The sequence below is a fragment of the Perna viridis genome, chromosome 14 (assembly GCF_037379345.1).
Source record: "Perna viridis isolate PV_CMFRI_1.1 ecotype Kerala chromosome 14, ASM3737934v1, whole genome shotgun sequence".
Taxonomy (NCBI): domain Eukaryota; kingdom Metazoa; phylum Mollusca; class Bivalvia; order Mytilida; family Mytilidae; genus Perna; species Perna viridis.
This window is the reverse complement of record NC_142458.1, coordinates 18812174-19100531: the sequence shown is the minus strand read 5'-3', so window position 1 is coordinate 19100531 and position 288358 is coordinate 18812174. Positions and strand designations below refer to the sequence as shown.

Below are 288358 nucleotides of genomic sequence, written 5' to 3'. Positions count from 1 at the left end.
TCATTAATCCTTCAAATCGTTGTGTGGATCGATTCAGGGACTATACTTCCTAATAGAGTATCAATGGTATTTTGAATGGCCACAGCCACCAGATGAACCACCTTTGTACTGAGCATTTAAATCATCAATCTTATCAAGTTTCAAAACATTGCAACCTATGTTTTCAGTTGAAGTTGATCTTCGAATATTTGTCAATAAGGGCCTTCTAAAATATTTGACAGTCATCTTGTTAAATATGGTGTCAAACCTTTATCATGTGTTTAAGGAGGTATACCTAGGGTAAGAAACTCTTAAAAATCATTGGAACATTTGTATGCGGCATTTTACATCCATCTTAAGTAAACATCTAACCAACTTGGATTGATTTTATTCTGCTTCTAACAAAAGCTTGCGAGGCTTTGGTGAAATTGAATATGATACAAACATATCACTGATTTCAAGAGTTCAGTCCCTTACCCTAGGTCTACCTCTTTAAGTCACCTCTTTTATTACTTGAGCCAAGTTTGGTCACCGTTGGCTCAGTGAAAGCAAAAATAGGATGAAATGTGTTTTCCCCATAGGGTTTCCATGGCAACTTTGAGGAGCTTCAGCCACCAGCTCAGAAGCACATAAAGATAATACACATATTTTTGTCTAAATACTTTTTTTCCCTAATAGTACACTGTACAAACCTGAAGTAACAGCCCTGTCTAAAGGTGGTTCTTGTTCCATCTGCTTAAAAGAAAAACAGTATTTAAAGTATTTTTATGTTACTGCTTGAATGGTGAATAGATATTCTAATAAGGAGTCATCACACAACCTGGACTTTTTTATGCCTCTTTATAATTTGGAATTACATTCCGCAATCTCTACATGGCTGAGATCACTCAAGCATCTCAGTGGGTAAGTTTTTTTTATTGTTGACTAAGACCATTTTTCAGTTTTATTTTGTTTGCCATACTACAAGTTAGGGGCATTTTCATAATTCAGGCAAATGCCCCAAGACACATACTGTGAAAGTACTTTTATTCGTGGATACCAATTTTCGTGGATTAGGGAAGAAACACCATATCATGGATTCTTGAATTCATGGTTTTGAGGTGTTTAGTATACACATCAATGGAAATCTCCTTTTCGTTGGGAACCAAATTTCATGGTTTTGGCCTACCCACGAAAACCACGAAAATTGGTACCCCACTAACAATAGTACTTTCACAGTAGTCAATGACAGACCCAATATCCACAAGTATTAGTTTTTTTTTCTTTTCATGTACCGAGAAAAATTCTCAGTTTTATGTTGTTTGCCATACAACAAGTTCAAAAGGCTAGCATTTTCATAACTAAAGCATATGCTCCAGGTACATAGTCAAAGACAGAACTAATATCCACAAGTATTAGTCTGTAAGAATCAGGCAGTGGGTGAAACATGGCATACTTAAAATGTACAATCAGAATCAAGGGAAAAAATTATGATCTGCACTACCTTTTATGTAAATTGTGTTATAATTTCATTGCAATGCACTAAAAATTAACATTTCCATCTTTTTTTTACCAATATTTCATTGAAAAATTCCTTAAACAACGCAGTAATGCAAAGAGTAGTATTTTCAATAAAGAAATCATCCTTTGAGTGATTTTTATTTTTAGATCAGTGACATGCATGCTTCTGATTTTCCCTACAGAGATTTCACTAATAAAATTAAAGTGCTTCAATGACATGAACCAAAATGGTCCCCTTTTATTCCTCAAACTACAAAGTCCTTGTCATTTGATAAGACCTTTAAGTACTTCTCTCGTCTAAGAATCAGGCAAAATGTGTATAAGTTGTGGCACATGAAGAAAAAATACAGAGATTTTATTGCATTATCCAAATATTTATACCTCAAAACATCAAGAAATAGCTGTCAAAGTGTTTGTTAAGTTTGTCTTTTTAAGATATTGATTGGTCCAATTTAGTTGAAATACACTATGGAAAAATGGTGGGAAAATTTTCCCAAACTTTTTTCTTATATAAGTAGTCAAAAATTATCTATGTCACCATGCTTCAGGATAAATTTAAATAGCTTACAGCTGTTTTCTAGATGAATGTGAATATGTTGGAGGCAAAAAAGACCAAATTGAGAAAAATGATGTGCCACTCATTGCCTGATTCTTACACAGAACGGTATTTAAAACAACTGCCTTAAAGATCTCATTGAAGTTTTCCTTTCCTTAATGGCCGAATTTTGTTAAACAGAAACTAGATATTCAACAGTTCTGGCAACATATCCAACAATATAGGACACTGATGCTAAATACCAAATATCATGCAATTGTAGTAGTTGCTGAAAAAAGTGTTGTAAAATAATGTTCCCACCCGCCAAATTGACATTTACTATACTATTACACAATGTTTTCTATATGAACATATACTCCATTGTTAGTGGTATATATTTCACATGACTACAAAACCAGCCAACGAATTTATCACTAAACTTATCTGTATGCCCTTTAGTTTTTTTCTATCTTGGCATTCATTCAATGCATGACATTTGAATTTTGGAGTACAGAGTTTTTTCAAAGCTACAAATGATCGATTTATTTTTCTAAATTTAATGAAATCAGTATATAAAGTTTGCTTTCGATGTAAACAAACCTTATTCTTGAATAATGGTGCAGTCACAGAAGACCAGAAATTTGAAGTTTGAAATAAAGAGAATATTTTTTATGTACATGAATGCCTACATGAAGAATGTACTGCATTACTCAAATGGACATGCTGTTTATACTACTACAAACTTATATATCACTCCAGATAAAAATCATGCAAGATGTGAATAATGGTTGGAAAGCTTACATAATTTTGTTATTGCTTTTTTATGGTACATAGAATTAATATGTAACATTTAAAATAACCCTTCTTCTTCAGAAATAAAAATAGGATGTACAGTAATTCAAACGTAAGGGAGATAACTCTGTGAATGACACTGAAATACAATCTAAAAACAGACATATTGGAATGAATAGTAACACATTTATCATATGACCCATAAAGCAACTTATATTAAAAAAAACAAGATTGCTAACAAGTAGCCATATGTTCCGAACTGCCACAAGAAAAAAGTTGAAGTGTAAAAGTCCCATAACTCCTGCACAATTTAAAACTTATTGAAACAAAATTGCAGGGCAATATGATCAACAGCATATGATGACTATGATGACTATCAATCCTACAAAGTTCGAACAAAATCCAGGGGTCTCGAAGGAGTTTCATCCACAAAGATGGGAATGGACGCACGGACACTGCTATTTTTCTCATTCCCCATCGGCGTTGTGGTAGGGGATAAAAATAAATACATGCCTTCTTTTGGGTATGCATCACATATTACAGTATTTGTATAATTCTAACAAACATTGCTACAAAATATGTCTTGTTAATCGCATATGCAGTTCATCAATGAGTCAATTTGTTGCCACAGTTGTATATACAAGTTCTACCCTGTGTTTTTATATTAATAACTATGTAGTTAACTCACGTTGACTGCTCTTGATCTAGATCTGGTCATAGGCCTACAGTCCTGGATTCTGAAAGAGTAACCATGGGAACCAAGGTTATAGCAGTAATCGAAAGAATGAAATCCAGAGACAAAGACCAGACATGGAAAAAAGAAATACACAACAAAGAACATAAAGTAACTAAAATCATAAATACAAAGTAACAAAAACAAATGAGCAACTCGGACTCCACTAAAAACTGGGAGCATGGACCAGGTACACCGGTAGGGTAATCGTCTCTGCTTTTCTAGAAACACCCCCTGAGTTAAAAACAGGGAAAAGAAATCTTGATAAAACGAACTTATTATCCACTGACTCAAAATGAAAAATCACAAAAACCTATAAAGGTATAATTGTGTAAGGTTTTCCTTAAGCAATAATACTATAGTATTATTAACCAACTACCCAAAATATGTTAAAATATGTCAAAAACTGACCGACATGAATTCAAACCGGGCATCTATATGGGGCCAATATGGATCAAACCAAGGCCAATACGACACCACAACTTCCGGTCGTTTGACACCGCCATCTTGACTTAAAATTTTGATCATCAGGACTAAAAGCTGCAGAAACTGGAAACAAATCTTCCATTTTATACAAAAAGGATATTTAAGACTGATTAATGCAAATAAACCTACATGTTTATGGTAAAACACGAAAACACCTGTTCTACAAATCATCTAATTGAATTGGTTAATAAAATTGTCAATAAATTTGTAATTTCATATTGGCCCTGTTATAGGTTTCGGTCAATCATATTGGCCTCGACAGCCGCATTGGCCCTCGGCGATGCCTCAGGACCAATACAACCGCCTCAATCAATATGACAGTCCTCAATCCTGTAACAGGGCCAATATAAAATTACATATTTTTTAACATATATTATTTCATAAGGTTTTCATAATGGCTTAGTTATTGGTTTAAGGTGAAGCAAAATTCTAATATAGCTAGCCAAAGACCAGTAACTCAGCCGATATGGAAAACCTTACACTACGTCACATTTATTGACTAACTAATCCAATATGTCATAAGGTATAAGGCTAATATGGATATTGACCAGGCCAATATGGATATTGACCAGGCCAATATGGATATTGACCAGGTCAATATTGATTATAACCAGGTCAAAAGCTGTATTGGACAGCTAAATCCCTGTATAGGTGCATCTTTGTATAGTAATGACAGTTTTGATCACATTTAGGCTAATATTCTAACCTTAATCAATAATTATCAGAATCCCATAAAAAATTATGACCGATTGGATATGTGGACAGTTTCAGTTCACAATATGACAAAGGCTAGCATATAAAAGTTGAATTTGCAAAAGGACTTATGATCAGCAAGTGTTTGGGGGGAAGGGGTGGGGGTTGCAGGTAAAAATGTGAGGTTGGGGTAACTTTTTTTCTCTGCAGAAAGGGGGATAATATATATATATATAGGTCTGAATTCCCAACAATGTTAAAAGTGTCAAATTTACGATGCAAATTTTTGGTCGTTCCCTCCGCTGTACTCGAATTCGTACCGCTGTGACATCTATGGCAATACCTCCTGCACAAAGTCCAGCGCCCTAGACCACTCGGCCAGCTAGGCTACATAAAAAATATAGCTTTCGCTGGCCGGGTCATTCCTCCTCGTAGGATTAATCTAGGGCTGTAACTCAGTACACGATGTATGGTAGTACGGGACAGTTCATTTAGATGTTATTATGTAGGATAGTGGATCAATTAATGATGCATATCACAACAAATCAATATTATACAAACGTCTCAGAATGTGACGATTATTTGCTACGCTGCTCCATCGGATCATATTGATACAGGGAAGATATGTAAACGTATAGAAAGGTCTGAAAAATTCCCAACGATGTTAGAACTGTCAAATTTGCGATGCAAATTTTTGGTCGTTCCCTCCGCGGGACTCGAACTCGTACCGCTGTGACATCCATGGCAACACCGCCTGCACAAAGTCCAGCACCCTAGAAAACTAGGCGGTGTTGCCATAGATGTCACAGCGGTACGAGTTCGAGTCCCGCGGAGGGAACGACCAAAAATTTGCAACATCAACTGACCTAGGTGAATTAGCAGAGAAATTCAAAAAGTAAATCATTAAAAAAATTGATGACGTCACAGTCATGTGGACTGGTAAAGAAGTACATGTAGGTAAATCTAAGAAACATGCGGAGAGTAACAAGTAACAATGTTCAAACTTTTTTGTTTTTGTAGATGCGCAGGGCATATATCATATTGAGTATCACATATTCCCATTGGTAGAAACTTTAGTAGTATCACAAGAAACCAGAGCATAGCCAATAAATGTTATTAGAATACAAATATAGCATCGTCCCTAATAGACAAGCCTGAACTCTTATAATACATACCCTGGTGGACCAGGTGGTGGTAATACCAATACAGGTCTTCTATTCTGAAATGTAAATAATTTATAAAACACTTGTATGAGTAATTTTGACTTACATCTACTTCAATATGATGAGGTGTTAATTTTCAATAGTCTAGAAGTGGAAGATCACCCACTTAAAATCTTATCATAAGCAGGATATCCATCTCTTTTTTTTTTGTTTTTGCAACATATCTTTCGACAGGAAATAATTTAATAGGACTTAATGCTGAAAATTCAAATAATACATATTACATTTCTGCAAATACACACATGCAGACATGTATGTAGGAAAATGATGAATTATACAAGAAAAATTTGGAGACTCCCACTGAATCTTAACAGGAGAATTAACACTGAAACTGAACAGGTAAAATAACACTGAAACTTAACAGGAGGATTAACACCTATGATTTCATATATTTCTCAACCTTTGTTTTTGCAGTAATATGGAAAGCTCGAAACTAACCCAATGAGTGAACTAAACTCTCAAATAGGCTCATTCCAAAGGGATATAGTTATGATATTGTTGTCCAATGGTCAAGTACAGGACAGTTTGGTACTAACATTGATTCACTCATTGAATCTTTACTGGTCCATGTCCTCTTGATTTTTTTTAACGACGACAGTGCCAGGTTAGGTAAAAATAATAATTCACAAATGTTCAAGTACTTGCTGGAAGTGTGTAGGATGGATGAACACCAGTATACCAAGATATGTCCCATCAAGATAGAAGGGTGTTAAAAAACTAATAAGAACCACACCAGTTTCCATTACCAAACAAATTAAAATATTGTAAAGAAACATTATCTATAAAACCTACATCTGCCTGTTCTTCTCGTCTTTGCACTGGTAATGCCCTGCCTACAATACACACAATACACACAAAATGTATGCAGGAACTGATTCTCATCAAAACAGTAAGATATATTAATGCATTTTCTAATATGACGTCATCATATTGTCAAACAGTACATGTCGGTACAACCCCACCTTTTGCATCTACTTACTGTCTCTTTTATTTCTCTGTCACTTAGAGACAAAACACTCATTTAAAACGTTTACACGATGATTTAACAGCTGAGAGGCTATCTAATACTATACTGATAATAATACTGATTTAATGAATGGTTTACTTGGATATGTGGTTTATTTCTTAATTAATCCAACTTCCATACGGGGGAAGTTAAACGGAACAGCTGTTATTTTGGCTACTCCTAGGGAAATTTTTGTCACAAAAATTACCATATTTGTCATATCAGAAAAGAAATAATTTCTTATGGGGGTAGATTTGTACTCATTTTGACATGGGTTTGGCTTTTATATTCTCATTTAACACCTAACTGTTACTTGTTAAATAATCGAATATAAATGCTGTACCCATATTAAAATGAGTACAAATCTCCCCCTCCATGAATTATTTTTTAAGTGATATATCTGTAAAGTAATGTCATCATAATTGACAAATATTCAACTTGAATGATATAATGTAGAGCACCCCCATGTTCTTGAAATAATTGCTATGTAAAAATGTATGCATAATACACTCCAAAATACGGTAAGTTTTATGTTGTTTAAATTAGCCTTTACAACTATTTTGAAAAAGACCAACTCCAATTTCAATACAAATTTATGTAGGCTACACTTGTCGACAGTGAGCGGCGTTTTAAGAGAGAGGTCACGTGATAGAGACAAAATGAAGTGTTATTTTCTTCCAATGAAATTTAAGGATTTCGGATAGTTCAATTTTGGATTATGCTTTGACAATTCGCAGCTGTAAATATTATCTGCATTACGTATTGAGCTGAAAAAATCTTGATTTTTGTAACTCCTTCGTCCATTCTCAAATGTATTTTAATACAAAGAACTGTTTATATTCATTTTGACCAGGCCTGAACATTCCCTTTGACTATTGACAGTATTTACAATATTGAAAACAGTTCACGACACGATTGATTAACTTGTTACATAGTAAATATAACCCACTGACCCTTAGTGTTGACCAATCAGAAACCAGCAATGTCTTTGAATGAAACGTCCACTCTCATAGCGGAAAGTCGTAAAATTGTGGAGGCGACACATGATGACAATCCAAGTTCCAATGCCATTCTTAACATGATACTACAGATAGTTACAAACATTTAATCTAACATGAAAAGAATGGAATCTAACCTAGATAAAAGTGTTGAAGAGCTAAAACAGTCTATATTGTCTGTGTCTTCTAGGGTTACAGAATTAGAAAAACAAACAAGTGAAATAAAAACCAAAGTATCTGAATGTGAGACGAGTTGCCAGGGAGTTAGTAATCTATTTGACAAAGCAGATAAGCAAATTAAAACAAATACAAGAAACATTATTCACCTAGACAACAGAGTACAAAAGCTAGAACATACTCCAATTGTTCAGCCAGTTGTTCAGCCAGTTACTGGATCCTTAGAATTACAAACCCTAAAGTCATCTATTGAAAAGCTAGAAGATACTGTCCTTGAATAACAAACCAAGACCAATTGTTGCAAGGTTCCTTTATCACAAGGATCTGAGGCTGGTATTGGATAACGCTACTTGGTTAAAAGGATCGCCATTTGGTATTCACGAACAATTCCCGTTAGTCATTGAGAAGACGTAAAAAGCTTTATTCTGTGCAGAAAGAAGCAAGACGAAACGGTAAACAAACTGTACTTGTAAGAGATAAACTCTTCATTGACGGCAAGTTGTACCATCCACCAGATGAAAGAACAAACACTACTCCACAGCGGACAATAAGCTACTGTGATACATTATTAAAAACACCGAGAGAACATGAGAGGCCTTTCAAAAGACAACGACCAAGTTCGGACTCTTCATCTCAGACTAGTGGGACAAATAGTTACTAGTACTAGGACCACCTTGGGGGGAAACAGAAACTTGGAAATATTATTACAAATAAGTATGACAATGTGAATGATCAATATTTGTGTGTGGAATTAAATGAAAATTCTTTAAAGGACACTAATAAAAAGCTATTAAATCTAGGTGTAAATGAAACATATTCTAAGAGTAAAAACTGTTTTTGTATTAATAATTCTTTAAATGAAAATGCGAATTTTTCAAACAACTATATATTATCAGATCGTAATGATGTAGTAAACGCTGAAGAAAAATATAATAAATGTATTTTTGATTTTTATCAGGCTTTATTTAGAACAAAATCTGATTATATGACATGAAGTTCGCGGATTGAGGAAACTTTACATGATTATTTTCTAGTTCTAAATGAAGTATGTGAATATTATAATGTTACATATGAATTTTATGTTAGTAATCTCAATAGTAATAACATAGAACCTGTGGAGGACACAAGTCACGAAAGTGTTAATTTAGATTTAAATATTTCTAATTGTACTGAATGTAATAGTGTCACTGATAGTACATGTATTAGTAGTAGTGTGGATAGACCTTTTAATAGAAATTTGAGTTTAGATCCTGTAAACATTGTATGTCTGAACTGATGTGGTATTAGGACCAGACTTAACTATCCGGAATTTGGTAATATGATACGAAAACACGATATTATTTGTTTATTAGAAACTAAAACCGATGACCTTGACTCAATAGATTTTTCTGGGTATCAATTCAAAATGAAAAATAGGAAAAATGTTTCAAATATGCGGTCTGGTGGTATTATGGTTGGTTACAAGAATGAGCTGTCTAATTTGATAGAATTTAAAAACACTGACTGTAAATTTGTACTCTGGTTTAAGTGTGATGGTAAATTATTTCAGTTAGATCAACCGGTAATAATTGGAGTTGTTTATATACCCCAAGAATACACCAAATACACTTCTGATGAAGCTTTTACTGAAATTGAAAGAGAGTATCTATCCTTTCAAAACTCTACAGAATATTTCTGCCTTTTAGGGGATTTTAATGCTAGAACAGGTACAGACGCTGATTTTGTCGAATTAAATGAAAGAGAGCACGGGGATAATAATATTACAGAATTTGTTGATAATGATATAGATATGTTAAAATCTTTGTCCATCCCTGTACACAGAAAGAATATGGACAGTGGCAAAAACCGGTACGGTGGCCTTCTGCTCAATCTATGTCAGAGTAATAAATTGTTTATTGTTAACGGTAGAGTAGGCGGTGATAAATATATTGGGAAATTTACTTGTAGAGAATCTAGCGTAGTAGATTACTGTACAAGTTCTGCACATTTATTTAGATCAATTGTATATTTTGATATACTGGAGTCTAGTAAATTACTGTCGGACGTTCATTTGCCTCTTTTTTGTCTCTCCTGGGTGAAAATGGCTCTATACAAATGATAGATCATGAAAATATTGGTAATGCTACAGTCAAGGATGTCTTTAAAATAAAAAAAATGGGACCCTTTGAATTGTGGAGAATTTTTCAACAATATTGATAGTGTAAAAGTAAGAGAATTAGAATCAAATCTAAGTATAGTGAATGATAATGTAGATGTAATAAATCAAATGTCAGTTGATGCTTTGTTAGATGAGTTATGTGGTATTTTTATCTCATCTGGAAAGGTTACTTTTGGTACAACACCCATAAGAAGTAGTAAAAGTACCCAAGAAAAACATAAGAGGGATAATAAACCATGGTTCGACGTGGATTGTAAATTTGCCTGTAAGAATTTTCATAAACTTAAGAGAAAATTTAAGACTAATAGGTCTCGTAGTAATTATAATAATATGAAACAAGCAGAAGCACGTTATAAAAAGATTCTGAATGAAAAATATAAGTATAAGAATTCTGGAGGTTTTTGAAAAATTCTAAAAAGAAATGTCAACCAAATATTGACATTTCAAAACTTTATGAATTCTTCAAAAATTTGAATACCGCTCCTCAATATGATGACAAGAGATGAATTACCCGATATCGATAATCCTGATTTAGATCGTATTAATAACGACCTTAATTCATATATTACACGAGATGAAATTTACAATTGTATCAGAAAACTTAAAAATGACAAGGCTTGTGGAGAAGACCACATTGTTAATGAATATATTAAATCCACATCGAACCAGTTTATTGCAATATATGAAAAACTTTTCAATATTATATTTGACACAGGACCGATCCCAAACAGTTGGGTTATTGGAACCATAAAACCTTTTTATAAAAATAAGAGTGATTTCAATGACCCGAAGAATTACAGACCAATCACTATTGTTAGTTGTCTGGGAAAACTTTTCACTTCCGTTTTGTGTAAAAGACTTAATGAATTTTCAAATGAGTATTGTATCATAAAAGAAAACCAATATGGATTTCGTCAAAACTATTCAACTCTTGACAGTATATTTACTTTGTATATGTTATTTGAAATTATGAAATGTAAGAAAAAGAAACTGTACTGTGCTTTTATAGATTTTGAAAAGGCCTTCGATACCGTGTGGAGAGAAGGCCTTTTCTACAAGATGTTACTTAATAATATTCATGGTAAAATGTACAATGTGATTCTAAGCATGTATACTAGTATAAGATCTTGTATTTCATATAATAATTTTAAATCAGATTACTTTCCTTGTGAAAATGGTGTCAGACAGGGAGAAAATTTGTCTCCTTTTCTATTCTCCATTTTGCTAAATGACTTGGAAGATTATTTAATCAGTAAAAATATTGTTGGATTAAATACCATTACTGAAAACATAGAACATGAATTAGATACATACATTAAAATTTTCATTTTGTTATATGCTTATGATACCGTTCTATTAGCAGAGACGCCCACAGATCTCCAAGACCAACTCAATTACTTCTATGAATATTGTACTAAATGGAAATTAAAGGTTAATGTAGGTAAAACAAACGTCATGATATTTGGTATGGGTAGAATTCTACCAAACATTAACTTTAGCTATAATAACATAGAAATAGAAATTGTTAAGGAGTTTAATTATCTTGACGTCTTACTTACAAAAACTGGAAATTTTGGACTAAATAAGAAATATCTAGCAGACAAGGCTTTAATAGCTATGTATGAAATTTTAAAATTCTGAAGGACGTATAACTTGTCTGTAAAACTTCAACTTGACTTATTCGATAAAACGATTTTGCCGATATTACTATACGGTTGCGAGATATGGGGGTTTGGTGATAATCAGCTATTAGAGAAAATTCACTTAAAGTTTTGTAAAGTACCTTTGAACTTGAAACAATCAACACCCAGCTTTATGGTATATGGGGAGCTAGGCCGACATCCTATTGACATTGATATTAAAGTCAGAACAGTGATGTTTTGGGCTAGATTATTAAACAGTAAACAAGAAAAATTTTCTCGTGTTTTATATAATCTATTATATTGTCTGAATACAAATCAAAATGTACGAATCAAATGGATTGAAAATGTGAAAAATATATTTAATACTTGTGGTTTTAATTATGTATGGGAAACACAGAATTTTATAAATAAAAACTGGTTGAAATCAATAGTTAAACAAAGGTTAATTGACCAATTTCTACAGGATTGGTATTCTCTTGTTCAAAATTCTCCAAAGTCTACTAATTATCGAATATTTAAAACCGAATTGAAATTTGAGGAATATTTCAATATTTTAGATATCAAAAATGCTTTTGTTTTATGTAGATTTAGAACTACTAATCATAAGCTACCAATCGAAACTGGGAGATGGCAAAATGTAATGCGACAAAACCGTATATGTCTATTATGTAATACTAACAGTATTGGGGATGAATTCCACTACATTTTAGAATGTAATTATTTCTCTGATAAACGCAGAGAACATATTTCGAAAACTTTTACTAACAGACCAAATATACTTAAATTTTGTTCACTTTTTACAAACAAACGAAAACCAGACCTGCTGAAGCTTTGTAAATTGATTAGATGTATAAACTCATGTGTTTACCTTCCTGTCTAGATATCTGCAGAACCTCTCTCATCCTTTTTGTGTTATTTGTTTGTATATATTGTAAATAGTCTTGTTTGTATTTGTATGTTGTCTCTGTACCAGTGTAATGCATTGGATATGTGAGAAATAAAGATATTTATAGAAGATTTCTACATAGAGCTATTTGAATTACTAGCCTACATATATTTGTATTGAAATTGGAGCTGGTCTTTTTCAAAATAGTTGTAAAGGGTAATTTAAACAACATAAAACTTACCGTATTTTGGAGTGTATTATGCATACATTTTTACATAGAAATTATTTCCAGAACATGGGGGTGCGTATTATACATCAATACATATAAATTGGCCACGAAACTAAAGATTTTGGTAAGTGAAAAGGCATTGTGTAATGCAAACAAACAAACGGGAAGTGAAATGTTACTGAAAGAAATTTTATCTAACCATCAAATAAATCTTTAAGTATTAAAATTGCACTGTGCACAATACATAATGCGCACTATACACAACAAAAATACGGTATACATTTCACAATTTTAAGGAGGTACACCTATGGTAAGGGACACAACTCTAAAAAATCATTGGAACGTTTGTATTCAGCATTTTACATCAATCTTATGTAAGCATCTAATTAAGTTGAATTCGTTTTATTCTACTTCAAACAAGAGCTTGAGAGGATTAAGTGAAATGGAATATAATACAAACGTATCACTGACTCCATGAGTTATGTCCCTTACCCTAGGTCTACCTCCTTAAGTGCTTCAATATTTATGTATTAATCTAGGTAAGAATCACAAAATGTTAGTAATAAGTGAAAAGAAGTTAATGCAACTGCATACTAATTACTATTGAATATGTTAAAATGAATTTATCAGAAAACGTAATATTAATATCTCAGAAAAAATTAAAGTAAATTTATTGTGATTGTTGGGGCAAATGAAAATTATGAGAAAGATTTGATAATTTCACCAAAAATGAATGACCTAGCATTATTAAGTGGTTCATATTAACATGAAACTCTGGACATGGACCAGACCAATGCCAGATAAGTACTACCGTAGTCATGCCTTTCCAACATTTGATGCAGGTGGTATAAAAACACAAAAATATAAACTTTTTGTTACCATTTTCAAGAAGCAATGATGGCCATAATGAACTGACAGACTGCACTGTACCTGAACCGATCCCTGCAACAAAAATTACGATAGGTCATCGATCACCGTTCAGTTTCCGGTAAGTCATCGATCCGTCAAACTGATCCATTTAACTGGAGATCGCATTACGTGGCCACAGAGCGGTTAATGTATCTTACGGTTTTTGCTGTCTTCTTTGCCAATTTTACACATATTAACATAATGTATTAGAATTAAACATCAATTTATACTTTTATTTTACATTTCTTTTATTTAAAACAGATCTTACGTCATTTCACATTAAAAAACTGCAATCAGATCGGTCACCGGTCATCCATCCGTCAGCGATCAATCAGTCGATGATCATCGACCCGTCAAATCGTTGCGCGGATCGGTTCAAGGACTGTATAGACATCCATTAAAAGAATCATAAATAAATATAAATACCGATTACTTACCAATGCCAAAATTATGCCTTGCAACTTCCATCTCGTCATCTAAAAAATATTTTTCATATATAATATTATATCCTATGTGTCATCTAAGCCAACTGGTTTCAATTTTGTAAAAAGCATGAATAAGGGCAAAAATTTTAAAAATACTAGTAGTAGCCACCTGGGCCCTTACATTTTAAAAAGTGGTAGCTCAGATGAAAAGGTGGCCAGGTATCTTGTGTGAGGCCTGCGATGTGGGCCAAACTTGCTAGGGGGGTTTGAGGGTATGCTCCCCAAGACAATTTTGAATTTTGAAAGCAAATCCTGCATTCTGAGAGTACTTGGAGACCTTTTCAGAAGCTAAAAGTACAACCTTTTATCACTCTATTTTTTTGACACAGTACGTATTGAGTTCACTTTTACATCAAACGTGACGCTCATGATGTTTAACAATGGCCACATAACTGATGGAACTTACAACCTCGCATTTCATTGGACAAAAGTAATAGCCGCTGTGAAATTTAAGACTCCATTAGGGGTATTGGTGTCCTGATTTATATTGATTCATGAATAATCTTTTTTATATTGAATAACTGGAAACAGCTATATTGTTGAACCAATTAAATAATTAAAATAAGAAACATTACATAGTGATACACAGCACACCAAATAAAATCTAAATTGGATATGAATTTCATATTTGTAGAAGTTTTAATTGTTTTTTGCTGTGCTTTTGGTAGACAACTGTTTTATTGGCAATTATTCCACATCTGATTTTTAAATGGGAATGAACAAAGCAAGAAAATGCATCGGCCATCTTTTTTGTTTAAAGACAGTACTTGTTATATTTTAGGGGGGTTTCAGCTGTTTCGTAAAATTACACATTTCTTTGAAACTCAAATCGTTGTAAACTATGATAATAGAGAGGATGCGATAAATCTCCACATATTATATGCATATATTTGAGTTTAAATAATTAGTTACACCTTAACAGAAATGATTGAAAACATTCTCGGCCAATAGCCTTAAGAATTTATAAAGACGTTTCTTCATTGAAATTATAAGCACATAAATAAATATTTTACTGTTGTTCCTATTGAATACTATTAATTATAAAAGAAATTAAGGACCAGTTTTAATATTATTTCATTTCAATTTAAAACTTTTTCATGAAAGCTTGGTCTCCTTTTCCAACAAAATGCAATCCCCATCGACTTGTTAAGATTTTAAGATCTGTTTCCAGCTGGGCTCCTGTACAACTGCTTTTTAATCACCCAGCTGGTGCATTGGCCGCAGTTGGTGAGTGGGAGACAGTTAATTCCCGTTTCTGATGATGGTAATTTCTTTGCAAATTTAAAACTTGAATAATTGGGAGAAAAACTGTAGTTTAAAGCAAATGATGTAATAGAAAAATATTGAAAGCACTAGTTTCTTGCATACTAGTCTTTCAAAATGTGATCGCATAATGTTTTCTCTTACAGCTCAAGCATAATATGGTGACATATTTACTTATGTAGGAATGATCTGGAACAATATCATGAGTGTATACAATTTTCTAATAGTCATTTTAAAATCAATAAGCAATTAACATTGCTCAACTGACTATCGCAGTCATTGACTATCAAACATGCGCTATAAATGTCATGACTGTTACGTGTTCATTAAGATGTACCATTATTACATTTCAATTTTGTTTCTTTGTACATATTTTTTTTGGGTATTTTATGCTTCCTGTGTTATGTGTGTCTGTTTTTCCATGTCTGGTCTTTGTCCCTGGATTACATTCTTTTGATTTCTGCTAGATTTTTGGTTTCCTTGATTACTCTTTGTTGGACTATGTATTTCATCAACGGTGTATGTTCTTCTAAATATAACGATCTTTAACAATCTACATACCAGGATATAGTACTCTACGTCCCCTTCTTCTAGTCGGAATCCTGTGAAGGTAGAAGTACATTATATTGTTAATTATTGGTATCATATCAGTACAGGTCTGGAAAAATTTCCTACGATGTTAGAACTCTCAAATTGCAATGCCAATTTACCGCTGTGACTTCTATGACGGCCATAGATGTCACAGCGGTACGAGATCCAGTCAAGACGAGGGAACGACCAAAAATTTGCATCGCAAATTTGACAGTCCTAACATCGTTGGGAATATTTCAGACCCATCTATATTATAGGCCCATGAGACCAGAATTTTGTTTTTGATCTACAGAATATCACTATATCATTTTGTTGCCAGATTTGAGTTATTATGTGTGTTCTCCGACAAGTACAAAAACAACCTCTCAAATTTAGTAGCCCTGTGCAGGTCCGGGTGTTAAAAGAATACGCCTGCAGCAGCGCTAAGCTTGTCGTAAAAGGCGACTAAATAGTGCTCAGAACCCTATCCGGGGGCTAGGGCGCTCTGCCCACAGAGCAACTGGGATGTGTGCCCCAGGCGGTGGAATGGGGTACCCCTGGCGTGTTACATGCTGGGGTTGTCAGGCTATCATACGGAAAACCTGACCGCAAACCATAGTGGTGCACCGTGTTGGGAACGATGCCACGTTCCTCGCACGTTAAAGAACCCTACTGTGGTATTCTCCCGGAGTAGGAACCACAGGGCTCCGCCACAGGAGGCTAAATTGCCCGACCCTACCCACCTCTCCCTATTTCCAGTGGCTATCAAAATTTGTCGACCCCATTGTCCTTGTGTCCCATCCCTTTTTCATTTCATCATCATTTCATGTTTATTTTATCAATTTCATGTTCATCGTCTGAATATGGCTGAAATACTGCTGCTCGGATGTTAAACCCCAACAAACGAATAAACAAATTTAGTAAATACCCAAAAATGCTTACTCATCATCAATTATATTCATTATAAAAATCATTGTATATTTTGGTTTGTCTGATCTCTTTATTTTTAGGCCAATTTGCTTTTTTATAGCGATAGAAGAATAAAATGAAAGCTATCAATAAGACAAAGAAGATATTCTGAGATGACTTACAGTATTGACATTATTTTTAAGCAGTCTTTTTACGACCATTTTTCACCTGTTGCTCAGATTCCAACGATTTTTAAATTTCTGTAGGAAGCTAGGTGTTTTATGTAGAATGGTGATGTCAAAAGGTCGTTCTGGGCGGCCATTTTCCGCTTATTTTCATACAATTTATTTTAACAATAATTGGTTTATACAGTAAACATGGTCTACTGATATTGAAAGGTGACGATGAAAATGTTGGATAGCCATTGTTTAACTTAATATTATGATCTCTTTCAGTAAAAATATACTGGTGTAATGCCCCCTCTGACCCAGTGGAATAACAGGACATAATGAGACCCCTGTCCAAATTATTTTCAGAGGTTCTAGAAACACTTTGAAGGCATTTCCAGCATTTTACAGTCCCTTAGTTACCTTTTTTGAACTGACAACATTCATCAATATATGCTTTTTTTAAAAATTTTTTTGTCAAACATGGTGACTAAGCATAATAACTTTACTTACTTAGTTCATAGGGCATGGTTTTCTAGGTCAGCAATTCAGGCACTTCGAGCCTCTTGTTTATTTTCATTTCAAATTCGAAATTTTTAAAATTCAAAATATTTAAAATTGGATTTCACATAAAAATCCATGTCCGTATTTTTAGATTTCAGATATCTCTTACAGTTTTCAAGTTATAAGAGGACAAAGTGCTACACCAAAAGAAAAGGAATTTTTGTTTTTGTCTGATTTTGAATTTTTCTTAAATTTTGAATTTTGTGTACATAAAACAATGTAATTCCCCTATGTTAAAGTGTGTCAAAAGCTAATATTATACCCATACTTTAAGAAAGTGCCAGCATCAGCTTATATGGTTAATCTAAATTTAAAAAAAAACTATTTTTTTTCAAGGAGATGACATAAACCACACATATTTATTTATTAGGCCTTACTGAAAATGAAAGAAAAAAACATAAAGTATCTAGGGTGTTTGGAACCACATCATTATTGTTTGTGTGTGTGGTTCAATTCTTCACATAAAGTAATATATCATAACGGGTACTGGAAATATGTTTTTTTTTTAAATATTTATTATATCTACATATCTTTAATAACTTGTAAATTCAGTTTAATACATGTACATAATATATTATAGGATTGAACAACTATTTACGGTCGTTCATGCATGTATGAACGGATCTCGGAGCTCCCAAACTCAATGAACGGCCGTAGGATTGAACAAGTTATTTTACCGAAAACAGATGTTCAATCCTTATAATTCTATCCGACAGTCAAATTTACCGTCTTAGAGCTTCAGTCGGTTATATTGATACACTGTGTTTATGTTTACGCTTCAATACACACACGTTCCATTGCACACGTATGGGAGTGCAGACGAATATTTACACATAATCGGCTGCTCAACAACAGTGAAGGCGGTATGGACGAAGTGATAGTTGGCATTGAAAATACGAGATGAAACAGGAATAAAATTATTAAGGACTTACAACAAGGAAGAAGGGAAATTAGAATAAGGTGTTTTCAGGGGTTCAGTCAGACTCAGTTAAAAGTTTCTTTCCTCGAGCTGAAAATTACTCTCTGTAAAAAAACTTGACCGGTAAAATCAATGTGCACGTACTAAAATATTCTTACGGCTATATTATTCCGTTTAGTTCGTTGCAACACTTTATCAACTACGCGGCCGCCATATTGGTTTCAAGTTGACTGGCGTTCATGCATGTATGAACGACCTGACGAAGTTCATGCGTGTATGAACTTTCTGGCATCGACGTTCTCGACCAATCAAAAAACGGCTATTAGTATGAAGGATCTCATGATTACAATTATTGTATCATAATCAACAATTGTACAAGTATATTATTATAGCAAATTATGTTCCTATTCCTAGTCATATAATAAGAACAAACCATTTAATTTTTAATTTTTAACCAGTTGCTGGGTTTTATAGGTCAATGAGAAAAATATATTTTTTTAATTATTGATTACATATGTATAAAGCCTGTAAACTGGGAGAGGAGTACTTCTTATATACAGTATGTGCATTTTGAATAGGAACCATTTTTTTTCAGCTTGCAAATATTGGTGAGGAAAAAGCAATTATATGTTAATTGTCTTACTTAATTGTCAAACTACTGTCCCAGTTGAAAGTTAAGCTATAGAAATAAGTTGAAAATTGCTGTCATTCTACATGCATGTATGTACATGTACTTGTAAATTTTATGGGATTATGTTTCTTTTTTTCTTACAGACTATGTGAATAAGTCTACTTTTTTTTTTCAAAAGCGAATTACATGTATAAGAATAGGGTGGGGTTACAGAATATCAGCAGTACCTCTATCAACAAGTATTGAAGTATTAAATATTTGTTGGTAATATTTTCTTTTTAGGTGGCAAAATGTATCAGCTAGATTATTAATGGATTAAAATCAGAACAAGGAAATTTTAGAAGAACACCCCCACCTTCCAACCAGTTGGTAAGTTTGTGCCTTAGACCACTTCAACTACTGCAATAAGCATGATTTTCATGCCTTTTCATTTAATTTAGCAAATACAGAACATCTCGGGAGTCCATCTGTGTTACTTCCCTTGGAAATTCTAAAAAATTCCGGGCACAGGAACATTTTCTATGCATTGGAAATTTAAAAGTTTATATTCTGGCTACAAAAAGACTGTCGTACAGAAAAATATGCAATATACAAGAAGGAAAATACGGTGAGAAACGAACAGTTCGTCAATACTGACTGGAAAAAAATTTCTAAGAGAAAAACGAAGTGGAGTTCCCGTTGGTTTAAAATGGTTTTATTTTTAGAATTTATATAGTTTTTAGCCTTGTAAGTGAAGTATATAGATGAAAATTGGGCATAGTATAAACAGCATTTAAAAGCAAGCGGACGTATCAGAAAACACATATTTAGTCATGAGACAAAACTTACTGGTACAAACCCAATTTCAAAAGTATAGATTACATCTACTATTTTTGATACTACATGATTTATTCTGCCTGGTTTCATGACAACAGGTCCAAATCTATGGAGATTGTCATTTACACAATATCAAAGGAAAAATACCATTCAAAAATTATAAATATCTGTTTTTACATGTAAAAAAAACTGCTGAGAAAAGCATAAAAAAGAAGATTTTGCATTGAAATGAAGCTTTTCACAAAGCCAGAAGTCAGCACAATGCAGATCGGACTTTGGGTTTCAAAACGTTATGTAATAGAAATTCTTGTAAGGAAAATGAAGCTAAAACTAGACTATTAAGAATTAACATGTTATTGTAGAAGAGTAATCAAGGGAAAGAATCTATGCTAACAATTCAGTTATTCTCTTGTAAGTGGTTATTTCAATTAATATTTGCACCATTAGTTAAGATGTTGTTAAACAGTATTCTTTTATTTCAATATGGTTTCCTTTAACATCCTGCAGGCCGAAAATCTGCCGAGATGTTTTTTTAATCTAAATAAATGTAGCTAGTTTATTAAAAGAATGAGAATGTTTCACCTAAATAAGAAATGCATTGATTTTTTTTTCTCATCTATAATATAAGTATGGTGACCTGCTTTTTGAGGTCATCATTATTCTTGACAAAACATAATTGATATGTGTAACATCTTTAACATATTAGAATAACGTAAACATATTTATTTTCGTGGTTTCTAATTTTCAGGAATTTTGTCCAGTTAACATATTGGCGAGTATCAATGTTTGCGGTATCAAAAAATTGTAAGCGTGATATGGTGTTAAAAATCAATAAAGTACATCACTAAAATTAATACTTTAACAGTATAATCATAAATTAAGCATTTTCTGTTCTGGTAATGCAGTGTTTAGGTGCGTTTGATAAGAATTGCAACATCAGTGGTGTGGTATAAAACTGTTACAAGAGAAAAACTGAGCTGATATACACTGAGAACTGGTATATAAATATATTACCTAGTATACTTTCTCAAACTTCTGTACAGTTGGACCTGTAAAATTCAATTTGGTTAAAACAGGTTTCACATTACAAGCTTTTATCCGGTATATTTGTATTGTACTAGGGCTGTTTTCTAGTGTTGTCTCCCTTTATTGAATGTGTGGTTTCACAACCATGAAGAAAAATATTTCTGTATTCTGCCTTCTAACATTTTCAACATTTACTTTCCTGATTGTTCCCACATGACAATTCGTATACATATTTTCTTTCTTTCATATTAAAACAAGTCTAATTGACTGCCAGTGTATTAAATTTCAATTACAACTGATCACATAATCATAACTAAAAAAATAAAGTAAAACATGATAAGTTGTCTATCTTAAATTAAAGCAAATTGACTTTTTACTAATAACCATCTACGAAAAGGGGCATCATTTTCACTATATATACTATTTTATTTGTTAGTAGGGTATAAAAAATACAGCATAAATTCGGTAAAACTTACTGTTGAAATATTATTATGACGTAATTTTCGTCTTTTCACTGGGAAATCTGCAATATTATATAGTAATATGAAAAGTAGCACTATAAATAGTGCACATAAACAATCGATATTTTAAAATGTGACCACATGATGTTTTCTCTTATGGTTCCAGCATAATATTGTGACATATTTACTTATGTAGATTTAGGAATGATCTGAAACAATATCATCTCCAACAGTCATTGTAAAAGCATTAAGTAATTTACATTGCTCAACTGACTAATGCAGATTGACAATTTAACATGTGCTATAAATGTCATGACTGTTAAGTGCTAATTAAATTGTACCATTATTACATTTAACCTTTGTTTCTTTGTACATTTTATTTTGGTATTTTACATTTTCTTTGTTATGTGTGTCTTTTTTCCATGTCTGGTCTTTGTCCCTGGATTGCATTCTTTTGATTTCTGCTAGATTCTTAAATTCCTGGATTACTCTTTGTTGGACTATGAATTATATCAACGATATATATTCTTCTAAATATAATGATCTTTAACAATGTGCATACCATAATCTAGTAATCTATGTCTCCTTCTTCTAGTCGGAGTCCTGTGAAGGTAGGAAGTACATTATATTGTTAATTATTGGTATCAGTAAAGGTCTGAAAAATTACCAACGATGTTAGCACTGTCAAATTTGCAATGCATAGATATCACAGCGGTACGACTTCGAGTCCTGCGGAGGGAACAACCAAAAATTGCATCACAAATGTGACAGTCCTAACATTGTTGGGAATTTTTCGGACCCTTCTATATTATAGGCCGTTATGACCAGGATTTTTATTTTTATTTTATTTATTTAATTATTTATTTTTTTATCTAAAAATATCATTAAATCATTTTGTTTCCAGATTTGAGTTATTATGTGTGTTCTCTGACATATCCACTTGCTATTTAATGCTGTTTATACCATGCCCAGTTTTCATCTATATACTTCTCTAACAAGGTTAGAAACTATGTAAATTCTAAAAATATAACATTTCGTAACCAACGGTAACTCCGTTTCGTTTTTCTCAGATTTTTTTCCAGTCGGTATCGACGAGCCGTTTGTTTCTTATCGTATTTTTCTTCTTGTATAATATTTTTGACACGACAGTGTTTTTGTAGTCAGAATACAAACTTTTGAAATTCCAATGCATAGAAAATGTTTTCGTGCCCAGAAGTTTTTTACAATTGCCAGGGGGAATAAAACAGATGGACTGTATTTGCTGAAATGAAAGAAAAGGCAGGAAGATCAGGAGTATACATGGCACTAAATTTTCAAATGTTTTAAAAATGGGAAAAACAGCAAAACAGTCGAAGCTATCCATAAGGATGTAGAAGGACAGGAACATTGCATTGATAAAGATAACATCACAACATGGTAATGTTTGGGACAGAAATACAAAATATTAGCGTCAAAGGTTTTTTCTCTCTTTCTCTCAAAAAGTCCAATTCAAAAAGAAGGGGAAAAACAAATTTAGTAAATACCAAAAATGTTTACTCATCACCAATTATATTCATTATAAAAATCCTTGTATATTTTGGTTTGTTTGCTATCTTTATTTTTTATGCCAATTTGCTTTTTGTCAGCAATAGAAGAATAAAATGGAAGCTACCCATAAGACAAAGAAGATATTCTGAGATGACTTGCAGTATTGAAATTATTTTTAAGCAGTCTTTTTACGACCATTTTTCACCTGTTGCTCAGATTCCAACGATTTTCTAATTTCTGTAAGAAGCTAGGTGTTTCATGTTGAATGGTAATGGGCATAGTATAAACAGCATTAAATAGCAAGTGAACACATATATAGTCATGTGACAAAACTTACTGGTACAAACCCTATTGCAGAAATAAATACAGATTATATCTATTATTTTTTATACTACATGATTTATTCTGCCTGGTTTCATGACAACAAGTACAAATCTATGGAGATTGTCATTTACCCAATATCAAGGCAAAATACCATTCAAAAATTATAACTATCTATTTTTACATATAAAAACACTGCTGAGAAAAGCATAAACAAGACGCTCCCAGGAGACTGAATCTTTCATTTGGTTGCATTTTGGCAACAAATCTAATTTGAAGTTATCCCACAATTTTAACTCAAGAAGTCTTTGGTAGGACTTATCATAAAGAACATTTCAACAAATGAAAGGTTCTTTTAATCTATCATAGTTTTCCAGATATTGACTGAAAACTGTAAAAAAAGTCATTTGTCCCCTTTCCAGGGCAGTAACTCTTACCAGGAGTCATCTGACAACTTGAATCCCTGAAGACTTTTGAGAACATAATAAGAAGGATCATTTCAGCTATTGAAAGAATTTGGTTAAACGAATGATTTTGGAGATATATGCATAAAACTATTGTCTGACCCCTATGTTCTATTTTTAGTAACACCGGCCATGTTTTTCGAAGAATAAAAACTCCCCACATCAGTTCTATGTAGGATACCCAAGAAACATTCATACCAAGTTTGGTTCTAATTGGTCAAGTAGTATTAGAGAAGAAGAGTTTTGTATAAATGTTAGCAATGACAACGGACGCCAATTGATGTATGTATGATTTTAGTTACTTTATGTTCTTTGTTGTGTATGTCTGTTTTCCATGTCTGGTCTTTGTCCCTGGATTACTTTCTTTTGATTACCCCTATAACCTTGGTTCCCTTGATTACTCTCTCATAAACATATTCATTTTCGCGGTTTCTAATTTTCACGAATTTTGTCCAGTTAACATGTTGGCGAGTATCAATTTTTGCGGCATCAAAAATTTTTAAGCCTTATATAGTGTTAAAAATTTATTTCACTGGTTCTATTTTTCGCCCATTTCTGTCCGCCGCAAAATAGTGAAAATTAGTACATTACTAAAATTAATACTTTGACAGTTTAATCATAAATTAAGCATTTTTTGTTCTGGTAATGTAGTATTTAGGTGCGTTTGATAAGAATTGCAACATCAGTGGTGTGGTATAAAACTGTTACAAGAGAAAAACTGAGCTGATATACACTGAGAACTGATATATAGATATATTACCTAGGATATGTCTTCAAGCTTCTATACAGTTGGTCCTGTAAAATTCAATTTGGTTAAAACAGGTTTCACAAGTTTTTTATCCTGTGTATTTGTAGTGTTGTCTCCCTGTAATGGATGTGCGGTTTTACAACCATGAAGAAAAATATTTCTGTATTCTGCCTTCTAACATTTTCAACATTTACTTTCCTGATTTTACCCATATGACCTTTCGTATAGAGATTTTCTTTCTGTCATATTAATTCATGATTATCTGTCCTATATAAAGTATTACATTAAGTCTAACTGACTGCCAGTGTATTTAATTTCAATTACAACTGATAACATAATCACAACTTTTTTTTTTAAATTTTTAAGCAAACAAAACAACTTATCTGTTTTAAATCAAAGCAGACTTTTTTTTTTATTAATAATCATTTCAGAAAAGGAACACCATTGTCACTGTATTCTCTATCCAATTTATTAGTAGGATAATAAAACATATAGCATAAATTCTGTAAAACTTACTGTTGACATTTCCTCATTTTCCTCTAGTTTTATTTTTTTCATTGGTATTCCTGAAATGTTGTAAAGTAATAAAAAAAAGTAGTACTATAAATAGTGCTCCTTAACAATAACAGACATTACTGCAGAGACATCTACCCTTATCTTCAATTTGTATCCATAAAAAAAGAAGGAGAGTCATATGAGCACATCAACATCATATGGAAATTACTTTTGATTCATAATCAGTTACAGACTGAATAGTGCGAAGTCAAAATTTTGCAATGATTTATTTTCATTTTGGGCTAAAATTAGATTTCGATATTTTTTGTTATTTCTTGCTTTATTTTCTTAATTTATTTTGTAGTTATTCAATTCTAAGTTTTAACTTGGCGGGTATTTTTAGTAAAGCAGACTTTTACTTTACCAGTGCACCTGGTCCATGCTCCAAGTTTTTAGTGGAGTCTGATTTGCTCATTTACTTTTATTACTTTGTATGTATGATTTTAGTCACTTTATGTTCTCTGTTGTGTATATTTGTTTTCCATGTCTGGTCTTTTCTCCCTGGATTACATTCTTTTGATTTCCACTAAAACCTTGGTTTGTCTGATTACCGTACTCTTTGAACTTAATTGAGGAAACTAGTAATAGATGTCCCTATCTAATGGTTCCTGAACCCATGGTGACAAATGCCAATCTTTTACAATAATTTTTTAATTACTTTTATATAAAGATTAAATAGGATAAGAGTAATCCAGGGAATTAAGGTTATAGCGGTAATCAAAATAATGTAATCCAGGGACAAAGACCAGACATGGAAAACAGACAGACATACACAACAAAGAGCATAAAGTAACTAAAATTATACATACAAAGTATAATAAATAGAAATTCTGTTTTTAATTTTGTTACTGAAAAGACACAGAATAAATTAGTATTTCGGATATCAACAAAATTAATCATTTGTTAATATTAGTTTTACGTTATGTGAATGTGTAAATTTTTGCAGTAAATGTGCAAGATGATTTTTTTAGGTTTCAATAAAGCCTTGACGTGATTACAGAGATAAAATTACTTCATTTGGAACAGAGGTGATGAGAACATTTAAGTAGCACCCCAGCTAAGAATCATGCAAAATGTGATTCATGGGTAAACAGCCTACATGTTTTTATTTTTGATCTTTTGTTTGAATTGGCATAGTAAACAGAAATTTACATTAAAATTTTCATATAACGTGTGTTCTTAGGAGATAACAATTATATGGAATGCACTGTATATTTCAAAATTAAGGGAGATAACTCTGTAAATGACACTCAAATACAACAGAATCTATTGGATTTTCATTGTTGATTATCTCCTAAGAGCAGGCAGATTTGATTGAATAATTACACATTTTTAGTATAGACCCTTAAACAACTTAATTACAACAAGAGGCTCCCAGGAGCCTGAACTGCTCACCTGGTTAATTTTTTCCCTTTTAAGGGCAATAACTGACAAGGAGTTGTCAGACAATTTTGACTCCATTTGATTCATTGGACACATTTGTAAGCCTTATAATAAGGATCATTTCAGCTATTGAAAGCTATTGGCTAAACCTTACAGATTTGGAGATGTATGCAAAAATCTGCTGTATGACCCAATTGTTCTACTTTATAGAAACGGCAGCCATGTTTTCTTCAGTGATCAAAAATCAGTCATTTCGTTGAGAATACACTATAAAACAAAAATGCCAACTTTCATTGAATTTTGTAGAATAGTTTCTGAGGAGCAGATTTTTTTAAAGTAATAACACCAAAAACAACAAAAAAACATCCAAAAAGGGCAATAACTCCAACATGGGTCAACAAATTTTCACCAACATTTGACTACAGATAGATCTCCTCATGCTGAAAAATTTTAAACCAATCAAATTTTGGGTAAACCTAAATGTTTTGGAGATATATGCAAAAATGTGCTGACTCCTATGTTCTATATTTAGTAAGGGCGGCAATGCTTTATAACAGATAAAAATCCAAAACCATCATTTTGTTAAGGATACCCTTTAAAACAAAAATACCAACTTTCATTAAATTCTGTAGAGTAGTTTCTGGGAAGATTTTTAAAATAATAACATTAATAACAGCAAAAAACATCCAAAAATGCAATAACTTCAACATGGGTCAAGAGCTTTTCACCAAATTTTGGCCACAGACAGATCTAATCATGCTGAACACTTTCACCCCGTCAGAATTCGGCTAAATCTAACAGTTTTGGAGATAAATGCAAAAAAGTACTGTCTGACGTTTATGTCCTTTTTTTAGTAACAGTTTAGTAAACATGTTTTTCGACGGATCACAAATCCTCACATCAGTTCTATGCAAAATACCCCAAGGAACATTTAAAGGTTGTTTGGTTCCTATTGGTCAAGTGGTGTCAGAGGAGAAGAGTTTTGAAAGAGATAACATTAAAAATAGCAAAAAACTTTGAAAAAGGGCAATAACTCCAACATGGCTTAATAGATTTAAATGAAAATATGACCGCAGATAGATCTCATCATGCTGAACACTTTTACCCTGAAGTCAGAATTTGGCTTTCCTATTTTTAGTACCGGCGGCCCTGTTTTTCAACGGATCAAAAATCGTCACATCGGTTCTATGCACGATACCCCAAGAAACTTTCATACCAAGTTCGGTTACAATTGGTTTAGTAGTTTCAGAGGAGAAGAGTTTTGAAAAATTGTTAACGACGGAGACGAACGACGGCCAGGTGAGCTAAAAATAAAAATATGTAGCTTTTTGGGGGTTTATCACATTTTTAACATTTTGCATGATTCTTACAAAGACAGGTACTTCATAATAGAACTTGTCTGTTGCAATAATATCTACAAACCAGGATCGTCATCACTTTCTCTTTTTCTTTTCCTACTGCTGCTGCAATAAATAAGTGAAGAAATTGAGTGAAAAATATTCCGTGGTATGAGAATAATTTCACAGATAAAAACTCATTACTCATTAATATGTGCTTGTATGGTTTTCAAGACAGCTAATTTTACATCTAAATGGGAATAATATAAGTAACAAGTAAGTATCGGTCCATATAAAGATCAGACACTTCCTATGGGAAGGTACTTCATGGTGTAGAAAATCCCATGAATCGGATGATGTTTTTTTTTGTCTATATATGCTATATTTTTATGTGACAATAGTCCTTTCTGTATTTAGATCTGTTCTTTTGAAGAAAAAAAACACTTTAATCTCCCACTAAAATTAACCAAATCAAACCAAATTGAGAACGATAATTCTTGCAAAGTGCAAATTTCATGTACAATCTATATAAATTTTATCTCAAAACCGCAACCCCCAAATGAAAAACTGAGACAGGTAAAGTGATCTAAACGGTTTTTGAACAAGAAATAAAACTGAATCCAGTGGGTTTTTGACATGCATGAATAACCTCCTGTCTGATTTTTATAGAGACTGCTACTTAATTGGAAAGAGTGAATAACCAAAATATGGTCATGAGTGCAGAGTGATAGATTTAACCAGTGTGTGGAACTTGTTCCGCGCAAGCATTTAATCTGTATGCATTTCTGACGCAAGTGTCATACTTTTGTTCTTCACGATTTCAAGATAAATTTTAATTTTTTTTATAGGTGGGTTAATATTCATATTGTGACAATCTGGTGGGAGACAAACCGTGACTAAAATACCCAAAAGTGAATTATCAACAGTTTTTTATTGGGAATATTCAGTAAATCACTTATATATATGTGTGTGTGTAAAACTGAGAGTTTCCCTTTACTTTTAAAAATATTAACACTAACAGCAAATTTAATTTTCAAAAGTGTCCCAGCGCATGAAGACATTGTTCTAATCACACTTTCTTGTGGGCAAGTTAAAAAAATACTCCCTCAATTAATTTCTATTTGAAAGTCCTTTTCCATTTGTATGCTTGTGTTTGTCAGATGAAAAAAAAAGTTTATCGAGCTCATTGCATTCAAGTCATGAGCAACTGTTGTTCAGTGAAACTCTGTATACAACAAAAAGGCCAAAATAAAAAAAAAAAATATATCAACTTGGATTCTCACCCCTCCCAACCTATTTTTTTCACCCTTTTTTTATCTTTATTTTTTACCCACTACAGCATTTTAGGTCAATTTCTTTCAGAATGACAACATTTTTCACTTGAACTGATTGAAGAAATTAAATTCAACATATTTGAACAAATCTGATAAGAACGTAGGAATTTTTCTGTCATGGACTAAATGTATCAGTGTAGACCAGTGCAAAAAATAACAGGTTTAAGACATTTTTACTTCTCAACTACTTAAACATATGCATTTGGTAACAGATGATCAAGACAGCAATGGACGGTCTCCTAATCAACCGCTATTGTGACCTGGGACGCATTTCTTTTACCTGAATCTGAAAAATGTTTCAGCACAATGTTTCAAAAAACAGAAACATGATTCGGTGATTAAAAATACAACATTTGAGAAACTGTAACATGTTTCAGTTTCTATCAAAACAAACATGTTTCAAAAGTAACAAAATGGCTTGGTAGCGAAGCAAAATAATATCGGGACCGGTTTCGGTTTGTGTTTCAGTTTGAAACATCAATCACTTATGTTTCAAATGTTTCGATATCATGTTTCTGTTTCAAGTAAAAGAAACAGTGAAACATAAAAATGATTCAGAATCATGTTTCAGATTCGGGTAAAAGAAATGCGCCCCCGGTTTTAAACGTACTTTTGGTTTTATCGGAAATGATCCTTATTATAGGCTAAAAACCACTAATTCCACTTTCCATAGGCTTCTATGCTAATTTCACAATATTCAATGGCTTCTCTGGACTTTACCTTAACTTTAACCTGCAGAGGACTATATATCAGCATGATTCTACATATGTCAGCTCACAATCCTCAGAATGGCATGTGGGGTTAGCAGACTTGCAGTGCAGTACTGGTCATCGGAAGTGAAGGGTCTATAAATAGCATGGGAAATCCCAGTGTTTTCACAAGATAGGGGTATATTTAAAAATCATTATGGAGATTAGGCTTCACATCACAAGAAGCAAAATGCACCTATAAAATGTACAGAAATGTTTTTCCTTTCAGAAACTGTTTAAATTTTTTAAATAAGATGAGAACTTTTTTCACAGCACTATGAGGAACAGGGGTAATTTCTGCGTAGGACTATTTTTGCGTACATTCCAAATGCTCATTGGTTGAATTGGTGGTCTGTAACCTAAACAGTCACTTTTTGTCTTACAAAAAATAAATAACTATACAGGTATCTTCCTACACACATACTGAATGCATTTGCAAAGTTTCAGTGAAATGTGACAAGCACTTTTTTAAATATTTGATTTTTAAATATAGGGTAACCAAGTTGTGCGAGCAAAAAAGTGACAATATTCTACCATACTTAAATGCATTAAATATTTGCAAAGAACTTTTTCTGACTTTTCAAATAAAAAATATCAATCACAACTTGTTTTTTAACAATATTAATGAAGAAATAGTTTTAAAAGTAATCATTTTCTGAGAAATTGGTCTATTTTTAAAAATTTATTTCTGACATGCCTCCCCCTTTTTCTTGATCACATGTCAAAAATCCTAAATCTTTAAATTTTCACAAAAGGTGATATATTTGGCTTTAAATTTGTAAATACAGTGTTTTCACATTAAAACATGACCAGTAAAGGGCACCTAAAGCAAAAAAAGTACTCAATAATGGATTTTCCATGTTGCCATAGGGGAATGCTTATATGGCCTTAACCGCAGTAATGAAAGTGAGTTTTTCCTCATTTCTAACCTAATTTTTGCTCAAATCTACACAAAACTTGATTTCAAGTGCTTATTACCACCATATTTAGGTAAATATAGCCCTCAAAGTTTAATATTTGATATTTTTAGTAAATTTTCTACACTTTTTACAAGATAGGACATAAAAATCAGCCAAAAAGACCAATTTTCCATAATTTGGACCTATAACTTAAAAAAATGCACATTTTGAAGGATTTTTGTAGTGTATTCCTCTCATGGCAAAGTTAACAAGATCTTCAAGTAGTTTAAAGCTATTTCAAGAAACTTTTCATTTTGCCATGGCTTCAGCTTAAGGCTAAAAACCACTAATTCCACTTTCCATAGGCTTCTATGCTAATTTCACAATATTCAATGGCTTCTCTGGACTTTACCTTAACTTTAACCTGCAGAGGACTATATATCAGCATGATTCTACATATGTCAGCTCACAATCCTCAGAATGGCATGTGGGGTTAGCAGACTTGCAGTGCAGTACTGGTCATCGGAAGTGAAGGGTCTATAAATAGCATGGGAAATCCCAGTGTTTTCACAAGATAGGGGTATATTTAAAAATCATTATGGAGATTAGGCTTCACATCACAAGAAGCAAAATGCACCTATAAAATGTACAGAAATGTTTTTCCTTTCAGAAACTGTTTAAATTTTTTAAATAAGATGAGAACTTTTTTCACAGCACTATGAGGAACAGGGGTAATTTCTGCGTAGGACTATTTTTGCGTACATTCCAAATGCTCATTGGTTGAATTGGTGGTCTGTAACCTTATACCGGAAATTTGCGGAAATTACCGATTTTAGTACTTTTAGAGAAAAAAATGTATTAGGGTCGGGAGAAAAAAATGAGGGTCCGAAACGGACATATATAAATATATTTCTTTTTGCCTAATGAAGCAAATCTACAATTCAGGTATGTTCTTGATTTACATAAAACACCTACATGAATGATCACATGACTCTCCAACATCCTCAATAATGAACTATTAACTACAAAAGCCATTGGCCAGCATAATTCCCACTCAGAGGGATTTTGTAGACCAAGGGCCAGCATAATTCCCACTAGGAGGGATTTTGTAGACCATGGGCCAGCATAATTCCCACCAACAGGGATTTTGTAGACCTATTTAGGGTTCATTATTGATGTATTTGAAATACATGTCTGTCTGTTTGTAAGAATATAAGGTCAGTGCTAGCACAGGACTAAGTAAAGGCCATAATGTGAAAATGATGAAATTTGCAAAAAAACTAGAAGCTCTGTTTGTCACAGGAGCGTCACTTGTTAGTAATGTTTTTTTTAAAATAAATCAAATGTGTCTGAAAGACACTAATGATGCCCCCGCTAGCCAGATTTGCCAAATTAAGAACATGTTTATTGTTGTATGTAGACATGGTTTGCAGATTTAAAAAGGTAGTGTACTGTTGGTTGATGCAGTAAATATTTGGTAAGTTAGGCTAAGCATTGCAAAAATACTTGCGATAAGAAAATGAGGACTGATGGACGGACTGACGGACACATAAAAATGGTAAATAAATTCCTAACTCTGTTGCTTGGGGTATATTTTGACAAAAATTACTAAGTTCAACAATCACCCAGTTCCATAATATTCCACAAAAATCAAGATCCTATGACCTTGCACATCATCATTATGTGTATACTCGGCGTCACATAAATAACATACTGTTAAAATTTGAATAAAAATATTTTCTACGACTTTATTGACACCTACCGTCGTTTAAATTGTCTTAAATGACTTGCTCATTCGTTTAGCCAAACGGCTTCTCCCTGAACAAGTCGCTTTTAGCTTAAATCATGCGTAACAAATCCTTACGGGAAAATCCCATACTAATATCCGCCATGTTGGTTTCTACGGGACGATTTGTTTACAAACGAAGTTCGTAAGTTCCCGTCGAACTCCGGTGACAATCGTCTGCTTGATTAACTTCTCGGTATTGTACGTTGTTCGCGTAAAATAAATCCAAGATATCCGAAATAACGCCGAAATGCATTCTGGGTTCTTCGGTTTTTGGACAAACCATTTAAACGTAAACAACATCTCCTAGCAACCCGATCACTGTAAACATGGCCGACTTTTTACAATGTAAATATTGGCACCTAGAATTAAAATCTGACCGGAATTTAACGATTCAATGTTTAGGGAGAAGCCGTTTGGCTAAACGAATGAGCAAGTCATTTAAGACAATTTAAACGACGGTAGGTCTCAATAAAGTCGTAGAAAATATTTTTATTCAAATTTTAACAGTATGTTATTTATGTGACGCCGAGTATAGAAACATCCTGCAAAAAATATTTTAGATGTAGTTCAAAAACTACTGGAGGAGATGGAAGGACAAGCCATATAGCCCTATTTCTGATGAAAATGACTAAGTCTAACTATCACCAATTTCGTAGCTAGACAAGCCATGATCATGAGTAATCCGGACGGACAGATGGACGGCACGACGAACGAGCGGAAGGACAAGGGTAAATTCATATGCCCCCGACTGTTTGTCCCAGGGGCATAAAAAAGGATTTATACAATAAAGACAATACAGAAGCAAAGAAATGTTAGACACTATTAAAAAGTTCAGTTCTTAAGCTTTTGAATGAATGTACAAAAATGTATGGTTCATTAATTATAAAAATAAACAGGCTTTCATCTTTTCAAATTTGGGTTATCTTTCCTAGTGGACTGGACACTTCTATTTAGATTCACCTCTGCGTTCATTTCAATTACAAAATGTACATTTATGTCTTTCTTTCAAAATTTCTTACTTGTAATATAAGCTACAAAAGGCTTAAGTACGTCTTTGAAAATCTAGACAATGATGACACAGAAAAGTTTCAGAAAATTCTATTTGAAAAATAATATTGACATATGGGAGAAGTGAGTTCAAACACAGAGAATATACTCATTTCTCTCTCTAGATTAGACCCTGAAGTTTTATTACCACTATCTTTAATTGTTACCCTCTCGAATATAAGCTTTAATTATTACTGTGAAATTACTTTTCTTCATGGGGTACCAATTTTCATGGTGTTCGTGAGTTGGCCAAACCACAATAAAGAGCTACATGCGCTAAACACCGTTGCCCTTTTTACTTGTCCTTTATGCTTTTAATGAATTTATATGATCAACTAGTAATTCTATAGAAGTACCCCCCTCACCACACACACACACCCAAATAAAAAAGTAAATAAAATATGCACATAAAATTTGGCACTATCATAACAAATGGTCCATTTTCAAAGATATTTCAACAAATAAATTTCCTTGGTCATTTCCGCCTTTTTTCAAAGAGTAAAACTTCATAACACAGAAACATAAAATTTGACATTTATACAAATCGGAAGGGAGCTTACTTCTATTGATACGAACAATTCACCAAATTATATAAAAGTAAGTGAAAGTGTTTTTGAGTTATTGTCTGAAAACGTGAAAATCCCCCAGGCCGTTATTAAATATAAAAATTCATAACACAGAAACGAAAACGTGAAATCTATAAAAATCAAAAAGGAGCTTATGTCAATAGATATGCAAAATGTGCCTAAGTTTCATAAAAGTAAGTGAAAGTGTTTTTGAGTTATTGTCCGAAAACTTGTAAATCCCACTTTTTTAAATATAAAAATTCATAACACGGAAACAAAAAATCTGAAATTTATAAAAATCAAAATAGAGCTTACGTCAATAGATATGCAAAATGCACCAAAGTTTCATAGATGTTGGAAAACTTGGAAATCCCCTCTTTTTAAAATTTAAAAATTCATTACACTGAAACAAAAAAATCCGAAATTCATAAAAATCGAAAGGAAGCTTATGTCAGTAGATATGAACAATTCACCAAAGTTTCATAAAAGTTGGTGAAAGTGTTTTGAGTTATTGTCTGAAGTGTTGGAGACGGACTGACGGGCATATATCAAAAATTGGGACCCAACAATAAGGAGAATCCCATTGATGTGTATACTGAAAACCTCATAACCACAAATTTCAATGGGAACAAATTGTGCTCCTTTACTTGTTGATCTATTCCTTCACTCTTATGAGGCTGACTTTATAGCTGATCTGATCCAAAAGAAAGAATATCGTTTGGCTAGATCCTTTAATCTCAGTTTCCGCTATATAGAAGACGTATTATCTTCATACAATCCAAATTTCGGGGATTTGATACATTGCATCTACCCAAAAGAACTTAAGATAAAGTACACTACAGTCACTGTAAAGTCAGCCTCATATCTTGACCTATACTTAGAGATCAATGGTAAAGGAAAACTATTGACAAAACTTTACGACAAACGTGATGACTTTTCATTCAGAATTGTCAACTTTCCTTTAATCTGTGGCAACATCCCTTCAGCACCTGCGTATGGAATGTTCATATCACAACTAATATGTTACGCCAGAACTTGCCAAAACTAAGCAGACTTTTTGCATCTTGCTAAAACTCTAACAAATAGGCTTCTGGAACAGGGTTATGTTGCTACAACATTGAAGTCATCACTACAGAAGTTTTATGGTCATCATCAGTAACTCGTGGATCGTTATGGTGTATCCATCTGCACCATGAAAACCGATTTATTCAACGGGTCAGTTTCCCTTTCTCGTTTGTCTACCCCGGACTTGACTTTTTATGAGCATTTCAGCGGGTGTTTCTAGAAAAGCAGAGGACGCTTACCCTACCGGTGCACCTGGTCTATGCTCCAAGTTTCAAGTGGAGTCCGAGTTGCTCATTAGCTTTTGTTACTTTGCATGTATGATTTTAGTTACTTTTTGTTCTTTATTGTGTATGTCTGTTTTCCATGTCTGGTCTTTGTCCCTGGATTACATTCTTTTGATTACCGCAATGACCTTGATTCCCTTGATTACTCTTTCAAGAAACCACAAACTGGTGTTTCTTCCCAGATATCCACAAAGATTGGTATCCAAGAACTTAAGTACTTTGACAGTATTATTATTATATTATCAATAAATCGTTATATACAATGTAATGATTAACAAGACTAGAAAATGGGTCCCCAGTGTTTCCCTTTAGCCTCTAGCCTGATCCTGGGGTGGGAAAAATTAATTTTGGCTAGTGAAATGATGTGTACATTTATTGAATTCTATGCAGTTCTCTATTATTCGGGCTAGTTGTTGAAAAAAATATTGAAGAAAAGGCCTGGGTCCCAATTGGATCAATCACAATTTAATGGATTGCCAATCATTTGTTTAATTATGATTAATTGCTACTGCACAGTTAATTAGCTAGACAAATAACGCCAATTCGAACAGTCCTAAATTACTTGAACCACGTGTGAAAACGACATACTTGTTTATTGAATTGTCAGTTAAACCTCCCTTACAAATTTCAATTCCTCTTGATTTTAACAGTGCAATATATTAGCCAAAAGTTGTTATTGCAACAGTTCTGGAAAATTCTATCTCTATATATCAGGGATGATTTTTGAAATTTGATAGCAGCAATCTTAATTATTTGTTACATTTCGTAAAATACTATAACTTATGGTATGCAGTAAAATACAAGTTCAATAAGAAATAAAATGTTCAAGTAAAATCTTACTTTCAAAACCAGATGCTCCCAGGAGCCAGAATTGCTCACCTGGTTCAATTTTTGCCTTTCAAGGGTATTAACTCTAACAAGTTGTCCGACAATCTCGACTCCATGAAGACTTTGATAGGACTTATCATAAGGATCATTTCATCAACTGAAAGTTTCATTATATTTTTCAAGATATTGGCTGAAAACGGCTAAAAACGTATTTTTTGCCCTTCAAGGGCAATACCTGTAACATTGAGTTGTCTGACAACTTTGATCAATGGAAACTTTTGTAAGCCTTATAATAAAAAACATTTCAGAAGTTGAAAGTTTCATTTTATCTATCATAGTTTTAAAGATATTGACTGAAAAATGTGAGTTATTTTTCACCTCCCAAGGGCAATAACCCTTACATGGAGTCATCTGACAACTTTGATCCCCGGAGACTTTTGTAGGCCTTATAATAAGGATTATTTCAGCAATGAAATATATTGGCTAAACCTTACGGTTTTGGAGATACATGTATATGCAAACAAGTGGCTCTCGAAGAGCCTGAATCGCTCACCTGACAAACCATACACTATTAACTAAGTAAGTAATGGTATCGTGCTTTGTTTCCATGTTTGACAAACAAATGCTGAAAAAGAGCATATATTGAAGAATGCTGTAAGTTCAAAAGAGTACCTAAGGCACGGTAAATGTTGGAGGACGATTACCCTACCGGTACACCTGGTCCATGCTCCCAGCTTTTAGTGCAGTCCAAGTTGCTCATTTGCTTTTGTTACTTTGTTTGTATTATTTAGTTACTTGAAGTTCTTTGTTGTGTATGTCTGTTTTCCATGTCGGTCTTTGTCCCTGGATTACATAAAAAAAAACAGTCAAAAACTTCTGAAAAAATAAATGAAAAGCTTGGCCTACATTTGTACCTGCTGACCCTTGTTAGCGGGAACACGGGCACGGATTTTTTTTATTTGATTTCTAATGGCAGGCCTCAGTCTAATTGCTAGGGAACTTAATGAATTTTGTCTGGGAAGATATGTTTAACCCTACGAAGACATTATAATACAAAAGCACGTACCTTGTAAACATTTCCATTTTAATAACTTTGTAACACGTGTAGTCGTCTCGAATGAAACTGAATGACTGGGAAGAATTAAGCGCATGCGCCAATTTTAATATGGGCTTCGGTGAAACGTTACGCTTAATTAATTAACGATTTGATAACTTTTAATTTTCTGCATTTCTTTCAATGAACCCTATATCGATCATCTGAATATTTTTATCCAAAACATAGTGTGAGAAGACACATTTTTATAGATGGTTAAAAAAAGTGCATTATTGCATTATTTAAATTTTTAAAAATTTAATTGTTGGGTGTGTTTGATTTGGGGATTTGTAAAGATCACGTGGTACAGTTCAATCTGACTAAAGTTCGGCAATTCACTGTTATTAAATGTTACTACAGTACATTGGCCAATCATAATAAATTAGCACATAAGAATAATCTAAAATGTGATTATGATTGAACAGCCTACATATTTTTATTTTTGATATTTTCTTTAAAATGTCATAGTAAACAGCAAGTAACATTTATATTACTTGGGCTGAGACAACCCCAAGCCCCCCACCCCCACCCCACCCCCCAAAAAAAATATGATTTTCAGATACCCTTATACCTCCCATTTAAAATATTTTTGTCGCCAAAACATTCACTGAAGCATTTTTGTATTTTTTGGCTACTTTTTATAGCTCGTTGAGGCAAAAATCCTTTTTTTTTTTAGTATTTTGATTCTGCGGACTCCAAAACGAAGTAAACTTACATATGCATGTATCATCATGCAGCCCAAAGTCTTGGATTTACAATGGTACCAATACAGTTGCGGTAAAACTTTGGGTTTGGAATAACAATGAATAAAATGCGCTTAAATTGACATATTTTTCAATGCCAATACCCATAGAGTATTTATACCTAAGTAACTAAGTAAAAAAATGTTTTGCAAAAAATGCAAAACTGAAAGGTCTCAAATTTGGTATCATTCGATACATAACTTTATTTTTTACATTGATAAACCACGAAAAACTCATTTTCAAGAATGATTTGTCAAGAAATGGTAAAAATATTACCCCTACCCCTAGAAAACTGGTCTTGTATTAAACAGAATTCTCATTCACAGTATACCGACAGTGTACATTTTAGAACCCATATTCTAAGCATTCATAATTAAATAAAGATGTACAAAACATATTTGATCAATTCTGGCGCTATTGTTTTCCTTTTAGGGAGACAATTACTATAAAATTTGGAAAATGGGAATTTTCAAAATTTCAGAATTTTCTTCAATATCACCCGCTTTTGTCTTTTTCCAGAATTCCGTAGTTGAAACAGGCTTTTGTGTGATCCAGTACATTTATATAATGTCTAAGCTTCAAAATGGACCTAAGCAATAAGTATTTGAACTTTTTCATGTCATGTTAGGTGGAAAAATGCCACCCCTACCCATCAAAAATGCCTCAACATGAATTTAAATATTAATTTTTTGGCTAATAAAGGGTGTTCAATAACCATGTTGGGTTCTTTTATCTTAATTGGCGATATATCTAACATGTCTTCTCATTTCAGTGCGATTTTTTTCAGTTTCAATGTGACAATAAGTTTTTTTTTCTTCTGGAGTGGGTGCAATGTAGATATTTCCTTTGTGGTAAAATTAGCTAGAAATTAAAGTTTCAACGTAAAACCGCCTAAATCTACCCCTGACAACCCATGCTTTGCAAATTGCAGGGGAGCGCACGCCCGCCACTCCCCCGCCTGATTCCGCCCCCGATAAGGATTATATTTTTCCATCTTACATGACATGAAAAGTTAAAATATTTATTACTTAGGCCCATTTTAAAGCTAAGACACTACTTTAATGTACCGTATCACACTAAGCTTGTTTAAACTACAGTATTCTAAAAAAAAAATGATATCGGGTGATGTAGAAGAAAAATACTGAAGAATTCAAAATTAAGGCAGATAACTATGTAAATGCCAATAAAATACAATAGAAACTACTGGATTTTTCATGTGTATTAACTCCTAAAAGATTGGAATGAATAATTATACATTTCATCATACTTACATATAAAGCAACTTAATAACTAAAACAAATATACATTTTTTATCATATTTTACAGAATTTGCGTGATTCTTACAAAGACTGGTGCTCAAAAGTACTTCTCTGTCTAAGAATCAGGAAAAACGAGATTTTATTGCATTATCCAAGTATTTACACTTGATATCCTTCAGAAATACCATCAAAGTGTTAGTAGACTTTCCGCTTAGGTCAAATTTAGTTGAAATGCACTATGGAAAAATGGGGGGAAAATTTTCCCGCACTTTTCCCATATATTATCAGTCAAAAATATACTTGAAAATAAATTTGAATAATTTTTCGGTTGTTTTCTAGATGTATTTGACATCTTTTAGTCATAATAGACAAAACTGAGATCAGTGATGTGCTACCTACCATTGCCAATTCTCCGAAAGGAACAAAGACATGAAACACATTGCCATGGATTTGGATTTTATTTATTTTTGCAAATATATAAAATTGCATCAAAGAAACACAAAATAATTAAGATCATTGCATATACACTACATTGCCATGGTAACCACTTTCCATTATTTCTGGGGCAAAAATAGGCAAATTTTCAAAATAGGTCAAAGCATATTGAATATTTACTTTCTGATTAATGCGTATGATACATGTCATATAAAATATCAGTAAAGCAAAAGTTAATAATTTCAAATTCGACCAACTATTGGTAACTTCTGTTAATATATTGCCTTAAATGTAATATTTTCAAAACGGAGAGAAAAAAACTTATTTCATCTATTTTAAGCAAGCATAGCAAGACAAGCCCACCTCCTATCTAGAATGTATCAAATAGCCAAAGATGCACAATTTTTTTTCCTGGTAATTTCCGGGAACCCTTTCCTTTCATATATGAACTTATTTATTCAGTAGGAACCTTACAACCTAACAGAACCACTAAAATATAACATGGTTTATTTAAGTGTCAGTCCCGGTAAGAATTAGGCAGTCGGTGAAACATGGTATAAAAAAAACACCATTTTTATAGTGCAATTTGACCATTTACACCATCAAAATCAAGGAAAACAGACAAGATTGTTCATATCATGTTGGACAATTGAGTTACAATTTTATTGAAATGCATTGAAAATGAATATTTCAAGGGTAGGCAAGTCTGTCAAAAACCTCATTTTTCTTACATTCTATTGAAAAATTTCGGCGCAAAGCCAGATCAAATAATGGTCCCTTCAAATAGAGAAAGCATCCTTGAGTGATATTTTATGATCAGATCAGTGGAGTTTCGACATGCATGTTTCTGATTTTTGCCCGATTCTTACAAACACTTGCATTTAATATCTAAACTGAAACATTTTTTAAATGTATAACGATATTCTGAGCAAAAGTATTAGGTGAAGAAAAAAGACCACTTAAAAACAACTGCACATTTTATTCAATCTGGTCTTGTGGTTAAATGTCAGCTATAGCTCTTTGTAATTTTCTGTACTGGCAGAGACACAAAAAGTCCAATTAAAAGCCTAACTGCAATCCCGAATATGCTTCATACCTACGTGATGTACTCGGTTACATTTTGTCTTCATATGACTAATTTTTGAATGGTTGGAATATTATTTGAAACAGAAACTTTTAATGTTGAATATCAGAAATAACATTGAAAACTAAATATCTGCATGTTATCATTGATTGTATCGCCTTAATATAGCCGTTAAACCCCAACAATCAATCAATCTTTGATAGCTAACTTTGATTTTGAATTTGATAATAACCCATTTTCCACATACACTGTATAAATAGTATTGTGAACTTACTTTTAAGAATTTTAAATGTTGTCAAAGTGTACTTTGTCCCGTTTTACAATATGATATGATGGTATTGTGTTTTGAGTATTGAATCAATAAATCGGCCAGAACATAAAATATCAGATGCTACGTTATTGTACATGTAGCTATGTCAACTATGACTGTAATCGTGCTAAACTAGCAGTCTTCAAACATATGAAAAGTACAAAACCAATATAGAAATATTGCAATCTCTGAAACATAGGTACTTGTATCTCCTACGTTAAACTAACACAGGGGCAAAGGAGCTACAAACCTCTGTTTCGAAAATTGGGAATATTGCTGCATGATTTTGTTTTTATTGTTCAGTGGCTTTAGGGTTGATTTGTATTTTCCGACCCAGTCGGTATAGTTTCGCTTTTCACCTTTTGACCTTAAGGACGCTCTTCTATAGAAACGCAAGTCATCTGATCGCAATTCGGTTTCCTGATTGACCAAATACTGATAACTTAGTGGCGTATCGACCATTTGAAATTGTGTTCGAAATCAAAGTGCTGAGGCACTGAGTCAAGGAAGACCTCATAAATATGCATGTAACCAATTGCAAGCTAAATAAACTGATCAAAAACCTAGCCATTTTAAAGAGAATCAACTGTTTTAATGAATGCATATCAATACTGCTTGTTTATCAATGTATTTGTGGATCTTCTTTTCTTTTATTGTTTTTGGTATTTTTGGCTGTGTACGTTTATGTCCTCAAATTTCACTTTACACTTTACACCTAAACCAGCATTTCTTCTAAAATATGAACTCCACTGTGAATCAATGACTATCAATATTAGATAGATTTTCAAAGTAAGAATAAATCCACACTTTAAAATTTCGGGTTGGAGATGCATGAAGTAGAAATGTATCCTGTGAACTAGGGGAGCTAGGTTAACCAAGGACCTAATCTAAAGGGAGAAATGAGCAAAATACCTCCTTGTTTGTGCTCTCTTTGGCAGTGATTTGTAATAGATTAAATAAACAAATATGTCAATATTGTTAGTTTTCAAACAGAATTTACTAAAACTTGTCCTTGTCATTGTTGTCTAGATTAGGCCCTGAGTAGAAAATGTCTAAACTATACACTTTTTTTACAATAAATGATTACCTTTCTCTCTTTTTCCCTTACCTAATACATTGTACAAGTATGAACCCTGGAGATCAGCTCTTAGGAAAGGTCTACTTTTGCGTGCCTTGATATCAATCACATTTTCAATCCACTTACATTGACATAGAACTTCTAACCTAATTGACTGTGTCTTTCATGTGTCATTGAAAATCCTGTATCTAACTTTAAGATCTGCATTCTAAATGTATATCTTGACAATGCACTAAAAAGAACTATATTGATAATCAATTATGACTTGCATGTATATGGATATTATACACGTACATTCCATACTGAATATTACATGCCAATATCTGTATCGCATGTGGTATTAACACAAGTCTCTTATCTCAAGACCACTTAGGGCTATAGGTCGCGGGGTGATATAGGTCGAGGGTTGATACCCTCATCAGATACATATTTTGGCATGTCATGTTCATTAAATCATATATTTTAATTATACTTCAGGTGTGTTCTGTGTATGGTGTGATATAAGGTATGCAATATAAGTCTAGGGGTGTGATATAAGGTATGCAATTTAGGTCTAGATATGTGATATAGTCAGTACTTTGAAATTAGTCACTTGTCCTACCGACACTATATTGTTTTCGGTTATTGGAGGTACCGTGTTTGCCCTGTGTCAAGTCAATTAGAACAAAAATAGTTCTGCTTGCTAAGACAAAATTCAAATAGTTTAAAATAAGCACATACATAGAAATATTGTGATATCATAATACTTCCATCTCTTACGAAAAATAAAACATCACATATTAAACTTGTCACGGGAGTGTGGATAATTGAATGATCGGCGGCGGAGCGATATACTAACGTAAATTTGCAAGGTTGAAAATAGGGAGGGTAAAGAGAACAGACCGCGGAATATTTAGGCGGTTCCATGTGGCAATATCCCACTTCCGGTTGAATCCCACTTGACGACGATCTCTAAGTCGAGTCCAGTCTATAAATAGCCTTCCTTGACAAAAAGTGTACATTGCAGCTCCAAAAATCCGTCTTTAGAAGCTCCCAACATCCTCATTAGCAAGGTCAAATTGAGAGAAATAAATTGGAGAATTTCACTTGAGCTTTCCTCTCTGCGAATGTTCGGGTCAATTTGACAAAATAGTCCAGCTCGCTGTGTCACAATTTAAATAGTTATTATCATATAATCATTGAAATATTGCAGCTCAACACCTAATAAACAGCTTAAATATCGTTATACGCCAATGTCGTACGTGAAGTAAACATCACATATTTGACATGAGTATGATCGGCGGCGGAGCGACATCTTTACGTAAACTTTGCAAGGAGTGTTATTTTTGTAGTTATATGTTGAAATGTCTACCATGTTTACGTAATTTGATTGTCGACTATCTCTAAGTCAAGTTCAATCTATAAATAGACCTCCTTGACAAAAACTGTATCGAAAATTTGAAATGGCGTGCTATGTGCATGTTATTTTCTTAAAATAAATGTAGAAACTTAGAAGTAATATTTTACTGCATCGGCTATCTTTTTTGAAAGATAGAACTTGTTTAGATTGAGGATGGAAACAGACTGAAAAAAACACGAACCCAATTTATATGACCATTATTCAAACCCTGATGAGTTGAGACTTGTACATATACAACATTTCATGGTGTATATGTAACGTTGTATACAAAAGCCTCGAAAGCCGTATTGGCCCTCAGCGATGCCTCGGGACAAATGCAACCGCCTCGATCAATATGACAGACCTCAAACCTATAACAGAGCCAATATGAAATTACATATTTATTAACATATATTTTACATTCAGCGGACTCAAGTGTTCCGAATCGTTTTGTAACTATTCGAAAAGCAAATCCTGCGTTGCTTACATGTTATCTAATATAATTTATTCGGATTCATGGTAAGGCAAAAACGTTCTGATATAGACCGACGGACTGGAACAACATTCAGAAAATAAGAAATAATGTGACTTCACAATTAAGAATCGCCCGTGAAAATATCGTTCAGATTTGCTTATAGTCGTTTGTCAGCAGAGAGAAGCTCATTCATATCTCGGTAAACAATCTGCAATTAGATATTCACATTACTAATTGGTGATAGATTAATATTCGACGACGTCGACAGAGCAAACAGTCGTAATGACTACTTTGCTTTGTAGACACCATTAGATGACACAAAAGCTACGCTATCTGGCATTACAATTAATCGAGAACATAAATTAGAAAATATTGTTTTGAATGAAAGTGATGTCGAAGAATCATCAAGGGAACAAAGGTTATAGCGGTAATCAAAAGAATGTAATCCAGGGACAAAGACCAGACATGGAAAACAGACATACACAACAAAGGACATCAAGTAACTGAAATCATACATACAAAGTAACAAAAGCAAATGTGCAACTCGGACTCCATTGGGAGCATGGACCAGGTGCACCGGTAGGGTAAGCGTCCTCTGCTTTTCTAGAAACACACGCCGCGTTGCTCATAAAAAGTCAAGTCCGGTGTAGACAAACGAGGAAAGGAAAACTATGACCCGTTGAATAAACTAGTTTTCATGGTGCATATGGATACACCTTAACTATCCACGAGTTCATGATGACGACCATAAAACTTCTGTAGTGATGACTTCAATCTTGTAGCAACATAACCCTGTTCCAGAAGCCTATTTGTTAGAGTTCTAGCGCGATACAAAAAGTCTGCGTAGTTTCGGCAAGTTCTGGCATAACGTATGAGTTGTGATATGAACATTCCATACGCAGGTGCTGAATGGATGCTGCCACAGTTTCTATTTTGAATATCAACATAGCCTCTGGACAAGATTCGATAAATCGTCGACTTTTGAAGGTAGCCTCGTCTATCTTGAAATACCCCTTTTGTAAACTATTTAATATGTCGCTATCTTCGACTTACTTCCCAATGAGTGGAAGAGAGCGAACGTAACACCAGATTTTAAGAATGCTTTTCTGGGCGAAGTAAAAAACTATAGACCTAAACCAATACTAAACGTTAATTCAAAATCTATGGAGAGATGTGTATACAAATATGTACATAACTTTTTAATAGAAAATGAAATAATTACACCCATCCAGTCGGGTTTTACCAGGGGCGACTCTACCATCAACCAGTTAATATGTATGTCCAACGATATCGGGAAAGCTCTAGATAACGGGACAAAAATGACGGTTGTTTTTTGTGGCATAAGCAAAGCATTTGGCCGCGTATGGAATATAGGTTTCTTATTTAAAGTCCCAAACAATTTTCCCGGAGGAAACAAAGGATGGTTCTTAGTGGTGGAAGTTCTGCGGCCTTTTTGTATCGTGCTATCTGCATCATGAGAATTCAATTTCTGAAAGTGTTTTTTAAGTTTGAAAAGATATCTTTAATATACATGTACATTCTATAAGTTTATAATCACGAGGTATTTTGAATTAAAAAAAAGAGTTAAATTTGATTTAAATCAAACTTTTGATATATCAATTATATAATATGTAGAAATCAGACTTAGTAATAAAACAGTCTGTTACATTTTCTTGCGATAGTGTTCCATTTAATAAAAAAAGCTGTTACACATAAAAAGACGGGAAAATGCATTTGTGCGTTTTAATATGCCCTTTTATTATACCTCAGTATATAAACATCAATACAAAATTGTCTACAGTAAAATTGCTATTTTTCTCCTTTTTCAGTGTTTGACTATTGAGCAGTCCATAGTTTTCAGACTATTGACCGGCAATGTCAACCGCTTTCGCGGATTTTTAGTTCCGTCACTGGATTGGACAAAAGTTTTATATTTATTCAGAACTCTCGGACTTCACCCCCTCTTAATGAAAACCCCGAAATTATCACGTCTGCTCGTTTTGTCTGCTGAATCACAAATGGCCAGGTTTGCCTCATTAACTGACCAGGATTTGGCAAAAATACTCTAGGAAGTACGATGTCGATTTTGAGTGACGAATGTGGGTTATCCAAGCGGTATACAAACCATTGCATTAGAAGCACGACTACAACTACTCTTGATGATGGGGGAATCGAAACTAGACACATAATGAAGCTTAAGTCCGAAAGTGCCGTTAGATCTTATACTACAAAACTGAGTGAAAAGAAAACACTGGAGATGTCTAGTATTTTGAGTTAATCTGTATGTTCTGCAACTTCAGAAGCTATTGTGGATAAACAACACACTACTGCCAGCAACAGTGTAAGCAATGTAGCAGCAGGTCCAGTCTCTAATGTGTTACCTGATCTACATGTATCTGACCTTTTATCTGATGATTATGAGCTAGTAAACGCTTTGAATGACAAAACTAATTTCGAGGCAAATGATAATCAGTTACCAATTCAAAATAACTTTCAAAACTGTACAAATGCACCGACATGTAATTTTGGTGGATTTCCATCTGGCATAACAATTAACAATTCGACAGTTAATTTTTATGTTCGAAAGTAACTGGTTATAACTTTAAAAACACATAATTGTTACATTTGACTGTTATTCAATAATATTGTTAACTCTTTATTCTTTTTATTTTACTCCATACCGCATACTGGCGCCCTCTTCAACAAGTCTTGCACTTTAACACAGATGAAATTGCGAGACAATATTCAAATGTGTACATTGTTCTGTTATTTATCTTACTGACACCATGTAATTGATGTTGAAGGCTACTTCTTGCAAATTCAAATTCCTATGAATTACTGGTGAAAAGGTCAATGAGACAACATTCAGATTAAAATATTGCCAAAAGATGCATGGTTTTCTGGGTTTTGAACATTTTGAGGTGATGAGGGGAAAATATCAGTGACATTCAAATTGAAAATATTGTAAAAAGACGTATTTCTGGGTTATCATTTTGAGATGATCATTCAACTATGAACATTGAAGGGATATGGAGTAAATGTATTACAAGTCTAATGTTTTCGGTATAATAAAATACTTATAGACTGGGTATTCGGGAAAAAGCAAGTTTATTGTTCCCGTCAACTGTGACTATTGGCCTCGGCTACGCCTCGGGCAATAGTCATAGTCGTGGGGAACAATAAACTTACTATTTCCTTCATACCCAGTCAATAAGTATATATTAATTCCATTGGTAATGTACCCCTATTTTTTAGGGAAAAGAAATATGGCTAGACAAAATAACAGACATGAAATGGGGTATGATGATGTGACAAGTTTAGTGGAGCCTTACTATGGGAAGAATCACCACGTAGTTGTAGATAATGAATTTACGAGCCCTATTTTATGTCGCAGTATGCACAATGTACGAAAATGACACATATCTAACCAGGATGGTCAGAGACACTCGAAAAGGAATGCGGAAAAGTTTAAAAAGATGAATGTGGCGAAAGGTGACCATGTATTAAGACAATCAGGACAGATTATGGCATTCAGATATGATGATAGAAAGACAGTCAATTTTTTGTCTACTATGTATACTCCTAGATAAGTGTTTTTTCTTCCAATATTTATCGACAAGTAGCAAATACTGGTTAAATCAATTGCCAAATAAATTATGGCGTATGTCATAGAATTATCTTTTTTCAAATCATGTTTGGGTTAGTTTATGATATTTTCGGTATCATCTGAAATGACATCAAACTACTATCTTCAAGCTAAGAGAATTAAAATATTAAACTTCCACACATAGCCGTCTTTATCCACACAAATGTATGTCGAAAGTTATAGCTCTTTCAAACTTTACAGACTAGAAAATCGTACAAACGCAAGAGGAACAGAACATGATTTACAAGTCGTCAACATGTACAACAAACTGATGGGTGGAGTAGATTTAGCTGACCAGAAAATTACTACACACGATCCAAGTACCGAGTCTGTGAAGCTCTGAAATTCTCATTAACTTCTTGTTCAGAATAGTTGGTAAGATTTTTTAATGTGAAGTTCTGCTATTATCCGGGTAATACTTTGGTCATATTTACCTTTGTTGATCTTCTTGATTTGTTTTAGAAAATTAGTTAACATAATTTTTTTCCCATCAGCTTTTCTTTTATTAAATATGTCTTTAATTAAATTGTTCACATGTACTATTTTTGTTACATAGTCTATAACCTGTCCGTCCGTTTATTTGTTCTGAAAAGTCACCTACATCTATAGAAAAAAATATTAAAAATCTACACTATTTGAACGTCCGATTCTTCTTCTCGGCTTCAAAGTGTTTCACTTTCTTTTTAGTGAATAGCTACATAGTTAATCTTCAAAACAGAGTTTAGAGTTTTCATGCAGTCTTTAACAGGAACTGATCGGGCATTACGCTTGTGTGAAGAAAAGAACAAGAAGACCATCCGTTCACCCCATCCCATTAGGATTGACTGAACGTCATTTTATACATTATATACCAGGTGCATGATTATTAATACATAGTAATTTATGATATGAATTTCTGTGTTCAGGCAAAATAACTATAATTATAGATAAAATTTGGTTTTTCATTTCAAGAAACACTATTATTATGTATAAAACTACATGTAGATGACTTGTTATAACTTAAAAAAACTGATTTGTTCTCATCCGTTTGTCACGTTGTTATTTGCCTTTCGCACCTCAAATTTATTTTTTAGTTACATGAAATATCTCAGTTTTTTTAAGCACGGTAATCTGTAAAAAAAAACAATTATACTGATGATGACCTTGGTAAAAGACCGGTCAGAAGATGCAACCAAATATCTACCGCGCTAAAATATGTACATTCCCGGTTCGCGGAAATGCGGCGAATGTTAAGCAGTTTGTAAAAGTTTGCCGTATGTAATATTTAATTTCAGATAAAAAGAGAAAAGTCAGTAAATTTTGCAATGCAAAAGTGAGAACTTGGTGCCCGGATAACAATTGTAGTTCAGGACTGTGCATAGGGGAATGTTTTGAACGATTTCATACCAGAAGGGCGGTTACAGAGGAGTAAAGGAATAGAAAATCATTATTAAAATAAAACTGGCTAAATTCAGTTTCTGTTTCTTTATTCCGTCTTTGTATTTGATTGAAGAACACTTCAGTTAAAGTAAGATAAAAGCAGAAATATACAATGATCATGGTAAGTGTTTTGGGTATAGATTGTTTATCCGTGTAGATTACATGGTTGTCTAGAGCGTTCAATCAATTAACAACGTAACAGGTGGCTGCGACGTTTAGTTAACAACGACGTAACAAACGAAAAGTGACGCTTGTGACGTTACCGTAAAATAACGTTGCGTACGGTAAACAAACAAGAATATCTCGCAAACAACACAAGAACACACATGGATAGTAACCAGATAACTGGCAAAGTGTACTATCCTTTAGACTTCGAGCCAGTATGGTCTTCTTTTCACTACTTATGAATGATTTTATAGTCAAGAGAACTGCAATATTGTAAACATATCTTATTCTACCTTTGAAGAATTCAAATAATCCATGATAACATTGCATAAAAGGTGTCAACAAATTAATCGTTTGACATGCCAACCATAGAACCATCCCCTGTTAGATGGCTTCTCGAACTATCAATAGACGCAGCAAGTGCTTAATTTTCTGGACCTTATCACAAGTCAGTGGCCACAAGATATAAAATAGTCCGCATTTACTGAATACTTTGGGGTAATAATTTCAGCAAAAATCCGATAACGAGCATCATTTTCTTTCATAATTCGCAAATTGCCAATAAAAGGAATAAATGGCATTTTGATTTGGTCATGACTTTAGCACGGTTCATATCAGTTGAGCCCGCTGTAAAACTACCAGTCTGTCAAGATTATCGCCCCGCTCAAATCTGAAATATTTCTCATCTTTTCCGTTCCTTTTTCAGATTCTGTCGAAAATTAAGAGAATGTAATACAGGGACAAAGACCAGACATGGGAAACAGACATACAACAAAGAATATGAAATAACCTAAATAATACGTAGAAGGAACAAAAGAAAATGAGCAACTTAGGCTCCACTAAAAATTGAGGGCATGCACCAGGAGCACTGGTAGGGTAATAGTTGGTATCAATCTAGAATACAACCCTCAAATGCAGGCATTAAGCTAAAATTTTCACGCGAAATATGCAAAAAAGATACACTTGTATCAAGGAAATACATACCCTATCAACGAAGAAGATCAAAATACTAGTCCAGCTGGGTTTCGCCAGATTTTGAGTAAGTCCTTTTTAAATTATAAGTATGATACAACACATGTATAAATGACAATCATACACAATATTTATTGTGCGTGAGTGTTTTCTATCTACCAAAACAAAATAAATAATGAAAACAATGATGTTTCACGGTGCAACATGATTTTAATTATTCTATGCGGAACTTCCAGTAACAGACGGAAGTTTAAACATCCCTTTAGTTTGTTTTGTTTGGACTTCATGAATTACAAGTATTTTCTGTAAAATCAATGTTATCTATTACACTAAAGTGAGATACACAATTAGAAAACTGAGGAGAATTTACTTTGCTTTTTTCCTGATGCTCGCTATCGAAAACAATTCAAGGTTTGAATGATCTGTCAAGCTTGGATCTAACGGAACTACATCGGATTGAATACGTTTCCGCTGGATCTAGTAAACTTTCGGAATTAGCCGAAAACTCGTTCCTGAATTCAAGAGATTCGCTGCAGTACATCGACTTCTCTAACAATTATTTGACCCAAAAATCCGGGAATCGCGTCATTTAATTTACAATTTGAAAACTATTATTTTAAGGGGAAATAGAATATCCACTATTGAATCGTCAGTCATGAACACCCAAGTACATTTAGAGTATTTGGATTTGTCCAGAAATTTTATCAGTACAGTTGACGGTATTCGCCTGCGTTCAGGTGCATTAACGAACATATTACTAAATGGAAACGACTTAAATACGATTCCACCTGATTTTTTATCAAGGAGTTCTTTTGAAGATCCATGGTCTGGTGTTCTTGACATTTCAAACAACAAACTTGAAGGTATTATCTCAATACCGGTTTCTCGATGCGAGGGAAACTGTCATATGCATATTGGTAAAAACCACTTGGCCGATATAACATTCCATCAGCATTCAAAAATTGAATTAGGTTCCCTCAATATTTCGCACAACCGATTCGTGAAATTACACACAATTATACCATCTGCTCGACATTACGACATTTCAAACAATCCTTTCGACACTGCGAGCATATTACAATCAATGAAAGTTTCATTATATATGGCGACAGAATTGAAAATGGAAAATATAAATTTATTTTGTGAAAAGGATTTTGATACTGAAGACGACTCGGTTTTTCATCTTGAAAACCTGGAGGTTTTAAATCTAAAGAACAATTGTGTCCCTATCGATTTTCTATGTAGGTTGAAAGTGAAAGAAAATAACAATATCACAAAAATTTTCCTCGACAATAACTCTATACTACATTCCGGTAATTTACTTGTCAACTTTAAGAAAACAGAACGTCGTGCTCGATGAATGAAATGGAAATAGACAGTATGTACCTAATGAAACAGTTTTGCAATGACACTTCGACTTCAATAGCAAGGCACTAGTATGTCCTTTGATGGTAATAGAATTAAGAATATACCTCAAATACTTCTTCTTTATGATAAAAATGCATATAGGTCTGGGCATACACACATTGACTTTAGGCATAACGAATTACAAACTACTCCAAATATAACAATTCATTTTAAAGACGGTAGTAAGAGATCACCTTATTCATGGAGATCAACTACACTGGATTTTTCCATGAAAAATATAACAAATGTAACCAAATTAAAAATCTACATAACAAATAATGATGGGGGAGGACATGAAAAAAAATAATATTCAATTTAAGCAGAAATCATATAAAGGAAATTAATGATTCAATTTTGCTCGAGAGCCGATCACACAGTTGGTATTTTCGTTCCTATATAATATCTCGTTTTGAGTTTCAACGAAATCGAAAGTATTGATACAGAGAAGGTCATACGTTTATCGACAGCAGAGTGATATAAGATGGCCGTCTATTTTTAAATCTATCTGTCACACAATAATCTAATCTCTGCCTCACTTTGTACAAGTTTAAAGGAAAAGAATTATTATCATGTAGATTTATCGCATAATTTTTTTTGTCACACACAAGAGGGTGCAGTTATACAAGATTTTTGAATCTTGGATATAACAAAATAAGGAATATTGGAGATGATTTCGCTGGACGAACATTGCAAACATTACATTTGGAGTTCAATTTAATAGCAACCATTCACAGTCTGGCATTTGTTCAGTCGACACATTTTCGGACTTCACATTTGCAAGGAAATCTACTGCAAGAAATTCCAGAGGCGGTATTTAAAATAACAACCCTTCAGTACCTTGATTTGAGTTTGAGTAATATAAGAAATCTACAGAATAATAATCGATTGTACAATTTCGATACCTCGACCTTGTTTTAATAATATAGCAATATCCGAAAATATCTATTTGCTTAAAAAACTCCCATCACTGAAAACAATTTTCCTTACCAAAAATAATTTCATTTTCACACGAGACCTAGATGGACTTGTCCCTCTTTCCAATCAAGCTGTGCATTGTGATTGTAGTCTTATTGCTTTACGAAACTACTCATGACAGCTTTCTGGACGTTGCAGTTCGCCACCGGAAGTTCAGGGGTATCACGTGACGTGTTTTCCAATTTTTAGCTCACATTGCCAAAGGCCATGTGAGCCATTGCCATCACTTGGCGTCCGTCGTTGTCATCGTCCGTCGTCGTCGTTAACAGTTATACAAAACTCTTCTCCTCTGAAACTACTTGACTAATTGGAACCAAACTTGGTATGAATGTTACTTGGGGTATCCTGCATAGAACTGATGTGGGCATTTTCGATGCGTCAAAAACATGGCCGCCGTGACTAAAAATAGAACATAGAGATCAGACAGTAGTTTTTGGCATATATCTCCTAAATCGTAAGGATTAGCTGAAATCTGACAGGATAAAAGTGTTCAGCATGATGAGATCTATCTCTGGTCAAATTTTTGTTTTAATCCGTTAAGCCATGTTGGAGTTATTACCCCTTTTTAACGATTTTTGCTATTTTTAATGTTATTTCTTTCCAAAATCTTCTCCTCTGACACTACTTGACCAATTGAAAGCAAACTTTGTATGAATGTTCCTTGGGACAGTATTTTTTCACATATATTTCCTAAACCGTTAGGTTTCTCCAAATTCTTTCAATAGCTGAAATGATCCATATTATTAGGACTACAAAAGTCTTCAGATTCCTAGTAAGAGTTATTGCCCTTGAAAGGGAAAAAATGACTTTTTTAATAGTTTTCAGTCAATATTTTGAAAACTATAATAGATTAAAAGAAACTTTCAATTGTTGAAAAGATCATGTGATAGTCCTACCAGAGACTTCTTTAGTCAATATTGTTGGACAACTTGTTTAATTTATTGCCTTTGAAAGGCAAATTTCAAGATGGTGTGCGATTCAGGCTCCTGGAAGCCTCTTGTTACATTCCCAATGACAAAACCTTTGTACCTGTATCCAAACACAATTGGAAAACGCATGAATGACAATTTTAACAACTTCAGCCTTGCTTATGATATGAAGGGTAACGTACCGACAATTGTGTATCGTCACTCTGGTGTTGTCACGCAAACATATTTAGAAGAGGAACTATTTGTGAAAAATTAAAGCATAGAACAACATAAGACACATTATAATGATGTAAAGTATACGTTGATATCTTTGAAGTTGTCCGAAAGTGACTTCACCTGCTTCACTGCATCATTTACAACTAATGCAACGATGAAAAAATGTTTGGCGTTGCCGCGATATGCAAAAACCAAAATATGAGCGTCTTTTCATAATCCGGAGAACAGAGTACTAGAAAGTCTTCTTTCAGTGAGTATTATCGTCAATTTGATAGGGTTCATTCTTATTTTCAAGATATACCGACGAAATTCAACCCCAAATAGCTTTAACATTGCAGAGAGTGACTCAGATAAGACTATCGGATGCATTTATGACGATTACGTCGAAAGTCAGGAAAGCCATATGTATGAAATAGTACCAGAACCGCTTACACATATTGAATTAAATAGGCATGTGTCGAAAGAAACGAACATGGGCAACGGTGAGCCAGGAATAATCTCTGTAAATATGATATCAGAGTCGAGGTTTTATACCAATACAGCCTTTAATTGAAATTATGACAAAACTAAGGTGCTGTAACCGTTGTCTGCTTTGTAGTATTATCTTCCTTTCTTTTTTGTATTATTGTGTAAATGTGTGTGTCTATTCGTAGGCAAACCACACTATCCCAGCTAAAACTCTTCAGTGTATATATGTGGAGTCGTCAAGTTGTACCTTGAGTCCGCTAAAATTGTTTACAAATTAGTCAGTATTGTCTCGGAGTAGAGCCGCCCGGCTGATATAGTATTTATTGATTCTATTAATTTAGTTTCCTATTTTTATGCCAAGTCAGGAGGAAATAATGTTTTGTTTCGTGATGTTTTGGTCAGTAATGTATCTCTAAATTAATAAGTTTTGGGATGAAATGTTTCATTATAGGTTCAAAACTAAGATGGCGCAACAGTTGTCGGCTTTATAGTATTGTCTTCCTTTTTTGTATTATTATGTAAATGTGTGTGTCTATTCGTAGGAAAACCGCACTATCCCAGCTTAAACTCTTTAGTGTATGTATGTGGAGTCGTCAAATTGAACCTTGAGTCCGATAAAAATTGTTTATAAATTGGTCAGTATTATCTCGGAGTAGAGCCGCCCGGCTGATATAGCACATATGGATTCTATTACTATAATTTCATGTTTATACAAAGTCAGGAGGAAATATTGTTTTGTGTCGTGATGTTTTGGTCAGTAATGTATCTTTACATGTATAATTTTTTGACTGAAATGTTTCGTTTTATGCATTTTTTTCCTTTCACAACATTTATTTTAGCATAAAAAATCGTTTGTTTAGTGTTCATTTGAAACAAATTAACAATTTTCATATCTATACCGTACTATCTGCTACAAAAAGTAACGTGGAATTTTAACAATATTTAAAAAGTTATATGAAAATTTTATCGAAAGTTATCAAATTTTCATCAATATTTGATCCTGGTAGGATATTTAATGGTGTTATGAGAAACATTGATTTGAATGAACAAACCATGTAAAGGAATTAAGGTTTACCTCTTGTGCGTGAGAGAACCTTTAAACACTCTACGTATATATGTATGTTCGTTACTCTACTCGGACGCGGTCTAGTTATATACCATGTATTGTGAAACGAGCCTTCACTAATTTTTAATCGATTAACACATCTTCAGAGAAATTTGAGCCCACAAGCGCTGATTGGCTAAAATAGAAAGAGGCGATTTGTTGTTGTGTGATTGTACTACATCGTCTATAAACCCTCATTGGTTAAAAGGAACGTACGTGTGATATTTATAATATTGTTCAACTTTTGGCATGATAGACAGACGATAAATATATTTCCACTATGATACAGATGCTGAGTAACGCCTATAAGTTTTTGTTTTGAAAAAAAAAAGACCCCTGCAACAGGTACTTTGCTTTACTCATAACCCACAGAAGTAGGACAAAGTGAAGACTGACAACTGAATCGTAGTCCATAACTTTAACTAACGACAAAAATACTCTTTAGTAAAATTACATTGTTATCATATACAATACGGAACACACATGTATTTTCTGTTGCAGTTTGCAGCACACAAGTGATGATGCAACACAATTAGACAATTGTGCAAAAATTAACACATTGTATAGTGTTTTAACTAGAACCATTTTACAATGTATCATATCCTAACTAACAGTAGAGAGTGGGGCTGAAAAATAACCGCAAACCCTCAACAAGGGTCATCATTTCATAGACATGAAAATCTATTTAGACATTTATATGACATAGAAAAGAAATAATTACTAATTATTTCTGATTATACATGGCAAGGTGAGCTTGACATTTAAAACAAAAACATTTTCTTAACCTAAGGTAAAAGGCAGGCTTTTCTTTTTCATTGATCAATAGTGTCATTTAGTTACAGTACAGGTTCCTAGAAAATGACAAACTATATAGTAGACCTTAATTAAGCATTGACAATATGTTTTTAATTACACTTATATCTAAATGATTTCAATACCCTTACATGTCATGTAATACATGCATGTATAATAATCTGCTTTGTCTATCTATCTTCCTAAAAAACACCAACTATACTAAATCTATATCTATATATATTTTTTTATCATGGGGTCATGTTACTATTCATATAAATTATATGCCAGGTCCAGAATTAGGAAAGTTAAAGATATTATCAGTAATGATGGCAGATTTAAAGGTGAAGTCCTTGTACAAAGAGTAATCAAGAGAACCAAGGTTATACGGTAATCAAGTGAATGTAATCCAGGGACAAAGACCAGACATGGAAAACAGACATACACATCAAAGAACATAATGTAACTAAAATCATACATACAAAGTAACAAATGCAAATGAGCAAACCTCTCAATGCTGCATTTTGGCTTCCTATTTCGAAATCTTTGGTTATCAGTTATTTCCGCATGTAAGATTTCTTTTTCGATTAAAATCTTGCTATTTGGTTGCATCTAGTCCTGCTTATAAGAGGTTACTCCTCTGAAAAACCTGTGCATCATAACAACTTTTTTCAAAATTTGATAAAGTAGAAAGTCTTATGAATTTTAGTCGTTTTTTAATTTATTTTATTATATGAAATGTCCTTAAAATATGTCCTATATATGAGGTCCGACTAAAAGAAATATTTATATTTTCGATTAAACTCATTTTATCTATTATTTGGAAACTTCGTGTAACAATTTTCGAAACCGCGAGAATTTATGCTAGCGAATATCAATTCTTTACAGAATTCGCAAAAGAATAATCAAACGCGAATATCAATATGCTTACAGTATTAACTGGACAAGACATTAAAGTAAATATAATTATGCAATACTGTCTGAAAATTAGTTAAAATTATTTCCTTGTTTTCTGAATGTACAACCATTTTTGTCTAAAAATGATAATAAAAATAAAATGAGTTTTACCGAATCATACAGTCATGGATAGTAATGTGCTAATTCATGTTTTCCAATTGGGCGCTCTATTTTCTCTGATGATTTTTATATCCATGTGTCCTTATGAAATATTACGCGATTATGATTACATTCACCGTCCATAGCATTAAGATTTGCTTATCTCATTGGATAATCGGCTCACATATCTTTGTAGTTAATTTAATTGTTGTATTTTCCCACAGTTAGGGTTAGAAGAGGACGCTTAAAAATATGTTTAACCACACCAGACACTTTATGTGCCTGTCCAAGCCAGAAACCTGTAGTTCAGAGGTTGTTGTTTTTATTATGTTATATTTTGAGGTCTTTTGTGACGATTTGGTCGATTTTCCTCTTTTATGAATAGCTTCACATTATTCATTTTTCGGGTATTTTATAGCTTGCTTTATCGTGTGGGTTTTGACAATCATTGAAGACCGTGTGGTGACCAGTACAAGCTTAATTGTTCGTTGCTTGGAATTTGATGTATGCCTTTCTCATTAGCAATCATGAGATAGTCATTCGACAATTGGGCTTGTTGACCGGTTGCACATTTTGGACATGAAACACTAGCGAGCTTTAGTCAATGCTGTTGCAAGAAAAAAAAATCACATGTTTAAAGTAGTAAACTTTATTTACAACATTTGTATCTATTTAGTACATTCAAATATACATATATATATATATATATATAGAAAGGTCTGAAAAATTCCCAACGATGTTAGAACTGTCAAATTTGAGATGCAAATTTTTGGTCATTCCCTCCGCGGGACTCGAACTCGTACCGCTGTGACATCTATGGCAACACCGCCTGCACAACGTCCAGCGCCCTAGACCACTCGGCCAGCTAGGCTATAAAAATTATAGCTTTCGCTGGCCGGGTCATTCCTCCTCGTAGGATTAATCTAGGGCTGTAACTTGTTACACGATGTATGGTAGTACGGGACAGTTCATTTAAGTGTTATTATGTAGGATAGAGGATCAAATTAATGAGGCATGTCACAACAAATCAATATTATACAACGTCTCAGAATGTGACGACTCTATTCGCTACACTGCTCCATCGGATCAAATTGATACAGGGCAGATATGTAAACGTAAACGTATAGAAAGGTCTGAAAAATTCCCAACGATGTTAGAACTGTCAAATTTGCGATGCAAATTTTTGGTCGTCCCCTCCGTCTGGTCTATATATATATAAAGAGAGAGAGAGAGAGAGTGTGTGTTAAGTGGATTGTAAGTAGTTTCTGGTTAAAATGCATTTCCTTTCTTTTTATATGAATAATATTTAACAAACCAAAGCTACAATTTGAAGAAAACACGTATGAGGCAAAACAAAAATTAAAAATGTATTTCAAAAATTAAAAAAAGACAGAAAAAACATATTTGTTTGCATTATAATTGTCATAATGTTCAATGACCATGAACAAAAATGTTTTTGGTGTGTGTGTGTATGTGTGTGTGTGCATTTATATCAGCTGTGTATGCTTTGTCTGTATTTTAATGATTAAAATTACCCATATACAAAATTAGGTTAAACATTATCTTGTAGCCTTTCCTGAAGCGTTAATTGCAATCTTTCTCCAAGCAATATACCCGTTTTTACTATATCTACTGAGCCGCTCTTATGACAGATCTAACGATATATACAGGTTTCATAATTAGTGAAAATTGAAAACCGCAAAATGTTAATTTCAACCATTACTTTTGTAACAAACGAGCCCAAGCGATAGTGTTATGGTGTCGAAATTAGATTAAGCAATCTAAATATTTTATTACATTTAACTTTTACGAGTTATAAAATCTATTTTTCTATGATTCTTTTGGAATTTTTGGCCGCTTGACATTCTGCATCTCAAAATTCTAGCATTCGATCGTCAACCATGACGTCACCAGCTGTAACGGACCAATATGATGATTTGAAAGACAGTGCATCATGACCACACAAAAACATATTACAGCGGCAACTTTGTTCAAATCCATTAATCATATAAGATCGTCAAAGATGTGATGTCACAAAATATCTAGTCGTCTATGAAGTTAGTGGTTTAAACTATCAAATCATATAGAAAAGAAAAAGGGATAAAAAGTGCCTCTTAGCAGTAGAAAAACGATCTGCAAGAATTAGTTCACAACGCTCAATCGCGGGTAGTTTACTTTGCACCTACGATAATTTCTTGAAAATGTGTAGACCTATACATATCAAAGGACCTGGTTCACTCTATGTACATTTTGCACTAGTTTCAGAAATATTCAGAAGAAGTTCCGATCCATTCTGATGTACTTTTTAAAAAAAAGTTGTTCAGTGTGATTTTTGGATTGTCACGCAATTTCGAAAAGCTTTAAAAAAAATTATAGAAATTACACACAAAAATTTCCACTGTTCCAGTTATATGATGTTTTAACGCGGCATTTAATGTTTTTATATAAAGGCGGAGTTGATTAAATCTGAAAATGCATGCTAGAAAGCTAATGATCTGAATAGAAATGATGTTGTCACCTCCTTTTAACCTTAAATAGACCTTAGCAAAATACCGAACTTGAGCTGATAACAATACATTTACTTATAAAAAAATCTAGATGTTATTCAGCTTTGTTCGGATGGTAAACGTAGTAAGTGACTCCTTTAGAAGAGCGTTATGGTTCTATTTGAGAAACGAAAATACATTGATAGCATATGTACGACAGTAACCTATTGGTGATATACGGTCACTGAGGGAAAATAACACAAGCTCAACATACACAACACCTGTCTGTTTATCGTGGTGTCATTATCGGGGGCCACAACAAAGGAAAAAATGTGATAAACATGTCGTAAAAAATGAACTTGATTAAAAATTTAATTTTGATTGCAGTATAAAGAGAATACCATACAGAGTAACAAAAGTAAATGAGCAACTCGGACTCCACTAAAAATTCACGGCAAAATTTATCACAAAATGTTTTTAGTTTCTTACAGAGAAGAAAAATGGGTCATTGAGGATTTTTCTCGATTTTGCTACTTTTTATTATTGATATCTTTCTAAGAACCATATGAAACTATCATTTTGCGTTTTTTTTTCTTTCGAATGTCATTCTCCAAAAAAAAAGTCGTCACTGTTGATTTTGATAAACTAAAAACCTCCGAAAGATTTGCTGTTCCGAAAATGATGGCTTTGGCCTGTTTGTTTGTTTTCTAATTGTATTTTTATATTTGGTAGTTGCGTAACCATTTCTTAAATTATGGGTTTCAAAGTCTCAGTTTATTTATTATGCTAAAAAATTTCCTAACTCAGCAAAAATACAAAATTTCATTTCATTGCATGTACATCGAAAACCTTTAGAAATATATATGTTTATAATGAACATCTAAATCAGTATAAAATTTCTTCTTCGTATAAAAAAAAACAAGGAATGAATCTCATCAATTGTTTTCGGGGTTTTTGAATTTCGTTTACATTAATTCTATGAGATAATTCAGGTACAAACACAAACTAAAAAAAACCAAACAAACAAACAAAAAAAAAAACAAAAAAAAAAAACAAACAAACAAACAAAAAAAAACAAATAAAAAAAACAAAAATAAACTAAAAAAAGGCTACTGTAATAGTGAATACCCCGAGAGCTTTGTAGAATAGATTATCATGCCCGCAGTTAATTGATAAATTGATTCCAAACTGATTCTTATTTTGTTAATAGGCAGAAACAATAAACATTCACAACAGTGACAAGTATATTATGAATTGAATTTTTATACTTTGCAGAAATTGCCAGATGGCAAATATGGCAATTCTCAATAAATGATATTACAAAAGTTTTTTTTTAAATGTGGTCAAGCCTAATTTACCTTCAGGAGTGTATATATCAGAAATAAATTTATCAGAGTCCCCATATCGCTTTTGTGTGACTTTATATTTCTTTTGGTTAACATTAAATACAGATTTCAACTTGTTATGTAAAATCAATGCGAATTTTATTTGACTTACTACACTTTCAACTCGAATTTGCTCTCTCTTTTCCACGTCGATTTTGATCAACCAATCAGAGTGAGCCACGATCTGACTTCCGGTTTTATTGAACAAGTTGTTGTGGAAGATTTCTGTCTTGCTTGTAGCTGATTTTGCTCGAGACAGCGAGTGTTACTCAGTCAAAATGATACTGATTTGTAAGTATTTGTAACATCAGAACAATTAAACCAAATTAGACGCTCGTAACGTCGTATTTTCTTTTAGGCCTGTATATTTCTACCCGGCGAGTGTTCTGCCCCCTTTTTTTATTCCGAATGATATGCTGTGTTGGGAGGCTTTAAAAATATATTGTGTTGTCGCCTTTCTCCAAATTAGGCGTAAACGTCAGATTTATAAAAAAAAACGCCAGAGCAAGCGTGATGATTTAGAAGTTGGAGGATTTTCTCTCACTGCAACCTTTACCTTTTTATTTTGATAATCATGTGGACCCTTTTGTGTTAAGTCAATGAGCATGTGTGACATAAACTTCCATGAGGGACTGGGTAGAACTGATAAATTTTCCTACTGGAAGTATATATTGAGCATTTTCTACTGCACCATTTATTTGACAAATGCTTTCAATTTTAACAGGTCTTAATCTTAAAATTACACGTTTTGTTTTTTGTTCATTGGCGATAATCTCCTTTATAATTTACATTATATGTATTTTCAATAGTGCCAGGTGCGATGCATTGATAGTAGCACTTAGGCCTGGGCCAACACAAAATTTTCACAACAATAAAAAATTTTGTCACCTATACCATGCCTTTCTCCGCACATTCTGGTTAGGATGGCTTTGGTATGTCATTTCTATTTACCATAGCATGAAATTAACGGCACTAGGTTGCGTCCCTTGAGTGTCTGTTATTTGTTGAGCTCTCGTAAAATGATTACAAAATGTGTTTCTTGCCATCATTAAATAATACCAATTGTCAAAAACAGGATTTTGACGACTACTGTAAGGAGGAAAATACAAAATATGCAAGGCCCCTCACTTTTTAGGACTAAATAGGAGCTGCTGTTTAATTATTTAGAGAATTATGTTTTTTCAGCTTTGGTTATCTTCCAAGAATCCGAAAGTTACATGTACGTTAAATGTAAAACAAAAATACAGGTTATTGGGAAAAAGACATGAAATCTTCAGTCATGTATTTGAATTTATAAGCATTTTAAATGTTGTCTGTAGAATATTGACCGTTTTTCAGTTGTAATAATAATAAAAAAAATTTTTGAAAGTACATTCAAGAATGTATACTGCCTTATGAAGAAAACACACATTGATAAGATTTTCTTTATCTTTCTCTCTGCAGATGTGGCAGCGTTATGTGCAGGGGTTTCTGCAATGTATTCAAGTGGAGATGGTGTTGTTGATCTCACAGCTTCTAACTTTGACAGAGAAGTTATCAATAGTGATGCTCTTTGGATCATTGAATTTTATGCCCCATGGTACCTTTTTATTTGCATTGCTAAAAATTTCACTTAATTTACAATTGGAAAATAAGTTAATTGCATTGAATGCCTCATTCCAACTTGTTTCTGCACAAACATATACTATATTTAAGCTACCAGACATAATTTCATCTGAATCAAAAACATAATTCACTTTTTTATCTCTAATTTGACAGTTTTGATTCTTTTTATTATTATCTACAAATGTTGTTTACTCCATTTTGATTTGTTTTCCTTGAAATAAAACTAATACTTCAGTATTAGTTATTTCAGGAGCCTGTAAGTTGAAGGCAAGCTCCTTCTCACTTTTCATTGAAGGCCCATACATGTATGTTTACTTTTTCAGGTGTGGTCATTGTCAAGCTCTAGCTCCTGAGTGGAAAAAAGCAGCAAAGGCATTGCAGGTCTATTTACATTTAATTATTCATTTGTACTTTAAGTTCTTCTTGGATTATTTTTTTTAATTTGAAAATAAGATAATGCTAAAAAATTCCTCAGTTCAATTTAATCTTACAATTACCTTGTTACTGAAATATTATACTTGGTTATAAGCAAACTGTCAATTTGCAAAATTTGAATTTCAACATCATAATTAACTTGCCAAAGTTGGTTTGTTATTATCATGAAATTAAATAACATGAGTTGATATTTTACAACATTCAACTATTGCTTATTAAGAAACTTATAATTTGAACTTTACTTAAAGTGTGTTACAATTAGGGGTGCTATGAAGGTTAGGCGATATAGACATAGGGGTGTGATGTAGGGTTAGAGATAAAGGATTTAAACATTGCATATACAAAAAAGTAATTTTTATTTAAGTACCATTCTGTGTAAGAATCAGGCAATGTGTGGCACATCATTGGTCTCAGTTTGGTCTTTTTTGCCTCAAATATATTCAAATGCATCTAAAAAACAACTGAAAAGCTGTTTAAATTTATTCTGAAGCATTGGTGACATAGATATTTTTTGACTGCTTATATAAGGAAAAATTCCAGAAAATTTTCCTGCCATTTTTCCATAGTGCATTTCAACTAAACTTGAACTATCAATATCTTACAAAAGGCGAACTTTTCAAAACTTTGACAGTAATTTCTTGAGGTTTAAATTCTTGGATAATGCAGTAAAATCTCTGTGTATTTTTACTTCATGTGCCACACTTAATACACATTTTGCATGATTCTTATACAGAGAAGTACTTAAATACTAGGATATAATGTATGAATTTACTTATGATTTCTGTAGTGATTATATGGTGAAATATATCAGAACATACGTTCAAGGCTTGTTTTGGTATGTAACATGGTGTCTTTAGTGTTTAAATCTTGCTGTCGTGCTGGAATAAGAATATAAGCCAGTGACATTAAAACCCAAATTATTATTATCATAGATTTAAAATCTAACAAATTGGATGGCCAATGAAAATATGATACAATATTTGTAGGGGGTAGTTAAAGTTGGAGCAGTAAATGCTGATGATCACAGAGATTTAGGAGGAAGATATGGAATCCAGGGCTTTCCTACAATCAAAGTATTTGGTTTGAATAAAAACCAACCAGAAGATTATCAAGGTTTGTTATTTAAAAATTTTGTTTGTAATTGAGAATATATCCATAATTGATATCAAAATTAGATTTCACTATTGTAATAGAAGATATATATCAAATTTACAATATGAAAGACAATGTACTACAGTCGAACTTCGATGTGTCGAACTCGGATTAGTCGAAATCTCGGACTAATTACAAAGTCCCAGCAAAACTCCCCTTACTTCAATACAATTTTACCTCAGATGACTCGAACTTGGATGAATCGAAACCTCGGATAACTCAAGGTAATCAATCAGTCCCCACGATCGGACTTCGAGGTTAATTAACCCTGATGTCTCGAAGTCAACTGATTTCTTTATTACAAATGATGATCTAAGTGTGTTTTAACAACAATTAGGCTGGCTTTTAAAATTAATGTGTTGACACTCATTATGGTTTGATTTGTTTAATTAATTAATTTAAAATTGCATGTGTTGTTAGTTAAAAGAAACGAATTTTAATAATAACACGTCGGAATTTACACCAACAGTGATATCGGATATTTTGATATTTTGAAATAAAAAAAAAATACAGATGAATTGTTATGGTATCTGACTATTTAATGAAACATCAAACAGACGATAGTAAGGGTATTTCAACGACTACATTTGTTTCGCTGGTGAATTTGAAATTTTATCGTAATATTGTAGAGCACATGGTTTGATGATACTCCTGATTGTGAATCAAACGAAACACCATGTTTATATGAACTATGAAGTTTTGATATAGAAAAAATAAAACGAAATTTCACTGAAACGTTCGGTGCCGTTCAGTATTTCAAACATGATATACAACATACAAAAAATATCTTCCGATATGAAATGCATAACATTATGAAGTACCGTGTAAAGTGAAGTACATTTTTGTACATGTATAAGTACAAAATATGATGTAAATACAGAAACAATCATGAACCAAACTAGTAGTATTTCCGGTTTATCCTCGAACCTGGGATAACTTGAACATTTTTGCATGGTCCCTTCAACTTTGACTTGACGATGTTCTACTGTAAACAAGTTGTATCCTAAACCATTGCCTAGTCCATTACACAAAACATGTCAAAGGTGACTTTAATTTTTACTGGTGTATTACATGGTACAGTGTATTGAATAATGACTTCCCAAAAGCGTGATGAAATGCTTAAAGAAGAAGATACTATATGAGTATAAAAAATGTTCTTTATTATGTTTCATAGTATATATGGTAGAGAATTGAAAGTGAAAATGTCAACATAAACTAATAGGTTTCAAGCAATTTTAAGCTATTATGTAAAAATATTTCCTTTTTCATGATTGAAAAATATGCAAAAATTCATTATTTTCTGGCAATTAAATTGATACTCTCAACTTTATGAAGAGTAAATTTTCTGTAATCTGTTGTAGGAGGTAGAACAGCTGATGCCATTGTTAACACAGCACTAAATAAGGCACAGTCCATGGTCAGAGACAGACTAAAGGGCAAAAGTGGCAGCGGAGGCAGCCGATCTGGTGGTGGTGGTGGTGGTGGTGGATCAAAGGTCAGTTATCTCCCAAAATAAAATTGTAATGAATTGTGGTCAACATAAGTTATGTGTTGTGCAGGTAGTTTGTTTGTTTGGTTTTTTTTTTATATATATAAAATTAAGCCAGTGGTTTTTTGGTTTTAATGTATTCTGTTTATGACTGAGTGATCAGTAATTTTTTTTTGCAATAATAAATGATTCGAGATGAAATCTTTAATTGTAATTTACCACATGATAATGGTTCAGTGGATTCTCAGAGTACTTAGTTGTTTATTTTTATGAATTAAGAGATATGTTCAAACATCTACTTGATTACAGATGACTGGTAACAAGCATTTCTGAAGTAATTGGGAATGTATACCATAAAACCAATAGATGATTTCTTTAATAGATTTTTTTTACTATTTTTGTAGAAAGCAGATCCAGATGCAGTTGTTGAACTCACTGACAGCAACTTTGAGGATTTGGTCCTGAACAGTGATGACATGTGGTTGGTTGAATTTTTTGCCCCATGGTGTGGTCATTGTAAGAACTTGGCTCCTCACTGGGCTCAAGCTGCTACTGAATTGAAGGGCAAGATTAAGATGGGAGCTCTTGATGCTACAGTGCATTCAGTCATGGCTAACAGATATGGGGTAAGACATGTGTTTAATTTTTACTGTGCAAATTTTTCTTTGTTTGATTCTTGCACTAAGGCATATTTTAATAACTAGTAGCCCATGGTATAGTGGAAAGGGAAACATATTTGTTCACTCTTGCACATTTTTCTGACACTGATAAATAAACAGTCATCACCAGAATTAGAAGCAGCTTATAGCAATTTTGGTATTGTCACAAAAGAGAGACATGTTTATGTCTTCAAAAGAATCCATTAATTTAGTAAGTGTTATCAGATTTTGCTTCTTGTAGGTCAAAGTTGAACATTTTACTCATGTTGATCTGTTGATTTACAGGTCAGAGGTTATCCCACTATTAAGATGTTCCCTGCTGGTAAGAAGGATGAGAGTGATGCTCAGGAATACGATGGAGGAAGAACAGCATCTGATATTGTAGCCTGGGTTAATGATAGGTATACTGCTAACCTTCCTCCTCCAGAAGTTTATGAGGTAAGATTAAATGACAAACCTGTTTAAGAAACAGAGAAATATGCCACAACGACTTATTTTAAAACTGCAAGGGAAAATTCAAGAGAAAATGTCTACAATTTTTATCAAAGTTGTTATAATGCCTCTCAGTGCTGTTTTTTTTTTTTTATTTCGCATCAGACAGAATTACATTGAAACATTGAAATAAGCATTTTTTTCTTTCAAATACATGTAGTAAAACATTGTTTTACCTATTAAAGTGTAGTTGATGAATTAGACTGAATTCCTACTTTCATGTTTGGAGGGATTTTGTTACTTATTTGTTATATTACCATGTACTGAGTAAAAACTTACTTGCTGAAGCACATTAATCATGTTACTGTAATTTTTGTTGTCTGCAGATCACTTCTCAGGATGTTTTTGACAAGAACTGTCAAGAGAGCCAGTTGTGTGTTGTTGCAGTCCTCCCCCATATTTTAGACTGTCAGTCAGAATGTAGGAACACATACATACAAATCTTGAAGAGCATGGGAGAAAAATACAAAAAACAACAGTGGGGGTAAGTTGTTTTTTTTTTTAAATCTTTTTTTTCATTTTTATACTGTTATTTGTCCTCATGTACCACAACATAGCTCTGTTACACAATGCCAGTTTACCAATTTTTGGAACAAAGCCCCTTTTTTAAGGCTTTCCAATTTTTTATTCCAGTGTTGTGGTACTAGCTTGAATCATTGAAAAACTGAGGACAGGTGTATTACATGCTTTGCCACAACTGTTTTAATTGTAATTAACATGAGAATCTGCTTATACTACATGTACATATACAAACTAGAAGCACCTTTAATAATTTGTTCAATTTATTGAAGAGAAAAAAAACACTTTTGAGTGATTTATATCCATACTTATGTTTATACAGCTTGAAACTTTTATCAGTATTGAAAATTAGTTGAATTACTTAGATGTTCAGGTTTCCCCACAAACTTTGATTTAAATGAAAGATGATGTTGTTATATATGATGTTTGTACATGTAGATTTAAGTTACATTCCAAACTGCAGTAATGTCTGAGGTTTGTTTTACTGAATTGCAGTATCATGTTAATTTGTTTCATTACTGATATCTTTTCTCAGTAATATGTCTTTGGAAGATTCCTATATTTTCATTTCAAGGAAACCATATTTACTTCAGAATTTCTTATACTGATATTCACATGTTCATCTGTTTCAGTTGGTTGTGGACAGAGGCTGCTTCCCAACAGAATTTAGAACAGACTCTTGGAATTGGAGGATTTGGTTACCCAGTAAGTTTATGAAACCATTTTGTGTGAAAAAGCATCATGTAGAATAGATATTGATTTTATAAATGTAGCTGAAAAAGTTTTAACTGTCGAAATTATTCCCCATTTGAGTGCTACTACTGTATTTTCTGGCAAAGTGTCAGCTTAGACTTATCGTCCACTTCGACTTATCTAAGGATTTTTCAAGAAAAATTTTCATCAACAGTGCATTTCATTAGATTTTTTTAGTTCACTTTTGATTGCTTTAATCAAAATTTGTTGTAAACTGCAATCAATGAAAGCCGTCACAGTCAAATCGACGATTGAATTCGAATATTGTTGATCATTACCGCTATCCTTTATGAATGAGTACAATGATGTTAATAAAAACTCTGACACTTAGAAACCGTTAAAATATATCAATAAACTTTAGAGTATATGTTAACAAAACTCTTTTTTGTCTTGGAAAACATTATTGAGTGCTTTGGAGTTATGGGTACTTTAATATGCAAATTTATACCCATTTATGGTATGTCATAACACATTCGCACGTGGCTTATTTTACACATGGCTGCCCACATTTGACATGTTTACAATTTAGTACTCTTGATGATCTACATTTGTATGGCTTGAGAGCCATTGACTTGCCATTCAATAAAAATAATTGAACTCCCGAACAAAGTACACTTTAACAAAAACACAGATATTTATTCCATTCAGAAATCTTATACTTAGTAACATCGCTGAAATAATATGCTGTTGAAAACAAACCGCTCAAATCGGATCTCCGCTGACACGTACGAAGTAAATGCATGTTCGACCCTCCACTTATCTACCGAATTAGACTTATCAATGTATTTTTTTGTCGATTTTGGTCAAAATTAGGCAATTGGACTTCTACACCACATCAACTTATAGTCCGGAAAATATGGTAATTATTTCCAATTTGAAAATCTATGCTAAAATTTTATAAACACGAATCCTATTAGAATGGCTTTAGAAATAGACAGTTGCTATCAAGTTCCTTTAAAATACAGTCGACTCCACTTAATCGCATATCGCTTTATTGCATATTTCGGTTATTAGCATAATTTTCTCCTGCACAAAACCATTTCCTATTATTCTATTAGGGAAAAAATTGCTTATTTGCATAGGCCTTGGAGGTGCATTTCGGTTTATTGCATAGAGAATTTTGCCTCGTCCATGTGAAGACAGGTTTTCCCAAATTCTATTTTAAGCCTTCGGGTCATAAATATGTCAATCATATTTATTGTTGTAAAAACTAGATTATCATCAATCAGTGTTAATAATGGATTAAAAAAATCATGGACATAAAAGACAATATAAATGATTCCTAATTACATTAAAATAAACAAGCACCTAGGTGAACAATGACTTCTGACGACATGCCGAACATCACCTTATGATGCGGCTTGAGGTTCGGCTTGGGGTATTTTTTGTTCCTATTTAAATTCTTCCGACTACAAATGATTATCAATGTAAATTTAATTTTCTTTAATGAGCTGAACAGTTTTGAGTGAGCTTGGGTTACTAGGCATAAATATCATACGAAAATTAAGTCATTCATTCAGTACAATGTCTAATGAAATTCAACTACCCTAAGGTGCCCCATACTATCCACACTTCATAGGAATATATCGAGGTCAATGACGCGTATAATACACAACTATCAGTGTACAATGAACAGAGGAACAAAAACACACAGACCATTTCAAAAGCTCACAAACTGCAAACATTGATGAATATTACACTGAATCCTGGCTGAAATATGAAATATGGGATTTGCTTTCGTAGAAAGGTCAGGAAATTACTTGACTATTTATAGATGAGAAACACATGGTTTTACTTATAAATACACACAACGTAAAGAAGGTCAATAAACAAGACAAACACAATATATATTATTATTTATTGATAAAAGAACAATACAATGAGAAGGTCTATAACAATTAAATACTAGATCAGAAATGTTGAACAGTGATATCCCTGGTTGATCCACAGTATCGTCGTCTTACCTGAACTCACACTTCCGGTAAAATCGTAATTTCGGTTATAAGAATAGCCCGGTTATTTGCATAATTTTTACTGGCAAACAGGCTATGCAATTAAGTGGAATCGACTGTACTATTAATTTGTCCTTGAACCATTACACCTTTTACTTCAGGTCACGACCTTGCATATCGATCTGGGGTTTTCTTTTGTGAATAGTAAATTTTTGTAATAGTTCATACTGAACTATTCACTTCATATCACAATGAGTTCACAATCAATACTATTGATGTTTTAACAATGATAGTTTGAGAGCATATCACACAGACATACATGTGACTAACAAAATTTTTTGAAATTGTGTTCATGAAATATTTATGTATAAATGAATTCTATAATGGTAGCTCTTTTTCAGGCAATGGCAGCTGTAAATTCTAGGAAGAAATTATATGTTTTACTTAAAGGTCCATTTACTGAAAGTGGTATTAATGAATATTTGAGGTAAATATAGCTATAGCCTTGTACTTTGTTCTATTTTATATGAAAGGGCTAAAATTTTCATTCTCCCTGCTAAAGAAGTCTGGGGTATATATAGTGCAGAGTTTTTAGCATAAGGTTAACAATTTGTAAGGCCGTTTTACACCATTACGATTGTTGTTAAAGTCCTTAGCATGGCAGATTTTCTGATTTCCTGATTTTTTTCAGTTCTGTTCCCTCTTTTTTATATGACTCTGTAACTATTGTACCAATTGTCAATTTGGTTTAACCATAGTTGTGAATAAAATAATGATGCTCTTGCCAAGTAAAAGCATAAAACAACATAATAAAAAGTACATTTATATTACTTTTTATTGATATTTATCCACAATATTGGCGATTTCTTCCATAAAATCAGCTTTTTGCAACAAAAAATGAAACTTGCAATTTTTTATCTCAAATTACTTTTTTTCAGTGGTACACTTTACTATTTAAAAAAAAATGGGTATTCAAGTCTAATAGTGATCCTCATTTCTCTGTTTATTAGTTTATTGTTCATCACATGTATGGTGTTGTGGAACTAATTAAAAGAACTGGCTAAAACCCAGATGTCAGTATGACATTGGACAGTTATTTTTTTTTTACTGTAATACATGCATAAAAATTTTTCACTACTTTTAATAGTTTTTGTGGGAACATATATAATCTTCATCCAAACAGACAGTGTTTATGTGAGACTCATAATGTAAAGCATGTTGAATTTTTCAAATTTGTCCATGTAAAAGTAGTCATAATGTAATCTGGCATCATCACAATATTTTACATTTTGGCTTTGGTGGTAGACTTACATGCTTTCTTTCCTTTTTTCAGGAGTTTATCATATGGTAAAGGATCTACAGAGCCACTGAAAGATTTACCAAAAATAACTAAAGTGGAAGGTTGGGATGGAAAAGATGGACAGGTATATATAGTTCAGAAGTTGTTCACTACTTGTATATTAGAGTAAACAATGTTCTGTAAATGAAGTATGTGTCTCAACCCACTTTGTAAACATGATTTGTGTGATTTGTTTCTTTATTTGTACCCTCACTTTTTAATGTTTTACCACTTTCCTTTGACCATAGAAGTAGCAATGGTGCCTGAATTTTTACTTGTACTAATGAAAACAAGAGTCTTGATTTCTCGACAGATGTATCACATGTGCGTAACTTCATTTCTTTGAAGATTTACTGATATATAAAGGATTGACTTCAAATTGTCTGTTGTGAAATATGTACTCATGGCAATGTACCTAAAAATTTATGCTTAAGAAATATTTGTTTTTAATCTTCCACTTTTTACACCGAGCATTCTTTTCTGTCATCTTGCAAAATCATACAGAAGTACATATTTGCAATTTTGCTTTTAGTGATTCCCGCAAAATTATCACTAGGATATATTGCCAGAATCACAGTCGACACCTTGATTTATTGACCCACACACCACGATGTTAAGTATCCAACAAAATGCTTTTTTCCCTCTAACCACAAAAATTAATACCCACAAAAATAAATGAGTTACAGTATGCCATTTGGTTTGACAAATCAAAAATCTATATGAAACATGCTAATCTGATGGACAAAACATACTGTAATGATCAGACCAGAAAAAAATATTCATAGTAAATTAAAGCCATATTATTAGTTAAGAGTATAATACATGTATGTGCATTACCAGAGGTGCTTCTGGGGGAAAATTCAAATGTTGAGTCCTTTAATTGGAATCTATGGTGCAATTACCATCACGTGTTCAGAACCAGTTCAAAATTCACATTAGACTATTTTTAGATTTTTTGACATAACAAGATTAAAAAATGATCTGTAAACTGCCGAGTAAGGGAGGTAATCAAGACATCAACGTGTCATATTCAATATAATTATCATTGTGAATTATTTTTCTTGTTCTATTTTTTTCAGTTACCAGAAGAGGAAGATATAGATTTATCAGATGTTGAATTAGATGATTTGAAGGATGAGTTGTAACAATTGAAACTTTAGTGATTTTTTATTAACAATTTATTTCATCTTTGAATTGAAGAATTGTGAAGGGAAGGTGTAGGTTCATGGACTCATTTTTATCTATTCATTATATGAGTGGGCACATCTTTGAATGTTTTCAAAAAGAGAGTTTTTTTATATATGTATTATGAAATGAAGGAAATTTCAGAAATCATGATATTAATGGCATCATTGATTTGCTAATTTAATCATTTCTTCAATATCTGTTGTGGATCTGTTATTATAAAAATAAGCTATACAGATTAAGTTCAGTATAATATTATTAATATTACTTCATTTGTAAGGTCATTGTCAGGAGTTCAAATTCGTGTTAGTATGTGGTCAGGACTCTCAATTTCTGACCTAGGACCATTAAATTTCAAGAATCGAAGTCCTGGACATTCAACAAATTTCATTGACAGATTATCGTGGACTATTAATGTTTCCTTCGAGAAGACCATAAAAGTCCAGGACTTTCCACTTCTGAAGATAAATGTGAAACTCTGATTGTCAAGGCATATTTCATACAGCTTTATCCATTTTACTTGTACTTAAATGTGCAGGAATTTATTGTACTTACTTGCTTAAAATTCAGATTTTTTTCCTTATTTGCATATTACATATAATTTTATCATGGCTTTTACATGTACATTCAAGCCTTTATCCTTTGAAACTCTCAGGACAAGTTAATGTATATTCATAAGCTGTTGTGTCAAATATGATCTTTCAATAATTATGTGCATATTGTTGCTTTTATTGTGTCATTGGACACCTAGCACAGCTTGAAGTTGTTAATACCAAAAAAAAAACCAGTTAATGAGTAAGTAAAGTGCTTGCTTATGTAACTGGCTCATATACCCATATTTGTTGTTTAGTTGAAAATTTTGTTAAAAGAGTTTCATGCTTAAATTGGAATTATATGATCAAAATATTATTCTCTCTGAACCATATGATGAAATCCAGTACTAGTATTGATAGCATAATCTGTCATATTATATTTTCTGACTTGTGAGACAATTGCTATGTAATTGCTATGCATTTCAGACTAGACTAGTGCTAGCTTTCAAGATTTTTTTGTCAGATGTAGATTCAAATAAAGAATACATTGATGGTGTATATTTAATGAATCTATAACCTGAAAAATACCACCTACAATGGTAGGGATTTTCAAGATAATGGAACCTTTGGCACTACATTAGTTTGTGAGCTTGGATAAATGCATGTGTTTGTGTGAATTGATGGAGAATGAACTGTGCTAAGAATTTATATTTGTAGTGTATGTGAATATGGTTGTTTATTTTTGAATGTTCATGGAAAATATGTTAATTATAAATCTATTTTATATATGCCTTGTTGTTTTATTTGTTTATTATGAGTTACTCCATCAGTGCTCTCCCCTGATAGTCCCACTCCAAGAGGATGTTAAATATTTGTTGGAGGTTGTGTCATGCTGATTAATCATATCACTACCTTCCTCAAACTGAGGTTCTTTTTGTTTTATGTTTAACATCTACAACCTTTAATATTTGAAATGTAACAGCAAACAATTAAGGGGGATAACTTTGGTTTCACCTTTTTTTTACCCAAGAAACTTCATTGCCTTGCTTTCTGATATTTTTTATTCGTTTTAAGAGATTTTGCAGTTTGAATTTCAGCAAAACTGTAGATATCTATACATGGCCCATCCTCTATAAATTGTTTGCTTTCCACTGAAAAGTTTTGTATGACTGTATTTTCCCACAACTTTCCCTAGTTTAAACCTCACATGCCAAAAAAGCCCTGGTATGCAATTGTCTACTGCTTCAGGTGAAATTAATTGTGCACCAAAATATTGGAAATAGTGCCATAACTCTAAAAAAAGTTGAGTTATAATGATATATGTAGTATGTAAATTTACACTTCATTACAATGCATTCTACCAAGTATAGATGTAATTTGCCCAGTGGTTTTAAAGGAGATGCTGTTAAGTTATGTAGAAATATGTTGTGTTCCATACAGGGATGAGATACCAAGAATAAAAGGGAAGTGAAAATTGGCAAAATTGGAAGTAAAAATAAAATGCTTCACAGGGCATAACTGCAAAGGTTGAACCCTGAACAGTTAGGGGTAAGTATGGACATAAAATTCAAACTTGATACAGCTTTAAATTTGATAGCAATTAGATATTTGACAATGGATAAGGATTTAGCCAAAATTGAAGATGTCACTTTTTGGGCTCATTATTCCTAAATGGTTCAAATTGGGATCTCTAAAATCAATCCAAACCTTTCTAAGAAGGTATGACACTTGTACATTTTCAAAGCGATTCATTCTCTTGCTATACTGGCGCCTTATTCTTACTTGGTTTAAATCATAACCCCTAAAATCAATAGGAATCTTTTCTTTGGAAGTATTGAAAAAATAGTCTTGAAAAAGAAGTTAAAATTCATGTGAGATTTACTTAAGATAATGTTTGAACATAAAGCAATGCTCATTTCAGGCCCCTAATTCCAAAAAGTCCTTACCCCAAAAATCAATCCCAGCATTCCTTTGGTGGGATGCTACTTTTTTATACAGTTTCAAAGCAATCCATTGACTTAAGTAGTCATATTTCCGGAACACTTGGAAATTGCACATTTCTGGCCCCCTAGTTTCTATATTGTGCATGTCTAAACGCCTAAAATCAATACCAGTCTAACCATTGTGGTATAGAATATTGTGGAACAACAACATAAATATTCCTATGCTTTTACTGGAGTTGTCTACAGTCATGGCGAAATTTGTCAAACCCAATTTGTATTTTTAGTGTTTAAATGCATGCATTAAAATGTATTAACCAAGGACTTTATTGTGGGCCCCCCAGTGGCCCCATCCATAGGTGATTCTCTGGATTCTGTCACTAATTGTTACCATGCCCTTGTCACTTAGCAGCTAGAGCCATGAAGTACTGCAGATAATTTGGGGTACATCACATCCTGACTAGATATATCAGAATTTTTGGGGGTTTGTTGCTTACACCCCCCTTTTCTTGTATATGAAGTCTAATAAATGAAACACTGTATACAAAATATACTCTCTTTATCATTAGATGACAAACAGTGTGTAAACAAATACATAGTTAAATAGAATTCAAACATAACTTCACAAACATTCCAACAAATAAAGCCAAGGGACTAAATTAAAAATTGCTTCTTTAGACTCAATGGGTATGGAACAAATAAATACAACTTATCGTGAAAACTCATTATTTTTTGCTTTTTCTTTGACGAACTGATAAGTGAAAAATATTTTACTCTTAAAATTGTTTTTCAATGCTAAGTACAGTTAACAATTTTTAAAACCACGAAAATATGTTCAGTTGACATTAATAGCAACTGCAAAATTAGAGACAAAACAGTACATACCATGATTATGTTCTGGAGACAAAGTTGTCTTCCCATGATTAAAAAACTTGACAAGATTTAAACTTTCTATCAGACATGTAAAATATACGTGTAGATTCAAATACCTATGAAATGATAAAAAGTTTAAATATCTCAATTTCAATTGTCCACATCATTATCAACTCTTTCTCCTGAACATTTTTATAGCATAATCTATCATTATATAAAATTGATGGAGCTAATTTATAAATCTGACATAGTATAAACAATAAGAAAAATGTCAAAACAATTATCATGCCTGATTCAACTTTCCCTTTTCAGGATGTTTAAACAATGGATTGCATTAAGGTTTAAACATGACAAGTGTATATCTGACTTAAAGAGCAATCTAAGAGCTGTCTTATTTGACTGGTACCATAAGGACCATAAAAGTATGCTGAATAAGAACAATGGATGGAATGCTTAGGTTGAAAAAGAAATACAGAATATTGTACATGTATTGCAATATATTTTCCAGTAGAAAGCAAGATAAAGTAAGCATTCAATACATGTTTATTCTGTATTGCACTGACTGTAATATAGTTTCAAAATCATGGAGTCATCAAATACAAAAACACACCTGAAATAAGTTTGTAGCATCTACTATATAACAAAAGGGCTTTTGCATAAATATTGGAAAATACTATCCCTTGTTAAATATATATTGTACTTGCAAGCTCCTGCAATATAAAATTTCTCTAGATAATATTTCAGACTATTCATGAAATAACCCTATATATTTGTTTTTACAAAATTTAAGAAAGACATATTTCCATTTAGATGTTTTAAATACCTGAGTGTATGATCAGATCAATTCTAGGAACTATTCCCTAAAAAAGTGTTAAAAAAAACAAAAAAGTTAATGAAGTCATGCATAGTATCATATCTGCACAATCTATCAAAGCATAAAATTTGCTGATCCAGGGTGTTTGAATTTTGTGTGTGTGTGTGTATTTTTAGCACAAAAAATTACTTAAATAGACTGGATTACCCCCCTTTCCAAAATCTCTGTATCAGCATCTGCATAATTTCAAGTAATGTCTAGATGACACAACATAATTGATATGAGAATTTTTATGGAACTGTACATGTGTAAGTCTTCTTCGATAATACTACATTGTATTATGACACATTCAGATATTTAAACTCATTTTTGGTAAATTTCAGTTGGGGGCTGAATTTTATATGAGTAACAAAGATACCACCTACCTACCAACAGACCCAGTATGTTGAATGTTCTTACTTTAAGGGAGCATTAACCAAAAAATTATCATTTACATAGCCATCTGCTGATTATCCAATTGGATTAGCATACTAGTAAATGTGATTATAAAAAAATTATGATGATTCAGAACACTGCTATAGCAACCAAGCAAGGAGAATAAAAATACTTCAGTATCTATGACAACATTATCATTTGTGGTGTACTAATATTCATGAAATTAGTGAGTGACCATTGAAATGTGAAATATCCACAACAAATGTTGAAATTAAATGAGCTGATTAAATTAAAAAAAAAAAAAACAAAACAAAAAAAAACATGAAAATAAATACCCACCAATGTCAGTTGATGAAGAAAACTTGAGATTTCTAGGCAGTTAATTAGCATTTAAGGCAAAAACAAAATATACATGTATGTTTCCAGTTTCCACAACAACCTGTATTGAACAGAGCTCCAGAATTACTTTTGCGACTTAGGATGTCAATCCAAATTAAGGCTATTTAATTTCACGTCTTACACGCTCTCAAATTTGTATTCGATTATGAATAGTCTTATCTGCTGTGATTTATTTTGTTTTTTTTTCTTGCAAAATTAGGGAAAATAACTTGCTCATAAAAAAGTTAATTTATAGTATTTTGAAAATCAAGCAACTCTCACTGGTTACCAATGACAACTGAAAATTATCTCAGTTATATTTGTAAGATTTGAATGTTCATACATGTATCTACTGTACATGGCAAAGTTAATATCAAAGTCAAACTTTCCTGTGAAAATTAGAAAATTCTGAAATTAAAGACTACTGACTGAAATGAGCTGCCATACTTTTTACTGGTAAAATTCCAAGAATTACATGTATTTTATAAATACAAATTTGTATTTTCAAAACATGTTCTAACATTTCTAAATAGGAAGTTCTAATTTAAACAAACCACAAAATCCTTCAAAAAGAACCTGAACTTGCTGTAAATATACCAATTAATATACCATTGTATTATGTATGAAACAGAAATCATAGATATCATCATACCTGATAACCTTTAATGGAACAGTTCATGTGAGAGATTATCCCCATTGACACTGTTTCACATGGGAGATTTTTACATAAAAGAAATTTTAATGAAAAAATTAAATTGTTTAGTATTTTCACAGAAAATATAGTAATTTTAACCAAAACCCCCACAAATTTTATATCTTGATGAGGAAGATTCTAAATTTTTCATTGATTTTGTGGAAAACTCCCTGCTAATGTGGGAGGATTGACAGGTATGATGTGTATCTTATTTTAGCCTTTAATGGCTATTATACTACTCTGTAGAAATAAAAATTCATAGAATTACACTAGCCTATCAATGGTCATTATAACAATCCTATATCATTAAAATCGTGCTATCTCCTTCTTTCTCCCTTTTGTGTCCTCTTTTTCTCACTCTCTTTTCTATCCTGTTGTTTTTGTTTTTGTGCTTCTCTGTCCGTTTTATCCTTTTCTTTCTTTTTTTCAGCTTCCTGCTTGGATTTTTCCCGTTTTTCTTTCTCTTGCTTCGTAACATTATCAGCATTAGAGTTTTTCTGCATCACTGAATAAAAGTTAAGAAATATAATACTAAATGATACATTTTGATTTTCAGAGTACTAAAACAGGTACCCTTCACATCATTAAAAGGCAAACAAATGGATAATATCAACATGCTGAAATAGCATGTAAAAAATTATCAAAATTTATCCATTATAAGAGGTGCACATTTTCAATATGAATATAAACCCAGTGCAAAGTTTGAATAATATTGGTTCAATACTTCTTGAGTTACAGATAACACAAAGTAGATACCCAATAAATGAGATGGATGAAGGGAGTTGAGCAGCTATTAGCCCTACTTTCACCATTGGTGGTGATGCAGGCATAAATAACATGAAGTTGGAAGGCCACAATATCATGAATATGATATTCAAGGATTTTCCCCTAACTGTATAGTCCAATGTGATATTTACGGTTGAGCAAAGTTATAATGCTACATATAAAAGATTGCAAAAAATATCTGATTTTATCAGACTATGGTAATTTTGTACATGCCAAAAACATTTTTTTAAAACTTGATGTTTCTACATTTTGTAGGAAATAAGCATCCTTGTGCTTAAAAGGCAAGATTAATTACATGTTAAATCTTGGCATATTTGGTTTTTATTGTATTATGAGTCTGGTATTACAGTTATTTCATTTCAAAACTAAAAATAAATTATAAAATCCCTACCCACCTTCAGACCTTGAATACAAGATGACAATATATGTATATAGAAGTTGAAATGTTTATGAAAGAATTTCTTTTAAATATTGACAAAATTATGAGATAGGTACAAACTTTTGATTGGTTGATACTTCATAAACAGTAACTGATTTATAAACATTGCAAGGATAAATCATCCCAAAGTTGGTTATGCAAGAATAATTGCAAAATATTGAAAATATAACCTATAATTTAATTTCTATACAATTTAATTCTAAATTAAGAACTGATCTCTTATACATGTAATTAAGTATGGGTTAATATTTATATCACTAATGGCAGATCCATGGATTTCAATGATGTCAGAGTACCAAACTAATTTACACATAATATTCTCAATCATCAAGAAACCAATAACCAATCGAACATAAATCACATACAAACTAGAAAAACTGTGTGCAAAGCTCACTTGGTGATGCCCCCTGCTCCCATAGCCAGTAAACAATATAGGGTGCCCCAGATGTGATTTATACATTCAGATGGAAAAACAAAATAGGAGATGAACAATGGGATCATGTAATAAATAATCTGTGAACGTTTCAACAAATTCCATTTGTGGTTTTCAGCGGAGTTGCAGATTAGAAAAGAAAACAAACGGAAAAATGCTCAGACACCATCACTACATACCTCCTGACTTTCAAGCAGGGGATATAATAATAACAATTAGTGCATGTTTTTGTGCACAGGTCATCTGACCCTGACCTTTGTTATGCAATTCATAAAGGATACAACTGTCAGTGCCATCTCCACCAGGATCATCAGGCCTTTCCTCCTCTCTTCTGATTCATTGTTAAGGTCTAATTTGTTCTGTCAATTAGACATGTTAATCAACATCATAGATTAGGGGTTAAATTTACTGAGTTATTGACTTTTTGAAGAGACAGAAAATGTATTGTAGTAACCAATTGCATAAAACCTTTCTCTGCATTAGTCTGACACAATCAGTAAAACCAGACGTAAATATATAGTAAAAAAGAATTATGATGTTGAAATTTGGATTTCAAAAAGTGGAATTATAAATGTTCAAATCAACAGTTCAAATCAGAAGCTGAAAGAGTTAATGACAGTGACTGCTTCCCATAATTCTCTTTTAAAAATGTAATACCAAACTTAAGATATGGCCTGTATCACTGGCCATGCAGGACATACTTACCTTCCAGGACACCTGATGTCACTCTATTTTTTTTAAAGTTCTTATACAGGTGTTTTTTTTTTTTTTTACTTATCTTCAGTTTTTATGTACACATGTACTGGGTAACTGTATTTTATTCTGTTGTCTACATTGTGTGGTTACTGTTTTTATGTCTACATGTACCAGGTACTGTAAACATATTAATTTCACATTTGCTAATTTTTGCGGATTCTGTCAAGGAAGCATATTCGCAGGTATCAATTTTCCCAGTTTCAAAAAAAAACAAAAAAAAACGATTAGCTTCATATATATTAAAAATCAATTTCGTTGGTACTATTTTTCATGGTTTTTTGTACACTGCAAAAATAGCAAAAATTAGTAAACCGCAAAAATTAATTTGTTTACAGTAATTGTATTTTATTCTGTCATCTACAATGTGTGGTTCCTGTTTCACGTTTTTACCATGTAATTACATTTTGATGTCTCTGAGGTTCCTTTTTTTAATGCTGCAGTATTTTTTTTGTCAATATCAATAAAGGATACTCCTCATCAGATACCTGACTGTAAGCAGCCAATATGGCAGCTTTTCTCTCAATCTCTTCCTTACTCTTCTCTTTAGGTTTTACTGATTCTATCTTTTGATTCTCTAACATGCTTGACAGTTGACTCGCAAGGTCTTGAGAACCTGAAAAATAATTAGGATACATGTATGTAACATTTGTGTAATAACAAGTAAAATGAGATGGATCAACAGAGGCAGATCGAGGATTTCAAGTTTTAGGGTGTAAATAGAATTGAAGGCCGGTCAAAGTGAGTAAAGTAGAATATGTAAAAAATCAAGATTTCATGCAAAAAAAAAATAAAATAAAAGAGTCAAACTTTTAGGGGGACAGATGACTGGCATGCCTTTCCTTACATTCATGATTGATTAAGTCTTTCCTTACATTTGTAACTGATCAAGTCTGTTAAAAAAATAAATACTTTGATGTAACATGTTTGCAGAATTTGTTCTGTAGAAGAGTAATGAGGAATGAAGATACTAGCAGAAATTAATCCTTTTTTTAGTAATTTCCAAATTTATACTAATTATAAACTCCATACATGACATTCTGTTAATACCTTCATTAAGTCTACTTGTACAGTTTATAAATAGCTATAAATAGCTCTTTGTTTGATGCATGTTAGAGTTACACTTACAGTACAATTGTACACCATTTGTACACCCACTGGTCACGTAATTAACATACCTAATTGGTTTGACTGGGATGCTATGCCTTTTATTTCTTCCCATTTCTTCAGAATTTCATCACAAATAGCAGAGGAATTTTCTGGCTGAAATGAGAAATTATGTTACGTAAAATTATACATGGAAACTGCTGTCATTTTATCATTTTAAGAGAACAAGATTTGAGCAGAAGGACATTATTTAGTACATTTTGTATGTAAATTGTATGCTATTTAAACTTAACACAAATGTCTTAAGTTAGATTTGTCTAACCAAATGTTACTGGCTTCACTCATTTAACTTTCTATAGCAAAGTCCAGTAAACCTGTCTAAACTCATATTGAACAGAATACTAGTCTTATCCACTCTTTTTGTAAGTCTCCTTCTATTAGTTTAAACATGTACTTTGAACCTTGGAAAATTGAACACATGTACTCCATATTGTACAAATTTTATCATCCAAAAATAAATTGGTTTAGTTTTATCGCTATATCTGAATTAAAGAATGATGAGGTAAGGAAGCTTTTCATCAGGAAGGCCAAAAATATTAATAGTTTTGTTTCCTGTAACCAGCAAGAAAAAAATTAGGTAGGAAGGAAGGTATTAACCTTAATTTTCCAAAAAAAAAAAATACATTGAGTTAAAGGGACAACAATGTAGACTTTTACCATAAACTATTTAAGATAGGGGCAAAAAAAATAGGGTAAGTAAGGTAGCAGGAAACAGACATATAGTATGTTTTTGACGTGAGGGATATATACATATGTACCAACACTTCTGTAACTTGAAAATTTTCAATATCTACTGTCCCTGAACTGATCCATGCAACAACTTGACAAATCAATGACCACTGATGGACTAATCACTGACAGATCAATTTTTTGACTATTTCATATTTAATTAATTGATAAACCCAATATAACTTCAATTAAGATATACACATTACACATTCATTCAAACACACATACTAGACTTCAAGAATTTCTGATTCATTGCCCTTATATCTCTCATTCAAAGTTTGTTTTTGTTTGTTTAAAAGAACTGCTCTTAGTATTGAATATTCTCTTTCTAGCAATGGGTCTTACGAAGGGAAAATAACATACATGTGTAACTTGGGGTCCAAAAATTTTTCTAAAACCAGTCATACATGGTACAGTGATATCTAATTTACATATAAGTACATGAGATTTTGATATAATTACTAAATAAGCAACAAATTAAGAAACAAATTTTTATCTGTGTATCTAAGTACATTTATAACACATAATTTTTCTCTAAGTTTAAATTAACAAAACTTTTCTGCAGAATCAGAAAGAAGTTTTCTAGAAATTCTTTTGTAACTCTACAATCATAAAGCATATGTTCAATTTTCTCATCAAAACTGTTACAAAAGTACATTGTTTCGAACTTAGCCAATTTTATATAGTAAGGACCTTGAAGGTGTTTAAAAGTTGGCAAATTTCTGTGCAACAATTTGTATTGAAAGACATTAAGATATGTGTTTTTACAACATTTTTGTAATATGAGAAAAGATTTTCTCCATTCACACATCTCCAAATTCACATTTTGATCCCATATAACAGATCAATCACCAATAACCGTTGACTGATCTGATTGCAGATTTGTTAAGTAAAGTGACAGATGATCAGTTCTTGTAAATTTAAGAATTTTCACTGAATCAAATCCGCCATACTATCATACTAAATCTACATTGTCTTATGTAATAGGACTAGCAAAAACATTCCCTAAAGGATCTGTCCCCTATTTAAAGCTGATCCGTCCCCAATCATAAAGTTGATGCATTATGCATCACAAATTCATACACTTAAATTAAATGTAAACATTGAAAATATATAATCTTTTTCTAAATGTCATTTACATCAGTGTAAACTTTCAAATTCATGTGCTCAGTGACTTACAAGTGAATATAAATTTAACAAAAAAAAAACTCCAATATCTGCTTTTTCTGATAAACCATATACTAATAAATGTATGTTTGTGTGATCATTAAAGCGAGCGCCGCAAAGCGGTGTGAGCTCTACTGTTATTACATGTACTTTTGAAGTTTCCCTTAAGGTTCCCCAATATACTAACAAAAAAAAAAAAGTCATGTCCTGGAAGTAACAAAAAGTGATTGTCCTTTTGGAGAGAATTCATCATTTCCTTCTATCAAACAAATAAAAAAAATATAGGTTAAGATTACCTTTCAGTAAAAATAGATTCATCTTTTCTGATTGTTTTCAAGTTTTTTCTAGTTTGTTTTATTTATTTAAAGAAGTGAATGTTATGCTTATAAAAACTTCAGAAGAAATGCTAGAAATGCCCTTAAAGGATAAAAAATGTAAAGCATTGTGTAGTGCTATAAAGTTATTGACCATTTTGAGAGCGAGGGGAAAGGGGGTATGGGTTTGGAATTTTGGGGAAAAAATTGTTCAAGTTATTCATTTATTGAAAAAAACTCCCCCATTAATTAACAAGACATATTTTCAAATAGAAATATTGATTTTGCTTGCTGGTTAAATATAAATAAAAATATTGCACTTGCGAAACAAAAATTTTCATTTGGGTTGACCCCCCACCCTTTGTAATGTCCATCTTTATTTTTACAAGTCTCGCACAGACGGTACATGTATAGTAAAGCCCATGGTGCTCGCTAATTTAGGCAATGCCTACCCCATATTAATTTGAATGTATTAGCTTGTAACCATTTACATGTGTAAATAAAACAGCCTGCAACCCATATCATTGTCTCTGAAAAAAATATACAAAACCTTATAGTTTCTTCATTACTTATTTGAGAATTTAGATACCTACATGTACATTGAAAGTGTGTGATGACCATGGTTATGAATAAAATTGTCTGTATAAAATAACAAGTTTCAGTAATATGATACTAAATTTTATACTCGTAATTTTATACAATTTAATTATTAGAGGTGAAGGATCAACTTGGGAACAGTAAAAAACCTCGGGACAGATCGACTAGGAACCAGATAGACTTGGGGACAGATCAACCTGCTACTATGTAGCCATTGTACAATTTGTAGGTATGGTCTATGGAGTAGTAATCTATCTTGTCTCTAGATTAACAAGGCATTTGTCGAGGCATTTTTATAAATCTAACTTTTATTGCTGCAGAAAGGAGACCATTAAAAAACAGCCTGCAAATACAGCATAATCATTTAGACTAGTCAGGGACATAATATATTTATACAAAGTAAGGGAGTAAGAACTGATGGATCCATACTATAACTTCTGACAGGATTTCAGACATGGAATCTTTCTTCTCTTCAGTTGTATCATCGGTTTCTAAAATTCCGTTGATATACATCACAAAAACATCTGTATCTATATCAGGATCTAAGGACAAAAGCCTTGCAGAAAACCAATCCTCGAAAGATTGACTTGTTGCCATTTTTTGGAATTTCGGATGTCAGGCTTCTTCTTTAACTGCAGACTGTAAAGTCCGAGGAGATCGAATAATTTCCAACATGTCTGCGCCCATGCAACTTGATGAAAACTTGAATAACTATCGAAAAATGTAATCAGTACATAAAATTAGAATAATACACTAATTAAACGAATTTCAACAATGCATATACTTTAATTCTAAGTAGTTTGACTAAAATAGATTTGATGTGTAAAGATGATTAAAATAAATATACAGAATTAAATGGACCCATAACCCCCTTTTAACCTTCAGAAAGTATGAATACACAATGTGCACTTTTTACAGCACCTTGCAAAAAACGAGTCTCATATTTGACATTGAACACTGCAGAATCTAATCACAATTACGAAATGTACTTTAAATTACAATTGTCTTATCATGGATAACAGTTAATTTGTGCATATTAGTTAGAGCTACGTTTCGCAGCTATATTTAATCATGATAATTGCTCAACCAATTTTTAACCATTAATATTTTTTTGTAATTTACACCTGAAAACATGCTAACCCTCTACAACAGTTTGTTTTTGCACTTGGTGACCTTGTCAGATGTAATTGTCGTGGTTTCTATCATGATATTTGTAATGTAAACTTGATGACCTTTCATTTGATATACAACAACCCTAATTTCAATGAATTTGAGTATTTTGCACTTATTAATCCCAACTGGGTTCTTTTTCTGTACAACAAAATTGATATTAGTGATGTACACGTTATGACCTTTAATTTGATATATGACAACCTTACTGTATAAAATACTTTAGTTTTTGCACTCATTGACCTTACCCAAGTCATTTTTCTGGGACAATTTAAAACTGATATTACAGATGTATGCTTTAAGACCTTTCTTTTGATATGCGATAACCTTATCCTCTAAGAACTTTAAATTTTTGCAATTAATGACCTTACTCATTGAACATGTATCAGATATTAGGGTTGAAACTTTTGATTTTCGAAATGTGCTCATATAGACCTTCAAAATGATATATCGCATGACCTTCTTCAATGAAGTTGAAAACATGATGCAACATTAAATCTATAAAAAGTTTTTGATGAAATATACAAAACCATAGGAAAAATCAGAAAATTTCAAGTTGTTGTAATAGAGTTGGTTTTTTGAATATTGGTCCATGGTATTTTGTCAAACAAATGTACTTGAGCAGATCTTTCATTCTATGTAATGATAATTAATGTGTCTGTTGTTGATTTTAAATTATACATGTATATCCCTGCTCTGATAAACTAAAATTTCGAAAGATCCAAGACAAGACAAATCCCTCAAATCTGAAAACTGAATGATAATTTATTGGACAAATGCAACCAAATGACAAACATTTAGGCAATGCCAGAGCTCATTTTTGGCATAATGAAGATATAATGCAATAACAAATTCCACAACTGGAAGTTGTAGAAACAAGAAACTAATACCATAAACCTTAGTATTATTTGACCATGAGAAAACTTACAAGGTTAAGGTCACAAACTGGAGTCTGTGAAACATTTAAATTGTCATAATTTTTTAACTGACGGTCAGACAGATTTAAAACTTGGGTTCCAGACGTAGAGACAGAAGTAAAACTTGGGCTCAAAACGTAGAGCTCATCAGGAGGGTAATTTCATATGCTGTATGTATGCACTTATCTCTTTTCGCTTTCTTAATATCAAGGCCTGTAGTTTGCAGTGAGAAGGATTTCTAGCACTCTGTAACATTTGGCCTTGGGTGCAAATGAAAAGTCATGTTGAGAAAACACCAATAAAGAGGAGGTAACTTCTACAATGGATGATGAAATTTTCACTGGGTCATGTGGTAGGAGTCCTAAGTGAGCTCTATCTATGGTCAAAATTTGGTTGTGATATCTTTAAAGATGACAAAATAGGGCTATGTAAAAGTAAATGTTGGAAGAAAAAAAAATTACAAAAACAATAAGGTCTCTCCCTTGTAGGGAAAACCTTTAATCAGCCACCCAATACAGCATAGCTATTTGGACAGATGAAAATACTTGGTCCAAATTTACTTAAACAGAAGTGGAAGGTCTTGGAAAAAGCATGAGTGAATATGGTTAAAAGTCCCAGTCGTAGAAAAAAAAAAGTCAGAATTGAGGGTCCTGGACCAGAGATAACCGCAAATTTGAACCATTGTCCAACAGAGACAGATAAAAGTGTATACATTGTAGGTCTTTTTTTACTGTCGGTTAAGGATTTGAAAATAACATTAATTTGAGCATAATAAAAACAAAAATAGGAAAAAAATTGTGTTCATCATTTCTGTTTCAATTTGATCTGCACTTGCTTGTATATGTACATGTATCTTAATAAGGAATAAGAAAAAAAATTAAAAATTAATAATTTATAGTGTATTCACTAGATTTTTCTCTTTCATATGAATAAAAAAAAGATTAAAATTGCATTTTAACATGGATGCACATTTTAAAAAAAAATTGTACAGATTTGTGGGGAAAATGAAAACGATCGTTGTAAGCAAAAAGTTATTAGCATTTTCCATGTAGTTGTACATGTTTTTATTTATAAAAAATGAAGAAAAAAAGTAATGAAATGATGGTAGATTCTTCCATATTACTTTCGTCACAGGGGTTCAAATTTTCGTTCAAGAGTGAAACTGTGAAAGGTCCTGAATTTTTTTGCATCCTCAACAAAAGGTCCTCAATAAAGGCAAACATATATGTAGATATGGCAGGTCAAGGACCTTTGTACACTACTGTCAACACTAATTTTGATTTCTCAACTCTTCACAGTGGAGACTTTGTGAGTGTGGAGTCACAGTGTCTCCACCCAACACAGTTGAGTCACCATTTGAAAATATGCTTGTATGTTTAATTTTTTTTCCCATTATAAAATTTATTTTAATGATTTTCAAAGTTTAAAAGCATTTGAGTTATATATAGAAAAATGAATGAAAAGTATTGGAATGAAGCAATTATTCAGTTTTTAATTTTGTGGAGATGCACTGAAGTCACAGTGCAGGAAAATGGTGACTCAACTCTGAGGAGTGGAGAATTTAGGTCAATGTTTGTGAATGATATTTCAAAGGTGTTACAGTTTTTTGCCAATTTTGCATGTACAACTTTGAAACTCTTCTTCTTAAAACCCATTGTATAGAATTCTATGGATGTTTTGTTTGTTTGTTTGTTGGGGTTTAACGTCCGAACAGCAATATTTCAGCTATATTCAGACAATGAACATGAAATTGATGATAAAATGAACATGAAATGATGATGAAATGAAAAAGGGATGAGACACAAGGACAATGGGGTCGACAAATTTTGATTGCCAATGGAAATAGGGAGAGGTGGGTAGGGTCAGGCAATTTAGCTTCCTGTGGCAGAGCCCTATGGTTCCTACTCCTATCGAATACCACAGTAGGGTTTTTTAACGTGCGAGGAACGTGGCATCTTTCCCAACATGGTGCACCACTATGGTTTGCGGTCAGGTTTTCCGTATTATAGCCTGACAACCCCAGCATGCAACACGCCAGGGGTACCCCATTCCACCACCTGGGGCACATATCCCAGATGCTTTGTGGGCAAAGCGCCCTAGCCCCCGGCTGGGGTTCTGAGCACTATTTAGTCGCCTTTTACGATAAGCTTAGCACTGCTGCAAGCCTATTCTTTTAACACCCGGACCTGCACGGGGCGAATTCATTGGAAGTTGGGAGTTGGGATTTTTGTTCCATAGGGTATCCCATACAAAATGACCGTTGGGACTGTTAATCCATAAAAAAAACATGACTGCTGTTACTAAAAATAGAACATAATAGTCAGAAGGCAGTTTTTGCCAATAACTAAAAAACCGTTGCTGTTAGCAAAATGTTTGCTGGGTAATATTATTCAGCATCATGAAACCGACCAGTGCTGAAATTTTCAAAATATGTCTACTGATGTAGAAGTTACGGTTCCTTACACATTCCATATTTCTATGGGTTAGTCATGTATGTATTGACTGGTACTCTAAATACAATAGCCCTGTGAGCTCTGAACTGTTGGAGTCTGACTTCGGCCAGAAAAAATACCTTTGAAAATATATGGGATAGACCATGGTTAGGTGGGTTGGGATTTTTTTTTATTTTACAATTTTTTGCATTGAGTTTATGGTAGAAGCATTATAATTTCAGAGCTTATTGAAAAATGACAGAAAAAACTTTAGGGTACACTATTTTAGCTGAAAAATGGGGGGGGTAGGTAATTGGACACACATGTTCTTTTGTATTTGACCATTATTTCACATCCTTACAAATGACTACATTTAAATAATGGGTAAACAGAAAAAAAATTTTCTTGAAATTTGTCTTCACATATATTTAAATTATCGGAATTGTTATTACAGTATAAAGACTTATAACATATGGGGAAAAATGTATCAGCTGTATTTAACCATAGTTTATGTATTATTTTTTTCAGCTAATCAAGAAAGACCATGCAGTACTTGCAGTACATGGCTGTCTTAGTCCAAAATGGTCGGATTTAATCAAAAAGTCATTCCTGCATTGATTGCGACATACATGTACATGATCTATGCACTTTTGTATATATTGGCTCATCTTCCAATTTGGAATATTGTATTATTAACAGTAGCTGTTTTCATTGTATGTTGTGTAGTAGTTAATGTATGGAAAAAAAGCCAAAGTTCTGTGAAACAAGCGCAGCAACATAGTGGGAGAGCCATTTACTTTGATGAATGTTGTGATAGAACTTCTGACTTTGAACTCGCAGTTAAAGCTATTAAATCATGGGACATTACTTTGTACCCATATATCTTTGAAGAAAAGATATTACATTGGATGGATTATGTAAGGTACATACATTACATGTGCATGTATATATACACTGTTCATGTATTATAAATATACATTTAGTAGTCAGAATTTCCTATGACCTTGAAACCCTCCTCCTTTTTATTTGGACATTGATACATGTAGATATTGTATGCCACAATATTGCCAAAAGCCATTTTTGTATGGCACATTGTTCTCAGTGTCCAAAATCAGGAAAAAAAGCTGTCAATAATAATAAAAATGTCCCCAAAATCAGAATGCTTCAATTTAAAACAAATATGAGCACACAGACAATATACATGTATAAAAACCTTCATAATAGCAAAATTAGCTACATATACATGTATATATGTATTTGAGACTTTGCACTTAAGTGTCAGTCCCTGTAAGAATCAGGCGGTCGGTGAAACATGGTATGAAAAAACATCATTTTGATAGTGTAATTTGACTATTTGCTCCATTTGCTCCATCAGAATCAAGGAAAACATAAAAAACAGACCAGATTTTCCATATTGTGCTAGACCAATGAGTTACAGTTTCATCAAAATGCGCTGAAAATGAAAATTTTAAAGGGCAGATACATGTAACTCTGTCAAAAACCTCATTTTTCTTAGATTCTATTGAAAAATTTCTTCACAAAGCCAGTGATGCAGAGACCAAATAATGGTCTTTTCAAGTAGAGAAAATATCCTCGAGTAATATTACGTTGTTAGATCGTTTGGGTTTTGACAAGCATGTTTCTGATTTTACCAATTTTGCCTGATTCTTACAACCCTTACACTTAATTCCTTGAAGAATTAGTGTTTTACAGCTTACCAGAGATAGTAGTGATCTATCCTACAAAGGAAATTTACTTATTTTTTAAAAATGTTTTCATATTTATTAAGAAATCAAAAAGATTTCTGATCTAATATATTGAATGTAAAATCAGTGTCACACAGGGACAGTGCATTGACCCTGCCCCCTTTATGTTTCTCATCAGTTAAATATATTTATCAATGTTTTAAATTTTTCTGTTTTCATTGTACTGTTGTTTTTCTTTTTTTTCTCATTGTCTTTTCAGATAAAATTTAAAGCTGTCTTAGTTAATAGTGCATGCACTTTCTGTTCTAATATACTGGTATATATTGTATATTGTTGTCTGGAGAAGACTTCATAACTTAATATCATTTGTGTTCTTTCTCTTTTGTGAAGTTAACAAATACAATTTTGTTAATTGTACGCAATAAACAGCTGTATTTATGGGTGTTAAGAAGTGAAAAAAGAAATTAATATTTATGAAGGGGAGATAATCATATTATTTAGCCCATGATGATGATTATTATGGTTATAGTTGTACTAACATGACATAGTTTAGTTTGATTTTTTTAATTTTTTTTTTCAGATTAATTAGGAATATACAGAAAAAAGTAAATATAGACTGTCTAGGTTTAACTCCAAATGAATTCAATTCATGTCACTATCAGACATGCCAGAGGCTACTTCTTTTCATCAAAGCTTGTAAAATCATGTTCACAAAGACTCAAGCATTCTTTCCATTTAGTTTCAGACACAGTGTTGGTGTCACGATCTGAGGATATTTACTTGAACTTAGCATTAGAAGATTGGTTGTTTCAAAACTTAGATTTTAAAAAGTATTCTGCTCTTCTTATATGGAAAAATAAGCCAGCTGTGGTCATTGGACGGCACCAAAACCCTTATTTAGAAAGTGATGTATGGAAAATAAGTCAAAGTTCTGTAGATCTTGCTCGTCGGAATAGTGGCGGAGGAGCTGTTTTCCATGATAAAGGAAATTTGAACTTGTCATTTCTAAAGAGCAGGGATAGATATAATAGATATTCTAACCTTGAACTTGTTATAGCGGCTATTAAATCTAGATGGGATGTTGATCTTACGATAAATACAAGGGAAGATATTTTACTGGAAGGATTCTACAAGGTCATGTATTATAAATGCCTTTTAAACACATTGTATGTTCAGTGAAACCTGTCTAAACCAACCCTTTTGGACTGTAGGATTCATGTAGACCTGGGGTAAGGGGCATAACTCTTAAAATCAGTGATATGTTTTTATCATATTCAATTTCACCTAAGCTTTTCAAGCTTTCATTTGAAAACAGAATGAAATCAATCCAAGATACTTTGATGCTTACATGAGATTTATATAAAGAGTCTAAATACACGTTCCAATGATTTTAAAGAGTTGTGTCCATTACCTTAGGTCTATCTCCATAAGAATGTTTTCTGGTCATGTTAAGCCCTAAAGTCAGATTTTCAGACACCTCTGGTTTTATCCATTTCGTAGCATTACTATTTTTTGCCTAGTGATCCCTACATTTCTTTTTATAATTGCATTAAACACACCGTCACTGTTCTAGGATTTTTCAGAAATGGAGGTTTCCTCGAGAAAAATCCATATAAAATCAACTTTCCCACAGTCAGTGACTGCTTTCCTAACAAAACAAATCCTTACAGCAAATGAAGTTTTCAACTTGCCACGGGAAAGTGTAACTAACTTTCCCTGACCCAAATTTCACTTGCCCCAGGTAACGGGATATAGGAATCCTAGAACACTGACCTTAGAATTTTATGTAGGAAGTTATTTTCTTTAGTGTTTTTGATAGATAAAACCTACTAAGACAAAACCTATAGAAAATCTAGGGAAATTCTTATCCAGCCAAGATTTCAAATGCTTATATCTGAAAAAAACAAGCACGCTGACCCATCTATTTATTCTTCTAATATTGTTCTAGCATTTAAGATCTAAAAAGATTTCAAAACCCTTTTAAATTGTTGTTATTCTTTAAAACTGTGACAGTACTATTGTTTGTGGGGTATACCAATTTTCATGGATGAGCCAGACCATAAAATTTCGTTCCCAACAAAAAGGAGATTCTGACTTACGTGTATACTGAAAACCTCAAAACCACGAATTCAAAAATCCACAAGCTTGTGTATTTTCTCTATTCCATTGATCATCAGTCGTAGTAGTGGTCCATATACAGCCTAGAATATGGCTAGATAGTACAGGGGGCACAATTAGAGTGCACTAACCCAAATCATTGTACGTATTAGGGGCCAATGTACATTTGTACATTTTGGATAAAATTATGATGTATTTATGATTAAAATACATGTAATTTGTGTTCTTCTGGAAGACAGAGGGTAAACAATATTGTTAACCACTCAGCGTTCCAGGATTTTTTGTTTAATTTAGATTTCCATGGGAAATGTCTGCTTTCCAAACTTAACATTCAAGTTTTCTACTTGTCAAATGGAAAATTTCGATGTGGGAGATATGCTCTTTGTGAACCTTCAATACAATGTTTCAAATTTTAAAAACTGAATAATTTCAGACCAAAATCTTGCCATAGGTGACAGGAAAGAGGCCTCTTAGACCATTGCTACTGAATGGTATGTAAAATTCTATAAAGTGATAACTATATTTAATGTATTGTTTTTGTATTCTTCAGGTGTCTGGAACAGCATCAAAGCTAGGGAGGCTTAAAACATATCATCACTTTACACTGTTACTAGATGTTGATAAAAACAATTTATTCAGCTATTTAGACAGCCCTTTTGCAACGGTAAATTGTTTTTTGTTTTATTTTTGTCTTATTTTTTTTTTGCTTAGTCGAGTACAGTGTTACAGGTACATGTACCTTTAATTTAAACAAAAAAAACAGGGGTGACACATTTATCATTTTTCTTTACATTTTTATACGACCACAAAAAATTTGGGGTCATATAATGGTATCATTCTACCACAAGGTGCCATAAAACAAACTGAATGTTGTGAATGAATATGGGGGGTTGTCACCGTTAATAACTACGGGCCAAAAAGGATTAAAAGATTATATACCATACAGTGTTCTCCCCATAATATTTAAATAGCACAGTGCTAACTGGCATAGCACAGCTCTTTTGACCTTTCCAAAATTATAGCACAGTGCCAATAGTGCATTCTAACTAAAATTAATTATTGATAGCACAGTGCAAAGAATTCATAGTGCTTCAAAGTACAGTGCTATAATGGCCTGGGGAGAACACTGCCATATACTTGACCCAACTGTTCAGGTTTCTACCTCTGATGTTATATCAAGCTGCCCCAAGCAAAGCATTTTATTTTTTTCCTGTGGTTATAGTAGGTGCTCTAGAGATCACTACTAATTGCAACTAGGCCATGCATTATTAATATTAGACAATTATTGAAGCTATGTAATAGTACAGTCTCAATCACAAAACTTAGTGTAATGGTGGCATTAGAACTAGCTTACATGTATATCAACAATCAACAAAGTGTTTAGGCCAAATAAAATTATACCTTAGTTTCCTATTACCCAACACACTCATGTCTTGAACCCTTGAACGACGAAAAGTACCACCAAAGTCAAACAACCTGACATTTTAGAGATGTTAGTCATTTTTTAGTTTTGACAAAGTTTAAGTGGTTAATAAAATGTTTTCTACGAAACTTGGGGAAAAAATAAGTAAATGAAATAAAATAAAAATAAGTAAATGAAATAAAATAAAATCCCGACCTACCGACCCATCTTTTTCCTGACATGTAACAGGAAACAGAGTTATAATTTTATTTGGCCTTATTCATGTTAGTTGAGTACAAATAGATCTGTCCCTCATAGGCAAAGCTAAAATCATATTAGAAACAAGCATTTTGAATCCCAAAAGGATAATTTAAGAATTATGACAATGTGTGTAACTCCTTTTTTCATTTTTTTGCCACGCTTTTGAGTAACTTTCCATTCCAACTTACTAAAATATTGTTTTCTGAGTGGTGGGTGAGCTGAATTATAACATGAAGTGTCAGGTTATCAGGTTGTTTTTGGATGTTAAAGATAAGTGAAACTATGATGCTCAAGGTCAACAAAATACTAGTCAGGAACTTTGGAACATGCACAGTAATTTATGCAATTTTAAATAGCCTTTGACAAATTGGTCTTTTTAGGTTTGAACACACTGTATTACCTGTTATTCAATAACTGGTGTTATTTTTTTATATGACAACAACCATATTTTGGTCATATAATTGTAACGTGCTGTTGTTGTCTGCATTATTGCTGTCCACTAACTTTTGTTCATTTATATCAGGTTGGAGTAAAGTGCAGAGCAACCCAAAGTCTGAAGTCACGAGTTAAAAACTTATCTGAGAGTATACCAAATTTGGAATCTAATTCATTGGTTGATCTCATTGGAAAAGAGTTTTTAAACGGACATAAAAATGTATGTATAAAATAGTCATTGAACATCTTCCTGTTGTTCAAAATTGTGTGTATATGTTAGGATGAAAGGGAATTTGAAAGCTTTTTTGTAATTTGCTAAAAACTGTAATTGTTTTTATTCTTAAATTTGTATTAAAGGATAACCACTGATCATTAAGCAAGTTAGTGTGCTTTCCATACTGATATATCTGTAAAAGCCCTACAAGTAACTTTTCAGGCAAAATTACTTCACATAACTTTCACACCAATTTTACATGATTTTCACCTGAATAGAGCAATTTAACATTATGGCAGAGTTCACGTGAAATTCTGGTAAGTACAGCTATCATGTGAAATTGATGTGAATTGTTCACATGAAATTCGTGTTAAGTGAATTTCATGTGAAAATCATGTTTATTTCATGTGAACCTCGATTGACATATATTTCACATATTTGTCTGTTTATAAATTAAAAAGTATCATATACATGAAGTAAATATATCACCTGAGATGCACTCGAGGCTGATATATTTTCTGAATGTGGTATTTCTGTGTAATAGTAACACCCTCTACAACAGGCACTATGTGTTATATTATACTAAATACAGTTGTATGTGCAAATTAGGAAAACAATTTTCAGACAATAGGTTGATGGTAGATACAGAGTGATATATCCTGATGATAGTAATACAACAAGGGGATCTTTCTGGGTGATTAATCATTCACTCAATCTTTTTGCAAGGGATGGTTCATGAAAAGAATAGACCAATCTCTAAAAGAAATTTTAGATTTTTGTATGAAGTATAATGTATAAGTATGTGTAAAATTTTGTATATAATATACTTGTGGGTGTCATATAATTCTATTCAGTTAGATTTGTTCATTTTTGTTTGAACTATTGTTGTACATTATATTTTCAGAATAATGACAGTCTTGAAGTTCAGATAGAAAATGTCACAGTGACCCCAATAGGGCAAGATGTGATATTCTTATGAGACATTCAAAACTGACATTATTCTGTTTATCAGCAAAATCACAGTTGATTAGTCGTACACTACCATCAACCAAAATTTTAATTTCTCCACTCTTCATAGTGGAGTCACTCTTGTCCTCCACTATGACTTCACTGTGACTTAACCAAAGTAGAAACTAGGATAAAAATGCTCCATTTCATTACTTTTATATATTTTTTCTGTCCATAACTGGGAAATGTTATTAAACTGCTAGAACCATTATACATACTTTGTTATTAAGATAGGGGTAGTAAACTACAGAAAATGTTTGAAATGGTGACTCCACTGTAGAGAGTGGAGACACTTTGACTTCACTCATAATATAGATCTCCACTGTGGAGAGTAGAGACACTCACTCCACTCATAATATCTCCACTGTTGAGAGTGGAGACACTTTGACTTCACTCATAATATATATCTCCACTGTAGAGAGTAGAGACACTCACTCCACTCATGTCTCCACTGTAGAGAGTGGAGACTCTGTGACTCCACTCATAATATAGATCTCCATGGTGGAGAAATTAAAAATTGTATTGACTGTCATGTAACATTTTCATTGGATATTTGCATTATTTTTTTGGTATCACAACAGCATCCTGAGACAGAAAATATTAGGCAGTAAGAACAATTGAAAATTAAAAAGTTACAATAAATATTATAGCATATGTAGATTGTATAGTACTGCAATGTGGACTAAATTTATTGCAGTACTTTCTAATGATTGAGTAATCAAGGGAACCAAGATTCGAGCATTTTTTTTTATTTCAGGAAAATAATTTTAAGTTCATAGATCCAACTGAAAGTCAGTTTCCAGGGTTACAGAAAATTCATAATGAATTTAAAGAATGGCAGTGGATTTATGGAAAAACTCCAAAATTTTCTTTCCAAAGAAAATTTTCAAAACTGTTTGATAAAGATCATGATTTTAATGTGAATGTTGTTGTAGATAAAGGGAAGATAGATTCTTTAGAGATAGAATCTAATTTTCATGAAACTTTTGTCTCACTCAATCTTTTGATCGACAAACATCTATTACATAAACGTTTATGGTATAAAGACCTTTTAGATGGCTTGATTGCTATATATAACAATTTGAAACTTTTAGAAGAAACAGAATATACTGTTAACTCCTGGGCATTACAGTGTGTTGCTGAAACACTTTGTATAAACTTTAAAGGTGAAAGTTTGAGAGATTTGTTGCATGATAAGGAAATAATGGTTTGATGCCAGAATACCATATAGGGTGTTATTTTAGTAAATGTAAACTTTTGGCAATATTGAGGTAAAAATGCATTGCAAAACTTTTGATGTATTTTATTTTGGCAGATTGCAGATATGTTATCATTGCAAATACTGTACAATTTGTATAGCATGTAAATGGCAAGGTAAGGTGAGATATCTGTCTTTGGATGGAAATTTTAGGAGAATGTATTTTGATGGATTTTTTAAGAATGCTTAAATAAGCCCTAGTAACATCATATGGAAATAATCCATATTTAGAATAAATATTTTGGAGGTTCACCATGAATATCACGGAAAGTGACTGAATATTTATTTGAATGTTTGATTGATGAACTCTTAGATATTGATTTTCTTATTCAGAATTCTAATGACACAGTGATCATGATTAAAACAATGTGACTAAAATATTCAGCAAGAGGCACTATAATAAAAAAATTTAGCAAATATTAAACACTAAGTAGAGGTTGCCGAGAGCCTAAATCACTTACGTCGCATAAGGCCATGTGAGCTATTGCCATCGCTTGTCACTTGGTGTCTGTCATTGTGAACCTTTCTTTAAAACTCTTCTCCTCTGAAACCACTCAGTGGGTTATTACATAACTTGGTCACCAGCATCCTACGTCAAAAATTGTACCAATAGATCAATCATAGATCATGGCAACCATTGCTGTTTTTGGACAAATGGAGTCAGGTCACCAATTTCATCATATATCTCAAAAACTATGAGAGATGTTTGAAAATAAATGCTACTTTCCTCTTCAGCTTGAAGAGCTCTACAAAAGTTTTCATTGTGTCAAACTTGTCGGAGTTCCTTGTTTCAACTTAAAATACGGGTAGTTTTCCTTATTCTGTCCTAAGATAAGTAAATGTCTATAAAAGCTTATTACTGTGTTTTTGTGTATGGTGTTAAAGAGTTTAATGAATACAATGACATTTTTATCACGGTGGTGTTGTCTTTTTGACATATTTATTCCCATTGTATTTTATTTGAAATTACGGCTCCTTTGGTGTTTTTGTATATGTATTTGAATGACCTGTTCCAGTTATCTAATTACTTTTAGCATATGTTGTTAAGGAGGTAGACCTGGGATAAGGGACATAAATCTTCAAATCAGTGATCTGTTTGTATCATATACAATTTCATTAAAGCCTTTCAAACTTCCCTTTGAAACAGAATGAAATCAGTCCAGGTTACTTTAATGCTTACATGAGATTGGTATGAAATGGTGAATACAAACATTCCAATGATTTGTAAGAGTTTTGTCCCTTACCCTATGTCTACTACCTTAATATGAATACATTATCAGGTACAAATAATTGTAGGAAATAAATGTGAAATCAAATTATAAAACCTCGTGGTTATTTTTCTTGCAATTTCATTGTCAGGAGATGGAAAAGTGAAGACTTTTTTTTACTCTTTCATAATTCAAGGTAGTCATACATGTATATTTGCAAAGTGTCATCACTAAATAATGCAAGATTGAATATTCAGGTATTGCACATAATTATATATTAGTATTATTATTGTGGTAAAACTTACATTGGAACTAACCATACTTTTCTTTATTTATTTTCTACCACATATATATTTTTTTGCTTGTATTTATTTGTTTTCAGTTTGCACTGTAATCTGATCATTAATTAATTTTAGTAAATTTGTGAAAGCGAACACACTTATTATTTTCATTAGTTTATGGGATTTCTGTTTTTTTTAATTATTTAAAATGTGTGTATGTGTGTGTTAGTATGTCATTTTGCTACCAACCGGTATTGACAAAAATCTAATTTTTAGGTACTTGATTAATAGTTGTTTAAAATGAATCCATTAAAAATATGTTGATGCGATAAAATATTGCAAATAGTTCGTGATTTCTAATGGATTGAAATATTAGCATGTGCCCATAGCTGCCTGGGTCGTCCATGAACACCCTATAATTACTATTTTAATTTTATATAGTGCGAATAATAATTTATGTTATTCCACTTAAAATGGGAGCATGTACCAGGTACATTGGTATGGTAAGCGCCCTTTAATTAATCAATAATAAAAAATGCCAAAGTAAGCTGACGCCGTCCACGAGTTTGTGATCTCAAATGGATGATTTTACGGCGTATCCACCTGCGCATTGAAAACTGATTTGTTCAACGTGTCATAGTTTTCTTTTCATATTTCGTCTACCCCAGACTTTCATGAGCAACTCGGTGGGTGTTCCTAGAAAAGCAGAGGACGCTTACGCTTACCCTACCATTGTATCTGGTCCATGCTCACAGTTTTAGTGGAGTCCGAGTTGCTCATTTTTCTTTGTTTGTATTATTTTAGTTACTTTATGTTCTTTCATGTGTTTGTCAGTTTTTCATGTCTGGTCTTTATCCATGGATTACATTCTTTTAATTTCCGCTACAGAATCTTGGTTCCCTTGTTTACTCTTTAAAACAATATTGTGTTGCTCCAAGTATAACGTCAGTTTTAAATCTTAAACTAATATTTGTTTTTAGATATGCAAGAATATCTACGTAATTGAATGAATAACAAACCAATAATAAAAAATTCCAAACTGAAATGTGCTGATCAATCACATTTAAACTTATGGCAATGTCAAAACCAACAATCAAGCCGAAACCGACTCATACCAAATCTGAATTTAAGGAGGTAGACCTTAGGTAAGGGACACAAATCTTTAGAATCATTGAAACGTTTGTATTCAGGCTCTTTATATCAATCTCATGTAAGCATCAAAGTAACTTGGATTGATTTCATTCTGTTTCAAGTGAAAGCTTGAAAGGCTTAGGTGAAGTTCAATATGATACAAACATATCACTGATTTTCAGGAGTTATGAGTTATGTCCCTTACACCAGGTCTACCTCAAACTGAATTCGACATAGGTACAGGTATGCTTGCTTCAAAAACATACACTGGTCACAACGAAAGGGATGTTTCAAATGAAAATACTTTTGAAAAACTATGATTGTTATTCAGACAAAAATCTTAGGTTGAAGACGATCTTTCTCGGGCAGTGTTTTCTTTTTACGTCACATCAAGTATCAGTAACCTAAACTTTGCGCGGGAGAGGAAACGTTCCTTATCAAGACAACAAGCGCAAGATAATTTGCTCACCCAATTTAAAAAGTAAAAATTGAGTGTGTTAAGTGCTGATGATACCGGTAACGTAAGCATCCTAATTCCATCAGTTGACAAAGGTCCGACTGATCAGAAAAAAAAACAAAAAACAAAAAACATTAATGGTAAGTGTAGTTCGAGAGAAGTTTTGAGTAAAATGTCAGTGAGTGGCGGGTAGGGATTTTCTGTTGTCATTTCAAGAGGGGCAGTTGTAAGACGCGGAGGTGTAAATGGCATAAGTATAAAGAACTATTTAATTCCAAGTGTCATAAACCCTTATAGTAATAAGTAGAATAAACATTATAATAATTTAAATTTTGTGAATCTTTATGATTTTTCACCAATTTATTATAATTCGTATAAGATCTAGAAAAATTTTCAACCAATTTCATGATAAAGGTTGTACAAGTTGCAACCAATTTCATGATTAATTTTTTACAAGTTGCGACCAATTTTATGATAAAGGTTGTACAAGTTGCAACCAATTTCATGATTAATTTTCTACAAGTTGCGACCAATTTTATGATAAAGGTTGTAAAAGTTGCAACCAATTTCATGGTAAAGGTTGTACAAGTTGCAACATGAACTGTGGAATTGTATAGGTTGCAACTTTTATTTTAGTGTCATACATGTTGCAACATGTACGTTTGTTTTGTACATGTTGCAACTTGTACAAAATTGCAACTTATGCACAACATACAATGTATATAAAAAAACCCTGAAAATAATAAAAGCGAGACACCACACAAGAAACTAAATGAACTCAAGCAAAACCTGGGATTGACACCCAGTTCTCTTGAAGGCTAAGCATGCTCTCTGCCGGCAACATAGTAACATTTCAAGTTAGTGGAGTCCGAAAAATGTCTTGCACAATAATGATTTTCCCAATGAGGCGTCAGATTAGCCACTCTGCATTTCCCTAAAAATATCAGGTTTGAATCTGTGGGAATCGACCTTAGCCCCAAACTCTAGCCGATTACACAACCATCAGACTAGTAATTCAGTTCAAGTCAAAACACTAATGTCATGTATAAGTAGCTGTAAAGACCCTTTTTACATGTGTAAAAATACATTTGCTGCAGAAAAAAAACATTAATCATTCTTGTGATCCTCTTCTGTTTTTGAGCACTTTGTTTTACATTTGTTTTAGTTTAGTTAGTAAGACTTTATTGAGGTTGTTTGTGATGCTGACTTGTTTACAAGTTGATGGTAACCTCTACATATGCATGGTACATTTTGCAAACCCTCGATTTGATTATGATAATACAGAAGCATTAAAACTTGTGATTTTTCAACTGTTTATACTTCTATTTCCCATACCAAGTTAAAATTCCGACTCAAAAACATTATACATTATTGTTACTCCAAAAAATAATAAAATAACGATTCCAAATCATCCTCCAAATATACCGAACATGCTTTCAAAATGCTGGATTTTTTTTATTAACGACATGTTTGCTCAAGGTGTTGACGCGTTTTTCAACATACAGTCGGCATTCCAATGGGAACAAGTTATGCTCCTCTACTCGCTGACCTATTCGTTCACTCTTATTTTGCTGATTTTATAGCTGATCTTATCCAAAGGAAGGAATATCGTTAAGCCGGATCTCAGTTTCCGCTATATATATGACGTATTAATCCTAGTTTCACGATAATACGTCATATATAACGGTGTCTCCATCTGCACCATGAGAATCAATTTGTTCAACGTGTCATAAATTTCCTTTCTTCCTTCGTCTACCCTGGACTTTACTTTTTATGAGTAGCTCGGCGGGTGTTTCCAGAGAAGCAGAGGACGCTTACCCTACCGGTGCAGCTGGTCCATGCTCTTCAGTTTTTAGTGGAGTCCGAGTTGCTCATTTGCTTTGTACGTATTATTATTTTGATTATTTTATGTTATTTCTTGTGTATGTATGTTTTTCATGTCTGGTCTTTGTCCCTGGATTATATTCTTTTGCTTTCCGCTAGAATCTTTGTTCCTTTAATTACTTTTCGGTTCGATATTAGATATTTTACAGATTAATTACACTATACGTTTGTGTACCATTTATTATGAAACATAAATTGATTAAGTGGTTTGAAATTTTGACTTTGAATATGAGCTGCAGCTATATCTAGATCACTTTGGCTTTTTCTCATAAGCAGATGTATTATTGGGATAAGTATTTATGAAGCTGAGATGATTGAATGTCAGATTATAGATATACGTTTTAAAAAAAATATATAGCTTTTCATAGTTTTCTTTTAATCTTATAAGACTTTGATGACCATTGATTGCCTTAGTTAACTGAATAATTGCCATGATACATGAAAAGACATTAATCTCATGCGTTAATTTTCCATTTGTTACATGCTTAATGCACATCGTAATTGAAGATTGAGTTGAGAACTCAGTTGAAAACTTGTCGTATTCAAATAAACTAAAAATGATCTCGATTCATTTTATTTGCATTCGTTAGCGTTGTCGATTTTTGACTTCTGTTAGCAAATTCATCATCTGACTCTATGTAGCATCCTGCAATAATAACAAAAAGAATGTAAAAATGAATCGTTAAAAATGTGATATCATATATTCTGCTGTTACTTTATGTTTATGTATAAAATTAGCTGAATATTTTACGTATCAAGTGTGGACTATATGAAATACATCGACCCTTCTGAAAATTCATAAGAAGTAATCCTGAACGGGTACACCAAAGGCACAATATAAATGTACAAATTGCACATGAAACACAAAGACATACCTAGAGAAAGAGACAGATAAACTACCAACAAGAATCCTATTAAAATATAGGTGTGAACTCAAGTGCTCTGGAAAAGTGAGCAGTTTCTGATTATTAAAAGACACCCGCCTTACTCTTGTAGGTCAAATCCGATTAAAAAAAGAATACAATGAATTATGGATTTCTTCTTCGCCGTGCATGCTATTTATCTACGTATTAATGCACCAGCAAATAGGATGGTATAGTTGCCACACCCCATCACACTTCTTATAAGTATTATATACTTAGTGTAGCTGTACTTGTATACCGTTGCACATTCTCTACTGTCTTACCCGATACCAATCCAGTTATATCGTGCTAATGTTCGCGCTCTACATTTACTTACGAGGAAGTATCACTCGGTTAACGAAAGTTATATTTTTATAGCCTAGTTGGCCAAGTGGTCTTGAGCGTTGAATTTAGTGCACGATTTAAAAAAAAAGTATAGTAACATAAATAACCAATCACTGAATGTGCTTGTCTATCAAGACATACTCTTCTTACCTTTTCGCACAAACCCCACAGTTGCTTGCCGCAGTCGTTTGCAGCTAATCCTTTCTGACCAGATATCATAACACAGTTTCCTTCTTTAGGCTCCCCACTGGCCCAAAGAGAATCGTCAACAGGGGCCATAGTTCTTGTCCAAACATACTTTCCATTGATTTGTTCTGCCCCAATCCAAAATTCTTGATCTGAAAGGTAAAAACGAATTGCAAATTAAATATATAAAATATCAATGCAGTATGCATTGTGTATAAAAAATACCAATATACCAATCATATTTATTGCAAATTTCGATATCTAGTGCACTTGTTTATAGGAGAAACATCTCATTTAATTGAAAACAAGATAAACTTCAACAAAACACTTACGAAGCACGTTATATTTGAATTTGAATTTAATAATTATTCGGAAATGGGACATTTATACCAATACAAATATTTGGTAATGAACAACATGAAATAAACGTGTGTCAATTGTTACACTCATGGTAGTGGTAGTGTCAACATTGAGAGATGGCAAAAAAAAAACAAAATAAAAACAAAACAAAACAAAAAAAACAAAAAACAAAACAAAAAACAAAAAACAAAAAAACGAATAAAGGAGACATTTTGCTTCCCGTAATTTGAGATGATGTTATTTTTGTTTTGGTTAATTCTGAGTAGCATTTTAAGTGAGTTGTTTAACGTGGCCTGCAGCAAAGTTTAAAACATTTCTTCTTTTAACGATCTGACACTAAATTTAGATTTTTAATGAATAAAGTAGTACCTCCGATTCCAGGCTGTACATTTTTTAATTCAGCTTGGTTTACTACCTCCGCAAAACGAAATCCACCGGAGAGGTCTTGGCAAATTTTCTACAATGTATATTGACAATAGATGTAGTTCGTCATAATCCCAACTCTGCATCTATTATTCAAGGTATTTGCCTTAATAGTTAAATAATAGTTGAAATCCAATTAAGCATTCACTGTAAAACATAGCATCAAATGGCTTGATTATCCTAATTGATATTATTACTCAGATGTAACTATACTTTTAAATATGAAGCATTTTCAGTTAATCTTCGGAGACTTGTTTATTGGTTCCCTAGGGTTTATGTCATACATTGTGTCGTTTTTTTTTTTGTTTTTTTTTTGTTGTTGTTTTTTTTTCAAATGTCTTTACAATAGTCGGAAGAGCATCAATGCCAAAGTTAATTAGAAATAATTATTATATTGATGGCAGTGTTTTATCGAATGTTCCCAGTGTAATAAATTTCGATAAATTATAGCTGATCTGATCAGAAAGAAAGAATATCGTTTGGCTAGATCCTTCAATCTCAGTTTCCGCTATATAGATGACGTATTATCTTTAAACAATTCTAATTTCGGGGATTTGATACATCGCATCTACCCAAAAGAACTTGAGATAAAGGATACTACAGACACTGTGAAGCCAACCTCTTATCTTGACCTACACTTAAAAATCGATGATAAAGAAAAACTATTGACCAAACTTTACGACAAACGTGATGACTTGTCATTCTGAATTGTCAACTTTCCTTCCATCTGTGGCAACATTGCTTCAGCACCTGCGTATGGAGTGTTCATATCACAACTCATACGTTATGCCAGAGCTTGCCGAAACTACGCAGACTTTTTGTATGGCACTAGAACCCTAACAAATAGGCTTCTGGAACAGGGTTATATTGCTACAAGATTGAAGTCATCACTACAGAAGTTCTATGGTCGTCATCATGAACTCGTGAATCGTTACGGTGTATCCATCTGCACCATGAAAACTGATTTATTCAACGGGTCATAGTTTTCCTTTCCTCATCTGTCTACCCCGGACTTGACTCTTTATGAGCAACTCGGCGGGTGTTTCTAGAAAAGCAGAAGACGCTTACCCTACCGGTACACCTGGTCCATGCTCCCAGTTTTTAGTGGGGTCCAAGTTGTCCATTTGCTTTTGTTACTTTGTATGTATGATTTTAGTTACTTTATGTTCTTTGTTGTGTCTGTTTTCCATGTCGAGTCTTTGTCCCTAGATTACATTCTTTTGATTACCGCTATAACCTTGGTTCCCTTGATTATTCTTTCATACTGTGAAATAAATTCGATAATTTCACTCGCGCACTTTCTCCCGCCAAAACGTCACAACTTTGATATCAATCCGCCAATTGCAGATTTTAAAATACTTATGGAATATATCGATGAATAATGACGAAAATCTATATGATAAAAAGGATAATCAAATGATTATCGTGAATAACCAAAATAATATCACTCAAGAACGCTTGAGGATTAACTCGTGCGCGGAACAAATTCCACAACTCTTTAAATCTAGACGTTATTTGACACTCGTGATAATATTTTGGTTACTAACTCTTTCCAATTTATTATCCTATTAATATTCTACCAAAACTGGTTGATTAATATTTCATTGCAGAAACATATACTTGCCCTTTATCAAAAGGGTAAAAGAATACAGAACTAGTGTTGTCACGGAAATCAGGATAAAAATGCAGATAACTTGGTCATTAAACTGCTTTTGTTTCAATCTGAGTATTAATAAAATATTTGCAAATATGGTATTTAAAAGAAAGCCAAATCATTCCATCTGTAATAAAGGTATGGAACTTTAGTAACAACCTGAAAAAATAATTGATCAATAAGGGAGTTGGTTGTATGGTTTTCTCTAAAAAAGTATATATGCATGCATATATAACTATATGCACGTAAGAATATGCCTTGTGTACATCGAAAAAGCATGGATTTTTCGGTGGGGGCTTTCGGCTCTTGGAATCATTTGTACACTTGCTGTGTCTGAATGTTAATGTATTGGTACTAAATAAACCTAAATATACTTTACATTCATATTTGTATACATAATAGTTTCTAAACGTATCCAGCCTTGTCTTTAGGTGTATACATTTCTAAGGAGGAAGACCTAGGCTAAAGGGACATTACTTATTAAATCAGTGGTGCATGTTTGTGTCATATTAAATTTCATCAAAGCCAATCAAGCCTTTAACGGAATGAAATCAATTCAAGTTATTCAGATGGCTACATGTGATTGACCAATTTTTTGTAACAGTTATATCCCTTAAAAAATAACTGCCTCCTAAAAACAATGCAAAAATGTTCAAAGTAAAAGAAAAAGATTTCAGCTAGGTTATTTGGAAAAACTGAAATGTTACAATAAAAATGTTTTTTAAACGACACGGACCTTAAGGTTCGCCCATGTGTTTTTTTCGGGTCCAATGTAACATTTGGAACCAATTAATTCACCAAAACAGCCGCAACCTGAATAAAAAATACTAGAAAGTCAATTCTTATCACCGTTTAAAATTTATCGGTATTTTCAAAAGAAATATTTTAACGAGAATCACTTCTAGGTACATGTAGTTTGAACAAGCATTGTACTTGAGTTTTTTAATAATAGGAAAAAGATTCAATATCTAGAGCATTTCAGCTCATCCAGTCTTTAATGGGCTTTGTGATTTGTGCATGTGTGTTTGTGTACGTTTTAGTTTATTTGAGTTGTGCTACATTTTCTTCATCCTTTTGACGTTTTGACGTTCCCGTTATGTTTTGCCAAAGATGTCCTCTCCATTAAGGTAGATCATACCTCATACATTTTGTAGATAGATTTGTCCTTAGTTTTCTCAATGATGACCTAGAACATAGATGCTGTAAAATTCCGAGGAAAAAAATATAGGCCACCTCACTTATTTTCGATATAATTGAGCCTAAATATAGGCGACTTTTTACAACTGTTTATATAGATTTTATAGGGAATTATCACAATTTCGCTCACCATTAAAATACTGGTTGATATTATTTCTATGCAATTTGTATAATGAATGCTAATCTGACATCATTAAAAAATGGGGGGTCAATAGAACATTTTCCAGCAAATTGTCTCCCCTTTGAAAAAGGGTTTATGAAATTAATGTTTGTAATTTTACTATATATATTAGTTTATACTAAATAATCTTTTTGCATAATTTAAAGACATTTTTGCATCTTTTCAAACATTATTTGCTCATTGAAAATGCAAACATATTTATTATTGATACTCCTTTACGAGTTATCAGAGAAAACATCCTGGCATACTCTTATGAACAAAAATAGATTAATCAGTCTTCATTGTCAATATATACGGTGACAATACAAATGTAGACACACATTGCTTGGTTTTTCAATGCAAATTATCCATCAATATATTTTCCTTTTCAAAAGCGTACACGAAAGAAGTTGGGAAGTGAAAACTACTATACTTACTCAAAGCTTGTGTTGTTTCTATTAGCATGACACAAGCCATAGTAATAATCAAGCACCTGACATTGTTCTCCCCCATTCTTTTTCCTGACAATTCTGAAAAAAGATTCACCATGTTATAGTGTACCAATAAACATAGTGTGACACCGAGCCGTATCAGCAACGCTAGTAGGGTGTTCCATAGTGCCGAGTTTGAAAATTAAATCAGACTGTATAGGGTCTGATTGCAATGGCGTGCTGCAGGGTTCGATGATGAGATCAGTTAGATCGAAGTACAGAGTTGTGGTGCATTCTTAAACCATAAGATCATTTAGTTGAACGTCGGATTACAGTGTGGTGATGCAGGGTTTGATCTTGAGACCATTTGAGACCATTTAGTAAGAGTTGGATGGCAGTGTCATGTTGCGGGGCAGGATTCGATCATGTGGTCAGTTGGTAGAACGTGGTAATACAGTGTCGATGTGCACACGCAGGGCATGATTAGATCATTTGGTCGTTAAGTAGTGAACATATTTATATTTCTTCCTGGATAACATTCTTCAAGAAATATGGCGAATTCGTTTTACGTCAAAAAAAAAAAAAAAAAAAAAAAAAAAAAAAAAAACGCTACACGAAACGTTTTCAGCCCTACCAGGTGCAATTTTGTAGAGTAAGTGTCCATCCTCTGCTTTGCTACAAACATATGCCGAGCTGCTCATAAAATGTTACGTCTGGTTGTCCGATCTGTGAATTTTGGCGTTTTACCATTTTACGACTAGTCTATACTGCTTGGTTCTTCTTGGTGTTTGATGATATTTTTTTTTATTTTGTAAGTCATTGGTCATTAGGCATATACGCTTCATAGCTTTAATATTTTTTTTTCATAATTTCATTATGCTCACCGTAATTTTTTTTTTTTTTTGAAGTCTTTATGAACTTATTGTTTGAAATGGATAAGACCTACAACAACAAAATCTATGGAAAATCTAGCGCCAAAGTGCTTAAATCTCAACGAGCACACCATCCATCTATTTCTTCTTCTTATATTTTTCTGTCATGAAATATCTTGAAAAAGTACTCAAGGGAACCAAGGTTCTAGTGGAAATCATAAGAATGTAAGCCAGGGACAAAGACCAGACATGGAAAACAGAAAAACACAACAAAGAACAAAAAGTAACTAAAATGTTACATACAAAGTTACAAAACTAAATGTGCAACTCGGACGCCAATAAAAATTGGGAGCATGGACCAGCTACACCAGTAGGGTAAGCGTCCTCTGCTTTTCTGGAAACACCCGCCGAGTTGTTCATAAGAAAGTCATGTCCGGGGTAGACGAAAGAGGAAAGGAAACTATGAACAAATCAATTTTCGTGGTGCATATGGATACCCCGTAACGACCCACGAGTTCATGATGACGACTCCTGTAGTGGTGACTTCAATCTTGTAGCAACATAACCCTGTTCAAGAAGCCTACTTGTAAGAAGTCTAGCGCGATAAAAAAAAAAAAAACAAGTTTGCGTTCTTATAAAAATCCCATGAGTTCATAATGTATATCCTTGGAATCACTGTGTCTTCAAATTGTTATGAAATCCATCATTAATCATTATTATATATGACAAGTTAAAGTTTGACGACTGATAACTAGCACGCACATTTGTACTGTTGCTGATACTGCACATGAGAAATTAAAAACAATAAACAAAGCAATTACAGGCAGCGGATCCTTAAATAGGACCGTCTTAGCATTGAGTAATCTTACCTTCAAGAAACTGTAATATCTGTTAAAAAAACGTAAGTTGTTATATATACTTGTAAAATGTGGTGTAGTTTAATCATACGATAATATCTAGTAATATGATTTTTATTCTCTATTTTTTTTACTAAATAAAGGAAGTCAATAGGATGTTTTTTTTTTAAGAGTGGATGTACGTACGTGTATCTTCGCTGTTCAACTGTCGCTGTTGTCAAAAACCTAACCCGCCTTGGAAAAAGATATAACTTCGATTATATTAACCAAATCGAAGCATAGCATCTCTAAGATAGGAAAGGGAATCATTTTCTTGCTTTGAATTCGCAGCTATCGTCTGAATTTACGTCACATGATATATGTAAAATATTCCCACCATCCGTGCTGAACTGTAATATTTCCGGTATCTGTACAGATTGATCTGATGGGCCAAAACTGAAAAGGATGTTGCTAGAGGTGCCCTTAAGGAATAAAATTTGTAAGTATTGTGAAGTACTATAAAGTTATCGATTATTTTGAGAGCGAGGGAAAAAGGGGGTATGGGGTTGGAATTTAAGGATAAAAGTTTCTCAACTTATCCATTTATTGAAAAAGAACTTCATCATTAATTAAAAAGGTGGAGTTTAAAAAAAATAATATTGATTTTGCTTGCTGCTGAGATATAAACAAAAATATTGCCTTTGCGAAGCACATTATCCATAAGCACCATAAAAACTGATGTATTCAACGGGTCATAGTTTTCCTTTCCTCGGTTGTCTAACCCGGACTTGACTTTTTATGAGCAACTCGGCGGGTGTTTCAGGAAAAGCAGAGGACGCTTACCCTACCGGTGCACCTGGTCCATGATTCCAGTTTATAGTGGAGTCCGAGTTGCTCATTTGCTTTTGTTACTTTGTATGTATGATTTTAGTTACTTTATGTTATTTGTTGTGAATGTCTGTTTTCCATATCTGGTCTTTGTCCCTGGATTACATTCTTTTGATTACCGCTATAACTTTGGTTCCCTTGATTACTCTTTCATCCGGGTCGACATCTCCCTTTTGTATTGCCCTTCATTATTTTTTTAAGAGTATCACTTGTATGGTAAAGCTCACGGTGCTCGCCGATTTAGACAATGCCTACCCCCATATTACAACTATCATGACAATGATTGAATGAAAAATGGTTTAAACATACATCTATAGCATCATTGCAAAATTGTTGGAAAATACACACTTAAAAGTGATTGTAAACTGTTGACAACAAACATCTATATTCATTCAGATGAAAGTTGTTCTCTTTGACACATACCTTAAAACTACAAAGTTTTGTCAGGAATTAATGTAAAGTTTGAATGTAAACATTGGCAAAACTACTGACCGCGTTAATATCTAGGACGTTCTTTGTGACGCTCAAGATTCACCTATTTACACAAAGTTCGGCAATATAAACATATTTATTAATTCACTGAGAAAGTTATCTATCATAAGAAAATAATCAAAAGTTAAAAACATACTCCATGCGGTGTCAACACCTAATTGTTTGATATACATTTTGAATATGATAACTTTGTCATCTTGTTCCTGACTTGCAATTGAATCAATATTATACAAAACCGGAAACGGAGAAGCACGTAAATTTTCCGAAGTAGTACAAATTTTAGGGTATTACAAAAACAAAATAAACACAAAATCAGATATCACTTGAGTGTTTGTCTTCACAGCGTGATGTTGTCTAGCGAGTGGGAAATTGTAAAATGACTAATTGACCAGCTATGTTTATAAAACAACGTTACACAGACTACTATTAATTCAATGTACTTTTTTAACTATCTAATTAAAAAATAATTGTACTTACATCCTGTTGAACAGATCCAGTTCTTTAAATCGTGTTCAAAAAAGTGTGTAAGATAAAGATTTGCTCTAACCTATTTCAATAGCAGCATGTGGCACACCATTTACACTATTATCTTATTATCATCGATGTTGGTTAATTGAAAGACAAGGAACAGTAAACTGGGATGAATTAATTGTAAATCAAACATGTATGACAAATTAAGAAGACTAGTCTTATATATACATATATAATGCATGTATATAATATTCTTGTTCAGCCATTCTTTAAAATGTTCAAATTATGGCGTAAATATATATAGCCTCTATTGTCGGATAGTGCTAGATGATCCGAATTTCAATTTCATGGCTTATTTATTTTTTATTTTATATATGATATTTATGAGAAAATTGTTTTTTAAATATGTTTTTTAAAATAGTTTAAATTTTCAAAATTCGTTTTAAAACGTTTTGAAAAAATAATACATTAAAATGTTTTTCGTACATTTCTACTACTATTTATTGAACGTTTCAGAAAACCTTATTAAAACCATATACGAAAATGTTTGTAACCTGTTTCAAAGGAATGTAATGAAAACATTATCAGAAAATATTTTCTCGTTACATATAAGAAATATTTTAAAAACATATCCAAACAATGTTTTAGAAATAGATCCAAAAACATTACAGTGACATGTTATTTAAACATTTCAAAAAAATTGCAATAGACTGTCCTGAAAGCCTTTTTCAAACTTAAACGGTAAAATGTTTCAAAAACGTTATTAAAACATTTTGAAAAAATCTAAATGTTTTAAAAACGATTTTAAAATGTTCTGTTGAAAATGTTTTAGCAAACTACCAATAAACTCTAAATGAAATGTTTCGAAAAAGGTTCGTGCTATCTGGGAAGTATACACTTATTTGCAAGAAGTATTGATGTTGACATTTTTAATAATAACAAACTAAATGCGCCAACATTTTGTGAGTTTCCAGTAGAAGTAACGGAAATGACGACACAAGCACAATCTGCATGGTCACCGGTGGACGTGAACGACGATCTCAGAGCGATCTGAATACAAATTGAGCGTATATTTTTTGAGAAAGTTTATGAACTGAACAAAGCTGTGGAAATGGGAATCTAAGAACAAATGAAATGTCACATCAAAAATCAAATCCTACCTTTTTTAGTTGCTTAAATGACAATATTGAAGAAAGCCATATGACTGAATTTATTTATTTAGATTAAATTATGGCTGAAATTTCATTTAAGGGGCAAGTGCAATGACCAAAAGAAGTTTGGTGAAGCAATTAGTTTAATATATGACTGTGAAAAATGCGAGGAGACAAGGTGATTGGTATGGGATGACAAAACGACACTCTGGTGTTAAGTGGAAACAGAAAATAAAGACAACAGCTGTAATTAATTTAAGTCATTATTCCTGAAGATTTTGTCTTCAAATCAAAACAAGATAGTGTCTCAAGTATTTGTAAACAAAGATTAATTGTCAACATTGAAATAACCTCCGATACAGATGAAATTCTTTTTTTGTATTAATTGACTGCAATGTAGCGTTCTGTAGTTCCATCCATCAAATGGCTACAAATTTATATACATATAACTAGAAATCAATACTTAATCTTCAGTGAAGTTTTTACAAATAATTTATAAACCAATCAAATACCAAAATATATTCATCGCCATAATTCTAAGTTCATATCACTTACTATCATATGCATTTAGATTATACTCATTTTTATTCTCCATTATAGGCAACTGTCAGTGTCCATTTTCTGCTTTCATTGCAAATAAAGAAAACTTACACAAAGGAACAAATTGTCGGATGACTTAACTGTGTGAAAAAAGGGGAGAGTAAATGTCATTTATAAATATTGTTTTTTCTACTCACACAATTTTTCTTTTGTTTTATAGTTGGATGCCGACATTCGTAGGAATTATATTTTGATCATAATTTACTTCATTAAAAAAATAATGCGTCCCGTTTTCTTTGTACTGCACACATTTTCATAAAAAGGCGGGTTCTAGTACTGAGTTTGGCAGACATATTAATCTTTGAAACAGCGAATATAACCTCCATTCAGGAGATTTATTTTAAACTTAAAGACATATAAGTTATACATTTCAATAACCAGTAACAACTAACAAAAATAAGTCCTTAATCCATAAACTTCCCATTTCTAAATATAGTTGACACATATGTCTGAAAAATACCACTAATAACTAGTGAACTAGTAAATTCTTAAACTTTTTTGAATTGTGTACTTAATTTAAGAACAAAGATATTAAATCATTTAATGTATATATTTTGTGCCGGACTATATTTAACTATAATTTGATTTGAATTTTATACAATACATTATTTCCCTTAGTAAACCACACACACACATTCACCACCATTATAAGTAGGGGGAGTTTCATAATTGAACAGTCATGCTTTGTGAAAACTATTCGATCGAATGAGACCAATTGCAAAAATACACAGAAGAAAACGTACAAGCCATATTTCCGGATGAACTATATTTCTAAACAACCGAAAGCGGTTTATTCATTACTCAGTTTCAATTTACCAATATGTATTTCCGTTTTAAATTAATGAATGAAATGATATTAATAAAAACAAAAATAAATAAGAATTAAAACATTGTTCTTTACTATGTCGTTAGACTTATAACAGTTTTGTTTTGAATAATATGTACTACCATATATGGTTACACCACATAGTTTAGAAGTGAAAATCAGCTACTTTATGCATTAAATTTTTTGTATAGAAAATAGGCTAATTGCAAGATAAAAATGCATTAACAATTGGTGTGCATACATAGATCAAAATAATGTTGCAATTATTTGTCTGCATTCAGTAAATATGATAATGTATCTATATAATATGTTATCGACATAGATATGTAGATCTACATGGTCTAATGGTATCTTGTTATATCTTTTGATACAATTAAAAATATATTGTTGTATTTCATTTCACTTGGTTACATCAATTTGACTTCTTTTAACTTCTCATTTTAACTGTATGCATCAAGCTATATTAAGATATTCTACGGTTCTAGAAAAATTAGCGACACTTTTCTGTAAATGGTTAGAGGTAATTAAGTAAACGGATATTTTATTTTGAAAACTATTTTAACAGATGCTATTATCATCACAATAATCATAATACAAGTGTATGCACAATTTAGTTGGCATTTGTAGTAAGACAGAAAGTAAGAAAATATACGCACGGAAATCTAAATGTTTAGTAGTGACTAGTTATGAAAGTTTATAGAACAAAACTAATTTAATACCTATTTACAGTTTTATTCCTCCTTCTTACCATAACACTGTTATGTAATAAACACCATCTCAACGGCGTTCTTATTAATGTGAACCGTAATAGGATCATCCGATTACAGAATGATTTAGAGAACCAAGAAAACAACGTAATAACCAAAATATTCCTTACAAAGAAACCAAAGTAAATGAGGATATTGTACTCCCCTATAACATGGGGGAATAAACAAGGTACATCGATATAGTAAGCGTTCTCCGCTTTTCTGAAAACTCTCACTGAGTTTCTCATAAAATATCATTTTAGGGGTAGACGTACCGCGTTACAGTGAACAAATCGGTTATCATGGTACGGATGGATACACTATGGCGTTCCACGTGTTCATAATGACGACCATACAATTTTTTAGTTATGACACAAAATGTTTAGGGCCATTTGATTTCAAATTAAGTAGATTTGTCAACAGGCTTGATTTCAAAGGTTTCTTAGTTTCAAAGCTGTGATTGATCTAAGGGAAGCTGTACTGCTAAAATTACCAGTTTTTATTCCCATAAAGAGTCTGATTGTGATATTGTAATTCAACTGTTGACCATATGACCATAAAAATGGTCATGTTAAACGTTGCATATCGGTAAATAAAAAGCTGAATAAAATATAACAAAAAAACAAAAAACAAAAAACAAAAACAAAACAAAACAAAACAAAACAAAATTCAGTCACTGTCTGCAAATTGTTGCCATCATTAACCATAATCATGAATAAAAAGTAAATGTTCATGACTGAAAACTCGTACGCCTATTTGTATTGTTGCTGAAACTGAACATTAGAACAACAAAACTATACTTTAAAAAATGCAAAACAAGCCCAAAAACTATTTTGAACAGTGCACCATTCAGACATGCATTAAGACAGACTATATGTATTAAGTAGTGTTACCTTCAAAAAGTCGCAATGTTGTTTAATGTCTGTTAAAACATAATGTATGCTATATACTAGTTAAAACATAAAATAAACACAATCACACCATCAAGCCAGAGCAATAGAACGATAAGTCACACATTGCAATGCGATCGTAAACGGAGATACTATACAGTGCAACATTATGTAGTGTCATTAAATTTTTAAACAGGAGTCTTTCAAGATGCTGAATCGATCAGTTAGTTTAATACTTTAAAGAGTTGAATACATGCAGTACCTAAAAATGGTCAAAAACCTTTGACGAAATTTCTATAGTTAACATTTGTCATGATACTGAACATAAAACATTAATAATTTTACTTAGGTTAATCGAATATAATGCTTTAAGTACAAGAACATTATTAAAAATACAATCAACGGAATTTGCACCAATCATAGATCTTTATATTATTATACATAATTTTTTGGAATTTACATTAATCTGCTATAAGTTTGTTAATGACAGACAAAACTGGAAAAAGGTAAAAGTTTAATTTTCATTCAAACTGTAAATATTATATGCCTGACTGTATTTAAGTTTGATTGAAATTATCTTTCATACACCACCCCCTTAATAAGCCGCACACACACACACACACACACACACACACACACACACACACACATGATTAGTGGACGGATCTTCGTGATTGAACAGTCGTGCTTGTCAATAAGCGCTAATCTAATTTTGAAAGTATAACCAACTTCTGTTATGAGAATCAGTGTTTCAGTAAAGTGTTCATTTTATGCCATTTCGTCTAGAATGTCACGAGTGGAGTATTTGGTCGCTTTTTATTTTGTATTTTTTATATTTTGAAAGTGATATGCATTTGTCATTGTATGGCCTCTATTGAAAGGCAATTGATTACAAATGAGTAACATCAAACGCTTATTGAGTACATTCTGAGCTTGGGTTACCATTCGCAAAGGGCTTGGGTAGCTAGACATTTACTTTTTGTTAGCGGCGAAATTAATACAAGTTGGAATTATCAATAGCAGTTCAATCAGTGTTGATTACCATAGTATTAATTTCTTTTGAAACAGTTTGAAGGAAATCATTTGTTTAATTAAATTTAATCGAATTTCGATCTAATTACTAACTTTGGATCACGTTTTCATGCAGTCACCACATGAATTATACTGTGAATTAACACTCTTTCTTGGCGACGAAGACTCGGGTCCAGCCAATTCCCAAAGAGCATTAAGCAATGTTATTATTTTTTTGAAATGAGAAATCCTCGAATTCAAGAATCAACGAACCTGCACTTTTTATTGAATCCACAAAAATTGGTACCCACGAATATAAATACCTTCACAGTACATCATTCTATATTTGAATATCCTATCGAAGAACTTTACACATTTCAGTATATTTGGTTAAAATTAATCCAGTTAATTGATACATTAATTGTTCTGAAACTATTTTAACAAATGCTATTACAATCACAATAATTATAATACAAGTGTATGCAGCATTTAATCGACATATGTTTTAAGACAGAAAGTAAGAAGGTATACGCACGGAAATGTTTAATTGTGTTTAATTTCAAAGCTCTGTTTGGTGTAAGGAAAGCTGGACTGCCAAAATGGCCGATTTAGATGCCCCTTAATAGTCCGATTGTGATATTGGCAATTTCACTGTTGACAAAGACAAAATTGGTCATTGTCTGAAAATTGTCGCGAGGGTCATCATTAATCATAATCATGTGTAAAAGTTAATTTTTAAGACTGATCATTCTTACGAAAAAAATGATTGAAATGAAGGTTGGATTACTCAATATCCTTTACAAATGGTAATCAATTGGCTGACATACTCAAATCCCTTCTTAAAATTGCAGATTTTCTAAAATCATCAGAAAAGTAGCAAATTATCAGTTCACAATCCTTAAACTACTCCGCATAATAAAGCTGCAATACTTGAAATATAAGAGCGATTTGTTCCCGTTTATTATCATGCTTGATAGTGTGACAGGTGTGGTGTAAAATTATATATACAATATAAGTACATGGTCGGAAATTATTGAAGATATGTGATGAGGCGACGGAACGGGTATAAAATGCGAGGCTCCGCCGAGCTATTTCCCCCGTTCCAAGCCGAATACACATATCTTCAATAATTTTCGACAATGTACCTATATTGTTTTTATCCTGTTATATTAATAGTTTTGTGCGTGTGTACATTTTTAAAATAAAATTTTAACATGCATATCCCCTGAGGAGCCCCGATCGTTAAACCGGAAGAAAAAAAATAATACGCATGGCGGATGACTCAGTAAACATTGAAATTTAATCGCACCATATAATCCGTCAAAGCTGTTTGAAGAAAATAAGCAATGTATCAAAATTTATTTAATTTCAAGAGACAAATAAGTAAAATGAACAATAAGTACAAATATTTTAAATGTAAAGTCGATTTTAAGAACATTAAGGTTTTTAATGTCGCGAGGAAGATGTAAGCGTACTTGTCTTGTTTCTGTTTGGTATGTGGCAGTAGATTTCAGGGGGGAAATTTGTACACTAGTTTTTTGGGATTTGAAATATTTGTTTGAGATTTTTGAAGAAGAGGAGGCAGTTGAATGGGCAGATCTATAGTGTAGTGTTCTTCTGATTCATTACCTTGGGGTTTAGGCAGTAATAAATCCAAGAGCATTACAGTTTCCAGGTCATTTGTCTCTTCAAGAGTTTTTATCATATTGTAATGCTTCAATTTTCAAGTGGGGACCAGTTTATGTTAAATTGTGACGGAAACTCTGGCTCCGAGTCCGACATGACTGAAATGACAGGGGAAGTCGTCTGCAAACTGACAATGAATCAAATCTGAACGAGATTTGGGATTTGCCATATATATGACGATGAAAAAAAATACAAACAAAATCATTATTTGGTTTACATAAAATCGTTTATTTCATTCAGGTAAAACAAGTGAAAACGAAACAAAACAGCGAAAAAAGATTAACCGGATACGCAATCGCAATTTGTTTATATCGTATCTATGGTGGCTGCCATGATTAATTTATGCATACCAGAAAAAAAGTAGTTCCGTCGATCACGTGAGTGGGGGGAGACAGAAATTCGATAACCTGCTAATGTACGAATACAGAAAACAAATAACCGTATACCTTTATTCGTTTAAAAAATAACCTCATTGCATGATAAACGATAATAATTGGCAATAACGGCAAGCTGTTAATAAGGAATTTATCTGTATATCTCTATGTATCAAATATGACCATTATGCATAATATCTTTTATTTGATCATCATTGCTGAAAGCGTTATTTTTTATTTGAATGTTATAATAATATACAATATGTCACCTCTTGTTCGAAATTTTGAATTTTCTTGATCTTTTTAATGTTTCTAAAGAATTTAATTTATCTCCAATATAGGCTTAATGACGCGATTGAAAAAGTCAAATTTCAAGCCTGACTTACCAAATTTCATATATTCCATCCAACTTGCATCCTCACAAATGATAAAACTGAGGTGTCACAGCAATAGCAACATCAAAGCACTATCATTGTGGGATCATTTGATGAGAGAAAAACATTTCAGATCTGAAGTTGATCAGGTCCCTTGTGGTCAATTATAGCAAATAAAGAAAGCCAAATGTATATCATTTGCAAAAACTCATTTCATTTATTATTGCAAACATGGCAATTGTTCTATACATTGTTAAGTATTTGAACAGTAAATCCAATACGGACAAATGACCAACAGAGCCAAGAAATCAATGAAACTACGAGGACTTTTTAGATGAGCTTTCAGAAATGAATTGGGAAGTACAACACGAGAGTGTCACATTCCTGGACAAATAACTTAGTTGCCAAAATTACACATGCATAAATACAAAGTCAAAACCCACATAATAAATAAGCAAAACGAACCAGACTAAGTACATGTGTTTCGGAAGGTGGGACAAGTGTTTTTTTTTTTTTTTTTTTTTGTTTGTTTTTTTTTACAAGACGCATATGTCGTAAAAAAGGAAACATGACAGATGTAGGCTTCTTGTCCGACATAAATGGCACTATAGATCGGTCAATCTTATCATCGCTTCTGAAATCTCATAAAACATTTCTGATCTAAAAAGTAATATAGCAAACATCACATACAAAACAAACTCTTGACAATGCAAGTTCCTAGTAGACATACAGAAGCGAGACATAAGTCTAACCTACTGAGTAGCCTGGGTTCCAAATAAACATTATATACAACACACAGGTCTAAAGGACTACGCAGCCCAAGTTCCTAGTAAACATCACATGCGCGACATAGGTCTAGAAGGCGGAGCAGCCCAAGATCCTAGTAAACATCACATGCGCGACATAGGTCTAGAAGGCGGAGCAGCCCAAGTTCCTAGTAAACATTACATTTAAAATATAGGTCAAGAAGACTAAATGACCTAAGTTCCTTTACAAAGATCAAGAAGGCTGATTACTCAAGTTCCTTGTAAACATATATACGAGAAAAAGGTCTTGATACAAGATTGTAGTCATCATTACAGAAGTTTTATGGTCGTCTTCATGAACCCATGGATCATTATGGTGTATCCATCTGCACCATGAGAACCGATTTATTCAATGAGTCATAGTTTTTCCTTCATCTTTCGTCTACCCTGGACTTGACTTTTTATGAGCAACCCGACGGGTGTTTCTAGAAAAGCAGAAGACGCGTACCAAAACGTTTGGTTATTTTATGTTCTTTGTTGTGTGTGTCTGTTTTCAATGTCTTGTTTGTGTCCCTGGATTACATTTTTTCCCGCCAGAATCGTTGGTCCTTTGATTACTTTAGAAGACTGCGTAGCCTCTGTTAACCCAGTAATCATTAAATACACATGGTCTAGAAGACTAAGTGTCTAAAACTCCCACGAAACATAACATACGCCAAATGTGTCAAACCTAACTTGTTATCTCAACATTATTAAAAAAGGACATTTAAGAAATGATAATAATTATGTAGTGAATGGAAGACAAACATTTTAGGTGTGTTTGATTCCTTTTTTAAATTAAATTTAAATCTTTAATTTCTTAATTTTTGTTTTGTATCTAATCTAATTTAAGACTGTAACTCATTTTGCATCTTTCGTTCAACATTTCAAACATTTCAAATGGGGTGAAAAAAACAAAATAGAACGGGAACACATGTATCATGCAATACGAATGGTAGCAAATACCATTCTGCGGTTTATTAGAAAAACGACAAAGTCTATGTTTTGCACCAGTAACCCCCCATAAAATCATTCAGATAAATAAAAAAAATAAAATAAAAGGTGCACAAGGACACAATGTAATCTGTGAAAGTATCATCAAAATCCGTTCAGCGATTTCAAAGGAGTTGCAGTTTAGAACTTGGGTCGGACGAACGGGTTATCATGATCACTACATACCTTTCGCTTTTCAATCGGTATGGGGTATAATTTTTATTTGTTGTAACCTTAATTCATATGATAGTCATCACAATTTACTGTGACGTGGAAAGTCTGTAATAACAAATATTTCCACAGTTTGCTGAAAACGTCAAATAATAGTAGTAACACAGTCTCTTTTAAGTAAGACTTGCTGTCGTCGTTATCGCATAGGTATTTATAAAAAATCAGACAGGTGGTGATTAATTCACGTGCAACCCCACCAAATTCACTTTTATTTCTAATTCAGATATAGTACAGACCTCATAAACATTCTAAATTTAACATCCTGTCTTTATACCTTCGAGATCAAATTTAAATATATTGTGTGTGAAATTGACACTTTGCAAGAGTTATCGTTCTTGATTAAGTATATTTAACTGGGAGATGAATGTGTGATTTCCTTACAGATACAGATCTATATACAGCAGGTACTTTAATCACGTAAGACAAAAAAAACCAAAACAAAACAAAACAAAACAAAACAAAACAAAAAAAAAAAAACAAAATTTTGTTGGTTGGGGTTTTCTGCACCTTGAATCACCCCTACGACTTGCGATGTCTAAATGTTTTATGCACTTATATGCGTAATGTCAATTTGAAGTTTTGTATGTGTGATTTTACTTACTTTATGTACTTTGTTGTGTATGTCTGTTTTCCATGTCGGGTCTTTGTCCCTGGATTACATTCTTTTGATTACCGCTATAACCTTGGTTTCCTTGATTACTCCTTCGCAAGTGCAAAATTTGTATTTATTTTTAAGCAGCAAGCTAAATCATTATTTCAATTTGAAAATATGTCGTGTTTTAAAAAATGGATGAGTTTTTTTCAATAAATGAATTACTTGAACAATTTTCGCCCAAACAATTCCAACCTCATATCCTTCTTTGCCCTCGCTCTCAAAATGGTCAATAACTTTATAGCACTTCGCAATACTTTACATTTCCCCCCCCCGTTAAGGGCATCTCTAGCAACATCTATTTCTTCAGTTTTGGCCTGTCAGATCAAACAGTACAGATACCTGAAATATTACAGTTCTCCGCAGATGGTGGGAATATTTTACACATATCATGTGACGTAAACAAAATTCAGTGGAGTCCGAGTTGCTAATTTAGTTTTGTTACTTTGTATGTATGATTTTAGTTACTTTCTGTTTTTTTGTTGTTTATGTCTGTTTTCCATGTCTGGTTTTTGTCCCTAGATTACATTCTTTTGATTGCCGGTATAACCTTGGTACTATTTTCCAACTTGTCGCGATGTCTTATATTTTGTACATATACACCTTTTAGCCGCCACTTCAAAAGAGCATAAAATATTTCATATTTAGATAAAGCGGTCCATGTTTCTCCCTGGCGTGATATAAGAAACTAGGTTTTATACCTAAAAAGTATAAGACCATGATATATACTGAAACATTCACCATTGAAAGGGGTATCGTTTTCATTTAATTATGACCAGGCCCTGGATCGTAGCCAAAAATTTTATTATAGCATATGTCGCATACAATTCCTGGCTGCGACCACAAATACAATTGTATAGTAAGAAATAATAATGTAAAATCAGGGCTTACTTTTAGTACCATATATATGTTCAAAAGATTCATAAAGATCCGCTTTATAGTTTACGGCTATCTCGCGCCGTTACGAAAAGTAGAACCAGAAATGGTGAGAAAAACAAAATATAAAAAGAACAAAAACAGCAAACGTAATATGTTCCACAAAACTTCAGATCGTTCATGAATGTATATTTTATTTGCGCGATTATCATTTATTTTTAGGAGGTAGATCTTAGGTAAGGGATACAACTCTTACAAATAATTGGATTTTTATTCAGCATTTTACATCAATCTCATGCAGGCATCAAAGTAGCTTGGACTCATTTCATTCTGTTTCAAAGGAAAGCTTATTAGGCTTTGGTAAAATTGAATATGAAACAAATCAATGATTTCAAGAGTTATATCCCTTACCCTTGGTCTACCTCCTTTAGATTGATCATGTTTTCTCTTTCAGTTTTCTAGTATTTTGATTTTTAAGCAATTGTCACCCAAGGAATCTGAATTGATAAGAATTCATATCATACTTCCATCTTCTGATTGCAGTATCAGCAATGCGACTGTCTGAGTAACGAGAAGACTTATAACAATCTTTACCGCCATGTTAATTCTGAAAAAAAAATAACCTTCAACAAAATTTGACATTTATACAATATTTTTCTTCCAAGTGTTTACTCATTTGAAAGGGTGCATAACCTACTCATAATATCGACAACGCCTGTTTGACATGTTTTATAGGGAAAACAGTACTAGTCACGATTGTTTTTTGTTTGTTTGTTTGTTTGTTTGCTTGTTTGTTTGTTTGTTTTTCGTTTTGTTTAAAATACCCAAGCATCGAAACAGGCAACCGTGAGATATCAAAATTCTGAACGAAACAAAACAGATTGGTATGAAGAGTTACCTAATTCTATCAATATTTCTATAGTTTCATAAAAAAACATATAAGCCTCTTTAGACGGATCATGACTGAAACTACAATCAATATGCCATTTTTTTACCCTTACTAAACATATTGCTATAAAATTCAAGATTCTGTACATATATCAGGATTGTTATTGCGTTATAAAATACTTTGGAACTTAATAATAATGTATTTATCTACAATATGAATTATAATATATTCATTTATTCATTGACAGACGCAAAGTGATGTCAGAAGATCAAGCTCCAAGCAGCGTCAGACGTTCGTTTACTCTCTTACTCACTGCAACAGCCTTTAGAAATTCTCGGACAGTATTCAAATTGAACGTTCTTGCATTTTCTGAGAGGGCTGGCAGCAGCGTCTACAGTAAATTTCGAATGTCAGACGCCGTTCGGAGCTTGGTCAGAATATATGTCTCAAATAAGAAATGTACTGGTATAGCATTCAATAATTTTGTATATCTAATTCAAATATGTCGTGCAATTACATAATTTTGTAGGAAGGAGTATTCAAGGTAACCCAAAGATAAAGACCAGACATAGAAAACAGACAAAAACAACAAACAACATACAAATAACCAATATAAAACATAACGTTAAACCAATGGAACAGGTGTTAGACCAAAAACTCTAGGCTGATTCGTTAATGTGCTCTTCCAAAAAATTAATAATCCATATCGGGGCAAACAATATGATCTTAGCATCATTTTGGCCTTTGGTTACACTATTACCAGTCAAAACATATTTCACGATATATAGCAGATCCAAAGACATGAACATGGGAATAGTTGGTTATTGGACCTAAGAAATGTATTTATACAGTTTCATTGATCCTCCGAAGATATAATGAATTACCACCTACGCTTTAACTTATCACCTGATTGTCATATAAGTACTTTTCTAGTATTACACGGTCGGCACTCTGACCTGAGTTATCCAACAGGCCAGGTAAATCCACCTCAATACTTTAATCTGCCTTACCTTGAATCGGAAGTTGTTCACGTATGTTCAAAAGTTTATCACCGAGTACCAGAAATTTCTACTAATAAATTGAAATATGAGCAAGCTGTTGACAGTTCAAATAAACTGTAATTGTGGATTTTTTTAAACGTCTTAATCTTTTGAAAGTTTATATGGCATAATAGTATTCAAATGATGTATATAAAATATAAAATTACTTTAATAAGTATCATTCGTTATTGATTATTCGTTATTCTTACAATAATTCCTATATACTGTAAGCTATTTTGGTTGATGTCTGCTACCAACTTCCTGTCTGGAGGGACTTTTCATTTTTCATTATAAGGCATGGTAAAAATTTTCTCTCATAAATAAGGGCTGACGCTATACGTGAAATCTAAGTGAAGATATCGTGAATAGTCCATGTGATGTAAACTTCATAACGGTAAATCAAAATTGGATGTCGACCATTCGATTGCTAGAGTGATATCAATAAGAACTGAACAAACCCCGTCTAAAAAGCGTATTTGATTGACTCACTTCTCAACTACATGTAAGAAAATCAATGTTCAATTCAAGTGCATGAAAATATCGACTTTAAATATCCTGTGTCATTAAATAAGAAAATATTTTTTTTCCGGTTTTTCTGAAGACCACAATAATACTCAAATTTCAGACGAAATATTGAATTTATAAAATATTTTATGCCTAATGCAAAGTAACGTACATGTTCTAGTATATGAATATAAATAATCTACATTGAATTTCAGACACACACACACACACACACACACACACACACACACACACAAAACAAAAAAAGCATCATCTCTGTTAAGAACATTAACGCAGGTACAATGGGAAGAGACTTATCAGGCATAGAAAGAAATTTGAGTGCAACGTGAAATTTGTTAATGATGTGACTACACACAATATGGCATTGCTCATTATGATCATAAACACATGACTTTTTTTTTATCAACTATCCAAAACTGTGGTATCTATGGTAGAACACATGCTGATGTACAGATAAATTACTATTGTGGTATCTTTGTGTATTGTAAAGAAGGAATAAAAGCTTTAGAAGTTACAATTTCTATTTCATTAGAATTCGTAAAAATGAGGCAAAAATCATGTTTTTAACTGTATCGCACCTTAGAAAATGTGTTAACCAACTCATCAAATGCAGAGTGAATATACCTGTGGTTATAAAATAATATTTGCATGCTACTGCGTCAAAATCGGCAAATCAATGGGGACTAAGCTTTTCTATGATATATTAAATGCAAGTAGAGATAACCTTTTTAACTAATGTGCTGTAAATACATTAAAACATGATTTAGTTAATAGATAACTTACTGAAAAAAAAACTGTTTAGAAGGGGAAATTAATGTAACTGAAGCTGCTTTAACACCACAGAAAAGGAAAAATAACAAATCATCAGGTTTTGATGGATTTTCTATAGAGTTTTTCACTTTTTTTGTGGATTTTTTTAAATTATGGCTTACACACTGGAGAATTACCACCAACCCAAATCAAGGAATAATCACTTACCTTCCCAAAGACATTAAGCCAAGACATTTTCCGAAAAAAAAAAAAAAAAAAAATGGAGCCCATATTTTGTTTTATATACAGTATATAAACATGATGGGTCCGGAATCATTGCACATATAATAAAACACGTTTTAGATAAATTGACAAATTTATCTAAAAATTTTATTTGTGGAAGATATACTGGAGATAACATTGGCTTGATATATGATTTGTTGGAATATTCAGAAGATAAAAATATTCCTTATCACTATTGAAAGCCTTTGACAAAGCATTTGATACCTTAGGACTTTTTCATACTTTTTTCAGCTTTTTTTTTATTTCGGAGATTATATTGTATTGGTATAGTTGGGTTAAGTTTTTTTTTTTACAAAAATATTAGATCAACAGTTATATGAGGGGGTAATCTCTCCGACTTCTTTAACATTTGCCGTGGTTGTGGACCAGGAGATCCACTATCCCCTATTTGTTTTTATTTTATGTGCAGAAATTTTAGCTATTAAGCATAAATCATCACAATTTGTTGATGACATTTCCCTTATTTAGATAGAATAATCAAAGGAACTAAGGTGATAGTGGTATTCAAAAGAATGTAATCCAGGGACAAAGACCAGGCATGCAAAAACAGACACATGACATACACAACAATGAACAAAGAAAAGCGCAATCTACAGTAAACAGGGTGGAAACTCAGATGCCGCTAACAATATTTGAAAAATTTATAAGCAATATGGTAGCACTATTCGCTTGATAGTGATACTACTTACAAACATTTACATATTTTATTCACAGTGGGTGATGATTTCTGCCAGTGGAGAGCGTGGATCGGTTCATTCAACAAACCACCGGACGAAGTCGGACTCGACAATTCTGCCAGGATGCATATCCTCAACCCTAGTACAATGTATAGTTGGAAATTTTCTTCATATCTTAAGCTTTAAATTATCACTTTTAATAAACATAACTCTAATGCTTAGTGGGGATGCTAAATTGAATCATGCCCACCCCCTACAGCTGTGGGGTCCGGTACCCGATAAATGTCCTAACAACGTTACAGTGGGATAAAGGGGAATAACTCGAGTGACTATATGCAAAACACTACAAGAAATGCACCAAGAAATGACTGCTATATCATCAAATGTGGTTGCGGTAAAAACAGATATATATGAAAGACAATATCAAAACATTTTAAGATAAAATTGACTTTAAAATAGACATGATGCAAAAGGAACAGACGAACTTAACATTCGAGTGACAACTTTGGAAGCTCATTTGTAAAAACTAGAGGAAAACGTAAGTAAATTTCTTCTTGAAGCAAGAAAAAGAGGTAGTAAAATCTCAATGAGAAATGCCAAAATTGTTGAACGGCAGTAAACTGCATTCATATGAAGACAAAAGCAAGGAGTTGCGTGAAGTAACATGAACTAGGGACTTGGCCGAGCACATGGAATTGTAAATAAGTTGAAAATTCTAATAATTGTTTTATCTCAACTGATGTTGTTCGAATTACATCTTGGAATATTGAAAGTCTGAAAACAAAGTTGTGCAGAGATAGAAGTGGTATTGAGGAGATACTCAACAGTCGTGATATTCTAAGCTTTCAAGAAACATTCCATAAAGACGAAAATGATTTTATTAATGTAAATATTTTTGTGATTTTGAGTGTTTCGAAAGTTTTTGTAATAATGATAAATTTAGTTTTAATTAAGTTTCTGGTGGTGTAGTATTACTAGTACTTGTGAGAATGTATATTGTTAAAAAAACAGAAAGTTGTACAAATACCAAAACGTTATAAAGATATGATTTTTCCTCAGTGTGTAATTAAAAACAAAGTTATTGTTTTTAGTTTTTTTTTATATATATATAGCCACCAGAAAATTCTGCTTTTACAATAATCAAATTGTCTTTTATTTATTATATAGTATATGACATGAAACATGCTGTATTTAATCAAACACAAACCATTATTCTTATTGTGTTGCTAACACGACTTACCATCAGACAAATTTATACTGGATTTCATTCAGTTTCCTTTGGTTTGGGAGTGGTGGTGGGGTGGGGGTAGTACATCAATATCACTTTTTCATACTTTGCAAATCAAAAACCTTTTTTGTGAATCTGCACTTTTGTCTTAAGAGATTAATTAGCCATTGACAAAAAATCTATTTGTCAGATATTGTCCTTTGAAATATTTACCATGTTACATTTGTTTATATTGATTGAAAGACATACTTTAAGATTTATATTAGTTATGTTATGAAATGTACTATTCACAAAAATAATCAATCATATTTATTAGGATAATTCTAGTCTACTGTCAATGAGATTAGGAAAAGGTACAAGTACCTGGTTTTTTTAACTAACAAATGTACAGATTGCAAATAAAAGATTTAACAATTAAAAACTTCATTTCTCAGTTTTTCTCATAATATACTTATGGCATCATCCAATTCATTCAACATGTTCAAACAATCTAAGCAATAAAATACAAACACAAAAAACAATAATGCACACTTTCAATCAATATGGCCAATATTTATCATTTTTTATTATGAAGCTGTCAAGTGATGATATGTCAAACTCTGGCATTGCTTAATTGTCCTTTTGTATTTTGAGATGCACCCAATTAAATGTCTACTATATCTGTCTACAGTCCTTGAACCGAACCGCACATTTAATTGATGAATCAATGACTGCTAACTGATTGATCATTGACTGTTCAATAACCGATGACTGGTGCCTAATCTGATCCCAGTTCAGAAAAATGACAGATGATTGGTTCAAGTAAATTTCAGAATTGCAACTGCAACAAATCCAATCTCCTACCATATTGAATTTACCCTAATTTCAAGATTTCAAACCCATATAGTGCTTTTTGTTGAAAATAAAAGACATTTTAAATAAAAGTAATTAATTGATGTTTAAATGTATTGTATTATGTAAAAATTGACAAACAAAACAACTGAATCTGTAAAATATATTGACTGCGAACACCAGTTTAATGGATCGGTTTAACAGATCCATGACTGATCGGAAACTGATCAGTGATGGATGACCGATGGCAATTTTAGTTGCACAGATCAGTTCAGGTACTGTAACCTATTAACTACAGTTTTGTCAAGTAATGTTATGCTACACTCCAGCACTGCTTAGTAATCTAGCAGTATTTTGAGATGAACCTTTTTGACCTCTTGACCTTCTACTATCTCTGTCTATTTAAAATTTTGAGCACATTATTGTCCAGTGACGGTATATTATACTCCAGCACTGCTTTGTAATTGGGTCGTATTTTGAGATGGACCCTTTTGACCTCTTGACCTTCTAGGTATTCGCCATATACAGGGTGGTTTTTACTATACAGTATTGCTTCCTCCTTTGATAAAGAGTTCAGTTTTGAGTATGGCACTGTTGTTTCATAGATGATACGTTTATTGCACTGAAAGAAAAATAATATCTTGTCATTTACCAAAGATAGAAAAATATTTGTCAATAAGATCAAAGGAAAAAAGTACCGATAATAATAGGATAATTAATTGGTGAGAGTGAATAACCAAAACATTATCCTATTTATTATATAAATTTCCTCCATTATTAAGTGCTATTTTCAATATGAATTTTATATTTTGTGAACAGTGGATTGATATTTGTATTGTGAAGTTTAGGCGGGAGAAAGTGCACGAGTGAAATAACCGAATTTATTTCACAGTGTGAATTATCTATTTTTTTTTACACTGGGAACATTCGGTAAATCACTGCTATCTAAATAATAAACCTCCTTCACAATATTATTCTTAGCTAACAAAAGACAATGCACAATAATTAACATTTTAAGCAGTCAAAAGGCTTCCCTCACTTATTTTCTTTAATTAAAAATGGCCAAGAACCTATCATTATCTTTGAATAATCTTGTACTTTTCATATTAATCCAATGAATAGTTCATGGCTGTTCCAAAATTAATAGTATGAGGTGGACGGCACTTACAACAAATTTAGGATGGATTATGGTTATAGGAAGATTTTTTTGTGTTGGACAAAAGAGAAAAACATCAATTTTAATTTGTAGGTGGTTGGGCAGGGGAAAAAGTGCCTCCCAAACGCCATCTCGCCTCATACATCTAATACTGAAACATCCTTTGGGAGTAGTTCATTGATAGGGGATATATATATTGATAAACAAACATAGTGACTCCTTCATTATCTACCCAAATACACTTTTTGTAAACTCATTGGAAAACATATACCAACCTTGACAACCATTAGCATGGTAGATTCCTCGTCTAACTCAGGCCACTGCTGTTCTTCTAAATTCTTGGACTTCAAAGAAAAGACAGTTAAAAGAGTTGATTATATAAAAGAATTTTAGCAAAAATAATGCTTTCTGTGTTCTTATAAATCATTACCAGGTAAAATCCTTCGGACCATATGATTTTCAAATGGGTTTTTTAAACAGAAAATGCAAGATATTAAGAATTAAATACCCCTAAGAGGGCAAGACAAAGAAATCTCAGGCAACCCAGGGTAAGACTTCAAATTCTCTAATAGGGCTCTATCAATAAGAGAAGACTGAAATCTTACAAGAAGATGTCTTGGATTTCCTATTCTTGGTTTTTCAAGCAGTGTTGTATTCTCTTTCTCCCTTTTAAAATCAAATAATTAATTAGTACTCCAATTTAGAATGCTCTGATTGCTGGAATTCCTTGAATTTACAAGATGTCATAAAACAAATTATTTTGACATCACAAACATCACATGTTTTATCTCATCCTTGGATTAGATAAGGAAATCTCACATTACTAAAAAAAGGAATATGCATGTCTTTTTAGTGAGAAATATAAATCTTGTCAAAGTTACATGTAGTTTGGGATTCTACCAAGTTAGAAACACTCTTAATTAATATCAAAACTGGACCAATATCACTTTTTTTAAATTTCTAATGGACAAATTCAGATATTTCACTCTCATCATAATAAACAAAGTTGTACTATTGCAAGGCATTCATAAAATATGTCTTGTCCAATAAGAACTATGATGAAAGAGTAATCAAGGGAACTAAGGTTATAGCGGCAATCAAAAGAATGTAATCCAGGGACAAAGACCAGACATGGAAAAAAGACATAAATATCAAAGAACATAAAGTAACTAAAATCATACATACAAAGTAACAAAAGTAAATGAGCAACTCGGACTCCACTAAAAACTGGGAGCATGGTAAAAATAGCTATCCCAGAATGCCATGCAGTTTCAGTCCATTCAGCAACAGGAACAGACCATATGACCAGTTTTATTTTGTCATTAGGAAGTTGTACATATGCAAGAAATTTTATACAGAAAGTTATATACATATTTATTGACTTTCTAATATAGGCCTTAATATGATCAAAACTGCCAATACAATACAAAATACAAAAGTGTGCCAATACGGGATGTAGCCATCCAATACGGACTTAGTATATATGGCTAAATTCCATATTGGACTGGTTAAAATCCATACTGCCTAGCGTATTAGACTAATTTGTCAAGAAAGGTATACTTGCTTCAGGTTTTCCATATTGGCTTAGTTATTGATCCTTGGCTAGAAATATTGGACTTCGGCTACGCCTCATTCCAATATGGCTAGTCTCGGACCAATATTAAGCCAATATGGAAAACCTTACGAAATAATACTATAATATTGTATATGAAAAAGGCACCCACCAAAAGTAAGGGTTCTATATTTGATTGATTTAAGGGGGAGATAAACATATGATTTTTTCAAAAAATACAGACCTTTATACAGACAGGACTTTGGTTCAGTAGAACGAAAAAATCATTTGTACTGTAGATTTTTCTGCATCTTGTATCACCTTTAACATTGGAAGTGTCTGAATTTTACCTTGATAGGTGCTTAATTATCATAACTGTCTGAACTAATTCATTATCAAGATATTTCATATACTTACCATATCACAGACTGGACAGAGAGTTACTTTACTTCGTAGACCTTCCCATAATTCCCTGGAGAAAGATGGACTCATCGGAGATAACATAATTATTACATCTGCTAATGTCTTTATGTAGGCCTCACTGTTAACAGCTACCTCAACTGGGATACTCTGAAATTTGTTTCAAGTTATTTTGAGCCAAAGGAAGCCCCACTTTCATAGTCAGTAAAAAAGGAACAAGAATGGATTCTATTAAATACAATAACTGGCAAGTTTACTCAAATCACGAAAAACTAGTACTGGTACTTTTGTGTTGGACACCACCACAGATACTCCTAATACATTCCCACTGTCACATGGAGTCCAAAAATAAAGCTGTCATATTAAGATGGTACCTATTTTTTTACTTTCAATATGACCGATTGGAAGCCCTTGTGGTTAAATGGCCGTTTTAAAACCTAATACAAAGGCTCTACAATTTTTTTCCTATTATTGTTTTGTCTTTTATTAGCCATTCTGGATTTTTTAAAATGATGTTGCACAATGACATGAAGTGCCTAATTATGGTTTTGTTTCATTTCAAGCAGTTTCTAAGATCATTTGTAGAAAAAGTTGGGATGGAAAAAAGAAGAATAAGAACAAAACAATATGATCACCCACTTAGTTTGAATGTGACATATGGTGCCCTGTCACATGCCAGTAATAGCTACGAACAGGAATATGATCACACACTTGGTATGAATGTGACATATAGTGCCCTGTCATGGCAGTAATAGTTTTGAACAGGACAAGACTTACCCTGAGATACTCTGTCAACTGTTGCAGGGCTGTGATAGCAACACTTATCATGAATGTTGTATCAAAGTGCAAGTTAATCTGAAAAAAAATGTATCATAAAGAAATTACTCAGTACTAAAGGAAAATTGTTTAATTAAACAAATTCAATTGCCAATGATGTGGTATTATCTTCATTAATTTCCTATGAGGTGAGGAGGAAACTAACATAAATCATACCAGGGATGGGGGAAATTTACATACATCCTATGAGGGGAATCCTATGACCAGTGGGCAAAATTTAGATAAATCCTTCAAAGGGTGGGAGAAAGTACCATAAATGCCATGAGGGGTTGCAGAAATTTACATATGTCCTACAAAGGGTAGGGACAATTTACCAGGTACATAAATCCTATGAGGGGTGTAAGAAATTTATATAAATCCTACAAAGGGTGTGAAAATTAACATAAATTCCATGAGGGGAGGGGAAAATAAACATAAAACCTATGAAGGGCTGGGGAAATTAACAAAAATCCTAAAGAGTGGTGGAGGAAATTAAAATAAATCCTACAAGGGGTGGGAAAAATTTATATAAATCCTGCAAGGAGTGGGGGAAATAATATAAATCCTGTGAAGGGTGGGGGAAATTAACATAAATCCTACAAGGGGTGGGGGAAATCTACATAAATCCTACAAGCTGTGGGAGAAATTTACATAAATCCTACAATGGGAGGGGGAAATTTACATAAATTGTACAATGGGTGGGGGGAATTAACATAAATCCTATAAGGGGTGGGGGAAATTAACATAAATTTTATGCACATGTTCAAAGTAACACAATCTATTGACTGAAGGATATCAACAAGGTTACTTTTAAGTCATTTGATGTCTTTATTATTTTTCAAAAAATGTCACATGGAATCATTTTTATTGATTGTGATCATCAGGTGAAAACTTATTTATGCAAGTAAAAATCATAACTATAGTATCAAGGTTTTCTTACCTCAGCTAAGTGCATGTTTCTCACTTCAGCAATTTTTCTATTCCATTCCTCTATATCATGATCTCCACTGTCTGTCTGTCCATAGTTCTCCAAAACCTGTGTAACCAGATTCCATATTCTACCCTTCCAATGTAAAACTCCTCTCACCTCTGTAAATTTAACAAAGTGTACATATTCAAATGCAGTAAATATGTGGCATTTAGCATTATTTATAACAAGATGTGTTGTTAAATTTTGAATCATAAATTTTCAAGCATGTCAGGACCAAGCAATTGCACCACAAAAGTTGAAAAATAATGAATAAGTTGGAGAATACTTGGAACTTCCATGGTAACTCCAATGAAATTCTTTGAAATTGATGACATCACAAAAAGTTCAGAATTTTCGCAGACAATTAATTTTTCAAGTTTTGTGGTGCTGGGGCCTGAACATTTGATCAACTGAGTAGTTTTGGCTTTAAACATGACATTATCTCCACATAATCTATCCAACACAGACATAATATTATGACTGTGTCCTGTTTGTGTACATGCTACTCAGTAATATTGAGTATACAAAAGATTTCAACTTTCAAAGTGTTTAAGGCCTCAATAGCAGGACTGAAAATCAGTATATGCAATTCTCCTCTATGTGACAAAGAAATACAAAAATACATCTAGGTTAGTCTTTTGAAACTAAATTACTACTGACAAGAGTAATAGTGCCATACTTATATTCCATCATTCTTTTTCCTCTGAAACTCATTGGCTTATCAAGGTTTAGATGTACACAGATTTTATCCTTGAACAATGGTAAAACCCAATATTGCGTAAATGATTCAAGGTAGAGAGTCCATGTATCTCTATTTTTAAGGAATGTGGTGATTATATTATGTTTAATAGATAGAACTTCTTTAGACCAGCATTTTGAGCCCTCATTTACTGAAATTGGACAAGGGGTTGCCAAGTTATGACATTTTTAAAGTCCCAAAATCATCCCTCCTTTTTTCTACTCGCAATGAAATCAGAAAATGACTTTATGCCATTTTTTGAAGGCAAATACTGAAGCCATTATTGAAATGACATCATTCAACCTTTATTTTCTCAAAGAATGGAGTCTTTTTATTGAAATTACTATGTATTATGATCCAGCCTTTCCTCTTTTAGGAATATAACCAAGCCAAGTACTACGGCAAGTCTGTTTTGACGGGGTCAAAACAGCCTCCATGACCATTTTTCCCCTGCCAAAAAATAAAAATGCTTACTACAAACTTGTTTCTTGACTTAATTCATAAGAGAACTACAAGAATTCTTCAAGACAGAAGTGTTAATTATCAATCCAAACATAAAATTTCGGATTGATCAACTACTTTATATCCCACTTCTACCATTTCAGCCTGTAATGGCAAAATGGCATTATAGTATCTGTAGTGCATCAGTATAAGACTAATAACCCATATCACTTAATGTATCATATCTTTAAAAGTAGTAAAGATATGATCAAGAAAATTGGCATGCATTGTCATTATAGCGTAAGCAAAATTTTTATTTGGTTTTGAGTGTCGTCATGGAGAAATGGCAGCCATTTCAAATCAAGATGGCTGCCAAATTATGACAACAGTTGGTTTCTTTCACTTAGTCCAGATTTTTTAAGCTAGTCCTTTCATGTTTTGTTATTTCCTGTATTATGACATTATTTATTTGTGTTCTGTAGTATATTACATGAGAGACGAAAGGAAAGGCAGCCATTTTGAACAAAAATGGCCGCTGCTCTCGTTGATACCCATTTCGCAACCAAAAAGTTTATTTTCATCAATAACTTTCTTAAAAATCAACCAATTTTTACAATCTTGGTATCATTTTAATCGTCTCATTCTTATCTTTCTTTCTAAAACTACATGTTTAACTTTAAATTGAATGTTGTAAAAGTACATGTACATGTATAGATTTGATAAATCAAGGATTTTTATAACAGACACTATAAAAATCCTAAGATAAGTGAGGAACTTTTAAATTGTAAGTTTCAAACTGGTTATTTTTTTTAATGTTTACTTCTTGTTTTATCCAATGCTTCAGATGCTTTCATGTAAAATTGACCAAGTTTTATAAGGTTACTGACTGAATTGATCTAAAATAGTTGTTAAATCAAAATATCATGATTCTGCCATAATAGCTTTACACTACAATCACATATGTTATTTCGGTAAGCGACTGTATTTGTGCAATGTAAGTGGTGCTCTTTTGTGTGTATGTGAAGTTTTTACATCTTCAGGCAGTAATAAGCAGAGCGAAATATTGATTTTACTTCATTTATTGTTTTTCTTGATCAAGACAATATTTAAATATAACTGCCATCATGATCATACAGTGAGTCAAGACAAACCAAATCTAATGAAAAAGAAATATAAAAATCTATTTAAATATCAGTTAGTAAGAATATCTGTTGTAATTGCAAGAAATAATTACAAGAAAAATCAGTGTGCACATGTAAGAATGTAAATACAACATGACAAGATAAAAAATTGAGTCAATGCAGTACTTTTGCAGTGAAACGGACCGTATGTTTTTTAAATGGTGTGATATTTTAATAGAAAAGATATTTAATTTTCAAAATATTAATCTGATAAAACCACTAAAACAGTTATGTCAAGACATAAAAAATATCTAATTTTTTTTAGGTGTTTTAATTAAGAATAATACATGCATTTTATGATAGCAGATATGATGCATGAGGTCAATTTCCCTATAACATAACTTATGATTTTCCTATAAAAACAGCAAGTACATCTATATGGAAAGTCCAAGGATTCTCTACAATAAAAGATCATTAATTTAGTATATGTACTAGATGCTATAAATAGAAAAAAATTGGTAAAATCATTGTACTACTGAAAGTATAACAGATATTAATTGTCTTCAATAAGTGTACATGTCATACACAAAGACCTAGGAAAAATATTCATCATAATACTTTTTATATTCAGAACAAATAGATTCAAACTGTATTAAAAACCAGGTTCTACCACTGGTGTCCTTGGGGTTGATCTCAAAATCTGAATAAAAAAATTTCAACAACACTAATGTCATCTTTGTTGGGCCATTTGAAGACATTTTTCTTAAGGTTAGACATTGACCAGCAACATCAACCTGAAACTAAAACATTACAAAACTGTGAAATTAGTATTAGTGTTACAATATATACCATTCAGCATGTAATTACACCCTAACTCTTGGCAATATTTATTTGTGTATCCTCATCTACATGAAATATGCATGTCCTCCATAACATGTGCTTTCACTTCAGGTCGGCCAGCGACAATGTTACAAAAATGAATCTGATGTCCAGCAGCAGGTAGCAATCCACATTTGAAGATTCAAAATTGTCTTGTGAACTCATTAGCATCATAAAGGAATTAAGAATTGACATCAGTTAACTGAAAGAAACAAGAAGGGACCACTAAGAACCAGGCTCAACAAGCAAAAAGATTCAATTAGTAGTCAAAGATGTTGTCAAAAATACAATTCTACTTAAACTTTAATGAATTATTATTAAAAAGCTAATTTAAAAAGTAAAATTTACAAACTGCTCTCAAATTCAATATTGCTCAATAATTCTAAAATGACTATCCAGATTATAGCCGTCTGTACATTTTATTTTCAAATTAATCTTATCAATAAAAAGATTGACTAAAGAACTAACCAGAATAGTTTCTGTCTGTCAGTAGTTGATATATCTCCCCCTGGTGATCCCATTTGTCAACAAATACTCATTAGTAATATTGTCCAATTGAGTACTTGTTGATACATCCTTTAACAATACTCCAAGTGTAATACATGTAGTTCTTGACTCAACAGTGGCTAAAAAAATAATTACAGATCAATAACAATTAGTATAACTCACAATATTCATTAACCATAGCCAGCAAATTGAATTATATAATAATATATCAAAACACCATAGACTGTTCAGAATATAGTAGTTGAAAAAAATAAATACATGTACATGCACTAAAATGTACAAGTAACAACTAAGGACAAAATTTCATTCCCTATCAAAATGCTAAACATTTACTTAATACTGCTTGAATATTTAAAGAGCATTAATAATGTTGGAGAAAAGTAAACAAGCACCCCCCTTTTCCTAAATGTCGTATTCGGTAGTAAATCAATCATATTCGTAGCAGAAGAGAAAAATAGAGATTTTAAATCCCATTTTTCTTTAAATAATAAATTATCATTGACGTAGAAACTCCAAATTTACTTACAAGCACAGTGCGAATCGATAACGGATTCCATTAGGTCAGGGTCAGCCATGACGGTAAAAGTGTCTCGAACCTTCTATAGCCGCCTGTTCCAACGCTTAAAATAAATATGTTCCTGATTACAAATTGAGAGCAAAGACAATTAAATTTAAAGAAAAAAACTTGAAGAATTTGAATATGCATGTCGTTAAGCCGTACTCCGTATATTTACCTTAGTTTTTTCTCTTCGAAGTATTGAAAATAAAATTTCAAGGTCGATTTGGGAAGTGTATCGAAAACGACTTCCATTCTAAAGATATTTAAATCCTAAGCTCTCATTGGGTGTTATTTTTATTTCAATATGACGTCAGGAACATATTTATTTTTAAGTTTGAAAAACATATACTCCGCTGAAAAAACGTGCCGCGCGACGTTAAATCCGTATTGGTACCGTTACAAAAATGACGATAATTTATCCCCGTTCCGAGAACTATAAACAACAAGACTTATATTCACTACAACAAGTATTTTATTAAATATTTATTAATAAAAAAAGGTCATAGCTAATGTAACCTCCGAAATAGAATGATTTTGGTAACGTAAATACTACGTCAACTTCTTTACCAGAAAACAAAATGGCAGCCATATATGGTCGCATTGGCATCTCTATTCAAGGTTGCGCTATTCATTTCTTGATTATAAAGCCATTGCTATGGTACAGTATAATGCAACATTTGTTATCTGTTCATTTAGGAAACAGTTAATTTATTATCCCTTGGTACATAATCCATATCTGTAACCATAGATTTCAAACATTCAGAGTACCATCCAGATATGCAAAGATTAAATTATTGCTCATGTTTACAGAATATTTTTAACCATAATTGTGAATTCTAACCTTTATCAGACCACCTCCTATCAGACTTGGGCGCTACATTATACACAATGGTCATCCTAGTGGCTGATACTCCATACTCATCTATAATCTCCTATAAATAGATAGAAATTTACATTTATTCATAGTATAGTTGCTTATGTAGAGGACATTATAGTGATAGATCGACTGGCCAAGAGACAGTGATATTGCCTGAAATGTTGATAATACCTTGAGCCATAGGCGAGGGCATTAACACATTGGAGGCAATATCACTTCTCAAGGGCAGTAAATTTATTGGATGTGCAGTTTACTTAGACCATTTAAGTATATGGTTACCTACACATATTTGAAGTAATAATTTACAGAGAGTATCATAGTTGGCTTCAGAAAATAGAGTTGGACTTCACATGATTTAATGACAATCACCTTATGAACATCTTAAGGTAGTTAACTGGACAATTGACAAATATTCAAATATCAAGAAAAAAACTTTCTATCAAATAGATTAAAATATATCTGAAAGGATAGCAAGTTTAAATCTCTGTGATAATTGTCTAGCTAACAACCTGAAATATTTCATCAGGTAAAGGTGATTCAATCAAGAGAAGATCAACTCTATTCCTCGGAGTTTACTATATTACTTGCTGTAACTTACATTAAGAGTAATATTAGGACAAAAAAGCCTACCTTTACCAATACATTAGGGTAATGAATGTTAGCAGGCAACTTATTTATTTGGGTTTACTCAGATAGTTACCTGTAAGCCATCCATTATATATTTGAGTTAGTCAGAATAAAAGGTAATTAAGGTTACTTTGGATCGTATTTTGATACACTAAAAAGTTACCTGTGACTGCACTGCATTACATTTTGGTTTGAAGAGAAAGTTACCTCTGAATCAAACTCTATTACATTTTGGTTTGAAGAGAATGTTACCTGTGAATCAACTCCATTACATTTTGGTTTGAAGAGGATGTTACCTGTGGATCAACTCATTGACATTTTGGTTTGAAGAGGATGTTACTGTGGATCAACTCCATTACATTATGGTTTGAAGAGGATGTTACCTGTGGATCAACTCCATTACATTTTAGTTTGAAGAGGATGTTACTGTGGATCAACTCCATTACATTATGGTTTGAAGAGAAAGTTACCTCTGAATCAACTCTATTATGTTTTTTTTTAAGTTAATGTTACCTGTGGGTCAACTCCATTATATTTGGATTTACTCATCTTCTCCCAATCTACTATCAGTGGTTTCCCAGTGGCTTTCTCTACTGGTTCTTTGGGGTCTGAAAAAGGTTATATATATATATATATCTGCATGTGTGTGTGTACATACCAATTTTCCCTTTTACTTGAACAAATTTACTCTATTTTACAGTCTCCTATCAATGACTAATAGGATTTAGATTTGAGACATTAAACCATTGCTAGAGTAAAAAATAAATGTCTAGGGCGATTCAATCATATGAATGTCTCCCAATTTTACATCCATGTATTAAAATGAAGTCTTATCTATATTGAGCATGCAAGTTTGTATTCAATGGATAAAAGACTATACATCCCTGTTTGGAATTTGTTAGTATGTAATATATACTCCCATTTCCAATGGTAGTTTATGGTACATCCGTAAGTTGGATTATCTCACTTTGAAGGCATTTTATTTCACTCACATCTACATATAATGCTTGTCTTACCAATCAAATTTCATCAAAATCCCTTAAGTGGTAAAGCAGGAGTTGCATTTACAAGATATGTCAAAAGATGAAAGGAAAGACAGACAGGTTGATTCCTATTTAAACCCACCCAATAGATTTGAGATTGTTACCTGTAAAGTTGACTTCATCAGGTCTAAGATACTGTCCTGTCTCCTTGACTCTATAGCTCTGCCCCATAACCATACCTTGTACCAGTAGGTTTGTGAATGGTTCCCTGTGTGACAAGTAACCAGTATCACACAGGAAGTGGTTAAAAAATCTGGCAAAGTACAGATGAAGTGTAGCTGCAATCAAATTAAAAAGAACTTAAGGAGTATGTTATAATTTTATCATAAACATAAAGATACAGCTTTTTTCATGAACTCGTGGATCGTTATGGTGTATCCATCAGCACCATGAAAACTGATGTATTCAACGGGTCATAGTTTTCCTTTCCTTGTTTGTCTATCCCGGACTTGACTTTTTATGAGCAACTCGGCGGGTGTTTCTAAAAAAGCAGAGGACGCTTACCCTACTGGTGCACCTGGTCCATGCTCCCACTTTTTAATAATACATAATAAAACTTTCTATAAAGTGAAAGTTCATATCACTATGACAACAGGATCTTACATAACAAAACTGACAGACATATGGCTTTTCCCTGAGAATTCCACCTTTTTAAAAAAAAAAAAGCATTCAGTTCGAATTTTATAGATTTCTTCCTTCAATTAGGAAGTTTATAATCTTTTTATTTAAAATGTATGGCACTCTGTTTTTACCTTCACATTTCATTTACTTGATTTAAAATATATAAAAAAATAATAATTTATTGAAAAAAAAATCTCAAGTTAAACAGATTTTGTGCTGTGTCTTCACTTGATAAAAAAGAGGAGTGCCATGTGCCTCTCAAATACTGAGTCCCTTACAGCACCACTATGCCCCTCTTTTAGATTTTAAAAAGCCCTGCTGAAATTTTGATATAAAGTGTCACCCATGTCATTTCTTTATGAAATAAATATTGTAAATAAGGCTAACAAAAGGATATCTTAGATTCTCATGCACCGCCGCATGCATAAAAACCATCCCGCATCTACAATTTTATTTTGGAAAAATCCGAAAATTTCAAATCCACGCCAGATTCGAATTTTAATTAGTTAAATTAGTTAACAGATTTGTCTGCCCGTTCGACAGATAGGTAAAAATTATGATGTAAATGAGGCTGTTATTTTACATTGATCATTAAAAACGAAAGTATGTCTTGTGACAGAATTTTCTCCAAAAAAAAGAAAACTTGCTTCTGATAAAAAAAAAAAGCCTCCCTCCTGCATCAATTTTTTTAAAGGTGGCCTGAGAATCTAGGCATTTTTTTTATGACTTAACTTCTTTTTTCATTCAAGTGTCATACAGGTATATACTAGATGTTATACAACAATTCGACAAATTCAAGGGTCTGTGGTATGTATAACACAGAAAATACTTAATTGTCCTCATATGCCCTATTTTTTCAAATTCTAGTGAGAACAATGACATCAATATAACATACCATGTTCTTTCCCTCCAATATAGAGATCTACAGGCATTAATTTGTCTGCTTTGTCTTTATCAAATGGCAGACGACTGTTGCTAGGGTCCAGGTATCTAAGGAAGTACCATGAAGAATCAACAAAAGTATCCATAGTATCTGTTTCTCTGGTAGCATTACTTCCACACCTGTGGTAAATGTACATGTAAATATCATTCAAAAATTGCTTAAATAGACAACTACTACAGTACTCCCAAAACAGCAACTGGTTTGTGTTCAATTATATGCAATAAATATCCTGGTTTGTTTTCGGTTTTATTACCATAATAGAAAGCATACGTTTTGATTTATAAGGTGAAAAATGCCATTAATTATACCAGGGGTTTTGACATTATCACTTCAGGTGAAATCAAAATGACAATTTTTTACACAAGAGATTAAAATTGAAGTTTACTTTTTTAACATGACAAAATTAATATATTTTGAAATATTTTGCACATGAACTTTGTCTATCCACAGAGTTAATTATACAAAATTTAACTGAAATAAGTTTATTAATTTAACGCAGACCATTTTCAGTGTTCTTGTTTTTTTCAATTCTAAATTTCAATGGGAAAACTCTAAATGATCATTAATTTTCCCACTGCTAAAATATGGTTTTCAAACATAAAATTCCTTTGAAATTTAAGTTTTGTACTTGCAAAAGGAAAAATGGAGCATAGTAAACAATTTTTCCACACCAAAACTGCACTTGTCTCAGATGATGGGAAAGTGAAATCCTAGAATGGTCCATTTTGCATGAATTTATCTGAGGAAATAAATCATACATTTGAAGCAGACTTTGTAAATTGGTGCAAAGATGGAAAGCAACTAAAGCATACATAAAAGCTATCAGCATCATAATGCCTTAAATTAGGAAATTCTTACTTTGGACACTTTACACTGATCCAGTCAGTAGCTTGTTTAAGGGGAGATAATCCTTTCCTTGATAGACCATCTAACTTTGGTAACTTCACTGGTAAATCTTTGAAGGGTACAGGAACTATCTACATGTACAGAACAGAAAACAGTTTGACAATTACATCAACTTTAATCCCAATCCTAGGAAATGATCTTCATTTTCATGATGAATCATAATACTGCGTATGCTTTAATAGAAAGCAACAAGGATCATGAAGTCAGTCACTGGCACAAATTGAGCAAAAATACAGCGGTCCTTTCCACAAAAAATTGTAAGTGTAAAATTAGTTGTAAGTTAGGATGTCATAATAGAGTTAAGTATTGTGACGTCACAATTTACGACTAATTTTACTCTTACAACTTTTTGTGAAAAGGGCTGCATGGGTCTTGTGTCATTTCAGACACCATAAAGTAGCTTGTTTTTTTCTTCTGCTTTGGTCAGTTTATGATTGCCCTACCGGTGCACCAGGTCCATGCTCCCAGTGGTTTACCCTACCGGTGCACCTGGTCCATGCTCCCAGACGCTTAACCCTACCAGTGCACCTGGTTCATGCTTCCAGTGATTTACCCTACTGGTGCACCTGGTCCATGCTCCCAGTTTTTAGTGGAGTCTGAGTTGCTCATTTGCTTTTGTTACTTTGTATGTATGATTTTAGTTACTGTATGTTCTTTGTTGTGTATGTTTGTTTTCCATGTCAGGTCTTTGTCCCTGGATTACATTCTTTTGATTGCCACTATAACCTTGGTTCCCTTGATTACACTTTCATCTGAAAGACACCCTAACTGGTAATAAAAAATTGAATTGACATGTATCAATTATTGAATATTCAGACACCTGTGAACATGTGTTTTACCTGTATAAGGGACTTGTTCGTTAAGTTATTTCATACCAATTACCTTCAATAAGTACAGTAAAAATTCAGTATATATCAGTTTACCAATTATCTTAAAAAATTTCAGTAAAAAATTGGTATAAATCTACCTTGCACCATTAAAAGCTATAGATGTTCAGGCTTAGTTTAATCCAAAGTGTAATAAACAATGATAATTTTTTTACAGCTCATTTACCTGATTTTCCAAGTAAAATATCTTTTTCAAAACTTCATGCTGTTACATTTTGATCACTAATGATACTTCTCTAAAATTGCAAATATTACCCAGGTAACTACTTACCTTACATGTTGGACAATGAATCATGGGAATTGGAGTTCCCCAATATCTCTGTCTGGAAATCAACCAATCAGTGAGTTTAGAGCTTACCATATGACCACCAAAACCTTTTTCCTGAAAATAAAAATAGCTTTCACTTAATATTCTAAATCATTATGCACTGTTTCTAAACTTGGAACATGATGTTTAATTTTGGAGTAACATGTAACTAGAACAGCTGGGGCTGCAATGAGAATTCAAGAATGTTGCAGTTATTGGTGGTCGCTTGTATAGCAAATGCCTACTACAATACAACAAATAAATTTTCTCCCTGTCACAAATTAAAGCTATATGTAATCATTGTTGAATTTCAATAAACTAAATCATTCATGATAAAATATTAAAATAAAAGTACGTAGTCTTTTGATCCTATAATTCTTAGATTGACAGAATTACTATAGTTAATTATCTTTTAAAAAGGCATTTGATACTATTATGTAGATTGGTATTGTGAAAAACTTATAGTTCATGGGGTACCAATTTTCTTGGTTTTTGTTGGTAGACAAAACCACGAAATTTGGTTCCCAATGAATAGGAGATTCCCATTGATGTGTATACTGAAAACTTAAAAAACACAAATTCAAGAATCCACAAAGTTGTGTTTCTTCCCCAGTCCACGAAAATTGGTATCCACCAATTAAAGTACTTTCACAGTAATTTAAAAGTAATACAATGTTTCATAACTCTATACTTCTCTTTACTTTTGCAAATTCACATATATTTTTAAATGCATCTTCCTCATTCTTCCCTGTAAGCTGAAAGTATATAACATACATGTACTTTAAAAATGACAAATATACATGAACATTACAAAGAAAACATCTTCTAAAGTCCCATTATGTCAGTTCCAATGCATTTCTAATCTGTGTTGACTAAACATTTATCTAAAATCTTCAGTCCAATAGGGATTCAATTTGGACAGATTTTACTGTAACAATGTAAATTAAATCAATCAACCATGAAAACAAGAGTTACACCCTTGTTACACAAAATATATATGATGTACTATCATGATTTAGTTGAAACAGGCAAAGCTAACTTGAATTCATAGAGAACAGCCAGTTTAGAAACCATTGTAAGCAGCATAGAATGATTGATTTAATATCATCAAGACAGATCCCCTAAGCTATTCTGTACAGCAAGAGGTATTGAATTTGAACAATAGTTATGTATACAAAATTCTTTTATTGAAAATTCTGAGTCACATCAAACTTGATTTTGTTCAGCTAATTGAAAAAAAAACTAAACAAATTTTGTCTGTGAGGGTTTTACAATAAGCGAGTGCAAACATGAAGGAGGTTACTGCAGTTAGCACCACCTATTGAGAGGTGGTGATGTGGTAAAAATTAACAAACAATCTTACCCAGTCAGAATTAGTCATCTTCTTTTGTGAATCACAAACTTCTTGGAATGGAAAGCCGGAGGATTTGGCCAGTACTCTGTCTTTCTTTGAATAACTTGGAATACCTAAAACATCATGACAGATAGGATGAATAAATATGTCATAATTCATCAAGGCTTTTTCAAGAAAAAGTGTATAGTGGGTTGGATAGCATCTTTTAAAATATGCATGGATAGGGTAATTACTAGGCATACAGAGTAATTCTTTATTATGAACATTTAATTTTAATTCTATGGGTGGTGGGTTATAAAATAAACAGCTGCGCTTTAAGCACATGATACACCTGTTGCCCTTTTAACTTGTCGTTATGCTTTTAATGAATTTATATGATCAACTAGAAGTACTGTGAATACCCCTCCCCAAAAAATAGTAAAAAAAAAATGCACAAAAAATTTGGCACTATCAAGGCTACCTCAGTTTTAACTAAGTTTGTTGTCTTGAATTTTCACCCAAACATTTCTATCTTGTTTAAAACACACTTTTCTGACAAGGTTACCAAGTACCTTTCATATTTATTAGTCGATCAACATAACAATAAAATTTCCTTGGCCATTTCCAGCTTTTTTTAAAGAATAAAACTTCATAACATGGAAATGTAAAATTTGACATCTCTACAAAACGGGAGGGAGCTTACTTCAATAGATATGAAGAATTCATAAAAGTTAGTGAAAGTGTTTTTGAGTAATTGTGCCAAAACCTGAAAATCCCCCCTTTTAAGGAAAAAAATTCCAAACACCGAAACGAAAAATATGAAATTTATAAAAATTGAAAGGGAACTTATGTCAATAGATATGAACAATTCAGCAAAGTTTCATAAAAGTTGGTGAAAGCGTTTTTGAGTTATTGTCTGAAGTGTGGACGACAGACGGACGAACAGACAACGGTATACCATAATACGTCCCGTTTTTGAAGGGCATATAAAAATGTGCTGTCCAACTCTCCCGTACACTGTTTCATGGAATAGCCTTCTGACAAAATGATAAAATTTTGAAGTACAGTGTAACTTTCTAATATTACGTACATATCCACTAATTTCCTGATATAAATGAAAGATACTGTTTCTCTTTTTCTCGTTATGTACAAGTACATGTACATGACCTCACTTATTTGTGTGGGAATTTTGCTATTATTGCAAGAATTTCCAAATATTAATACAAACACATGTGTTGAATATAAATGCCAGAAAATATGCAGAACAATTACACTCCTTAGACTTTTAGTTTTTCCGTACCCAAGATACCTATCATGCGTTTAAAGGAAAGCTCCTAGCGTGTGTTTACATGAACGTTCTATCTGGCATTTAAACAAATGAAAAAGGATGTGTAAATGCACTGTAAACGAAGCATAAACACTTAAATGGAAAACATGAATGTTAAAAGGAGTGTAAAAAACTAGAGAGAACTTCCTATATGATTAAATCCTTTTCCCTCTTTACTTAGTTGTGTGCTTTACACTTACCTAAGCATGAATCATTCACATCAAAACCATCAGAAGAACTAGATACAACAAGGGGTATTTCTTGCCCTGTAACAGGATGTATAGCTCTCAGTGTTAAAACTAGATTTTTGTCACCACTGTCACTTCCCTGAAATGAAGTAAAACATTCAGCAAGTGAACCATATCAGAAGGCTTAGAACTGAAACGTTGGAATTTCTTTCTTTTTTGTATTTTGTCAAATTATCAATTTTATCAAGCTTACAGAATAGCTTTAGAGCAGCATTATGTTACTTCAAGAAGTTTTATGGTGGCATCATGTATATGCAAACTGGTTTTTGGTGTCCATCTGCAGCAACAATAAAGACATCTAACCCTGTCATCACAATTAGTCTCTTCCATAGTCTATAAGACGCACCATTCATAGCTGTACCATTATTTCTTAAGATGCAGGAGACAATAGTCTAAATGAAAATAGATTTCAAATTACACATTGATTATTTTAATTTTTTATAAGTTTTCTTTCTTTATCTAAATCTTGTATATTGTTTTTGTCTCTGTCCATGGCTCAAGGGCAGACAGAGTCCAACTGTTACTAGGCGTACTACCACCATTGGTGACACAGATAAAAAATAAAGAACTACATACTGAGAATGCTAAGTAACTGTTTAAACCCATCTACAATTATATACCTTGTGATATTGAATTTGATTATATCGGTGATCTGGAGATAATAGAATGTGTGATATACCAAAGAGTCCCTGTGGTTTCTCTGTAAATACTGACAATGGATCTGGTAGTGTTTCTTCACCATTCTGTAAAAGATGATTAATGTCAGCTGTATGTACCATTTGATGTACAAATTGGAATTTAGTCTATGTGGTGGTGCATGCTTTAATTTAAGTGTTTAATCATGGAGGGCATTATCCAATAATTTAATTTCAGAAGTAAGACAGTAACACTTGTGGTGCACCTTGAGAATAACCGCAAGTTATTTAGTGTGCACCACAAGATTGAGGTTATTTCTTTATAGACCGAAGAAATATATCAGTCATTCCTTAACTAAATTTTGTGCTATACCAACTGCATGTAAAGCATGATTAAGCAAAACTAAAAAGTATTGCTATTTAACAGAAAAGAATGCATACCATAACACAAGAATATAACAGGATAGAACAATGAATTCCATTCTTTATAACTTCCTTTCAAAACTTAGATACAGGAACTAAAATGAAACAACTTTCAAACTCCAACATCACATGTGTAGTGTATATTGATTTTAAATGACTGACAAGTCCCCTCTTATAAACAAAACTAGAAGCCCTATTTGTCACAGGAGTTCCCGCGTCACGTGTTAGTAGTGATTTTTTTTTTAATAAATCAAATAAGTCTAAAAGACACTAATGATGCCCCCGCTAGCCAGATTTGCCAAATTAAGAACATGTTTATTTTTGTATGAAAGAGTAATCAAGGGAACCAAGGTTATAGCAGTAATCAAAATAATGTATTCCAGGGACAAAGACCAGACATGGAAAACAGACATTCACAACAAAGAACATAAAGTAACTAAAATCATACATACAAAGTAACAAAAGTAAATGAGCAACTCGGACTCCACTAAAAACTGGGAGCATGGACCAGGTGCACTGGTAGGGTAAGTGTCCTCTGCGTCTCTGAGGACATGGTTTGCAGATTCAGAAAAGTCATGTACTGTTGGTTGATGCAGTAAATATTTGGTATGTTAGGCTAAGCACTGCAAAAATAATTATGATGAGAAAAAGAGGACTGATGGAGGACTGACAGACACATAGAAATGTTAATACTCCCATCAAGAAATCCCTAACTTGGTTGCTTGGTGTATATTTCTGAAAAAAAAAATACTAAGTCCAACTATCACCCAGTTCCTTATATTCCAAAGCCCAACTATCATCCAGTTCCGTAATATTCAACAAAAATCAAGATCATATGACCTTGCCCACAATCATTATGAGTAGATATATCCTGCAAAAAAATATTTTAGATGTAGTTCAAGAACTACAGGAGGAGATAGCCGGACAAGCCATATAGTCCTATTTCTGATGAAAATGACTAACTAATGTTTAACTATCACCAATTTCTGTAATATTTCATGAAAATCAAAATCCTTTAGCAATGCACACCATCATTATGTGTAGAAATATCCTGTAAAATATTTTTGATGTAGTTCAAAAAGTGTACGAGGAGATTGCCGGACAAGCCATGATCCTGTATAATCTGGACAGACAGACGAACAGGCGAACAGGGGTAAATTAATATGGCCCCCAACTGTTTGTCGCCGGGCCATAAAAAAATTACAATATATATGTTTCACTCATAAAACCATAAATAAAACTTGAATGTAATTGAACAGTAATTAATAACTCAAGTCAATATTTCAAAATATATACCTTTATGGAAAATTCTAGTCTTGTGCCTGTAACTTTACCAATCCAGTTTTTCTGTATATCAATAATATCCCTCCAATATTGAGGATTGACATCTGATAATCCTTTTAGTAATGACTACAAAAAATATGCCAACTTACACACTAACTTCCATTACATGTGTATTAAGTGGATGATAGTTATGTAATAAATCACGGAAACTCCATTATCATTGCTTTACCACAGGCTGGCCATTTATGTTGCATTGTTTAACCTCGAGCGATAGTGAGGGGTTAAATAATGACATAAATGGCCAGCCTGTGGTAAAACAGTGATAAAATAGAGTTTCCATGATTTATTTAGATTCTAATAGAACTAGTTTCTTCAAATTTTTGAACAGCTGCAGCCTATGTGTTGCAAGAAGTGTTGGTCATGGGTTTATCACTTTTTTACCATGGCTATGGTCTAAAGAGCTTTGAAGCATGTCATATTAGAATAAATATTTAAGAGAGAAATGAATTCTTGCATTCTGGGAGCTACTGCTATGAGTATAACCACATTCTTCAAAAAGGGTCTTTGTCTTAAGATTTTTAACAGCAAAAAAGTACACCACAGGTCTGACTTGATATGTGTCAAGTTGTTGTTCAAGTGAAAAATGTGAAGAAAATATTTGTTTAAGACAAAAGAAAGGACAGACCAACAGACAAAAGTAAAACAGTATACTTCTTCTCCTTAAAGTAGGTTTCTAAGCTTCTTTCAACATATGAGGTTTATATGCTGTAAACCGGGAAAGTCTCGCGCTGTCATTTTTTTGCGGTTCCTGCTTAAATCTGCTTTTGAGTGGTCTTAAATACACAATTGTTCATCAAATTGTACTGTAATGTTCTTTGAAGAAATTATGGGTGACCATTTAATTTTTGCCTTATGGATCTTGGCACGAAAATAAAACTGCCATGAAAATTTCATAGTTTACAGTTTTTTAAATAAATCTACCAAAACAATAATTAAAATTTTTTATCTACATATGTACAGTGCAACCTCAATTAAGGGGTCACCATTGGGGAGTGGTAAAAGTGACCTCTCAAGAGAGGTCATCCTTCAAAAGAGGTTTAGTCAGAAGCTTCAATTTTCAAAGTCCAAGGTGAAAGGTTGAATATATGATGAACAAAGTGTAGATTTAGACACAAAAATGGCCATTATAAACAAACAAAATATCTTTTTTGGACATTAATGGGTGACTGCTGATCGCATTGGAGAGAAGGCCTCTTTATGGAGTTAAGATATACAGGAAAAACAATTGAGTGGGATCGAAAGTGGCTTTTCAACGAAAGTGACTGCTGGTTTGAGGTGACTGTTCGGGCGATTTGACAGTACTATATAATTTTGATAATTAGATACTGACTTAGAAAGTGCTCATATGGGAAGTGTGACTAACATAAACAGAGATTGCATGCAATTAAATTTGTATTACAGACATTTAATTTCACCTAATTTTAAATCACTTTTATTACCTTTCAATATTAAGTACAAATATTTTAGTGACACTATTGAAAAATAAGATTTTTTAAAATACTGAAGCAGTAATTCTTTTAAAAGGCAAATGGAGGTAACTATCTAATGAAAGGTGAACTATTTATACCTCTGCATAGGCTGTTGTTTTAATGAACCACTGCCTCAGGTATCTTTTTTCAACTTTGGCCCCAGACCTCCATGAATGACCTTGTTCATCTATCTGTTCATTTGCCAATACAGTCTGGTCAACTGGATCCCAGTTCACAAGGCCCTAGAAAAAACAAGTTTTTTTATTCAAAATCAGACACTTAAGAACAGTGAATTAATCATAATTATTTATTGAGTATCTACAAATCTCAATACTAAATACAAGTATCTTTATCATGTTTATAGATGTATTTACACTTATGAACGCCATTGACAAAAATAATATATTTTCCCATTGTTTTCTTACTGAATTTTCCTGCAAGTTAAAGTTCCATGACGTCAAATTTTAAAATACATTGTTTCATCGACATCAAAAGGTTATTCAGAGATAAAACAGGGGTCATTTAGAGCAAAATGACAAGTAAGAATTCATGCATTGAAAAAATGATACCATGCCACAATAATTATACTACAAAACTTCTCTTAACACTTTCAGACAAGTAATAATGATCCATGTAGTAAACATGTAAACTTTTTCCTATCATTTCTGGCTATGAACAATGTAACAGGCACCCTCATCACTGTAAGGGGTCATATAAGTGTAAAATTAAGCCTCATTTCCTCACTGATTTGCATAAAAATGGTTTGAGAACCAAAACAATCACATTCTGAATGATGTATGGATTCCACCTATAATAATACTCTACCTCCTTCTGGTAAATAAGTCCTTTCTCATACATCAGTAAGAAGATATACTGAGACCACTGGTAATAAGATGGATCACAGGTGGAAACTTCCTGGTAGAAAAGAAAAGAAATTTTCAATGGCAAAGACATTGTTATTTTATAGTGAACCTAGTCTATATTCATCAACATTCCAATTACAAATCTAACAAGTGTACAAGTACATCACAAATGAGCAAGTTTTGTGAAGTATTAGAAAAATTCAGCAAGCAATTTAAAACATGTTAAAGATATAAAAGCATGAAGGACAAAATCATATTTATTTTAAATATGTTGTTTTTAATGTATTTAAGTTCACCAAAGACTTCATATAAAACATCTTCTACTAGTTGGGAAAATCAGTGAAATGTAGTATTAGTTTTCTTGAAGGGAGAAAACTCTGATGGTACCAAAATATTCATCTTTTACATCAATCTTTTATAAGAATGTTTCATATGAAAAATCATTTTTCATTTTATTCAATAGAATCCAGTAAGTCAACTTGAATTGAAAATATATAAATATGCAGACCTGCCATTCATCCAGAATAACGATTGAAAATTTGGCTGGAGATATGCAGGCCACTTAAGACACTCATTGGGGTCAAGATAATGTTTTTTCAAGCATTTTTATATGCATTTGGGACTACCTCCAGGCACATTTTATGATTCAACTTATAAAAGAAAACTGATTAAACTTAAAAAAACAACATCATTTAAATTTGAGAAGTTTCATCGTAAACCAAGAAATCACCCTTATAATTTTGATATCAATTGAAAGAGTAATCAAGGGAACCAAGGTTATAGTGGTAATCAAAAGAATGTAATCCAGGGACAAACACCTGACATGGAAAACAGACATACACAACAAAGAACATAAAGTAACTAAAATCATACATACAAAGTAACAAAAGTGAATGAGCAACTCGGACTCCACTAAAAACTGGGAGCATGGACCAGGTGCACAACTACCCATGTCAATTATTCAGTGACCATGACTGACACTTATTTGCAATCAATTTATCATTCCTTTCCTTTTCCAATAGGAAAACAATCTGGATTTTCTTCAAAAGTGTTTTGGTCCAACAAGACATACAATCATTTTGGACTTTCAAATCACATAAAGTATGCCTAAATCATAGTGATAGGCAGGTCCGAATATGGAGCCTCTTTTGAGACAACCTCAGAATTAAAAAAAAAATTTCACAATATTTATGAAGACAATTTCTTTATAATCTATAATTAAAGTGCATTCAATGATGGTTTTCAGGAGATATAAGTTAAATTTCCCTTAATTAAATGACAATCATCTAATGAACTGCCTTTGGCAGTTAACTTGACCGTTGATTAAGAGATTCAATCTTACAATCTGACAAAGATTTATATACATACAGCATGAACGGAAATTTAAACCATCCTAATCCAACAAACAACATGAGAAGTCATTCATGTGACTGCCATTTAATCCAAGGGACTAACTATTTCCCCTGAACATCATCAATGTATTGGCTGTAATTAAATCTCACCCGTTCCCAATCAAAGCTACACTGTAATTCTTCTAGCTGTACTCTCATACTCTCTATATTACTACAAAACATGTGTATAGATTATTATTGTCCTCAATCATAACATTGTAAAAATAGGAGAACCAAACTTCTAAGCATATGATTAAAAGTACATGTGATTTTTAACCAAAATGTGATAATTAAATTTCTGTAAGATGTTTCTAGATATTTTACATTTTCCATGTTTTTAACAGATTTTATTTATCATAAAAGAATTAACAAATACATTTTTTTTCAATAACAACAGTCTGATTAATTTCCAATTAAATAAGTACGAAGGTTCATTAACTCCCGGAAAATTTGGAAACCTGTCTAAACCAGACACTTTTTTAAGTCACTTTGTATCAGTTTAAATGAATTTTGAACCTTGATAAACTGAACACTTGTGAAAATCAAACCAATTTTAAAGGCCAGAGAGGTTTAATTTTGGCAGATTTTCACTGTACAGAAAACCCTTGTTGACGACGACCTTTTGTTGAATAATGGTATATCAGGTTTTGGGATAAACTAAAGTGATGCAATTAAAATGAGAAGTGAAAGTGTTAAATCAATGATCAAATGGTATAATCTATAAAACCTATATTATTGCATACTTATTAAGAAAACATACATTAAATGTCCTGAAAAAGTTATCTAATCTTCAAAGAATATTTGATTTGACAAATGTCCATGATTTTCAGAAGACCCAGCGATCACTTTTGGAGCGGGTCATGGGCCATTGGGCCTAAAAATGCAAAAATGACCCATAAACGTAGGAAGACATAGGCAAATGGGCCATTTCTTGTGTAAAAATAATGCATTATTTATATTATTGGCCCATTCTAATATATTCATAAGTAAGAAAGGAAATACATGTCTGCAGCTGTGTTAAGCTTGAAGGTTCCCTGAAAATGTTGACAAACTTGGAAAAAGTTATTTGCAAATCCGGATCAACTTCTAAGTCATTGTCAATGCATTGCACCAACTGCAAGGCTCCAGTTAGTATCGACTGATGATACAGAGTTAGTGACCTTCTGCAAAACTTGTTCTTCACATCATTAATAATCACCTCATTAGTGTAAAATCTGTGACACTATCCATCGCATACACGTACCATAGATCACAGGCAACGATCTGGGTAATGTTGTCTGGATTAATACATGTACCAAAGATCACAGGCAACGATCTGGGTAATGTTGTCTGGATTAATTGGATTAATCCGTTACTTTTATGGAGGATCGTGATATGCGGATTTGCCGGTTTCAAGGGGTAATTTCAATGCAGGAAATCAGTACAAAAGAATTTGATGGCAATAAGTGAGGTTGGCGATAAAACAAGGCAGTAGACCAAGGGAGCAGTTTATTACCTTTCTGTCCATTTATCTGGCATCTGTCCCCTCTCTATAGCAGCATTCTCAGCAGGTAAACCAAAGGCATCCCAACCCATTGGATGTATGACCTTGACAGAATCAAATATATACATTCTAACATTATTACATCACATAAAATAGATGGTTTTAAAATAAGATCAACCAAGATTGTCACCTAATCCTAGTCATTTACAAATATTATTGTATTTGCTATGTTACTCAATATTCACCTTGTTTTCAGTCACTTTCAAATCATTTAATGTATTACTATAAACCCAAAAATTTTTGCACAATGTTTGTTTTCACAATTTTACATCTTTTTGACCAAAATAATGGTAAGAATGCAGAATTTCACTGACACCTGCAATTTTCAAAAACATTCAGGGTGATTTTATATCACATTGCAGAACTTAATACTGAGACAGCAAAGTTAATCACACAAAATCTTCTTCCTTTAACACATGATGTAAAATTGGAAATGAATGTCATGCTTTTTTTTGGCATCAGTTTTTGTGAGACATGGAGCATCATGTAGGATGAAAATACAACATTTTTGTTACAACAGACACAAGAAAATATACAAATATACATCATGAACATGTATTCATCTACATGTACATGTTTTTTTAAAGAGAAAATTGTGTAATCCTATGTTGGTGATAAAATTATTGTTACCTGTCCAGACAGTATAACAAAATCATTAAGTATGCTTTTATTGATACTGGTTGAAAAAAAATATTTAAGTTTATTTGGTCTTTAAAATACAGTACAGTGTACATAAATTTTCACAACTGTTCATTTCTTTAGGCTGATTTACCAGAAAATGTTCTTTGATCTCAATTCCACATTTTGTTTTGCTTTTTGTTTGTTTGTTTGTTTGGTTTTTTTTTTTTTTTGAGGGGGGGGGGTGCATGGGTGGGTTCTAGGGTGATGAAAACAATGTTTCTTGGGAGGCATTTTAACTCTTCTAAGTTTAAAATTTTAAAGACCATGCACCATTTTAAGTATATCTCAACTGCACACAAATACAATTTACCAGTATTAAGTCACTGTATAAAAAAAATATTAATATGACAACATCAGATGTGACACTATTAAAGGATTACCTGTTTGCCCTTTAACCTTTGGTACCTAGCCATACAGTCACTGAGTGTGTACACACGTACATGGCCCATATGAAGTTTCCCGCTAGGGTATGGGAACATGGACAACACATAATATTTCTCTTTGTCAGACTGCAAATATCATATAAACATCAAAGTAAGCTTTGTCATGCTAGAAATACCCCTACTGTTACTGGCCAGTAACAAAAATAACTTGCATATGCCCCATCTATTAGTACATATATAAGTCACACACAGAATATGAAATCAATCTGTCTAATGACAAGCTAAGACATCTGTGACAAAATTTGACCAGACAGTATGAAGGATAGACAAGTTGACTCCAATGTACATGTATAAATGTGCCAACAACTGCATGAGTGGGGGTATGATACAAAATGTCAGATTGCAGAAAAAAATAATAATAAATAGCTTTGCTACAGCACTTATATCCATTCCACTATGTTTATGAAGCAAGGGATTCCTTATGGATTTTGTATAACACTTTACCTAAAACAACTCCATGGGGCACAATACATGTAAAGATAAATTACAAACAAATAAACTTATATTTGATTTAAAAACAAGTCTTTTTCTCTTTTTAATTGCAGGATAAGTTTGAAAATGCTAGTACAACATACAGAGCCATATTTTATTGTGCTACATGTAGCTCATTTAAGCAATAGCCTGCACATAGGCATAGCATGCTACTCAGACACTCTATTCCAATTGAAGCCAACCTGTATTGTGTACATGAGAATAAATATTAAGTGAACAACTCTGATCCATTGAGTATAAAGTAGGGGTATAAAATGTAGGTGTTAAGTTTCTCACTTTGGATGGGAGCCTCATGACATTGATATACTCATGATAGTGGCTCAGTCTTTCTTAATTATCTTTTTTTCCATTTTGGCAATAAAAGTCTTGGGTCAGCGGCAAAAACTAGGGTTGGCTGGGCAACTGGAATCATACATATTTTTTTATTTGGCCTTACATGTACATGAAAATTCAACACTCCCACTTATATGTACATGCCTGTGTCAAAGTTGAATAAGCCATATTCACAGAAATTTCTCCTGTATTGATTGAATTTTCAAACCATAATAAATTAAAAAAATGTACTTCCTTTCTCTTCAAAACATGTTGCAAACATAAAAACTCAGCAAATCTGCTTTGAGAAAATTTTCAGAGGGAGGTCTACAGCTTTTAGAATTTTCAATGGCTAACATCTATGGTGTACCATGATACCACCATCAAAAGACAAATGTACATGTATACACAATTGTGTTTTTTATATTTTGAAGTACCTTCATATCAAACTGTTGTCTGTTCCTGTTTTCCACTTGTATCCTTGGATTCCAATATTTTTCCATCCTAATCCTCGTTTGTTGGTCATATTTTGCTGGCTGAAGAAAAAAAAGGAAAAATCCTAATGGGTTTTAACATTCTTCATTATCAGCTCATAAAAAAACTGAAAAACATACATTGTATCACTTGACATTGCACCACAGTTAATATTTAAAAATCTAAAAATTAATTGACCAATTATATATTGTCATTAACATCCTAACGAAAATTTTGAAACTTGACTTGAGATGAGTTTGAGAACTTCATTTCTTCTCAACACAACTTTAAATGCAAGATACATATAAAATTAAACAAATAAAATGCAAATATCTGATGCAGGTCTTACTTGCAATATACTATATTTGTATTAATTAAGAATAACAAAAAAAATTACCCAGATTTTAGTCTCACTATAAAGATTTCTAACACTAGTGATTCTATACAGATCTGACTCCCTAACAATAAACCAAGGAGCTCTCTTTATAGCCTTCATACAAGACCAGGTACATGGTATTCTGTAACTCATTCTTTAATCTGAAAATTAAATATACATTATAGTGATCTCTGGCAAGTCGTTATAAATCCCAAAAATTTCTATTTCATTCAAAGCAATAGTACATGTACATTAACATTTACATGTAGCAGATCATTGTACATGTTTAAAAAAAAAATCAAAAATTGCAACTGCATTGCCTAGTTAAAGCCTTGAAATATGGTTTAACTTTATCTCTTTATAAAGCTGTCCTTGTAGAGAAAAAAAGATTACAACTTACAAGAATGCATACAAATAAGTAAGATTTCAAGCTCCATTGTCTTAAGTAGGCAGTTTTGTGAAAGCCACCAGTAAATTTGGCTAAGGACTTGTAAAATTTTGTTATTCAGAGGCCTTCCAGTATATGTTATATATTTTTGGTACATTTGTAGCTGGTGCACTCTTTTGTCTTTCGTAATTAGTAATACCAAATATATATGTTCAGAGTGATTACTTTTTTTTTGTTTTTACATGTACATTGTACATGAATTAAACACAGTCATAAAAGGCATTATTTTTCATATTTTTGTGTGACAAACAGGACTGAAAAGAGCTTTTTTTTCTCTATTATTAGCAGCTAAATAAAGTACATGTATAAAGAAAAATGATTGCAAAAATTCCTTCACATCTGGCTAAAAAATAGTTTCATTGTAAATGCAATTGAAAACCACAACAATCTCAAAATACATTTGCTAACTTAGATGATTAAAAACAAATTGAATCTTAGCTTTCCCAAGATAGGGAAGGTAAAACCATGGCAACTGATAAGTCTCCAATGTTAACGAACATGATGTTATCACCTTAAGAATACCACACGCTTCGACCTGAAGACAATTCAGACCATTACAACCCGTAGTTCCTTTAGAATACCGAACATTTTGGCCCATACATACATGTATTTCCTAGACCACAATAATTTGGATAATGCATAAAAACTGTATATCATAACAAATTTTACAGTGATTGGGATTACCGTGCACCATGCGCCATAGTCCCATTTCCTCTCAGAATGACGTATTGAGTAACTAATGTGTCGCATCATGTGCACACATTAATTTTCCATTTTTGCTGGTGGAGTGTTGTTCACTACTTGTGACAGTAAAAAAGTTGTGAATGTGTCCTTTAACAATGTTTTTATTAGCTGCAGTCGGATGTTTTGATCACCATGTTTTCGAGAGGATTTGAAGACCGGGGAATGAAACAGTACTTTATCGATTTTTTTTAGATTGCATATTCTTAATCGCTTACGCATTTGAAAGAACAATAAACATTGTTTTATAGAATAAAAATAATTTGGTAATATCAGAAAAGCATGGACTGGCGGTTCCATTTGAAATTGAAAATGCCACCAAGACATTTTTAAGCTTGACCCAAACAGAAGAAATTATCTTTTTTCAAAGCCTAATAAATATTAATAATAAATACCAGAATCAAAGTGCAATTACTGTAGAAACTAGCTTGGCAGCTGGATATGGTCATGAACCCCCTATTGAAAATATTGATAATGGTGGAGACATATTATCTGGGCCTGAAGCACCAGAAAAAAAATCCAAAATCTGATTGCAGCCAAACAAAAAATAGACTCTTTCCTATCATTTGTGATAAACTCTGACAGCCAAGTTAGGGTCTAATAGTAATTTATGGGGGATCTGTGGACCATGATAGAGGACTAGACAATACATTAATATAAAAATTCAAACAACAGAAAAGAAAAGTGATTTGATGTGACAATTGATTGACACGTTTTAAAATTGTTAACTTTTGATAAACATTTGATCTGCAATGTAAATTAAAGTTACAAATGTACCTTTGGTCTTCATGGTCTATCCAGCCTTAGCTGCTATTCCAAATTTTGTCACATGTTGTTTTTTTAGAATGGCCCATTGAGATTGAAAATGTCCCATTGAATTAAAGGGAAAGGGGGCCATAGTCCCATTGGCAAAATTTTAATCCCAATCACTGATTTTACCTTTCTGGAAGTTAATGATAACCAGGCTGATAACACTGCTGACAAAAATTATTAAAAGTTTTTGAATTTATGTTTCTTTTGGAGCGTTTTATGATTTTACTTTTTTAATATCATAACAGGAACATGTTTCATATTTTTGTAGGCCAGTGAAAATATATATGGAGGTGCAATGTTTGGAACTAAGGCTTGTGTTTAAAAAAGGCCTAAACAAAATTGTTATGTTTCTAGTCACACTACCAAGCCTCCTTCAGACCCCAAGATACCCAAAATTTAAAATTGTGAATTTAAAAATAATAATTAAAAGGCCTGCTAACCGTCTTACAGAAAAAAAAAGAAAATAAAGCCAGATAATGTATCTATCCTAGATGGGAAAAAACTGCTAGTTAGTACATTGTAATACTGGTTGTTTATATTTAGAATCGACTGTAAACACTCATGTGAATGTGCTCTTTGACTTTGCCATGTTTTTTTTTTACTGTATTCTGAGTTTGGAATCATACTTATTTCATTTCAAAATTAGAAAAATAATTTAAAAAATAAAAGTCCCTACCTACCGACCCTGCAAAATTTTAGAGGAGTGATCGGAAAAACAACATTACGTTATTTTTCTTGAAGAATTAGCACAATATAAAAATAATGGATTATAGGATATGCAAATAGAATACAAATTTTACCTCATTCACACAGCAGCTATAAATCCAAAATTGCAAAGAGTGGGTGCAAAAATTTATAAACTGTAAAAACTACTTGAATCGGAGAGGGATGGTTTCGAATGTTTCGTGTTTGGTTTGCTTTTTTCTATGGAGGCTGCCATTATTATCAAGGGAGATAATTATTCATGGAGATTTCAACTCGTCCCACAACAATGTCGATCTTTAATGTATTCATAACAAAATTATAGTAATTAATTAAACCAAGGATGTTTATGACATAAAACAGCCGATCAAAATTATTTTGGGTCCCTAAAGTGCCAATATTACTGTTTTTATCTATGGAATTTTCAATAAACATTCAGTAATTAGTGTACACAACTGGGGACACGTTGTTCAACTATTAAGTATAAGTCTGGAAAAGTCAACCGAATAATAAATAGGAGCTGGGCATTCCACTATTTCAAGTACTTAATCCATTGTTCTAAATAGAAGAGCTGTAACTTAGTACACGATGTATGGTAGTATTTTATATAGCCTAGCTGGCCGAGTGGTCTAGGGCGCTGGACTTAGTTTTTCAAGTGAATGAGTTATAAATTCTGGGATTTTCAATGTTGCCAAATATGTTTTTCCTATTCTTCTTAAAAAAAATTTTTTTCTATAGCCATTTAATTATAATTTTTTCAGGAATATGGCAGATCTTTTTTTTTGGCCAGTCAAATTTACGATAAACTATAAATGGAAAATGTTATATATAAATATCAAGAGAAGACATATGACAGTAAAGACGCAGATAATCAGATATTTTATTTTTGTTAAAACCAAATAAAATTGATTAATATATTTACATCCCCTCCCGCCCCTAAAAATGACATTTTCTTAAATGAGATGGGAATTTCAAAATCAGGGTTTTTTTTTTACTTCAGTTTCTTGTATTTAGGCACTACAATATACAAATCTATCAATTATTGGTGAACAAAATAATGTTTCTTCTTTGAAACTGATGTGGCTATGAATTTAGAACATGTCTATACACCAAAAAGATAAAATTAGGCTAACAAATATCTGGTAAGGAGTAAAAAAAAAATAAATAAATAAAAATCCTCCCAACCTCCCAATATTTTTGGTGAGGGTGGGACGAAATTCACGTATTGAGATTGATTCAACGTTCCTCGTACGTTAAATTACCCATCTGTGGTATTCTACCTGAGTAGGAACCATTCGGCTCCGTCACAAAAGGCTAAATTGCCCGACCCTACCCACCTCTCCCAGTTTTCAAGTGGCAATCAAAATTTGTCGACCCCATTATCCTTGTGTCCTATCCCATTTTTCATTTTATCATCATTTCATGTTCATTTTATCATTTGTTTCATGTTCATCGCCTGGATATAGCTGAAATATTGCTACTTGGGCGTTAGACCTCAACAATTAATCAATCAATCGAGATGCAGGTTTTTTTCGGGTTGATCTGCAAGACCTCAGGTGGAAATTTGGTTCGGTCCTGGGGCTTTTCCAGTCCTTACTCATAGGGCTTTTATGATTTCATCCTTCGTGATTGGGCCAGTATCAATATCAAGGTCTTCTCCAGGAGGTGCATCAGGAGCATGATACATCTTATCCATTTAAAAGTGGACGATCTAGTTTTGTTATCACATTGCCATATTTGTTTTTCATTGGTTTGGATGTGCTGGTCTTTCTGTCTGCCAGTTGGCATGTGATGTTGTACGCAGTTTTTGTGTTATTTCTGCCCTTTGCATTTTTTGCTTTTGAAGTGAGCTCGTTGATGTAGGTTTTTTTATCATGTCTGGTCATTTCGCGTTACTTCTTTCCTAATGCTTATATGTTCGCTTGTCAACCATTCTTTTGGCAATCTTGTCTTGAACTGGTCAAGTTGTATCTTAACAGACCTACGCTTCTCAGTTGTTTCGATTGTATCGCCAGATAACCATGGCTTGTATTCTTTCTTCGAGAATCCAAGTTCCTTTTGGCAACTTGTGTTATACACATGTATGTGGATTTTACTCCTTTCCATTGTTTGTAGTGTATTGTCCATCTACATGTAACATCGTCCCAAAATTGCTAGGTTGTAGCGCTCTATTTCTATTTCAGCCTGGGCAGCTTTTCCGGTTTCCTATTATGTCTTCACGCTCCAACTTGCAATCATTGAAGTACTCTTAAGGAAAAAAAGTTTCATCGGCGGATGAAAAATTATAGTTAAGTGAAATCAAATGTATTTTGTAATACATATACACATATCACACGTACATTTCACGAATGTTGCATTATCTTCCAATCATATAGTGAAAATATTTATTAGTTTTGTAATTAAATGTATTATGTAAAAGATGCATATTTAAAGAACAGTATATACATGTGATGATTTTATCTTCACAAGATAAAAAAAGTGCTAATGTAATATTTATAGTTTAGTTATTCATGAAATAAATGTGCGTGCATTATTAAGGTTTGACCAGAGTCTGCTTTAGTGGTCGCTCAAATAGTTAAGAGCATTCAGGGTCATTAATTATATAAGACCAGTGCTTTGGTAACAAATACAAGATTGTGTGTAATATTGGATAGTATTTTGTTCCAAATGTTAATACATTTTGATTATTATTTTTTATTGACTTTAAGTATGAGAGCACACGCTCTGCTAGCGGGCATAACAAGCTGTATACTTTGCAGTTGAGTAACTTTTTAATGAATTAAAACTGTTTGGATTACGCATTCAGGCACATTGGACTACTCTTAAGTCTTAACAATTAAAGTGTCATAAGGTTTCACCCTATTCCATTTGAATTTAATTGCACTTTCTCTAACAAATTTACTGAGGACTTAGATAACGTATAAATAAATTTGAGTAGTTCAGGTTCTTATTAGCAATGTTAAATAACATTTAAAGTTGATCAAAAGACCCATTAAAGACAATAAAGCCATCATCACTGAACTAATTATATTGTGCTTGTTTGGGAACTTTTCAACCATATAGTTAATAAGTTCTTACGCTTGTATGTCGCATATGTCAGGGCTAGGGACTGTCTTCATTGCACATGGTATTAAGAACTTATTCTAAAACAACAAATTATAATATTGGAAGTAAGTTCTTATTGCTCAAAAGTAAAGCATAGTCTTCTTTTTTAATTCCAAAGTAAACGTTTTCAACCGCCTTTATTAGTTTATTACTGAACATATGCTTGTCATGTCGTAATTACATAGGAAATTTGTTGTCATTTAAAAACTGTAAAAATTCCGAGCTGTATCGTACATAAATTCCTTGGGTTTTAACTATAGGTAGCAAAAATGAGTCAATAAGCCTACGCAATTTCCACAATGGGAAATAATCGGACGGCATGGTATTCTTATCTTTTCTGTATTGGAGATAAAATCTAAATTGGTTATAATGTTTAGCTGTAGTTCGTGTATTGTTTGCATCTTTCTAATAGTTTAACATACGGGATTAATATAAAACAAAATTCCTGGATATTGATATTCATTTAGTAGCTCATTATAACATTATGAATTTTCGACTATAAACCGTAAAATGTTTATATTAAAGACATTTGTTGCATACTTCTTCATTAATAATTAAACATGTTGAATGGTAGTTTATGGTGCATTCACTATATGTACATGAGATTCTTCTCATTTCCTTTTTTTTATTATTATTTTTTTTCTGCATAAACTTTGTTTATGAAAAACAGAATACAACATTATTCTTTTTTTTACTATTGAACTTCATTTAATTTTTTGTCTTGCTACAGATTTTTAAAAATTTTTCATCAGAGTGAAATTCACATTTTTTTTCAAATATATCCCAGTCCCCCTCAAGTTAAAATGGTCGATGCCTTAACAGTAGTTTCTATTACGACACAAACGGGCAGCATTAAAATGCAATCAATCAAAATTTGTAAAATCAGATGGTCAAACAATACAGAAGATATGAACAACATGTAAGTTAAAATAACAAGTAAAAACAAAGAAGAGAACAAGTTTCAAAACAAATCTTGAACTTTGTGGGGATGACGCGTCAAGTTGTAAGATGAAAATAAAGATATAAGTAAAAAAGCAAAAACAAAAAAGAACATCTTGGTGACAGGAAGGAGTTAAATATAGATATATATAAATCTTTAGTGACAGTTTATAGACAGTTCTTTTGGTTCAACAAGTAGATTACCTTGCTATATGCCTTTGTTATGGATTTTATGTAGTTTTAAACAGGGAGTGAATAAAGTCCATGTTCTAAATATGTGTGCAACACTACTATGTTAAATGTAAATAACTTAATTTGATTTGTACACGCTTTCTGATTGGTTGATTCTCCTTGAATAAACCAGATTATTTTGTATAATTTTGCTTTGTAAGACGTCATACATGTGAATTTGTCCGTAACCCGCTTTTCAAATATATCCATACAAAATAACGTTTTAATAGTTCACACTTTCACGGTTTTTAAGTGTAAGCATGCAGCCACAAAACAGCTTATTTCGTAATAAATTGATTTTAGAAGTAACACGCTTTCTGACTGGATAAAATATTTGGTCCATCATCTCACAGACCAAATTTTTTAATGCGATTATGACGTCATCGGCCTTTTTTAATGATTTACTCGACTTGAGTTAAGTATAACATTTTTTTCGGTCTACTTGAAATAACATCAACGCCCGTGGTACACACTAAATAACTTGCGTAGCAGGATATTTTCATTGTCCTTTCATACAAAAACCCCTTGGATTTTATCACATTCGAACTAAACTCTATTCTACACCTCTCACTTAGATATGATGTCGTACCAGCAGATACAGAATAAACAATATCATTTTTGTCTGTAAATCGTATTACATTCAATGTTTATTATCAGAGGTAGACGTAGAAAATGATAGCAGTTATAAGATCTTTACTGCTACCACACTGTCCAAAGAAGAGATAGTGGAAAACCATAAATATGTGCTATTCTTGTTTTGTTCTCTCTACCAAAGACCATGAATGTAATTTATCGTCTATGTACTGGATTCCCAAACTCCACAAGAATCCATACAAACAACGTTACATTGCTGGATCTGCAAAATGTAAACCACCAAACCCTTTTCAAAACTTGTAACTTTTATACTCACTGCTGTCAAAGAGGGTCTCCAGTCCTAGACCACGACACTTGTTACTCGTGTAATAGTATTTATTCAATGTGAATCCTGAAAATTCGAAAGATGTTCTGGACACCCTCAATTCAAGATTATTATCAGAATACAATAACATTAAAGCATATGATTTTTCAACTATTTATATTCACCATACTTAGAGAAAACATTATACATCGTTGTTGCTCTAAAAATACAATACACCTAGATACCAATATGTAGTTCATGGTACAGGCTACGCAGGTTGAGTAGTGTCCACCACGTGATTGAGGTTAGTTCTTCATAGACCGAAAAAAATATAACAGTCATTCCTTAAAAAAACTTGTTAAAAAATTCGAAAAAACTCCTTTATTAGATGTAAAACCTAAAGGCTCTTCTTTACATAAATACTGATGGTTGATAAATCCGAATAGCTTCAAGTATATGTCTTCCCTGGAAAGGCGATATGCAAACTTTTCATTAAGATTTATTCACCTTATTTATATTGAAAGTTGGCACATGGCCCATCCTCTCTATGCGTTGATACACAATGCATGTTATTCATGATGATTACAAAAATCAGCGACTTAATTTACACTCCCTGACGGAAATAATAGGCATGCATTCATTAAAATAGTTAGAAAGTCAATATGGTTTCAAAGTTTGAACAAAAATGAAAAAGGATCACGAGACTGTATTTATTCTAATTCTATATCTATATATCTAATTCTGAATTTCAGAACGAGACAAAGAACTGCAATGAACGATCAAAGTAAACTGTGAAGCCAACCACTCTGAACTTAAGCAGAACTATACTCATAACTCATACTTTTATGCAAGGACCGTTGTAAAAAGATCCCAATTCTCCTTTGGTTTTATTTACAAGTCCCACCTTCTGCACCCAATCTAGCTCTCAGCTATTTGACAAGGTCCTAAATTGGGCCAATTCAAATGCATATTGGATCTAAGGGGCCTGGGAGTTGAAGCCCCACTTTTGAAACATTTTGTCAATTGTGTGCAAAATGTAGGGGTCAATTAGCATTTGGTTATAATCACCAAATGTATACACATACTTATATAATTACAATGTATCAATATAAATAATAGAAACAAAAAATGCGGGCAGTTACTGTTCCCGAGTCAAACTTCACAAACTTCCTCATTTAGAAATTTCAAAATACACAATATACAGTGTATCAATTGAAATCATAGAAACCAGATTTTTCAATAGGACCACTGTTGGTGTGCAGTTACTTTTCGCTAGTCAAATTTCACTTCCTCATTTCGAAATTTTGAAATACACAATATACAGTGTCTTGAAAATGTGTAACTCATCATAGATGAGTAGTGCAGATTGTAACACATTACAAATTTTTAAAATCACTTCACGGATACAACATTTTTTTTCTTTAAAACCAAGTTTAAATTTCGGATATATGACATTCGCGGAAATATTTGTGGTCCTACCAAAATTTGTTATAGTTTGTTTAACCGTTAATTACCGACTTTATTATTCAGATTTACAGAGAAAACTACTGTTTGCAGGCAATTACTGTTTGCTAGTCAAACGTAACAAACTTCCTTATTTAGAAGACTTCGATATTGTGTATTTCAAAATACACAATATACAGTGTCCTGAAAATGTGTAATTCATCATGGTGAGTAGTACATAAATTATACCTTTGTAATAAAATGGATATATATCGGTGAAAATATTAGTAAACGCTAATATCTGATTTTTTGTGTTGGTTTTTTTTTTTTGGTTTGTGTAACGTTTGTTTTCAGAATGTAACACATTACAAATTTGACAATCATTTCACGAATACAACTTATTTTTCTTAAGAACCAAGTTTAAATGTCGGACATTTGACATTTACGGAAACATTTATGGTCCTACCTTTGTTCGGTATAGTTTGTTTAACTGTTAATTACGGACTTTATTATCAAGAATTTCCTTACATTATAATATGGAATATCGATAGTTTTGCTGTACTTTACCTCATAATATCTAACTGGCACAGATGCACATTTCAAAATGATGATATTATTGATAAGAACGTCGGAGGTGTGACGTCACAATGCCATGTTTATTAAATGACATTTTTTTCAGATTGTGGCGTATACCAATCTCCTAATCAGAAGGGACAGATCATTCACACAGGTGTTGTACGTTGAATGCACAGCGGTACTTTCGGGGATTGAATTGTTTCCGTTTCTCCGTTTTTTTAAAGGCTGCAATCTTGGTATGGGTAAAAATGTTTTTGAACATGTTCAACCGATCAATATTTTGGTAATTTAATGTTGTTGACGGTACATACTGAATGTAGACTGTTGCTAATATATCTTAAAAATAAAGGAGCAAATATTTTTCAGCATTTGCACAGTGACTTTTTGAACACCTCGCTGTCAAAAAAACCAAAAAAGAATGTTTGTTCACATGCATACGGAAATTGAAAATATTTAACTCCTCTTATTTTGGAAATATTTGTTTCGAAATTTGTAAATGAGGTGCAATTACAAACCCCAATATCATTTCTAATAATTGATGACACCTAGCTTAAGAAATTCGATATTGAAATGTGACGTACAGTCACATACACACAAATCAGGGTCACATTTGGGAGGAAATCCAAATACACAGTAAAATGAAAATTTGAAATTTCACCAAGAAGTTGTTTGCGGCATGAAAACTTCTGTTGACACTGCTAACTTAAAGAACAAGTATTATCATAGCATCGACCATAAAGTTCAAATTAATACCAATTTCACAACTGAGGGATGATGTCTTTTGCAATAGTGAACTTCACTGTATCAGAATTAACTGACGCCAATCTACTCGTTGAACCTCAGAACCAGACATAGAACCCGCTGCAAAAGATCAAAATACATTGTATAGCCAATTACCCTGTACTCTAAAAGAACTGTACTTTTGTGCAAGACCGTAGTTAAAAGACCCCAAATACCGTTAAAATCATCAAATATATAAACATACTTATATAATTACTATGTATCATTAGAAATCATAGAAAAAAGATTTTCTGATAGGACCACTGTTTGCGTGCAGTTGCTGTTCGCTAGTCAAACATAACAAACTTCCTTATTTAGAAGACTTCGATATTGTGTATTTCGAAATCCTTTTTTTCATATTTCATAAAAGCTTGTGGTACTGTGAATCTAATAAGATAAAAAAAACTATATCAAAAAACAGACATGGAACTACAAGGAAATGGCCATTTTTATATCATGCCCTCTAATATATGTTCCCTGAATTACTTAAAATTACAATTTTAGCTAACCAGGCATACCAATTTGATATTAATGACTATTCAAGGAGCTTTAATTTTTAATAGCATTGCACATTACGAATGAAGGGCATATTTGTACAATAAAAATCATGCCTATTGCGTCTCTTTGTAATTCTTAGTCTGCGCTGTATTTGTGTACTTTGAATATCCCAGGTAATGCAGGAATGGAATCAAACTTTTAAGTCAGTTTCATTCATACAGATCTTGTTGCTGTTTTTCACAATGTCTTGTATTGTCTTGTCTTGTCAAATATAGCCAGATTATCAATATCACTACACTGTTTTTTTATCATTCTGAGGATAGAACCTAATACATTTATCACATCTATGTATGTATAACTATATTCAATCAATATGTTCACCAAATTTCAACTTTTAACTTTTAGTTTTACAAAATTAGTCCCGGTCAAATGGGTGCATTCTGTCTATGTATAAAAGCTAAACTACATTTAATCAATATTTTTTTACCAAATTTAAACTTCAAATTTTCAGTTTTACAAACTTAGACCGAGTCAACTTGGTATACGAGTAAGTGCGGCTAAATATATCTGTATAGTGCATCCTACACTACATTCTACTTCCCGTTCTGACTAGCTTTCTGATCAGACAACTATATTACATTTTTCTTGACTTTGAAAGCATTATTAAAGGAAAAAAAAAACGATGACTCGTAAAAGATCATCGACACAGGAAATAGAATGGAGTGTTGATAGATCCTACATTCAGTGACTGAATGGAACAATTGATAGATTTATTTTTTTATTAGATTGATCTTCTTGTATTTTTTAACTTGCGTAATGTTAACGAATATCTTGACGATACTTATAGGGAGACAAAAGAAAATCAGGCTAACAAGAATTCGAACAGTATTCAAAAGAATATTATACAAGAATAAAAAAAAATAGACATGGAGAATAGGCACTCACAACAAATATGATTAAATGACCAATTGACATGTCATAGAAACAAAAGTAAATGAGCAAACTGGACTCAATTTAAAATTTGGACCATGGAAGAGTTTTAATGGAATTTACCGCAGATGAACGGAAAGTTGACGATAGGGAATTAAAAACATCGCGTTTTTTTTTCGTATAGAATGGTCACTAGATTTCTATTCATTCGGTCTCTTAGAGTAGGTCAAGATCTGAGGCCGACTTCATACTACCAGTAAGACATTTTATCTCAATTTATTTGGGGTAGATGCGGTCTATGAAATCCCCGACTCTAGGATTGTCTAAAGACAAACGAAATTGATTACAACAAACAAAATATCAATTAGAAAAAAAAACTAAATTAAGCAATGTTCTACTCCAATCGCTATTCCTAAAAGGCTTTCCTAAATTTATGAACATTGCATATTGTTTGCAACTATATCTTCGAATGAAAATCATCGCTGTGTATGTTGAGTATTTTGTTATATTTTCTTGTTAATGTAGGTGATAATTGACGATAATTATTTTTGAAGTTCCTCGAGCAAGTGAATGGCGTTTACCAGGACTAAAGTTCCTTCTAGACATGGGTACTACTTTCTCACAAATACTTCTCGAAAAAATTTACAACAGTAAATCAAGGGATCTACGTGAGCTTCGTTCAAGAAATCAAGCCATCTGCTCTGGATGCGAAAAAATGGACTGTACGATCAGACAAAAAAAGTACATGAATGCGTGTTGTTATCAAGTTACATCTGGCGTAGATGGTGACATATTTGGTATATTAAACTTTTTGCATTGTAAGAAAAAAACTGATCTTCACGAAGAGAAGGATCTAGAGTATGTCTGCGAAATAAAAGAAAAACTAACGAAGACGGCCCATTTAGTGGAAGAAGAACTCCAAAAGCTAATCGAATCAATCATCAATTTGGCGTCACAACAATGTTGTCGACAACTGGTACATGGACTGGCTAACCAACTAAAGGATGCAACTTTGTCAGGTAGGTGTTGCAGAATCGTGTTGTCTCGATATTACAATAAATTTCAGGTCGTGTAGTAGTTAAACTGAACAAGCCCAATTAAACTGATATATTTATTTGGCAGCATCTACAAATCAACGTCGTCCAATACATGCAAAGTACATACACACCAACATTAATAATATATATATATATACAATGTCGTTTACATTCTCCAGACAAAGTTAACATGACACATGACATACTGAATGTTACATGTCAAGATCTGTATCAATGCAGTATATCTCAACCTATGGACCATGATAATCATACTTTTGATATGGTCTGCGAAGGGGTGCGATATAGGGTAGACGATTTAGGGTTTAAATATACAAAAGAGTTATATTTGAAACTAAATATATGTTAAAAACAAATATCACACACACAATGCGGGAAATGTAGATACAGTGAAATTTGCCAAAGCATGGACACAAGTAAAGTCTCTATATACACGTTCTAATTAAAAATAATGCCCAATACAGGGATATTCTAGCCATGGTCTTATCACACAAGTTTTTTCTGAATAAAGGGGAGGAGGGTCCATTAAGACAGTTGGTATGTATATAACGCAGACAATGATACAAATTCACAACAGTAAGTTAAATCAATTATCGGAATATAAAATGTGTTTGTATTAGATAATGAAATTTGTGAGATCTGATCTTATGAGTATAAAACACAGTGACTAGGTAACAGATTGTTCAAGTCATCCACCTTTTACCTTAACAATCATGTTTTATATCATATTATTTAAAATCGTTTCTATTTTCAACTTTAGCTCCAATAAATCTATTAAGTGAAAACGACGAACGATGGTTGGCATCCGGTATATGCCTTAACACAGTTGTTACTCCGTTCCTCCGAAAGTACATTGAACCAATTGTTGGGAAGTTATATAAAGATCTTGTGGATACAAATACAATTGACAGTCAGTGTCATCCACGTATATTAAAAGCATACGGAAGTTTAACCCTTCAATACTCAAATATAAATGGTAATTCAAAAAACAATAGACAAAATTGGAACTAAATGGTTTCTGGGCATGTTGATCTTAGCAATCTTTTTGTGTTTCCCGGAGAAAATAAATACCGAAGTTTTGAAGAATGTGATGCTTCAGCTTTGTTAAGTATAATCTACAACATTGATAGGTTTCCGGGAAATGTCAGAACACAAGTTGGAAAAGTTAGTAAGAATTAGTGTTGTTATTTTAAATTCGATTTTTGTAAAGTTTTAGTAAGTTCTATATCAAATCTTTAACAACAGATTATTTTTATCAGTGTATTTGTTTTGCATTTGCAAACATATTAAATTGACTTTATGCTACCAAATTACATTTATTAAGGTCTTTTCCATTTCAATGGGAAGAACTTCTTGTATTTATTCTGATTATTATTAGTCTGTTTTTTCTGCCGCCCAATTTTCCTCGCTTGTCATTAAAGCATATCGCGACAAGATTTTGACCATCTCTTGCAATCTGAGATAGGACTTTGAAAACCGTAAGTCGTGCAGACTTGGGACCTTCACTGTTGATCTTAGATGATATATTGTATGTTAAAAATGTCAAGGTCAAAGGTGACTGAAATTTGACCTTGGCCTTGTTATGGGATGGACTCCGAAACCGTTCCGGATAGAAGAAAATGATGAACGCATAAAATGTTTATCTAAATAAGATCTACATTTGGTATGAGAAAACTAAGCGTTTTGATGTAGCGTTTTGATATTATAGCCCAAAAACAGGTATTTTTGGTGATTTTTGGCAGTTTTTTGCCAATATGTCACAACCGTTACCGATAGAGGTCTACTGTAAATGACACAAATGTTTAAAATAACGAGCTCTACAAGAAAAGTATAGGTGTCCATTCAACATTTTCAAAATTGTAGGAGCTATGGCCCAAAAACTGATTTTTAAAGCTATTTGGGTAGGATCGGTCAATTTCTTCAATTGATTTCAAATAAAAGTACCTACAAACTATATATATTCTCGAACAGGAGCATAAATGCTACCTAAAAATATCAATGTCAAAGGTCAAGGTCATTTGTTTTAATGGTCAACAAATGTTTTTTTGCCATTTTTGCCAATATGGTTCAAGATAGACAACTCAAACTACTTCCAATCAATTTAGAAGCATGTTTCCACATCCAATGATATGCCACAATGCATACTTCCGGTCAAATTTGACGATTTTCAGAAATCTGTGAAAATACACCAATATGCGACATTTTCAAAAATTATATATATATATATATATATATATATATTTTGTATTAACTCCAGGATACCATATTTTCATTCGAATAACCAATATAAGCCCTTTTCAACAAATTATATTAAGGTCTTTTCCATTTCAATGGGAAGTCCTTCTTGTATTTCTTCTGATTATTATTATTCTTTTTTTTAATTTTTTTTCTGCCGCCCAATTTCGCCTTTTCTCATTAAATCATATCGCGACAAGATTCTGACCATCTTTTGCAATCTGAGATAAGACTTTGGAATTCACCCTGAGAGACGTGATCATTTGTCGTTCCAGAGTTATCTGCCCCGTGGCGAAAAAACTAATTTTGGGAAAATTTTCTTAAATGTTTCGAAAAAATCTGAGGTTTCCCTGATTACGCGATTTCGTGACTTACAATTTGGTTGGTCGTTTAACTTTAAAACCATCAGTGATACCGTTATACTGAAATGCCACATTGTTTCAACATTGTTGTGTCGACTGACATGATGGCGGCAAGTTACTCACACATGTTAACACTATTCATACACCTATCTAATAAATTACAATTATGATTAAAAAGTGCACATCAAGTGATTTATTTTGATTACTTTTGAATATCACACACAGCTTATCAAATTCCAATGCATAGATCTACTTCCAGTGTGTATTTTTTAGAATTGCATAGAGGGGTGGCCATTTGACCTGGAAGTGACAATAGGGTGTGTAAGTCTCGTTCTTGTTTCATTATCTTTACCGGAATTTCCGATGTAGAACGTATTGAAAACCGGTGACCGATCTGTATTTTATTGTTTACTTCCGGGTACTCGAAACGCTGTATAACAATGCAAAATCTTCTAGTTTATGTATTTTCTTACTTCATTTATCATGTAGAAATAGTTATTTTTTTAATGATATTTTTTGCACAGAAAGTTTTTTGCCCTTAACACTGAACTCAACGCTCTCTAAATGAAAAATCTCTATGCTTTTGAATGAAAGACTAGGACCCATTCTTGTGAAATCACGAGGTCACATGACAAGACTTACACACCCTATTGAGACCTTTTGCTTTGGAATACTTTATAATTATCTCCCTTTGATTTGTTTTCTATTTTCATGAAAATCACAAGTGCATTTTTATCTCAACTAACTGTATTGATGAAATTGACAGGAAACAATAGTTTATAACTACACAGTTACTACAGAATTCATCTTACTTCTAAGAATCAGAACTATTTTGTAAATTTAATAATTGTCAAAAACCTCGCCTTTTAAAATATATGCAAGAAATAAGTCGTGTCGATCGACACGTCGCCACAGGCTGTTATACAATGAGCCATTTATCGTGAGGTAAAGGTTATTCCTTGTGAACATGCTTGCTCTTAGAAGAGAATTGGTGGGAAAGACCTTTCATTTGTTATTGACCTAATGTTTTTTTTTATCATTTTATTCCATAGTTTAGACTAAATGTTTTTAGCAACAATAAAGTTGTAATATTTGAATCGCATTCCTATTGAAATTATCTTATATACATTTTTTTTCAGATTCGAACAATGGTTAGAAATCGTTGGGCACATTACAAAAATACGGACTGGAACGAAGAGCAGTACAAAAGATCTTTTGATGTTATGAAAGATTTTCTTGAAGCAATTAAACCCACTGAAGATGAAATTAAAAAAAAAGAACAAGTGAACTTGTATATGAGATTGAAAAATGGAAAGATAGTACGTTTATCTTTTCTTTGTGTTTTTTGCAGGTGCAGAGTACAAGTGTAATCAAGGGAACCAAGCTCGAGTGGTGTTATATTTCTAGAACAAATTAAACGTACACAACAAAGAACAAGAACTAACCAAAACTAACCAAAACAACACGCATAAAAACAAAAAATATATAATAAAAAATACCAGTCATGTCATATATATTGTAAGAGGAATCAATGGAACCAAGGTTATAACAGTAATCAAAAGAATGTAATCCAGGGACAAAGACCCGACATGGAAAACACAACAAAGAACATAAACTAACTAAAATTATAGATACATGAGCAAATGAGCAACTCGGACTCCACTAAAAACTGGGAGCATAGACCAGGTGCACCGGTAGGGTAAGCGTCCTCTGCTTTTCTAGAAACACCGGCCGAGTTGCTCATAAAAAGTCAAGTCCGGGGTAGACAAACGAGGAAAGGAAAACTATGACCCGTTGAATAAATCAGTTTTCATGGTGCAAATGGATACACCATAACGACGACCATAAAACTTCTGTAGTGATGACATCAATCATGTAGCAACATAACCCTGTTCCAGAAACCTATTTGTTAGAGTTCTAGTACGATACAAAAAGTCTGCGTAGTTTCGGCAAGTTCTGGCATAACGTATGAGGTGTGATATGAACACTCCATACGCAGGTGCTGAAGGGATGTTGCCACAGATGAAAGGAAAGTTGACAATTCTGAATGAAAAGTCATCACGTTTGTTGTAAAGTTTGGTCAATAGTTTTCCTTTAGCATCGATTTCTAAGTGTAGGTCAAGATATGAGGCTGACTTCGTAGTGTCTGTTGTATCCTTTATCTCAAGTTCTTTTGGGTAGATGCGATGTATCAAATCCCCAAAATTAGGATTGTTTAAACATAATACGTCATCTATATAGCGGAAACTGGGATTGAAGGATCTAGCCAAACGATGTTCTTTTTTTTCTGATCAGATCAGCTATAAAGTCAGCCTCATAAGAGTGAAGGAATAGGTCAGCAAGTAAAGAAGCAAAATTTGTTTCCATTGGAATGCCGACCGTTTATTGAAAAACACGTCCACCACACTGGACAAATATGTTGTGGATTAAAAATTCCAGTATTTTGTAAACATCTTCCTCTGTATATTTGGAAGATGATTTGGAATTATTTCTTACAAAGTATGAGGAATCTCTACCAAGAACTATATATTTGTATCTAGGTGTACCATCTTTTTTGGAAAAACAACGATGTATAATGTTTTTAAGTCGGGATTTTAAATGAGTATGGGGAATAGACGTATACAGTGCTGATAAATCATAGGTTTTAATGCTATTATATTCAGATAATAGTCTTGAACTAATTTTTTCCAAAAGATCTTTCGAATTTTTCAGGATCCACATTGAACTAATACCACTGCGGGAGTAACAGGTGTTGTGGTAGGACTGCAGACCCTCTTGAAATATGGGGTAATTTTGTTAGTAACGTTTTTGTGATGGAGGATGTTAGCGAAATTAAATTCCGATATGCTGTCAATGAAGAAATCAGTCACAACTGAAATCGGGAAGCATGTAGCAGGTATTACGGTAGGGTAAGCGTCCTTTGTTTTTTTTTTTCTAAAAAAAACCCGGCCGAGTTGCTCAAAAATGTCACGTAAACAAACATGCAAATCATGATTATCATATGAATCGAGCGTTCGTATTATCATATATTAGCAAGTCATATATTAGATCATGTAATTAAAATATGAACGGAGCTTCAACGACGTAGAATATATATGTAGAATATAAGACCAGAACTATGAATGTCTAAAAATATTCTGACGAAATTTGTCGGCACGGAAGTAGACAATTATGCAAGTGTGGAGGCGCTGTTTTGTCTTTTGATACGACATTGAGCTCCGTCCATCATATGGGCATATCCTAAACCATATTACATGTATAACCACTGTATGGTAATTATGTTAATTATGGTATCACTATCACATGATAATCACATTACTATCACAGGAACAGAACAACATATTATTTTCTTATATGGCACATTTTGGCGGTATACATACATGAACATGTTTATTGTATTAATCTATCAAAAAACCATCATTTCGGTTATAAAACATTCTTTAATTTGTTCGTCGCATTTACCAAAGTTTTAATTTATGCCATTGATATAATTCATTGACAGATAAAGCAACGCAACAACTGTTTGCTTTGAATTTTCAACAAAATACCAGTAGTTTTGAGGTTTTAGAAGATAGGTATGTATTTCGTATGTTGTAAATAAAAATCTTGTTACTCGGGATTAAGTTAAAAAAGTATCAGAGTATGGATGACTGCTAAAACGCCTTAGTGCGTATTTCAGAAATGCTAATAGGTACATTGTGATGTCAAAATTATTATTACATTGAATCTCCTTGGTAATGTTGACTTTTTTGTTGTTGTAATCAGTTGGTGTTTCTCGCTCTCATTCGGTGTCTATTGCTCCTGAAAAAGGCATATAATGTGGGCCTCTTAATTTTCAAATCTGTAATCAAATTAGACAGGAGGTGAAACATGTATGTAACAAATCCACCCGATTCACTTTTTTTGTCTTGACCAGAAACAAGTACTGATCAAATAATCAGTTTTGGTGTTTCATTTGGTTGTTGCGCTTTAGAGAAATCAATTCTATGGATTGTTCCAAATGTTGGCACTTTGCAAAGGATACCGTTCTTGATTTGGTTTGCTTTGGCTGATTGCAGAGGGAAACGAACGTATAATTTTCTCGAATAGATCTGAATATAGAAAGGACTATCATCGGAAATATTGCATACGTAGGCTGAAAAATTATTGTTTGGTGGTTTGTTTTCTACATCATGAATCACCCACACTGAATTTTGTATGGACTGGTACTTAATGATCATTCTATCTATCTTTCATTTGAATCTAATTCTATTTTGTTACATGGCCATTGTTTACTTATTCATTTTTCATTTTACATTATGCACTTAATTTAACTTGCGACCAAAGGACGAACCAAACCCTCCTTTCGAAAAAGAATTGTGATACGAAATGCATGCACGAAAACTATCATTAAACTCACCTACCTATTAGTTTGAACATATGTTTATTTCTATCTTTATAGAGGGTCGGAAAATAATAATAATTCGGGATGTTCCAGTGAATTTGAACATTCAGGTGTCAACAGGAAATGCTAAGGATTGTCAAAACGTTTTTAATTTAAACAAGATAAATTGTTGTGACTATTGTCTTAGAATATGTAATTAATTCCATTTCTCTATTAAAAGAGTAATCCAGGTAACCACAATTCTAGTGGAAAATCAGGCCTGTGGTAAGAAAACGGATTATAGTATATTTCGTACCAAAATTACCAAAAAAAAACCTCATAAAGAGGGAAAGAGTTTTTTTAGTGTTAAATAAATTACAATAGCAGTCTGATTTTTTTTGTGAGTTATAATCCAATTTAAAATGTCTTTTTTCTTCATCTCTAACCTTACATAATATATTGCGCATAAGAACTGTCTCTAACGTAAAAGAAATTTATTTTTGCTGTGACAATCGTCCAACATTATTTTAATCTATTTCTACCAGTTACTTATTGCATTTCTTGTAACAGAGCAGCAAAATATGAGCGCAACGATTCGTGGTTTAAACATATCACATGAAGTTAATGCAATTGGAAAGTTGCCTTTTGAGGAACAAAGCGGTGCATCAATCAAGTGTTACCCGGTTCAATTATACTTGATCTCACAATGACTCGAGTATTTTCAAAAGTCTAAGAAATTTTAGAACTGCTATATGTCAACTGCTGGAACGAGTCATTGATGCTTCAAGTGTTTATACAGACGACATATCTGGCCTCGATGTGGACTTAATTCTCCCTTCTTTACTTTCTGAAGGTACGGTATCTTTAATTTTATAAGTATAATAGCAGACGGAGGTAATAACATGATATAATTTTCAAATCATTTAGCGATAATAACTTTTTTTGTCCATAGAAGTGAGTAATTACCTTATACGGATTAGAAGAAAGGAATAAGTTTGTAAACCAACATGCAATATACATGTACTCGTGATAACATGGTCTACGACGAAGACAGACTAATGAGTTTGATGTTTGAAATAGACACAAACAACTAAGAACATCGAATAACTGAAGTAACAAGTACATAGAAACAAAATTGAATAAGGATCCCTGACTCCACTTGTAACTGGGTATTGGTCTAGGTGTACCGATTAGGTAAGCGTCTTCTTCCTTTTAAGAAACAGACACCGTGTTCAGTAGACGAAAAAGGAAAAGAAAACTTACACGGTAAAAAAATGTGTTCTCATGGTGCACGAGTTTATGTTGACGACCATAAAACATTTGTATTAAAAAGGAGTATTCATTTATTACAGACCAACGTAAAAATGTATCAGACGCGTTTACACACTGGAAGATGGAAAAGAATAATTGCAGTATGTTTATAATTCTAAAACTCTTTTCATGAATCTACTTTCGTACTATGTGACCTAAAAGCAGGTATGAGATATTTCATATTTTGTGAAATGTTTTTGTCGTGTTTGTTTGATGCTGTGTTCAATCATCTCATGAATCGTCAAGTATGAACCAGACAATTCAATGATATTGGCTTTGTTATGATGTGCGCAGCACACGTTAAACAAAACACACATGAATCAATAGAGTCTACATTCATTTAAACATATTTTATAAACCAGTAACATGTTTGTGTGAACTTGCGAAGAAGACTCGACTTCTTTTAGACAAGGTAGTACAATTTCAATAAATAACACTTTGTTTAATTATGTTCTGATTAATCTGCTATTTTACCTAATTAAATATATTTGTTTGTCATCGATTTTTCGAAGTTTAAATCTTGTTGATTACAATTTTAGAATATTAAAATCAAAGTTAACATCCACATGGGTATACACGAACTTTCGTAAAAATACAAACCAATATTAATTATACAGATGTTGTACAACCCCTTTTTGGTATGCAGAACACACATTTCGAGGAGTGATGCAATGATGATAAATAGTTGAAGTTAAATAATTTTACAAAGCGTATCAGAGAAAATGGCGTAATGGGAAGTCTAATAAAGTACAGATAATTTTTACCATGTGTAGTACATGGACGGGAGCCTTGGTGTTTTATTGAAAATGGACATTGTTGGACAAATTGTTTTTATAAATTTACATTGTTTTGTCGTATCTTGTTTTTGTTGAAAATGACGATGATGACGATTATGAAGATGACGATGATGACGACGACGATGGCAATGATGACGACGACGATGTCGATGACGATGATAACAATGGCGATGTTAATACAACAGGAAAAATGCGTAAGCCTAGGGCAGATGGTAAGCAACTGTTTAAACTATCTATACTGTACAAGTTCAATAGTAATAGAGTACCTTTAATTTTGAAACTATAATGAAACTTGTTTAAACCGAACCACATTTAGACTTTTTTTTAAAAATGTTTGGTTTAAACAGCCAAAGGTCCAAAATATATTATTTTTGACATGTTGATATAAAACGGTTATTAAAAATGTCTTGTTATCACAGTTTTTTCGGATTTTTCAGACTTTTGGTTAGACCGGTTTTAACGTATTAACATTACGAAAATAGTTTGTATTCAAATTATTCGCATTTTACAGATTTTCAATGGCGTCTTTATTTCCCATAGAATTTATGTATCAAAAATTCCTCTTGATATCTACATAGTTATATAGACTGTATTAATATCAAACTCTGAAACAAACAAAAAAAATGTTATAATGATGTCGATATAGTAAAATATGTGAATCCTGGCTTTATAACACGTGCTAATCGAATCGGGGAAAAAGTATAATTAATATATATGCACAAATGTATCACATTTAAATCATGAGAGAATAAGCAAAAGATTAAATCATTTATGGACAAAGATGCCAGCATGACTTTAACATAACGTTTACACGTTTTTTTAATTAATAAAGGGAATTCACAAAACTGTTAACAAATAAGAAGTTCTAAAATTAATAACAATAAAGACAACATTAGTAATGATGATGATGATAATGGTGATGATGATGATGGTAATGAGGACAACGACAAAGACATTGACGGTGATGATGCACAGGGATTAGATTGTTTTAACAAGAAATTTGATGGTATGTATAAATCAGCTGTAAATAGAAATATTTAAGGGTCAAAAGACAATTTCAATTCTAATGCTACCCACAAGGCCTCCCCCATGGCTGTAAATACCAGCTATCAGACGACTTGATCTGTATACTTCCAATTGTGGTTCTCTCATTTCCTTTTGTATTGATAGTCTCCGTGTTTCTGTTAAACTGTTGGGTGTCTAACGCACACCAACAACTGTAGATAGCACATTCAAGCGCCTATACCAGTCAATCAATTTCCACTTTCATATATTTTAGGAAGAGTGGTCAGCCGGGAAGTTCTTTTGAATGTTAATTTGCATAGAGCTCAGCATTTTAGATTATCTATGGTTCAATTATCTGAATTATTACTGGAATGATTCTTGTTGGGGGTATTTGTTTTGTAACACTTTCAAGTGTCATTCTTTGTTAGAACCGGGCAGTGGGTGTAACATGGTATGAATTTGGACTATTGTCACGGTCAGATTCAAGGAAGAAAAGACATTTGCCATATCAGGGTGCATTATATTAATATTAAAAAAATGGAGGAAGCTGACAACCAGCAAACGTAATGGGTATCGCATCGTCAAGTCATGACGATGCAGCACAAACAACAATATATAAGTCTCGAAGCATATATAACAATACCGATAAAGATGCTAATAAACTATCAGAAAACATATAAAAGCAAATTTTTCGATCTACTATTGACATTCTTAAATACTTTTAACAAACTGAGTGTGTAGGAAAGTAAATGATCTGTGAACTTAATTCACTACCTAATCAGGTGAATACTTTTGACGGGTTAAAATGTTATCGACAGTAAACAAAACTCTTGAACATTGTATTATAGAGACACACATTTTTTGCTGGTCTTGAACTTTGTGAAAATAAATAAAACTGAAATTATTTACCAACAGTTTGATAAAAAGAAACTGTACAAGTCAGGAAGAACTAAATATATTTTTAATTTATTCCGTGTGGATGTTAAACACGGAGTTCCTTCATCCAAAATCCTCCCAGTTTCACTCTCTGTAGATCGATCACAATCGTGTTAAGGTTCAGAATTTTCTTTTTGTTGAAATATACGAGGCAGTGGCTTGTTAATCTGAATTATGGACTTACAAATAATAAAGGTTTTTTGTCAAGTCGCTCCTTTGTCCGGTCAAGCACCTTTGAACAGGATTTTATATATTCGTGTATAGATACCAATAACAATACATATACTCAATATTTCAGAGAAAAAAGAAAACATTGATGATACAACGGAATCTAAAATCAGAAACGAATGCGATAGAAGTGAAAATAATACATTCAAATGTGAAGATCGCATATGTTATGAAGATGGAAGTGGTCCTTTTGAGACTGATAGACTTGAAAACAATGAAGTTCATGACTATGATAATAAGAATACAACAGAAAATGTTGAAGATACTGAAATTGATGGTGCGAATGATAAATATCACAGTAATACTATGTTTTCAGTCGGAAGATATTCATAGTCACGGCAACAGCCCCTTAAGGGATCAAAAAGAAAGACAAAGTGACAGCAAAGATGAAGGTTTTGAAGATGATGAAGGACTAACGAACTCAGAAAAGCAAGATGATGAAGATGAACCTAAAAATACTTCTGCAAATAATGCGAATGTAAATAATCAGCCATGCAAATAAGTTTCCAAAAATGAAAGAAATATTTCTAATCACAGCGGATGCTATGCTGGTACCGGAAATGGAAATATTTATAGTCACGTCTACAGCCCAACTTGCGATGACGAAACCGTTCAAAAAGAAAAACTAAATGACAAACAAGTTGAAAGTTTTGAACATAATAATGGAAAACATGAGGATGATGATGAACCAACAAATAATTTTACAACCGGTGCAAATGTAGATAATCAGTTTGGCTATAGAGTTTTCACAAAAGAAAAAAAAACATTTACAACAACTCAGTTGGAATGTACAAAAATACACTTTATGGTATAAGTAAAAGTAAAGTATTAGACGATGATACATTTCGTGATACAGAAACTATAAAACAAATGATCGTGTGAATAAAAGCTTGGACAAAAAAGATGGAGTTCTGTCTAACCTTTATGAAGTTTTATACAGGAAAGAGATTCGTCGTGCATTCAAGGTTGTAAAGTATTACAATAAAGTAAATAATGGAAACAAAGATTCAATGAAGAAAACAACAATTTTGAAAGGTCAGTATGAACATCTTTTATTGGACTTTCGTATATTTTTAAATTAATATGGCTTTAAATAGAAATTTGCAACAAATAATTCGCTAAAAAGTACTGCTATACGTAATTATTATTGACATATTAATCGTTTACACTTAGGAAAGAAGTGACAAACAATTCAGAAACATTTTGTTTTCATTCGAGAAGCTTTTTCTTGCTGTCACATGTATATCTTATTTGAAAATGTTTTTTTGAACGATAATAATATTCATTTTGTTTTAATAATCATGAAAAACATTTGTAAACATATGTTTTCTAACATAATACCAATTCATTCCCTTTCTCACATCGGGCATTAACACGGTGTGATTATGCTCGCGGACATTATCACCATATGATGTTGACTGGGAAAACTTTATACTGCATGTTAATTAATACCACGTGAAAAGGTTTATTCAAATGAAATAATTGAGTTTTAACCGATATGAAATATTTTATTTTATATAGTGCGATTTATCATTTTTTCATACAATGGATGATACAAATGATAACTGCTATCTGTACAATGATAACGTAATTGTGCTTCAGATTTCTATTGTAATTATTTTTACTCCAATGTGTACGATGTTTTTTTTAAGTCTACAAACTTTTCTTTCGTTTCAGAAAGCATAATGATTTTGCACCATCAACAACAGGAGTACTTTGAGTCACCAGGCACAGGTTCGTTTAAAAATTAATATGACGGAGGTCTATTTCATTGAAAGACAAAGTAAACATTAGGGGGATCCTATCGATAGAAATATCCAATATCAAAGTACAACGTTGTTCTAATTCTTTATAGACTGGTCAGCGGGTCAAATTGTTCTATTTATTAGACTTATATACTGTATAACATGTATAATAACACCTGTAACGATACAACGTGCACGAAACATTTTAAGCCTTTAAAGTATTTTTTATCTATTGTCTTTGTTGGAAACATCGCTCCGTGTATTGCATTAACGACTGCGTTGTGGTGTTCGTACGCAACCCTTTCAAGCTACGACCAGTCAGAATGTCCTACTCCAATGTCAAATTAGGGACGCGTAAAGGTATCTGAATTTAGAAAACTATGAATGGTAAAACAATTATGGCTCCGAGGACGAAATGACAGTATCTATAATCCTTAATTTATAGTTTATTTTCTTCTTTGGAAATATTTGGCTATATTGGCTACACTAAATCCAGAAATTCTAAAGACTTTCAGATGATGTATACTCGGCGTCACATAAATAACATACTGTTAAAATTTGAATAAAAATATTTCCTACGACTTTATTGACACCTACCGTCGTTTAAAGTGTCTTAAATCACTTGCTTATTCGTTTAGCCAAACGGCTTCTCTCTAAACATTGAATCGTTAAATTCCGGTCAGATTTTAATTCTCGGTGCCAATATTTACATTGTAAAAAGTCGGCCATGTTTACAGTGATCGGGTTGCTAGGAGATGTTGTTTACGTTTAAATGGTTTGTCCAAAAACCGAAAAACCCAGAATGCATTTCGGCGTTATTTCGGATATCTCGGATTTATTTTACGCGAACAACGTACAATACCGAGAAGTTGATCAAGCAGACGATTGTCACCGGAGTTCGACGGGAACTTACGAACTTTGTTTGTAAACAAATCGTCCCGTAGAAACCAACATGGCGGATTTTAATATGGGATTTTCCCGTAAGGATTTTTTACGCATGATTTAAGCTAATAAGCGACTCGATGGTACTAACACGTCATGCATGTATGCGAACTATCTTCATATTAAATAAAAGAGAGACAACTCTAGCGATAATTCCCGACGGTTTAAAAATTAGAGCTTCAATTCGAAAATGTGTTGTATGTGACGTCGAGTATAGACTGTAATCAGTGCACAGGTTAAGGCTGTTTAAGGTGATTTGATTTGATTTGCTTGTATTTGTAACAATATTTTGGATTTTAACACAAGAAATATTTATATAACCGAGAAAGATTTTCAATATCATAATCACGTGAAAACATTTAGAATATTTTTAACCCATATACGGAACTCATGCACTCATAAACGAATACTGCGTGCGGGTACCCCCAACCCTATATTTTATGGCAATATTCTCCATAAAACACGGAAAGCACAATACGTTGACTAGATGGTTGAATAGGCTTACTTACAAATAATATGTTATCGAAACAATATTTGTTTGGGTAAAATACGAACTATACAAAATTGAATAGTAGTAAAAAATGATAAAACTTGTAACATAGGAAACAATCACACCGTGAAAATACTGGCATTAATAAACCATTCTTATCTGAAAGTGGTAACACTCTCACGCCTATTCCAGCGACTATGCTATATCACATTGATTGTCAAATTCAATTTATATATTCATCAGGCAATTTTCTATACCGAGTACCGAAATTTGCTGTAGCACATGATACTTAAGCCCTAAAACATAGAGGCTTCATTCCCCGAATTCAACATGGGGCTACATATTATAGCACCTTTTTACAAATTCTGGTAAAACGCACAGTTGCTTGATTGGCTTCCTGATTCATAGTTTTGGTTTGGTATATATTCTTTTTAATGTTAAAATTCGTAGGTCTTGATTCTAATGGTAATGATGAGAGCTTACTCTTTAGCACGTGTACAGTACATCGACATTTACAGTATCATGATTTACATACATTTTATATTATTCCAAAAAACTAGATTTCCTTGATTTTCGTGGTTTGTTTAATTCTTCCATTTTAGGCTTGATTCAGTTGCAACTCTCCACAACATATTACAGAATGCAACACAATAATAGAATATATTTTGGTCTTCTAGAATACCAGTCATTAGGTACATCTGAACACACACGGTCGTATTACATTTAGAAAAAAAACGTTAATGAAGACTTTTCATTTTGGTCCGATTGTATCTAAAAGAACGAAAATAAATTTACAATTAAATTAAAGGCTGATTTAATACTTTGTACCAAATATAGATATATGAATTATTATTGTTTAACTCGTTGTCACATAAACAAATCACATACACACATGAGCATTCGTCCATTACCGATTTTATCAGCTATTGTTTATATTAGAAGTGTGAATTATTTCTTGTTCGACTTCTTTGTATCTTTCCTTGAGCGCATCAGCAAAGTGCAGTAAGTCAGGAGGAGTACTGATCAGTATAATCTGACATGATAACAATCGAGGCAATTAATCAGTATTTAAGTACCAGTCCATATAAAACTCAGACATCTTTAATGCCTAAGTGATTCTTGGTGAAGAAACCCCTCCCCCCCAAAAAAAATAAAAACTGATACTTTTTCAGTCTCTATATGATACACTTTCACAAAACAATAATCATTTCGGCGCTCAGATTTGCACTTTTTAAAGACTCATATACATGTATCAATCAACCACTAAAATCGACCAAATGAAACCTTAACTCTTGCAAAGTGCCATTTTCATGTACAATCGATATTAAATTTATCTCCAAGGCGCAATGACCAAATAAAAATGAAAACTGGTGATGTGATGTATAACTGTTTTCTGACCAAGAAATATAACTGGGTTTTGGACATGCACGAATCACCTCCTATCTATGTTATTTTTGGAAAAACTGCTACTTAAAATATTAGACTGGTTTGCCTCTTTGATTTATTGTCGTCGTTGATTGGGTTATTTGTCATGACTTTAGAGAATAACGCCCATTAACAATAGCAGTGTTCAACATAGTAATCTAATGTTTGGCTCTTTGTAAGTTTGTATTATTGATCCTTTCATAAGTGTAAACGTTTGTAAGAATCAGGCAACTTGGGAAAAATCCGAAATATGCATGGCACCGATTTGACTATACAATTTAACTTAAGGATGATTTCCCTACACGAAAATGCCACTATTTGATTTCTGAATCACCGATTTTGATTTTGTTCAGATATTTTTCCTACAAAACATTGGGAAAATAAGATTTTTTACCGAGTTATTTGCCATTGAAATGTTCAATTATAGTGCATTATAATGATGTTTTCATTCGATTTACCGAAAATATTTTGAAAATATTCTTCTGTTTTCAAAATTCTGATGGTGCAAATAGCCTCATTACACTTCCAAAATGGGAATTTTATTTATATCATGCTTTACCTTCTACCTGATTTTTATAGAGATTGTCATTTAAACTGTACTAGAAACTTAACACAAGCTATATACTGATGAAAAATATATGATTTGTTGCCAAGGCTTTCCAAGTTTTGATTTTCCTTTTAAATACTAAAAGGGAGCTGTAGATGTAATTTAGTTTGTAAAAGCTTTTTCAGTAAAATAAGTTTGTCATAAAACAATAGTATTCGAATACGTATCCAATTAAACATCCTTAATAGAAAAATAAAAGATGAATAAGATAATGTGCCTAGAATCATTTTTAAACGAATGTAATGGGTGCCTTTTTAATTAAATCAAATACTCTAAAGGTATTAATTTTCACGGGGTAATAATTTTCGCTATTTTCGTTGTTGCCTTAGGAACGCGACTATTAGTACCCGCAAAAATTTATTTAAATTACTAAGCCTTTTGACTGTTGTATTATGGTTCCCACAATTTTGAATAGAAAAATCGTTTTGCGTAAGGGTCGTATCATTCAATGTAAACAAGTATGCATTTACACTAAATCTATTATAACAACGTATACCGTCAAAACATGTGGGTAATAATTTCTAAATTTATAATCTTATTTACTTATTGATTTGTATCAATGGTAATACAGTACCTGTCACATCAAAGAATTGAAATAAATACTGCGCAAACATTCTATTAACAAAAACAAAATGTAAGTGTGTAAAGAAGTAAGTTCTTCGGATTGTCAAGTGGCCAATGTCATATAAAACAAAAAAATGTAAAACATAAATTTAATAAACAAAACAAACTAAAGTAAATTCAAGATAAATGACATCATGAAATGAATAAACATAAATGTAACTAAATATACACGCACAAGACAGAACTAAATATAATGGAATGAAATAAACACATAAACTAAATGATTCGCAGTCTCAACACACCACCATTTTTTCTGCACACCTCCCGGTAAGGTCGAACGTTGCATGTACTGTAAAATTAACGAATGAAATGGGTTGTTTCCCTTGGACTTTTGTTATAATTATAACTGGACGAAATATAGACTAATTTCACACATTTTTTGTAGATTTCTATATTGACGAAGAGAACACCAGATGATATATATTTCACTATAATGCTGTATTCAGTAAGCCATGACTGGTTAAACGAACATATCTAGCACGGACTTCTCGGTTACTTTACAAATTAATATAACGGACATTGTGCTCCAAAAATAATAAATTCCTAGCTTTCCAACGGTTTTTTTTTTAATCACCGACATTACTTCACCGACTCTAGGCGTTATTACACCATCTCGGGAACATCAGGTTGATAACCATTTTATCACCGACAGGTCGACGCTTCTAGCTATGTGCAAGACGCACACCAAAACCGGGTCTAAAAACCCCTGTAAATAGACATTGAACCCAAAAATTACTTACAACATCTATACCTTTGCATAATATGGCAATTTCTCGTACATTCTGGACCGCGAGCAAGAAATATCATCTCGACAGCAAAATAGACTATAATTTACCATATAAAATTAATTATTAACTTACCTGAGTATTGTAAACATTAGCCTAGGGATATCCATGTCCTGAATTGACAATTATAATTCCCCACTGCTACTTTACCAAACTCAATGCTTCACTCAATGACCATGTGCCGACTGATATAAAACTCACCTGTTAAATTTCTATACGTGTACAATCTCGTGATTTCACAAAAGGTCTACTTGATTCGATTTACCGGTGTTAGTGGTATTTAAAGCTAGGATAGTTTAAATAGTCCTGTATGGAAAAAATGTAAACGACAATTAACTGAAGTTTGTTACAAATGTCCCTTTCCTAAAGACTAAAGAACATTTAGTCCAACCAAAACACAAACTTCAGAAAAATTCTGTAAGAAATATATATAAAATCACAATACAAAATGTACATGAATATCATAATAAAAAATTCTGTAACACTCAGGGGTTGTCTAAACGTCATCACATCTTGATAACACATCTGCAACAATATTCGTCTTGCCTGCAATGTAACAAATATTATATTTAAATTCCTGAAGTATCAAACTCCAACGTAGTAACCGTTGGTTGGTAGTTTTCATTCTCTGTAACCACTGTAAAGGAGCGTGATCTGTATTAATAGTAAACTCTTTACCCTCAAGGAAATTTCTCAATGTTTTTACCGCCCAAATGATAGCAAAGCACTCTTTCTCTACCACTGCATAGTTGCATTCAGATCCGGAAAGTTTCTTGCTGATAAACATGATTGGATGTCTCCCATCGTCAAACTCTTGTTCAAGCACAGCACCTAGACCCTTTCCTGATGCATCAGTCTGCAAAATAAACTTTTTAGAAAAATCTGGACTCCGTAATACAGAGTCACTACAAATACAATCTTTCAGTTTGTCAAAAGCTTTTTGTGTTGTGTCTGACCATTTAACTTTGTTTGGTGCGTTTTTCTTTGTGAGGTCAGTTAACGGTACAGATATGTCTGAAACCTGTGGTATGAATTTTCTGTAAAAGCCGATGAGACCGAGGAATGATCTGACAAGTTTCTTAGTTACAGGTACCGGAAACTGCCGTATAGCGGAAACTTTGTCCTGTACAGGTTTAAGCTTACCACTTCCTGCAATGTGACCTAAAAATTCCAGCTCACCATAACCAAATAAACATTTACTTGGTTTTGCAACGAGCTTTGCCTGTCTAAGCGAATCAAATACTGCTCGTAAATGCTCAATATGATACTCCCACGTGTCGCTAAATATGCCAATATCGTCGATGAATGAATCAGCGAACTCGTCGTACCCTGCCAAAACTTTGTCCATCATACGAACAAAAGTAGCACCTGAATTCATCATTCCAAACGGAGCAACAGTAAACTGATAATGTCCGAACGGTGTAATAAATGCGCTCTTCTGTCGACTAGCTGAATCAAGGGTGACTTGCCAATAGCCCTTCGTTAAATCTAATTTACTTATGTATCGTGCTCTGCTGACTTTATTTAGTACTTCATCCATTCTAGGCATCAAAACCGGATCAAAGATTGTCTGTTTGTTTAAGTCCCGATAATCGACACAAAAACGAATTGTATTGTCTTTTTTCTTAACTAATACTATAGGAGCCGCATACGGACTATCGGAAGGCTCAACAATACCTGCAGCTAACATATCATCAATCTCTTTCTTAACTTTGTCTCTAAGTGCGTATGGTACTGGATACGGACGCTTGTATATTGGTTCATCTGTTTTTGTAATTACTTTATGTTCTATAATATTGGTTACCTTAGGTACATCACTAAAGATGTCTTCATACTCAGACAGTAGTTATTGTAGCTGTTTGTTCTCTTCAACTGTCAGCTCTGGAGAAATGTTAACATCTTCAACACTTTCTTTTCTACGTAAGACGGGAGTAATTGCTGTATTCATCTCACTGTCATCTGTACCTTCATCTGTGTTAAGACCTGAAATTACCTTTAAGCACGCAGCAACATCTGCTGTAACAGTATTACCCTTATCATTATCTACCCTTTCATGCCATAATTTGAGCATATTAACATGAAATACTTTTTCTTTTCCTCCTCTTACTCTGATTTTATAGTCAACTGGACTAACTTTGTCAGTAACTTCAAACGGTCCTTTCCAACTAGCTAATAACTTTGATGTATGTGTACGCAATAACACCAGTACTTTTTGGCCAACCTCTAACTTCCTATCTCTTGCTTTTCTATCATAGTATAGTTTTTGTCTCTGTTTTGCCTGTTTCTCGTTTCCAGTGGCATACTCAGCCATTGTTCTCATTTTTTCTCTTGTATCTAATAAATAGCTCAATACAGAATGTTGACATGTACTCGGCTCTTCCCACTCCTCTTTCAGCACCGCAAGAGGACCTCTTATATGTCTGCCATATAACAGTTCAAATGGCGAAAACCCAGTGCTCTCATTTGGCACCTCTCTATATGCAAATAATAAGTAGGGGATATATTCATCCCATGTCTTTGGCTTTGCTCTTGCATATGCTTTCAACATTTTCTTTAGTACACCATTGAACTTTTCGCAAAGTCCATTACACATTGCATGATAAGGACTAGTGTGTAATTTACTTATTTGTAGTAATCTACATACCTCAAGCATCAATTCTGACATAAAGTTACTGCCTTGGTCTGTCAACAGCTCTCTAGCTATGCCAACCCTAGAAAATAGACTTATAAGAGCATTAGCAACGGTACTAGCCTCCTGATCTTTCAAAGGAATCGCTTCAGGGTATTTAGTTGCATAATCAACGCATACTAAAATGTAACGGTTTTTGCTATCAGTCATAGGCAAAGGGCCAACAAAATCAAGAGCAATTCGCTGGAATGGCTCATCAATAGGGGGTATGCTAATCAAAGGGGCTCGTGGTACTCTCCCCTTTGCTGTACCCATTTGACAATCGGGGCACGATCTACAGTATTCTGCTACTTCGTTAAATATACCTGGCCAGATGAAATGCTGCATAATTCGGTCTCTTGTCTTCTTATTCCCAAGATGTCCCGCTAACGGTATATCATGTCCTAAAGAAAGAACTGTCTCTCTCAGCTGTCGTGGTAATACAATCTGATGTATAACTTCACCACTAGGCTTCGTATACACTCTATAAAGTAAGTCTGAATTGTACATGAAATACGATTGTTGATCTTGATGATCGTCACAAACATATGATCTTACCTTATCTAAAGTCTCATCACTCTTCTGTAACTTAATCAGCTGTTTCCTGTCACAAACCTTAAAATCATTAGAAATATCTGAAAATTCTATAGGTTGTGATATGGGTGTATCACTACTAAGCCTAACTGTAGTCTCACCTATATTCCTATCTTCTTCAACCTGCTTCTTTCTTTGAGACCGAGTCTCAACTGCATGACATGGAATCTTATCCTCTGAAACAAAAACATTTTCACCTCTGGTCTCTGGTACTTCTTCAATACTAAGTGGTACTGAGATATTCACCAAGTTACCAACTATCAAATCTGCGAACGGTGTATCTAAAATCAATGCTTTAACATCGCCTGAAATATAAGGGGTTGAAACGTTAATGCACACCTCTGGACACTGCTTCACTGTACCGTCTGCTAAACATATGTCTCTATTATGACCTGTATAATGATCTGAGCTAGTAAATTTACTATGAACAAATACAGTAGAACACCCAGTATCTCTTAAAACAGAGATTTTATCACTGTTAATCTTACCCTCAACTATATCGAGACCATGTACCTGCACTTTGTCTCCATTACATGAAACACCCGGTAACTTAACGGTTATACCACTGATATAGTCATCAACTGTATGACCCTGCTGTGTTTGTATGCATAAACCAAACTTACTTTGCTTATTCGTGCTCTCTTTGGACTTGTTTGCTCTTGAAGAACAATTTGGTGCTATATGACCTACCTTCTTACAAATAAAGCAAGTTCTAGTCTCTTGTCGTCTTCCTTTCTGTTGAAAATTCTTACCTTGATGCTTTGCCTGATCTGTATTTATTCTCATATATGATTGTGGTTTAGAACTAACATGTTCGATTTTATGGGCTTGCTGAAATACCTCTGCTTTTTCTATCAACTCGTTAACAGTTTTCGGTTTCTGCTCCTTAATCCAAAGTTTGAGCTCTTGACTACAACTTACCATCAACTGTTCTCTTGTTACTAAATCAATAAATTTACTAAAGTCAGTACCTATCTCTTCGCGTTCCAGCCAGTGCCTAAGAAAACCTACTAATCTGACGGCATACTCCTTGAATGATTCATCAGAAGATTGCCGGACACTTCTGAACTTCTCCCTGTATGTCTCAGCAGTGAGCTCATATCTAGATAAAATAGCAGTCTTAATTTGACCATAATCTCTACTGTCCTCTTCTGACAATCTAGAAAACGCTTCTAAAGCTTTCCCACAAAGTAAAGGGACTAATCTAAGGGCCCATTCTGGCTTGGGTATTTTGTGTAGGGTTACTAACTTCTCAAATGACTTCAAAAATATATCTGGGTCTTGATTTTCCTGAAACTTCGGAAGTTTTGATTTCAAATGTGAACTTGTCTGAGGTTGTGCTACACCCTGAGATAATTCTTTCTCTCTAAGTTCTAGCTCTTTTAACTTTACCTCCCTCTCCATCTCAGCCCTTCTCATCTCTCTTTCGGCTGCCCTCTCTTCCTTTTCTGTCGCCTGCATGTTTCTCAACAATTCTAGGCATACCTCTACTTTTTCACCCTTCTCTAACAACTCTGTAACCCATGTTGGCAGACCACCGGTTGCCATACTATATAATACAAAATACAAAAATCAAAAATCAAATAAAAAAAAATTCCAACAAACATAAAATAACACAAATATGTGTCAGAATAACACTCTCTGTCTATCTCTGACAGTTAATCTAATATGAGAATTGACACAGTGACAATCCCACCGCTGCCACCATTGTAAAGAAGTAAGTTCTTTGGATTGTCAAGTGGCCAATGTCATATAAAACAAAAAAATGTAAAACATAAATTTAATAAACAAAACAAACTAAAGTAAATTCAAGATAAATGACATCATGAAATGAATAAACATAAATGTAACTAAATATACACGCACAAGACAGAACTAAATATAATGGAATGAAATAAACACATAAACTAAATGATTCGCAGTCTCAACACACCACCATTTTTTCTGCACACCTCCCGGTAAGGTCGAACGTTGCATGTACTGTAAAATTAACGAATGAAATGGGTTGTTTCCCTTGGACTTTTGTTATAATTATAACTGGACGAAATATAGACTAATTTCACACATTTTTTGTAGATTTCTATATTGACGAAGAGAACACCAGATGATATATATTTCACTATAATGCTGTATTCAGTAAGCCATGACTGGTTAAACGAACATATCTAGCACGGACTTCTCGGTTACTTTACAAATTAATATAACGGACATTGTGCTCCAAAAATAATAAATTCCTAGCTTTCCAACGGTTTTTTTTTAATCACCGACATTACTTCACCGACTCTAGGCGTTATTACACCATCTCGGGAACATCAGGTTGATAACCATTTTATCACCGACAGGTCGACGCTTCTAGCTATGTGCAAGACGCACACCAAAACCGGGTCTAAAAACCCCTGTAAATAGACATTGAACCCAAAAATTACTTACAACATCTATACCTTTGCGTAATATGGCAATTTCTCGTACATTCTGGACCGCGAGCAAGAAATATCATCTCGACAGCAAAATAGACTATAATTTACCATATAAAATTAATTATTAACTTACCTGAGTATTGTAAACATTAGCCTAGGGATATCCATGTCCTGAATTGACAATTATAATTCCCCACTGCTACTTTACCAAACTCAATGCTTCACTCAATGACCATGTGCCGACTGATATAAAACTCACCTGTTAAATTTCTATACGTGTACAATCTCGTGATTTCACAAAAGGTCTACTTGATTCGATTTACCGGTGTTAGTGGTATTTAAAGCTAGGATAGTTTAAATAGTCCTGTATGGAAAAAATGTAAACGACAATTAACTGAAGTTTGTTACAAAGTGTCAAGCAAACACTACAGGTAATTACCGATAAAAGGTTACCGTTAAATACTCACACTGATAACTGTCAATAAAAAGTAAATCCGTTAACATGAAAATACAGTGTCAAAAGTTAATCCCTACAATGAGCTAAATAAGAATACACTATTCGATTAAAATGGCCATAAAAAAAACAAAAAACAAAAAAAAAAACAAAAACAAAAACGTTGACTTGTCAATTTTTTTATGTCGTATTAACGGCCGCTATTAATTTATTTTAATATATCGAAATATTAATGGTACAATAACTGATAAAATCGGAATCACACACTGCCGAGACTATTGAACAACATTGTTTCCCGCGAACATGTTGGCTTTTCAAGAAACCTCGAAAATTAGCTGCCGCGATAATCAACAGTTCATCAATCATTAGGAGACACTTTTGGTAAAATGATTTTTTTAACCTTTGTGTAACCGAGTGGAGCATTTGGTCTGCATGTAGGTAAAAGCAGGGTATGTTTGAATTGTCGTATTCAATAAATGTTGTTGTCTTCGAATAAATCTCATGACTTCAATATAAGATGCTGGAATATATAGCGATTGAATTTATGTTATACCTCTGAACGATCAGTTGGAATCAATGTTAACACCTGCCATTGAATATATCATTGTCATGTTGTAATCACGTTTCTTTCGTCTTCGTTTGCCTCCGTCGTTAGCTTTAAAAGAATCTTCGCTGTGAGTTTTTAAAACCAAAAACTAGAGGCTCAAGGGACACTGGTTAATCATTTGCTTATTTGAAAAATTTGAAAAACTTGAAGAATGAGACAGCCTAAATTAAAATTAAGTGAATTGTCAAATGTAGGAAATGTTTTAATAGCATTTTCTTGACCTAAACAAGCATTTTGCTAAAGGCAACAACTGTTTGATCATTTAAACTGTGTATTCCGTCGTATATGTTCCATTTTAGTAAAGGCAGCCACATCTATTCACAGATTAAAAATCACAACAGTCATTTTGAGAACAATAAACAAAATTTTCATTAAATGGTCTTAAATGGTTTTAGAGAAGACATTTTCAAAGTTGTATTCAAAAACTATTTCAGGGGGCGTAACTCCTACACCAGTCAATAAATGGTTTTAAAACTTTCGACATAGATCCGTATTATGATGCTGAAGAAAATTTCCCCAAGCATAAATTTGCTATAGGCAACGGTGTTTGAGTAATTTACAAAAACTGCCTTCTGACAATATGTTCTATGTTTAGTAACATTGGCCATGTTTTTTTTCAGGGATTTTAATTCCAAATGTCATGCATTTTGTTTTGGATACCATAAAACACAAATATACCGACTGTTATTGAATTCTGTGCAATGCTTTGTGAGATTTTTAAAATTGCACATGAGAAAAATGCGAAAACGACTGTTTCAGGGGCGCTAACTCCTACATCAGTTGACGAATCGTTTTAAAAAATTCGGCATGGGTCCATCTAATAATGTTGAACAATATTATCCAGAAATTTGCAAACGGCAACAGTTTTTGAGTTATTTGCAAAAACTGCTTTCAGACCCCTATGTTCTATTTTTATTAACGGCGGCCATGATGTCTCATGAATCAAACATACCAACATTCATTTTATGCAGAATATCCTGAGAAACAATCATACAAAGTTCAAAACGTGTCGATTTTGTAGTTTAAGGGGAGAACAGTTTTAAAAATTTGTCCACGCCGACGACGACGACGATCGGCGCAAAGTTGATCGTGTTCAACTATGATATTATTATTCAATCAGACGATTACGTTTTTTTAAATGTTAAATGGCTAGCTTTCAATTTCAACAGCAACCAGTGCTATTCTAAGAGTTAACATTATGTATTGTGAACATCCTTCCTCGAATGTAACACCAATAACTTTTATTTCCGTTGCCTATAGCTTCAACAGAAAACGGAAAAATATAAGTATTACACGAACAAAGTACAGTTAAATAGATTTTTAAAACGCGATCACAAATATACTCCATGGCTTAATTATAGTAGAGTATCTTCAGTTGTTGGCAAAATCGTACATTAGTAATCACAATAACCATTTATTCAGAGATAGTTTGTCGATAAAAACATACACAGTCAAGTAAGTCTGTCCGAACCCAAGTGATCCAAAACAAATAGTCTTTACCTGTCATTTTGAACTTTGATAACCCGAACCGTTGTCAAAGTCCAAAAAGGGTTTGGTCTTGACATGTTTCACTTTATAATACTTGATGATATTAATGTGGTATTAAGAATTCAAACCAACACTGCAGCTGATGGCACATTTAAGTAATTGTTAAAAAAAAACATTTCATTGATATATCTATGAACCGAAATGCAGAGAAGCTGCGTTAGTGCATTCATTTCCTAAATAATTCTAATGACCGCGGTTTAGAATTATTTTGTATTAGGGCATCCGTGATTAATTTCCATTACTCTCATGAAAATTACCAGAAGTTAAGAAGATATCTTTACTACCGGCGACAATAAAATTATCACATTATCCATACATCTGCAAAAGTGTGTTGACTACAATTTGAACCGGACATAGGAACATCCTGGATTCGTTATCATGACAACATATATATGTACGTCACTGTTTTAGACATGTTGAGTGGCTACCATCAAAGTGGGAGTATTATTTGGACGTGAACATGGGACTTTCACAATTAAACCACTTATTTTTTCTTATCTCAGCATATTACATTTTAGTTGCCAAGTACCTTGCTAGCATGCAGATATCCATGCCAGTGTATGTTTCATCTACTTACAAAGTCGGGTCAGATTGGCAATTAATTCGTTGATGAATATTTAACTGGCTTCAAGTTCTGGATGAAGTCGGGATTTAAAGGTTAAAGAAACAGTGTAATATCAAAAAGAGTCATGAAACCATAAACAATCAAATATTTAAGAAATTGTTGTATACAGTATCAATGTGAACCAAGCACAGACATTTGCGTTCTTTGTATAAGAGAGAGAATGGTGAATGAAGGAAAAGATTGGCTTGTAATTAGTTAAGCTTTTATGGTAGACAAAATGTCAGAAGTAAAACAAACACCTAGACCATGATCATACACTAAGAAGGAAATAGAAGTGCAACATTCAAACATACACAGAGGAGGGTCTGCAACAAAGAACCTACACATCCTGCCAGTTTTACACAGCTACTAACAATGAGAGGAGAAATCCTCTTTGGTGATGGTACCACAGCTTTTTCAGTATACAAATATCAAAGCAGACCGTAATCAATTAGCTGTTATATATATGTATATATAACAACGGATGTAATCCAATTTAGATCATTTATCTTGTTTTCGGTTAATTCAATTATAAATGAGACTTGCATTAAATATAAAGAAACTTCCTCTGTTTCGAGTGCATTAAATATTTCTACACTCAAGATAGTAAATAATTTTGATTTTAACTATATGTATCAAGAGTGTAGAAAACGTTTAATCCATGAGAAACTGAGGGAGTATTTGTTTCGCCCGTGCGTCCCATTTTAAAACGAGTTCATTATTTCCTGCGTCGAATACTCTTGTAAAATTTTAACCATTGTTCTTTTTAACACTTCCTATGAACAGTCCCATTCTATGTAAAAACTATTGTTGGGAAAGAGAGGAGTACTGGCCATGCAGATTAGGTACTGCAATACCTTACGGATGCAATGTCAACATCAAAAGTATAGGAAATCTTTCAAGCCAATATAACAAAAGCATAAATGTGATGAATTTATTTGACAAAATCCAAGACGAGAAAGTAGTCATGGCCATTGCCACTATACGTCACTTAAGTTACATGATGTCTCCATAGATGATCTTTTTCCTTTTATACAAAAATCTCTTGGACTTCATCACATTAGAACTAAACTTAATACTATACTTCTCACTCTACTACACTCCCTTTACAAAACAAGTCTTGACACTCCTGTTTCTGACCCCACCTCATCATTATTCGGACTTGTGGTCTCATTTTGGATATTGGTTTCCACAGACTCTTAATAAATTGGAATTATAACTTTAAAGTTCTTATGGATGCCGTCGAGGACTACGCAAGAAAATGGATCAAACGAGAAAAGGAAGACATTGATTCTCTGTCGAAGTGGTTAAATGCCTTGGGGTCTTTAACTTTGAAACCAATGAAAGTTTTAAGTAGGTCAATGAGTGCCAAGGCTACATCAGTTTTCAAAGAGCCCGATCTAGTAAAAACATTGTCTACAATACATGACAAATATGTTGTCGTACCAGTAGACAAAGCCCAAATCAGCATTGTTTTTGTCTGCAAAACGTTTTACAACCAATATTTATTATCAGAGGTAGACATAGAAAATAATAGCAGTGAAAAGACCTATACTGCTACCACATTCTCAAAAGAAGAGATTGTGGAAAACCATAAAGCTGTGCTAATCTCTTTTGGTCTCTCTACCAAGGACGGTGATTGTGATTTACAGTCTATGTACTGGATTTCTAAATTCCACAAGAATCCATACAAAGAAAGTTTCATAGCTGGGTCTGCAAGATGTACCACCAAACTTCTTTCAAAACTTTAAACTGCTTTACTCACAACTGTCACAGAGTGTCGGCAGTCCTACCACAACACTTGTTACTCCTGTAGTGGTATTAATTCAATGTGAATCTTGAAAAATTTGAAAGATCTTTTGGAGACAACCAGTTCAAGACAGGAACATAAAGTTTCCTGGGGCACGCTGCAATGTAGCTGATTATGGTCAGTTCTGTGATATAATAAAATGGCTAAACAATATATAGCCATAAATCAAAGAACTTACAATACAGTGTACAAATACATACACAATAAATCTAATATTCAAAAATATAGTACAAGTATGAAACAGAAGAGAAAAATACAAAATATACATAAATGCAAATTATTAATTTCTTTAAGCACATAAAGTACACTGAACTTACTATAAGCATATGCTTCCGCTGTTTTCTGAGGGCAATGGAATAGCCAGCATAGCAAAATGTCTAAAGAATCGTGGTGACACGTACATAATTACACCTACCACCAAAAGGAGCACAAGCAGCTGCTAAGTCAATATCATATCCTGAATTTCTTTTCTTTTCTGCATAAAATAGCATTAAAACCTAAGATTTTCCAATACTGTATACTTCTATTTCTGAGTTAAAATCCCGACTTAAAAACATTATACATCGTTTTTTGTCCAAAAAGATGGTACACTTAGATACGAATATATAGTTATTCGTAGAGATTCTTCATACTTTGTAAGAAATAATTCCAAATCATCTTCCAAATATACAGAGGAAGATGTTTTTAAAATGCTGGAATTTTTAATCCACGACATATTTATCCAGTGTGGTTGACGTGTTTTTCAACAAACGGTGGGCATTCCAATGGGACAAATTGTGCTCCTTTACTTGGTGACCTATTCCTTCACTCTTATGAGGCTGACTTTATAGCTGATTTGATCCGAAAGAAAGAACATCGTTTGGCTAGATCCTTTAATCTCAGTTTCCGCTATATAGATGACGTATTATCTTTAAACAGTCATCCTAATTTGGGGGATTTGATACATCACATCTACCCCAAAGAACTTGAGATAAAGGATGCTACAGACATTGTAAGGTCAGCCTCATATCTTGACCTACACTTAGAAATCGACTTGACTTTTTTATGAGCGGGTGTTTCTAGAAAAGCAGAGGTCGCTTACCCTACCGGTGCACCTGGTCCATGCTACCAGTTTTTAGTAAAAAAGGCCCAGACACGGAAAACAGACATAAACAACAAAGAACACAAAGTTACTAAAATCATACACACAAAGCAAGAAAGCAAATGAGCAACTCGTACAATGATGTTTCATAAGTATATGATATTTACATTGGCCACGCACACTACTATATATATCGGACTTCGTTTACCAATCGATGTATGCATTGCCAATCAACATAACGGAAACGGTGTTTGCGAAAGCGGACAATTAGAATTTAAAAATATCTAATTACGATCATTATAAGAACTGAATGTTTCTTTTTTTATGATGCATTTTCGTATAAAAGAGTTGGTCCGTCACACATTTTCGACATGAAGCGCTAGCGGCTGCATTAAAAAGGGCTACAGTCAACGCGTTTGCACGGTAATAAAAATACCAAAAGAAACATTCAATTATTAAGTACTTCTCTGTCTAAGAATCAGGCAAAATGTATATAAGGTATCGAACGCACAGAAGATTTTATTGTATTTTCCAATATTTAAATCTTGAAATCTACAAAATAATCATCACAGATTTCGTTGTTTCCTTTTTTATATAATGATAGTTCAAGTTTAGTTAAAATGCACTATGGAAAAACGGCAAGAATTTTTTTTCTGCACTCTCACTTTTCCCCTTTACTGGTAGTCAAAAGTATCTACGTCACAGATGTTTCAGGGTTAACTCTAATAGCTTTTTGTAATTAACTAGATGTTTTGAATATATTTGAAGCAGAAAATGACCAAATTAAGAAACACTGAGCCATCCATTGCCTGATTTTCACACAAAATTGTATTTGTCTGTGTGATTTCACGATTAATAGATATCATCAGTGTATTGTCGCTTAACGGAATTTAGACCTATAAGTTCAAAGTCCTTATCCTCCGACAGAATTTAAAAAAAAAAACACTTGACCATATTTTTATTAAATTAAAACAGATTAGTATGAGAATTTCATGAGAAGTTTCCAAGAAATTGATATAAGGAAGGTGTTCTACATGAATAACACTTGAACTCAAAAGTCAAAGCATTCGTCATAAATATGCCACATTCCGTACTTCAGATTAATAATTGAGCATTGCTTCATCAGAAAGAATCAATTTAAAATGGATAATATTTCTACGGAATCAGACATCAATCAATTGAACCAAAACATGGCACGTTTTTTGCTAGTGAATTCGATTGCTATCGTAATCGGACTTGTATTTTCAATAATTGGCAACACAGTGGTAATGTTTATACAATGGGTAAAACTGAAATCGTCAAAGAACTTCCGTAAGTTTATACCATACTTGGCTCTCTCTGATTTAATCGCATCTATAGTGTGCTCGACAATAACTATTTATGAAAACATGAACTGGTACGCGTTTAAAAATGTCACTGGTTGTAGGGTCGCCTGGTTCTTGATGACATTGGTACAATCTACCTGTGTGATTTTTCTTTTCGGAATTGCAGTTCAAAGATATCTAAGAATATGTCACCCATTAAAAATAGGCTTCTACAAGAAATGGAAATCTGGAATTGTTTATTTGGCTGTGACCTTTCTGTGTATCGAATCGGCGCCTTTTATTTTCTTCTCTGACGTCATTATTCATGATCATGTGATTACCAATATATCTATTCACGAATGCAGGATGCTAGTGAATCACAAAGACATACATACTGTTTATCGATACGCTGATGACGTATTTTTATTTAGTACAGTATTTATAATAGCAATACTCTACGTCAAATCATGCATCGTTCTTTATAGGCTGGCACAAAAAGCCGTCACATCGAAACCAAATAACGGCTTTACATCAAACCTCTCGTCTGATGACTGTTTGGAGGATATACCACTGCCATCACTTAACACCATAGAAGATACTACGGATTCAGCCGACAATCGTGGCAATATGAAAACAAATACTACACCTAAAAACCAAAAACGAAAGAAACTGACAAAGTCAAAGTACCGGAAGTACCGAAACATCAATAGCATGTTCATTACGATATCGACACTTATGATCATCGTTTACATTCCACGCATAATATTTAACATCATTGAGCTCCATGTTGAACATTTTTGGTTTTTATTGCCTGAAGCTCAGCTGAGGATATGTTTGGTTCTTAAACGTTTATATTTGGCAACATTTTGCACAAACCCGATTATATATAGCGTTATGGATAAAGAATTTAAAAGAGAACTGAAGAAGGTATTTCGTCGCATGATTACCTTTGCATCTTCCTGCATTGCTATATTTCCATGTAAGTTTGTCAATTCGAAATGATTCATTTCACTGGCCGTACACTGTATAGGAACATTTGATTATTAATGATTATTTAGAACTTGTTCTTCAGCTAGAAAATGTGAATTTTTTTTTCAGTAACTAAATTGTTATTAAAACGCTATTCTTGTGTTTTTTTTTCAAATATGTTACAACAACCCGATTTATTATCCTTTGATATAAAGGAAAGAAGAGTTACACGTAGATACTTATACAACCAAGAAGCATTTTTATGCAAATACTTTCCCTAAAATCAGTATACCAGACATTAAGTTTCAGTTTAAACATTTCTTTTAAAAATCTATAAATTCAAAAGTTGCCCACTTAATGCGAATTCAGTTAAGATCGAAATAAACATCAAAACTAATGAATGAATCAAATCGTATAGGTCTTTAACACATGTTTTCAAATTCTTTAAGGAACATGTGAAAACATATGATGTAATATTTCCTGTGTAATATTGTAGATAATAATTGATACAAAAGCGCAATTATGTAGAACACATTTTCCAAAGGGTAGCTATGCAGTTTGAAATATTAATTTGAGAGAATCAAACGCATTTGGAGAAAATGTTTTGCACTTCCTATATATATATATATATATATATATATATATATATATATATATATATATATATATATATATATATATATATATATATATATATATTGGAAAAACCACTTGCACAAAGTCCAGCGCCCTAGCCCACTCGGTCAGCTAGGCTATATAAAAATATAGCTTCGGTTGGCCGGGTCATTCCTCCTTGTAGGATTAATCTAGGGCTGTAACTTATTACACTATGTATGGTAGTACGGGACAGTTCATTTAGATGTTATTATGTAGGATAGAGGATCAAATTAAAGATGCATGCATATATATATATATATATATATATATATATATATATATATATATATATATATATATATAACGTCTCAGAATGTGACGTATATAGCAAACGTTTAAATTTAAGTTGTCATGAACGCTATACTTTTATAAGTATTCATTGCAACCTTATAATAATTTATGAATTACTACTAAAATAAAATAAAAAATAAATGGATTAGCTTTGGACTGAAAATGAATTTCAAGCCATATCAAAGCAACCAGGTACCACCTTGTAAACAAATAATTACGCGTTTATAACATCATGACACTTGTGCAATATTTAGCAATACCAGTAAGTGTGAATGTTTCAGACAAATTCCTGAGTTTATAAAACTAAATATTATGTATATATTTTTAGGCAATATTGACGACTAACATTGAAGAAACTATATTTGAATAAGCAGTGGATAGTGTTATCGAATGGGTATTTTCATATTAATTCTGTATAAAGTCCAAGTACAGTCATGTTGGGTTGAGTATTGACCCGAGGCGCAGTCGAGGGCCAAAAAGGTGATCGAAACCTTAAACGACTGCACGATGACTTAATACAGGATTGATATGAAAATAGCCATTTTATGACACATTTATTAAGTAATGTGTTTAAATTCTGTATGGAAACCATATTAACTTAATGGATAAAAAAGACCGCATTAGACCTCCAAAACCCGTAAAAAAAATGACCTATACAATTTAAATCACATTATGCAAATACATCAGTGTTTGGTAATATGAAGCACGTCGATTAATTATATACCCCTAATTGAAATTATGTATAAAAGCAAACTGAAATCCATGATAAGACCAGTCAATTCTGTATAAAGACCATCGAAATTCTGATAGTACCAGTAAATTCCGTATGAAATATTTAAAACCAGTATTTATTTTCGCAAAAACAACAGTGTAAGATGATTTTCTATAAACCGGTCAATTTTTATTGTATTTAAACACAGTAAATAAGTGTGTATTAGGAGGAGTTGAATTAACAAAAATTGCAGAACGACAAAGAGGCGGACAGGCAGGTAGACAGACAGAGATGGATAATACCATAAATATTTTGGATATTTATATATTTATAGTTCTTGAAACGTTATGTTTCCAATTAGACCGGCCATGCATTGTTTTCCGTGCGTTTATCGTGCGTTCGTACATCTTTTTTACACTTAGAAATCGATGGTAAAGGAAAACTATTGACCGAACTTTACGACAAATGTGATGACTTTTCATTCAGAATTGTCAATTTTCCTTACATCTGTGGTAACATCCCTTCAGAACCTGCGTATAGAGTGTTCATATCACAACCCATAGGTTATGCTGATTAATATGTCTGTCTCTTTTTTCCCTGTTTGGCCTCTGTCTAAGATGAGGGGTGAACCTCTTAAAAACACCTTCTGTCAATGAAGACTTTTCTTCCTTCGTTACTGCATGGTACCCCTTTTTTCGTACATTTGTCATAAAGGGCAACAGTTCTTTATGTTTTCCAAAGGTAATTGTTCATGAACTGGGTGTTACCTTGTAGTTTTTCAATATCCACCTAAACAACTGTATCCCTGTCCTTTCTTCTTTCAAATTTGGCAACTATTTTTATTGGTTATTTGTCAGATTTTTGTTTAAGTCTCAGTACAACATGGAAATTAATTTGGTCGTGAATGTCAAGCATGAAGTGGCTTACTTTTCTTCGTTTTCTTCAAAATCATATTGATCTGGAATTCCTTAAAAAAACAGATTTTCCCTCATTGACCTTGATTGTTGTTCTTTTAGAATTTCATCTTCAGTCTTTAACTCATATAGTTGTCTATCAATTGCAACTACTTTATGGAATGCATCAGATAGTCCACGGTCTAGATTTACTGTGTTATTCGTGTTAGGATGTACAATTGCTTTTATTGATTGGGGATATTTCAGTGTCCAAAACTTTGCCTTTTCCCTCTATATCTACCATTCATGTTACGATATCATCAAGCATATCTAATTCTTTAAGTTTTTCGGTCACATATTTCATAAAACTATCTAGCTGTTTCTGTGTAGGTGGAGGTGGAGAAAAAGAAGGTAATGTCATAATTTGTGTTGGAGTTGTATGGGGTGCATATGGTTGGCCAGGTGTAAATTGTGTAAGTGGATAACCTGGATATACCGGTCCATAAATTCCATTATGTGCCGAACAAAAAAAAAATAGCTCGTGTTCATTTGTTGATTGTCAACTAACTGCTCAACTTGTTCTGTTTTTTTCTTCTCCAGAATTTGTCTTATCTACCATCTTAGCAGTGCTACCGGGCGCGGGCGAGCTCGAATCTATGAAAGGACGTTTTTGATGGTCCTTACGTCCCTTTTATCATACATTTATTATTCGGTATATCATACTTCAATGTTTCAACAAAGTAAAAATATTCACTGGTAAGCTCCTTTACATACCATAATGAGGCAATTGTATTGTTGTGAAGAGATGATCTTATGCGATGTCTACCCCTGCCGCCATTTTGAAAACTTTTTTACAAATTTTAGAACTGTATCACATGTGAATCATAAATAAATAAATAGAAGATTAATTATTTTAAAAGCATTTATGGACAGAGATACCAAGTTACAAGGATAACTTTTACATGACGTTTACACAATTTATTTATTTTTTCATTAAAAAAGAAATACACAAAACCACAAACAATTAAGAAGACAATGATGATGATGATGCCCAAGGATTAGATATTTCGAAATTTATGGTATATGAAAATCAGCCGGAAAATAGTATACAGTTATTAAATGGGTTGGATGCAATAGACCAGAAGACTTGATCATTCTCTCAAAACTGGGAGCATGGACCGAGTGCACCGGTAGGGTAAGCGTCCTCTGCTTTTCTAGAAATACCCGCCGAGCTGTTCATAAAAAGTCATGTCCGTGGTAGACAAGATGAATATAAAGTATTAATGGACTAAGAAGAGCAAGATGATGATGATGAACCAACAAATACTTTTACAAATAATCCTAATTTAGATAATCAGCTTTGCGAAGAAATTTTCAACTACATGCATGAAAAAAATATTTCTAATCGCCTCGTTGTTAATGGGGATGAAGGTTCAGTACAAGACGATGGCACAAAATGTGATAGTTATAAAACAAATGATGGTGTAAATAAAAATTATCACAGTAGTACAATGTTTTCATTCGGAAGCTATGTTGGAACCGGAAATTAAGAAGCCAGAAGCGGCTTTCAAAAAAATATACTAAGTAACAACGAATTTGAAGGTTTTGAAGAATTTATCAATGGAATCAAGATTCTAGCTTTCTAATGTAATAATAGCTTACTCAACTCAACTCCGTGCAAGCAGCATCACAAAAGAATTTAACCGCCGTGGAAACGCGCTGATATGTATTAAATCAATTACATATTGACTTTTTTTAACTGTTCCGTACAGAATCACATTTTCGGACCAAGCACTCAACGTAGCGGAACAACTTGTTGCAGAATTGATTTTTTTTTTGTGCATTTCATATGCATTGAAAACATTTTAAAAAATAAATAGTTTGCCACTTTTCTGTGTGAATTGTATCTTAAATTTCTACATAAAGAAATTGACTTACATTCCAACTCGATTCGATGGTATGTTTTCGATACTGAGTAATACAGAATGCTTTAGATTTAGAAATAAAATTTCGACAAAAGTGTACGTTTGTTAAGACATTGACCAACATGTGCTACTTAAAAAGATAAATGTTTCGTCACCCACTTTTATATTTACTTTAGAGTAAATTGTAATATGAGTTGTTTTGAATTGTATTTAATGAATTAACAATTAATTCTTTACATTCTTAGTTAATACTATCTGTCTTCTATATTTAAGAAGTGGTTTACCTTCTTCGAAGAGTGCAATTAATTGTAATGCATTTTCCATAGGTTACATTGGTAATTTGAAAATTAACTTCAAGAAAGACACACAAATTATGAGAAAATGGGTTGCAGTTCCTGAAAAAAAGAAAGCATGGCTTTAATTTACACAAGAAGTATATGGTGATGCGGCTAAAGTTAATTTTAAGTTGTCATGAACGCTTGAAAATTCAGCACAGAATACGCTGAAAAAATCATTTCAACCCTATAACAATTTATCAATTATTACCAAAATAAAAAATATCAATTATGAATGAGTATGCTTTGAAATAAAAATAAAATTTCAGCCATACCCAATCAATCAGGTACCACCTTGTAATAAATAGTCAGTGCCGTTTTGGGATAAATGTTCCCAGTAGAATGTAAACAAATAATTGCGTTATTGCTTCCCCTTTCTCACCAGTATCAATTTTAAGGTTGAATATCAGGAATATGTAAACGTTCTCATGACTGAAAAATATTTATATTTTCCATCGAAAATGTTATGGCTTACAAGCTAAACTTGCACCTGTACATAATCAATAGATGATCAGTTGAGTGTGCAATATATGAAAATACTATACGATCTCTTACTGTACTAGAAAACAATGCACATTTATCAATACAACACTTTTTTGTATTTTACATTTAACTATTTATGATACATATACTTTGGGACTTTATTAGTCTGACATTTACTTGTGAGCATCTGGCACCTTGTCGCTATCATATGGTGTTTACATATTACAATTGATTCGATTTGCTCGTATTTGTAACAATATTTTGCATTTTAACACAGGAAATCTTTATATAACCGAGAAATTTCTACATCAAGATTTTCAATATCACAATCTATTCTTCCTTTGTAGTCTACTCTACCCTCCACTACGAATATTACAGAATACAACACAATAATAGATTCTATTTTGTTTTCCAACACCTTCAACACCAACCTCTAAGGTTCACCTACATATACACGGACGTATTTATCTCAATATAATTGATACAGAAACATATAAATAGATTATTCATCTATGGCTACAATCGGCTGAAATCAATCGACCGTTTGATTGAATGAGTTACATTTAGAAAAAACGTTCGTGAAGATTCTTCATTTTTGTTTCGACTGTATCTTAAACGACGAAAATGAAATAACAATTTAATTGCAGGCATTTTTAATATTTTATACCAAATATAAATATATAAATCATCATTTTTTTAACTTGTTGTTACACAAACATATCACATCCACACAAAACATGCGTCCGTTACCGTTTTAATCACCTACTGTAGCTAACTCAGGAAAAAAACAAATATAAAATAAAAATTCCAAATTTATATGTAACTTCCTTTATAGAAGTCCTTGACCTTTCAAAACCACATAAACATATTTGATTGGTTACTTTCAATAAACGGAGATCTCCATTTCTAATTATAGCAACATACAAAGTTTTCCAAAAATATAGAGATTACTCAAACTCATTTCAAGGAACTTAGTGTGGTTTATTCAAAATCAATACATAATCTGTAAAATTGTAATTTAACATGTATTTAAGTATTATATTTATAATTATTGAATGCAGAATTAAAAACATAAAATGCAACTGGTATAATGTACCAACTAAAGCAGTTCTAAAATAACTTAAAATGCTTAACAAAAATTAAAAGCATAAAATACAACTAAAACAATGCTTTAACCAAATCCATTCTGACATAATTGAAAACGCACACAAAAAATTATAATAATGCTTCCCCCATTAAAGCAAAATATATATAGCTTTGTGTTAATAAATAAGCAAACTTTAAAAATAAATAATAAAGTCTTTAATTCCAGATGTATTTATTGTTAAAAGTTTTTATATCTTGAGTAGTTAAAATAGTATTGTTGTCACATTTAGTGGCATTAACTACACCAAGGACAGTCGTTCTCAAAAGTGTTGAAGAATGAAATGAAGATTCTCCTATGATTTAGTGGTTCATCTTCTTATATGATGTCTTGTGCAACAAATGTACCAATTGACAATTTTATTCAGATGAAATTCCTGTTTTGATTTGGTCTCATCGTTAACAAAGTATGAATCACTTGAAAGCCATGTTTTTACTTTTATATGTTCGCCTGTAAAATTGGATTTTATAATTCCTACCATGGTGGATACCAAAGCCAAAAAGAAAAAAATATTAATTAACAAAAGTCATAGAGAAAAAAGTTTATAACTTGTGACACTCAAATATTGCAAACGTCTTTATGTAATTAATTATTTCAACATCATAACAAATTGGTCATGACTACCATATAATGATGTTGAAATTAATTTTCATTTAATATTTTGCAATATTAAAATTTTCAGTCATTATGAAATCCAAAATAGTGCTGTTAAAAACAATTATTGAACATCCTAGCAATCAAACTTATTTAATTGTATTTGATTCCTTAAAATTTGGTTTCAATACAAATTATATGAAATATAAGTGAAATTCATATACACATTTCATGTTATGGAAAGGTTTACCTTGACAGATATGAAAAAAAACCTTTCACTAAAATATATAGTTGTTAGAATGGTTTGGACCAACATACACACCATGGAATCAAGGAGAGGTAGTTTTTACCCTGAATATCTTCCGAGATTTCAGGTACTGTAGTACTTTTCCGTGGTAAACAATTGGGTTATTTTTCTCATCATCCAATACATGTTTGATATATTTTCCTTTATAAAAAGTAGGTGCTTTATGCTGGTTTACAGAGTCTGAGGACGATGGCTCTGATACCGGATGTGCCAATGGTTAAAATTAACATCTCATCAAATTTTCTATAAATCTATTAAAATTATATATTTTCGTCAATATTCTAGTTTAAAATCTATGATGTTTGGATAAAATTAAAGCCAAAGACGACAGATGGAATTAGTAAATGGTTTTAGAGTATAATTGTTTTCATAACTAGTCTAGGACATAAAGAAGAGAGCTCTTTATAAGCAACTGCACAGTTTTTCTAATAATACTAAATAAGTACATACCAAGTAGAGCCTGTTATACAGGAAATGTGTCAATCTACAATAAAGAATGTAATAAAAACATCATCAATGAAGAAAAATACTATATTGTACTGCTTTAATATAAAATATGAAAATTATATCATACATGATAGATTTATTTGTTGCATCATGAAAATAATCACTTTAAAACTTGTCAAACAAGAGAAATTCAGTTGTACATGTATTTAAGTTGTTTTAGTTGTCAAAATAAGGTTTAACCGTAAACAAATTAAAACATAAATTGTTTTTTTTTTAAATTGAAATCATAGAATTTTGACCCAAATGGATAGAAGAAAAGTAATGAATGGATGTTAACATTCAAAAATAAAGTTACATTTAAAAAAGTGGATTGCTCAGTAAAATTCATGTTTTTTTTATTGTCATTTTTTCCTTTTTTTTGTTAATTTGTAAAATGTTTTAATATGTAGATGACTTTTAATGAATGCTGAAATATCTAGTATTTCTAAATTTAGTTTATCATGTAAGGCATTTTTATGAGTTTCTATTAAGTGAATAGGATTTAGAGTTATCTGCCCTTTCCAAAGGAAATCTGAAATATTTATGGTAAATCCAAAACAAATTATGTAAGACTATATTAGGTTTCTATTTTTGCTATAAATTAGTGCTATCTATGCACAACAACAGAAATATATTCAAAATTTAGAAAGTAATTGACATACAAAATCATTATTAATTGGTCAATAAAACAAAAGTGTGAGATGCTGAGCCTGATTGTTACTGTGCTAGACCAAAGAAGAAACAGCAACCCAACCAGACACATTATTTGGATTCTTTAATCTCAATTTTCAGATAACATCAAAAGTTTAACCTTACCAAGTGACTATAAAGCAAACATTTTCAAATAGAATCTCTGTGTACTATGTAATGTGAAGTATTTCTGAAAAAAAAAAAGAGTGTTTCAAAAAAATAGCCATACGTAATATTGATGATAATTTGTATGTATACATACTAAGGGTTCTTCATGATATCTTTTTGCATGGCGCTGCGCCATGTGTTACTTTCCTTGCACCATGTGTTCATTTGACGGGCACCATGTATTCAACAATTTGCGTCACACATTACAAATCGACAACGTATTTCCAAATTACGCTTACTTATTAATCACCTATACCTGCCATAAGTTACTGTGGTTAAATTATAAAAAAAAACTATAATGGCAACAACATAATGACCACACCTACTTTCATTCCTCTAGAGCTGTGGACCTGTAGTCAAGCCTATAGGGAAGGGAAATTAAAACTTCATTTTAGTATGATTGAGTTGGACAGTGCAGATAGAAAGACTGTTGTTTATAAATTTCTATGTTGAAGCCTGTGTTATTAAATACGTCTCGATCTACCTTATTATACTTTCTTTGGCAATTTATTTTCTGCGTTAAAAGACATGCTCCACAATGAAAATGTGTCCAACCAGAGATTGATCCATGTGTTCATTTTGATTCATGGAGATCCCTGATATTTACCTTAATTAAAAATGATATTCATTTTTTAAAATTTCACTATGTATATATTTAATACAGTAATATTTTATCATTATGTTTATTTCACATCAGCTTGACATCTATGGAAAAATGTATAATTGTTGATAAAAAATGCTTTCTAGAGTCTATATGTATTATATGCAGTTGATGTGTGCACAATGGATATCCAATTAAATCAACCATGTAGTATGTTTTCATTAAGGTTTTTGTTTGTCTGTTTGTTGGGGTTTAACGTCCTAGCAGCAATGTTTCAGCTATAGTCAGAAGATGAACATGAAATGGATGATAAAATAAACTTGAAATGATGATGAAATGAAAAAAAAGATTGGACACAAGGATAATAGGGTCGCCAAATTTTGATTGCCACTAGGAAAAAGGGGATAGGTAAGGTCGGGCAATTTAGCCTCTTGTGGCGGAGCCCTATGGTTCCTACTCCTATCGAATACCACAGTAGGGTTCTTTAACGTGCGAGGAACGTGGCATCTTTCCCAACAGAGTGCACCACTATGGTTTTTGGTCAGGTTTTCCTTATTATAGACTGACAACCCCAGCATGTAACACGCCAGGGGTACCCCATTCCACCACCTGGGGCACACATCCCAGTTGCTCTGTGGGCAGAGCGTCTAGCCCCCGAATAGGTTTATGAGCAGTATTTAGTCGCCTTTTACGACAAGCTTAGTGCTGCTTCAGGACTATTCTTTTAAAATCCGGACCTGCACGGGGTTTATCATTAAGGTAATATTTGTTTAATATTTTTTTACTATATTTTTTCGAAATATTTTCAAAACTTCAGATATAATTGAAAAACCAGATTGTCATCAAGGTGTAAGTAGAAGCATGTTTATCTGTAAAAATGACTCTTATTATAACATTTTACTAGTAATCTTCTTTATATACAATTTAAATAACTTATTTCCAATAATTGTTGCTAATAACAAGGGGAGCAATGTAACAAAGGAAAGGAACCAGTTGAAACCCCCTCCATTGAATAAATAACCTACACTCTGTAAAACAGCATTTCTTTAACATGCCAATATATGTTTCAATGAAGATGTATACTTATGCTAGTTGTCAACTGTTATTTAATATATTGATATGATTTTCCAATTTTTTTACCCCCCTTTTCTTTGTGTTCAATTTGTATATGTAATGTTTTCAAGTGTATGTAAAAAATATTTATATAGTTTTTTTTCATTCTGGTGATTTTTAGCAAAACAAAAGTTTTTAACAATACATTGAGAAAAAAAAACTATAACCAAGGGAGTTAACTCTTAACCTCATATTTCCCAAATCAATTTTTCACACGTATTCACATAATAGTATATTTTAATGAAACACTCAATCGGGATTTTTTTTTACAAAAATTATCGTCTATTGGAAATGCCAGCGCATATTATAAGAATATTTACAAAAGAGAAGAAATCCTTTTGAAGAAAAAAAAAAAGGTAATTGCTCTTATTTGATATCCTTGATTAATGGATGTATCTGTTATAGCTTTATATTTGATCTACTTCTTACCTCCAATTCAAAATATCAACCTAAAAAAAATTATCCCACAACTGAATCATACGATTATGTCCTGCACGTGAAACATGAGGAACACCAGCGCCGGAAGTCAATTTTCATCTAGAGTTGTCTTCCCATTCCGGTGCAGACATAAATTCCGGTAGTATTTCTGAAGTAGCTAGCTATTTGTTACATTAAAGGTGTGACATCAGACAAGTGAATTATTTCTTGTTCAATTTCTTTGTATTTTTCCGTGAGCGTATCAGCAAAGTGCTGTAAGTCAAGAGGAGTACGGATCAATATAATCTGAACTGATAGCATTGAAACTAATGAATACTTAAGTACCAGTCCATATAAAATTCAGAAACTGTCAATGGTAAAGTGATTCATGCCGAAGAAAAACCCACCAAAGAAATGATGCCTTTTTCAGTCTACATATGATATACTTTCACTTTCTGCACTTATATCTGTACTTTTTAGAAAATCATATATTCATCTTCCAATAAAATCACCGAATAAACATTAACTCTTGTAAAGTGCCATTTTCATGTACAATCAATATAATTTATATCTCAAAATCGCAACTTCCAAATGAAAAATTAAGGCTGGTTACACGATTTGTAACTGTCTCTTACAAAAAATAAAACTGAGTTTTTTGACATACATGAAACACCTTCTGTCTGATTTTTAAAAAGACTGCTACTTAATATATTGGATTCGTTTTAGCCTCTTTGATCTATCGTCGTCATTGGTGGGCGTCATTTTCTAGACTTTAGAGAGTAACACCCATTAGCAGTAGCAGTGTTCAGTATAGCAATATAATTCTCGGATACTTATAAGTTTGTACTACTGATCTTATCATTAAGTATAAGCGATGGTTAGAATCAGGCAACATGGGAAAATTAGTAACATGCATGTCAAAACCGTCGATTTGACAATATAATTTCACTTAAGGATGATTTCTCTGTACGAAAATGCTATTTGATCTGTGAATCGCTGGATTTGTTCAGAAAGTTTTGACGAATGTTAGAAAAATGATATTTTTGGTCCTTGAAATATTTTTTTTGCAGTGCATTTCAATGAAGTTATGATTCATTTTACCAACATGATATGGAAAATATTATCCTATTTCCTTAATTCAGATGGTGCAAATGGTCTCATTACAATTTCAAAATGGTGATTTTATTCATATCATGTTCCACTTTCTGTCTTATTCTTTTAGAGATTGACACTAAATATGTTCTAGAAACTTGACACAAAAATAGACAATTTGTTACCAAGGCTTTCCAAGTTTTGATTTGCTTTTAAATGCAAGATGGAAGCTTTAAATATAATTTCGTTTGTGAAAGTGTAACAAACTTCAGTTAATTGTCGTTTACATTTTTTCCATACAGGACTATTTAAACTATCCTAGCTTTAAATACCACTAACACCGGTAAATCGAATCAAGTAGACCTTTTGTGAAATCACGAGATTGTACACGTATAGAAATTTAACAGGTGAGTTTTATATCAGTCGGCTCATGGTCATTGAGTGAAGCATTGAGTTTGGTAAAGTAGCAGTGGGGAATTATAATTGTCAATTCAGGACATGGATATCCCTAGGCTAATGTTTACAATACTCAGGTAAGTTAATAATTAATTTTATATTGTAAATTATAGTCTATTTTGCTGTCGAGATGATATTTCTTGCTCGCGGTCCAGAATGTACGAGAAATTGCCATATTATGCAAAGGTATAGATGTTGTAAGTAATTTTTGGGTTCAATGTCTATTTACAGGGGTTTTTAGACCCGGTTTTGGTGTGCGTCTTGCACATAGCTAGCGTCGACCTGTCGGTGATAAAATGGTTATCAACCTGATGTTCCCGAGATGGTGTAATAACGCCTAGAGTCGGTGAAGTAATGTCGGTGATTAAACAAACAAAAAAAAAAAAAAAAAAAAAAAAAGCCGTTGGAAAGCTAGGAATTTATTATTTTTGGAGCACAAAGTCCGTTATATTAATTTGTAAAGTAACCGAGAAGTCCGTGCTAGATATGTTCGTTTAACCAGTCAGGGCTTACTGAATACAGCATTATAGTGAAATATATATCATCTGGTGTTCTCTTCGTCAATATAGAAATCTACAAAAAATGTGTGAAATTAGTCTATATTTCGTCCTGTTATAATTATAACAAAAGTCCAAGGGAAACAATCCATTTCATTCGTTAATTTTACAGTACATGCAACGTTCGACCTTACCGGGAGGTGTGCAGAAAAAATGGTGGTGTGTTGAGACTGTGAATCATTTAGTTTATGTGTTTATTTCATTCCATTATATTTAGTTCTGTCTTGTGCGTGTATATTCAGTTACATTTATGTTTATTCATTTCATGATGTCATTTATCTTGAATTTACTTTAGTTTGTTTTGTTTATTAAATTTATGTTTTACATTTTTTTGTTTTATATGACATTGGCCACTTGACAATCCAAAGAACTTACTTCTTTACAATGGTGGCAGCGGTGGGATTGTCACTGTGTCAATTGTCGTATTAGATTGACTGTCAGAGATAAACAGAGAGTGTTATTCTGACACATATTTGTGTTATTTTATGTTTGTTGGAATTTTTTTTTTATTTGATTTTTGATTTTTGTATTTTGTATTATATAGTATGGCAACCGGTGGTCTGCCAACATGGGTTACAGAGTTGTTAGAGAAGGGTGAAAAAGTAGAGGTATGCCTAGAATTGTTGAGAAACATGCAGGCGACAGAAAGGGAGGAGAGGGCAGCCGAAAGAGAGATGAGAAGGGCTGAGATGGAGAGGGAGGTAAAGTTAAAAGAGCTAGAACTTAGAGAGAAAGAATTATCTCAGGGTGTAGCACAACCTCAGACAAGTTCACATTTGAAATCAAAACTTCCGAAGTTTCAGGAAAATCAAGACCCAGATATATTTTTGAAGTCATTTGAGAAGTTAGTAACCCTACACAAAATACCCAAGCCAGAATGGGCCCTTAGATTAGTCCCTTTACTTTGTGGGAAAGCTTTAGAAGCGTTTTCTAGATTGTCAGAAGAAGACAGTAGAGATTATGGTCAAATTAAGACTGCTATTTTATCTAGATATGAGCTCACTGCTGAGACATACAGGGAGAAGTTCAGAAGTGCCCGGCAATCTTCTGATGAATCATTCAAGGAGTATGCCGTCAGATTAGTAGGTTTTCTTAGGCACTGGCTGAACGCGAAGAGATAGGTACTGACTTTAGTAAATTTATTGATTTAGTAACAAGAGAACAGTTGATGGTAAGTTGTAGTCAAGAGCTCAAACTTTGGATTAAGGAGCAGAAACCGAAAACTGTTGACGAGTTGATAGAAAAAGCAGAGGTATTTCAGCAAGCCCATAAAATCGAACATGTTATTTCTAAACCACAATCATATATGAGAATAAATACAGATCAGGCAAAGCATCAAGGTAAGAATTTTCAACAGAAAGGAAGACGACAAGAGACTAGAACTTGCTTTATTTGTAAGAAGGTAGGTCATATAGCACCAAATTGTTCTTCAAGAGCAAACAAGTCCAAAGAGAGCACGAATAAGCAAAGTAAGTTTGGTTTATGCATACAAACACAGCAGGGTCATACAGTTGATGACTATATCAGTGGTATAACCGTTAAGTTACCGGGTGTTTCATGTAATGGAGACAAAGTGCAGGTACACGGTCTCGATATAGTTGAGGGTAAGATTAACAGTGATAAAATCTCTGTTTTAAGAGATACTGGGTGTTCTACTGTATTTGTTCATAGTAAATTTACTAGCTCAGATCATTATACAGGTCATAATAGAGACATATGTTTAGCAGACGGTACAGTGAAGCAGTGTCCAGAGGTGTGCATTAACGTTTCAACCCCTTATATTTCAGGCGATGTTAAAGCATTGATTTTAGATACACCGTTCGCAGATTTGATAGTTGGTAACTTGGTGAATATCTCAGTACCACTTAGTATTGAAGAAGTACCAGAGACCAGAGGTGAAAATGTTTTTGTTTCAGAGGATAAGATTCCATGTCATGCAGTTGAGACTCGGTCTCAAAGAAAGAAGCAGGTTGAAGAAGATAGGAATATAGGTGAGACTACAGTTAGGCTTAGTGGTGATACACCCATATCACAACCTATGGAATTTTCAGATATTTCTAATGATTTTAAGGTTTGTGACAGGAAACAGCTGATTAAGTTACAGAAGAGTGATGAGACTTTAGATAAGGTAAGATCATATGTTTGTGACGATCATCAAGATCAACAATCGTATTTCATGTACAATTCAGATTTACTTTATAGAGTGTATACGAAGCCTAGTGGTGAAGTTATACATCAGATTGTATTACCACGACAGCTGAGAGAGACAGTTCTTTCTTTAGGACATGATATACCGTTAGCGGGACATCTTGGGAATAAGAAGACAAGAGACCGAATTATGCAGCATTTCTTCTGGCCAGGTATATTTAATGAAGTAGCAGAATACTGTAGATCGTGCCCCGATTGTCAAATGGGTACAGCAAAGGGGAGAGTACCACGAGCCCCTCTGATTAGCATACCCCCTATTGATGAGCCATTCCAGCGAATTGCTCTTGATTTTGTTGGCCCTTTGCCTATGGCTGATAGCAAAAACCGTTACATTTTAGTATGCGTTGATTATGCAACTAAATAACCTGAAGCGATTCCTTTGAACGATCAGGAGGCTAGTACCGTTGCTAATGCTCTTATAAGTCTATTTTCTAGGGTTGGCATAGCTAGAGAGCTGTTGACAGACCAAGGCAGTAACTTTATGTCAGAATTGATGCTTGAGGTATGTAGATTACTACAAATAAGTAAATTACACACTAGTCCTTATCATGCAATGTGTAATGGACTTTGCGAAAAGTTCAATGGTGTACTAAAGAAAATGTTGAAAGCATATGCAAGAGCAAAGCCAAAGACATGGGATGAATATATCCCCTACTTATTATTTGCATATAGAGAGGTGCCAAATGAGAGCACTGGGTTTTCGCCATTTGAACTGTTATATGGCAGACATATAAGAGGTCCTCTTGCGGTGCTGAAAGAGGAGTGGGAAGAGCCGAGTACATGTCAACATATCTATTGAGCTATTTATTAGATACAAGAGAAAAAATGAGAACAATGGCTGAGTATGCCACTGGAAACGAGAAACAGGCAAAACAGAGACAAAAACTATACTATGATAGAAAAGCAAGAGATAGGAAGTTAGAGGTTGGCCAAAAAGTACTGGTGTTATTGCGTACACATACATCAAAGTTATTAGCTAGTTGGATAGGACCGTTTGAAGTTACTGACAAAGTTAGTCCAGTTGACTATAAAATCAGAGTAAGAGGAGGAAAAGAAAAAGTATTTCATGTTAATATGCTCAAATTATGGCATGAAAGGGTAGATAATGATAAGGGTAATACTGTTACAGCAGATGTTGCTGCGTGCTTAAAGGTAATTTCAGGTCTTAACACAGATGAAGGTACAGATGACAGTGAGATGAATACAGCAATTACTCCCGTCTTACGTAGAAAAGAAAGTGTTGAAGATGTTAACATTTCTCCAGAGCTGACAGTTGAAGAGAACAAACAGCTACAAGAACTACTGTCTGAGTATGAAGACATCTTTAGTGATGTACCTAAGGTAACCAATATTATAGAACATAAAGTAATTACAAAAACAGATGAACCAATATACAAGCGTCCGTATCCAGTACCATACGCACTTAGAGACAAAGTTAAGAAAGAGATTGATGATATGTTAGCTGCAGGTATTGTTGAGCCTTCCGATAGTCCGTATGCAGCTCCTATAGTATTAGTTAAGAAAAAAGACAATACAATTCGTTTTTGTGTCGATTATCGGGACTTAAACAAACAGACAATCTTTGATCCGGTTTTGATGCCTAGAATGGATGAAGTACTAAATAAAGTCAGCAGAGCACGATACATAAGTAAATTAGATTTAACGAAGGGCTATTGGCAAGTCCCGTTTGATTCAGCTAGTCGACAGAAGAGCGCATTTATTACACCGTTCGGACACTATCAGTTTACTGTTGCTCCGTTTGGAATGATGAATTCAGGTGCTACTTTTGTTCGTATGATGGACAAAGTTTTGGCAGGGTACGACGAGTTCGCTGATTCATTCATCGACGATATTGGCATATTTAGCGACACGTGGGAGTATCATATTGAGCATTTACGAGCAGTATTTGATTCGCTTAGACAGGCAAAGCTCGTTGCAAAACCAAGTAAATGTTTATTTGGTTATGGTGAGCTGGAATTTTTAGGTCACATTGCAGGAAGTGGTAAGCTTAAACCTGTACAGGACAAAGTTTCCGCTATACGGCAGTTTCCGGCACCTGTAACTAAGAAACAGGTCAGATCATTCCTCGGTCTCATCGGCTTTTACAGGAAATTCATACCACAGTTTTCAGACATATCTGTACCGTTAACTGGCCTCACAAAGAAAAACGCACCAAACAAAGTTAAATGGTCAGACACAACACAAAAAGCTTTTGACAAACTGAAAGATTGTATTTGTAGTGACTCTGTATTACGGAGTCCAGATTTTTCTAAAAAGTTTATTTTGCAGACTGATGCATCAGGAAAGGGTCTAGGTGCTGTGCTTGAACAAGAGTTTGACGATGGGAGACATCCAATCATGTTTATCAGCAAGAAACTTTCCGGATCTGAATGCAACTATGCAGTGGTAGAGAAAGAGTGCTTTGCTATCATTTGGGCGGTAAAAACATTGAGAAATTTCCTTGAGGGTAAAGAGTTTACTATTAATACAGATCACGCTCCTTTACAGTGGTTACAGAGAATGAAAACTACCAACCAACGGTTACTACGTTGGAGTTTGATACTTCAGGAATTTAAATATAATATTTGTTACATTGCAGGCAAGACGAATATTGTTGCAGATGTGTTATCAAGATGTGATGACGTTTAGACAACCCCTGAGTGTTACAGAATTTTTTATTATGATATTCATGTACATTTTGTATTGTTATTTTATATATATTTCTTACAGAATTTTTCTGAAGTTTGTGTTTTGGTTGGACTAAATGTTCTTTAGTCTTTAGGAAAGGGACATTTGTAACAAACTTCAGTTAATTGTCGTTTACATTTTTTCCATACAGGACTATTTAAACTATCCTAGCTTTAAATACCACTAACACCGGTAAATCGAATCAAGTAGACCTTTTGTGAAATCACGAGATTGTACACGTATAGAAATTTAACAGGTGAGTTTTATATCAGTCGGCATATGGTCATTGAGTGAAGCATTGAGTTTGGTAAAGTAGCAGTGGGGAATTATAATTGTCAATTCAGGACATGGATATCCCTAGGCTAATGTTTACAATACTCAGGTAAGTTAATAATTAATTTTATATGGTAAATTATAGTCTATTTTGCTGTCGAGATGATATTTCTTGCTCGCGGTCCAGAATGTACGAGAAATTGCCATATTATGCAAAGGTATAGATGTTGTAAGTAATGTTTGGGTTCAATGTCTATTTACAGGGGTTTTTAGACCCGGTTTTGGTGTGCGTCTTGCACATAGCTAGAAGCGTCGACCTGTCGGTGATAAAATGGTTATCAACCTGATGTTCCCGAGATGGTGTAATAACGCCTAGAGTCGGTGAAGTAATGTCGGTGATTAAAAAAAAAAAAAAAAAAAAAAACATTGGAAAGCTAGGAATTTATTATTTTTGGAGCACAAAGTCCGTTATATTAATTTGTAAAGTAACCGAGAAGTCCGTGCTAGATATGTTCGTTTAACCAGTCAGGGCTTACTGAATACAGCATTATAGTGAAATATATATCATCTGGTGTTCTCTTCGTCAATATAGAAATCTACAAAAAATGTGTGAAATTAGTCCATATTTCGTCCAGTTATAATTATAACAAAAGTCCAAGGGAAACAAACCATTTCATTCGTTAATTTTACAGTACATGCAACGTTCGACCTTACCGGGAGGTGTGCAGAACAAATGGTGGTGTGTTGAGACTGTGAATCATTTAGTTTATGTGTTTATTTCATTCCATTATATTTAGTTCTGTCTTGTGCGTGTATATTCAGTTACATTTATGTTTATTCATTTCATGATGTCATTTATCTTGAATTTACTTTAGTTTGTTTTGTTTATTAAATTTATGTTTTACATTTTTTTGTTTTATATGACATTGGCCACTTGACAATCCAAAGAACTTACTTCTTTACAGAAAGCTTTTCAGTAAAAAAAAGTTTGAGATGAAACAATAGTACTCGAATATTTATCCAATCAAACATCCAAAATCAAATAGAAAAAGTAAAAGATGTATAAGAAAATGTGCCTAGAATCACTTTTAAACGAACGTAATCGGTGTCTTTTTAAATAAATCAAATACATCAGACATTAGGAGACACTTTTGATAAGATGTTTAAGGCTTTATTTAACCGAGTGATGCATTGACTGCATGTACATACAACTTGGGTATAGTCGATTTTAATAAATGTATAAATGAAATGAATAATATTAATATCAATACAGGAACGCATTACTTGACTGGAAGATCTGCACTTTGTATGCTATCAGCCAATATGCTGTAGGTATATATACTCAACACTGTAATTTCTATGTCTCATTGATGGAAAAGTATTCTTTCTGTGTTTATAAACACAGTCTTTCACGACTTCAATATAAGATGCTGGAATATATAGCGATTGAATGTAACTCCTGTCATTGAAGATATAGTTGTCATGATGTACTTACGTTTCGCATGTCTTCTCCTCTCTTCTCTAGTGGATTTAAAAGCCAAATTTATCCCCAAAAATTCTTTGGATATTTACTTTACAAAATGTGTCAATTTTGCCTGTCAAGTTAAACCATGGCAATATTTTTTATTTATCTGAGGATGTAATTACCGATTTCGATGATGTTTGTCTTTTAACCTGTAAGAAATACTTAAAGAACTGCAACTTTTACTTTCAGCTCAAATGTATTTACAAAATAATCATGATGATGGAAATTGCAACATACGCGTGTAACTTTATGTAGGAGATTATTGACAACTTGAAGATTTGTTTTTATCTGTATTATGAAATCCACAACGGCTTGAAAGAGTCAATCAATCGACGAAATAAAAAGAACCATCGTTCTGTAACTATGTGCAGTATATTTTCTTTAAATGACTAAATTTGAACATGGCAGTGTTTTTGGACTTTCAAACGATAATACGAGTAAACACTATCATCTTAACTACACTTAACATCATCAAAGTCGCCTGTTGAGAATTGATATTATGAAATGCATATGGGACTCCTGAGACTTTTAAATATAATTGTTTGAAAATACGGGAGGTATAGTGTTCAAATGTGCGTATTAGTTTTTGTGAGTTTTAATTACTTCAAATTAGTTTGATTTACATGAAAGGAAGGTAACAATAGAAGACATGTAATCTTGGATAACAGCTACAAATACAATAAGCCTTGTATATACTAAAGTTTATGTGGATAACGGATAGGGTTCCAAACTATTCTAATCTATAGTTTAAATTTAGATTTGCAATGAATTAAGAATCAACATGAACAAAAACATATTTACTGCTGTAATAACTAATTGAAGTGAACCTTTCACGACATCGTGTTGATGTGTCATAGAATTATTCATTTATAAACGATTATATTTCAAGGCAAAAACTGCTATCTCATAATATAACGGAAAACGGAAATTAACGCTATTTTTAGAATTAGCATTATATATTCTAAACATCCTTCCTCATATTTAACAATAATTCCGATGTGAATAACTTCAACGGACCATAAAGATCGGGACATATACGGATAAGGAAAAAAATGTTTCCGAGACGAAAAACAGTACTACATGTTTGGGTTTTAAAGTGATTACAAGAAAAACATGTGACCTAATTATTGTAAAACATTTTCATTTGTTGTTCAAATGTCGAAGCAGTGTCCACTTTATATTATTTGGTGACGTTATTGCGTTGTTAACATTTGATGCCAAGACTTCCTTGTAAACGTAGAGAATTCAATAATAAAAGTAATTACTATAATGCCAATACATGAACGCATTACTTGAATAGCTATAGATGCACTGAATATGTGTTGAGGATCTGTATTTTGTATGGTATCAGCCAATATGCTCCGATAAATACTTAACAATGTATTTATTTGTCTTTTTGATAACTATACTATGCTTTTTATTATCAACACAGTTTCTCATTTCTTCCATATAAGTTGCTTGAATATATAGCGATTGAATGCATGTTATACCGCTAAACGATCTATTGGAATCGGTGTTAATTCCTGCCATTGAAGGTATAGTAGTCATGTTGTAATCACGTTTCGTCTGTCGTCGTTGGCTTTTTTTTTCAAATCTTCTCTGAAATTAGTGAGTTTGAAAACCAAATTTATCCCAAGTATTCTTTGGAAATTTACAAATGTGTCAATTTGGCTTGTCTAGTTAAACAACGACAAGATTTGCTATTTCGTTGAGGATATAATTACCGATTTCAATACATGTCACTAAACCTATATGAGAGACTTAAAGAAATGAAACCTTAATTTTCAGCTCAAATATATTCACAAAATAATCATGACGTAGCAAGTTGCCAAAAAAGTGTGTAACTCCGCCTCGGGTATTATTGCCGATTTGAAAATTTTTTTTACCCGTTTCATGAAATCCATAACCGCTTGAGACAATTCACCGATGGAAAGACTTTTTTAAAGTTTTAAGTCGTAAGATTTTACGGTGAATATTGCAGTTTATTTTTTCCATATGATTAGATTTGACCATAACAGTGTTTTTGGTTTTTGAAGGATAACACTAGTATATACAATAGTCTGCATTATGTCTTAACAATACCAAAGTCTCCTCTTAAGAACGGATATTTTTAAAATGCATATGAAATCTCGAGAAAATCGTTTGAATCAAGGGAACCAAGATCTAGCAGAAATCAAAAGAATGTAATCCAGGAACAAAGACCGGGTATTAAAAACAGACTAACACAACAGCGAACATAAACTAATCAAACTAATACGTACAAATCAAAAGAAGTATATGAGTAAAGCAGACTCCACTTAAAATTGGCAGTATGGACTAGGTGCATCTGTATAGTAGGCGTCCTCTGGTTTTTGATAAAAAAAACAAGCCGAGCTGCTCTGAAAAAATCAAGTATGGGGCCGGGGCGTTATGTTTTATAGTGTTCTATTGTATGATATACAGTCAAGGTACAGTTAAAAACAATTCCATAAAAACTTGGATCACAGCTATAAATATGATAGGCCTTAGAAGTTGCATTTGTCAACTATTTCCAAGTTGTCTGCTGTGCCTGCAGTATGATATTTGGTTAGAATTGAATGATTTCTCCCTAATGTTAGCACTTTATATATCTATAATCTTGAATAACAGCTGTTCATACAATAATCCTTGTTTATTCTAAAGTTTATCTGAATAAAAGGCAGGGTTCAAAGCCATTTTAGATACAATGGATTAAAGAGCAACATTAGAAAACAATAAAACAGCTGTAATTATTAATTGTAATAAACTTTTCACGATATCATGAAGAAGTATAATGAATTATTTAATTATATATGATTATGTTTTAAAGCTAAAGAGTTATCTCTCAATGTGAAACGGAAAACAGAAATCAGTCCCATGGAATTAGCATTATATATTCTCAACATTCTGCCTCGTTTTTAACAATGAAATTTCAATTTCCAATTCGTATACTTTCAACAGAATATAAAGACTGGGACATGTACGGACAAGGAAAACAATTGTTTACACGACAAAAGGACGTTATTACAGAATTTAAAGTTATCACAAAATCTTCAAACTATTGTAAAACATCTTCAGTTGTTGGCAAACACGTCCATAATTAAGACATGAAAACAAATTATATGTCCACAAAAACATATACAATGAAACATGTCAGACCGAATTCTGAATAAACAAAACACTTGTCCAAACAAATCACTTTTTTAAATTCTTAATGTATATTGAATTGATAATTCGAACTCTGAATTCAGACTAATTTATCTATACTTAATTCGAAAACGGCTTTGGTCAGGACATGTTTCAATTATTCTTTACATGTATGACCACGGTTAATTCTTTTTGGAAAATGGGCATTCGTGATTTATTTTTATTTTTATTACCCACCTGAGGATTAAAAATACCAGAAGACATCTTTCTACAGGCGACAATAACATCGGTCATACATTCTCAAGGAAACACTTAAATGAAAAGAATTTTTTTATGCAACAACATGGCACAATTCCATTACCTTTTATTGAAGCAGTAAGAATTAGCTTACAGAAGCTTTGGTCTTCGTGGATTTGATTCGATAATCCAATTCACAATGACCAAATGGTAAAAAAAGACGACAGGCTTTAAATTTGTGTAAACTACAATTTGCAGTGGACGTACAAACATCCTGGATTGGTGATCAAGGCTAGAAGAGATCCTCTTCACTCCTTTGATGGCAACAGATATATGTAAGTCAGTTTTAGGCATGTTGAGTGGCTACAATTAAAGTGAAAGTATTAGAGTTATTTCTGTCTCGTTCTCAATTACTGTTTCGGGTCTCCTCGCAGCGGTATTTATACAGTTCTTGTACGAAGTGGAATGTCTTCATGAATTCTGCCATGAGAAACTGCCAATTCCGTTGTTTTCATGCATTGTGCATGACACGGCATCGTTGCTTTTGAAGAGAAGTCACGAGATATTCGTTACGATCCCCTAAAACTAACCGACGGCACTGAAGCTATTCATAAACGTTAGGTTACAATATGCCTCTGTGGTTGTCATATCTGAATTGAAACTTTCGGTAACCCTTGCAAAACATTTGAAGTAGGTCAATCTAACATTATCTCCTACAACTAGTTATATATTTGTATCGTTTGCCTTGCACGCTAAACTTTTCTTGTACCTCCTTGACTGATATTAAATACGATATCGACTTGAAACAACCTGCAAGGCTTGTCCTTGAATGTCAAATAAAACTTATCTACAAAACAGATGGACAGAAAACCACGAAATGGATTTGTTAATACTTTATATCACCTTTTTTATACCGCAAAAATCGATGAGCACGATCCTGTTCATTTGACAAGATCCACGAAAATTAGAAACCACCATGATTAACACGTTTACAATATTCAATTATCATATGATTTCTAAAATGTGTCGTTTATTTCATGACTGATAGATGCTATTGTTGTATTGTTGCTTTATAGAATCAAGACCTCTCGGAATCACTAGTTTAATGTTTTTATTCTCCGAAACATATTCTAAAAGAACACTTTACTTTATCACTATTTTGAAGCCAAAAAAAAGATCAGAATCATAAACTTACGTTCCAACTTACTCATCATTCAATTGATGAAATATATCCTGTCAGGAAATTGATATAAGGAAGACGGCTACATGGATAACCATTGGATTCAAAATTCAAATCAATCGTCATAATTATGTCATTTTTAACACATCTGGTGTATATTTGGGCATTGCTTCATCAGAAAGATATATCTTGAAATGGATTACAATTATACAGGATCAGACATATAAGAGTTAAAACAAAAACTGAAGAACTTTTATACACAGGGAAATGTTTACAAAATGCTGGAATTTTTAATCGTCAACATCTGTCGGTATTCCAATGGGAGAAAATTGTGCTCCTTTACTTGCTGACCTATTCCTTCACTCTTATGAGGCTGACTTTATAGCTGATCTGATTCAAAAGAAAGAATATAGTTTGGCTAGATCCTTTAATCTCAGTTTCCGCTAATAGATGAAGTATTATCTTTAAACAATCCTAATTTCGGGGATTTAATACATGGCATCTACCCCAAAGAACTTGAGATAATGGATACTACAGACACTATGAAGTCGGCCTCATATCTTGACCTACACTTAGAAATCGACGGTAAAAGAAACCTATTGACCAAACTTTACGACAAATGTGATGACTTTTCATTCAGAATTGTCAACTTTCCTTTCATCTGTGGCATCATCCCTTCAGCACCTGCGTATGGAGTGTTCAAATCACAACTCATAAGTTGTGCCAGAACTTGCCGAAACTACGCAGACTTTTTGTATCGCGCTAGAACTCTAGCAAATAGTCTTTTGGAACAGGGTTATATTGTTTTCCATGTCTGGTCTTTGTCCCTGGATTACATTCTTTTGATTACCGCTATAACCTTGGTTCCCTTGATTACTCTACCGGAAGTTTATACCATACTTGGCTCTCTCTGACTTAATCGCATCAGTAGCGTGCTCGACAATAACGATTTATGAAAACTTTAACTGGTACACGTTCACCAATGTTACTGGTTGTAGGATCGCCTGGTTCTTAGTCACATCAGTGCAAGCGAATTTTGCATTTTTCTATTCGCAATTGCAGTTCAAAGATATTCAATTTATTTATTATTATTAGACCAAAATAGATTAGTATGATAATCTCACGTCCTCATTGACATATTCCAGCTAATATGAAGTTTCCTTCCACCGGGAATTGATATAAGGAAGTTGTTCTACTTGAATAACACTTGAATTCGAAAGTCAAAGCATTCGTCATAAATATGTCATATTCCGTACTTCAGATTAGTAATTAAGCAGTGCTTCATCAGAAAGGATCAATTCAAAATGGAAAATAGGTATGCGGATTCAGACATTAATCTTTTGAACCAAACAACTGCACGTTTTTTGCTTTATAATTCGATTGCTATTATAATAGGACTTGTATTTTCAACCACTGGAAACACAGTGGTAATGTTCATACATTGGGTAAAACTGAAATCATCACAGAATTTCCGAAAATTTATACCATACCTGGCTCTCTCTGACTTAATCGCATCAATAGTGTGCTCGACAATAACTGTTTATGAAAACTTTCACTGGTATACGTTTACCAATGTTACTGGTTGTAGGATCGCCTGGTTCTTGGCAACAATGGTGCAGTCTATTAGTATGATTCTTCTATTCGCAATTGCAGTTCAACGATATCTAAAAATATGCAATCCTTTAAAAAGAGGCTTAAACCAGAAGAGTAAATTTGGAATTATTTTGTCGGCTGTGACCTTTCTGTGTATCGAATCTGTGCCTTTTATTTTCTTTTCTGACGTCATTATTCATGATCATTTGCTTCCAAATATTTCTATTCACGAATGCCGGATGCTAGCGAATTACAAGGACATATATACTGTTTATCGATACGCTGATGACGTATTTTTATTAACAATAGTATTTATCGTAGCAATACTGTACACCAAATCAAGCATCGTTCTTTTTAGGCTGGCACAAAAAGCCGTTAAATCGAAACCAAATAACGGCTTTAAATCAAACCTCTCGTCTGATGACTGTTTGGAGGATATACCACAACCATCACTTAACACCATAGAAAATACCACGGATTCAGCCGACACACTTGGCAATATGAAAACAGAGAATACACCTCAAAACCGAAAACCGAAGAAACTGTCCAAGTCAAAGTACCGGAAGTACCGAAACATCAATATCATGTTCATCACGATAACGATACTTCCGATCATCGTTTACATTCCACGAATTATATTTGAAATCATTGAGCTCCATGTAGAACTTTTCTGGTTTTTATTACCTGAAGCTCAGCTGAGGGTATGTTTGGTTCTTAAACGTTTATATTTAGTAACATTTTGCACAAACCCGATTATATATAGCGTTATGGATAAAGAATTTAAAAGAGAACTGAAGAAGGTATTTCGTCGCATGATTACCTTTGCATCTTCCTGCATTACGATATTTCCATGCAAGTTTGTCAATTCGAAATGATTCATTTCACTGACCGTAAAGTGTATAGAACCATGTGATTATTTATGACTATTTAGAACTTGTTCTTCAGCTAGAAAATGTTGATTAGTTTTTGTTTTTTGTTTTTGTTTTTGTTTTTGTTTTAGTTTTTTTTTCTGTAAACTAAAATGTTATAAAAAAAAAAAAGCACCATTCTTGTGTTGTTGTTTTTTTTCATTATGAAACAACAAGCCAATTTATTATCCTTTGATATAAAGGAAAGGGAAAGTGCCACATAGATACTAGTACAATCAAGAAAGGCTTTTATGCAAATACTTGCCTTAAAATCAGTTAAACAAAAATGAACTTTTAGTTTGAACATTTGTTTTGAAAATTTATAAATTCAAAAGTTGCCCATTTAATGAGGTCTTCAGTTCAGACCAAAATAAAATGATTAACAATTGGTGGTGAAATATTAATGAATGAATCAAATCATATTAGTTTTAACATATGTTTTTTCAATGCTTTAAGGAGAGAGGCGTACAGTTGCGATCACTTCTAACCTATCTTCGATCCTGCAAGGATTCGCTGTTCTGACCAGCGACACACCTTTTCAGGGTCGGTCAGGGCTCTGGACAAACTCTGTCATAATCTGTTATGGGTCCTGTCACACTCCTGTCAGGAACTGATTTAGGTAGAACAGATGCGTGGATTAGGAGAGTTCCTGGCAGATTCTGACGGTTATTACACAATGTAGCTCGAGAATACTTCTCTGATTGAATTACATACAGTACATGTACGTGATTCCGAAAAAAGGCGTAGCATCCGAATCCCGATTCGTACGACCGGAAGGAAGCCTCGCTATATTATTTAAACGCGATTTTTTTTTAATTTGTTTACCCAATATTTATGTATGGCATGCAGTACCAACAAAAAATATTGCCTGCCGTACCTGCTACGCACCTGAATTTAAAGAATTTGGACCGAATTCTTTTGGTTGCAGATACAGAGTACCTATATATATTGACAATTTTAAAAAGTTTATAAGGAAATTTTAGACCTTTATGTATATATATAGGTTTTTGAATAATTTGGACTGAAATATATGTCACAGTCACCCGCTGTGCACATAGTAGTTATATTACAACAAATAGCATTTTAGTCCATAATTCTAGACTCTCATGGAAATTAAAAGTGCTCGCGCTCATACATTTTGCAAGAACAAGATATTTTTAAAGAATTTTGTCTCCAATTATTAGGTCGCACCCCAATATGCTAGTTATATTGAAAAATTAAACATTTTAGTAATTAATTTAAACCCTCATGGAAATTAAAAGTACTCGCACTCATACAGTTTGCAAGAATAAGACATTTTTATAGAGATTATGATTCAAAATAATGTGTCGCAGCCACCCACGTGATAGTTATATTGAAAATTTAAACGTTTTAGTCATTAATTTTATACCCTCATGTAAATTAAAAGTGCTCGACATTTTTAAAGAATTTCGACTCATATAAATATGTCACAGCCACTATATGATAGTTATGTTGACCATTTTAGTCATTAATGTTAGACCTTCATAGAAATTAAAAGTGTGGGCACTCGTACATATTCTGGAATCTGACATTTTTGAAGAATTTTGACAGTAATATATGTGTCACAGTCACCCACATGATAGTTATATTAAAACAAAGTATTTTAGTCAAAAGTTTTAGACATTATGAAATATAAAACTGCTCGCATTCATACATTTTGCAGAATTATTGGAATATTTACTTGAATACATGTGTCACGGTCACTAATATGAAACTAACATCTTTAATTTCTACATTTTCTACATATAAGACCATGTAAGGCTGAAATTTTCAGTTTTAACATTTGTTGGAATGATTTGTGACCCTTATGTCATTGAAAGTAGATGTTACTCAAAAAAAGTACTTAGTCAATCTTGAACTTCGTGAGAATTACAAAACATCTGAAAGTTATCGGTTACCACTTCTACTCTACGAACAGAAACATAGACCTTTAATTTCATAATTAAATAATTTGATTCAATTGATATCACAGTTGTATTATTGAGTGATTGGACTGTGATCGACAAAAATTGGAACATGAACAACGATCGAGTGTTTGTGGGAGGATGATCACAACGAGCTTTCTATATATAATTAGAAATTCAAGGAAAATTTTGAAATCAAGATTTTTATCCTGATCGGATTTGCTAATTTACATTAATCACACAGTTTCGTTTATTAATCGCGGACTTCCTGCTCTAAATTACGTCACAGAATAGGAAGATTTAGTATCAAGAACTGTCCAGGGGTATGACAGTTTAAAACAGCGTTTCGTATATTCTTTGTCGCGACCCTTTTGTCAGGACAGTTTCTGTCAGGATCTGTCAAGGAATAGGGAAAAATGTATCCTGACCAAGGACAATCTCTGTCAGGATCTGTCAGGATTTCTGTTATATCTGTTGTTGTAGAACAGAATTCCTGTCAGATTCTGACAGAATTTAAGAGAGGTTAGAAATGATCGCTACTGTAGGGTAAGGGACACAACCCTTTCAAATCATTGGACCGTTTGTATTAAGCATATTACATCAATCTCATCTAAGCATCAAAGTAACTTGGACTGATTTCATTCTGCTTCAAATGAAAGCTTGATAAGCTCTTGTGAAATTTAATACATGTAGAATTTTAACTATTTGCTTGTCCGTCCTATCCTAGTTAATGTCTTAACAAATGACATTGTATTTCATTGTGTGTTATTTTTTAATTTAATAGATAGAAGAGCGCAATAATTTTAAAAATAATTTTAAACACATAATAAAAAAAATTTAAGAGAATCACACAAATTTCACACACACACACACATATATATATATATATATATATATTTATATATATATATATATATATATATATAATCAAGTCTAAACTTCACCTCAACTCTACAATCAATGCGAGGTTTCAAATTTGCGATGCAAATTTGGTCGCTCCCTCAGCGGGATTCGAGCCCCTTCTCTTCTCTGACATCTATGGCAACACCGCCTGCACTAAGATCAATGCTCTAGATCACTTGGCCAACTTATATGTAAAATATATACCATTCGTTAACCGAGTGATATGTCCTCGTGAGTAAATCTAGAGCGCGAACATTAGCACATGATGTAACTGTATAAGACAACCGCTGATGGTAACGAGTAAGACAATGGTGGATCTGTACTCTACCATCTTACTTGCTAGTACTTTACTATGTAGATACATAGCATGCACGGCGAGGATCAACATAGAATGTTGATACAAGGATGCAAACATATATATAATCAAGTCTCAACTCTCTCTCTCTCTCTCTCTCTCTCTCTCTCTCTCTCTCTCTCTCTCTCTATATATATATATATATATATATATATATAGATAGATAGATAGATAGATAGATATAGAGAGATATAAATAGAGATAGAGATAGAGATATAGAGATAGAGATAGAGATAAAGAAAGATAGAGATAGAAATATAGAGATATAGATGTAAATGATTCCATTTTCAAAAAGAAATATTTTTTTCTTTTCCCTTTTACTAATTGTTATCAGCGAACCACATATAACTGCATAAAAATACAGTTTAACAATGTTTTTGTCTCATATTATGTGATTTCGGTAACAGATTAGCGACGTGATCTAGTCTATTTATCAATCATATGACTGATTTGGTCTAAAGACCAAGTAAAGTATTAACATTATGTATCATTTTTATTGTATTTTTACTGTTAAATGTACATATGGATAAAAATATGATTACAATAAAATCGAATGATATAAATTGGTCTTTAGACCAGAAATGAAGTACTCACACTGTTGATGTGTGTATTTCTGTGATACAACTGTTGGTCTTAAGACCAGATACTTTATGAAGCTGTACAAGCAATCATAATTAAGCGAGACACTTAAGTTTTAATGTAGGTAAAAGAACCTAAATTATTGAATTGGTCTAAAGACCAAAATACCTGTGTACAATGAATACTATTATTTCTATAATTTGGTCTTAAGACCAGAATTTTCATACATGTATTATTGGCAAATTGATACAAACATGTCATACACTGTGTATGTTGCTAATGAGTTTGGTCTATAGACCAGAAATCTAATAATACAGGCCTCGGTAGCATCATGCATCCAGCAAACATTGGGAAAACTTTTAAAAGATATATAATCCAATATTAGAAAACTTTTTACCTTAACATTAAGTCGACAATGAAAATTAGTTAAATCAATTTTTTTTGAAATTTTCTACTTTATTTAAATGACATTAAGCTGTATACAGCTGTAGGCTAGAAACCACTAATTCCACTTCCCTCAGGCTTCTACGCTAATTTCACAATATTCAATGGCTTCTCTGAAGTTTACCTCAACTTTAACCTGCAGAGGACTATATATCAGCATGATTCTACATATGTCAGCTCACAATCCTCAGAATGGCATGTGGGGTTAGCAGACTTGCAGTGCAGTACTGGTCACCGGAAGTGAAGGATCTATAAATAACATGGGAAATTCCAGTGTCTCCACGAGATAGGGGTATATTTAGAAATTTTTATGGAGATTAGGCTTCATATAACAAGAAGAAAAATGCACCTATACAATATACAGAAATGTATTTCCTTTTCAGAAACTTTGAATTTTTAAAATAAAATGAGAACTTGTTTCACAGCGCTATGAGGAACAGGGGGTAATTTCTGCGTAGGACTATTTTTGCGTGTACGTTCCAAATGCTCATTGGTTGAATTGGTGGTCTGTAACCTGTATCTAAACTATACAAAAATAGAACATTGATGCGAATAGTTTTATATCACCCATGTTACATGTTAATGGTATATACCTTTCAACAAGTTGGATTTTCGTTTTTGTTTGCCCCTTTCCGTTACAGTTTTCTGTCTAACTTGAATCTGAAATAAACAGGAAGATTAAAAAAAAACTTTAAAAAGTAATAATATCACTTACTTGGTATGAAGATATACAGTGGGTCCGTGCACAGGGGCAGGTTGGAGTGCACCCCTTTTGGGAACCAACAAGCACTATTAAACTATTGATTCAACTGTAAATCAATTAAAATCGACATTTTGTATGTACTTCTAGTTTTACCATCACTCCAAAAAATATGCGAGCTAGTACAACTACTAACAGAACACCCTACTTAGATGTTACTAAGGAGACCTACATGGAATATAAAAGGTTTAACAAACATACATGATATACTAAAATCCATTATGGCTAATTACATCTACATGTACCTGAACAACATAATCTTCTCTCTCATGTTCCAACAATTGTCTTATCTCCGGAGGGATATCTTGGTCGGAGTTGTTACTATGGCAAGTCAATGACTGCTTTGGTAACAGTGGCAACACCCACTTTGCTTTTGAAGTAACTTATGTCTTTCTGTATAAAGGGTTGCTCTTTATTTTGTCAATTTTGTTAAGGAATTCAAGCAATGTTACAAACCATCCATGTTGAGCATGAAAACTACAGGAAAGAAACTTAAATGAAAAATATCCTCACTGTTACTTAATGTTTAAAAATACAACTTAGCAAATTAATTTTGACAAGTTCTCGTGAAAAGTTTTCCACATGCAAGCTTTAATTTAATAGCAATTCAACAAAAAAGTATTAGTTGTTTCTTTTTGTCTTTGAAAACATTTTATGTAACGGTCTTTGTAAGAATCATGCAAAATTTGAAATATGTGATACACTTAAAAAATGGCTACATATTTTTATTTTTGTAATTAAGTTGTTTTATGGGTCTATATTATGAAATGTGTAATTATTCATTCAAATCTGCCTGCTCTTAGGAGATAATCAACATTGAACAACCAATAGATTCTAGTGTCATTTGAGTGTCATAAGAAGCAGATGCATTGTAAGATTGGAATCGTGGGCATATTGATTCCAGTCTAAGAAGGTGAAAAATCTGTTCTGCTCGTGAGCCAAAACTCCTGTAACATGTTTTGCAAGTAGATCCACAGCACTGACAGCCTTAAATAGAAAAATGGTATGTACTTGAAGTCTATGAACTCTACAGGTATGCTTGGTCCCTAACACATTTAATTATTACTGTCAAATTTCGGAAAGAAAAGTTAAGGTTAACGTTGAGAGAGTAAACGAAAACAGAACCTATGAGTTCTTTTTTTTTACAATTTCAAATAGAAATACTGCACGAAATTATTCTATTGTTACCTATATTTCGGGTCAGGATATGAATCGAATCTCTTGAAATTAGTTCTCCTACACTACTTGATGTTGAGGCTTTAACATGCACCCTACTAGATTTTAAAATTAATATGCTTATTCACAATCCCGTAAGATCTAGAATACCTCGTGTTTTAAAAGTGCATATTTAGTTCTTTACATATATCTGCCTAAAATAAATTGCAATTACCTTTGCCATTCGTCCAGCAAAATGAGGAATGTTAGGTTTAGCTAAAATAAAATTAAAAAAAAAACAGTTTAATATAGTAATTAAAAAATAAGACCACTCAAGAGACAAGGGATAAACAAAATTAAAATTAAAAACAGAATTTTTTCTTAAATAAAAAATATCCATTACAAAAATGTTATGATGTCAATCAGCGTGCGCGAAGCTAAAACGAAGAAAAGTAGATGCAGTTGTACATTGCAGGCGACGGTGGCACCCTCGGTAATCGAGAAAGTTTTTTTCTCTTGTATTTAAGATAGATATGAACTGTCTATTACATGAAATTACATACGTCGAGTAATAAAACTAAGAAATCAATTTAGGATGAGATAAGAAATTAGCCCTGCTTTAAAAGGTTTTTGGAAGCATTATTTGAAAATCTCAAGAAAATAGGCATACGATCTCTTATAACTAATATATGCACAGTGCAGTAAACCATCTGTAGAAAAGACTCGCTGTTCCATCCCATCAATTATCAAGCTCATATATTGAGAAGGTGAGGTTTTGGCAGCATTCTTTTTGGTATAATAGTACTTTCGTTCTAATCTATTGATTGGGAAAAAAATAGTCTTAAAACTTGAAATTCGAAATACAATTAGTATATTTTTATCAATCAGATAAACAGCAAAGAAGAGTACATGTACTTGTATTACATTTACAAAAGAGTTCTGCGGCAGTGCTTTGAAGATATATAATTCTACGACTTAATCCCATTTATTTACATTGACTTGACAAGAACCAGATACAAAATGTATGTATTATCATATATATTATCAAATATGACTGTTATAGATTAACGTTTTAAGTAAAACGTACATTTGGCGATGATTTGCTTCTTATTATGTTCACTCCTATCATGTCGAAACTTTTCTCTTAATACAGTATCATGGGCTGTTTCAATTTATTTTGCCTCTCCAAACTCGAACAAGTTGTACACTTTGAGAAAGAATTAGTCTGAAAACAGAGAGGTGGGAGTTCAATATGCACTACATTTATAGAAATGTTTAAGTCGACATACATGTACTTGTAGAAGATGATAACTTATGACTATTTAGTACTACCAGCAAAAGTATCATTGTAATACTCTATGTTCCATATGTTTATGGAATATTAGATCACGCATGCATATTCAAATGTCGTTGGGTATTCTTTTAAACATATAGATATTGTAGTTTCTGTTTAAATATTTTTCTTCCGTGGTTTCAAGTGCCAATTTTTATTTGTGCAAAAATGCCGGACTTCTGCGTTATAAAATACTTACCTGTTTGACTTTTAGATTTGGAAAGTGCTTTTTCCACATAGAATAAAATACTGATGGCATAAAAAACAGTTCTGATCGCTGATTCACATCCTCTTTGTACCTCATGTATATTGTACATTGTTTCTTCCGGTATGGCAGCAAAAGGGATGAGCAGTCTGACATTCTGTCTGCATAGTATGTTGCATAATCCTCGAGCCAGTTAATTGCCTGGAGTAGTTTTGGACTTGCACAGTAATGCCTTTCTTTTACATAAATTAAAACATTAAATAATCTTGTTCGATTTCCCTAACACTGATATCTGATTTATAATTCAGTTTGAATTGTATACACATGCTGTTGTTAAAATTGATGATTTTGATATTTTAGAAAATTCAAGTTTAAAACTAAATAAAATGAACATTAATAACAACCTTTTTGTTCAACGTGATTCTGAGTGTGTGTTTTTTTTTTTTGTTTGTTTTGTTTTGTTTTTGTTTTGTTTTGTTTTGTTTTTTTTTTTTTGTATTTTATTTCAATTCTCAATCTGTACGACAGGGGTTTGGTTAGTACAAGTTTAGTACAAAATTGGTGAAATTTATATTATTGAATATCACTATGATAAAAATTTTGGTCCTTAGACCAAAACCTTCATGTAAACAAAACTTTTTTTATAACATTTATATTTACATTTCTGGTCTTAAGACCGATAACTGTGTATTTTTAAATACAAACCAAGAATCTGTCGAATTTCGTGTCTAAAGACGAGAAATTATTTTCATTTATATTATTGTGAAGAAACGTTATCCAGACATATAGGTATTATTGGTCTAAAGACCAATCTATATCGTCGGGTTTAACTGTATTTTTCAGTGGTACGAAACAAATATAGTTCCTTTCTAGCTGGTCTTTAGACCAAATAACTCCTTAGATTAAAAAAAAATAATGCATCTCATCTCCAGCCTGCAAACGAAATCATATCAAGAGAGACAAAACTTCATTTAATTACAGTTTTATGTCGTCTATTGTTAACAATTACTAAAAGGGAAAAGAAAGACAATTCCCTTTTGAAAAAATCCATTAAAGTTTAGTCGAGATATTCAGGTTGGAGTCAGAGTTTGCGGCCAGTGCTGTAAATTTTCAACAGAAATTAAAAATTAAAAATGGAAAATATAATGTATCGTATTGAAATATCTTTGAAATGATTATGAATTATGTTTTCCAACACTTTAAGCAATACTCTCTTTGTGCATGTAAAAGTTGGATAATAAATTTATTTAGGGTAGAATCTACCCATTTCATAGTAAAATTACATAAAAATGACAAAAATGAGGTAATTTTCCTTAAAACATTCTTAATTAAGTGAAATGATTGAGTAATTAAGGGAACCAAGATTATAGCGGAAATTAAAAGAACGTAATCCATGGACAAAGACTGGACATGGAAAATTTTTAATGCTTGTAATAAGAGATATCAGAATGACTTCAACTAATTTTGCTTGTCATCATGATAGCTATAGAAGAGCCAAAGGATTATCAAACAGCATCTTTGAAGAATTTTATGTTTTGGAGAGGGGCACCTGTTGTTTGTCCTGTCAACTTTTCGGATCACCATATCCTGTAAGGCAAGGGTATAAAATAAACTTGCAACAGAGCACACCAACACTTTTCAAAGTTAAATTATCAGAGTCAACATTTCAAACTAACAAAATGTCAGGAATCAAAAAAGTAAATAAATATACATTTAAATCTGGGAATTTACCTCACAACAAGGCAAGGATAAATTTTCGTCGGTGAAAAGTGGCTTAGAAACACCTGAATACTCTAGATTTATATGGGAAAATCATGGTTTTAGTAATGATCATAAACTGATCCTGATGAGAAGGCAGAGCGGTCCAGTCGTGCAGCCATAAAAATGTTACTGCTGCTAGGAAATCCACGAATTGAGCTAAAAAAGACAAAAGATAGGTTATGTTATAAAACATAACATAATTAACTAAAATTTAAACAGTTTATTAATGTAGATATCAAAATAAATGAAAGAATGTATGCCATATATGTACAATTTTCACTTTATATGGGGGTATTTTTCCTTAAAATTTGCGAAGTTATTTCCAAGAACAGAAATGTTTGCACTTTATTTGTTATTTAACCTTTATTTAAGTTATAAAGTATGCGAAAATTAACTACATTTCAGCACAATACACATAGATGCCCAATTTAAAAAAAATCTTTGAAATTAAGGAGGAGATAACTCTAAATTGTTTTTAATCAAAGAAGTAACATTAGTGTTGGAAGGACATTAAATATGATTTTTCTTTTCTAAATTTCAGGTTGAATCTGGTTCTAAAAGAGTGTTGTGTCTTTACAAATCAGGAAACATGTGGCATTGTGTATTTAGAGAGCATAAGATGAAAAGTCCTGACTGTGATGGTATCAAATGAGACTCCAAGCTTCTTTCTAAGTGGCAATATTTCAACTGCAGCAGATTCTAGCATGCAAAGAAGTGCAAATAAAGAATACAAATCATTGCACAAGTTGAAAAAAAGACAAGAAAAGAAGGGAAGAATTAGTTGAAATAAACCGTCTACAAGGAAAGAAAACTCCATAGTATATTAGTGTACAGCAGCAGTCCCTTCTCTTGTGTTGGTCGCACTCTGTTCCATTCAGCTAAACGGCTTTTCTACACTTCAGCTAAAAATGTAACTAAAAACATAATATAATTAATTTGGTTTACAAAAGTAAGCTCTGTTCAGAACATTAATTATGTAAGAAATATTATTTTGTATTTGACATGTGTGAGTCGCTTAAGTAGAGAAGTTTACTACCAAAGACATTTATAATCATCCTTAGTCAAGAATATATGGACCTTGTTCGTGTCGCAGAAAATAAGCGCTTCGGACCAAAAGCACTTGTGAAGACCAGTCTCAATATGAACACTTACTTTATTAAAGGTGTGAATCGTAGCATAAGGCGTTCCTTATTTACCCTCAAATGTTACGTACAAAAAGAAGTATTCCGGAAGGGTACCTTCAGCCATGCATAATGTAAATCCTGGTCCCAGTGAATCCATCCTTGAACTGTGCAGTGCTTTACATGGAGATGTTCCAATAGGAAGTAAGCTTACCACGCTCTTAAAAGTGTGCAGAAATTAGACATTTTACAAAAGCCCCATAAACAAACAATCGAATACAAGAACTATATCAAGTGAAAAACGCGAAAAGCTGTACAAACTGTATGAAAAATTGAGTGAAATTATTGCGTACGAGAAAAACATGCTCCTGAAAAGTGATAAAAAAAACAAAAAAACTTCTCGAAACGAACACACGGACAAGAGGAGAATTTCTGTGAGAAAATATTTTTATATTTCATCTAATAAAATTACAAATTAAACAGTATTGCTTGTGTGATTTTGAACAGATGCCTTGATTTTTGCAGTGTATTTGTCCAGGTTTAGCTCATACTTTTCTATGGTACTGACCCCGTGCAGGTCCGGATGTCAAAAGAATAGGCCTGCAGCAGCGCTAAGCTTGTCGTAAAATGTGACTAAATAGTGCTCAGAACCCTAGCTGGGGGCTAGGACGCTCTGCCCACAGAGCAACTGGGTTGTATGCCCAGGTGGTTGAATGGGGTACCCCTGGCGTGTTACATGATGGGGTTGTCAGGCTATTATACGGAAAACCTGGCCGCAAACCATAGTGGTGCACCGTGTTGGGAAAAATGCCACGTTCCTCGCACGTTAAAGAACCCTACTGTGGTATTCGATAGGAGTAGGAAGCACAGGGCTCCGCCACAGGAGGCTAAATTGCCCGACCCTTCCCACCTCTCCCTTTTTCCAGTGGCTATCAAAATTTGTCGACCCCATTATCCTTTAGTCCCATTCCATTTTTCATTTCATCATCATTGCATGTTCATTTTATCATTAACTTCATGTTCATCGCCTGAATATAGCTGAAATATTGCTGCTCGGGCGTTAAATCCCAACAATCAATCAATCATCTATGGTACTGTAGTCTGAGTTTACACAAAGTTTTTCATGGCAAATATGGCTACACGCATTATCCATTAAAGATTTATGGAAGTCATACATGGTGACCCTATGCTTTTTTCTTAATATCAGCATCCATTTTGAAAAAAAATGATTAAAGTCACCAAAGAGTCTTCAGGAAAGCTAAGCACCAAACATTTTAATATTCCAATAAATATACCAGTGAAAGTACATATTTTTTATAGGACAATTATTTGTACCTACATTGTATGCAATTTGAAAATACCTTTAAGGGAACCACACAAATAATAACAAAAACAATCAAATTTAAAACAAAAAAAACAAGTGTCTACGGACGACGACTTCAACACGGACGATAGCGCCTTACTTTTATTCGACCAAAGAAAGGAAATGCTCTGTCCTTTTCAGATACAAATACTGACCAAAAGCATACCATTGTGTCATTCACTCTATTATTTTTCAGTTCATATTTTATCAAGGAGAGGCATCCATGAAAGTTGAATATAAAAGATTTGTTCTTGTTAGCTCCTAAACAACCAGAAATAAATACACACCTTCCTATAATGGCGTAGAACCTGTAGTTGTTTCACAACTAAATTTTTAAGTTGCATGTATCACACAAAACGTATTTGTCTATTGCAACGGGCGACAACATGGACGTCAACAGCGACTTACCACAACAGGACCGCATTTTTTGCAGTTGAAATTAAAAACTACCGTTTAATCCTTAAAGTTACGCGTTGATTCTAAAACTCGTGGATTTGACATTTCCATCTTACAAATGTATTGGAAATTTTCTTTTCGTTGGGAATTAAATTTAGTAATTTACCAAATCCATGAAAACAATTGATCTCCCAGGAACAGTAATACTTCGACAGTAGTACCAATGTGTTGTGGACAATGCATTGTACGTAGAAGGTGATTTAAGGAGGTAGACCAAGGGTAAAGGACACAATTCTTAAAATCACTGGAACGTTTGCATTCAGCATTATACATCAATCTTATGTAAGCATCTAATTAACTTGGATTCGTTTTATTCTGCTTCAAACAAAAGCTTGAGAGACTTTGGTGAAATTGAATATGATACAAACATATCATTGATTTCATGAGTTATGTCCCTTACCCTAGGTCCATCTCCTTAACATTAAAATAATACTTTTTGTCCCCCTTTCAACATACTGCAAAACAGTAACTGTTGATAACAATCATTACAATTAAAAATAAGCAAGACCTAAACTGAAGTGTCTTAAACACATCCGATAGACTATGCAATTTTTTACGAACGTAAATAAAAATCCTCGTTTTATTACACTTTTGTACCCTTTTTGCCCTTATTTTATAAGCAGTTTTATCCACAGTTTCATGGACGACGATGACAGCGCCATATCATTATACTATAGTTACGACCGCGACATGTTTGTTGTCATTAAAAAAAACAGTGCATATGTTACAGATCTAATAAACTCAGGAGCGGAACTAGGAAATTACACATGTACCAAAGGGCGTCCGACCAAGAAAAAAAAATGGGATGCACTTGAAAGTGAATATGTGCATATTTTGCCAAAATTTTTGCACAAAATTAAAAAAAAAACCTTTCCAGTGAAAGATGATGGATTTCCGAACCTTCTTCTGAATCCGCTAACTAATGGGTTATCTCTTGATGACTATACAGTATCTATGATGTACGTACATGTGCTTCTCATTGACGTCAGATTTTAAACTATTAAATATTTGGTTCTGGTGTTTCTTATGTGTACAGCATACCATTATACACATTATTAACAATGAGTGGTATTTTGTATTTACACTGTACATATTAAGGTACTCTAGAACAAAACGACAATCCATGTATTTTTAAACTAAATTAATTTTATTCAATAAAACCTCCACAGTCTCAGAAAACTACAGTATATAACGATAATATAATACATATGGATGCAATAATATATACAAAAATAATTCAAAAAAAATATTGCAATAAACCTGTAAAGCACTAATGATAAAATAGGGTATAAAATTTTAAAATACATGTATATCAGAAGCGTACAACATACCCAGTATAAGGATGGACTTTCAATGGAAAGAACAAAAATGTCTCTGTAATAAAGTTGGCCGTCTTGTCATGATACATAATCAAATTGTAAAAAAAAATTAAAAAAAAACTAATATACACTCAAGGAGTGTAGCATAGTGTATATACATGCTACCTCTATATCCTTCCCAGACCTAATTACAACTTTCTGCTTAGCATCGTATCACTCCGCTAGGCCTAGTGTACATGTACATGTATGAGCTTTGCTACTATGACACATTGAGAAGTATTTTTGGTGCAGGAAACTATCAAATTAATAGGTTGGATTTAGGGGTGTCTGAAATTTCAAATAGCGACAAAGTTCAAATGAACTTTGAACTTCGTATGTCTGGGCAGGATGTTGATGTAACATTAATAGTGTTCATTGTATGAGGGCCAGTGTGTCTGGGTCATACCAAGCTACTCACAGCGTCTGACATTCGAAATTCACTTTAAACGCAGCAGTTAGACCCCCTCGGAAAATTCAAGAATCTTGCAAAGTCGTAAAAAAAAAGTGATTAGTTTTACGCGATAAACGACGTTTTATTTGTATAATGTCCAAGAATTTCGACAGGCCTGTCTGCAGCGGTTAGTGAGAGCTATCGCTGTGTGGCGCTTGAGATCATACAATATTTATCATTAATGAAACCTGTGGAAACCGGAAATGAGTCTTAAGCAGAAACTTTTTAAAGTCCCTTTAAATTAATTTTAATAAATATTGAACTCTGTAAACCGGACACCTGTCTAAACTGAACTAATTTTGAAGTCCAAAATGGGTTCGGTTTAGACGTTTTTCACTGTATATAGATACCAGAAGGTGATACAAAATAAAATTTCTATAAACATAGAAAGCCCAGTTTAATCGGGACAGATTGCAACAGTTACTACAGAATAAAAACTTGAAATACTTAAGAAAGGCAACGTATCTGAAAATGCATAGAACAACTTATTTAGGCCAAAACAAATATTATGTGTGTTTCTGGCTTCATGCTTAAAAAAAACAGGTTAGGTAGATACTTTTTTCCTATTTTTGTTTACCTTGAATCTCAAGTTTAATAGTTCTCAAGCAAAAATGCTATCCATTTTTTTCTAACCTTTAACACAAGCATGAAATTCAGAAGGTGTTGTTGCAGATCAGTACTGAAGAAGATCCGATTTACTCCGAACATATAGACTTATTTCTCTGCATGAATTTATAGCTCATTTATGGCACATTTACATGTAAGTAACAACTGAAATCACCATAGCGATACAAAATGAGGTAGAAGTGAAAATGAAATGGAAACAAGATATTTACACTAAATGATATAATTTTGCTATTTTACATATCCATGTTTTAAATTGAAAAAAGAAGAAAACTCAGACTCACACGACTTTGCAAGGGGTTCTGGTAGTTTCCTTTTCGATACTGATACAAGGTTTTAAATTTTATCCGAAACGTGTTGTATATCAAATACATTGTGTACATAGACAGAAATCTTAATATGTTGACAATACTCTAGAAATCCTGAGTATAGTGTATATCTCTGAGCTCATGTCAATTATTAAATCACCAAAATAATAGTTATATACAAATGTACATGTACGTACGGAGTGAGTCGTTAGCTCGAGAGATATTATATGGACTCCAAGTGAAATTTGTATGCAACCAATGGCAAATTGACAATGAATTTTAATACCAAGAAAAGAGGAATATCTTTTGTTTAAGAAAATTTGACAGTAAACACATGCAGAATATGCATATCTTTTTGAAGATAATACATTTAAAACGTATATTGTTTGAATAACGATAAATTTCACAAAACATCAATACTGCACAAAGTGTAAAAGCAATCATAATGTCACAATGTTCTTCTACTGAAACATTTTTTTTTTCGAAATTTACTATAATCATAATTTTTCCACTGCAATGTAAAATCAGCTCATGCAAATGCCAATTTTTCTTCACGGTCTCTGTATCAAATCTTCATGTATTAAATTCTTTAACAGCAATTTAAATATTACATGAATACCATATTTAAAAAAAAACACATGTGATAACCAAAGACATTACATAGTACTAGTTTTTCCTATTAAAGCTACCATCACACTATGTTTACCAATGTTTGTTTTCATCTGCAACACTAACCAGTCATATACAAGTATGTTGGGTCTAAGCTACATGTACTACCATACTTTTAAATAAACTACTAGTGTCTATCTACAAATGGACACGATCAGGAAGATCCCTGCCATACCAAAACACACTCCACCGGCAGTGGCCAATCCAAAAGCCCATCCCAAATTGCTCGTCTCCGAGGCATATATGATTATGGCTATCAAAATGACAGCACCTGAAAAAAATTATTGTTTTATAGGCCGAGTATGCGATAAGCTTGCTCAATATTAATATGTATAAATACATGTACTATACAAATTTATATAAGTCAAAAATTGTTCTACCCAAGCCCTATATGTACCTCGCGGAAGTATATTGATATCATACATGCCAATCGGCTCCATTTTTAGATAAGTGTGTGTGTGTGTGTAATGGTATATTGACGGTTACGAATGATTTTTGAATTGTCCCAGCTAAAAGTTTCCGTGTAAATAGAAAAAAAAAAAGAAACACAAATCCCCTTCATTTGGGTTCATCCGTCTGCCTGGCCCACTCCCTCTTCTCGCTTCCCGTATTTCAGGTTCTCGCCCCACATGCATCCCCTATGATTTGTGTTCCATACTGGTTACCGTACACCTCCCCTGTTCATCGCCCCATATGTATCCCCTTATGATTTGTGTTTAATATGGAAGAGCGTCTATCTCTACTGTCCATACCCCATATGTACCCACTTTTATTTGTGTTCAGTTCGGGTTACCGCACACCTCCCTTGTCCATCGCCCCACACGTATCCGCCGATGATTTGTGTTCAATGCGGATTAATGGCCACTTCCTTGCCAATCGCCTCATATGTACCCATATGATTTGTGCTCAATATGGGTTGGCGTCTAACTCCGCTGTCGCCGTGTCCACCGCCCCATCCGTACCCCCTATATATGGTTAGAACTCAATGCAGGTTACCGTCCACCTCCACATATGTATCCGACGATGATTTGTGTTCAATGCTGGTTATCATCCACCTCCCCTGTCTATCGCCCCATATGTATACCCTTATGATTTGTTTTCAATGTGGCTTAGCGTCCACCTCCCCTGTCCATCGCCCTATATATTTATGTGTATGTATCAGCCAAATATTTGAATTTTGTTCAATGTGGCGTAACGTCTACCTCCTCTGCTCATCGCCCCATGTTTGTGCGACGGTGGTCTGCTTTCAAATAATATTCACAGTTGCTCAATCATGTACATGTAAGTAGCAAGTAGTAGAGAACAATATCCAATGATTTACTCACCAGTACCCAGTGCCAGTATGATGTTCAGTATTGCCATACATTTGCTGCTGGAACAGCTACTAACACAGAGGAAAATCAGCAGGAACACAACACATGCTATGGAACCGATGAGCCCAAAACACTCAAATGTTCTAACTGCTTGAAGCCAGTTACCAACTGCAAAATTATTATAATGAACGAATTAAATATGAATAAATCATAAAAACAAATCGATAAATGTGAGCCCAAATTTTCCGCCTCACGGCCTTTTAAGTTTTGAAGATAAAACTGTAAATCGCTACCACAGAGACAAGGTGCCCTTCAAAACTGATCTTGAACACCATATGTGTCAAGTTCAAGATAAAAATTGTTAAAATGAAAAATAGTTCAGAACAGGACTATGGTTAATAAATAATGCGGGTTTTGACATTTATTCCAAAGGATTCGGCAGTCCCAAGAAAGCTGATGATACGCTGTTCTAGGAACTTTCGTTGCTTTTCGCCTGAACATATTTTCAAAAGGACAGTTACTTTTCATGTCGTCAACTGGTTTGCTTCCCGAAAATTAATAAATATTCAGTTTTGATAATGTTATGATATGCGAACTATCAATATGTATGAATCGAGCAGCACCGATTGAATTGTGTCCTCCTTAAAATGCCCGTCAGCCAAACCAGATGTGGTTCGGTGATTAGGGTAAATGAATGATAACGCCACATTGGTCGTGCAGGTTGACTCTCTTCTTATTTATGTAATTGTTGGAAGTTATCAATATCAAATTACATGTGGGGATTTGAAATTCATAATGTCGGAATCGAAATGATGGTCATGGTTCATAAACTGTGACATTCAAAAAGCATAAATGACTCTTTTATTTGGCATGGTGACTAAGTGACAAACAATCCCCGTGTCAGAAATTAACAGATTATTGAAGTTTTTTTTTCAACTGTCTTGAAATTGAAAAAAATATGTAAATACAGATCGTATTTAAGTTTTCTTTTACCACTCAACTCACACATTATGCTCGCTTATATTGTGTGCCTACTCCATAATCTATTACATGTGAAAATAAACTCCGCGGTGCACAGCCAATTAAGACAGTAAACATTTAAACCCCTGACCTGGACAGAGGTAGCAAGTAGTATGGATATTATATAATTATATATTACATTTATACATGTATCAAATCTTGACACATATCTTTATTTGGATAGACACAATATGGGCTTTGGATAAAGTAAGGCATCGACCATTTTTTATACTGGGTGTATATTAAAAAAAAGAACTATTATTCCAAATTTGAGCAAAAATAATCTTTTTTTTCTAACTCAAAGTAACATCCAAGTAGCCTCCCCCCTTTTTCATCGGAAAGAAAATGGTCTGTGGCTAAGTTGATCATTATCGAGAATCGGAACAAGTTGTTGAAAGTAGTTCAGAAGATTCGTGCAGATAAATTAATTAGATGCCATTGTGCATAATCACTGGATTATATGTTTTTTGTTTCAGTTAATTTTTAACCTTCCGTTAAAGGGAATGGTAAATGCCAACTATAGTTTGACCCCACCTGAGACACCTGCCTGTCCGCAATCAAGAGATTTGGGTCATCACTCTTTCTTTGTGTCGTCATTTTACTTTTTAGATTGTTTTTTTTTTAATAAGTACATTGTAACACTGTGAAACCCACCCCTTACTATACAATTAGTTCATCACATGGGATCTGACAGAACCAGGGGTTCAAGCCCCACCCAATTGTCCAATTTGTTCATCATATGGGATCTAAGAGTCAACGAGCAAAACATAATAGAATTACATCGTCGTTGTTGACGACTCCATTATAGTGAACAACGTTTTCTCGATATGTTCAGTTATTCATTTTATTCATAAATTTTAAATGCAGCAACGGCTGTCACATCCTAGATTTACGAAGGTTTGTCAATTGTAAAACTCAATAACGAACTTAACATTTAGTACACGTGTACTAGAAGACACACTCACATATTATCAAACGATATTACATGTATTAATTCAATGAAAGAAAAAATATCAGTGGTGGAAAGAAAATTCTGGGAAGGAGTGGGCGTTGACTGCATGGACAAGAGCGGTCCGCTCCTGAGATTTCCTGTGCATTTATATATAATAATTAACCAATATTTTTAGCATAAAGAGTGGAAACGCCAACCACAACAACAACCCTTTAGGTCAGACCATATGATGGCATGTTATCCACAGTTTTAAACATTTAAATAAAAGTAATATTGTTAAAATAACATTAACATTCCAAACATACAATGTACTACCAAATATTTCCAAGTGCAAGCCATTTTATATAACAGACAAGGAGAATCTCAACTAGAACCAAATTCGTATCTCCAATATTGAAATATATTATATATTTAAATGTCAGTACAATGTATCTGTAAGAATAAGGCAGTAGGTGAAACATGGTATGAAAAAAAAACACCATTTGATCGTTCGTTCAATTTGACTTTTTAACCATCAAAATAAAGTAAAACAGACAAGATTTTCCATATTATGCTGGACCACTGAGTTACAATTTCATTACAATGCACTGAAAATGAACATTTCAAGGGCAATGACTCTGTCAAAAACCTCATTTTTGCTAACATTCTATCGTTTTAAAAATTTCTGAGTGATGCATAGATCAAATAATGGTTTTTCAAATAGAGAAAGCATCCTTAGGTGGAATTATATTGTCAGATCGGTGGGGTTTTTACATGCATGTTTATTATTTTTCCAATTTTGTCAGATTCTTACAATCACTTGCACTTAAATAACAACATTCAATAAATCACACTAAATATAACTTTATCGATCCATCTTTAACAAGAAGGAAGGCCTTATTGTACATCATATCATAGTTGCTTCTCCACTTTAAATCTGTTTGACAGTATGTCGGTAAGATAGACGGTCGAAATGCAAACATATAGTCCCCACTGGCCGTTTTTTAAAGCTGTTGACTAATTATATTTTGTTTTAGCATAATGCTTGTATTATATTTTAATTTAGCAGACGCGTATTACTTTTTTCTTGGTGTACATGTATTTCTATCATAACATGTACATGTACATTTTGTAGTTTCAACTGATCCTATATGATACCACTGAACATACATGTGCATTCCGAAAAACTTAATTACATAAAGTATCTGCATTTTTTGTGCAATCCTAGATTTGATGCAAGGCTACAAATATGCAAGTAAGATATTGATCCATTTCAAGGCATTTAAATTTAAGCCTTTGTAGTTTTACAAAATTCAACACAGGCATAATTTATACACTAACAATATATTTTTGTACCTGTTTGCATCCAACCATAATTCCAAATGCTACACCCAACCTACCATCTTTTAAACGACAATTATTTTCATGGTTACACAAATCTGAGTAGAAAACTCTTCTTGTGTTAACCCCATCTTAATTAAAGAGCGTGAATTTCGAAATTTCTACCCCTCGAGAGCCTCAGATAACATAACATAAACAACAGCAGTTAAATGTATTTTCTTCAAGGACATGTCTAAAACATTACCCCAAGGAGCCCCATGTAAGTGATGCAGTAAACATAAGTGACCCATGCAGAGATTATCCATCCAGAAAATCAATTATAGGCTATTTACTTCCATCCTGGTTAAAAACCGCGCTGATTTGAGATTCTGTGGCACAAAATATCGGCAAATCTGGAGGCAGGAGGGGTTTTAGGGGGGTAGTCCAAATTTCCTCTGACCCTGCAACACTCCTCTTTTTTACAACGACTTTTCCTGTTCATGAAACTTAAGTATTCTAGGCAATATATACATGTATATATGTTATTCTCAAAGTTCCTGGAAGCACATTTTTTTAGTTATACATGTATACAGTTTAAACATAAAAATTAGCCTCATTTTCAAAATTCTTGAATTGATGAATATCAAAAAAGGAGCTCGCATCAATAGAGAGAAACAATCCAACAAAGTTTCATGAAAAATTATAGAAGCGATTTGGATTATTGTACAAACGAATGATGGATGGCCAGACGGACTTACGGACAATGGTACATACCAAAACACGTCCTGTCTAGAAAGATATTCGTATAACAATTATCTCTGGGGCCATTTTGTTTCATCACTAAGTATGTGCATGTACATGTATTCATGTATGTTCGTCATTAAGTTTTATCAAACTCTCCGCCCCGTGCAGGTCCGGGTGTCGAAAGAATAGGCCTGCAGCAGCGCTAAGCATGTCATAAAAGGCGACTAAATAGCGCTCAGAACCCTAGCCGGGGGCTAGAGCGCTCTGCCCACAGAGTAACTGGGTTGTGTGCCCAGGTGGTGGAATGGGATACCCCTGGCGTGTTACATGCTGGGGTTGTCAGGCTATAATACGGAAAACCTGACCGCAAACCATAGTGATGCACCGTGTTGAGAAAGATGCCACGTTCCTCGCACGTTAAAGAACCCTGCTGTGGTATTCGATAGGAGTAGGAACCAAAGGGCTCCGCCACAGGAGGCTAAATTGCCCGACCCTACCCACATCTCCCTCTTTCCAGTGGTAATCAAAATTTGTCGACCCCATTATCCTTGTGTCCTATCCCATTTTTCATTTCAGCATCATTTCATGTTCATTTTATCATCCACTTCATGTTCATCGCCTGAATATAGCTGAAATATTGCTGCTCGGGCGTTAAACCCCAACAAAACAAACAAACAAATATTAAACTCTACAATTTCTTTCCAACCAGTTCAAAATATTATGTTCATATGTAAGGAGTTTGCGGAGGACGAACGGACGGGAGGGACAGACAGATGGAAGGGAGGGACTGACAGACGGACAGGAGGATGGACGAACAGACGGACGGGAAGACGGACGTGCAACGTGATAGATCAAAGTCAGACAACATGTAAAAGTCACCTAATTCCTGCAAAATGTGTCAGACGTGTTTGATATCCTTAGATGGGCCTGTACTTTTATTTCCATTGTACCAGGGTCACAAGGTAAACTATCAACAATGTCGCCCACGATCTTTCTCAGGTAGTTGTCAACAGAGTGAAAATTATGCTATTTTTGTAATATATGCAGATTTAGGAAGGGGCACATCTTTATTGCTTTGAAATAATAATCAAACATACTCCCGTTACTGACAACAAATACTTGCTCAATGGTCGTTTCTTGTTTTTTATACACATTTGGCAATATGAATAACCTATGATATGTACATATATATCATGTAAACTACGGGAAATATTTTCCCGTAATCATTTTTCATAAAACTCAAATATATTCTCTGTACAAGTGAATTGTATAGATGTGCTTCACTACATGTATAAAACATGTGCCCATAAAAGAATAAACGTAAGTTTGGTTTTCTTTGAAAAAAAAGTATTTTTCTAACCGTTCCCTTACATCGCTATGACGTTCACAGCGGACACTCATGTGACAAGGATTCTGTCCCCCCTTTTTTTATTTTTACATCTATTCCCGTCTTAGAAAGCAGGACTTAATACCTATAAGTTGCAATTTTATTATAAAAATCAAGTGATTTCTCTCACAATCAGTGTATATAAAACATAAAATACTTACAACCCAAGTTCCCGGTGTCGAATTTGACTTCTGAACATCCAAATGCATCTGAGCAATATTGCCACAAACCAGCGTTACCAAAGAATCCATCGCTCCAGTAAGGTGCACCGAATCCGATTATATGGATTACAAATCCAATTAGCACAAAGAAAAGAGCTAATTTAGTCGAACATACGGCTTCACTTGCTCCCATTTTTTAGTAAATTTCTCAACTGAAAGCTGCAGACAGACTTATGTTATAACGAAACTTCGTGATGAATCAATATGATTATTCTCATATGTATTTCGACGAACCACTGTTTATTAGTCTACGCCCTACACACTGTAAATGTGTTGAAGGTGTTTGGCATCCCACACTACTGAATACTATAGAAAGCTATTAACATTTGTGAGAGGCCACTTAAAGGAAATCCTTTCAAAGGGTGAATGGGCGGTTTGCAACAGAATTTAATTATGAAACCAGGAGGAAGTGACATTAATCTTTCTTTTTCCGATATTGACATTTTACTATTTCATAAAGTTCTTCGCTTTAGATGTAAAACTCCATTCGTTAACTTTGCGATATTCCACAATAATGAATTCATCTGAAGCGGAATAAAAATCAGGTCATCAATCTATAGCGACGATATATGTGTTCAATATCAACACTTTGTTCATCAATATTGTAGTGATATGGTATGAAAAAAGGGGGCGCGTTCACTATTTCAACAACCAGCAATGTATAGTTTAGGCAGCAACCATTTGATTTTTTTCGGGAGGCGCTGTGGTTTTTTTCTAGACAAAACTGTGTTTTTCTTCTAATACATGTACATATATATGGTTTATATTAAAAATTTATAGTAAAACAGAGTTTTTTTTTGTTTAGATTTTGTCACATTACTGGCGACAATTGTTTTTTTTAAATGTTTGGAAACAATTTTTTCCATACCCCCCACCCGAAAATCAAATAGTTGCTGCATTACATTGTATGTGAAACGTTATTAAACGCAATCTTTACTGTACAAATATGAGATGTGGACAACCATTTTAAAACGGGCGCAAAATAGTGAAGCCAAACTGAATGCAGTGTGTGTACCCAATCAGAATACTTATACAGGCGACCGTTTGATTTTGAGTGCCAGCCCTGTGGCGGGTTAGGATACATCGAATAAATTGCTGCACCTGCATGTTTTCATGCAGCCGAATCAGCGGCGGTTTAAAAGGGATCCGTTCTAGAGGGCTAGTGTTTTCTACATATCCAACCAAACGTTCCGAGCAAAAGCAAGGGGTGCTCTTCTCCCTTGGATCCGCCTTAGTATGCACATTATTGCCGTGTATATATATATATATATATGGGTCTGAAAAATTCCCAACGATGTTAGGACTGTCCTGAAAAATTCCCAACGATGTTAGAACTGTCAAATTTGCGAAGTACATTTTTTGGTCGTTCCCTCCGCGGGACTCGAACTCGAACCGCTGTGACATCTATGGCAACACCGCCTGCACAAAGTCAGCGCCCTGGACCACTCAGCCAGATAGGCTGTGTAAAATATAGTTTTCGCTGGCCGGGTCATTCCTCCTCTTAGGATTAATCTAGGGCTGTAACTTAGTACACGATGTATGGTAGTACGGGACAGTTCATCTAGGTGTTATTATGTAGGATAGAGGATCAAATTAATGATGCATGTCACAACAAATCAATATTATACAACGTCTCAGAATGTGACGACTCTATTCGCTACACTGCTCCGTCATATCAAATTGATACAGGGAAGATAACGTAAACTTATAGAAGGGTCTGAAAAATCCTTACGATGTTAGAACTGTCAAATTTGCGATGCAAATTTTGGTCGTTCCTAAGTCTAAAGGATCGAATATTGGTAAAGATGTTTGGAAACTTATAATGAGTATAACTTTCCTACACAACACTGTACGCTGACAGACAGTTTTATGAGCGAAGTACACTGTACATACATTCTAAGATTACCAAAACCGAAAAAATAAGAAGAACGAACCTTAAGTGAGCCTTTCTGTTAATAGATCGATATCGCTAAAAATATGTCTTTGTTCTGTCATAATTAAATGTAAATGACATCATTATATCAACATGAACGTTCAGATTGGCTCATTGATAACTGTATATATTCATGTAAAATATTTCAATTTTCTCCTGGCCTTCAATGATATGTTGCATTTAAATATTCCAATTATGGATAATAAAATCCAATTACATGTACTATAATGACAAAAATGATTTTTTTTTGCTAATTCGAAGTAATTCAGTAACACTTTTGCTGACATCCACATGAACAATTTTCAAAATGTAGTGCGATGTTCTTGCCACTTTACAGATCAATGTACCAAATAAAGTAAATGCTGTCGATGAAGTGTCATTGTGACAGCCACTCAAGGATTTTTTCAACAAACTTAATATCTTTTCATCAAGTTTGCTTTTGAATTGCGGTAGAATTGCATGGAAAGACTTCCCTCAGGGGGTTATTAATCCTCGAGCAGCAGTATTGGCCTTTGGCCAACTTGTAACCAGTAGCCAGACCAATACAGAAACCACTACGTTATATAAATCGTTTTCACACTTCAAAGCGGGTTGATCTTAACCTCTGACATTGTTAAACTGGAGTAGCCCAAAGTAAATACCAGCTTTGCTAAGTGAACTCATCTATTGAATAAGTAACAATGGAGCTTAATCGTTGTGGTAAGTTAAACGGCACATTCTTTCATGCAGTTAAACTGCTGAAAAAAGGAGATTTTAACCTATAATATAAGAAATTGTTGGTGGTTGTCACCTCCAATGGAATAAGCTTGAGTTCCTTATAATTTAGTATTGGGAATGAAAGTTGAATAACATTGACGATCATTAATGATGAATGATAAAAGCTGCTTCACTTTTATATATGCAATTGCATGATCATATTCAAATTAGACAAAGGTTTGGCTACTAACTCAAGTTTACTAAAATCACAGTTATAAAACACAAAAAGATTTTATAATTCACACCAGGATGGTCACATTATACTGAATCTGTCACTTATCTTTTTCTCTACAAATTTGATCACATGATCACATGTAACATAAACTTCTAATAAAGAACGAAAAACAAATGAGAAAACAGCATTTTTGTTATTTGAACAATGATTTCTCCGTTAAATGAATTATTCTATTCACCTACTGAAACTCTTTACAGGTTAATTGTGTGCACGAGTAAAAGTGTCTTAATTAGCTCCATCGTTAATATACTGAATATTACATGTCAAAATTTGTATCACATGCTGTAGCAACTCGAGACTGCTATACAACCCTTAGGGCATCCGGTTCGCGGTGTGATATAGGACAAGGATAGATATCATATACATTTTTACATAAGTATACTTTAAGTACAAATGTATTTTTCGCAAAGGGGTGCAATATAGGGATGCCATATATATAAGTCTAGATGTGTGATATAGGGTATGCGATATATAGGGTAAACGATATAGCCTAAGGATTTAAACAAACACTTATATACATGCACAACAAAGGGATATTTTAAGCTAAATTTATGATATGATTCAAAAGCGGATTTCACGTAGCAAAATTGATATTTACCATGTGCCGTTCCGGTTCAATAAGGTCAGTTCATCTGGTCAACTTGCTTTAATTACATATTTCATATATTTGGTTTAAAATATAACTTTTTGTATATGCTTTACAGGAGTTTCTTTAAACTCTCTATTGTCTACACTATATCGCATACCCTACAATGTATATCACACCTCTAGACCTATATCGCATACCCTTTATCACACCCCTAAACCTATATCGCAAACCTTCACAGAATATACCCAGACAGCATGCCTCCGTTGGGCCAACGTTGGCTGATGATTGGATTGTTGGGTTTCAGTTGGCGTTGGCAAGACAACGTTGGCCCAATGTAGTAATCTGTAGTTATGGAAATATTTTTTCTTGATTTATTTTTAACCAAAATGGTTTTTACTTGACAACCAAATGATAAAGTATGACATCATAAAAAGGTTCTACGTTGGCCCAACGTTGGCCCAACCTTGGCCCTATTATATTTGAACAGCCATTTCATTTTATGTTTCTCTTTTAAAAACTTGTTTTAGAAGCGAATTCTGCGTGTGAGTATCGTTAAATTTTGATTTTTAAATAAAACCCATGATTACATGATTTGCATTATTCTACATTTGTTCAACCTAGAGCCAACAGTGAGCCAACACTGAACCAACATTGAACCAACGTCGAAACGACTTGGGTAACAAAAATGTGTTAAAAAAGACTTAATATTATTCTTGATGCAAAAATGTATGTCGGTCTCAAGAAAGTAAAACTAGAAAGCAAATGCGGATGTATGAAAGCCAATATTGTGTTGGATCTAAACTGTGATACTAAGTTGGCCCAACGTTGAAACACAAATATATATATCGTCTCAGAATGTGACGACTCTATTCGCTACACTCCTCCATCGGATCAAATTGATACAGGGAAGATAATGTAAACTTATAGAAGGGTCTGAAAAATTCCTAACGATGATAGAACTGTCAAATTTGCCAAGCAAATGTTTGGGCGTCCAGCGCCTAGGCCACTCGGCCAGCTAGGCTATATAAAAATAGGAGGAATGACCCGGCCAGCGAAAGCTCTATTTTTATATAGCCTAGCTGGCAGAGTGGTCTAGGGCGCTGGACTTTGTGCAGGCGGTGTTGTCACAGCAGTACGAGTTCGAGTCCCGCGGAGGGAACGACCAAAATTTTACTTCGCAAATTTGACAGTTCTATCATCGTTCTGTAAGTTCTGTAAGACCCTTCTGTAAGTTTACGTTATCTTTCCTCTATCAATTTGATCCGATGGAGCAGTGTAGCGAATAGAGTCGTCACATTCTGAAACGTTGTATAATATTGATTTGTTGTGACATGCATCATTAATTTGATCCTCTATCCTACATAATAACACCTAGATGAACTGTTCCGTACTACCATACATCGTGTACTAAGTTACAGCCCTAGATTAATCCTACGAGGAGGAATGATCCGGCCAGCGAAAGCTATATTTTTATATAGCCTATCTGGCCGAGTGGTCCAGGGCGCTGGACTTTGTGCAGGCGATGTTGCCATAGATTTCACAGCGGTTCGAGTCCCGCGGAGGAAACGACCAAAAATTTGCAAATTTGACAGTTGTATCTACGTTTGGAATTTTTCAGACCCTTCTATATATATATATATATATATATATATATATATATATTAATATAATTTTACTTCATAGTTCACCTTTTACAAAACAATTTTGAACAAATGTATACATATTTTCAATGTAATTCATTCTAAACACAAATTTTCAATAATTAGTATACCAATGCTCGTAGTATCTGCTAATTTTATAATAGATTTTCTTGTTTTAATCTTGTAAACTACAATCAGCTTGTCATTGGTATATTCTCACTGTAAAGAATTTATATGGTGAACTGAGGGGAAAAGTGAGCGCCTATTCTAAAGGAGTGCACAGCATCAGCACTCTGCAAAATGACCAGGAAATACATAATAAAATTATGTTCTAATATCTTTAGGAAAACAATCGTCTGACCATATGGTTTGGTTAACGTTGGGCTTATGTGGGGCCAACACTGGGGATTCGTTAGGTCAATGTTGGCATTACGTTTGGCCAACGTTGTCTCTGTGTGCACTTACAACGTTGGGCCAACATTGGGTATCCTATGTTGGCCCAACGTAAATGACTCCGTTGAACCAATGTTGGCCAAACATAGGAATGCTGTCTGGGTATTTGAAGTACATGTATGGTTAAAATATATGATACAATGAACATGACATATTAAAATCTGTATCACATGCTCTATCAATACTTGACCTACATCACCCCGCGGGTCGGTGGCCCTTGATACAGCATTTGATACAGATTTTGCCATGTAATATTCAGTACGTACATTGTGTTATAACAACTCACTTGTTCAATCGTTATATCGGATTCATTTTATTTTGATGCTACATGTATGTGCATGTACAAAAAAATGTATGTACACCCACGTTTATGTATTAAAAGATTAGATATCAAGCAGTTAAATTTCAAGTCTTCGCTTGACTACCACATAGAAGTATGAATCACAGTAATTGTAATTTCTTTTATGTAACACATCCCTTCCGTTTTTAAAGTATTTTAAGTTTTATATGAATGTGTCTGATCAATGGCTGTAACACCATCCACATGTACATGTAATTAAAGACTTGTAAGTTTTCTTGGTAAGTTGCACTTTTAAAAACAAAAATCCAAAAAATCAATATCGAAATAATTGCGACGAAATTCGGAGAAACGGATTGCCGGACTGACAAAATGAGCCGAATATAACACCCACTAGTTCTATAACTATCAATCAAGTCTACTCATACATGTATGCATTTCTTTCTTGTTTATCAGATTTACATAGGTTCTTATAAGACCTCAACCATTTTTTTCTTGGTTGTTTAATGGTATAATTACCCTGTCGACGCCGGTTTCTGTCCCGCTTCTTTTGAACAAAAGGGGCTAAAAGTGGGAACATTATTAAAATTGGTACAAAATTTGCTGTTGATCCGATTTTGGTGATTCAGATGTCATATGATTTTTTTGAAATTTTGTTTTAAAAGCTGTCACAGGGTACATAGACTCATCTTAAACCGTTTTGGGCTTAAATGGGTACGAAATTCCGGCCACACCCGACAATTCATCTTTTTTTCATGTTTGGTCCGATCTTGATATTTTGTTTTTTATTGGAATATTTATGAAGTTCCCTGCCTGCGTTTTGCAATCATATTTTAGATATCTCTCGAGTAAAAAATGACATAAGGGATCTCCCCACTTCCCTTAAAAAAATAATCGCGTTATATTAACACATCATAATGTTTTGCCATAGTGTTAAAAAGAGTAATCAAGGGAACCAAGGTTATAGCGGTAATCAAAAGAATGTAATCCAGGGAAAAAGACCAGACATGGAAAACAGACATACACAACAAAAAACATAAAGTAACTAAAATCATACAAACAAAGTAACAAAAGCAAATGAGGAACTCGGACTCCACTAAAACTGGAAGCATGGACCAGGTGCACCGGTAGGGTTACATGTATACTCTTATGCACTGTTAAGTCGGGTGACACTTATTATCCCGTTAAAAATAACCCATTTGTCATTATTTGCATGGTTCTTACAAAGAACTGTTCTTAAGAATCAAATGATACTGTGAGAAAAAACAAACACTTATTACATACTGTATATCAGAGAAAATGAAAAGTTTATATCTTTTTATTATAAGTGGACAACATTAAGTTTTTACCATTGTGTTATTTTATTCTCTGCTATGAACAATTTTTTATTGTATTTTGCAATTTTCATTTGCCATTGGTGTATGTGTGTGTGTTAATAGTTACAGCTCGTTAGTTTTATATGTCTACATGTATAAGTATTTTTTTCTTGATACACTTATTATTTCGTTTTGCTCATTTGATCAGTTGGTGAGGCACTATTAGGTAAATGGTTTTTATACGACTACAAAACAAATTTGCAGACGTATAATGGTATCATTCTGGTGTGTCGTCGTTGGTGTCCCTTAGCTTTCGTTAAATAACGATAACTTGAGTAAAACGTATCAGATCTATATGAAATCTTAACACATTCTTCCTAAGTATTTGAATAAGTTTATGATAATTTTTAAAATAATGATCTATATTGCAATTATAACATTAGTTTTCACATAATCTTGCATTTCAAGACATTCTACCTTTTCAGAGCCCCTACATAATCTTTTTCCAATGCTTAAATTTGTGGCAACTATTATACATCCGCCTAAATTGAAAATGTTCAAAATTTGGTATACCTTGGTTTACAAAATCCACGAAAACCCTTTGATGATATATCATTTTAGTTGTATTGAAATATTGTAATATCTTAATATAAAGCTGCTATATTTCGGTTGATTGTATATAGCTTGGAGTCTTCATTTTTGGACATTTAACATTATTGTGCGTTGTAGGAAAATGTTCTCTTGTTTCAGTTTTATTGACAATATGGAAGGTTTATCCATAATAAAGATATACAAACAAAGTTTGTTTACTAGCTTCAAAGTGAGTGAAAATTAAATTTCAACTCAATGTGCTTTCCTAAATCGGACCCAGTATATATTTCTCTCATCAAGATGACATTACACCTCATTTTAGGAATTATTGTATTCCCGTTTTGAGGAGAAGTAGCAGTATAAAGTGATCACGGTGTCCTTCCCTATTTTATGTTCTTTAATCAGCTGAATTAAATTCAGTTAAACATTCACAGAATCTTGATAACACAACGCCATAGAGCACCTATTTTTGATTTAGATTGAATTTCATAGCGAAACATGCACATTGCTTTTGTATTCCACAGGGCGTTCTTCTAGTGGATACATAAGTGTATATAATATGTTTTGCATGCAAGACGAGGTATTATCCTTATAAGGAAGTACCTCGAGATGTAATGTCCTTATATGGATGTACCTCTGGTTGTATGTAAGGTGCTAACATTTAAATATACGAAATACAGGTTTTATTGATCGTTTTCTAACATCCAATCCTACATATTAATACAATTTCAATTTAATGTATCATTATCTCCACCAGAAAGCATAGACCTCCTTACGTTGGTGCTGAAACTTATACCTCTCTTTGTTATAAAAACCAGTATGTGTGTGTGTGTGTGTGTGTGTGTGCACGTCAGTTATATTTGCAATAGTTTATTTGAGTTTTATGCAATAAAGACATTATCTTATCTCATCTTATTTTCTGAAGAAAGAAATAACTCATGCAGTATAATTTGTACCGTTTAGGAATGGACCTTTGTCACCCATAGCTCCCTCTTTGGTACTCAAAACTCTGCTACATGTAACAACCAATACCTACACTGTTTGTGGTAAACGTCACCTTATACGACTTAATGTTGTAATGAACCACATCTAGTGCACAACATGACAGATGACTGCCCGAGGATATGTTTTGACATAAACACGCTTTATTGTAATCATTAGCAAATATGATTATTCTTTCTCGTCTGTTACCTGCAATAATTAATAACACCTTTTACCTTTACGTTAAATCATGACCAAAGCACAAAAAACAAAATGGCGGACGATGAGAAGAGCCAAAGCTACATGAAAGTAGCACTGATTTTCCAAGTTAGTGGATTTCTAATTTTGGTCATAGGCTTCTCGACACCATACTGGAGAACTCTACAGTTTGAATATTCGGAGAAATCGAGATCGGAAGTGGGTTTATTAATTCAAGGATTCGATGAGGGTCTATGGAGGAGATGTGTCAACAGTATATGCGCTGAATTGGATTTGGTTGGAAGAGGTATGTTGCATTGAAGTTGATGGAGAGACAGTGAGGTTGGGCGAAAATGGTACGGGGGATATGATAACGGACTAAAGTAAAAAAACACGTTTGGTAAAAGAAGTTTTGAAGGGGTAGGCTGTATGGTGAAAGTGCCAAGTGGCAGTAGATTAGCAATTCAATTGTTTTCTTTTTTAATAACATGTTATTGCTATGGGAAGATACGGGGGAAATGTCTAGTGCATTTAAACAAGAAAACAAAAAAAAAGTGATTTAGGGCAATTAGGGATTTTTGGGTTTTATAATATTATGCAGAAAGAGGATATAGTACAGAAAGCGGCCACAGAACAAAATATCTCTTATCATTGTTAAACTTGTAGCCTTTCTGGTATTCTAATAGATGTTGGTGGAAAACCGTTAGAGGACTGTATTCATGCGTTTATTGTTAGTTCCAACTGACAACGGCGAAACTGGTGCTTTATTATTAACTAAATAATACAACACACAAATAATACACAATGTCATGGAAACACCTAAATCCAATCCACACTGACAATACTATATACTATAAAAACAGCGCACAAAAAAATAGCAGAAAAAAAAAACACACACACAAATATGTGGAAGACTGACACCCATGCTTCCATCAAGACATGCTTACTATTGATACCCGGATAATGAATAAGGGGAAGTAACTCTCGTGAAACCTACATGTATATGTTAATTAGGCACAATGAGTTGTGTTCCATTGTGCACTGCACAGTTGGACCCGGACCTTCTTTCTAGAATAGCAGAGGAGGCTTCCGCTACCGGTGCACCTGGTCCATGCTCCCAGTTTTAAGTGGAGTCCGAGTTGGTCATTTACTTTTGTTTCTTTGTATGTATTATTTTAGTTACTTTACGTTCTTTGTTCTGTTTGTCTGTTTTCCATGTCTGGTCTCTGTCCCTGGATTACATTTATTTGATTTCTGCTAGAATTGTGGTTCCCTTGATTACTTTTTAAATGAGTGAAGTTCAATGTGTGTATGTTTTCCACAATTGCTACAGGTAGGGTGAGGTCCTAGATCAAGCCTAACCACATCTTTCGCGTCTGTCTCAATCCAAATCATGATTTTCTAGCCTTAATGATATTTTGTGACACGAACTATTGTTTCGTATATAATAAACCATTTTGTGCTAACCGTGGTATAGTCCATGAGCATTCGTGGAGCATGCTCAATATACAATACCTTTTCCGCGCGGAAGTGTATACGGAGCATGCACATCAACTAAGGGTCTATTATGTTTTTGGTGAAATGTGAAGCCCATTTCTCTTCTTGTTTAAGGGGAAATTTGAAGGGTGATTCAGGGTGTGGAGTTTTTCACTGTTCATTGAACTTCAGCTGTTTTTTTCACATTTGGTATAGTTGTTGTCTTTTTCACAATTCCGCTGTTTTCCCCTTCTTCTCTATTATAAAGTGTTACGTTTTGGGTTATCTGGAACTGTTGTCGTATTTCCTAACTCATATTTTCGTTATAAGGAAATTTATATGTTGTTTAAAGACTCTTTTTTATATTAATAATAATGTTGTTTTACTCAAGCAATTGCTAATACGGTCAAAAGCAGTGTTACTATATCCTCGAATGGTATATAGTGATCATGCTACATGTTCAAATAGTTTCATTCTGCAACTCCTTCTCCAGAACGCTTGGTGGATTTCAAGTACACCTGACTCACATTTTCAGCACATGATGCCATTATGCATTTTAATTTAAACGACTTGGAGTTTCCTGATGCAAACCATGAAATTTGACATTTGTCGACCTAGGTTAGACGAGTATTTCCCCATCCACAACTCTCTGAATCGGCTTAATACAATTCCATAAACCTCTTACACATTCATGACTACATGGTGCCATATGCGACTCCTATTTTGCACTTTCGTCGGAATGACTCTGATGGTTGGTTATATGATGCAAAATAAGGACTTAATCGACCAAGGGGAGGGACAATTTTCTCTGCAACTTTTTATCACAGTTACTAGATATAGGTAACAGAAATTTTATGTTGGGGTTCCATAGTGTGGAATTGGATTTCACATTTTTGTGGCCTCAAACTTTATGCGTAGCGACTTTGAATATAGACTACATAGTTTCTGGAGGTATTCTTGTGTAAGCTTTGCTCGCATTTTTTTTTCTGATTAGTTAAGAAAGCATCAGAATATTGGAGCAGATTCTGTATCCTCGAACAGTATAACTGATCTTCTAAGTAAATTAACAGTCATATTTACAGAAGATTTTCTTTTTAATTTTTCAATTCAAGTCGCTTATCAAAAAAATGCCAAGAAAGCTTGTATGTTTTTTTTTTTAATTTTTCGGATCGGTCGTGCCCAATTTTTTTTCACGAAGCTTACAAGGATCAGAATCGATCTCAAATGCAGAAACAGTTTTTAATTGTATTAAGGAAATTTAGGAAACCAGGAATAGAACGGTAATAAAAAAAGAACATAATTCAGTCTAGACAAGGAAGATTGACACAAACAAGAAATTAAGTGTGGACAAATAAGAGGGAAATACATGGAAATACATAACATGCATGTTCTGAACGCGATTGGTGAGATACATGTAGTTGAATTGTTGTTTTTGCATTCGTGCAAGGACCCACCGTTGATGAACGTATACATGGTTCAACTAACAAAAACAACCATCTCCTTTCAGAGGAACAACTTATATTTTATTAACCTTATAACCCATGTACCCATACTTTCTTTTCCAATCGTTGAGAAAACCCTCATTAACCCATCGTTTTATTTAAGATGTATGTGCAATATCAGTGCATGCAGATTTTGTTTTTTTGGAAGTACGCAATGCGTAAAAAGTCAAAACTCGCAAAATACCACTTTATAAACCCTTTTTGGTCCAAAATGTCTAAGTCTATACTAGCCTTGTGTGCATTATTTTAATTAAGATTCGATTAGTGTGCCATTCAAAGCGGACCACTTGGTGCGAATCGCAATGGAACAATAATCCACAGGCATTACGGTTCGGGAATTCAGCTGGTAATTCCGTGCTAAATTTCTGTAAAACATAGAACAAAAAAAATTGCCTAAATCACTCCCTTTTTGTGTGACCCCTCTGGACCCCCGTACTTTTTCAAAATTTCTTGATTCAACGTGAAGCTCCCGCTGGGAATATACAGCAAAAATGAAAATAAATATAAATTCAAGCCTTATTTCATTATTTTGTAGATTGGATGCAAGCTGTGCGGTTTTTCACTAGTCTGGGTGTAGTTTCGTCTTTGTTAGGAGTCTCTACACTGATTGTACTCACTTTGGTAGAAAAGTTATCATTCAATCGCCGACTTTTCCTGGCCTCGGCCATCTCCTCATTCATTACAAGTAAGTGATTTGTTAAATGTGACAACCCGGACACTGTCCATGTAGTAATGTATTTGTGCACTTTCAACACCATTTCCTGCACATTGTTGTGTTGATGATTACTAATGTAACATTAAAAAAAAACAATTACCATTTATTGCATGTATTAGAACAGGTCAAAAACTGAGAATAAAAAAGATAATATTTTACCATTAAAATATGTAGATATCACGATTTAAGTTTATTGTATAATTAAGTTCGGTGTCCAAAAAGGAAGTCGTTGTATGTATTTATTTATTTTTTTTTCAGCTGGCTGTACCTTTCTGTCTATAATGATATATGGGGCCATCGTCAAGGAAGGAATTGCGTGGTCATTTGTCATGGTAACCATTAGTGGGGCTGTCCATACCGTTTCCGGTTTACTGATGTTGATTTCCATTTTAAGTGGCCGGAAAGAAAAATGATAAACTGGTTAAATATTTGACGATATTGACGTAATTTGGGGTCAATTGAACTTTGTGATATCGAATTAAAGACAATCTACTCGTAGTAGTACACGTACTGAGTAACCTTGCGACTATTTATGAATTATGGCATATGATAAACATAACTTGATATAGTACTTTTTGAATATTCCACAAGAAACATGTTTCACGTGCAGAGAATGGTTGATTTTGATATATGTAAACTCTTACATTTCAAAATACCTACCTTGTTAACATTTTCTGCTTTCTCGTGAGTAATCAATCAGTGTTTGTCTAGAAATTGAAACGGACTGGTCCTTACACTGTACTTCAGCAATACGGTACACATTGCACCGACATGTATTGAGAAACATTACCTCAAATAAATTTGTCATAAGCTAGTATTATAGGAAGTATAATAACATACACTGGGTTATCATATATGAGAGGTGCGAGCTCCTTGAAGCATATGAAAATAGAAATTTAGTTAAAATATTTATAGAGTATATGGACCACTTGAATTTCGTGCAATCCAACTGTTATCTACGCAATGTTCAACGAAGTATATCTAAAACTCCATTTTACTTAATTAGAATCAATATTTTGTTGCGAAAACCTTTGTTATCTTAACAAAACTGGAAGTTTGCAAGAATATAAAATAAATGTGGTATGATAGCATACGAGACAGTCATGCACCAAAAGCCAAGCAACGAACAATTAAAATTCTACAGGTCACCATATGTACACAGTCCTCAATGATGAATAAAACCTAAATCACAAAGCAAGCTGTAAAAGACCCCAAAATAAATGAAATAAAGCTATACATAAAAAAAAAAAAAAAAAAAAAAAAAAAAAAAAAAAAAAAAAAAAAACGCAACGCAATAAACAATGAACATAAAAACAATGACAACCGCTCGACTACAAGTTCCTGGCTTGGGACAGATATATAAAGTATAGGTATAGTATAAACTGGAACAGTGGTTGGGAAAATACAGCAACAAAAATGTTGAAGTCCGATTTAACTCTTGAAATCGATACAGAATACAAACATTTTAACACACAGAACTAATGAAAACAAGCTCTATCTATTTCGATAGAGGACTCCCTTTTCTCTAAATTCAGAAACAACTGATAAGCCCACATTGTTTACCAGACAAAAATATCAATAAAAACACGTCCAATAGGATTCAGTGAAAATGTGTCATAAACTTCTAAGTAGAACAAGGTCTTCATTTATTTCATAGAGAAAATATCTACCTTTTACCTTAGTTACCTTCTCAGTCCGTATTGGATCTTCAATCCATAAAACAATGTGTTGTCGCAATTAAAGCATTTTAATTCGTTTACCTCATAATTTGCCTTTAGGGAACCGATTTTAAAATCAAACCAGTCTGTCTGTATGTCCACTAATCGTGTAAGCTCAGCTTTTTCAAAACGCTTCAATAGATTTTGGTGAAATTTTATAAGAAAGTTGGGTATAATTTTAATGTAGATAAGCGTGTTTAAAGATATTTTCTCACATGTGCAGCAAATAGAAAAATAAGTGGAAGCGGGGAATTATCAAAGAGACAACAACCATGCAAAGCCACGAACCAACCAAAGGCCATTTTTATGAATGGTGGGAAAAACACGTACAAAAATGTATTAAGTCAGCAATCACCAAGTACATGGAAATGTTACATGTATGTACAATTCACTGGACCATACAGAAGACAAAAAATATAATACAATCATCAGGAGGTACGTATTATATTACAGTGACGGATTTAGGGGGTGGGGTGCGCTGGGTTGGCACCTCATTTTTAATGAAAAAATTGTTTTTTTTATGTGTTAAATCGACCCCGGTTTGCACCGCTCCTTTTCAAACTGTCTGGATCCGCCCTGGTATTATGCATTGAAATTTATTTTCATAAAACTATAATAGTACACAAACTGACCATTAAATTTCTAATAGCAAGATATTTTAACATTAAATCAACTGAATTGGGCCAATGTTATTTATTTTTGAAAAATGAGATATCCATGAATTTAATGCGAGTTTAAATTTTTGCACACCCAATCTATAATTTTAACGACATATTAACATTTTGCATGTCGTTCCTCTTTTATGTACATGTACATTGTATGTGGTTTACAAGGGGAGATAATGCACATACCAAAAAAGGTTAAACAAAACACCTTTCCCGAAATATTTGATTTTTTTCGTAAGAAGCTGTAGAAGCAAACTAAAATTATCTGTTCTTGTTAACCTTTGATTATTCTATGTATTAGTCTACGATAGAGCGTACCTTAAAAAGACTCCACATATCGAGGGTTTATGAAGTGGATTTTGATAACAAGGGGGTATCATGCTTCTATCGTAGGACACCTGCAGCTAACCAAGATGAACTTTTAATAATCGAAATATCCATATAAAGGCCAAGCAAAACAGTTTTTATTCCTAAACTACTTGATTGCGATTTAAATACATATTGCAGTTTTAAGCACGCACTTGCTATTCTCAAAGTCTATAGCTTTATCTAAATCCCAAAGAGGTGGTTGTTAGATTGTAAAATCCGCGCTTACATTCAAACTTTTTTCGTTGCGAACCAAAGAAATATCTTGGCTTGGCGTACATGTATAATGACCAGTATTTAAGGAGAAGACCTAAACCCTAAAGTATCATAACAAGAGTAGCATCGATATAGCACCTTCAAAATGAGGTTGATTTTCCTTGCTGTTCTGATTTCTGGAGTTCTTGTACAAGGTAAGCAAAAATTAAAATTATCCTGGGAATTTGAATACATGAAACTTTATAGGAAATGATGTTCCTATTAGGAATGGAAAAGTATAAATGATGCAATCATTGAACAAATATCAGAAATATAATTTCTTATTTCCTCACCTGTGCTCCTAGTACATGATGCCAGTTTTTTGTAGTGTCCTGGTTGCTTATCTCTTTTTATTTGGGTTTTATTTTAGCCATTTCATGTATTTGTTGTGTGTCTTTTTTCTCGTCATGTTGTATAATTTCGCTCGAATCTTGGTTCCTCTGATTTCTCTAAATCATTGAATAGAAATGTGAAAAATAAAAAAAAAACACTCATTGTGTATCAATTAAACGTTTTAATGTTATACATTAGAAATCAATAAGAAAAATGAAACGTTTGTTGGGAAGAACTGATGTGTTTTGGCCATTTTTGTATAAACTTTAGCTGAATATGCTTTCCTTAGGAGTTTACTCAATGCGATAGTTTTCACTTGCGCATGCACATGTAACTGAATTTAATAAAGCACATTTTCGCATCGTTTAGAGTTTCTTTGTCGCTGTTGTTGAGATATTAAGTTTAACATCTACATGTATTGTTGATTTCCTACAGTACTGAAGAGTACTTTATACCCAAAGAGCTTATGGGTGTTAAAATATGCATTAATAATTTAATTGTATGTATGGCTTACATTCTTGCTAACAACATATATTTTTGTAAAATTTGACAAACTATATTTTTGTAAATCAACATTGACAAATGTAGAACGTTTGGATTTAGCTTTTCTGACAGTTCTAGCTGAGCAGAACTGTACAATTCTCTTGAAGCTGGCTCTGCTAGGACTGTTAGTAGAGCCGGCTCTTCTTGAGTAGTTCCCGTAGATATAGAGCTGCTATGCTAGTAATGTCAGAAGAGTCGGCTATACACCATGTAGTAATGTTGTTTTTTTTGTGACATTTTAAGAACTATTTGGGAACCGGGTCTTTTGACAGATCTCAGCTGTACACTGTACACGTACAACTACCAAATAGAGTACACAGAAAATGAAACGACAAAAGGAGCGCGAACTGCTTAAACCAAAAGATAATAAAAACATAAAAAAACAACAAACAAAAATAACAGGAAATACAATACCAATTAAACAAAAAAAAAACAAAAACAAAACAAAAAACAAAAAACAAAAAAACCAAAAACAAAACAAAAAAACAACAACAAAAAAACAACAACAAAAAACAAAAAAAACAAAAAACAACCGAACTAACAAACTAACAAACAAACAACAACACCAATAACAATACCAATAACAAAACAAAGTGAAACAAAGATTTTAAAAAAAGGACAAAGTTAATAAAAATGAACAAGATAAAAAAAAAGTCTAATATTAAAGGCCTGTGATGTTTGATCAGGTGTACTCAATAGAGACGTTTCGGATTTTTTTTTGTATTATCATGTACTATTAATTGGGGTTAAAATATAGTCAAACACACCGGACGCCTACCATTAACTTGAACTTCAAGCAATAACAAAATACTCAAAGTATAAGATTATTTTTGGCTTGGTGTAATCATCATGATAGTGGTTATCATCAGGGTCATCACCTGGCTTTGGTAGATCAGGAAACAGGTCATTAAGTTGACGCATATATAAGCTATTCACGTGGTTTAAACACTTATCTTTTAAAACTATTAAAAGATACATGTACATACTACGAACAACTTCAATGGGAAACACCTAAAAGCGTTTTTAACACTAATCCACCATTTCATGACTTTATAAATAAGCATAGTTTTTGAAATGCTTTTCACCATGATAACTGTTTATCTGTATTTTCAACTCATAATATGTGATAGACTAAAATTATTGAAACTAACCTGTTCCGAGGACCCTAAAAGAGCGCGTAAATTACTCATATTAAAAAAAAAAAAAAAAAAAAAAAAAAAAAAAAAAAAACAACAAGCAAACAAACATAAACACAAACAAACAAAACTTAAGTAGAAACATAAAGCACATTTCATCTTACTACAGATTGCGATATCTGCTGCTTACAGACAAGAAGTTGAAAAAGGTCATGAACTATAAACTTACCGATCCAGAAAGTGTCAGGTTCACAAGGATGTTGTAATGGGTTAATTCAAAAGTAAACAATTTCAAAAAAGGTATTTACATTTTCCCAAAAAATATGGCTAAGGATTAGACTCATTATTACTTTGGCCATATACCCTTTTATATTTTGATCAAGAATTTGGGGAAGGTTAATAGGAAAGGAATAACAACACTAAACCAGGAAAAATGGTATCCTATGTTTTTAGTATACCATTTTACCCAGTGGTGACATAAACGGTTCATCCCAAAGGCTGTTATACACCTCTTTCTGTTACAGAAGTCGACATGTGTGGAAACATTCTCTGCCACCTGGTGAAGATGCATGACGGTGGATGCGGATGTGGTTGTAACAATGGTAAGTTTTGGATGTATATTAAAACATCTTCAATAAAATATGTGACTTTCATACTAACTAATGTCAAATATAGCGGAAACCAGTATACGGTTTTATAATAGACAAAGATATGATTTTTGATGTGAACGATAAAAGATAAAGTTATGTGGAAATATGTCCTCGAAATATACTGGAAATGCAATTATGATGATGTATCAGTTAACAATTTTTTGGAGTTGTTAATTTAAGTTTCTGTTACCTTGGCTCCTCCGATCTTAAGCCTGTTGATCTCAGTTATAAATAAAAAAAAAACATTTCCGTGAACAGAAATGAAAATGAAAGTCGTTTATTTCAAAAGTCGTTCTTTCACTTAGCAGCTATATACAAATGTAGTAAAGTAGAGATAATTTGATACATGTTTCTAATTATATATTGTATTGAGCAGTATGATGGAATTCTGATTATTGGTACCCATTCCATTACGTATGACGCCCATTTGATTACTGCGACATAAATCAAAAGAGATATACTTTGGACTTTTAATTAAATGAAATTCTTTTACACTTGGCAAACAAATGGGTAAAGAACACACCCATTAGATAATAAGCAAGATTAGGACCGAAATTTATCAGAAATTAACATAACAATGAAAGCTAATATGATAGGCATTGAGATGTAAACATATTTTCCATCAATTACATGTATGAACAGCACTTACATTTTATGTACTGTTTTGCTTGTATTGAAATATACGGGAAACAGGTAGTCGTCATGGAAGTATGTCGAGATAAGAGTTGTCAATACCCGGGGTCTATAGAAGTTGATTTAACTCGCTGTGCCTACAAGAAGTCAGGACCATTGCGGTTGGTTTAACTCATCATGCCTGCAATAAGTCAGGATCATTGCGGTTGGGTTAACTCATCATGCCTGCAACAAGTCAGGACCATTGCGGTTGGTTTAACTCATCATGCCTGCAATAAGTCAGGACCATTGCGGTTGGTTTAACTCACTATATCTGCACCAAGTCAGGACCATTGCGGTTGGTTTAACTCACCATGCCTGCACCAAGTCAGGACCATTGCGGTTGGTTTAACTCATCATGCCTGCAACAAGTCAGGACCATTGCGGTTGGTTTAACTCACTATATCTGCACCAAGTCAGGACCATTGCGGTTGGTTTAATTCACAATGCCTGTAACAAGTCAGGATCATTGTGGTTGGTTTAACTCACCATGCCTGCAACAAGTCAGGACCATTGCGGTTGGTTTAATTCACAATGCCTGTAACAAGTCAGGATCATTGTGGTAGGTTTAACTCACCATGCCTGCAACAACTCAGGACCATTGCGGTTTTTTCCAATTATTCGTTACTAAGACTTGATATTGCTGTAATAGACATTCCTACATTTGACTGTTCCTTTTGACTATTGCCTAGAATTTGCCCAGCAGTTCAATCGGTATTTATTTTTCATTGCAGACATACTGAAGGTATTAGCAATGACAAGTCCTTGCGAGCTGAACTCACTGATGGCTATGTTTAAATGTGGTGCCAGTAACGTTATTACCGATCCTTCCCAAGGATGTATGAAATGTAAAGAGACGATCAGTAAGTATTTTATGGACTAGAAGACCTTTGGCTTTTGAAGTCCAGTCCACATAAAATTCAGGCATTGCCAGCGGTGAAGGGATTCATGGTTTAAAAAAAAACACCAAACCAAAGATGCTTTTTTCAGTCTGCATATACTTTCACAAAATGATAATGATTTCTGCAATAAGATCGGCACTTTTTAGAAAATCATATATTCATCTCCCACTAATTCTACCAAAGAAAACCAAATCAAGAACGATGACTCTTGTAAAGTGCCAATTTCATGAACAATTTATATAGCTTTTATCCTAAAAGCACAACAACCAAATTAGATACTATGACTGATTATGTGACCGCTAGCTATTTCTATACAAGAAATAAAACAACTCGGTGAGTTTTTGGCATACATGAATCACCTTCTGTCTGATTCCTAGAAAGACTGCTAATTAATTATTAAGATATGAGAAAAAAGGTGGCAGATCCTTATCCAGCCGAACTTTCACTACATTGTAGATGATATAAATGAGATCTTTTGATAGAAATTTCTATTCATTTTTTTATATTGAGTGTGCAGTAGTACACTGCAGTAGTTAAAAAAAAAAAAAAAAAAAAAAAAAAAAAAAAAAAAAAAAAAAAACTGACCACGTGTATGTCAACGATGAGTTTGGTATTTTTTAAAAGTCGTTCATGATTTATAATATACACACACGTAGAATATGTCTTATGTTTGAGTTACCTTATTAGTCCGTCAGTCTGTCTGTCCTTCATTTCGTTCAGGCGCAATCATCTAGGCTTTCAAAGGATGAATTGATTTCAAATTTGGTGTGTAGCTTTATATAGAATGAATGTTCGCTGTAAGTGATTTATGGTAGCCGTCTAATTTCAAATTCCTTTTCGTTTGACTTTGCTATTTTGCACTACTAGTATGTAGCCATGGAATGAATGAAAACTTTTTTTTCACAAAAATTGCAGCTTTCAATGGATGGATTAATATTATTACCAAAATTGGTTTATGGCTTTATATAGATAAGACATACGTCATAAGCGAATTTGTTTGCTGTTAGATATCAACTCCTTGCTTCTTTGGAAATTGCCTTTTTTTTCTGTATGTGGAATGAGGAGAAAATGTTGGTCAGAATAAGCTCTGCTTTCTTTTGATGGATTGAATTTTAATTTGATGTGTGGTTTAATATCCATAAAAACATTTTTGTCACAAAATCTACAGCTTGCAATATATAGATTGATTTCAAAAATGGTTTATGGCTTTATATAGATAAGACATACGTTGTAAGCAAATTGGTGGCTGTTAAATATCAAATTCTTGCTTCATTGGAAATTGCCATACTTTACTATTTTTGAAGTGTAACTTAATATTGACGGAGCATACATTGCAATCAATTGTATTCGCTGTATGATTTCAAATTCCTGTTTTGTGGGACTTTTTCTTAGTTCACTATACGGAATTATGGAATGATAAGGAGCCTTTTCGTCACAGAACCTTATATTGTAAGCGGTTTTGATTGCTATTCAATATCAACTGCCTGTAAAAAGGTGGGATATGAAAACGCATGCAATTGCTTGTTATTATATCTCTCGGATATATCTTATTTAATTACATTGTACGTATACGTGTCCCTTATTTCAGGTAAGAATCACAATGAAACGACAACATTGATGACAACAAAACCAACAACCATCACAACAAAAACTACTTCTCCGACAACATTGACTACGACAACTACGGCGACAACTACCCAATCAACAACACGAACGACGCCGACGGTAAAAACTACCACCACTATGCCTACAACTTCGAGGAAAACGATTGCAACGACACAATCGACTACAAAAAGTAGCAGCACTAATTCCTCGCAATCCTCTGCGTCACAATCGAGTAGTTCTCACAGCGAAACCAACAGCTCGACAAGCACAGAGAATTCCGGGGCTAAGCCAAAACCAGGGAGCTTCAAGGGTGGAAAAAATTCAACTACATCATCAACAACAACCAATAGCCAATCAAGCAGTTCATCAACAAGCAGCAGTAACGCTACCGGTGGAAACACACATGGACATGGCGGCAGTGGTGGGATTAACAAAACAGAGAGTCACAGCAGTAGTTCCCATACTGAAACTCACAGCAGCACCCACGGTTCAGGTGGTAATGGCGGTAATAACGCTTCAAACTCCTCAATCTCCTCCAGTAGTTCAAGCAGCAGCAGCAGTAGCAGCAGTAGTAGCAGCTCAAGTAGTTCAACATCAACGAATGGAACAAGCGGAAACGGTACTCACACAAGTACACACACAGAGTCTCATAGCAGCTCAAAAAATAGTAGCGTTACAAATAACTCTTCTGGAAATAATGGTACAAATGGGACCCAAGGCGGAAAAGGTTCAAACACTATAACTCACACGGAATCTAATAGTTCTACCACAAATAGCAGTTCTACTAGCAATAATTCCGAAAAAAATGGAACAAATAGTCATAATGGTGGAAACGGCAGTACAAACGTCACTCATACGGAGACACATTCAAGCACAAGTAAAAACAGCACAAATAACAGGGGCAGTACTAGTGGAAATTCGGTAAACAGTGGGTCTAAATCAAGTTCTAATACAACAGCTAACTCATCAACCAGCAATTCATCAAGCAAGAATAACAGCGGTAGCACAACAAACACCCAGACATCTAACAGCATCAATAGTAGCTCCAAAACCGACAGTAATACAAGTAACCAAAATGGGAAACATTCAGGCCAATCATCGAACTCACAGAACAGTACTCAGTCTTCCAGTAATAACACTTCGAACGCAAACCAGAGTAAAAATCAATCTAGTCAATCTACAAACAGCAAAAACAATAACCAGTCTTCAAGCCAAAACTCAACAGCCATAGACCAAAACAGCAAATCGTCAACTAACTCCGTAAATAACCAACAATCCAATCAGAGTCAAAAACAAGCAGCCGGAAGCACTGTTGGATATCAGTCCGGTATGTCAACAGCAGCACACAAAGTTGTAGTTACAAAGAAACCAACAACACATAAGCCTACAACGACAACACATAAACCAACAACGACGACACACAAACCAACAACGACTACAGAAAAACCAACAACAACGACACATAAACCAACAACGACGACACGAAAACCAACAACGACGACACACAAACCAATAACGACTACAGAAAAACCAACAACGACCCACAAACCAACAACAACGACACATAAACCAACAACGACGACACAAAAACCAACAACGACGACACACAAACCTATAACAACGCATAAACCAACTACAACAACTTCAAAAACAACTACTTCTCAAATACATAAACAACAGACACACAGAGCAGGTCCGACGCCACCTACTATGCCTCCCTCTACACTCGCCTCGACCACCACACACACACCTCAAAGAACTCATAAGCCCGGGAGACATCATAGGACTCAAAGACCGACAACTATGGCACCATCCACTACCCACAAATCTGTTAAAACCCAACGGCCTGGTCCAACTCCCCCGACAATTCCACCAACAACCAAAGCCCCATCTACTACACATAAAGCAGTAAGAACTCATCCTCCAGGACCAACACCTCCAACCATTCCACCGACAACTAAAGCACCATCTACGACCCACAAAGCCGTTAAAACTCATCGTCCAGGTCCAACGCCCCCAACAATGCCACCAACAAGACATGCCAAAACGACACGTGCTGGACCAACACCGCCTACAATGCCTGGCACTACCGCCGGACCGACACCGCCAACTATGCCTGGAAACACAGCTGGGCCTACACCACCTACCGCAATGGTAAAAAATCATACCACAACAACAAAGAAGACAACAGCTGCACCAGCCGCAGTCAAACAAACCACAACACCAGGTAAGGTCTTTTTTTTTGTAGTTCACTGTACTTCTAAAAAATCTAATTTGATAATACAAGTATTAAATAAGAGATATGCAGTGAGAATTCTAAGGGGAATGAAGAATTTTCAATTGGGAATGGGGAATGGGGGATGGTATATTTTTTTAAGGATAGTCGATAACATTCAAGAGTTGAATAAAAAGATATTTGTTCATTTTTAATGAACTTATCAAAATTTATGTTGAACAGAGTTTACATTTCATCTTAAATATAGAATAACCCCTTTCGGGTATACTAGGGGGTGGTTAATGAATCTGCGAGGAAAATTCGTTTTACCCCAAGCACAAACTCGTGGCAGTATATATCAGGCATGCTCATCGACTATCTTGTAGCTAAAATGGAAATGTCAATAGACCATGAATCAAGATTCGTTTTAAAAAACTCGGATTATTTCATCAAAGGATTCTAGAATTTCGAACAGTCTTATTGGGTGAACATGTAATTTCAATGGAATGACAATATGAAGCACGACTATTTTGTCTTATATGACACTATCGCAGATAACCGCACAAACATGCATACAATGTCCAAGCGTTTTAGACATTCACATCGACATTGTTTAACAGTACATCGACACAAATATTTCTTAGAAAAGTGTATGGCTTATTTATTGATTTAGACTATATTTTTAATTACCCGTTTGGTAGAGTATTAATCAATCATTGCATTACTTTTATTACAGGATGTCCACCTTATGATGACAGTACTTGCCCATTTGATTGCCAGTCATATGACCTGAACTTTTGTCCTATCTGCGACTATTCCTTGTGTAATGGTTAGTTTTCACAGATTTTGCAAATACTAACCAAATATGACCTTTGCAAGAAGTAAACTTCATTTCTTTGTCGGCCATGGTGGTTAAGTGGCTATCACTATATCAATGAAAAGTTATTTTCTTTTATTCTCTTTTGTTATTTCTTTTATTTACAAATGATAAATACCAATTCAAATGAAACACGATACACAAAAAAATTTTATTGGAATTTCTCGAAAAATATTTCATAAAAAAATATTACATCTATCTGTCTACTTTATGACAAATGAGTTTCACCAATTGATATATTTTTTTTTTTTTGGGGGGGGGATACCTAGGTTAAAAGGCACAACTACACATCACCGGAATGCTATTGAAATGACCTGTTTTGTAAAATTGAATTTAAAAGTATACAAATATCTAATAATATATCTATCTTGTCAATAACCGATACCTAAAAACATAACAAGAAACGTAAAAAGTCTAGATAATTTTTAAAACCACTACATTGTTTTGGGTCCATCCTGTTTTTAGAAACAGCTGTTCTTCAGTAGAGATATCTTTAAATAATCATTTAATATATATTTGTTCAGTACAGTATCAAGAGACATACAATTTGATAATTTGTGTTGACATTATTTGTCAAAATTTAATCAGAAACCTGATGTACTTTTTCTTTTTTAGCAAGTCCTCCTTAGATGGTTTGAGTGGTGATCAAATATATTCAAATAAACTGTACAAATCTTATGTCAACATGTGTTATTTGCTGTATATAAAATACCTCTGTTGAAGAATTCAGCATACAGAAAAAAAAACAACCAAACAAACAAACAAACAGACAAAAACAAAAACACAAAAGAGATACAAAACAAAACAAACAGAACAAAAACAAAAAAAAACAAAAAAAACCCAAAAACCAAAAACAAAAACAACAAAAAAACAAAAAAAAACAACAACAACAAAATAACAACAACAAAAAAACAAAACAAAAACACAAAAAAACACAAAAAACAAAAAAACAAAAAAAAAACCAAAAACAAAAAAACAATTGCAAAAACTAACAATACACAACAAATACAAAAAAATAATATTTTACACACTTCTACATTTATCTTACGTTTCTAAAAATTATTGGAAAAATGTGACGGCAGCTGAAAGGAGTGAGATAGAATAGGTAAACGGTTGTATATTCTTTCGTTCTAAACTAAACAATGTCGAACACAAAAATTGTCTTAAATTAAACATTTTACAACCATCTTCACCGTATGGGTCTGTTTCTTTTAAACATAATTTGTAATAATAATTCGACGGGTTTCTGTAGAATAGCGTGGGACGAGCAGAGTGTATCTGACCAGTGCATCTGGTTTACACTTCCAGATTATAGTGGAGTTCAGATGCTATTAGTATCGTTTGTTTCTATGTGTATTACTTTGTTATTTTGAGTAGTTATGGTATTTTCGAAATTTTCCTAGTCAAGAAGTTTTCCCCGTATCATAACCATCCTCCGATATAATTACAGTCCTGTTTTTACAGTAAGCACATAGGTAAATATAGGTAAAGACAAAATTTCAATCATGTTTATTATTCGATTTTCTGCATTGTCTTTAAAAAAAACAACAAAAAACAAAAAAAACAATATTATCTTGGATTAAGACACATCCCACGTAAGTGGAATGTAGACTTTGCATGTTACATGCTCCTTAAAGTTTGTTTCGTGTAAAAAAGCAATTTCTGCCAATCCGCTATGACGAAAAATCAATACTTCATCACCTCCCTATTCTAACTCATAGAAGTATTTTTAGGTAAATTACTTACAAAAACATAATTTCTTTATCAATGTGTTTCGCACACATCTAGATTGGTTCCCATATCTATTTAGTCTGTCTACATCGCTAACTACAACAAAAGTTTGATTCCTATTATATTGTTCAATTGTCGCTTCAAACTTTCCCGTACCAGGTTTCGTCTGTATTACAACAATGTGTTCGAGAATATACTCATTGCGTGGTAACAATTGTACCGATGAGACAACCGAATGCAGATGAAGTTTTGCGCACACATGTCGATATTTTTTTAAAACACTATTCAGATGGTTTAGAAAAGTTGCGGCTAATTTTTCATTTAATATTTTGCTGTTGGAATGGAGTGAATGATAATTACAGGTACACCAGTAAAGTAATATACTAGCCTCTTTACAAGTTCTGCTAAATGGTATTTTACTGAATAAAGAAATACCATGCTTAGATTTAAAAGTATCACCGTTGCTTTGCAAATGTAATATATGCCTCAAGGTCGCATGAGCATCAAAGTGTGAAGTCAGGTGCCTTGCATTTTGCACCAGATTACTATAGTTGTCTTTATACTTTATTCTGAACCATTTTGGGACGTAAACAAACATCATTGGTAATCTTTCTTCAAGTTGACCTATGAATGTTTTTCTTACTCTTCCTTTATTCATCCCATGATCACCAAAGAGAAAAAGAATGGTATTGTTTAATAAATTATTGTTGTGCAAATACTTCAGCAGGTCAAAGGTTGAATTGTCTATGTTCGATAGGTCTTCAAGATACTCATGTATTCCTCTATGAAGCATAGTTAAAGAAAAGTATTGTTTATTTCGCATATGTTCTGCAATATCTCTTATCCTTTTGAAAATGACTTCCTGTAAACGCTGACCATGAAGGCATATTTTAGGAACAGAGCTAACACTTTCGTCAAGGGCTGAATAGAATGGACGATCAAAATAGTCTGTCGGCTCTTGTTGTCTTTTAGAACGAGTTGAATAACGATAGACGTCCTCTGCTAAATGTGTTATGTAACCCATTTTAGAATATTCCTTCCATATAAATGGACACTTATCCATTTCTAATGTTTGTGTAAAACATGCTTCGTTTTCTTGTTTACCTGTGAGAAGCGATCCCATGTTTGGATGTGTATTATGACCAACCTTATGATATCCCAACATCTCAATAGCACCAAGTTGTTTTTCTAGATAACGACGAGACTTCTTCAAATACCGCCGGGAATTAATCCTGGAAGTAGATTCTAGCATAACCAGTAATACATTCAATTTATCTTTTGAAATATCCAATTTGTCATCTTTTGTATAGCCTTTCATCCTTTCCTTACGAATAAAATTGATGTGAAAGTTAGAAAAAGTATATTTAGTTTGACTGTAACAATCAATTCTCAGAAATTCATCTCTAACCTTTATGCTATTATTAAATTTGATTGGTTCACCGTAACGGTACTGCTTATTGCTTCCATTCCAATAGATGGGGATAAGTTTACAGTAGGCCAAATCTTTAGGACGTTTTGTACAGTTGATGAATATCATTCCTTATTTCGTGTAAGTCATAAGTTGTTTGTCAGTGCACTCTTCTTCTTTTGGGACTTTCAGTAACTTTGAAATTGACTCGTTGAATGGATCAACCTCTACAAGCTTGCAGCTGTTAGTGTTTATTAAAAATGCTTTCAAATTCGGAAATTGATTACTAGATTTGATTGCACTTACTATAGTGCTTTTGTTTTGTCATGATAGCGTACATACAATTGAAGTAAAATACAGATGATGAAAAATTGAAGTACGAGACCTATCATTAATACCAGAACCTTCATTTTGAACGTCAAAGTCTTCAAATGATTACTAGGCATGACCATAAAGTGAATCACACTCTTGGCCATATAATTTGGAATGCTAGGCAATCACTTCTTTATATTGATTTAATACCAAACTCTGTTGTTTACTGCAATAAGAAAAATAAGTAAAAAAGGACAATAGTTGACCTGAATATTTACATTATACTGACATTTAAATTCTCATATCGACCCAGTAATCAGATTTGTCTGGTCACGAACATTACTACATGTACATGCATATATCATATATCATGTATATATATTTCCGACGAAAAACATAACTAAAAAAATGAGGCTCAATTCCGTGTTTTTTTAAAGATGTGCTGCAATATGCTTTGATATGATTTGTTAGAACTTATCTTTGCTGGATAGGTCTTCCTTTTTCAGAGGTTTTGATTTTGAATACCTAAATATTTTTGAATTCTGAACTTCTAAACTATGGGATATAATATCTGCTAATTAGAGGTTACCCCTTACATAACACGAAAAACGTACAAAATTTTATAATTATCATATATTAAGGTAATTGTTGATATGTAGGTTAACATGCTTAAAATATAATTCCTATAAGGTAAATTTGTAGAACGAACTGGTTTTATCTGCTCAATATATTTAGTATAACAATTAAGATGAGTGAACATTATTTATTAAGTCAGTTTACTGCTGCAAAGCTAAATTGTTATTTTCAGTGACATAGTGATGATGAAAATATCATACAATTGTGGAAGTATTTGAATATCTTGAAAAGTGTATTTTTATTAATTTAAATTGGATCATGCTTAATTTGGCTTCTAATTAAAATACACGTAGTCTTCAGGCTTACGTGAACCGGAAGTTATTCGTGAATTAGGTATATAAACAATCACATGGTAATACACTTACATAACAAAAAATTGTGTATTTGGAATCGATAAATCCAACATTTAACAGTTAACTATCTTTAGCCAACCATAAAAGGTTACTAGATCTGAAGACCATGACCTAAACATGTTGGGATAACAGGATTGGATTTGGCATAAGCCCCCTGGTTCATCACATTCGACAAAAGTTAAAACTAATTTTAATTAATTTATAGAAACCTCTAATTAACGATTTTGGTGGTAAACATCCCCGTTTTTTTTTTGTTATGTTAAATGATTGTTTTAAGGTTTATTAAATGCATTTCAGGAATGAAAATAAAATAAAATAAAAAGATGTATAACTAATACCCGAAGTCCTGCTTTGGAACATTTTTGTTTTTATCTCCTGCAAACAAGTATAATAACTCTTCTATCACTTTGTATTCATTTACTCCTAATTGTATTTGTACTGATCTAAAAATAATGAAGTACAGAAAAATATGTTATATACGAACACCTTTTGGACTTTAAATAGAGTTTCGTTCTAGTTTCATTTTTCTTACTGGAATTTCTGATGTAGAACGTATGAACATCCGACGCCAGATCTACATGTTATTGGATCCAGGATCTCGAGACGCTGTATTACAATGCAAAATTTTCTTTGTTTTAACTTTTTTTCTAAACACTTTTATCATATCATTTTCATTGGTATTATACACAAATATTTATACACGAAAATATGCTTTGCCTTTATATACTGAACCAAACGTTCTCAAAATTACAGATCGCCATGCATTTGAATGGTAGTATATGAACCAATTCTCGTGTAACCACGGAGTCACATGACGAGACTTTCAAACCCAATTGGTACGTTGTAGATAAGTGCTCGGTTTTATCTATGTTGAACAAACACTTAAATTAATATAAAATGAGTCATAAAAGTGTCTGGTTCAGACAAATTTTAGGATTATTAAGGGTTCGGTTTAAACAAGTTTCATTATATTAAAGATTTATTCAATGATTCATGTTTATAAAGGTAATTGTGAAGATAAACATCATTTATTACCGCGCCATATTGCGTCTTTTTTATATACCTAACTTTTTTTCTTGTTTTATGTCTTTTGTTTTGTAATGGCTTTAAACACTTAAATAAAATAACTCATGTATATAATTACTGTACTACACTTAAATTTTGCTCTTTAGATTGTTCCTTCTCTGATATTGTAAATGTATTGTTTTTTTGCGTTTCGGTGTATTTTGTGAAGTGCCCATATTTGTGATTTCAAACCAAAAGGAGCCGTTGCATATGTCATTCAGTACAATTTAGGTATTATGTGTTATTATGTAAATATTACTTTTTATGATCATTGTATCTCATTTTAAAATCATACTGCCAGTATTGACTCAGGATTTATACAAATAAAGACGCTTATATTGATTGTCATATCTTCAAACAAGTAACCATACCAACTGTTACATCTTTGTATTGTCATTGTTTTTGGTGATAGATAAAATAGTAAAAACAACTTTGAAATGATTGTTACTCAAGAAATATAAAAGAGGTTTTTCTTATGTTCTCCTAACGTCCATTAAAATATGCTGATACTTCATGACAGATGTACATGTAACATGTAAAATTCAGTAATTTTTTTATATGCCGTATAACAAGAACAGTTATAGTGAAAATGTCGAAAAGACCCCACTCGGATGTAAATTTCAGTCCAAGGCCACACATGGGTCTTCAATGAACAACGAGGAAACCCTTGCACTGCAGGACAGTCTGCATAATGCATTACACAATTTATTGCTACTAGCAGTTAACTGACATGCCAGTTCTAGGACAGTTTAAACCTACAAAATGTTTTGTCACAATTATATGTAAAACCAATCCAAATTCCTTCCATGCGGAGTTGAGAATCTCGGCACACCATAAATCATACAATAAGGACACAATCCATGTCATGTCAAGCGTACCATTATTAATATTCTTAATATTAAGAACAAAAATGCTACATGTATTCTTAAAGATTTGACAACAATTTCATAACAACACCCCTTACGAATGAGCCTAATAAACGGTTTAGTTAACTTATTGAGTAAGTATCGAGCTTTCCGTACTTTGTGTAGAATATCATATACTTTTGTTCCTCCTAAATTGCGAATCCTTTTTAGCCTACGAATTATTATTGGATTCCTTTTTTTAACTCGTCTTTGGATATCATTAATGAAGTAAATCAACGTATAAATAGTAATCAAGGGAACCAAGGTTATAGCGGTAATCCAAAGAATGTTATCCAGGGACAAAGAACAGACATGGAAAAAAGACATACACAACAAAGAACATAAAATAACTAAAATCATACATACAAAAGCAAATGAGCAACTCGGACTCCACTAAAACCTGGGAGCATGGACCAGGTGCACCGGTAGGATAAGCGTCCTCTGCTTTTCTAGAAACAACCGCCGGGTTGCTCATAAAAAGTCAAGTCCGAGGTAGACGAAAGAGTAAAGGAAAACTATGACACGTTGAACAAATCAGTTTTAATGGCTCAGATGGATACACGGTAACGATCCACGAGTTCATAATAACGACCATTACACTTTTGTAGTGATGTCCTCAATCTTGTAGCAACATACAGAACAATGAGGAACTTTCTGTGAGGAGCGGGAATAGCGATAATGGGGAATGAAGAATGGCAAAATTGAATGTAGTGTAGTTAGAAAGTGAATACAATTCTTAAGATGTATAAATATTGTATGTGACAAAGATTTTAAGGTGTAACCAAAAAGTCAGGTTGTAAAGACCAAAAATACAATAAGACAAAGATTCAACATCAAATCCGAACAAAATTAATACTCACCTGTGTTCTGCTAAACCAAAATCTTAGAGTATATCGCAGTATGTTATGGGAAACAATAAAAATTGAAACTATTGCCAGACCAAATCAGACTAAAAAGAATGTATAAAATAAAATTAAAAAAAAACATACTGCACGCGATCTTAGTTCAGAAACGTTCATCAAACACTTCGACAAGTTGGAACATTTGGGTTATTAAAAGTATATCAAGCAATTTCTACTTTGCTAGAAATATGGGATACATTTATAGGTATGCTAGATGTATAAATTCTTCTATAGCACACTGCTTACGAGCAACATGAATACAGGGCATTAAAAATACCAGCTATGGACTGCGCTATTAAATGTACATGAGTAGCTATAAGAAGTTTAGAGATATAATTATAGTTGCTCTACAGGGTGAAAAGATTATTTGAAAGACACTTCATGCTTTTGCATTTTAACTTGTACTACTAAGGGAGTCGCATGGACGGTTTAACTTGAAGTTTCGTATAGACGCTAAAATAAACAGCACTTACTTAAACGGAAGTACCGATTTCTGTAATCAGAAATCCCAGATATATGGACTTCTAATCAGTGCCAGTTTTTGGCGATATGTGAATTGGATTTTAAGTCAACTCCACCGTTTATCACCGTTCACATGCCAGGATCGAGGTTTGCTATTTTCATCATGGCGGCAAACATAGTAATAGATGCCCGTATTATTCGTGATCGATGTGACACGTGTGTAAGTTACGTTTTTTTTGTTTAGGTATCGTCTGTTTCATAATAAATATTAAATATTCATTTGAGCGAGTTTTGTTATACATAGGAGTCTATTGAAGGGACACTGCTGTAATAAATTTCAGAAACAACATTAAACTTGGTTGTTCAAATTGAAAATTGTCCACTTACACGAATTATGCAATGTAGAGAACAACAATTAAAGTTATGTTTCCATGGAAACAAGTTCTATGCCAGGTAGTCCTATAAAAACACTACTTTCTCTAAAAAATATAGTCATTCATTTTAATACGTTTGTATTGATATGTATGATCACTTTAACATATGCAATAATCTTGATATCGTTTAAAATGTATAAAAGTTCGTATAACATTAAAACATGTTGTTATAGTAGGATGTAGCTTATCATACTCGAAATAGAACATCACACAAAAGAGAAGAGCAGAGATTAAAGACAAACATTCTTACGCAAATAAACATTAAAGGTTTATTTGGGATAATTATTGGAATAATGAAGCAAAGAATTGACAAAAGAGGTCATGTTTTGAATATTACATGTATTAAGCAAAGGTATGCGAAAATCATTAATGAATTTGCAATAATTCCTCTGCAAATAAACATCCTGAAAATAGAATTTAACCGGTTATCATTCGATCATTTCTTCTTTATTTCATTTTTGGCATTGTTGAAAAATGACAAATAAAGTGTATGTATTTGTAAGAATTAGGCAAAATGGGAAAAAAAATCAGAAACATGCATTTCATAACACAACAGATCTGATAACATTCTATCACTCATGGATACTTTCGCTATTTGAAAAAAAAAAACAACAAAAAACAACAAAAAACAAAAAAACAAAAAAAAAAAAAACAAAATATGATCTTGGTCTCTGCATCACTGGCTTTGCTCAGAAATTTGTCAATAGAATGCAAGTGAAGTAAGGTTTTTGACAGAGTTTTCAGCCTTTAAAATGTTCATTTTCGATGCTTTGCAAAGAAATTATAATTCAATGCACCATCATGATATAAAAAAATATTGTTTTTTTCACTTGATGCCGCTGGACATTGGGGTAAGTCCCAATCTTCCTGATATTGACACATATAAATATTGATTTATCTTAGACGCGGCATCCATTCTCACGAAACCATGGACTCATATAACAAGACTAACAAACCATATAGGCCAAACCTAAAATTGAATTATACTAAAATAAGTCGAATACAAGTTATTTACATGAATCAAAAGACAAGTAAACATGGAAATGAATGTACCAAATACAGTGGATAACCAGAGATACCAAAGATTACGGCTGACACGGCTTACAATTTTGATTTTGTCATTTAATCTGATCGAATTTAACACAGATTTTAATAGGGGAGAATTACATTACACAAAATGTCCATGAGACACCTCAACGAAAAAAAAAAAAAAAAAAAAAAAAAAAAAAAAAAAATCAAAGTAGTTATAAGAGGCGATAAAGGTACAGCCATGCGATAGAGGGTAGAGATAAAGGTAAAACACTTTACTGCCGAGATTTGTTAACGTCCATTTTATTGTATTTGAGTATATTTTTTTCATCACACAGGTATTTCTAAACAAAATCGAAAACTATGACACGTTCAACACATATGAGTAGATGGATACACCGTAACGATCCACGAATTCAAGATGACGATTGTAAAAATTCTGAAGTGATGATTTCAATCTTGAAACAACATCATTTTGTTTCTGAAGCCTAACTGTAAGAAGTCTAGCGCGGTACAAAAGTTTGCGTGACTAAGGCAATCTCTGGCATAACGTATGAGTTGTGAAATGAAAACTCCATACGCGGTAGCTGAAAGAATGTTGCCACAGATGACAGGAAAGGTGACAATACGGAATGAAAAGTCATCGTGTTTGTTGTATAGTTTAGCAAACAGTATTTTAACCATCGATCTCTAAATGAATGTGCAGATGTGAGGCTGACTTCACAGTGTCTGTAGCACCCTGTGTCCCAGGTTGGTTGCAGATGCGACGTCTAAAATCAACAAATTTGGAATTATTTACGATAATTAGTTGTTTTTATAGCGGAAACTGAGATAAAAGGATCTGACTAAACGACGTTTCCTCCTTTTGATCAGACCAGCTATAAAGTCAGCTTCATCAGAGTGAAGAAATAGGTCAGCGAGTAGGGAAACACATTTTTTTCACTGGAATGCCAATGGTTGTTGAAAAACGCGTCGAACATAATGGACAAATATATTGTCGATCAAAACATTTTCGCATTTTGAAATCAACGTTTTTGGTTTGTTTGGAATCTTTTCTAAAAAGTATGAGCAATTTCTACCAAGAACTACATATTTCATCTAGGTGTACCGTCTGTTTTGTAGTAACAACGACGTATAAATGCTTTGGAGTCGTGATTTTAACTGAGTATGCGGGACAGAAGTATAAAGAGTTGAACGATCATAGGGTTTAGTGCTTTTATATTCTCATTATAACTATGACTATGTGATTTTCTACAAGATCTTTGGAATTTATCTCACAAAACAAGAATGTTCATTCTGAAAGGACGAGCTTTTTGTAGAGATTGATGCTTTTTTACCGTTGTCCTTACAAGCACACTGCACAATCCTTAAGTGGACTAGTATGAAAATCTTGGTATTATGATTCTTTTTTTATATACTGAAATTCTCGTCGAAAGACCCTTAATTCCTTATCATCTTCCCCATTTGATTGTGTTGCATCGCTTTGTTAATGGGAGAGTTTGAATAAATAGTTTAATGCATTATAAGTGTCACGATTTCCATCAATAAGAACATGTATATAACATCTTGAATTGTCCCTGAGTGGTCCCAATGGTTATTCGTTACTTAATTCAATATAGGAACA

The 288358-nt window shown here is 33.1% G+C and overlaps 11 protein-coding genes, 7 long non-coding RNA genes and 1 pseudogene across 23 annotated transcripts; 9 read left to right on the top strand and 10 right to left on the bottom strand.

Annotated features, from left to right (window-relative positions):
* Positions 1-3511: 3511 nt before the first annotated feature.
* LOC148598517 (uncharacterized) lies at positions 3512-6775 on the bottom strand. The gene is made up of 3 exons (XR_015918690.1): positions 6734-6775; positions 5894-5937; positions 3512-3543 (listed from the first exon to the last, which is right to left on the bottom strand). It is a non-coding gene; the product is annotated as an uncharacterized LOC148598517 (long non-coding RNA).
* Positions 6776-14383: 7608 nt separating this feature from the next.
* On the bottom strand, positions 14384-21317 carry LOC148598516 (uncharacterized). Its single transcript, XR_015918689.1, has 3 exons — positions 21286-21317; positions 16257-16297; positions 14384-14423 (listed from the first exon to the last, which is right to left on the bottom strand). It is a non-coding gene; the product is annotated as an uncharacterized LOC148598516 (long non-coding RNA).
* Positions 21318-22175: 858 nt separating this feature from the next.
* On the top strand, positions 22176-49594 carry LOC148598514 (uncharacterized). 3 transcript variants are annotated; one of them, XR_015918687.1, is made up of 7 exons: positions 22176-22369; positions 24192-24352; positions 26345-26401; positions 47765-48001; positions 48357-48530; positions 48843-49009; positions 49430-49594. It is a non-coding gene; the product is annotated as an uncharacterized LOC148598514 (long non-coding RNA). The 3 variants fall into 3 exon arrangements; XR_015918685.1 differs by lacking the exon at positions 24192-24352 and having other exon boundaries at positions 47765-48530; XR_015918686.1 differs by lacking the exons at positions 24192-24352; positions 26345-26401 and having other exon boundaries at positions 47765-48530.
* On the bottom strand, positions 22321-28222 carry LOC148598515 (uncharacterized). The gene is made up of 4 exons (XR_015918688.1): positions 28179-28222; positions 25335-25384; positions 24831-24865; positions 22321-22361 (listed from the first exon to the last, which is right to left on the bottom strand). It is a non-coding gene; the product is annotated as an uncharacterized LOC148598515 (long non-coding RNA).
* Positions 49595-61711: 12117 nt separating the features above from the next.
* Positions 61712-74431, top strand: LOC148598513 (protein disulfide-isomerase A6 homolog). The gene is made up of 12 exons (XM_088560526.1): positions 61712-61821; positions 62974-63109; positions 63459-63516; positions 64557-64683; positions 66084-66217; positions 66616-66837; positions 67156-67308; positions 67689-67846; positions 68514-68586; positions 70988-71073; positions 71920-72010; positions 73005-74431. Exons 1-12 carry the CDS (start codon positions 61809-61811, stop codon positions 73068-73070), a joined length of 1317 nt encoding a protein of 438 aa, XP_088416652.1. The 5' UTR covers positions 61712-61808; the 3' UTR covers positions 73071-74431.
* Positions 74432-76125: 1694 nt separating this feature from the next.
* On the bottom strand, positions 76126-85794 carry LOC148598512 (coiled-coil domain-containing protein 43-like). Its single transcript, XM_088560466.1, has 5 exons — positions 85592-85794; positions 82367-82451; positions 81663-81804; positions 80717-80766; positions 76126-79282 (listed from the first exon to the last, which is right to left on the bottom strand). The coding sequence occupies exons 1-5, from the start codon at positions 85757-85759 to the stop codon at positions 79095-79097; spliced, it is 633 nt and encodes a 210-aa protein (XP_088416592.1). The 5' UTR covers positions 85760-85794; the 3' UTR covers positions 76126-79094.
* An 8-nt stretch (positions 85795-85802) lies between these two features.
* LOC148598511 (lipoyl amidotransferase LIPT1, mitochondrial-like) lies at positions 85803-99725 on the top strand. Its single transcript, XM_088560465.1, has 6 exons — positions 85803-85885; positions 90210-90603; positions 91968-92521; positions 94056-94169; positions 95692-95823; positions 97583-99725. The coding sequence occupies exons 3-6, from the start codon at positions 92024-92026 to the stop codon at positions 98036-98038; spliced, it is 1200 nt and encodes a 399-aa protein (XP_088416591.1). The 5' UTR covers positions 85803-85885; positions 90210-90603; positions 91968-92023; the 3' UTR covers positions 98039-99725.
* A 3877-nt stretch (positions 99726-103602) lies between these two features.
* Positions 103603-110624, bottom strand: LOC148598510 (uncharacterized). The gene is made up of 6 exons (XM_088561107.1): positions 110444-110624; positions 108709-108801; positions 107651-107727; positions 105207-105294; positions 104442-104629; positions 103603-103690 (listed from the first exon to the last, which is right to left on the bottom strand). Exons 2-6 carry the CDS (start codon positions 108782-108784, stop codon positions 103679-103681), a joined length of 441 nt encoding a protein of 146 aa, XP_088417233.1. The 5' UTR covers positions 108785-108801; positions 110444-110624; the 3' UTR covers positions 103603-103678.
* LOC148598509 (uncharacterized) lies at positions 110584-115235 on the top strand. Of its 2 annotated transcripts, XR_015918468.1 has the most exons (3): positions 110584-110909; positions 113513-113658; positions 114013-115235. It is a non-coding gene; the product is annotated as an uncharacterized LOC148598509 (long non-coding RNA). The 2 variants fall into 2 exon arrangements; XR_015918467.1 differs by having other exon boundaries at positions 113513-115235.
* A 14564-nt stretch (positions 115236-129799) lies between these two features.
* Positions 129800-161372, bottom strand: LOC148598507 (putative leucine--tRNA ligase, mitochondrial). Its single transcript, XM_088560864.1, has 24 exons — positions 161227-161372; positions 158446-158585; positions 158012-158110; positions 156708-156836; positions 155599-155690; positions 154215-154275; positions 152675-152764; positions 151948-152091; positions 150333-150446; positions 148599-148721; positions 147931-148057; positions 146434-146537; positions 145772-145825; positions 145035-145145; positions 143829-143947; positions 142923-143089; positions 141511-141684; positions 140877-140971; positions 139701-139791; positions 134584-134732; positions 133605-133682; positions 132825-132977; positions 131131-131199; positions 129800-130321 (listed from the first exon to the last, which is right to left on the bottom strand). Exons 2-24 carry the CDS (start codon positions 158575-158577, stop codon positions 130088-130090), a joined length of 2709 nt encoding a protein of 902 aa, XP_088416990.1. The 5' UTR covers positions 158578-158585; positions 161227-161372; the 3' UTR covers positions 129800-130087.
* On the bottom strand, positions 136857-139007 carry LOC148598508 (uncharacterized). The gene is made up of 3 exons (XR_015918420.1): positions 138827-139007; positions 138262-138419; positions 136857-137995 (listed from the first exon to the last, which is right to left on the bottom strand). It is a non-coding gene; the product is annotated as an uncharacterized LOC148598508 (long non-coding RNA).
* Positions 161373-171060: 9688 nt separating the features above from the next.
* On the top strand, positions 171061-175779 carry LOC148598506 (uncharacterized). 3 transcript variants are annotated; one of them, XR_015918683.1, is made up of 3 exons: positions 171061-171547; positions 172344-172747; positions 175320-175779. XR_015918683.1 is itself a non-coding variant. In XM_088561970.1 (2 exons), the coding sequence occupies exons 1-2, from the start codon at positions 171133-171135 to the stop codon at positions 175334-175336; spliced, it is 432 nt and encodes a 143-aa protein (XP_088418096.1). In that variant the 5' UTR covers positions 171061-171132; the 3' UTR covers positions 175337-175779. The 3 variants fall into 3 exon arrangements, 1 of the variants encoding a protein (XP_088418096.1); XM_088561970.1 differs by lacking the exon at positions 172344-172747; XR_015918684.1 differs by lacking the exons at positions 171061-171547; positions 172344-172747 and adding an exon at positions 172094-172159.
* Positions 175780-179005: 3226 nt separating this feature from the next.
* LOC148598505 (uncharacterized) lies at positions 179006-186861 on the top strand. The gene is made up of 6 exons (XR_015918682.1): positions 179006-179396; positions 179896-180863; positions 181484-181657; positions 182891-183855; positions 184498-184554; positions 186600-186861. It is a non-coding gene; the product is annotated as an uncharacterized LOC148598505 (long non-coding RNA).
* A 4423-nt stretch (positions 186862-191284) lies between these two features.
* Positions 191285-195538, bottom strand: LOC148598504 (uncharacterized). The gene is made up of 2 exons (XM_088560233.1): positions 195251-195538; positions 191285-195096 (listed from the first exon to the last, which is right to left on the bottom strand). Exon 2 carries the CDS (start codon positions 194246-194248, stop codon positions 191285-191287), a length of 2964 nt encoding a protein of 987 aa, XP_088416359.1. The 5' UTR covers positions 194249-195096; positions 195251-195538.
* A 20958-nt stretch (positions 195539-216496) lies between these two features.
* On the top strand, positions 216497-218987 carry LOC148598503 (uncharacterized; annotated as a pseudogene).
* Positions 218988-235977: 16990 nt separating this feature from the next.
* LOC148598502 (uncharacterized) lies at positions 235978-237986 on the bottom strand. Its single transcript, XM_088562186.1, is given in 6 exon segments — positions 235978-236124; positions 236528-236568; positions 237000-237109; positions 237376-237467; positions 237470-237517; positions 237825-237986. Coding segments are annotated over 6 exon segments (600 nt in total).
* A 5673-nt stretch (positions 237987-243659) lies between these two features.
* Positions 243660-253031, bottom strand: LOC148598501 (uncharacterized). The gene is made up of 3 exons (XM_088560653.1): positions 252818-253031; positions 247267-247422; positions 243660-246212 (listed from the first exon to the last, which is right to left on the bottom strand). Exons 1-3 carry the CDS (start codon positions 253008-253010, stop codon positions 246076-246078), a joined length of 486 nt encoding a protein of 161 aa, XP_088416779.1. The 5' UTR covers positions 253011-253031; the 3' UTR covers positions 243660-246075.
* An 8832-nt stretch (positions 253032-261863) lies between these two features.
* LOC148598500 (uncharacterized) lies at positions 261864-266979 on the top strand. The gene is made up of 3 exons (XM_088562164.1): positions 261864-262174; positions 265381-265530; positions 265819-266979. The coding sequence occupies exons 1-3, from the start codon at positions 261943-261945 to the stop codon at positions 265971-265973; spliced, it is 537 nt and encodes a 178-aa protein (XP_088418290.1). The 5' UTR covers positions 261864-261942; the 3' UTR covers positions 265974-266979.
* A 1534-nt stretch (positions 266980-268513) lies between these two features.
* LOC148598499 (uncharacterized) lies at positions 268514-278175 on the top strand. The gene is made up of 6 exons (XM_088561416.1): positions 268514-268719; positions 271101-271178; positions 272633-272761; positions 274389-276632; positions 277357-277449; positions 278113-278175. Exons 1-6 carry the CDS (start codon positions 268671-268673, stop codon positions 278124-278126), a joined length of 2607 nt encoding a protein of 868 aa, XP_088417542.1. The 5' UTR covers positions 268514-268670; the 3' UTR covers positions 278127-278175.
* Positions 278176-288358: the final 10183 nt, after the last annotated feature.

Coding starts and splice junctions, on each gene's coding strand:
- LOC148598513 (XM_088560526.1), top strand. Junction 66,838..67,155: donor TCATGGCTAACAGATATGGG/GTAAGACATGTG, acceptor GTTGATTTACAG/GTCAGAGGTTATCCCACTAT. Junction 72,011..73,004: donor GGGATGGAAAAGATGGACAG/GTATATATAGTT, acceptor TATTTTTTTCAG/TTACCAGAAGAGGAAGATAT.
- LOC148598506 (XM_088561970.1), top strand. CDS start 171,133: ATGGGTACTACTTTCTCACAAATACTTCTCGAAAAAATTTACAACAGT.
- LOC148598501 (XM_088560653.1), bottom strand. CDS start 253,010: ATGGGAGCAAGTGAAGCCGTATGTTCGACTAAATTAGCTCTTTTCTTT. Junction 247,423..252,817: donor CGACACCGGGAACTTGGGTT/GTAAGTATTTTA, acceptor ATAATTTTGCAG/TTGGTAACTGGCTTCAAGCA. Junction 246,213..247,266: donor CATACTGGCACTGGGTACTG/GTGAGTAAATCA, acceptor AATTTTTTTCAG/GTGCTGTCATTTTGATAGCC.
- LOC148598510 (XM_088561107.1), bottom strand. CDS start 108,784: ATGGGGGAGAACAATGTCAGGTGCTTGATTATTACTATGGCTTGTGTC. Junction 107,728..108,708: donor AGAAACAACACAAGCTTTGA/GTAAGTATAGTA, acceptor TTTTTTATTCAG/GTTGCGGCTGTTTTGGTGAA. Junction 105,295..107,650: donor ACACATGGGCGAACCTTAAG/GTCCGTGTCGTT, acceptor TATACATTGTAG/AAAATTTGCCAAGACCTCTC.
- LOC148598512 (XM_088560466.1), bottom strand. CDS start 85,759: ATGGCAACAAGTCAATCTTTCGAGGATTGGTTTTCTGCAAGGCTTTTG. Junction 82,452..85,591: donor AAATCCTGTCAGAAGTTATA/GTATGGATCCAT, acceptor TTCTCATTTCAG/CCAGAAAATTCCTCTGCTAT. Junction 79,283..80,716: donor TGGAGATGGCACTGACAGTT/GTATCCTTTATG, acceptor ACTTTTATTCAG/TGATGCAGAAAAACTCTAAT.
- LOC148598507 (XM_088560864.1), bottom strand. CDS start 158,577: ATGAGTTACAGAATACCATGTACCTGGTCTTGTATGAAGGCTATAAAG. Junction 156,837..158,011: donor GACAACAGTTTGATATGAAG/GTACTTCAAAAT, acceptor TGATATTTGCAG/TCTGACAAAGAGAAATATTA. Junction 152,092..152,674: donor GACTTATTTACCAGAAGGAG/GTAGAGTATTAT, acceptor TGTTTTTTCTAG/GGCCTTGTGAACTGGGATCC.
- LOC148598500 (XM_088562164.1), top strand. CDS start 261,943: ATGGCGGACGATGAGAAGAGCCAAAGCTACATGAAAGTAGCACTGATT. Junction 262,175..265,380: donor ATTGGATTTGGTTGGAAGAG/GTATGTTGCATT, acceptor ATTATTTTGTAG/ATTGGATGCAAGCTGTGCGG. Junction 265,531..265,818: donor CATCTCCTCATTCATTACAA/GTAAGTGATTTG, acceptor TTTTTTTTTCAG/CTGGCTGTACCTTTCTGTCT.
- LOC148598504 (XM_088560233.1), bottom strand. CDS start 194,248: ATGGCAACCGGTGGTCTGCCAACATGGGTTACAGAGTTGTTAGAGAAG.
- LOC148598499 (XM_088561416.1), top strand. CDS start 268,671: ATGAGGTTGATTTTCCTTGCTGTTCTGATTTCTGGAGTTCTTGTACAA. Junction 268,720..271,100: donor TTCTGGAGTTCTTGTACAAG/GTAAGCAAAAAT, acceptor TTTCTGTTACAG/AAGTCGACATGTGTGGAAAC. Junction 272,762..274,388: donor GAAATGTAAAGAGACGATCA/GTAAGTATTTTA, acceptor CCCTTATTTCAG/GTAAGAATCACAATGAAACG.
- LOC148598511 (XM_088560465.1), top strand. CDS start 92,024: ATGAATTCAATTCATGTCACTATCAGACATGCCAGAGGCTACTTCTTT. Junction 94,170..95,691: donor TAGACAGCCCTTTTGCAACG/GTAAATTGTTTT, acceptor CATTTATATCAG/GTTGGAGTAAAGTGCAGAGC. Junction 95,824..97,582: donor TTTTAAACGGACATAAAAAT/GTATGTATAAAA, acceptor TTTTTATTTCAG/GAAAATAATTTTAAGTTCAT.